The 247,747-nt window shown below is 33.8% G+C and overlaps 4 protein-coding genes, 1 long non-coding RNA gene and 2 pseudogenes across 14 annotated transcripts; 4 read left to right on the top strand and 3 right to left on the bottom strand.

Moving 5' to 3' along the window:
* Window positions 1-1,581: 1,581 nt before the first annotated feature.
* Window positions 1,582-6,747, bottom strand: LOC144549638 (putative receptor-like protein kinase At5g24010; annotated as a pseudogene). Its single transcript, XR_013509746.1, has 3 exons — window positions 4,290-6,747; window positions 3,355-3,558; window positions 1,582-3,160 (listed from the first exon to the last, which is right to left on the bottom strand). The product of XR_013509746.1 is annotated as a putative receptor-like protein kinase At5g24010 (transcript).
* A 10,310-nt stretch (window positions 6,748-17,057) lies between these two features.
* On the top strand, window positions 17,058-19,732 carry LOC144549261 (receptor-like protein kinase HERK 1 pseudogene; annotated as a pseudogene). Its single transcript, XR_013509641.1, has one exon. The product of XR_013509641.1 is annotated as a receptor-like protein kinase HERK 1 pseudogene (transcript).
* A 12,736-nt stretch (window positions 19,733-32,468) lies between these two features.
* Window positions 32,469-36,178, top strand: LOC144549611 (uncharacterized). Of its 2 annotated transcripts, XR_013509730.1 has the most exons (8): window positions 32,469-33,123; window positions 33,454-33,529; window positions 33,666-33,744; window positions 33,827-33,874; window positions 33,961-34,131; window positions 34,898-35,001; window positions 35,363-35,443; window positions 35,802-36,178. It is a non-coding gene; the product is annotated as an uncharacterized LOC144549611 (long non-coding RNA). The 2 variants fall into 2 exon arrangements; XR_013509731.1 differs by lacking the exon at window positions 33,454-33,529 and having other exon boundaries at window positions 32,470-33,123.
* Window positions 36,179-48,334: 12,156 nt separating this feature from the next.
* DDI1 (ubiquitin family protein) lies at window positions 48,335-151,876 on the bottom strand. 5 transcript variants are annotated; one of them, XM_078298156.1, is made up of 17 exons: window positions 81,560-81,664; window positions 52,899-52,998; window positions 52,769-52,801; window positions 52,562-52,686; window positions 52,121-52,229; window positions 51,516-51,632; window positions 50,931-50,996; window positions 50,775-50,837; window positions 50,638-50,682; window positions 50,485-50,546; window positions 49,897-49,990; window positions 49,405-49,497; window positions 49,232-49,301; window positions 49,062-49,129; window positions 48,853-48,910; window positions 48,672-48,697; window positions 48,335-48,576 (listed from the first exon to the last, which is right to left on the bottom strand). In XM_078298156.1, exons 2-17 carry the CDS (start codon window positions 52,962-52,964, stop codon window positions 48,451-48,453), a joined length of 1,221 nt encoding a protein of 406 aa, XP_078154282.1. In that variant the 5' UTR covers window positions 52,965-52,998; window positions 81,560-81,664; the 3' UTR covers window positions 48,335-48,450. The 5 variants fall into 5 exon arrangements, with proteins under 5 accessions (XP_078154282.1, XP_078154280.1, XP_078154281.1 ...); XM_078298154.1 differs by having other exon boundaries at window positions 52,899-52,968; window positions 81,517-81,620; XM_078298155.1 differs by having other exon boundaries at window positions 52,899-52,968; window positions 81,514-81,591.
* Window positions 127,759-131,034, bottom strand: LOC144549278 (coumaroyl-CoA:anthocyanidin 3-O-glucoside-6''-O-coumaroyltransferase 1-like). The gene is made up of 2 exons (XM_078297999.1): window positions 130,633-131,034; window positions 127,759-128,037 (listed from the first exon to the last, which is right to left on the bottom strand). The coding sequence occupies exons 1-2, from the start codon at window positions 131,026-131,028 to the stop codon at window positions 127,759-127,761; spliced, it is 675 nt and encodes a 224-aa protein (XP_078154125.1). The 5' UTR covers window positions 131,029-131,034.
* A 64,483-nt stretch (window positions 151,877-216,359) lies between the features above and the next one.
* LOC144549544 (uncharacterized) lies at window positions 216,360-218,161 on the top strand. Of its 3 annotated transcripts, none has more exons than XM_078298310.1 (2): window positions 216,360-216,877; window positions 217,186-218,161. In XM_078298310.1, the coding sequence occupies exon 2, from the start codon at window positions 217,191-217,193 to the stop codon at window positions 218,121-218,123; it is 933 nt and encodes a 310-aa protein (XP_078154436.1). In that variant the 5' UTR covers window positions 216,360-216,877; window positions 217,186-217,190; the 3' UTR covers window positions 218,124-218,161. The 3 variants fall into 3 exon arrangements, with proteins under 3 accessions (XP_078154436.1, XP_078154434.1, XP_078154435.1); XM_078298308.1 differs by having other exon boundaries at window positions 216,360-216,873; window positions 217,186-218,160; XM_078298309.1 differs by having other exon boundaries at window positions 216,832-216,881.
* Window positions 218,162-218,404: 243 nt separating this feature from the next.
* Window positions 218,405-219,003, top strand: LOC144549277 (uncharacterized). Its single transcript, XM_078297998.1, has 3 exons — window positions 218,405-218,479; window positions 218,560-218,692; window positions 218,777-219,003. The coding sequence occupies exons 2-3, from the start codon at window positions 218,578-218,580 to the stop codon at window positions 219,001-219,003; spliced, it is 342 nt and encodes a 113-aa protein (XP_078154124.1). The 5' UTR covers window positions 218,405-218,479; window positions 218,560-218,577.
* The last annotated feature ends 28,744 nt before the right edge of the window (window positions 219,004-247,747 follow it).

Genomic DNA, 247,747 nt, shown 5'->3' with positions numbered 1-247,747 from the left:
TATTTTCATATGCATATACTACACGCTATTGATTGTCGGAAACATGATTGATTGCTTTTTCTTAATAAAATATATGAAATATTGAAATCGTATCAATGATTCAGTTTTATTAATTCGGTCCCACTTATTTTCACAATTTATCGTACTATATAATTATATAATGTAAAAAATCAATAAGACTGAATCAAGAATCATTTATTCGGTTTCATTGGCATGTTAACAATGAGAGGCTTAGTGGAAGAGAAAATAAAATAGATGAGAGGCTTTGCGAACTTCACTGTCTATATTGGAATTGAATATATATATAGTTTGATCCTACTTATTTTTATATTTTCTATGATGAAGACACGTTGCAACTTACAAAAAATACTAGATCTGAACCATTGATTCGGTCCCATCAATGAAATTGAAAAAAAAAATTCCATCTTGTTTCTTATAAATTAATTTTTTTAATTTCTAAAAATAATAAAATTGTACTACATGGACACGAAAAAAACATAAACAAGATTAACATCATTTTTTTTTATCATGTCTTATAACAATGTATCTCTGTAAATCAAATCCTATTGTACCAAATTGTTTTTTGAAATATTTTCATAACCAATTAAATGAATAATTGTTTTACCTTTTCCCCTTATTTAACCAAATTGTTTATTTGAGTTTTAATTATGTCTATCGCAAACAAATTTGAGTCCGATAGACATTAGAGCTATCCGATGTGTTTTAAAATTTGTGCACACAAATATTAGTCTGATAGATAACTTTAAATTTCATACAAATTTAGTGCACACAAATCTTGATACAAATTAATAAAATGACTCCAACGGAGCATCTTAGACCGCCTTCCAGTAATTATATAATGTGAAAAATCAATGAGACTGAATCAAGAATCATTTATTCGGTTTCATTGGCATGTTAACAATGAGAGGCTTAGTGGAAGAGAAAATAAAAGAGATGAGAGGCTCTGCGAACTTCACTGTCTATATTGGAATTGAATATATATATAGTTTGATCCTACTTATTTTTATATTTTCTATGATGAAGACACGTTGCAACTTACAAAAAATACTAGATCTGAACCATTGATTCGGTCCCATCAATGAAATTGAAAAAAAAATTCCATCTTGTTTCTTATAAATTAATTTTTTTAATTTCTAAAAATAATAAAATTGTACTACATGGACACAAAAAAAACATAAACAAGATTAACATCATATTTTTTTTTTTATCATGTCTTATAACAATGTATCTCTGTAAATCAAATCCTATTGTACCAAATTGCTTTTTGAAATATTTTCATAAGCAATTAAATGAATAATTGTTTATTTGTATTAGTCTCATCTCTCTCTAGATCATAGGAATGGTAGTGAAGTTTGAGTTTTATGTCTATCGCAAACAAATTTGAGTCTGATAGACATTAGAGCTATCCGATGTGTTTTAAAATTTGTGCACACAAATATTAGTCTGATAGATAACTTTAAATTTCATACAAATTTAGTGCACACAAATCTTGATACAAATTAATAAAATGACTCCAACGGAGCATCTTAGACCGCCTTCCAGTAATTGCAACCTTCGTCTTAATTAAAAAATGTTGCGAATATATAACTATTCATCTTAAAAGATTAAAAAAAAGCACACACTAACACTCGCATACACACATATACACAGCGAAGCACACCATCTGATTTATGCATAAACCAATAAGCTCTTTCAAAAAAAAAAAAAAAAGAAAGAAAAATCAAATAAAGACCAATAGTTTCTTCAAAAGAATCTAAGCAATCCCGGGCAAAAAAGGAGAAAAACAAACAAACAAAATTATAGGAACTTTGCATCAACAAGAGTTTCACTATATATATATATATATATATATATATATATATATATATTTCCTTAGTACTTAATTTTGTATAACAAAAGAAGAAAATAAAATAGAAGCATATATGTAAATTAGTGGGAAAAAAAACTAGATTTTTTTGCTTTCCTCTCCAAACTCCAAAGCCCTTCTATAAGGGGGGGGGGGGGGGGGGGGGGTTCGATCAGCATCAAGATTCATGTGCCTTTAATCCGCACAAATCTTAATGTATATCAACGGCTCCTACTGGGCATCATTCCGAAATCCTTCTATAGTTAAGAAAGGTAAGTATTGCACACACCTGACCCATAAGCGCATGCACCACACTCGCAACCCTTTCCACCGACGAACACCGGCCCACTTCTTCCCTTTGACTGTTTCTTTGAGTTCAGGGGAACCCATGACTCCTCGCTTGACCTGAAAATCGTCATCGACACGAAGCAGAGCCACATCATCACTAGACAGAATATTACATCCCCACCATCATAAAACAAGAAATCCATACTCTCACTCTCTTACACACACACAAAGAACTTGTGGATTTTTTTTGTTCTTTATAGAGAGAGATAGAAAGAGAGAGGAACCTTGAAAGTGACATATTCTAAATGTCTCTACCGTTGCTAAGATAGAACATAAAAAAGATCTTTACAAGTTAACGGGTCAGACCCGCTGCCCTTGCTAATTAAGACACACATCAAATAATTAACAGACAACTAATGTAGTAATTCTTCACAAATAATGTCTGTAAAGGCAAAAGGTTGCAATAAAATTCAACGATTACATAATAAAATCCAAACTTACAAAAATATCCATGCTATTAATTCTCGTTCTTGATAAACTAACATTTTAGTCCCTATAAGTCGTAAAATAACAATCCAGTCCATTGGAAACTATAAAACCAACTTAAATTCGTAAAGATGTAATATTTTGTAAAATATTTCTGAAGGGCTAGTCTTGACAAAAAATAATTATAACAAATTTCTCCATCCTAAGTTTTTTCAACTATCATACACGCTCGTTTCTGACCTCACCGTATTTCATGAGGCTTTATGAGGCCCTGTATGACTAATTCGGATAAATGGATGATTAAGAGAAACTTATTTTACTAACCTGACCAAGTCTATCCCAAAATTCGCGCAATATTTCAATGAAGATAGCGCGTGGAAATACATCGTGAATATTCTGAATAGATTGGGAGACATGAAGAGAAAGAGTTCTCATTCTGTCTCCAATCTCAATCTCACTTTGAGACTCTGTTGTCTCCTCAAGAATCCTTCTAAGTTTTGTACTTCTGTTATTTTGGGTCTGACAAGAAAAAAAAGTCACAACATTTAGATATACAAGTAAAAATAAAAATTGATTTAGAATATATACAAGTAAAACGTTCCTTTGAGATGACTTCTTATTGTTAATTTTTTTGGGATCATTCAAAGGAATTGATTACTAAAATTTGAACATAGAAGTGATAACTTGAACCACTTGTAAAAATGATTACTTACATTGCTGAGCAGTTTCTTGACCACAGCCTGAAGATACTTCCTATACTTCTGCTTCAACACAACACTGATAGAGTTCATGTGCTCACCAAAAGGAGAGATTTCGTCAGAAACAGTCAGAAGTGGGACCCACGGTCGCATCATCTCTTCGACCCAACAGTGCAACACATCCATCATTCTCTTCAATGTGTTCATGAAAGTGCCCAGCTGGCAATAGATACATTACAAAATCAGACCAAATCTTACAAAAGGGAATTTAAGGGTTTTTTATGGCATTTTAGGTGTAACAAACCATTCAGTACATATTGAAATTTAATTGAATTTTCATTTTTATATAGTTCAGCTCCCCTCGTAAAACATCAACAGACGATATATTTATATGACATAAAAAACCATCAACATTGTACTAATATCAGTTAACTTCCAAAACACAACAAATGGTAACACACTTTTGCTGTCGGCTAATAACACCAAACAGACGATGGTATTTCTATATTAATGGCTTATTTTATGACTGAAAAACTATTATTTCCATGTGTCCCTAATTTCTAACTGATCGCGTTGGAGCTTAACGCCATCGGCTCAAACTAATGGCAACGGTTCGGAACCCGATGACGGATAGCGATTTCAACTGATGGTAATTTTGTAGTAGTGGTGGCTTTCTGTATTAACAGATCATCAATACAATTTTGGAGACATTTCAAGCGATATTTTCGAGTCATATAACAATTACATATATAATATAAACAATCACATTATGGAAACATTATCGTACATTAATTATACACTCAGTTGAATTAAAATCCAAACCAACAAAAAAGAAAATTTGAGAGCTACTTCGCCTCTTTAATCTTAAAAACTATTTAAGAAGATATTAAGAAGGAAAAAAATCATCATCCTGAGAGATTATCTGAGAGAAGACATGCATTACTACATACCTGAGTGGCTGACTACACTTGAGGGCATCCTTTTGACAGGTGGGACCGCTGAAAAGTGTGCCTCAGAAATCCTGCTATATATATCCTCAAACGTCTCGCGCCTCACCCCCATCTCTTGAAGATGTAAGCAATACTCTAAGTCCCATAAAACATCTCCAATTGCTGGTCGATCCATCCCGTTTTCTTCCAAACAATTTTCAGCTATCTCTGCAAACTTCCTAAGCGAATCCTCGTTTATCTCTCCAACAAGCCTTTGATCAATAATTTTTTCTAATTTGCCTCGCCTTATCCGTGTCAATGCCCATTCAGCCAAGTTTATTTCATCACCTGAGAGGGATTGATCTATTACAGGTCTTGCACACAGCACCTCCAAGAGCACCACACCAAAAGAATACACATCCGACTTGTTAGTTAACTGTTGGATCAGGAAGTATTCTGGATCAATGTATCCAACTGTACCTTTGACAGCAGTGCTGATGTGCGTTTCGCTTATAGAGGCACCTAGCTTTGATAGACCAAAATCTGACACCTTTGCTGAAAAACCCTCTCCTAAAAGGATGTTGGTCGATTTTACATCTCGATGTATGATGGTTTGGGAGTAGCCGGTATGGAGGTAGTGCAAGCCTTTGGCCGCTTTAATGCAAATATCTAATCTTTGCTTCCACGATAGAGATGGCAATTCATGATTACCATATAAATAGTTTCTCAATGGACCCTTCTCCATGTATTCATACACAAGAATCATCTCTGAGCGCTCATTGCAGTATCCTATAAACGATACAAGGTGACGATGATGAATTTGAGATAGAACTTCAATCTCGGTTTGGAATTCATGAAAACCTTGTTGGGATTGGGCCGAGGCCCGTTTCACCGCTACTTCAATTCCGTTGCTTAGTACACCCTTGTAGACCTTCCCAAACCCGCCTACTCCAATTAAGTTTTTTTTGTCAAAATTGTTAGTCGCCATTTTAATTTGAGCCAAGGATATGAGCAATCTCTCATAAACTCTAGGTGATGCACCAATGGTTGTTGCACCATCTGATTTGCTGGAAGTATCAATTGAATTGACAACTCCGGTCATAGGAGGCCACATTAGCTGTGTCTCCTTCACATCTTGTGTAGGCTTTTGGCGTCGTTTCTTAATTGAGGTTATAACAACACATGATAATATCAAGGTGATGATTACAATGACACCAGCAATAGAAGCTCCAAGAATAACAACTAAAGAAATATTTTTACCGGATGGATGATTGGTCGTGCCACCGAGATTTTTTACTTTTAAAATCTCCAATCCGTTAAGGAAAGCATTGGGTATAATATTACTAGCCTCCTCATCCAGGCCAATGCTCACAGTTATGTTTTGTGCAGTCATAACATGTGCAGTAAAATCAATATAGAATGGCTCCATTGCATAGGCTGGGTAATCAGTAGGTGTCAGGTTATTTGTAATTGCCAAATAATCCATGATATAGACCATGAAAGCTAGTCCTTGACCTAGTCTATTGATCTCTGATAGAATATCACAAAAATGTAATCGGATAAGATACTGATAACCTGAGTCGACACTAAAACTCCATGTCATGTTGATGTTGGTGTCTATTACCCGTGCTGTGTTATAAACTTTCTCTGGGGCTATCTCCTCTGAGCTTCCTTGTGGCGGATTAAAGTGTAGTCTCATTGACGTGTTACAATTCTGAGGGAATACAGCAGCATTAAAAAGGTAAGGGTCATCAGTAACCCAAGTTCGCCACAGAGAATCATTTTCCGGGGTGATCAAGGGGCCCGGCATGTTGACCCGGTACATGGTTTCAAGAGTTTGCTGGACTAAGTCCCCAATTATTGTGGCGTTATTGCCGATGGATATTGGAAATCGGCCATTAAGCATCTCTGGTGGGGCAGTGAAAGCTTCTATAGCACTAACAAAAGCAAGTGAATTACTCTGAGGAATGAAGCTCACTTCCAATTCCATGTTGGTAGAATCTGTCCAAAGAAAGAACTCCTTGATGGTCGGTGAAATTGTCGAGCAATATGGAGCGGTTCAAAATATGTACTCTGAACTTGGCAGTTGACAAGTCATATGATTGAGTTGAAAATGGAAAAAAATGGAGGCGGAGCACATTAGAGGTGTTTGTATCCATTTTGAATTTGTACGTGAAATAGGAGGAAGATACGCGAGCAGTGGAGTAGAGAGAGCCTGTGGCTATGGAGGAATTGTTTGGATTGGGAAGAGAGAAACTGTTGTTGCCATTGAGGAGGAGGTTTGAATCATCAGCTTTGAAAGTGCGAGGAGGGTTTTCATTGGAGAGAGTAATGGAGGTTTTGGCACCGCAGTCTATGTAGTAAGAGATGCTTGGTGTGAAAGAGGTAGCAAAAGAGAGCAAGGAAAGCACAAGAGAAAGAAGGAGAGGTGTTCTACAATATGACTTCATTGGAGATAGATTGTGAAGGAGATATGTGCGCGTGTAATACATATGCTCTGTTTTTTTCACACATATTGATTACCAAAAGCGACCTGTAATGGATATGCTCTGCGATTGTTCACACAATATTGATTGACACACAATATTGACTTGACTTCTGAAAAAGGCATTAGAGGTTTGAGTGAATTTGATTGGAATTTTTAAGTTTATCATTAAAAATAAAAATCAAATAACTAGGAATTCTGATAAATTTTATTTTTAACACAGCCGCTCATCTAAGACTGCGGATACTAATTATTGGATGTCTTCCTTCTTAGAGAGCAGATAGAAAAATGTGTCTGCTATCTAGGCTGTAAATGAGCGAGTCAATTCGAGTTGGGATGGTAATAACGAGCTGTAGAGCTAATTCGAATTCAGCTTGTTATCAACTCGAGTTGACTCGCAACTCGTTTAACCAGTCAAGTTCTTAGGTATTGTTATATACTAGTATGTGTTTATCTATACACAAACAATTGAAATGACTTAGTAATTAATAGTTTATCTAAATATAAACAATTTAACACAGAGATAATAGATCAACACAAAGCAAACAACAACTTAGAATCCAACAATTTTTTCATACAACTTAGTACATAAGTTGAGTTATAAATGAGCGAGTTGGGCTCAGCTCAAACTCAGCTTATTTATTAAACGAGTTAGCCAACTCGAGTTGAAACTGACTCGAGTTGTAAATGAGCGAACCATTAACGAACGAGTTGCGAGTTTGAGCAATTTTATAGAGCCCTATCTATGATTGTTCACGCATATTGATTACCAAAAGCGACCTGTTTTTATTGTATTGACTTGACTTGGGTATGGACTTCCTAAAATATTTCTAAAGGACTAGACTTCAGAAAATATACAAACATACTTAATTTGTAAAATAATTATAACAAATTTCTCCCTCCTAAGTTTTTTCAATTATTCTACGCGCGCGCTAGTTTCTGACCCACGTGCTGCCTCTGCCTCTTAAAACAAGTCCGAATCATCTGCGATACCTCACCGTTTGAATTTAAATCCAAACTGTTCGGTCGAGAGATTATAGACGCTTTGTAAGGAACGCAAACAGATCGGATAATGGTAAAATTATATTCGTATTTGTTTTTTTGTTTTTCAGATACAGATGCGAATTAAATATTAGACGAATACGGATATGAATACCCGTTTTTTATAATAGTGAATAACATAAATGTTTTCATAATATATATTAAATTATATGATATATATCTATTATTTGATTCGGATAATTAAAATTTAAAACCATATTCTTATCCGTATTTGCATAGATATTCGGACATCTAATTTTCAGATCAGACGGATAATATCCGACCCGTTTGCAACTCTATTTGTAATGCACGTACAAGGTCTCTTTAAGATTCGTGCTAGTATATTACGAATGGACTGAATTCAAACTCAAACGGTGAAGTACCTTGGGTGATATGGATTTTGAAATTAAAGAAGCAAGGACGATACTCAAAAGATATCCAAGTTTTGAAATTTGACAGAAATTCAACCACCAAGACTGCTAAGACCACAAGTCCACAACCACCTTCTCACATGGTATGTATCCATTTACATAATATATCAAATAAATTATCCACAATTACTAAAATGCATGCATTTATCCATTTACATAATATTTGAAGGGTATCGGACCAAATTCGGAATGATGCCCAGTAGGAGCCATTGATATGCATTAAGATTTGTGCGGATTAAAGGCGCACCAATTTTGATGCTAATTGAACCGCTCCCCACTTCCAATAGAAGAGCTTTGGAGCTTGGAGAGGAAAAAAAAAAAATAGTCTTTTTTTTTTTTACGTACTTTCTATTTACAATTTTTTTTAAACTTTCTGATGAGAGAAACCATGCACACCACCTCTTATATATGGATTGTTGGTTCCTTGTTACTGTGATAATGAGCTAAGTAAGATTATGAATTGTTTACAAAATTAAGAATTAAGGAAAATAATAAAATAGAATTACTGAAACTCTTGTTCATGCAAAGTTCCTATAATGTTGAATTTTTTTTTTTTTTGGTCTTTTTTTGCCCGGAATTGCTTAGATTCTTTTGAAGAAACTATTAGTCCTTATTTATTTATTTGGGGGAATTTCACATATACCCCTCAAAAACTTCAAAATTACGTATTTTTCCTCTAAATTTTAAAATTACGTATTCCCCCCTCTAAACTTCAAAAACTCACATATTTACCCATTTCATTGTCTTATATATTAAAACTCATTATAAATTTATAAAATACATATGTTACCCTTCATTAAAAATATAAAACGCCACATCGAACTCAAATTTGAATCTAAAGGTTCATCTACCGTCCGAATTGCTTTGAGATCCGTGTGCGCTAGATCAGCACGAATATTGAAGCAAACAAACACGGAAATTGAAGCAATGTGCACATATCTTACTGCGATGCACACGGATCAAAATTGGTTTGAGATTCGTGCGGATTAGAGTGGCACGAATCTTGAAGCGAACACGCATTAATCATTATTGCGATGCACGCGGATTGAACGGTAGAGAAACCCTTCAGATTCAAATTTGAGTTCGATGTGACGTGTTTTATACTTTTAATGAAAGGTAAAATAGGTATTTTATAAATGAGGAGGGTTCAAATGCCTCCATGTTTTTGTGCCTTCATCTCTCTCCATCATTTTCAAAGTTCAAACAGTCGATCCGAACCACTCAACCTAACATCCATACTAAAATATGTTTGGAGACCAAATTTTATATTTTTAGGAATTTTTTTACTATTTTCTTAGATAGGTACAAAATCAGTAAATCTGAACCATCTAAAAATAATATTTTGGTACCTATCTAAGAAAATAGTAAAAAATTTCCTAAAAATATAAAATTTGGTCTCCAAACATATTTTAGTATGGAGGTTAGGTTGAGCGGTTCGGATCGACTGTTTAAATTTTGAAAATGATGGAGAGAGATGGAGGCATGATGGAGGCACAAAAACATGGAGGCATTTGAACCCTCCTCTTTATAAATTTAGAATGAGTTTTAATATATAAGACAATGACATGGGTAAATATGTGTGTTTTTGAAGTTTAGAGGGGAAATATGTAATTTTCAAATTTAGAGGGGAAATATGTAATTTTGAAGTTTTTGAGGGGTATACGTGAAATTCCCCCTATTTATTTATTTTTTTGGAAGAGCTTATTGGTTTCTAACATAAATCTAATAGTGTGCTTTGTTGTGTGTATGTGTGTATTTGAGTGTTAGTGTTTTATTTTTATTTTTTATCTTTTAAGATGAATAATCAAATATTCATTTTTTTTAAAAATTAAGACAAAGGTTGCACTTGTGTAAGGAATGGAGGGCGATCTGATACTCTAGCGGAGCCGTTTGATTTGTATCAAGATTTGTGTGCACTTGATTTGTATCAATTCTAAATTTGTCCGCACAAATTTTGATTTGGATCGAACATCTTTGACTGGGTCATCAAACTGATCATGATTCCCTTTGTGTAACCAAATAAAAGGAAAGAAAGAAGATCATGTCCTGCGGTTTTTACTTTCATTCTAAAATCCCCACATAATTTAGCTGACAAATCTAAATCTAAATTCATGCAAAATGACTAAGTTAAAAATGAATTAAGGTAACTCACCGTTTGAATCAGATCCATTTGTTATGTATTGGCACGAATCTTAAAGAGTAATGTGTTTTACAGGTTTAGGTTGAATTGGTTCGAATTTTGATCAGACGGTCCGGATTCAAACTCAAATGGTGAGGTAATGCAGAGGATTTGGCACATGTAACGGATAATTATATTGCCTAATTGGCAGAAAGAAGAGTGAAAAAGTGAAAAATAAATAAATAGATAATTATTCAGTACTATTAATATAAATTTTAAATATGTTAACAACCTATTCAATAATTATTTTAATGTTTTTTTTTTATTATTTCAATGATATAGTTTCACCATTCCTATGGTCAAGAGAAATATGAGACTAAAACTTTAAAATAAAGTCTAAATCAGTCAAATCAGTTTCAAATGACAAATCCAAACTGTTGAAACCTGCCTGTCTTACGAGTGATGCGTCTACATGTGAAAATTTTAAAATTCGAATTAATTTAATATAAATTAAAACAGTCAAAATTAAAAGGTTAATAAATTAATTTTAATGCATTCATGATCTTTTGAATGTTTTTTGACCGATTGACTTTATACTAAATTAATTTAAATGTTTAAAATTTTCACATGTGGATGCATCACTCGTAAGTTAGGCAGGTTACAACGGTTCGAATTCGTCATTTGAAGCCAATTTGACGGGTTTTAGACTTGAGTTCACCAAGGAATTTGGTCAACTCAAGAACACCCTAGTTCTACTCATATATATGAATAGTAACTGACTCTGTATAAGATAGAATTGGCACTTATAACTATATACTTAATTTGTTAGATAAAGCTAAATATTAACTTGTTTTGTAACTGCTTTATGCAAACCCAGCTAGCCAAGTTAATTTGAAGATCATTAATTATCTAAGAAAATTCAATCAATTTAGCTGTCACATTTTAGAATAGGTCCCCTTAATTTGGTATGTTTGTTGGTTGCGTATTAATTAATTTAATCAATATGTTATGATATCTTTTCTTCCTTCCCTGCTCTAATTTCTTAGAGGGGGCTCCAGATGTTGACTTGTTAACTGCTCTAGACTTCAAAAATATATTGAAAATATCCATGCTATAGTTTTATAGCTTTTAATGTTTTCATATGCATACTGATGGATTGCCGACAACATATAATTGATTGTTTTTTTTTTATATAAATGGATGGAACTGTATTAATGATTGGTTTGGTCCTACTTATTTTTATAATTTACCACATTAATAGTTATACATAGTGAAAAATCAATGAGACTGAATCAATAATCATTTATTCGGTCTTATATTTCTAATGAAAGCCCGGGTGGAAGAGAGAAAAGAAAGGAGATGATCGGCTTTATGGATTTCACAGTTTTTATTGGAATTGAATCAATAGTTTGATCATACTTATTTTTAGACATTTTGTGATAAAGACATGCTGCAACTTATATAAAGTATTGAATCTAAACCATTGATTCAGTTCCATCTATGAAATTGAAAAAAAAAAAAACCACATTTTGTTTTCGATAATTTAATTTTTTAATTTCTAAAAATTTTAAATTACTACATGAGTCGGAGAGAAAACAATAAACCAAGATTAACATTATTTTTAATTTTATTTTTGAATAGTAAGGATATTATTACCTCTATTCTTTGTGTTAATTGCTTGTATTTATACACGATATCATGTCTTATAAATTACCCAAATTATAATCAGGAACTTTCAGAAAATCAAATAAGCAAAATTATATATATGTATTTAGACACATTAAGTATATATTTCCAATTTAATTTACTCTTTATTATATTAGTTTTGTTAATCATTCAATGATGCATGCTCATTATAATATATAGAAAAAAAAATCTAATTTATAATTTACAAGGTATATTCTGGAAATCATATTCTATTGTACCAAATTGGTTTTTAGATTTCATAAGCAATTAAATGAAAAATTGTTTTATTTTTCTCCTTCTTTAACCAAATTGTTTAAACGTATTAGTCTCATATTTCTCTTGACCAGGATCGAATGGTAAAACTATATCATTAAACATAATTGAAATAATAAAAAACTTTAAAATAATTATTGAATAGGTGGTTAACATATTTGAAATTTATATCAATATTACTGAATAATTATCTATTTATTTATTTTTCACTTTTTAATTCTTCCTTCTGCCAATTAGACAATATAATTACCCGCTACATGTGTGAGCCAAAATCCTCTGCATTACCTCACCATTTGAGTTTAAATCCAGACCGTCCGATCAAAATTCGGACCAATCTTGCCCAAACCAGTAAAATACATGACTCTTTAAGATTCGTGCCAATACATAACAAATGGATCTGATTCAAACGGTGAGTTACCTTATTTTAACCTAGTGATTTTGCATGCATGAATTTGGATTAGATTTCTCAGCTAAATTATGTGGGGATTTTAGAATGAAAGTAAAAAACGCAAGACATGATCTTCATTCTTTCCTTTATTTGGTTACACAAAGGGAATCAGGATCAGTTTGATGGTCCGGTCGGAGATGTTCGATCCACATCAAAATTTGTGCGGACAACTTTAGAATTGATGCAAATTAATCAAGTGCACACAAATCTTGATGCAAATCAAACGGCTCCACCGAAGTATCGGATCGCCCTCCATTCTTTACACAAGTGCAACCTTTGTCTTAATTTAAAAAAAAAATGAATATTTGATTATTCACCTTAAAAGATATATAAAAAAAATACACATTAACACTCGCATACACACAACAAAACACACTATCTAATTTATGTTAGAAACCAATAAGCTCTTAAAAACAAAAGAAAATTAAATAAGGACTAATAGTTTCTTCGAAAGAATCTAAGCAATTCCAGGCAAAACAAGACAAAAAAAAATTAACATTATAGAACTTTGCATGAACAAGAGTTTCATTAATTCTATTTTATTATTTTCCTTAATTCTTAATTTTGTACACAATTCATAATCTTACTTAGCTCATTATCACAGTAACTATAAACACAAAGAACCAACAATCCATATATAAGAGGTGGTGTGGTTTCTCTCATCAGAAAGTTAAAAAAAAAAAGAAAAAGAAAGAAGAACAAAAATGAAAATAGAAGTACGGAAATTAGTAAAAAAAAAAAAAAAAAAAAGAGCCTAACTTTTTTATTTTCCTCTCCAAGCTCCAAAGCCCTTCTATAGGGAGTGGGGGGCGGTTCGATCAGCATCAACATTCGTGTGCCTTTAATCCGCACAAATTTTAATGCATATCAATGACTTTTTTTGGGCATCATTCCGAATTTGGTCCAATGCCCTTCGGACGGCCCCCGGAATCTTTCTATAGTTAAGAAAGGTAAGTATTGCACACACCCGACCCGTAAGCGCATGCACCACACCCGCAACCCTTTCCGCCAACGAACACCGGCCCACTTCTTCCCTTTGACCGTTTCTTTGAGTTCAGGGGAGCCCATGACTCCTCGCTTGACCTGAAAATCATCCACGATACGAAGCAGAGCCACATCATCACTAGACAGAATATTACATCACCACCATCATAAAACAAGAAATCCATTCTCTCTCTCTCTCTCTTTCCCTCTAACACACACACAAAGAACTTGTGGATCTTTTTGTTCTTTATATAGCGAGCTAGAAAGAGATAGAGAGGAACCTTGAAAGTGACATATTCTAAATGTCCTACCGTTGCTAAGATGGAACATAAAAAAATCTTCGACAAGTTACCGGGTCAGACCCGCTAATCCACTAAGGAGTTTGTAAAGAATGCAATTAAGTAAATCACACTGAGAAAGCAGTTGAGTCATTTTGGAGCTGGTGTGCATGTAAGCATGCTTTACTTATGCCCAATAATTTATTTGATCAATATGTAAATGGACACCATGTGAGAATGATCCAACCCGTTAGCAGAAAAATCTTTGATAAGTTACCGGGTCTGACCCTCTAAACCCGTTAAGGATTCTCTAAAGAATGTATGCAGTTTGAGTAATTTTGGATAATTTATTTGATATATTATGTAAATGGATACATACCAATATAGTATGTGAGATGGAATGATCCGACCCGTTAGCAAAGATATTGTTGTGATGTCATACTCTTGAGAAAATACAAATACACCACCCACTTTCAAGGGCGATGAATGATCTAATGTGGCACTAATTGGGGGAGGTGGTTGTCAGCTAAGCCGCCTTAGTGGTTCAATTTCAATTCCTCTCCATTTGTCAAAACTAAAAACCTGGAAATCTTTTCAGTGATCACCTCAGGTACCTCACCGTTTGAGTTTGGATTCAATCCGGTGGTCATAAATTAGCACGAATTTTAAAGATGTCCATTGCATTACAGTTTTGGGCTGATTGGCTCCAATTCTAATCGAACAGTCTGGATTTAAATTCAAACGGTGAGGTAATGCAGAGAATCCGGACTCCTGTTTTCAGGGGCAGAGGCAGCGAGTGCGTGTCCTCTGAGATATCTCATATTTTGCGTGACCGGCGTGTCTGGTGCCTATTCGTGGGTGACGTAAGGGGCCAGTATTATTTGAGCTTTGGGATTCGCACAGAACGTATTGCAACGGTTGAGATTTTCCAGAAAGTTACACAAAATGTGAGATATCTCAGAGGATGCGAATTCAGAGGCAGCGTGGTGGAACAAAACTAGGGCGTAAGATAGGTTGAAATAAAACATAGGATAGAGAAATTTTTTATAATTATTTTATAAATTAAGTATCTATTTGTCTATTTTGTGAAAAGAAGGAGAGCAGTTCGGAAATATTTTAGGTTGAAACAAAACATAGGATAGAGAATTTTTTTATATTTATTTTATAATTTAAGTATATTTGTAGAGTGAGTCTATGGTACTATGCATATTACAATTTGGCACCGTGCTACGGCTCTATATTCGAGTTTTCAAATCCTAACGGTCGATCCGAACTGTTTATCTTGTTCTCCATATTAATATGTGTTTGGAGACCAAATTTTATATTTTTTGAAATTTTTTTACTATTTTTTTAGATATTTAGAAAATCACTTGATCTGAAAATTCTGGACCATCCAAAAACAGTGATTTTCAATAAATTTTCAAAAATAGTAAAAAATTTTCAAAAAAATGTAAAATTTGGTCTCCAAACACATATTAATATGGAGAACAAGATGAACGGTTCGGATCGACTGTTAGAATTTGAAAACTCGAATATAGAGCCGTAGCACGGTGCCAAATCGTAATATGCATAGTACCATAGACTCACTCGAAAAGAATTAACTATGAAGGTAATATATAATTGATTAAAACTATGATATTATGATTTATCAACTATTTTTATCATTTCCTTGCTAAAAGTTTCTAAATACTATTTTAATTTTTCAATTCATGTCTAAACAAAAAATATTTTCCAAAATATACTTCTGAAATTGTATTTCCACATATAAAAATTTGTAAAAAAGATACTTCATTTTTAAAAGTAATTACAAAATTATGCTTCATTGTACAAATTAAATATTGAGTAAAATATTTCTCAAAGAGTATACCTCTGAACTCTGAAGCCCCCTACGGGAAAAATATTTCCCAAATATACTTCTAATTATAATTGCACATATAAAAATTTGTAAAAAGATGCTTTACTTTAATAGTAATTACAAAATTATGCTTCATTGTACAAATATTTTGTAAAATATTTCTGAACTATTATACTTCGTTTCACAAAATATTTTTTTAAATTGATTGAAAATCACTGTTTTTGGATGGTCCAGAATGTTCAGACAAGTGATTTTCTAAATATCTAAAAAAATAGTAACAAAATTTCAAAAAAATGTAAAATTTGGTCTCCAAACACATTAATATGGAGAACAAGATGAACAGTTCGGATCGACCGTTAGAATTTGGAAACTCGAATATAGAGCCGTAGTACGGTGCCAAATCGTAATATGCATAGTACCATAGACTCACTCATTCTTTTCTCATAATCTTTATGAATTTGAATTGAATTATAGTTTCCAATGGGCTGGATTGTTATTCTACAACTTATCGTAGTTGAGGCTTTGAATTTGAAACTTGGGACCTAAATCATAGTTGAGGCTTTGAAACTGGGCTGCTTTTATTCCAAAAGGGCGTCGGAGTGTTCTTGTGTCCCCGTGTCCGTGTCGCTGTCAGTTTTGTTGACAGACTCTTTTCTTTTGAAAAAAAAAAATGTGAAATGAGTTCTTTTCTTTCAAAACTAATACTAATATAAAAAATTGAAACGACAAAAAAAGAACAAAATTTACTCGAAGTCAAAGAGATTTGGCACGAAAAGAAAATTGTGATTTCTCTCTGTATCCCTCCCGGTTTTTATAAGAACCGCGTCTGCCATTTTAGATTGCGGACATGATAAAAGCGTGTCCGCAGTTTTAAATAGCGGACACATTTTCTTGTCCGCCCTCTAGACGGCAGCACTCAATTAATTAGTGTCTGCAGTTTTAAATGACAACTGTGTTAAAAATAAAATTTATCAGAATTCATAGTTATTTGATTAATCTATTTTTTTATGATACAATTAAAAATTTCAATCAAATTCACTCAAACCTCTAATGCCTTTTTCAGAAGTCCATACCCAACAACAAGTCAATACAATAACAAAAATGTCGCTATTTGTGTATTAAACTGTCAATCAATATTCCCACTCAATTTGTGAGAACAAAAACAGAGCATATTACACTCGCACATACCTCCTTCACAATCTATCTCCAATGGAGTCATTTCGTCGAACACCTCTCCTTCTTTCTCTTGTTCTCTCCTTGCTCTCTTTTGCTACTTCTTTCACCCCAAGCATCTATTACTACATAGACTGCGGTGCCAAAACCTCCATTACTCCCTCCAATGAAAACCCTCCTCGCACTTTCAAAGCTGATGATTCAAACCTCCTCCTCAATGGCAAAAACAGTTTCTCTCTTTCCAATCCAAACATTTCCTCCATAACCACAGGCTCTCTCTATTCCACTGCTCGCGTATCTTCTTCCAATTTCACGTACAAATTCAAAATGGATACCAACACTTCTAATGTGCTCCGCCTCCATTTTTTTCCCTTTTCAACTCAATCATACGACTTGTCAACTGCCAAGTTCAGATTACATATTCTGAACCGCTACATATTGCTCGACAATTTCACCGTCTCTGATACTATTTCACCCACCATCAAGGAGTTCTTTCTTTGGACAGATTCTACCAACTTGGAATTGGAAGTGAGCTTCATTCCTCAGAGTAATTCACTTGCTTTTGTTAGTGCTATAGAAGCTTTCACTGCCCCACCAGAGATGCTTAATGGCCGATTTCCAATATCCATCGGCAATAACGCCACAATAATTGGGGACTTAGTCCAGCAAACTCTTGAAACCATGTACCGGGTCAACATGCCGGGCCCCTTGATCACCCCGGAAAATGATTCTCTGTGGCGAACTTGGGTTACTGATGACCCTTACCTTTTTAATGCTGCTGTATTCACTCAGAATTGTAGCACGTCATTGAGACTACACTTTAATCCGCCACAAGGAAGCTCAGAGGAGATAGCCCCAGAGAAGGTTTATAACACGGCACGGGTAATAGACACCAACATCAACATGACATGGAGTTTTAGTGTCGACTCAGGTTATCAGTATCTTATCCGATTACATTTTTGTGATATTCTATCAGAGATCAATAGACTAGGTCAAGGACTGGCTTTCATGGTCTATATCATGGATTATTTGGCAATTACAAATAACCTGAGACCTACTGATTACCCAGCCTACGCAATGGAGCCATTCTATATTGATTTTACTGCACATGTTATGACTGCACAAAACATAACTGTGAGCATTGGCCTGGATGAGGAGGCTAGTAATATTATACCCAATGCTTTCCTTAACGGATTGGAGATTTTAAAAGTAAAAAATCTCGGTGGCACAACCAATCATCCATCCGGTAAAAATATTTCTTTAGCTGTTATTCTTGGAGCTTCTATTGCTGGTGTCATTGTAATCATCACCTTGATATTATCATGTGTTGTTATAACCTCAATTAAGAAACGACGCCAAAAGCCTACACGAGATGTGAAGGAGACACAGGTAATGTGGCCTCCTATGACCAGAGTTGTCAATTCAATTGATACTTCCAGCAAATCAGATGGTGCAACAACCATTGGTGCATCACCTAGAGTTGATGAGAGATTGCTCATCTCCTTGGCTCAAATTAAAATGGCGACTAACAATTTTGACGAAAAAAACTTAATTGGAGTTGGCGGGTTTGGGAAGGTCTACAAGGGTGTACTTAGCAACGGAATTGAAGTAGCGGTGAAACGGGCCTCGGCCCAATCCCAACAAGGTTTTCATGAATTCCAAACCGAGATTGAACTTCTATCTCAAATTCATCATCGTCACCTTGTATTGTTTATAGGATACTGCAATGAGCGCTCAGAGATGATTCTTGTGTATGAATACATGGAGAAGGGTCCATTGAGAAACTATTTATATGGTAATCATGAATTGCCATCTCTATCGTGGAAGCAAAGATTAGATATTTGCATTAAAGCGGCCAAAGGCTTGCACTACCTCCATACCGGCTACTCCCAAACCATCATACATCGAGATGTAAAATCGACCAACATCCTTTTAGGAGAGGGTTTTTCAGCAAAGGTTTCAGATTTTGGTCTATCAAAGCTAGGTGCCTCTATAAGTGAAACGCACATCAGCACTGCTGTCAAAGGTACAGTTGGATACATTGATCCAGAATACTTCCTGATCCAACAGTTAACTGACAAGTCTGATGTGTATTCTTTTGGTGTGGTGCTCTTGGAGGTGCTGTGTGCAAGACCTGTAATAGATCAATCCCTCTCAAGTGAAGAAATAAACTTGGCTGAATGGGCGTTGACATGGCTAAGGCGAGGCCAATTAGAAAAAAATATTGATCAAAGGCTTGTTGGAGAGATAAATGAGGATTCACTTAGGAAGTTTGCGGAGATAGCTGAAAAATGTTTGGAAGAAAACGGGATGGATCGACCAGCAATAGGAGATGTTTTATGGAATTTGGAGTATTGCTTACAGCTTCAAGAGATGGAGGTGAGGCGCGAGCCATATGAGGATAGCGGGGATCTCTCAGGCACACATTTCAGCTGTCCCACCCGTCAGAAGGATGCCCTGAAGTGTAGTCAGCCACTCAGGTATAATAAATAGTAATACATGTCTTCTCTCAGATAATCTCTCATGAAGACAGATGATTTCTTTTCCTTCTTAATTTCTCCTAAAATAGTTTTTAAGGTTAAAGAGGCAAAGTAGCTCTCAAATTTTCTTTTTTGGTTGTTTGGATTTTAATTCAATTAAGTGTAAATTAATGTATGATAATGTTTCCATAATGTGGTTGTTTATGTTATATATGTGGTTGTTTCCACTTTCCATAATGGTTGAATTGCTATTCTACATTAGGATGTGTTTGGGTCAGCAAAAATAAACTATTCTTTGTTTGTCTTTTTTTTGAAAACACTGATAGTGGCTATCAGGAATTTACCACAAACAACATTACAACAAATTAAAAAAAAAAAAAAATCTACTGCTAGGTTTTAAAATATCCAAGCAGCATCTACTTCAATAAGATCAACAAAATTTTCTCCACAGCTTTGATTCTTTGATGGATTGATGAGCTATCCAGTAGGGGTCTGTCTCAATGCCATCAAAATTTTTCCTATTTCGACTGCGCCAAATGAACCATCAAACTGCAAAGAACAAAGTTCCCCATTGCGATCTAGGAATTCTTCTCTGACATGCCCTTCTCGAGTTAGATATAACCGCTTGAACTGTGTCTCCGGTTTGTAATAAATTGAAGTTTAGCATCGAACTCAATAACCTCCATACTTGCCGCACATGACCGCATTGAAAAAAGAGGTGCTTCGCAGTTTCAAGGGGACACTGATGGCATACCTCACACAGTGTATTACAACTCAACCCTCTGTTTATCATTACGTCATGGGTTAACAGCCTTCCATGCAAGAGTAGGTACCCAAAAGTTGTGTTAGCTCGCTATTTTACTAACCTAACCAAAAGTTGTGTTAGCCCGCTATCTCAAATTTGATTTAGTTCAGTATTCTCATTAGCTCAAACCTTCATCCAAACACACCCTAATTAGTCATTGTATTAGGCCAATTTTATGAAATTTGTAATAATTTACTGAGTTCCAATCTTTACTTGATTTCGCCAATTTACTGTATCAGTTACCAGAGATCAATGAAATTAGTTTGATTTTCTGAATCAATTCGTATCCTATCACTTATTTCCCCAAATTGTGATTGAGAACACGACAAATGGTATCAGAGCGGTAAGATCGCATCTGGAATCATCGATTCAAGCGAAGGACTGATCAAGAAGGGCAACCATGGCAAGAATGACACACAACAGTTCTTCTAATAACCTTTCCTTCCAAAATTCCAGCCCATTTGCTACCCAAGGACAATACGAACCACTCTCTCAAATGACCGAAATGCACCTTGCGGTGAAACCACAAGAAATCAACAAAATCAGCATTGCAAGTTCAATAGAGAATCGGGATCAAAGTCAAGAGGTCAGTACCGGTAAGAACATGAATTCTGGTACAATAAACCTCCCAGCACAGTAAATTAGTGGCATTTGTTATTACCATAGAATTTGTTTGTTGGAGTAAATTAGTTCTTGTCAAGTGTTTTTGTTTTAGTAAAGCGTTTCGGTCCATTCCAACATCTTTTAAATGGTATTTTCAAAAATTGAACATGCAACCTCTCAGTTAGAGGTTGAATAATACCCTTAACGGGTATACCCGCCCGTACCCGCCCATACCCGCCGCCTAGGGTACCCGTGCCCGAGCCCGGGTATGGGTCAGGTACTCGGGTACGCGGGTACGGGCAAAAATCGGACCGGACCCGTTATTTTAGACCAATACCCGAGTTTACCCTACCCAAGTTAACCCGTACCCGACTAAACCCGTACCCGACTACCCGAGTACCCATACCCGTATACCCGAGTACTGTTCATCACAGTTCAAAATTCAAAAAATTTGATTTTTCCCCCCCAAACCGGTGCCATCCCATCCGGACCCGACCGGCCGGACCCACCCGGACCGGACCGGACCGACCGGATGGGACGGTTTTTTTTTTTTTTTTTTTCTTTTCTGTTTCTGTTTCTGTTTACTGTTTTCTGTTACTGTTACTGTTACTGTTATTCTTTAAAAATTAAAAATTTAAATTTTATCCCTCCAACCAAAATTTCTATAAATACCCCTCTTCCTCCCTTCATTTTTACATCTCCATCTCAATTCTCATTCTCTCATTCTCTTATTCTCTTAATCTAAATTTCTATAATTCTCAAATTTTAAATTTATTGTTAAAAAAATATATAGTTGTACATTTAATTCCTTCTACAAATAAGCAAACGGAATTACGAAGGTATCGAAATTACGAAGTTCGGGACCTTCCGCAAGATTTTTCCGCGAGATTTAAAGGTTATATTTATTTCATGTTAGATTAATTTCTTTTTGTAGAGTAAATTAAGTTTATGTAGATTTATTGGATGTTAAGTAATTAGATATTTAGATTTGTTAGATTTATTTTATGTTAGATTTGTTAAGTAATTAGATTTATTAGATTTATTGAATATGTTAGATTTATTTAGTTTATGTTAGATTTGTTAGATATAAAGTAATTAAATTTGTTTCTGTTTTTTAATTTCTGTTTTTTTGTTTCTGTTTTTTAATTTCTGTTTTTTAGATTTATTTTTGTAAATGTTAGATTTATTTTTGAAAATGTTAGATTTATTTTGAATAGGTTAGATTTATTTTCTGTTTTTTAATTTCTGTTTTTTAATTTCTGTTTTTTTGTTTCTGTTTTTTAATTTCTGTTTTTTTGTTTCTGTTTTTTAATTTCTGTTTTTTTGTTTCTGTTTTTTAATTTCTGTTTTTTTTATTTCTGTTTTGTAGATTTATTTTTGTAAATGTTAGATTTATTTTGAATAGGTTAGATTTATTTTTGAAAATGTTAGATTTATTTTGAATAGGTTAGATTTATTTTTGTAAATGTTAGATTTATTTTGAATTGGTTAGATTTATTTTTGAAAATGTTAGATTTATTTTGAATATGTTAGATTTATTTTTGTAAATGTTAGATTTATTTTGAATAGGTTAGATTTATTTTTGAAAATGTTAGATTTATTTTGAATAGGTTAGATTTATTTTCTGTTTTTAAATTTCTGTTTTTTTGTTTCTGTTTTTTAATTTCTGTTTTTTTGTTTCTGTTTTTTAATTTCTGTTTTTTTGTTTTTGTTTTTTAATTTCTGTTTTTTAGTTCTGTTTTTTTATTTCTGTTTTTTTATTTCTGTTTTGTAGATTTATTTTTGTAAATGTTAGATTTATTTTGAATAGGTTAGATTTATTTTTGTAAATGTTAGATTTATTTTGAATTGGTTAGATTTATTTTTGAAAATGTTAGATTTATTTTGAATATGTTAGATTTATTTTTGTAAATGTTAGATTTATTTTGAATAGGTTAGATTTATTTTTGAAAATGTTAGATTTATTTTGAATAGGTTAGATTTATTTTCTGTTTTTAAATTTCTGTTTTTTTGTTTCTGTTTTTTAATTTCTGTTTTTTTGTTTCTGTTTTTTAATTTCTGTTTTTTTGTTTTTGTTTTTTAATTTCTGTTTTTTAGTTCTGTTTTTTTATTTCTGTTTTTTTATTTCTGTTTTGTAGATTTATTTTTGTAAATGTTAGATTTATTTTGAATAGGTTAGATTTATTTTTGAAAATGTTAGATTTATTTTGAATAGGTTAGATTTATTTTTGTAAATGTTAGATTTATTTTGGGGTAAATTTCGCTGGAGGTCACTAAACTTTGTTATTTGTCACGAATTGGTCACTCAATTTTGATTTGTCCCTTTTGAGTCACTCAACTTTGTTATTTGTCCCAATCAAGTCACTCAACGTTTTCCATCCAAATTTTTAACGGATATTCCTATTCCGTTCAAAAAATTAACGGAATATACCCATTCCTTCCAAAATTTTAACGGAATTAGCATATTCCATCCAAAAAACTAACGGAATTAGCATATTCCGTTAAAAATTTGGATGGAAAACGTTGAGTGACTTGATTGGAACAAATAACAAAGTTGAGTGACTCAAAAGGGACAAATCAAAGTTGAGTGACCAATTCGTGACAAATAACAAAGTTTAGTGACCTCCAGCGAAATTTACCCTTTATTTTGAATAGGTTAGATTTATTTTTGAAAATGTTAGATTTATTTTGAATAGGTTAGATCTATTTTTGAAAATGTTAGATTTATTTTGAATAGGTTAGATTTATTTTCTGTTTTTTAATTTCTGTTTTTTTAGTTTTGTTTTTTGTTTCTGTTTTTTAATTTCTGTTTTTTTGTTTCTGTTTTTTCATTTCTGTTTTTTTAGTTCTGTTTTTTAATTTCTGTTTTTTTATTTCTGTTTTTTAGATTTCTGTTTTTTAATTTCTGTTTTTTTAGTTCTGTTTTTTTAGTTCTGTTTTTTTATTTCTGTTTTTTTAGTTCTGTTTTTTTAGTTCTGTTTTTTTATTTCTGTTTTTTTAGTTCTGTTTTTTAATTTCTGTTTTTTTATTTCTGTTTTTTAGATTTCTGTTTTTTAGATTTCTGTTTTTTAATTTCTGTTTTTTTAGTTCTGTTTTTTTATTTCTGTTTTAGAATTTCTATTTTTTTATTTCTGTTTTTTAATTTCTGTTTTTTAATTTCTGTTTTTTAATTTCTGTTTTTTTGTTTCTATTTTTTGAATAGGTTTAAAATATGACAACTCCTCCTCGGGACGGGGAAGAAGATTTTGCCTCGAGATTGTCGGCCTCATTTTTTGGCCCCGATATGCCACGATCTCATTATCCACAAAATTATCCACCTAATTATCTTGATAGTTCTTCCTCCCAAATGCCACCACCTAATTATCCACAAAATTATCCACACAATTATCCACAAAATTATCAAAGAAAGGACCAAATGCTAGATTTAAATTATCAACAACCCCCACAAATGAGTACACCGCCACCGTATTATACTTCAAACGATCCAAACGTATTCATTCCACAAGAATCACTTCAACCGACACCATCGTATACATATGGAGGCATGAGCTCTTCTGTAGCATCGAGTCAATTCACTGACACTGCCCCTTCGACAGCTGAACCTGAAATTCAAGAAGAAGTTGTCGCTCCTTCGACAAGTAGACCCCCAGAAGCACCAACAGAAAAGAAGAGTAAAAGAGAAAGAGCTCCTCCCGAATACAATCAACCGTGGGCGAGATTTTATGAGATTACCAAAGATGAAAGAGGTATTATGAAATATCTAGATTGTCTGGTAAAAAATTGCAATAGACATTTTGAGTATAAAGGAGGTAGTGGTATGAGCAGCTTTAAAAGACATTCCGAAATGCATTAAAAAAAGCATGAGGAACCAAGTGCAGATGCTCAACCGAAAATAATCCAAACCCTTATTAACGCGGATGGTACCAGAACCAACCCAAAATTCGATGAATCAAAAATGCTTAGTGAATTGGCTCGGTACATTACCCACAAAGAACAACCAATAAGTATGGGTAGTTGCATGAGTTTTTCCCGGTTATGCATTCGGGGGTTAGGCCAACCAATGTACAAGAGGATGCATCATAAAAAGATGGTTGGTGAAATAAAAAAACAGTTTCTCTCTAAGAAAGATGACCTCAAAGCTCTATTTGCATACCAAAATAATAAGGTCTCGATTACATCCGATATATGGACTGCCGGTAAACATGGACTTGGGTACTCTTGTGTTACCGGGCATTGGATCGATGATCATTGGTTATTACAAAAAAAGATATTAAGTTTTGGAGTGCTAGATTCCCCGCACACTGCAAATGTAATTTTCAAATACATTATTTCCGTTTTAGAAGAATATAACCTTAAGAGGGATATGGCTAACAAGGTTTTTTCTATCTCATTCGATAATGCGAGCAACAACATAGCTTCCATTGAGATTTTTAAACGGTCACTAAACCCGATCATGAATGGTGAAATGTTTCACCAAAAGTGTGCGTGCCACATACTTAACCTCGTCGTGAAGGCGGGTCTTAAAACAGAAGCCGTAAAACTATTGATAATTAAATTTAAAAATGCTCTCAACCACATTGTTTCGAGCCAAGAAAGAAAACAAACGTTTGGGGCTCTGTGTGCCAAATATAGATTGGATAAGTTGAAAGTACCTTGGGATATAGATACCCGTTGGAACTCTACCTATAGGTTGTTTAACCGATGCATTCCTTACAAAGCTGTCATAGGGGAGTTTTTGAGAAGCTCCACCCCCGAGGCACTACAATTGGAACTCACCGATGGAGAATGGGAGCAACTACAAAGGCTATGCAATTTCCTTCAAACCTTTTTTACAGCAACCGTACAACTATCCTGCTCATACTCACCGACGTCATTTCAGTTGCTCAGACATCTCTATGACATCTCTAAGGTGTATTGTCATTTGGAACAAGCTGAAATCCACGATAAATCTCTCACACCAATCGTAGATGCCATGAAACAAAAGTTTCTCAAATATTGGGAAGATGTACCGCTCGTCGTGATTATCGCGAACTGCCTCAACCCGGCATACAAGAAGTTTTACACGATCAAAGTAGTTCAAAGGTACAAAGATAATCTACGTTTAGACAGTACCAGGGTGGAGGCATACGTGGATTCGAAATTCGAAGAGATGTTTAACATATACAACTCAAGAATGAGTGCCAACCAAAACCCGTCTTCGTCCCGTGCCACCCCTAGGTATGAATATAAATATACATGTATTTTTTAATCTTTATTATTTATAATATATACATTATTTGTCCACTAACTTTTTTAAATTTTTTAATAGTTTCACTTCCAGGAGCACTAGCAGTGGTGGTTTATTAGCAGATTTTCAGTCGGAGATCGAACCACAAACAACAAGCGAGCTAGTGACCTATGTATCGATGATGAACGAAAGTGAACATGGACTTGACGTCATGGCATGGTGGAGGAGGCATCAAAGGGCCTTTCCAACACTGGCGATGATGGCCCGCGATGTATTTGCCGTGCCCGTGTCAACCGTCCCTTCCGAAAGTTGTTTCAGTTCGGCGAACAGGATCCTCTCCGATAAACGTAGTAAGTTGGGTCCACATGTCTTTGAAAGACTTGTGTGCTTGAAAGATTGGATTCAAGCTGAAGAGCGCAGGCAACATGTGCCTGAAGCATCATCATCCGAAGTCGACACTGAAGAAAGCGGTACCGAGGCGCAGCACCAGGCTAATTCGGATTCAGACGGTGCGGAAGAGAGCGAAGAATGGTATAGGAATGAGAACTTCTAGATAGGTAGTGTCGGTATAAATTTCTAGCCTCTTTTAGTCTTTATTGTTATTTTTTAAATTATAAATTTCTAAATATTTCAATTAGTTTTTAAATTATTCATTTTAAAGAAGAATTACTAACAAAAAAAAAGTTAGAACTCCGCCTATGTTTTTTCACATAGCCGGTCCCAAGCCCGGAATAAAGGAGGAGGGTAACTTCTATTGTTTTAAAAATTTTGAGATATAAATAAATTATGAAACTATATAATTAGAACGATAATTTAAAAATAAAATAAAATGACTCGTGTAAAGAAATAAATAAATACATTTGTACTTAGGCGACTAAACAAACAAATTTTGGCAAGAATAATTTATATATATAAGTTACAAATTTTAATTATTTAGGAATTATAAAGATGTGACTTGATAATTTTATGTATATATACACACACTATTTGATATTGAATTATTCATATTTTAAAAGTCGAATTATAAACACGTAATAACATTTAAACGACATTGTTAAAAAAAAAAACAGCAAAAAATAAAAAATAAAAAAAACAAAAAAAAACCAGAAAAAAAAACAGCAAAAAAACATCAACAAAAAACCAACAAAAAAACCCAAAAAAAAACAGCAAAAAAAAAATAAACCATCAGAAAAACCAAAAAAAAAAAAAAAAAAAAAAAAAAACCCGTACCCGCCCTACCCGTACCCGTACCCGCCTTACCCGTCAAGGGTACACGGGTAAGGGTATAGGGCGGATAGGGTATGATTTTTGAAAACTATACCCGCCATACCTGTACCCGAATACCCTTATACCCGAGTATACCCGTACCCGAGTCGTACCCGTACCCGAGTCGGGTATACCCGGGGTACCCGTACCCGCCCGAGTATAAATACTCTACTCTCAGTAGAGAGATGGGTCTCTAGAAATTGTTCTCTGCTATTTTGTTTTTATTTGTGACACAATTTGGGTCCTTAAATATTTTTGTCATTACTTATTTCATAATGCTACGTCATGCAAGTTGATCACTTCTAGTCGTGTGACTTGTCTTCTTCTTTTTTTTAATTGAAAATGGTATGTTATAGTATGTTACACAAACTGACTTAATCACGTGACATCCCATGACACATTACGTGATCAATTTTTCCAATGTTGTTTCTTTATTTTAGTTTATTTAGAATATTTTATTTTTTTTAACATTTTTTTTGATATTTTTTTCATATGAACTAATATAAAATCTAAAAAAAATAATTAAACTTAACTAGTTATGTCACGTTTGATCACATCACGATCACATGAGATGTGGACATTTACAATATAAATATCCTCCATTATCTTGTCACATCACATCTTATACATAAAGCTTGTAGGCCGTGACTTAATGTGACGAAAAGACATGTTAATCATGTCACTTATTTTTCCACCAAGTTTGTGATGTGCATTACAAATAGAGTTGCAAACGGATCGGATATTATCCATCTATATCTGTAAATTACATATAAATATTCGATATTCGAATATTTGTGCGAATACAGATAAAGATATGATTTTAAATTTTATTTAAAAGCAAATACAAATATAAATTTACCACTACCCGATCAGTATCCGATCCGTTTGCATACCTTACAAAGCGGTCATAATCTTGATCGAACAGTTTGGATTTTAAATTCAAACGGTGAGGTAAAAAACTAGCGCGTAGGATAGTTGAAAAAACTAAGGATGGAGAAATTTGTTATAATTATTTTATAAATTAAGTATGTTTGTATTTTTTTTTCTAAAGACTAGTCCTTCAGAAATATTTTTCAAAATTTTTGTACATATTTATGAATTTGAATTGGTTTTATAGTTTCCAATGGACTGGATTGTTATTTGACTACTTATAGGGACTAAAATGTTAGTTTATCAAGAATGAGAATTAATAGCATGGATATTTTTGTAAGTTTGGATTTTATTATGTAATCGTTGAATCATATTGCAACCTTTTGCTTTTAAAAACCTTATTTGTGAAGGATTACTACATTAGTTGTCTGTTAATTACTTGATACGTGTCTTAGTTAGTTGTCTGTTAATTATGGAAAGACAATCTACAAGACGTTAACAAGCTAAATAGATAAGCATGGCCATAAATTAAAGTGGTTTGATAAATTATAATTAGGCCGAGTCTTAGGTTGAGGCTTTGAAACTGGGCTGCTTTGGGCTCGATTTATTCTAAAAGGGCGTCGGAGTGTTCTTGTGTCCCCGTGTCCGTGTCCGTGTCGCTGTCAATTTTGTTGACGGACTCTTTTCTTTATCAGAAAACACGGTTGAAATGAGTTCTGTAGTAGGGGTTAAAAAGGAACTTGCCGAAATTTTTATAAATACTCAAAAAAAAGAAAACAAATTATGGAATCTACCTATTTTTTGGTTGGATTTCGATTTATGCCCATTCTGCTTACTAAATAACCGGATTTAGAATTACTTTCCAGTGACCCAATATCCGAATTTTCAAAAAGTTTCCGGTTACCCAATAAGCAGAAAGATGCAAAATTTCCGGTTACCCAATAACAGATTTTGATCCGGTTACTGAGTAACCGAACAATGGTCAAAATAACTTTTCAATTCACAGATGAATGATCAAAATTTCATTTTGGAAGCCGTGTCAAGCAAAAAAAATTACAATAGATGGTGAGCATTGTAATTTGCTGCAGTATTACATATAAATGGTGAGCATTTTTAGATATGATATAGTTGGCATTTAATGCGCTTCCCCAACCCCCATATCTTATCCTTTTGTAATTATTTATTTTTTATAACAACTATTTGTGCACATAGGACACAGCTGTTCCTAAAAAGTCACTTAGAAGGCAATTTATACTATTTATTTTATTCTTAATAAAAGTTTCATTGTAATAAGTTAGCAATTAGTATTCAAGTTATATAGCTATTCATTTAGTTAGCAATATTCTTTTTACATGATATTTTTTTCTCGTTCATCAAATATGAATAAAGAAATATTATTCTCCTGGATAACTAAAAACCGTGGTGTATATTTTTTTCTTGGTCATCAAATCTTTGGCAATTGGATCCGGTCATTATAATTAAAAACCGTGGAGTATTATGTTCATCGGTTCAGTTCGGTTGAAACTAAACCGAACTTGGCAAACCAAAGTTATAATTCGGTTTTAAAAATAGAACCGAATCGAACCGAATTAGCATTGCAACCAAACTGAAGTTTTATTTCGGTTTGTTCGGTTCAAAATGAAATATATTAAATTTTTTATTTAAAACAATTGATTTATAATAAACCGAAGTATATTAAGAAATAAACTGGAGTATTAAGATATGAACTAAGATATTTAGAAATAACCAAGTATTTAAAGCAATTGATTAAGAAATAAATCAGAGTATTAAAAAATAAACCGGGGTGGTTCGGATCAAATTCATATTATATGAAAGTTTGGTAGGTTTGGTTATTTTAGTTTTGAAAATTTTCAAACCAAACCAAACCGAAGTTATAATTCGGTTTTGAAAAGCCAACCGAACCGATCCAATAAACCGAAATAACGAAACCGTTTAAACTGAACTAATTCGGTTTGGTCCAAAACCGATTAAACCGAACTGTTTGAACACCTCTAGGGGTATACTACAAGAATGAGACACTTTTCGCGAGGATAAAAAAATGACTTTTTGCAACGGAGTATCGTCATTGTTCAGCCTTTTCTTTTTGCGACGTTACTTTTTGTGAGGGAGTACCGTCATAAATGCATTTTTTTCCTCGCAAAAAGTGTCCACTCTGTTGTTGATATATATATATCCGGGTCCATAACTGAGAATAATTATGCCACGTCATATGACAGAGATTTTCATAATTTTATTTTATTCAATCTCGTTTTTCAAAGTTATTCTTTGATATTAAAATTAATTTACATATTTTATGTGTCAACATGGTCATCTTTTGTTTTTTGTTTTTTTTAATTATACATCCTTTCGACTAAATTAATTATACGCCATCTGTTGAAAAATTAGGGACCGATGGGAGTAATAGTTTCCCGGTCGTTAAATAAGTCGTTTAATGTAGACACCATCGGATCTACTTTGTAATGAACCGATGACGATTCTACATACGGCGTTTGATATTTGACGCCGATAAGGGTCTAATGCCATCTAGTGTGCGCGGTTGTTCGACCGATAGCAGAGTCACTTACGCCATCTGTTACTAACTAATTTTGAGTTGTTCGTAATTTATGAGAATATATATTTTTTTAATTGTGCTTTTATTAGGGTGAAGCCCCCGTACGTGTGTATATATATTCATCCATTTATATTAAAAACATGCAATAGTAGGTACCAATCAATAATCAACAAATAATATAAAACCATGCAAGCTAATATGAATAGAAAAATTAATATTAACAAAAACAACCAATTGTATCATATATATAATTAATACATGCAAGTTGTATTCAACTCATACAAGAGTAGTTACAAAATTAAGGACCCCCTATATAGATATCACTGATAACAAAATCCAAAACGGGTTGATGTTCCTAAACAGACACATATTAATTATCATCACTGATAACAAAATCCAAAACATGGTTGCTTTACCTAGCTAAACAGAGATTAATTAATCATCATCAGAAGGAGAATAATCCTTGCCCTCAGGTGTTGCAATGTTGGATTTTGTCAGTAGCATATATATATAAGTGAAAGAGATGTTACTATTTAATTTATGTATTGTTCATAAGGTCATACCATGCTAGTAATTAAGCTTGCTCCTCTTGTGCCTCTTGTGCCTTCTCTAGCTCTTGTGCTTGCTCCTCTTGCACTTCTTCCGCTTGATCATCTTGTGCTTTCTCCACCTTAATCTCCACCTCTTGTGGTTGCTCCTCTCATACCTCATCTGCCTCTTGTGGTTGCTCCTCTCGTGCTTCCTCCTCTACAGAATACAAATATACATCTAATTAACATACCATAAAACTATTCCTATCTAACACAATTTACTAAAATGAAACTTTACAAGTAATAACTAAAGTTGTGGCGAAGAAAAATGCACCTGTCGTCGGCTTGATTTTTTTATTGTGGTGTAGCTCAGTCTCTTCATCCTCCCCCCAACCTTCCTTTGTGCTTCTTGAAACCTATTTAGTACATGAGCCACTAATAGAGTCATCAAATAGGAAATAGATCGCTGAGCCTTCTCTTGTGATCCAGCAGGTGGTCTGTACTCAGAACAATCTCCTTCATTACTAGTACCAGGAGCTTCACCTGAAATTGGGATCTGATTATGCTACCCAAAAAAAAATGTACTTGGTTGATGATTAATACAAGCAGATTCATATATATATATATATATATAGAGAGAGAGAGAGAGATGGGCTATGGTGCATTGCAATGCATGAACCCTTTTGTGCATTGCACTATAAATTATGGATTTAAAGTCCAAACGACCAATCCGAACCGTTCATCTTGTTCTTCATATTAATATGTGCTTGAGGACCAAATTTTACATTTTTTGGAATTTTTTTACTATTTATTAAGCAATTTTTAAAGTCGCTGATCTGATGATCCAGAAAATTTTACTGTTTTTTACTGTTCACAGCAAAACAGCAATTTTCAAAAATGCTTAATAAATAGTAAAAAAATTCCAAAAAATATAAAATTTGGTCTCCAAGCACATTTCAATATGGATTAAACATCTAACGGTTCGGATCGGTCGTTTGGACTTTAAATCCGTGATTATAGTGCAATGCATAAGGGGGTTCATGCATTGCAATGCACCATAGCCCATCTCTCTCTATATATATATATATCTCTCCTCTACATTATGCATCTTAAATTGAAATGGATGACAGAAAGTCGTGTGGTTGAGATTTATTGATCTAAATTTGAATTGAATCTGAGCCATCTAAATAAATAATCTGCCTTCTTTTGATTAAATACACCATTTTTCTGTATAGAAGTCTAAATTTAGTTCAAATTGGACCCGTCACATGTATAGTCATACGTATTACCACACGCATTTTCGCTTTACACCATTGGATTTGAATAAAAAATCGTGCAGATTAAGTCTAAGATGCGTAATTTTTTTCGCTGGGAGCGCTGCGCCTCTCCCCAGCAAATTAATTTTTTGCCCCCATCCCTCTCCGATCCCTTCTTCCAAAGAAAAAAGAAAAAACCCTAATCACCTCAGACCCGCGTCACTCTGCCTTCCTTCACCGTCTCTCTCAAAGCACTGCGAATCTAGAGATAGAGAGAGATGGAGAGAGAAGGGGAAGAAGGATAGCGACTTCTACCCACTCCCTTCTCCCTACTCCCTGCCGATCTGATCGGAACGACGATTCTCTTCGTTGACCACGAAAATAGCGACACGGACGTTTGATCGGTAGTGATTTCGTTCAAATATAGAAGAAGGTGGTCGATTGGGCATTTTCATTTCTCCGTGAAATCTAAGGTCTGTTTTCCCTTAATCTTCTTAATTAAATTTTGGGGTATTTTTCGAAGTCAATTGTTTAGTACTTTCTCAAAATAAAGAAGTCAGTTGTGCATTTCTCAATTTGATTTGTTAATTGGCATTTTCACGTGAAATATGGAGGTATTTCCTTAATTACATATGCAAATTGTGCATTTCTCAAAATAAACAAGTCAATTGGTATTTTCTCATACAAAATACCTCCAGATTACATGTGAATTTTCAGATGCCCAAATTCCTCTTTGTTTTATTTTTTAATTATATTTTTGTCAAATCACATTTTACAATGCAAATTATTAATTGTAATTTCAGATGCCCAACAGATTCTCGGGTAAATATCACAGTTTTGATCCATTCTGTTCTCACCGGTGGTTGATTTCGTGTTTAGGTCAGCTTTTGTGACAAAGATCCAACACAAATTCAAGTGACCAAAATATATTCAGTTTTCTTAAAGTGTGGATATTGTACAATTCAACTTTGTAACTCTGAAGCATCTAATGTTTTTGTTTATGCATGTATTATAGCCTCCAAGAAAATTTAGCATTAATAGAAGCCAAATATCAAGTTATAAGAAAGCAGATCTCAGCATCTTCTCTCAAACAGGTAAATTAGATTTTATAATACCAGTATTTCCAAAATGGCATCTGGGTCACTTTTTATTAGTTCTTGCTGTAAAACTTTGCAGAATTCCAGTGGCAACAGTACCAGTCAGCTATCTGCACAGGATTATATGGTATTAAAAGTAGTTATCAGTATTTTTCTCAGCTTTTCATATGTTTTGTTTTATGACATATACTATAATATATTACATTCATGCAGGAGGGTATTGAAGCACTGATAGATTGTGTGGTGCATAGAGCTGGAATTGTACATAAAAAATAAGTGGTTGCTTTGACAATTTACAAGTACCTGCTTAATTGGAAGTGCATTGAACTAGAAAAGACATGCATCTTTGACCGATTATTGGAGATGTTTAATTCTGCATCTAAGGTACCTTTTGTTTTAGTCGAAAAAAATGAAATAAAGGGATCCATTGCAATTTATGTTTGCATATTCCTTCTTTAATGCAGAAAATTACTCTGAAATATTAATTGAAATATTAATTGAAATATTTACATCTAAGGTATCTATGTAAGTGTTCAACAAATATTTGATTATATCATTTATTTAATCCGGTCTAAGCATTTGTTATTTGTAGCTCGCTTTAGATCTTGAGAATCTTACTCTGTAGTTAACCACTAAATTTGATCTTTTCTATCCATTAGTTTACGTAATTCTTGAAATTCGATTCTTATTAAGGCTTATTTTAGAAAGAAAAGAAAACCATAGACAAATTACACATAGTCATTAAGTGATGTTGTCATAATTCCTTGTAATTGTATCATGATATGAATCCATTCTCTTTTTAGGTTTTGTGATAATGGGAATTAAAAACTGGAATACGAATCGGGATTATAAACGAAGTTCGAATTGGTATTGATCCGTTTAGTCAGTAAAACCGGAATAGATATATCATTCAAGTCACGTCATCTCTGATTGCTCTTGGAAGATATCGATTGGTCTAATTGTCCATATAAACAATCCACTTTTTCCTCTCTTTTTTAATTTGCATAAGTTGTTTTGAAGGCAGTTCTCATAGCACATGAAACAATTTGAAGAATTGGATGTAAAATTTTCATTGATCTCCAGTGAGATTGGTTTTATAGAAACTGAAATTTGAGAGAACTGAGATTTGCTTATTTCTTTGTTCATGTAGAATGGACTCTTTACGAACAAGTAGCTATTGCTGCTATGGATTGCCAAAATATAGGCGATGAGTTGCGGGTCTGAGGCGATTAGGTTTGTCTTCTTAGTGTTCAGGTAAAACCCAGATTTTTTATTCTTACATTCATTATTATTGTCAACCAAGCTTAAATATTTCCTAATTCGGCCAATAGCTATTAATTTGGTTATTTCATGCAGGCTACATGTCAAATGCCAAAAATAACACTTGAAACATTTGAAAATATGGAATAATTGATTTCTTTGTCATAATTTTTGTTATCTGCATATGAGTTCTTTCATTTTGTCTAGATGAGAGATTGCACGTACAGGATAATTGATTTCTTTACAAATTTATTGCAAAATAGCTTTCTTTGTTCTTATACCACATATATGCTGTGCTGTTATGCTTTGTAGAATGGGAACCTTACTAAGCTTCAATTAATTGTACTTCTTACAGACAGTATGAAACCTGATACAGAGAGCTATAATTGGGTAATAAAAGCATATACTAGAGCTGAGAGCCTGAGACCTATGACAGGTTCGCATCTAATCCATTCATTAGTCTTGGATTGCAGCAGCATGCTTTTAATTGGAGAAATGAATTACCGTGTTATCCATAAAATACAAAATCCGTACCTTTTCATAATTGCCAAGAAGACCCTACCTTCTTGGAAAATTTAAAATGTAGGCCCTGCCTTCCCATGAATTCATAAAGGAATGAAACTAATGCCGTGACAAAATAACCATAATTATATATCTCATTTACTTCCTGAAATAGAATCATATCTTTCCATAGAAGTTAGATTTAATTTATCATTTATTGGACAAAATCAATTTCATTAAACATAGTTATTTTTTTTTGTAGAATTTCATTACAATACCAGTGTTTTTAATAGGTTGCCAAGTACTATGATGAGTGATGCAATACTAAGGCGTCAACAACCTCAAATCAGAGTTGGGTACAGTCCACTGTCAAGATAAAGCTGGAAGACACAGCCGTTTGACAAAACTGCTTAAAATTTGTTCTAAGCAAGATTTGTGCCATCTATCCTTGAGGGATGTTAGAAAAACCTCTCTCTGTTGATTAGTGCCGGTTTTCCTTCATATTCCTTGTTTTATGTATGCTATTAGATTTTGTAATGTTTGCATCCCCTTTCTATCGTGTCAAATTCTATTTCAGACAATTATGTCATATCATTATTTTTTAACAAAATAATTACTATTTTCATTGAAATGTTTCTTTAATAAAAATATATATTTTTTTCTTATAATATATTCCGTTGCATCGCACGGGTACGATACTAGTATATATATATAGAGTTAGGCTGGGGTGCTATGGATAGCATAGTGGCCTATATGCTACGGCTCAATATTCGAGTTTTCAAAATCCAAACGGTCGATCCGAACCGTTCATCTTATTCTTCATATTAATATCTGCTTGGAGACCAAATTTTACATTTTTCTGAATTTTTTTACTATTTATTAAATATTTTACAAAATTGTTGATCCAACGGTGGTTGCACAAAACAGTAAAACCGTTGGATTAGCGATTTTCAAAGTGACTTAATAAATAGTAAAAAAATTCAGAAAATTATAAAATTTGGTCTCCAAGCAGATATTAATATGGAGAATAAGATGAACGGTTCGGATCGACCGTTTGGATTTTGAAAACTCGAATATTGAGCCGTAGCATAGAGGCCACTATGCTATCCATAGCACCCCAGCCTAACTCTATATATATATATCCTCCTTATTAAGGAGCTTAATGTCTTGATCCTGCAAGGGTCCTGATTTACTGTTTTTTTTTTCGGAATGATGCTCAGCTGTTGAATTTTCATATCGCACATAGATGAATTTTTCAAATTATGAGCTTCAACACTTAAGTATGCATTGGTCGCGCCACATATGATCCCAGTGCTGCGCTGCATATGATCCCAGTGCATGTAGACTGCGCGCTGCACCCGTGGACCGCGCCTCTGAACCATGCACGGCACTTGCGGACCGAGCTTGTGCACCGCGCACCCTTTTTCTTTTTTTCTGCTGAAGGCGGGATTCGAACCCAGTTGGGTTCTGTTGGTGCCAAAATTCTTACCACTACACTAGAGTTCACGTGTTATTTTGTAAATAAATATAGTATTTAAGTATTTTTCTCTACAAATTTGATTTAAATTATCTCTCCTCCTTATTAAGGAGCTTAATGTTTTCTACTACATAATTTGCTCCCGTTGCTGTGCACGGGCACGATTACTAGTATATATATATATAGGAAGCTGATATAAGTACCCGCGCTACAGTACCCGCACAGTACCCCCATCTAAACTGCCATAACTGTTTGTGGGGACCAAACTGCCATAACTGCACTTCAGATCTGTAACTTTTTTTAATATTAATAGTCAAATCTTGAAGTATGTAGTCCAAAGAAAACAAGTTTTATATCTATATAGTAAACAATGTAAATGATAAATTAATTATTTTTAAATAATCGTACCTACACTTTTTTTGGAAATTTCTGATGTCGTACCCGCACCTAAACTGCCATAATTGCTTGTGGGGACCGCAACTGTTCCAGATCTGTAACTTTATTTTAAAATATTAATAGTCAAATCTTAAAGTATATAGTTCAAAGAACACAAGTATTTATATCTATATAGTAAACAATGTAAATGATAAATTAATTATTTTTAAATAATCGTACTCGCACCTAAATTGCCATAATTGCTTGTGGGGACCGCAATCGTTCCAGATCTATAACTTTTTTCTTAATATTAATAATCAAATCTTGAAGTATATAGTTCAAAGAACAAAAATATTTATATCTATATAGTAAACAATGTTATAATTTTTACATAACTGCCTGTGGGGACCTAAACTGCTATAATGTTGTAATTGGATCCCTTCTCTTTTTACATATGACACTGAAAGTATTAATATCTAAGTATTGAAAGTATTTATATCCATGCACTGAAGTATTTATTTTTATGAGGTCAACTATTTTTGTTAGATAAATGTTGATGCAGAATTAGTGCCGAGGCTTTGAAAGAATGCTGCTGGAATTTTAGAATAATAATTAGTTGGGACTATATAATATCTTTTTAGAATAATAATTAGTAGACAACATAATTAGTGGGGACCATAATACATTATTCCTCTAAATGCAGTTACTGTAGCCCATGTACAGATGTACTGTGCGGGTACTGTAGCGCGGGTACAGAAATGATTATTCATATATATATATAGCAGCGATATTAAAAGGATGCATATCTAAATGATTTGAGCAAATAAAATTGTATGCTAAAAAGATTTTATTCTAAATCATTCGGTACAGGTCAAAAAGATTAGGGATACCAATTCAGAAAAAATAATCAATTCATAAGAGAATTGGAGCTAGCAGCTCTACTTTCCAAAATAGCCTGAGTAAACGGGGATGAGTGGGAGGGAGGGAAAAAGAGAAAAAAAGGTGTGGTTTACAGGGATATTTTGTTAATAATTTATGAAGAGGAGTATTTTATTTGTTGATTTGAAAAGGAAGGACATTTTATAAAATTTTCCTATTATATAAGCAAGAGAAACAGTAACAGTAATAGTGCTTGGACAGTTGGGCAACATAGATTAATTAAATTAATTAGAACAGAATTTAATTGGAAAACAGTTATGTCTGAATAAAGATCACGAACGTTATATTAACAAGTGGCCTCTAGCATTTATATTAATGGATACACATAATTATTTGTATTTGTATTTGTATTTGTATATGTATCCTCTTCTGAATAAAGATCATGCAAATTGTAAGTTTGAAATGGACAAATCTGAAAATTTGGAACATCTTTTAATATATATACTCCTCCAGGATCCTCTAGCCTACACCCCCACAAAATCAACAAACGCTGTGATAATTCCATCCTCACTAGTGTGCTCTAATCTTCATAGAAATGGTACGTGCTAACTTTTTTGTATACAATTAATGATCGAAATATTGGTTTTTTTTTATAGAAAATGAGTGTTCAAAAAACTAATTAGCGAGAAATACTTCTAATTTATTAATCATCTTCAAAAATAACTTTTCTGGATTGTGTTGATATATTGAAGACGATTAAGTCGGGCCTTGCGGCAAAGATGGTGGGGAACTGAAAATATGGAAAATACCAATAACATCACTAGCATTGTTAAGATCCGTGTTGCCTACAACACTTATACTCATGCTATTACTATAACATACAAACTTCACTACTCAAGGACTTCTCAAGGCCATCATCTTTGTATGTTATAGTAATAGCATGAATATAAGTGCTGTAGGCAACACGGATCTTAACAATGCTAGTGATGTTATTGGTATTTTCCATATTTTCAGTTCCCCACCATCTTTGCCGCAAGGCCCGACTTCACCGTCTTCAATATAGAAAAGTTATTTTTGAAGATGATTAATAAATTAGAAGTATTTCTCGCTAATTAGTTTTTTGAACACTCATTTTCTATAGAAAACCAATATTTTGACCATTGTATAAAAAAAAGGTAGCACGTACCATTTCTAGGAAGATTAGAGCACACTAGTGAGCATGGTTTGGAAACTCAGCCGAGTCCAAGTCAACTCAGCTAAGAAAACTCGGTATTTGGCGGGACTTGTTCGAGTTTCACCCGAGTTTCATGCCTATGTGAGTTTTTCAGCAAAACTCGGATGAACAGTGTTTGACTCGGCCGAATTATCCAATTTTCAGATCGAGTGAAGCCGAGTAAGGACGAGTCAGCTGAGTTTTACACCAAGTTGAACGAATTCAAAGCAAAAACACCCGATTCTCACCAACTTGGACCGAGTCTCAACCGCCTGAGCCATCGTAGAGTGATCTGGACTGCATGGAGGCTTGAGTTGTTACGCATCGTCAAGACTCAAGAGATGTTGAGGCGGGGCACCGTCAGAACTCATAAGCCTTTTAGATTTTTGAAACAAAATGTTGGTGGAGAAGACAATTTGAGGAAAAAAGAAGAGTTGAAAGAAAAATTTGGGAAAACAGCGATTTTTTTGGGAAGCAGCGTTTTAGCAAGTGGAGAAGATGTGAAGTACACGAATTGAAAATCGTGCTCCAGCAGTAATAAAAAAGAGCAGGAATCATTCTAGTGTGATATCACATTTATTTTTTTAGACTACATTTATGAAATTTTGAAAAATTTGACTAAAGTGAAGTTAAAAGACTGTGCATCCGTGATTCTCTTTTACCATGTGATTTACTAATTTTACCTTAGTTTTTTTTTTTTTTGTCTAAAAGTTGAAAGACTGTGCATACCATGTGATATAATTCAAGCTCATCTACACATGGAGTACAACTAGAGTATAATTCAAGTAGTAATTGAGAATTTTCTAGCACATACAATTTATATGTTGAATATGAGGATGTTAATTAATAATCTTTATTTGACGCTATATTAATGTCTTCATTTTTTGGCTTTGTACAATAATATCTCCATTCGTATTTTAATACAAAGAATAATGAAATGATTCAACCAGCTCGGCATAGCTTCTAGCAATAAAAAGTGTGTTCTATTTGTAATTCTTGTATTACATTATATAGGGTAAATTTTGCTGTAGGTTACTAAACTTTGTTATTTGTCACGAATTGGTCACTCAAGTTTGATTTGTCTCTTTTGAGTCACTCAACTTTGTTGTTTGTCTCAATCAAGTCCATATATACTTTTTCATCCAAAATTTTAACGGAATATTCTTATTCCGTCCAAAAAATTAACGGAATATACTCATTCCATCCAAAATATTAACGGAATTAGCATATTCCGTTAAAATTTTGGATGAAAAAATAGAGGGACTTGATTGGGACAAATAACAAAGTTGAGTGACTCAAAAGGGACAAATCAAATTTGAGTGACCAATTCGTGACAAATAACAAAGTTTAGTGACCTACAGCGAAATTTACCTCATTATATAATTAGTGAATTATTTAAGTGTAATATTTTGTCTTAATATAATTTTTTTACAAATTATTTTTACCAATTTTTTTCTACTTTTTGACTATAAACCAATTTTCTATTAAAAAAATCCGAGTTACCGATCGATTCTTCTGATTATGGCTGATTTATCCAATTTCGATTCTAATTCTGATTCTGATTCCGATTCTCCGATTCCAAGTTTCATAACCATGCTAGCTAGTGAGGATGGAATTATCACTGTGTTTATTGATTTTGTGGGTGTGTAGGCTAGACGATCATGGAGGAGTATATATATACCAAGAGATGTTCCAAATTTTCAGATTTGTCCATTCCAAACTTACAATTTGCATGATCTTTATTTAGAAGAGGATACATATACAAATACAAATAATTATGTGTATCCATTAATATAAATGTTGGAGGCCACTTGTTAATTTAACGTTCGTGATCTTAATTTATTCAGACGTAACCGTTTTCCAATTAAATACTGTTCTAATTAATTTAATCTCTGTTGCCCAATTGTCCAAGCACTGTCACTGTCACTGTTACTGTTACTGTTACTGTTATTGTTACTGTTTCGCTTGCTTATATAATACGTCACCATGAAATAATTGAAAAAAGAAACTTCAACCGTTACATTGAGGAATTAATAGCGCCACAATGCATGTATAAAAAGTCATTAAAATAATTTATATTTGAACATTAATTATAACCCTGGTCTTGTGCTGAAAAGCTTTCATGCATCTCTATGCTTTCTTAAATGTAAAATCCATCATTATATGATTCTGAGACTTCCCTGATATGAAATTAACGATATTTAAATGAATTATCAACTAATACATAATTGCGTGTGAGTTGATTGTGAGATTTTGTTTTTTTTTTTTTTTAATTTCCATCAACATACTACAAATTTTGTTTTTAATTTTTAACTTATTGAAATGAATTTAAAAAGGTGTTATTAAAATAATTAATATAAACATCGTCACAATGATCCATTCCCATAAATATAATGTATGTGACAAATTCCATGATCATAAAAGATTGAATTACATGAAAAAGCATCCCCAATCAAATGGTTGTATTTATATATAGGCATTGTCGAACAAAGGCTCGTCCAGTACAGGGGCATGCATGCATGGTCAGAATAATTAGTAGAGTGGGGACAAAAAAATTAAAATTATTCCAGACTGTCCAAGATAGATTTCTTCCTATGATTGGTGCCGACATCATCACCACATGTGCCTTAGCCCTTAGGCATGACAACAACATGTATAATCCAAATTAATGATGCACATGGGAGATAATTAAGGCCATCGACCATCGTTGCATGTTAAGTAAAGTACTTGGAACTGTTGTGGGACACATCCTGGCCACAAGCTTGATAATGAGATGTCTCCTGTTCTAGCGCTCTGGGACCCATCGTGCAGTCTCTGCGTGTTCCCCTTCCCGTTCTGCCTCGCGGGACCCTCATGCAGTGTTCTATTTGTTTTAATTATTCTGCCCGTTTCCCAGTCGGCGCTGCCCTCTTTGCCCGAGCCCGTCTCTTCTCTTAAGTGCGCATTGACTGAGTCAAAATTGAGCTGAATTCCCCAATTCTGCCTCAGGTCGTGACAGAGAATCGCGACGGATTGAGGGAGATATTTTTCATTTTCTTTGTTCGCGATGGGTTGAGGGAGAGGGTCCCTTCGTTTTTCGTTTCTTTTTAAATTATTTTCTTCTTGTTTTTTCCCTTCTCCATTTATATTTACACTGGACACCTCCATTTACTTAATTTCTGATTTGTTTGACTTAATTTTCTTCTTCTTTTTTCCTTTTTTTTTTTAAAGGGATGAATATTATACCCATTAATTTTTTTTTCCATAACCTCAATTTTTGACAAATTATTTTTTTATTAACTTTTTCTATTTTTTTTAGTACAAACTAAGATTTTGGCAAAAAAAAATAATCCGAGTTTCTGATCTGATTCCATCGATTATGACCGATTCATCCGATTCTAATTCCACAGTCAAGTGATCGATTCTGATTCTGATTCTGATTCCGATTTTTCCTTCTATGGTTCAGGGTGCATGCATACCAATTGGATTAGTGGTTGGGATTGGGATTAGTGGTTGCAAATTGAAAACTAATGACTTTTGGATAGTAAAAAAAATATACATGCATATGACTATTTGAAGATTAATTTTTTTTTTCATTTTTTCCTATATTTTATAGAAAAATAAGCTTTTGCCAAAAAAATCCGAGTTTCTAATCTGATTCTGCCGATTCCTACTGATTCATCCGATTCTGATTCTATGGTCAACTGACCGATTCTGATTCCGATTCCGATTCGGACTAATTGGACTATTAATTTCACATATATATATATAGATGCGAGCCGTTCATTTAACAGAAAAATCTGACCTAAAATTATTAAATTTGAGCAACTTGTGCAAATCCTAGATTTCTAGATATCTATCAGATTAGATGTTAATTAAATTGTTTGAAAGTAGTTGCACTTGCCTGTTCTTCTATCCTCTGGTGTAGTTGATAATAATCGAATTCGGCGATCATATCCTCAGCATCATAGGCAGCATGTCGATCGAAGCTGCTCCGAGAGGCGGGCAATATTCGGGTTGTTGAAGCGCCACCACTCGGCTTTCTCCAACAAATGATTCACAGGCAGCAGACTGTCACGCAGCTGATCGAAATCGCTCTTCAGTTCCCAGGTACCGGCGACACGGGACTCTAGCTTTGACAGCAAAAGCTCCATTGATTTAATTAGGCAGCAAAAGAAACAAAAATATATACGGCAACAGATCAGGTTAGTTTATGGATAATGAATTGATGATGAGTAAAAAGAAGGGACTGAATTTGTGGTTCAATTCATTGAAAGGAAAACCTTAATTGTGGTTTTGTGTAGTCTGTGCTGATAAGATATTGTAATTATGGTAGGGGAGGGGTAAGCATCAAGCTTACACATAAAGAAAAAAAGGAAAATTTTATTTTTCCATCTTGAAACGGTCAATTCAAAGTATATAGGATTCTTGTAGAATGCAAAATGTTACTATTTCAAATTTCTCACTTTTTTTGGAATTTTTTAAAATAATCATGTTTGAATGCAATTATTGATATATTTTATTACTTAAGGCTAAACATTTAATAAAAAAAAGTCACAAATAATAATGATATTAACGGAACATTTTAAAATATCTTTAAGGCTATACAAGAACAATTTTATTATTTAAGATAGAATGATTAAGAATGAAAACTTAATATGAGTAAAATATGTGTTGTAGTATGTAATGATCTAAATGCTCCTTATACTTTTTTTTTGTAATTTAATTATCCTCTCCAACAAAGCTATTACAAATAACTAATGGTTTAAATAGCGATTATAGTGGTATAGCGAGACAGTTAAAAAAAAAAAAGCAATTGCACCAAGTAGCAGGCTATAGCGCCGATAGCTAGCTATATATTGCCCATAGCGCCATAGCTTTTAGGGTCCAGAAAAGTTATAGCGTAGCTATTTAAAACACTGCAAATAACTATAAAAAAACTTACCTAAACTTATTGATTAACTAAATTAGGGAAAACAATTAGTATTTTGTTTTGAAGGTCAGAACTACAGTGGTCAACAAATGTATTTTATTAAAATTAAAATTCTGTGTTGTACAATTTCTAGTGAATTTTTTTGTAACTTATTTTTAACAAACTTAGCTCAGAGGATGGATTTAATTCTCTTTTTCATCTGGTCATGTCCATTCCTCTCTCCTATGTTCATGGCGGACATTCATTCCTATTCAAAGAAAAATTAAGAGAAAAGGAAAAACTTTTTTTTTTTTATGGTTGTAAAAAGGAAAAACAGTTGCAACAAGATGGGTATAACTTACTCGAAACTCTACAAAATAAACTTACGAAATCTGCTCCTTTAAATCAAATATCAAGTTTAAAAGATCAATTATATATTATATTTCTGTCAATAGCAAAAGTCAAATCTTTTCTATTGTGTCATTATTTTTTAGAAAAGAGGTACAAATTGAAAAAATAAAAAAAGGATTAAAAGATACTCTTTCATGAAGCTCTTTATAGTTAACAATGAAAAAAAAAACCATAAAAATGATTGGATTAAGATTGCAGTCTAATTAAGAGGTGTACTTAATCCACTGTAAGAGGCAATGTTCGGTCAATTTTAGACGGATTAAACCCTTAAGAATTGCTGTGTAGAGATCCGTGTAGCCTTAGCTTTAATCGATTCTGGTCAACTACATTTGTTGTATTGTAGTACACAGATCACGACACTACCTGAACTACTAATTTTAACAGCTATATAATATAACCTCAATCTGTATAAATAGAAGAGGAAATATATATTGTAATTCATGACAAATGATCAATAATAAAGCAATTATTAAATTAAATTTGATAATTTTATCATCATATCAGTTGAATCTTTGATATTAATCTGTGATGTTTGATTGCATGGGGACTAAATGATGGAATAAGGACTTTAAACAACATTTATTATGTAAAACATAATTTAATTGAGTCAGACTAAGGTAGAATAACTAAATTTTTAAGCTGACTTAAATTAGTCTAAAATAACTCACTTCAGATAATTTTATTTTATTTGGCATGTGAGATTTAATTTGAAGGTATCTTTTAATCTTTTTTTTTTCAATTTGTACCTCTTTTCTAAAAAATAATGTCACAATCAGAAAAGATTTGACTTTTGCTATTAACAGAAATATGTTATTCTTCTAAGTTACCTTTCCCTAGAAATATAATATATAATTGATCTTTTATACTTGATATTTGATTTAAAGGAGCAGATTTCGTAAGTTCATTTTGTAGAGTTTCGAGTAAGTTATTGTGCAATAATTTGATTCAATTTATTATTTGTTCACTATTTAAAAATCAGAATTTGTATAAATTAAATTCTAAAAAAAACAAATTTTACCACTAAACACACAACACATATCTTTATTTTTTGTCTTTCTATTGGGACCTTTCTTTGTATGGTTTGAATTATGGTTCATGTTATTTTATAGATTGTGGCCTTGAGAACAAGATAGTTTACATTTTATTTATATTTCTGAGGTTAAATGGATAATGGGTCTCTAGAAAGTGTTCTCTGCTATTTATTTATTTATTTGTGACACAATTTGAGTCCTTAAATGTGGAAATAAATCTGCTACCTGTTTTTTCAAATCCAACTACTTATTTGCTTAGAGATTCGTGCATAAAAATCAATTGTTTTTGGGATTCGCACATTCTAAAATATTGATGATTGGATTTGAAAAAGCAGGTTCCTACAATTCTTGTTGGAATCGAAGCAGATTTATTTCCCTTAAATGTTTGTTTCTTATGGTATCGATCTTTAGGTTTGGAGTTTTTTCTTTACCTTCTTGCCCTCTTTTGTTTCTTTTGTTAGTGAATAAAAATAATCACGTCATTACCGATTTCGTCATGGTACGTCACACAAGTTGGTCACGTGACGTGACTTGCATGTCACATCTATTCGTGTGACATGTCTTTTTTTTTTTTTATCAAACATGATAGTTACGGTACGTCATACATACTTAGTCACGTAACGTCACATAACACGTTACGTGGCCAAATTTTCCAACTTTTTTTTATTCTAATTTATTTTAAAATATTTTATTATTTTTTTAATATTTTATTTGATTTTTTTTATATAAAATAACATAAAACTAAAAAAATATAATTAAACATGACTAGTGATGTCACATTTGATCAAATCACAATCACAAATGACGTGAGCATTCACGCAATATAAAGTGTCTCCATTATTTTTATCGCATCATCTTGTAAAAACAGTTTATAGTCACAAACCGTGACAAGGCGAGTGATAAATTTTAAAGAACAGTTCACATTTTGGGAATTCTTTTTTTTTTTGTTGGTTTTCTTTGCAAACAACAATTATTGAATATTTCTTTGAGTTTTACAATTTCCAAAAATATATCTTATATATTATATCATTTATGAGTTAGCTGTTTGATTTTGTTATATTAAAATATTTTTTTAACAAACTTGAAATATCAATGCTTCATTTTTTTTTCATAACATAACAGAACAAATATAAAACTAAAGAACTACTGTCGTCAATTTAATAACAAACTCTACAAAATAGATAACAAAATTTGCCAATAAATGTTTTCTGAAATTTAAATTGGTAAATAAAAGTGAGCATTTTGGAAAGCAGTTAAGCGACTATTCCCATTACACACTAATTGTTATACTAGAACTTGCTTTCAAGTTCTATGTATGAATACTGTCACACCCCAGATTTTAACCATCCGGAGCATGATTATAACATTATCATTGCACTTTTTCTTGGCCCGTCAACCTACGTCGGCAACAGAAAAGAAAACAAAATAACAAAACGGAGTGAGCTACAAAGCTCAGTAACCAGTTATTTAACGACGCGCTTCTCTATAATTGGCTTAATTTAACAACCATTTAAATAGGCCGGATTAATCCACACAAATTCACATCAAATTATGCACGCATATTTAACCAGCAATAGCACGTCGGTCTAGATTATCCATAAAATAAGTCACATCATATTCACACACGTGTAATCCCTGTCACAGGCGATTCCCACATCCTCATAACACAATTCCTTTAATCCACCAATCCAATGAGAAATCCATCCAACATTGGAATGCCGTCAACCCATTGGAAAATCCATCAAACAATGAGATGCTACAATCACATATCAAATTTCAACCTCAGACCCGCTATCCCGTTAAATATGCCATCATAATTCAATATGCAATACCAATATTCAAATCAACCATACAAAACAAAAACACAGTTATAGAGAAGTCCTGTTACCTGAGAATGAGATATTCAAAATTTTAAATTGAATTGCAATGACGGTTCAGAATCAGTGCGACGTAGTCGGAATTGAAATCGGACATTGATAATTGATATCCAAAACTTTCACAAAATATTTCTTCTATTCTCTTTCTTTTTTTTCTTTTTTTCTAAATTTTCATTTCTGTTTGTACTCGGATATCAATCTAAGAACAAAGTGAATTGTGTCGGATATAAAACAGAGAGAAGGGAATCGAGTCTATCAATTTTGATATTTTATTATGTATATATAGTTAAAGTGTAAACCGAAACGGTGCATTAATAGAAGAGGTGCGTTTATCATGAGGAGTTTAAAATTTAAACAGCAATGCTCCGAAACTGTTTCTAAAATAGTTATTAAAATAAACATTATTATCAGGTTAATATTGCGAATGAAACGGGGGTTAATTTCTAGCGTCTCAATTTTACAGAGCAGTTATATGAAAGAAACTTATTTAAATAATTAAATTAGATATAGAATTTTCCTAAAACTTAACTTTATGGAATATTACAAACACAGACTTTAAACATGCTACTAAAAAAAAATGTCATCTTTATTATATTTTATTGTGATTTTTTTTTAAACATAAATAATGACTCAAATTTTCGGGACGTTACAAATACTGAGCACAACAAGAAATTGCAAAGAGATGCTTAATCCATTTGATTAATTTAACTATGTTCTGAAAGAATACAAAATTAAAACAAGCAAATTCAAATCAGATGCTGAATCCTAAATAAACAATCAGATCAAGATCAACCAAATAAGAAGGCAGCGGCTTGCTCTTCATTGCCTTTAAATAATTCTAGTGCATACTTCACCGATTCCCGATCAAACCCTAGTTCCATGAGCCTCTTTATCTTGGTTTCGAGATCTGAAGACTGTTTAAATAAAAGAAAATTTTGAAATATTAACAAGTGAAGTTTGATTTTATCTTTCTCGGCAAGAGATACAAATTTGAAAAGGTATTACTTACCGCAACTGGGGCTGCAGATGGGGCTCCTAAAAATACAAATTAACAGAAAAATAATAGATATATTAGTACACAGTGTTCATGGTTTAGAAGTGGCAATTAAAATTGAAAAAGAAGAAGAAACCAATTTTAAAAGAAATTCATTGGAGTAGCAGCAGTACCAAAACCCCAAGTAAACACAAACCTGATGTGCGGGCCGGGGAAGGTAAACTCGGGGTCTGGTTTCTTGCCCCTGAAGATTCCTATAGTATGAAGCAAAATGAATTAAAAAAATGTAGGTATAGATTTTGTTATTTTTATTTATTTATTTTTATGGGACAAAACAATTGGTTCATAAATCTTTTTATTAAAAATTAAAAAATAAAAAGAAATAGATATTAGGAAAGTTCTCACTGGAACTGATCCTGCTGCTTGTAAGTTGGCTAGTCTCTCTTCCCGTGCATGTGTCGGGATATCTTTTTCTATGAACATAAACAAATGTGTATATGTGTTTAATATACTAAACAAAAGCAACCATATGAAAGAAAATCAACTAAATTCGAATTCAGCAAACAAATAGTAACCTTGTAAAAAGGGAACCGCAACCTCTCCACCACCAACTCTCAGCACATTTTCCTTCAAATCAATTATACACTGCACCAAGTTCAAAATGAACAAATTATTTTTCCTAAAAGAGAGACTATATAAATCAAATTTAAAGCCAAACATATATAATAATAATAGAATACTAATTTACTTGATGCTTGCGCAACATATCCAGGCCAAAAAGAAACTCCATATTATCAGCATCCAATACAGTGAAAGAACACGGATAGAATTGTTGCCCAATCTAAAAAAAAAAATAACACTATTAGAAGAGTGAGGCTATGGTACTATGCATAGCGCAGATTGTTCCGTACTATGGATCAATATCTCCATTTTCAAAGTCCAAACAATCGCTCTGAACTGTTCAACATGAACTACATACGAAAATGTACATGTAGATCAAATATTACATTTTTTAGAATTTTTGAACTATTTTTTTTTTTAAAGGTAGAAAATCACTTGATCTGAATATTTTCATATGAAGATCATGTTGAACGGTTTAAGATCGACGGTTATAATTTTGGAAAAAAAAATATTGATCCATAGTACAGGCCAATATGCGCTATGCATAGTACCATAGCCTCACTCAATAAACTTAATTGGCATGGAACATCCTTAAAAATGAACAAGTTGAAACAGTTACCTTAAGTGGGGCCACATGTATACGGCCTAAGATCTCTGATTGGCCAACACCAACAGCAACACCTCTATAACGCTGATCTAAGAGTCTCAACAACCTAAATATGGGTAGTAAGAAAAATGAAAAAGAGAATTAACCAACTTAAGTGAGTATCCACTTTAAAAATATTAGCTTAAGAGTGAGGTTATGGTAATATGCATATCACGAATCAACCTGTGCTATGGATCCATATCTCTATTTTCAAAGTTTAAACAGTCGATCCGAACCATTAAACATGATCCCCATATGAAAATGTGTATGGAGACCAATTTTTATAATTTTTTATTATCTTTTTAGATAGGTAGAAAATCACTACTTTCAGATGGTTGAGAATTTTTAGATCAAGTGATTTTCTACCTATCTAAAAAAATAGTAAAAAAAATCGTAAAATCATAAAATTTGGTCTGCAAGTACATTTGCAAATGTATATTACCAGAGCCTCACTCTTAGCTTATTTTCTATTTTACATTATAAATTGCTGTTTTGTAAACTAAAATAGCATCAAACTTTTCAAAGTAAAGAAATCACAAAAAGTGTACTTAGATATCTTACCCACAACGCTCTGCACAACTTTTTGATATTATTGTAGACTGGGCCCCACTGTCAACAAAGGCCTATATATTTCAATGCAGAATATAAAGTCAACAAGTAATGTAAGAAATAAATTAATCTTAACAATTAGACAAAACATTATATGTTTCGTACCTTGAGAGGTACACCATTGACTTCCATATCCACATATAACATAACCTATACATTTAAAACATTATAAATATAATAAAAATATCACTGTACTTGTACAATATTAAAGTAATTCATTCAACTGTTTATGAATCACTCACCACTCGAGCAAATGCCTCAGGATTGTGCTCCAAAGCTGCCTCCCAATTTTCATCGATACCTTTCTGTGTTAGTCATTTAGACAAATTACTTTATATAAGCTAATTGAACATAAAGAATTAACCCAAAACAGTGAAGATATAAATTGATCATAAAACCTGACGAATAGCAGCTTCAATCTTCCTCTGAGCTTCAATATCAAAGGGATCCGCAGTCAACAAAGCCTAAAAAAATTTCACAGATGATGTATAAATTACATGTGCAAGAAGTAACAAATATTCATCTCATACAGGTAAATATATGACACTAAAGGACAATTTATGTATAAAATAGTACACAACAGACCCTGAGCTTGTTAAATAAAAAATTTAGTCCTTTAGTTTTGTTTAATCAGCCACTATGCTTTCAATTTTTGTTCAATTAAAACTCTTCCTCAGTTATCACAAAAAATCATGATAAATGTTTTAGGAAGCTAACCTGTAAAGTTGTACAATTACTATTTTTTCCAATATAAGAAATCAGCCAGACAATAATTTTCATGATTCATTTAGAAAGATATTAATGCCTGATTTAATCCAATATTGGATGCAGGCTCTTGGTACATGTAAATTGAAATGCCTGATTTCAAATGTGATGTTAATTTTGAAATTCTTCGATAGTTTTTGAGGCCGAAACTTAGTTACTATAAAAATAACTATAACTGCTTTACAAGCATGTGTGTTTGACTTTTATCTTTTTCTTACGAGTTCTTCATCCTGCTTGCGCTTCATTTCGAGTCTCTGCTTGTGGCGTAACCGTAGAATGTCCTGAAGGGCATTTATGTCATTTCCTAATATAGCCTGAGCTAGTTGCGGATCATTCTGCAAGTGTATCAAAGTTAGAAATTCATATTCAGCAGGGAAAACTTCATAAAAAATCATAGCAGGTAGCATGAATTCAGATTAGGTAAGGTACTTGACAGGATCAGGATAGATCCAGACCATTTAATTTAAGTTTGCACAAATCTTAAAGCATCTCCCCATATTCCAAATAGGCAAGAGGAACAATTATATAATAGCCCATGTATCCTCAAGTTTCCAAATCTGAAAGAACCCTTCTCTATTTTTTTTATATCTCTTATTTAATGCTCGAATTCATCAATTTCTAATTATATATTTGAATCGGGCATTAGCAGAAGTCTTTGGTACCGTTGATATTAAGGGCCATATTTTATGAATTATAATTCACTAAAGGTTCTTACATGTAAAATAATTTCTCACCACAACAGATGCATACAAATCTTATATGTAAAATAATTGTAAAACACAAAACAGAATATTTAAAACTATATAGAAAAAAAAATTCATGCCTGAAGAAGCTGAGCCATGATTTGGGAATCACGGCGGATGTGTTGTTGGAATGCTTGAGGGTTTACAGCTGACCCATCTGGCGCAATTCTTAACTGATCCTCAGATAACCTGAAGATTTCAAGTGACAAAGAAAATGCATTTAACTAAAGTTAAAAAACTTATTACTGATAAGATATATTCTATCACTGGAGAATACTAATCCATAGTTAGTATTGGTAATGCTATAATTTGTCTTTTTCTAATCCTTTATTTGATTCAAAATTCATTATTAATGCAACTACTTCTCTAGATATTGCTTTTTATGAATAGATTTGGCTTTAATCAATGGCCGAGTACAAATCTAGTTTCATACCAGTACAACTCTAGTTCTTAATTTCACTTAAATTGGTCTTATCAGAAAGGTTCATACCAGTATAAATGAACATCTAAAGATAGGTTACCTGTCAGAAGCAACCAGCATAGTAATTAAATCTCCATCTTTTACACCAACCGCGCTCAAGAGATCAGAGTTTCTGATCTCATTTCCATTAAATTGCAACTGTTGCTGTTGTATGGCTACTTTCGTCTGACAAAAACAGTAAAGATATGAAATGCAGAGCAGTTTTTACTTTTATGTAAAAAAAAAACGAGCAAAAATTTAATTGTACCTCTACTTCCAAGAGAGCTTTCACATTCTCTACCTACAGATCAAACATTAACACACAAAATTAGCAAAATTGACCCCAAAAAATTCGCAAAAAACAAAAATAGGGTTTTTAGGGAGAGGGAGATTGGTACGGATTCGTCGGAATCGACGTCGAGCGAGATGAATTGTTCGTCGGAGGTCATGACCGTGATCTTCATCTCTCCAATTGATGACTCGAGATCAAACGCAGAGAAGGAAGAATTTGTTGCGATTGAGTACAATTTGGAGCGGTCTAATAATATTTTTGCTTGTGAAGTGGGGTAAGGTAGAAGGAGAGCAATCGTCGTCTAAAAGCTGGTAATTTTTTTTTTACGGTGGGTTAATTTAAGTTCAACTGTTGTTTATTTATCAAAGCGACCAATTTGGGTAATTCATATCACCTAAGGTAACAGAATATTTATGTTTAGATCAAGACCGTCCAATCAGAAACTGCACGAATATTAAAGACGTCCTTGCATTTTACCTTGGTCCAGATTGATCCGAATCTGATCGAACGGCCCATATATAAGCATAAATATTCTGTTACCTCAGAGGATGTGGATTGGGATGCCTATTTTTACTTTCTTTTTTTCATTTGAATCCGTCTGATTTGGGAATTCAAATCACCTGAGTTAACTCAAATTTTGAGGTTAGATCTGGACCGTCTGATCTGTTTTAGCATGAATATTTAACGGGTCAGATTAGCTCGGTTGAGAATGTGCAAGGATCAGTTAGTTGGGCCTATAATTGGGCTTAACGAGTCAGGCCTTAGACTCATAACAAATTCAATCATATCCAGTCCATTGTCAAATCTTTGTAAAGCCGTTCTATTCATATCAATATTCGTACAGATTACTTTAAGATACATACATATCAAGTATGAACAAATCTTGATGCGGATCAACGGTTCTGATCGGAATTCTGATCTAGTACAATATCTAACCGAGTAGAATGAGATTTGAATCGTCAGTTTAAGTCTAAAACAGAAAAGAGTGCTTTATATGATTGTAATAGCATGGTTAGCCGTTATTCTGATTCTTGCGTCTGCTTTTGTTGAAATAAAAAGGAAAATATGCACAACACATATTGAAAATATACTTCCTGGAGACGCATAGCACAATCTATGAGAAATTTCCAGATTACACCAAATTGGCAAATTCTCATTTTTCTTTTTCTTCCTATTAGATCTTCCTTTTACAGCTGAAACTTAATTAATACATAATCTTCTGTAAATCTTTTATTTGTTTATTCCAACGGCTATATGACCTAAACTTGTTGTATAAATAGAGTAGAATGAGGAGGGTTCTAATACCTCATATTCGTCATACTTCATTATGCATCATGCTTTATATTTTTGTTTTCGAAATTCAAACTATATATTGATCCGAACCACTCAACATGATATTCAAATTCAACGATGGTGATTCGTCCATACACAATATGCGCTGAAATCTTTTGATTGACAATAAAATAGTTCACATCCTCTGCATTAATGTATCATTTGAATTAATTTTCGAATCGTACAATTAGAATTTGGTCCAATCCGGTCCACGCCTACAAGAATTCATATCACCTAAGAGCATCTACTTGGTCAAATTAAACTAAACTTTTTATTAAACTTCACTGCCTCTAAACTTTTGATTTCGAATTGTCCTCACTTGTGGATCTGGAAATCTAATTATTCATTAATTGTAATTTTAAAATGCCTAGCTAAACCACCTTGGTTTTCTTCCTACAAACATTTTCCCACGTTACCAAACGATATTTCTTTCTTACAGAGCTACCACCATACCAGAGAAAGCGTTTTGCTAAGCTGATCTATATTCTTTTGTTTAACCCTAGGTGACATTCTATAGATAACTAATTAAGCAGTAAAGAGCAACAACGACAGATATATATTAAGTCTGTTTTATAATTTCACCCGTCTTCCAATAGACAATAATTTTCTTTCCATCGATGTAATTTATTCCAAATTTTGTCGATTAGAACATTTCAATCCTCTACCCTAAATTTAAGTTTGTTTGTTAAATAAGTATTTCTGATATTGAAGGCGTGAGGAACGGAGAAATAACATTATTGATCAAACAAGCAAAAAAGTTCAACTTCATGAACAAACCAAACTGTACTTACACACAACACTCATAATTTATTTTATTGCGGACCTGCTTCATGGGCTAAGGATCAATATCATACATATATATAAAACAAAGACAAATAATGGAAATCATGATTAGGATTGATGAATTCCTAACATGGAATCCGCAGTAGAATTATAAGTAGTACAGAGATAACACCCATCTCTCTCTGGAAACGATCTTCTCAGGGAGTTTGGCTTATTTACACATATTTGTATTTATATATGGCCTAAAAACCCAGTGATCTCAGATGTTACCAGTACCAGTTGAACCACCAGTAGGACCAACCTACATAATTAAAAGAATCAACAAGATATAGAGGATCAGTTCCATTAATTATGATGAGGATTTACATCCAAAATAATTAAATTAATTAATAAAACACTTTGGGCCTTCCTTTTGAAGAAAAAAAAATCTTAATAGAGTATAAGCATGCAAAATGTACCCACTTGAAACTTATCGCAAGACCATTGATTTTGGGTACCTATCTAAACTATCAAAAGTGTGAACCAGATGATACTTTAATCATCAACCACAAAAAAGATGTCAGACCTACATATTGACCGGAATTATTATCTGCATTTTATAATCTAACAGTGATCTTATTTCCCATAACTTAATTACTAATTAAATTTCAGTTTAAGTTAAAAAAGAAAAAAATTAATGGTGATCGAGTTTTTGTTTTTTGTTTTTATCCACAATATATAATCACTTTACATACCTTTAAAGAACAAAACTACTGGTGTCAAACCTCCACATTTGTTTTAAAAAAAGAATAATTATAACTTTACATACCTTACATATGTTCAAAACTTTACATACGTAAACTCCAAGTGCATCAAGACGTGCTCCAGATGAGCGTCCATGGAAACCAATAATTTTACCGTAAGTCGCTGGAAGTTCAAATTGATATCCCATTTCACTACCATATGGTCCATAAGTAATCTTGCTGCTTGTCTCAAATATAAGTTGCCTCACACCACACCAACCATCAACAGAAAACCCACCGTAATAACCTTTTACAGAGGTAATGTACTCATCCGGTTGAAGAATGAACTACAAGACCAATAGCATACAATAAATATCATAAATTAACTATATATCCTTTTAGTGGCTACGTTATTCAGTTTTCCACTTCATTACCTTAGAAGTCGAATTGGTACAACTATCAATACCTGTTCAAAGGGTCCTGGTAAAATAGGATAACATGTGTTTTGTTTTTCACTTCATTCCTCTTCTGTTATTATCCCGTAATAGATCAATGTGGTTAATTTGCATTAGTATAGAAATGCAGAAAGGTGGTACCTCTGCCGAATTTCCTCCTGCTCCGCCCCACTTAATGGACTTCTCAACGCCATCAACTATGTATGTTATAGTAATAGCATGAATATAATTGCTGTAGGCAACACCGATCTTAACAATGCTAGTGATTTTATCCACACTGAAAGGTTCCCCACCTTCTCCGCCGCAAGGCCCAACCTTGAATATCGTCTTCAATATATCAACAAAAGTAATTTTAGAAGATGATTAATAAATTAGAAGTATTTCTCGCTAATTAGTTTTTGAACACCCATTTTCTATAGAAAACCAATATTTTGACCATTGTATACAAAAAAGTTAGCACGTACCATTTCTTGGAAGATTAGAGCACACTAGCTAGTAAGGATGGAATTATCACTGCGTTTGTTGATTTTGTGGGTGTGTAGGCTAGAGGATCATGGAGGAGTATATATATCAAGAGATTGATGTTCCAACTTTTCAGATTTGTCCATTTCAAACTTACAATTTGCATGATCTTTATTCAGAAGAGGATACATATACAAATACAAATAATTATATGTATCCATTAATATAAATGTTGGAGACCATTTGTTAATATAACGTTCGTGATCTTTATTCACCGTTTCCCAATTATATTATGTTCTAAATAATTTTAATATCTCTTGCCCAACTGTCCAAGCACTGTTACTGTTACTCTTACTCTTGCTTATATAATACGTAACCATGAGATAATTAAAAAAAGAAACTTCAACTGTTACTCTTGCCCCTGCCCCGGATGGTCAGCTCTGAGTATGGACCACCCTTCAGCTGGGTGGTTTGGGCATTTAAAAAAAAAATGAAATTGGGGATAGATTTGTAAAAATCTTTTTTTTTAGGGTATTAATAAAAATGGTAATTTGGTAAAGTCTTTTTTTTTTTTTGATTAAAAATAAGGATCAAAGTCCTTATTTGCTTTATTTATTTGAAAACTTTTATAGGTTTCAAGTTGAAACCTATTACAGTAGTAATACCTAATAGCTCAACCTATTGAGCTTACATGTTATATGTTTTAAAATAAAGAAAGTACAAAGTCTCAAGATTTAAAGTTTTAAGACAATGAAATAAAACTCTTCTCAAGCTTGCTGAATATACTTCCACTGCTCTTTCACTTCTTCTATTAGTTCATTTATTGGTTTTGTCTCCTCTCTAAAAATTCTAGAGCACCTTTCCCTCCAACAAATGAACATTGTAAACAGCAAGATCTCCCTTGTTCTTAAGTCCCCGTTTTTACTTACAACCCATAAAGGTGCTTCTGTTTCCTTCAATATTTCTTTTCATCTTCTTGTTGTAAGATGTATTACTCTTGAGAGTGATTCATATAGCTGTAGAGAGAATGTACACTCTGAAAATAAATGTGACGCGGTGCATGTTGAAGACATATCCGATTCAGATTCGGATGTAAACGATGGCCACAATAGATCCATACCGATCAAAGAGTTGTATGTGCAACTTGAAATCTGAACCAGATAAATGATGCATGGAACGGTCTTCTAAAACAATTAAACGACTTTAATATGATGGAAGATAACTAAGAGTTATGTGGCGGTCTTCTAAGAAATAAATGGCAGCTTAAATAATTTGACTACTTGGGGACTTGTAGAAGTTTTATTAAATGGTCAAAACAGATGTTGAAGTTTGGTACTTAGATTTAATATTATTTCTTGTCTTTCATTTCCGAGGATAGCATTCACCTCTCTTTTTATTTCCTATAAATATGTATGGAAAGCTCTCTGTTGAGCAGCGAATTTGAAATAGAAAGTTTATTTGGTTTGTTCTATTTGTGTCTCATTTTTCTTTTATCTTCTCTCTTTTACTACTAAACCGGTACGTGAGCTTAACGGGCAAGATCGTATCGGGACCGCTTTGCGTCAAGTGGTATCAGAGCGAGGTTCGACATCACGACTTCTCGCTTGCGCAATCTCCATCAACAAACTCATCATCCACAGCCCCTGCTCTTTCTACCTACTAAAAACATCACCATCCTCATGGCCGATCCCAACCTACTCGCTGTTCTTGACCGTATGCAACAAAACCATACCGAAACCATGCAACTCATCACTACTCTAATTGAACGCCTTGCTCCCACCAACCATCAAAATAATCACCAAAATCCACAAAATAATGATGATGGACCGCCTCACTATGAACGTCCACAAAATCGAGAACCAAAGTGGGATGGCGGCCTACGAGTTGAAATTCCAGATTATTCGGGAAGCTTAGATCCTGAAGAATATCTTGACTGGACAAATAAAGTTGAAGAAGTTTTCGAGCTCAAGGAAATCCCTCCCGACAAACAAGTGCCATTGGTGACAATACGGCTACGAGACAGGGCAGCAGCATGGTGGCAGTCATACAAGTATCGTCGCTACCTCGATGGCCTTCCCCCTCTTGACAGCTGGCTCGATTTGAAGCGTGAAATGAACCGTGAGTTTCTTCCTCTTAACTATCGACAAACACTTTTCCAACAGCTTCAATCTCTCTCACAAGGTGCGAAAAGTGTGGAGGAATATACTCTTGAGTTCTACAAACTTGAGGCTCGAAACCAACTCAATGAGACAGAAGATTTAAGGGTCGCGCGATATTTGCACGGCCTTCGGATGGCTATTCAAGATATGCTTGTGGCGCACACTTTCAACAATGTGGCTGAAGCTCAAGCCAAAGCAAAAGCTGTAGAAAAACAGCTTGCAAGAAACCGCAACCTCAACCGTGGTAATTCTTCTTCTATCAACTCTAACTCTTCTCATTTTCGCCCCACTCCAAATAACTCTACAAATTCCAACCGAAACCAACAACTCCCTCCTCCTAAACTGAACCAAAATACCCCAGGAAGCTCCAAGGCTAACATTCGTTGTCACAATTGCCGTGAAATGGGCCATTATGCAAGAGAATGCCCAAAGCCTCGACCTCATTTATATGCTAGCGACGGTGCTGAAGAAGAGGAAGGGTGGTATGAAAATGTTGAAGGAGATGAAGAAATACATGAAGTGAATCCCGAGGACCTTGAGGCAGAAAGCTTAGTCATGAGGAGACTTTGCTTAGGACCGAAAACAACGGAAGATTGGAAGCGGCATGCCATTTTCAAAACTATGTGCATTATTGAGAATAAGAAGTGTGTAGTAATAATCGATTCCGGAAGTTGGGAGAATGTGATTTCGGAAGAGGCGGTTCGAAAACTTCAGCTTAACACCACCAACCATACAAATCCATACAAACTTGGGTGGGTGAACAAAGGGGCTGAAATTCATGTCAACAAAAGGTGTCACTTTCAACTCACACTCGGGCCGCATTACACTGCCACTATTTATGCCGATGTGGTTCCAATGGATGCCTCACATTTGATTCTCGGTCGACCATGGCAATACGACAATCAAGCCGTCTATGATGGAAGAAAGCACACATATACCATTCAAGTTGGTGCGAAAAAGGTACGCATAAACCCAGTTCAAGAAGAAATAAAAGAAGCCAATATGGTGTTTTGCATACCACGAGAAGAATTTGAGAAGGAATTGGAAGGTGCTGAAATTTGTTTCGCACTTACCTCATGTGACTTCAGCAAAACAGAAATTGAGCAAAATATACCTAAAAAGGTGCAACCCTTATTGGCTGAATTCATGCATGTGCTTCCTGACGAACTTCCTGATGGGCTGCCCCCACTTCGCGACATTCAACACCAAATCGACTTGGTACCAGGGGCTAGTCTTCCCAACAAGGCTCATTACCGCATGACCCCGCAACAGCATGAGGAATTGAAGCGTCAGGTACAAGAGCTACTTGACAAAGGATTTGTGAGAGAAAGCATAAGTCCTTGTGCCGTGCTAGCTCTTTTGGTGCCGAAGAAGGACGGAAGTTTTCGCATGTGTGTGGATAGCCGTGCAATCAATCGCATCACTGTAAGGTACCGGTTTCCAATTCCACGACTTGAAGACATGCTTGATCAACTAAGTGGCGCCCAGGTTTTCTCTAAAATTGATCTTAAAAGTGGATATCACCAAATTCGTATCAAGCCAGGAGATGAATGGAAAACAGCTTTCAAAACAAAAGAAGGCCTTTTCGAGTGGGTTGTCATGCCTTTCGGCCTCTCTAATGCTCCTAGCACTTTCATGCGTGTGATGAACCAAATTTTGCGACCTTTCCTTAACAAGTTTATTGTTGTCTATTTTGACGACATTCTTATATATAGCCGAAACCAAGAAGAGCACATGCAACACTTGCGAGAAACTCTTGAAGCGCTCCACAACAATAGCCTTTTTGCAAACCCGAAGAAGTGCATCTGGATGACTCCAACACTAGTATTTTTGGGGTTTAAAATTTCTGCTAGTGGTATCCTACCCGAAGAAGACAAAATTCAAGCAATCCAAGAATGGCCAAAACCCTCTTCTTTCACTGAGGTTCGATCATTTCTTGGGTTAGCGGGGTTCTACCGGCGTTTCATCAAAGGTTTCAGCAGTGTCTCTGCGCCTATCACTGAGCTACTAAAGCTAAAGAATTTCGAATGGAGTGAAAATGCACAGCAAGCTTTCGAGAAGCTCAAGCATTGTTTAACACACGCACCCGTGTTAGCTTTGCTGGATTTTGATAAAAATTTTGAGGTGGAATGCGATGCTTCAAAGGTGGGTATTGGTGCCGTACTTTCTCAAGAGAAGAAACCTGTGGCATATTTTAGCGAGAAACTTGGCGGAGCTAAAACCAATTATCCAGTATATGACCTTGAGTTATACGCCATAGTAAAAGCTTTGCAACATTGGCGACATTACCTTTTGTCTCGCGAATTTGTGCTATACACAGACCACCAAGCGCTGAAATTTGTGCAAGATCAAAACAAATTAAGCTCCCGACATGCCAAGTGGGTCACTTCGCTCCAAGAGTACTCTTTCTCCATTGTGCATAAGGCGGGAACAAGCAACAAAGTCGCTGACGCTTTGAGCCGCCGTCATGGGTTACTTTCAGCCATGTCAACCTACACTCTTGGGTTTGAACACGTGCCAGAAATTCTTAAAGAGGATCCAGATTTTGGACAAATTTTGGAAGATGTGAAGAAAAATTTACGGAATGATTACTCGTTACATAACGGGTACTTGTTTCGAGGTCTTGCACTTTGCATTCCAGCAACATCTTTGCGCTATCTCATCATCAAGGAAATGCATAACCAAGGTCATTTCGGACTAGAAAAGACTTTACATCTTGTGCGGGAGAGATTCTTTTGGCCAAGTATGTGGCGGGATGTTAAACATTTTGTTCGAGCTTGCCATGTGTGTCAAACATCAAAAGGCACTAACACCAATCAAGGCCTCTACAATCCGTTGCCTATTCCATTTGAAATTTGGCGCGACATTTCAATGGACTTCGTTACAGGATTACCACAAACAAGAAGAAAGAATGATAGCATTATGGTGGTTGTTGACCGTTTTAGCAAAATGGCGATCTTCATTGCGTGCAAAACCACTGTGGATGCACCAAAGGTAGCTGAACTTTATTTCAATGAAGTTGTTCGGCATCATGGCTTGCCAAGTACCATTGTTTCTGACCGTGACACAAAATTTCTGAGCAAATTTTGGATGGAACTTTGGAAAAAGTTAAAGACTGACTTGAAGTTTAGCTCCACTTTCCATCCTCAAACAGATGGTCAAACCGAAGCCATAAACAGAAGCCTTGGAAACATGCTACGCTCACAAGTTACAACATTCGGCATGTGGGATACTTTGCTACCGAAAATTGAGTTTGAATACAATTGTTCGGTAAACCGCTCTACGGGTTTTGCGCCTTTCAAAATCGTGTACGGGTATATTCCCCGAGGCCCTCTTGATACTCTTTCTATTGAAGGACCAAAGTCTAAAGTTAAAAAGGTGGAAGAAAGGCTGGAAGATTTGAGGGAATTACATAAAATGGTGCATGAAAAATTAGAGCAATCTTACTCTAAATACAAGGCTAAAGCAGACGAAAAGCGTCGTGACGTACAATTTGAAGTGGGAGAATTGGTTTGGGTCTATTTGCCGAAGGAACGGTTTCCTCGTGGTGAATATCACAAACTTAAAAAAAGAAAGGTTGGGCCATGTGAGATTCTGGAGAAATTTGGAGCAAATGCTTACCGCGTGAAATTACCTGACGATTTGCATATCTCCAACACGTTCAATGTTAGTCATCTCCACAAGTACTATGAAGAAGATGCAAGCTTGAGGTCAAGCTTCAACCAACCCGGGGAGCCTGACGCGGTGCATGTTGAAGACATATCCGATTCAGATTCGGATGTAAACGATGGCCACAATAGATCCATACCGATCAAAGAGTTGTATGTGCAACTTGAAATCTGAACCAGATAAATGATGCATGGAACGGTCTTCTAAAACAATTAAACGACTTTAATATGATGGAAGATAACTAAGAGTTATGTGGCGGTCTTCTAAGAAATAAATGGCAGCTTAAATAATTTGACTACTTGGGGACTTGTAGAAGTTTTATTAAATGGTCAAAACAGATGTTGAAGTTTGGTACTTAGATTTAATATTATTTCTTGTCTTTCATTTCCGAGGATAGCATTCACCTCTCTTTTTATTTCCTATAAATATGTATGGAAAGCTCTCTGTTGAGCAGCGAATTTGAAATAGAAAGTTTATTTGGTTTGTTCTATTTGTGTCTCATTTTTCTTTTATCTTCTCTCTTTTACTACTAAACCGGTACGTGAGCTTAACGGGCAAGATCGTATCGGGACCGCTTTGCGTCAAAATGCTTGATGGATTATTCCTTCTCCCTGCATAAGACACACATACTTGGCATGTTCCATCCTCTTTTCCTGAGATTTTCAGCTGTGAGTATTTTCCTGTAATACACCAACCATCCAAATACCTTCATTCTTGGTGGTATCTTCATTTTCCAAACTCTATGTATAAACACTGTGAATGTTGGTTGATTTTTCAATCCTACATATGGTGATTTAACCGTGAATCCTGATTTTGTCAAGTTCCAAGATACATCATCTGTATCTGTAGTCAGGTGTTGTTGGCTTATGATCAGAAGTAGACGTCTCAACTACCTGTCTCCAATTAGAATTTGACGAATTATTGGATAAGTTATTTTTAATAGAAATGATGGACTGTAAGTGCGAATTAGAATTTCTTCATGTTACATACCTATTAAAAACTGTTAATTAATAATTTATTAAAAATATGTATTGATTAGTTTCTCACTGAAACAATATACAATACAATATCTCTCTTTTTATATATATATATGTTGGTTACAAAGCTTAAAGGGCCATTAGAGGTACCGTTTCTCCTTTGCCATTTATGGTAATCATAATATATAGAGAGATGGTTGAATTCGCAAAAGTGCAACTCGATTTAGGGCTGGGCAAAAAAGTTCGAACTCGTAACTCGCTCATTTACAGCTCGTTTAACTCGGCTCATTTACAACTCGAGTTGGCCAACTCATTTAATAAATGAGCTAAGTTCGAGTTGGTTCCAACTCGCTCATTTATAACTCGAGTTACATAAAGTTACATAGTATTGGTCACAATAAATCCCAAAATAATCAAAACCCGAATCTCTAGACTGTTATTTGCGCTTTGAACTTGTGTTGTAATACTATCACTGGTTAAACGAGTTACAAACGAGTTGTGAGCCAACTCAAGTTGATAACAAGCTGAGTTTGAGTTGGCTCTACAACTCGTTATTATCATCTCAACTCGAGTTGGCTCATTCGTTTATTAAACGAGCCGAGTTCGAGTTGGAGGTAACTCGCTCAAACTTGGCTCATTTACAGGCGCCCTAACTCGATTATACTAAGTATATGCAGTATTGTCGTCAACACTCAGGATCATACATATAGATTGATCGATCAAGTCCAATAATTTATATACAATTTCTTGGAAATTTCATGTGTTCAATACTTTGAATATGTCAATCAATTATTTTTTTGCTGCATATGCATGTAAGGAGTTTCAAATTTTTTTTTTTTTATTGTACTTGTTTTTCTTATAATGTAAGACCCCACTTCTATGTTACCGGGTCTCTTTATGAATTTAATACACCTACGAATTCTTTCAAACATGAATAAATAAATTAATATCACAATTACAAATAGAATTCAAATAATTAAATACACATAAATCAAAGGGTATTATACTAGATGTCTACATCCATAATTCCTAAATAAATGTCTAATCTTTCATGCAACAAGTGCAACTCATATTTCTTAATATATTCAAACAAACATGAAGAAATAACGAAATAGAAGAAACAATTTTTCTCATAATCTCTTGTAGATTCGTGCACTAGAAAGTCATCTTTATCCATGTCTTGCATCTAGTCTTCTTTATTATCCTTTCGGCGTTCATATTGTGACCCCTAGAAGTCAATCATTACTTAGATGTATTTTAAGAACTTGAACTGTGAATCTCCATAATTTTGTATAATGATAAAATCTAAATTATCTGTAACTTTGATAATTAGCATGAAACACTAGTTTACTATTTTAAGGATATTATGAGGCTTTAATGTTGGTTATGTTTTAAAAACAAAATGGTAAGAATATCAGTTTAATCTCATGGATGCGCATGGATCTCACGAGGTCACACCAAAAAGATTATGAAAAAAAAAAATATTATTTTAGTTTCAAGAAATAATTCTATAATAAAATTTCATAAAAATTTATTTGTGACCGTCCAAAATAGCAGGATAAAAATTGTTGCAAAGTACTATAATGTCTTCCGTGCCGACATCCCTACATGCATGTTAAATATCTTGGCACTGTTGTGGGACATCCCACAAGCTTGATAATGAGAATTTTTTATCTATATGAATTTAAAAAAAAAGAGAAATAGAAACAGTATAAGTAGATTTCCATCAACCCGTGATTTTTTTTTTACCCAAAAAAAATATTATTTTATTATAAATAACCACAGTTTAGCAAAATTTTTCAAAATACCCAAACTGCACATAATATTTGCGGTCCGGATTAAAAATTCTGGACCATATAGAATATTTGCGGCCCGAATTTTTTTTTTTTTGGATTTAAAATTCCGGACTGCATATATTATATACGTTCCGGATTTTTTTTTTTTTTTTTGAGCCCAACGTCTTGACTTCATAGAACAAGACTGTGAAGCTTCATACAAAATCTCAAAACAAATCATGAGATATCGGCTCTCAAAAATTTCCTGAACTGCTGAAGGAGTTCTTCTGAGTCCAACGTCGCACCTCTGGTTAACATATCAAAACACCTTCAAAAATCATGAAAATTTACCGACATGCAGTGTTGAAAAATTAGGGACCAATGGGAGTAATAGTTTTCTGGTTGTTAAATAAGTTGTTTAATGTAGAACACCATCGGATCTACTTTGTAATGAACCGATGGCGATCCCACATACGGCGTTTGATATTTGATGCCGTTAAGGGTCTAATGCCATCTAGTGTGCGCGGTTGTTCAACCGATGGCAGATGTCACTTACACCATTTGTTACTAACTAATTTTGAGCCGTTGGTAATTTATGATAATATATATTTTTTTTTAATTGTGCTTTTATTAGGGTGAAGCCCCCGTACGTGTGTGTGTGTATATCCATCCATTTATATTAAAAACACACAATAGTAGGTACCAATCAACAAATAATATAAAACCATGCAAGCTAATATGAATAGAAAATTAATATAAACAGAAACAACCAATTGTATCATATATGAATTAATACATGCAAGTTGTATTCAACTCATAAATCCTTAGCAATTTGTTTCCTTATTTCTCCTTACAACTATCTTCTATTCTTGCAATTAAATTATTTCTCTATTTCTCCATTTCCTCCGTTTCATTTCCCTACCATCTATGAAAATTATTAATCTGCGCATGCCACGTTTTGTTAACTCTCAATCAAGGTTTTGACAATAATCAATTGTCATTAATATGTGTCGACTAACTTCTATAGAAAGTTTTTTAAATACCGAAAATTAACTCACATAATGAACAAAGACAGAAAAATACAATACATTGTATTTTATGAAGTAATTAATAATACCACAAGTTATCTAGAGAATAATCATTATAATGAATATTAATAAATATAAAAAGAATTAATAATAAGAATATCACAAGGTATTCTTTATACGAAGTTATCCAGAGGAGAGTTTCAATATAACAAATTTAAAATGTGTAATTTGGGTTATAAATATTCAATTATAAACAAAAAATAAATTTTGCTACAAAATGTCGTAGCATTATAGAGAATTTTTATTTTTAGAAAGTATTATTAAATAATATAAGAATATAGATTCAGTATGTGAATTTTTTTATGGCTTAGAAGGCGCTGAGTGGGTATTTCAGATTTAAATTTTGGAATTGAGTTAGTAGTCTGGGTCCAAAGTTTAAATTCGAACCTGTTCACACAAAAGTATGCACAAAGTTTCAGTACAGCAAGCTGTACCTTTTAACCTTGATTACACTTTCGACTCAGATTGCAAGTGTACAATCCTAATCGCGTAGTATTATCAGGTATCGATCCACAGGGACGGTTGAAACTTAACTGGACTTTACTTAAATTAAATAAACTCTAGAAGTTGCAAATGTGATTTTGGTGTTTTAAAAAGATAAATAATGTTATTCAAAACAATAAATATTTTTGGGGTTTTGTTTAATAAGAACAAAAAGGCGTTTCCAGGGTTCATATTTCATTTCTGTTTCATCCCGAGGCATACGGCCCGTACGGATTCCCGTACGGCTCGTAGGGGACCCCGAGTTAATGCTGCAGCTACTGTTTTCTGCGTTGGTGCTAATGATTAGGGTTTCTATTGACCAGATCTAGATACCTAACCTCAACTTTCGTATTTTGGCCTAGTACCCGATTACCGGACTCAAATACTTTCCTCTTAGATGCGTTAAACCTCAACTTTCGCATTTTGGCCTAATTTATCTAAGTCACTTGTCGGTTTACTAAAAGTATCCAAGGACTTTCGCCTCAAGGAAAGTTTCACCTTTCGGGTACTCCTTGGTTTCACCCTACTTCATATACTTTATTCGGTTGGATTAAATGTCATAGACTTGGCTCCTAACACTTAGATGTGCGCATTCATCTAACGGGATGACTATTCGATTCAAGCAAGCACAAATAAAGCAATCAAAATACTACACAACAAGGTAAAAACAAAGCATTCAACACAAAATCCAAGTAGCATACAAACAAAACCAAACTAGAAACTACATCTTAGCCCTAGAAACTAAAAGAAAAGAAAACAAATTAAACAAGTAAAGATAATGATAAGGGAGCTCATGGCAAAACTCGAAGAAGGAAGAAGATCCGTCGCAAAACTCTCGTTTTCCTCCTCTCTACTTGCTCTCCAAGCCAAGCCCTCGCTCCCAAACCCTAGGTTGATCCCCCCATGATGAGGAATGATCTCTCCCCCCCATTTCCTGCTGTGGAATATCTCCTTTTAATGCCCAAATCACCTCCCAAGAGGCTTCCTTTTCGGCCTTCTTAAATTATGCTCATTTCAGATTCCAGCTGGATTTTCCGAATTAGCGTCCTACGGGCCGTATGCCTGTGCTTTGTCTTGGAGACTTTGTGCCTCTGTTGTGGAACCTTCTGTGTGGTTGGGCAGATCTTGTACGGGCCGTACAAAATGTCATACGGGCCGTATGAAAGTAGTCAGATCCAGTTTTTCGCCATTTTTCCTGCAAAATACCAAACAAAGCATAGCAGTACCATATTTCATCGAAATATAAGTAAAAAATCCACATTTATAGGCTTTAAAGCACAGGTTTCAGTGTAAATCAGGGCCGTAATTTAGATATAATATGGAGATATCAAATTCCCCCAAGCTTGAACTTTGCTTGTCCTCAAGCAAAAATCCCAACTTAGGTATCGGGTTGGACTGTGGACTACCTAAATGTAGATAAATTCCTAAATGTGAAAAATTTACATGAGCTTGCTATTGTTAAGAACCTAGAGAATCATTTTGGATACAATTTGGACTTTCCTTGATCAATTTGATTCACCCCACAAATTGACTAATGAAATTTCATATTCTGAGATGCTTTAATATTTGCAAAAACTAATTACTTGAATTGATCAATCTTTCATTCTTAAATTGAAATTATGCCCTCGTTTGTGGTGATTTTTCCTTTTTCGCCCCCCCAAGCTTGAAACAAGCTTAGGTTAGAAAGTCGCGGATTTCATGTGTTGATAACTGCAAATATTTTTGAAACTTTTCGAGCTCAAAGGCATCCCGTCGGATTGTGCCAGTACTCTTTTTTTCTTTGGGAGACAAGCTCAAAGGCGCCCAGTAGGACTTATTGCCAGTACTCTTATTTTCTCCATCTTTTCATTTATTTCATTTGCATATATCATGAATACACACATCCAAGGTATTATTTCATACCCATGGATATCCCAATCTTTCTATTATTTAAAATCCCCAATTCCCTATTTTATAAGGCACGGTTCAGTTTCAAAATGCTTTTTCAATACAATTCAAGTTTTCATTTTTTTTCTCAAAGTCTCAAAACATCCCATCCTATGCAATTCTTTGATCAAACATGGAGTTATTTCTAATCTTTCAAAGTCATCCAAATCACTACCAAAATTTTTCAAACAAGTACTTAATTCTAACAATCACACAAATTTTTGAAAAATAAACATGAGTTTTATACTTTATGCATTTTCAGACAATGAAGTCCAATTATGCAAGACTCTATTTTTCATAACTTCGTAAAACATCTTGACAAATTTGCAATCTCAAGCAATTAAGTTCAAAATCACAAATTCTATTCAAGGTCAAGTAAAAATCAAGGTTATAAATCCTAAAAAGTTTGAAAAATAAATATGACCTAAATGCAGATACAATTTTCTTCTATTTCACCCCCAAGTTTGAATGAAGCATTGTCCTCAATGCTTAAATTCACACAAGAAAGAGTAAATAAAAGAAAACATGGAAACTAACCAGATATGGAGTGTACGGACCGTGTGTAGGGTGCACGGACTGTGTGAAGAGGCGGTTGAGCAGGAATAGCTGGTTCTGGAGAATGGAGGAGCTGTACGGTCCGCGTGAAGATTTGTACGGGCCGTATCGGACGATGGTCCTCTGCTCCTCAGATGGTAATCGCCCGTGGGAGGAGGAGCGAATTCCAGCTTGTTCCTGTGGTGAGAGAAAAAGAAAAGAAAAGAAAATTGTAACAGTTACTAATATATAATTTTGTGAATAGATGAATAGCCGATCTTGTGTTGACAAAAGCAATAAATTTTTATAATCTGAAGAGTAAATGAAGAGAAAATGAAGAATATCTAGAACTTTCGTGTAGATAAATGATATGTAGAGAAATTTTTATTGTTAAAATAATTTTCATCAAGAATATATATGTAGAGAAAATCCTTATTTCAATCATTTAATTATATATTTTTTAAATTTGTTTCTTTACATATCATCTCCTTTAAATCATTTAATGATCTGTCTCGCTTGTAGAGAAAATTAGAGCACTGATATTTAAAAAAAATCATATTATATTCGATCCTTTCTTTTTCATTTTTGTTGTGACTTTTATTGTTATTTATTATTTGGATTTCCGTTTTTTTCAATTTGTCTTTTATTTTTATTTAATTTTTTAAAATTTTGTGTGAATTTCAAATAAAAAAGTCTCTCCATATTCTATTTAATCTTATAATATGTCTCTATTGCAATGCACGGACACGATACTAGTATATATATAAGAGAACGAATAAGTGGTTATATATGTAACTTAAAACTATTCGGTGCATATGCATTACTTGTGAAATTGAATAAATTAATAATCAGATATCAATTATTACGGAAAAATCAATCGAGGGTACGAACATCTATGAACTTGAGTTCATAATTATATAGCAAAATCATGCTCGTTTAATTCTCCTCAACTTGATTTGAAAGCGAGAAAGCATTTTACAGAAACAAAACCTAGACCCTAGCTAGCTAATGCAGTACTGGGCTTGAATAGAATTCCAGCTGGCTATCTAAATTATATTTTAGCAAGGAACAAATTTATCCCCTTCACTGAAAAGACAGGTGTGTACGGTACTAAAAGTGATGTTACAACGAATGAGTGGTTATATAGATTTTGGAAACGAGAAACATGCATATATACTAGCTAATTGTTAGAAGATAAGAACGATATGTCACACAAGATCAAAGAAGCGTGCATATTGTTTGAATACGTGGCATTATTGACTCCTACAATCACGTGGTTTATGTGTATATAGAAACTACCATTGCATTATTTCTAGCTAGCTTCCTTCCAAGAATAGATCATTCATTAATTAAGTATCTGCTGAGAAAGCATTAGGGATATTGTACGAGTTATTTCTAACTTATTTAAATTAATTTTAAAAAAGATGTTATTAAAATAATTAATACAACCATCATCACAATGATCCATTTTCATAAATATAATGTATGTGACAAATTCCATGATCATAAAAGATTGAATTACATGAAAAAAAAAATCCCCAAATTCGACAGGTGGAGATCGCAAAATGCCCAGTTTACCCCCTGTCAGTTCTAGATAAATAATAATTGTCAAATGGTTCAAGGACTGTATTTATATTCCAAACCGTCAAAAATAGCAGCATAAAAATTGTTGATAGGGCCATGTCTTTCGTATATGTATATGTATATGTATGTTGAATATTGAATTGTGGATGTGCGGCCATTTTTATTAATATCCCTAAAAAAATTCAAAATTTTACAAATGCCCTGTCCTCAATTTTTTTTTAAATATGCCCTGACCGCCTGGGCTTCGGGCGGCCCAAATATCATGTGAGGCGCCACAGGGCCGGGCGGCCCATACCACAAGTGAGGCGCCACCCCCTGGGGCGCCCCATGGTATTTTTTTTTTTTTTTTTTGAGATGTTAGTATTTTGATTTGAATAATTTTGTAAAAAAAAAAGTTTTCTTATTTAGAGTGTGGCAAAAAATAAAATATTTGATATTTTTACGAAGTGATGTCGTAAATTTTTATAACTTTAATTTTTTTATTTTTATTTTTTTGGTGAACTTTGATTTTATTTGTCAGTTGGATATCACAAGTCTAAATATAACACTAATAAGGACTTGGCCTTTATTATGGTTTTTATAATATATGTATAATATACACATATACACATATACATATACATAACATGCGTATGCCAAAAAAAAAAATTTGATATATTTACAGAGTGATGTCGTAAATTTTTATAACTTTGATTTTTTATATTTTTATTTTTTTGGTGAACTATATGTATAATATACACACATACACACATGCACATACACATACACATACACACATGCACATACATATATACACATACACATACAAAAAAACTCACATACACATATACACATACACATACATATACATATACATATACATATACATATACATATACATATACATATACATATACATATACATATACATATACATATACATATACATATACATATACACACACACACACACACACACACACACACACACACACATACACATATACCAAATAAATCAATTCGCATAAGCAAAATAGCAAGTTTATCTGCCACCACGTCTGAATAAACCTAACAAACGACTAGTTCTTCTGGTACCAGTGGCAGGTGCGGCATTACTTGTAGAGGCTTCGCTACTAGATGATTGGCTTACAGGAGGAGGGGGTTGTGTTCTACCGGTTGCTTCAGCAACAACTCTGGCATTTTCTCTTTCGTTGTGTTCGTTTATTGCATCTAAATGTAACAATGCAATTCAGTTAGTAATATTATAATTAAAGCATAAATAAATTTTGTACAATTCTACGTACCTGCCCTGCGCCTTTCAGAAACAGAACGACGAGCCCGATTTCCCGACGGTCGCCTACCACCCATCTCGTCCATGGTCATTACAATACGCTTGTGTCTCCTCCTTCCCTTTTTTATCCATCCTTTTGAAGGTAATATTCTATCTCCGACATTTGCAGGCCACTCATGCTGATCAGGATAAGAATGAAAAGATCCACCCCAAGTGGAAGCAAGGTAATCGGTACGGTACATGTCAGCAACATAGTGATCCTTACAGTAGTTCCTCACTCGGCATACCACCATCACGTGACTGCAGGGTATGTGACTTAGCTGGGGTCCTTGGCATGTACAGGTTACCGCCCTGGCATCTCCGAATTTAACCACGAACTTGCAAGCCCTCTTGACAAACGCCATAGTGCCGTCTGGTTTATGGCTGGTAGGAACGTACTCATTTGGATTTTGCACTTCGAATTCTATTCCATCATTACCCATCGGGATCACGATCATAGTTGCACCTTTGTCTCTGTGTCGTCTTAGTTTCTCCTCCACCCTTGTTGAAAATGACTGGTTCATCCTTATTAATTCTGCGACCTTACCACGCCGTTCCTGAAACCAGGCATTTAACTTGTAGAATGTGTCCTCTACAACTGCAGCCACAGGCAACATCCGGCTCTGCTTGAATACTGCATTCAGTGACTCGGATCCATTGGTGGTCATAATTCTCCAACGCCAACCTCCATCCCGGGATTGATATATTTTCTCGTATGCTGGTCTTCGTTGACATCTCGGGGATTATTTTTGCCCACCTTCATTAAGTAGAGATTTGTCTTTGGCATGTACTACATAGAAAATAAGGAAATATAATAATGTAAGTAAACAATTGTAGTAAAAAAAATTTGTTTTCTTAAAGTACAATAATATATGTAAACAATTGAAATACATGTACCTTTGCAAAACTGCTAGTCATCTCTACCACCCTTCTCGGCTTTTTCTTTCTGCAATTCCATCTAAATGTATCGGTAACCCACGTGTCGCCCCCGGTTGCTTTGGAAAGGTTCTCCGCAACGTGTTGCATACACAACCTGTGCACACACTGGCCAATACGTGTTGACCAACCGTAATCTTCACGATCAAAAACATATTTTATTCCTTTGTGCTGGTCTGATATCACACAGAAAAACTTTTCTTCCCCAATCACCCGTCTTCTTAAAAACTGCATAAAGAATCCTCAGTTCTCGCCGTCCTCTTTATGAACAATTGCAAAGGCCAAAGGCAACAGCTGGTTCTCAGCATCATATGCGTATGCTATGAGTAGCCTCCCCTCGTAACGGCCAGACATGAAGCATGCATCAATGCTGATAACAGGTCTGATGTATGGCACAGCTTGGATACAAGCACCAAAAGCCCATGCTATGCCCTTGAATTGTTTAGCTCCCTCTATTAGTACACCGTCTTTATCAAAAAAAAGGTCATGCCATCGCTCATATACGGTGCCGACATTTGTACTTGCCATGGCCTGGAGCAATGGTGCCAGATAGCCATATGAGTCCTTCCAACTACCGAATATCCTGCAAACTGCAAGTTCACGACCTCTCCACAGCCTGTTGTATTTTGGGATTACATATTTGTATTTGTGTCTGACGGTCATAGCCACCGCCTTGATGCTCATCGATGGATCCAACTTAATGTCCTCCTCAATTGCATCGGCAATTAATGATGCCGTCAGCTGCGCATGGTCTGTCCTTGTGGACGCAGACTTGCATGTATGAGGTGGTTCACACTTCTTAATCATCCATGCTTCCCCTGAACCCGCAGGGGTTGCAAAAAGGCGGAACTCGCAGCGCGGGTGAGTTGTACAAAGCACAACTAACCTTGTTCGGTCCCTTTTGTATATTATACATTCCCAGTTGCCGTGAACATGAGTCTCATTTATTTTCTTTACAAGTTCGTCTATGTTGGTATAAACTTGCCCTGCGGCAAGTTCTTTGTTGTATTCAACACGAGGACCAAAGAAACTAATGTCTGCCTCTTCGAAAGCTATGGTGTCGTTGAATGTGGCAACCGGATGCTTATTCCCCCGACCTCTAATCGGGAATTTTTCTGCCCTGGACAACCCTGGTACATTTGCATCACCATCTGATAAGTCATCAGCTTCCCAAACCCCTTGGTATTCATCCCTCGTTTCCATTTCCCTTTCTGGTACGGCCTCAATAGCATCAACATCAATATCAATATCATTTCGATTAACGGGTACCGGTCCTGACTCTGGCATAGTTGGAAATCTAGGGATTATGGGTGTCTGTCTGGGTGGTAGTGGTAACTCTTCAGTATTTTATGGGGAGTTGTGGTACCCCTGGTTGTCATAACCGGGGCTGTGATACCTCTGGCTGTCATAAGGGGATTGCTGGTGGTACTCTTGGTTGTCATAAGGGGATTGCTGGTGGTACTCCTGGTGGTCATAAGGGGAGTGCTGATGGTACCCCTGGTTATCATAACCCGAATTGTCATAACCTGAAGGTCCAACCCCAGCCGAACTTGAAGGTCTAGCCCCAGCCGAACTTGAAGGTCCAGCCCTTGTTCGGGGAACCCTCTTCGAATATATGTCCATTACTGGGACCCCACAAGCTACAAATTGAGTATACACAACTCTCCACAAATTGGCATCTGTTATTGGAAATTTAACAAAGTAAGGTCTACCCCCCCCCCCACGTGAGTTGTCAATCCGTGTAGCCAATTCTATTTCATACCTGTTGGGGTTTATAGATGTCTTTTCGTATATTAGCTGCTTCAGTTCCTCAAATGTGGTATTTTCATTAATCTCGAAGCCAAATGCGACTTCTTTCGTGTAATGCACGCCATCTTCATCCCTTTCTAACTTGCCGCCGACATACAGTGCAACTAACATCTCTTCTTTAACAAACTACATTTTTAAAAAAAAAATTACGGTACGCTACAGTGAATGTACAGTAAATTTCTACAGTAAATGTACAGTACGCTACAGTGCGTGCAACAGTAAATTTCTACAGTGAATGTACGGTACGCTACAGTGCGTGCAACAGTAAATATACGGTACGCTACAGTGCGTGAAACAGTAAAATGTACAGTACGCTACAGTACTTGCAACAGTAATGACTAATTATTATAATTAAAAAGTAATGACTAATTATTATAATTAAAAAAATACCTATTCATTCAGCTTCTCGCCTCGAGGGAAGTTCTCAAATCGGGAAGTGACAGAGGCAGAAAACGAATGGGTTTAAATCATACTACATATGGGGCGCCTGGGGGGGTGGTGCCTCACTTGTGGTATGGGCCGCCCGGCCCTGTGGCGCCTCACATGATATTTGGGCCCCCCGAAGCCCAGGCGGTCAGGGCATATTTAAAAAAAAATTGGGGACAGGGGCATTTGTAAAATTTTGAATTTTTTTAGGGATATTAATAAAAATGGCCGGTGGATGTGTATATGCATGTTGAATATTTATTGAATTATGGATGTATATAAAAGTGTAGTGTTGAATATTGAATATTGTTTTCGGTATGTTGTAATTGTTGAATGCATGTTGAATATTTCTTTGGATGATAGATGTATATGAAGGTGTAATATTGTATGTTTAATGGATAGTAAATATGGATCAAACAATACATAGTCATACACAGTTCTACCAAAATCAACCGTGTACAAAGGGTAACATACATTGTTGTTATAAAGCAACCGTATATGATTCCGTTGAATTATATATACACAGTTCCTATCGAGGAACCATGTATATAACCCTTGCTATCATAAACACTTACCCTTCCAATGTAAGAAAGGTAATGGGTCAGCGTTTCTTTTTTTATTTCTGACACGATTTTGTTTGTTTAACCATGTATATAAAGGATATACAGACACAACTTTCATACATGACCACTAGTGGAAAAACTGAAATCAGGATCGGCCTATTTGGATCGGTTGTATGAACCAACCGATACTAATACCTATCTGGATCGGTTTTATCAATAAAACCGATACTAAAAACTAATGAAAGCATAGCACATGAACTAATTGGATCGGTTCCTAGCTAAGAACCGATCCAGATAGTATCTGGATCGGTTCTAAGCTAAGAACCGATCCTAATACTTGATAATTAGGATCGGTGCCTAGCTAAGAACCGATCCTGATACTATTTTTTTTTCAAAGATGGTAAAAAAAAAAAAAAAAGTATCAGGATCGGTTGTTTATAAACAACCGATCCTGATACTATTTTTTTTTTTTTTTTTTCAAATTTGGTTCTGCAACAAAAAAAAAAATAGTATCAGGAACGGTTGTTTATAAACAACCGATCCTGATACTATTTTTTTTTTTTCAAATTTGGTTCTGCACAAAAAAAAAAAAAAAAAAAAAATGTATCAGGAACGGTTGTTTATAAACAACCGTTCCTGATACATTTTTTATTTTTTATTTTTTTTTTGGCAGAACCAAATTTGAAAAAAAAAAAAAATAGTATCAGGATCGGTTGTTTATAAACAACCGATCCTGATGATAACTCCCTATATAACCTGCTTAGGGTTCTTCTTATTTTCATTTCGCGCCTCTCATTTTCAACTTAGCGTCTCTCTCGGTCTCCGTATCTCCCTCTCAAATCCTCTCATTTTCAACCTATGTTGGGGAGTTGTTTGTTTTTCAACTTAGCGTCTCTCTCGGTCTCCGTATCTCCCTCTCAAATCCTCTCAAATCCCTCTCATATCTCCCTAGAAAAAAGGTTAGTTGTTTGTTTTTCTTTACTGTTTTGCATTGCCTTTATTGTGAATTAATGTATCATCAATGTTCTTAGATTGTTTAATTGACAAAACACAAATACAAGATAGATCTGGTCCAATCTAATTTTTCGAGGTAATTATTTGGAGTTTTTGGAGGGAGGAAAGGGTGTTTTCTGGTTTGTTTTTTTTTGGTTTTGCATAGCAATGTGTTTTCTGGTAAGTGGTAACAGTATTTTAATTTATATACGTGACAGCGGGAATTCACGCAATAATTGAGTTGTACTGCTGGTTTTATGAAATATAATTATTATCAGGAGTCTTAATTCTCTGTTATCTAATTTGTGAAAAAAAAAAATAGTATCAGGAACGGTTGTTTATCCGTTCCTGATAGTTATTATCAGAATCGGTTGTTTATAAACAACCGTTCCTGATAGTTTTTATCAGAATCGGTTGTTTCAACAACCGATCCTGATAGTATCAGTATCGCCTTCATCAGGATCGGTTGTATTCCGATACTGATATGCGTATATAACCGATCCTGATTCCATATTTTCCACTAGTGGACGTGCACATACACGGTTGCGGAACTGTCACTGTCAGCATTTCTAACCGTGTATAGTCATCTTTTGTAGTAGTGTTAGTAGACGAGAATAGTCTGAAAATAAGTATAACACTTTTCAAACTCTATTGTATTATAATTTGTTGTTATTACGTACTAAGTTATATGTCAACAATTTTGGTACACGTGTATATTGTTCTTACTTTCAAATTTACCAAACAAATGGGGATGCTTTCTTAATAAATAAGTCTGATTCTAGCTACATCAATTACTTCAGCTTTAGTGAGAAATTGATAAAGACGTACTTAATGACATATCAAAAATACAAAATTATGGCAATGCTCCCATATACTGATTAATAAAAAAGAAACGCATCTGAATATTGAGATAGCAGCCTCACACACAAGAGTATAGAACCTGCATGATGGATAATTAATGATAACCAATAATAAATAATAAATAATAATAGAGGAGGGTTCAAATGCCTCCATTTTTGTGTCTGAATTATGCCTCCATTTTTAAAAACTACAATAACTTAAAATTCAAAACAAAACCGTTGGATGTGATCTATATCATTTTATCTATGCACATGTAAAAAATTATAACATTACAACTTTGTTTTGATTGTCATCAAGAACTTATAAAAAAAATGTACTATTGCGGATAATTTTTGGACATTAATTTTTCAACTTATTTATTCACATAAAAACAAAATTAAAATATGATAATTCTTTATGAGCACATAAAGAAAATAACATAGATCACATCTAACGGTTTTATTTTGACGTTTATGATTTAAATTTTGAGTAATTGTAGTTTTTAAAAATAGAGACATGATGGAGGCACAAAAAATGAAGGCATTTGAACCCTCATAATAATATTGTTGATTGACTTCACATACGTAAAATCATTATTGCAAACGCGGTTACTTGACAAATTAGCGCTCCCAATTATCTTGTTGTCTAATGAATAAAGCAGGAGTGTTTGCAAAGAAGTTCATACTTCTAAACGTTATGATGATGGTTAATTACGTGTGAAGGAAATATGACAGAAATAATATTCTAAACATATGTTTCTAAGGTAAGCTTACGTGAGATAAAGTTTGGCATGTATATGTCATTGGTTCTATCAAGCAATATTTATCATGATGAATAAAACACACATCTTATCAACATATTTTTTTGAACCAATCAATAAAACCCGGTTCAGAGTTCTAAACATTTCATGGGAAGAGTTCCTAATAAACACAAGTGGATAGAAAAATATGAGATCATCAAATTATAGATATAAAGGTTTTGTGTCTTCGCATTAAAATGAAAAGCAATTGCTCATACAGTTTAATCCAAAAAATGAAAAGAAATATATGTATGTAGGTTGGTTGGTTGTAACTTGTAAATTATAAGTAGAAGAAATAAGTAATCGTCCCAGCACATTAATTATGAGCCTAAATTATATAATTTTCTGAATCTCAATTAATTAGGAAACTTTTACAACAAAACAAAAATAGGAGACAAATGGTGTTCTGTTATTAGATAAAAAGTTAATTATAGAGGCTTGCTGATAAATTTTAGCACCGGGCATGTCTAACATCCAATTTCCAATCAAAATTAAAGGGAAGATAGCGATTGCGTACAATTATAATGCCAAAATAAGAGAGTAATCAGTACTGTTGTAGGTCAAAATTAATAAAGCACATAAATAAGCATTTAACATATTTGTCGGCAAAAGCATTTTCCTGTCACTTTGTTTTATGTGCGTCATGGTTTAATCAGTCACTATGCTTTCAATTTTTGTTGAATTAAAACTCATGATTCTCAGTTATCACGAAAAATCATGATAAATGTTTTAGGAAGCTAACCTGTAAAGTTGTACAATTACTATTTTTTCCAAAATAAGAAATCACCCAGACGATAATTTAATTTCATGATTCATTTTGAAATATATTAATGCCCGAGTTAATTAATCCAATGTTGGATGCAGGCTCTTGGTACATGTAATTTTGAAATGCCTGATTTCAAATGAGGCTGAAATTTAGTTACTATAAACATGACTATAAGCATGTATTTTTGAATTTTATCTTGTTTCTTACGAGTTCTTCATCCTGCTTGCGCTTCATTTCGAGTCTCTGCTTGCAGCGTAACCGTAGAATGTCCTGAAGGGCATTTATGTCATTTCCTAATATAGCCTGAGCAAGTTGCGGATCAAAGTTAGAAATTCATATTCAGCAGGGAAAACTTCATAAAAAATTATAGCAGGTAGTATGAATTCAGAATAGGTAAGGTACCTGACAGGATCAAGATAGATCCAGACCATTTAATTTAAGTTTGCACAAATCTTAAAGCGTCTCCCCATATTCCAAATAGGCAAGAGGAACAAATATATAATAGCCCATGTATTCTCAAGTTACCAAATCTGAAAGAACCCTCTTCTAGTTTTTTTATATCTCTTATTTAATGCTCAAATTTATTAATTTCTAATTATATATTTGAATCGGGCATTAGCAGAAGTCTCTGGTACATTTGATATTAGGGGCCATATTTTATAAATTATAATTCACTGAAGGTTCTTACATGTAAAATAAGTTCTCACCACAACAGATGCGTACAAATAATATATGTAAAATAATTGTAAAACACAAAACAGAATATTTAAAACTATATATATAACAAAAACATTCGTGCTAGGGGTGTCAATGGTACCTTTTTAGCTGTTTACCCGACCCGTATCGTATTCGATAAGGCGGGTATGGGTAAAATTTTTTTTTCGTTAGCTTATTGGGTATGAGCATGGGTAAGAATTTTTTTCCGTTAAATAAATGGGTAAGGTATGGGTAATGACTATTTCGTACCTGTTACCCTATAAGGTAATTATAAAATCCAAATATATATTCAATTCAATTTCCAACCTACTTAAATGTATATTCAATTCAATTTCCAACCCACTTAAATGTATATTCGTATTTTTTAATTTTTATTCTTTATAAAAATTAATTTAGTTGTTAAAATGAATGAGTTTTTGATGTTTAATTTGTAAAATATAATAAAACTAATTATTATACTAGTATTGTCCGTTATTCACCCGCTACTGTTTCGTTACCCGATAATATTAACGGGTAAGGGTAGGGTAGGATAAGATCAATTTTTAATGGGTATGGGTAGGGTATGGATAAGGTCAATTTTAATGGGTATGGGTATGAAAATGTCTCCACCCCATCCGTACCGTACCCATTGATACCCCTAATTCGTGCCTGAAGAAGCTGAGCCATGATTTGGGAAGCACGGCGGATGTGTTGTTGGAATGCTTGAGGGTTTACAATTACAGCTGACCCATCTGATGCAATTCGGTAACCATATGAAGCTTAAATTTTAAGCTGCACTAAGGAGCACTCGTTCGGTAATAAAGTTAAAAAGTAACTTTCATAAGAAAGCTTTAAGCTTGGTAAATGCTTAAGGCATGTGAAACTATGGCTTAAAAACTTGGACAAACTTAAAAAAGGTGGGCAAAAAAAGCACTAAAGAGGTGGCAGTAAGCTTGATAAAGGAGCACCCGTTCGGTGAGCTTAAGACTCCTTAGAGTACTAAAGAGCTATAAACCATGGTTGCAGAACACTACTCTGAAGATTTCAAGTGACAAAGGAAATGCATTTCACTAAAGTTAAATAACTTATTACTGATAAGATATATTCTATCACTGGAGAATACTAATCCATAGTTAGTATTAGTAATGCTATAATTTGTCTTTTCTAATCCTTTCTTTGATTCAAAATTCATTATTAATGCAACTACTTCTCTAGATATTGCTTTTTATGAATAGGTTTGGCTTTAATCAATGACCGAGTACAAATCTAGTTCTTAATTTCACTTAAATTGGTTTTATCAGAATGTTTTATAACAGTATAAATGAACATCTAAAGATAGTTTACCTGTCAGAAGCAACCAGCATAGTAATTAAATCTCCGTCTCTTACAACAACCGCGCTCAAGAGATCAAAGTTTCAGATCTCATTTCCATTAAATTGCAACTGTTGCTGTTGTATGGCTACTTTCGTCTGACAAAAATAGTACAGATATGAAATGCAGAGCAGTTTTTACTTCTCCTATTCGGACTGCATGCTTAACATTCATGCATTCCCAAGGTAACAGTTCCTATCTCACACTCATCTGAAACCTAACTTATCAGAATATGAGATTATCCAGGGGCCAGTGATCTTCATCTCTTCTTCTTCTCTCCAATTGATGACTCAAATCAAACGCAGAGAAGGAAGAAATTGTTGGGATTGGGTACAATTTGGAGCGGTGGAATAATATTTTTGCTTGTGAAGTGGGGTAACGTAAAGAAGGAGAGCAATCGTCGTCTAAAAGCTGGTAACTTTCTTTTACGGTGGGTTAATTTAAGTTCAAGTGTTGATTATTTATCAAAGCAACCAATTTGGGTAATTCAAATTACCCAAGGTAACAGAATATTTATGTTTAGATTAAGACCGTCTAATCAGAACCTGCACGAATATTAAAGAATCTCTTGCAATTCTACCTTTGTCCGGATTGATCCCAATTCTGATCGGACGGTCCAGATCAAAAGAGAAATATTCCGTTACCTCAGAGAGTTTGGATTCCCAATTTGGGATGCCTATTTTTACTTTATTTTTTTCATTTGGATCCGTCTGATTTGGGAATTCATATCACCCGAGTTAACTCAAAATTTGAGGTTAGATCCGGACCGTCCGATCTGTTTTAGCATGAATATTAAACGGGTCGGATTAGCCCGTTGAGAATGTGCAAGGATCAGTTGGTTGGGCCTATAATTGGGCTTGACGAGTAAGGCCTTAGACTCGTAACAAATTCTCATATCCAGTCCATTGTCAAATCTTTGTAAAGAAGTTCTATTCATATCAATATTTGTACAGATTACTTTAAGATACATACATATAAAGTATGAACAAATCTTGATGCGGATCAACGGTTCTGCTTGGAATTCTGATCATCTAAAACAGAAAAGAGTGCTTTGTATGGTTGTAATAGCATGGTTAGCCGTTATTCTGATTCTTGCGTCTGCCTTTGTTATAATAAAAAAGGAAAATATGCACAACACATATTGAAAATATACCTCCTGGAGACGCATAGCACAATCTATGAGAAATTTCCAGATTACACCAAATTCTCATTTTTCTTTTTCTTCCTATTAGATCTTCCTTTTACAGCTGAAACTTAATTAATACATAATCTTCTGTAAATGTTTTATTTATTTATTCCAACGGCTATATGATCTAAACTTGTACAAATATAGTAGAATGAGGAGGGTTTCCAATGCCTCATATTTGTCATACTTTATTATGTCTTATGGTTTATATTTTTGTTTTTGAAGTGCAAAATATCTATCCGAACCACTCAACATGATATCCAAATTCAACGATGGCGATTTGTCCAGACACAATATATGCGCTGAAATCTTTTGATCGACAGTAAAATAATTCACATCCTGCATTAATGTATCATTTGAATTAATTTCCGAATCGTACAATTAGAATTTCGTCCAATCCGGTCCACGCCTACATAAGAATTCGTATCACCTAAGAGCATCTACTTAGTCAAATTAAACTAAACTTTTGATTAAACTTCACTGCCTCCAAAGAGGTTACATCATACATATTTATAGTAAAAGAAATAAATAACTAGTGGAAAATATAGAATCAGGATCGGTTATATAAGCATATTAGTATCGGAATACAACTGATTTTGATGAAGGCGATACTGATACTATACTAATCTGGATCGGTTATTTAACCGATCAAGATAGTAACTATTAGGATCAGTTGTTTCAAATTTCCGATCCTGATAGTAACTATTATGATCGGTTTTTTGGTTAAACAACTAATCCTGATAGTTATACTATTAGGATCGGTTATTTGAAACAACTGATCCTGATAGTAACTATCAGGATCTGTAGTTTAACAAAAAAACCCAAAATTAATTCTCTCCTAATAAAAACCCACTTAGTCAAATTTGTAACTATAATGTTTAATTGCTTACAAGACTCCTAGAAGAGCACCCAAAAGTAATCACTATAATATTTAATTGCTTAGAAGACTCTTAGAAGACCACCCATGCATGCATTTGCTAAATCAAATTATTCTTTAATAAAAGCCCATGCCATTAAATATGGAACTAAATTTCATAGAAGGAAGTATCGGCCGATACCGATCCGTATCGGCTGATACTTATCGGTATCAACCGTGACCGATCCGATACTGCAGATTCTGCATTTTTTGTCTAATTTCTACTATCTTGGTCTGATACTGGTCATTGTTCTACTGAAACAGAATGAATTATGCACATCGATCCATTAATTGTGTGCCCGTGATTAATCAGCATAGAGAACAACCACGGGGCCCTACCTCAGGAATTGAACTAAGGGAAACACGATATAAAAATATTAATGAACTAACAAGACGTCCAAGTGTTAGTTCTTATGATGAGATGTTGAGTACATCAGAGTTTAGTGGGGGATATGAAGATATTAACAATTCTTTATTTGAGTCTACAATGTCTTTTTTTTTTTTTGGTTCTGGACAACAATATTCTCATTTTTATCATAATAGTTAATACATATGACAATGAAGTGATTTACCCAGCACAACATAGTTTCTGACAGTGAAAGAGTGTGTTTTTTTTTTTCTAAATATAGTTAGTGTAAAACAAGCACCTAGCCAAAAAGTCAGATTTTCGGAGCATAATCAGCCGGCACGTACCGATCCCGATACCGATACCGATACCGATTTTTCCTTCTATGCTAAATTTCAAGTTGAATATATAAAGCTTTGACCGGTATGGATCTGATGTGGCTATCATTCATGTCCAAATTTAAATCGGATGTATCTTCAATACACATCGCGTCACAGAATATGTCAAGATAGATTTCCAGGAAAAAAAAAAAGAGAAAGAAGAAAAACAAAGAACATTCTCGTCACAGATCTGATGTTGACTTACTTATATTAATTTCGAATTGCCGTCACTTGTGGATCTGGAAATCTAATTAATTATTCATTAATTCTACGTCTAATATGTCTAAACCACCTTGGTTTTCTTCGTACAAACATATTCCCACGCTATACCAAACAATATTTCTTTCTTACAGAGCTAGTACCATACCAGAGAAAGCGTTTTGCTAAGCTGATCTATATTCTTTTGTTTAACCTTAGGTTACATTCTATAGAAAACTAAGCAGTAAAGAGGAACAACAGATATTAAGTCTGTTTTATAATTTCACCCGTCTTCCAATAGACAATAATTTTCTTTCCATCGCTGTAATTTATTCCAAATTTTGATATTGAAGGCGTGAGGAACGGACAAATAGCATTATTGATCAAACAAGCAAAAAATTTGAACAAACCAAACTGTACTTACACACAACACTCATAATTTATTTTATTGCGGACCTGCTTCATGGGCTAAGGATCCATATCATACATCGATATAAAACAAATATAAACAATGGAAATCATGATTAGGATTGATGAATTCCTAACATGGAATCCGCAGTAGAATTATAAGTAGTACAAACATAACACCCATCTCTCTCTGGAAACGATCTTCTCAGGGAGTATGGCTTATTTTCACATAGTCATATTTATATATGGCCTTCAAACCCAGCGATCTCAGATGTTACCAGTACCAGTTGAACCACCAATGTGATCAACCTACGTAATCAAAAGAATCAACAAGATATAGAGGATCAGTTACATTATGATGAGGATTTGCATCCAAAATGTTTGATTATATTATATAAAGTAAAATTTTAATAAAAAAGTTTCTCAAAAATAACTAAATTAATAGATTAATAAAACACTTTGGGCCTTCCTTTTCAATAAAAAAGAATCTTAATAAAAAAGAATCTTAATAAAGCATTAGCATGCAATTAAAATGTTCCCACTTGAAACATATCGCAAGACCATTGATTTTGGGTATCTATCTAAACTATCAAAAGTGTGAACCAGATGAGACTTTAATCATCAACCACAAAAAAGATGTCAGACCTACATATAATAGAACATATCGCAAGACCGGAATTATAAATACGAGTGCAAATGTAAAACCAAGAAAAACAAAACAACATAACGTTATCTGCATTTTATAATCTAACGGTGATCTTATTTCCTATAACTTAATTACTGATTATTTCAGTTTAAGTCAAAAAAGAAAAAAATAAATGGTGATCGAGTTTTGTTTTTTTTGTTTTATCCACAATAATCATTTTACATACCTTGAAAGAACAACACTACTGGTGTCAAACCTCCACATTTGTTTTAAAAAAAAAGGAATAATTATAACTTTTCATACCTTAACGTAAACTCCAAGTGCATCAAGACGGTTTTCAGAGCGTCCATGGAAACCAATAATTTTACCATTAATCGCTGGAAGTGAAAATTCTTTTCCCACTTTAGTACCATATGCATATGGTTCATTAGTCTCGCTTGTCTCAAATGTAAGTGCCTTCAGACCATTCCATTCATCATCAATAGTACTACCGTAGTAACCTTTTACAGAGGTAATGTACTCATCAGGTTGAAGAACGAACTACAAGACGAATAGCATATAATAAATATCATAAATTAACTATACTTTTAGTGGCTACGTTATTCAGTTTTCGTTACCTTAGAAGTCGAATTGGTTTGTTTTCCACTTCATTCTTCTTCTGTTATTATCCCGTAATAGATCAATATGGTTAATTTGCATTACCAAGACGCAAGAGTTCACATTTTTCACCCAAAGAGTTGAAATCTATTAGTATAGAAATGCAAAAAGGTGGTACCTCTCCCAGTTCTCCTCCTGGTATACCCCAAGTAACGGCCTCTGCATGGCCATCAACTATGTATGTTATAGTAATAGCATTAATATAAGGGATGTGGTAAACACGGATCGCAACAATGCGAGTGCTCTTATTAATAGTTCTCGGTTCCCCACCATCTCCGCCGCAAGGCCCGGCCTTGATTATCGTCTTCAATATATCAACACAATCCACAAAAAATAATTTTAGAAGATGATTAATAAATTAGAAGTATTTCTCGCTAATTAGTTTTTGAACACTCATTTTTATAGAAAACCAATATTTTGACCATTGTATAAAAAAAGTTAGGACGTACCATTTCTAGGAAGATTAGAGCACACTAGTGAGGATGGAATTATCACCGCGTTTGTTGATTTTGTGGGTGTGTAGGCTAGAGGATCATGGAGGAGTATATATACCACGAGATGTTCCAACTTTTCAGATTTGTCCATTTCGAACTTACAATTTTTATGATCTTTATTCAGAAGAGGATACATGTACAAATACAAATAATTATATGTATCCATTAATATAAATGGTGGAGGCCACTTGTTAATATATTATGTTCTAATTAAATTAATCTCTCATGCCCAAGTGTCCAAGCACTGTTACTGTTACTGTTACTGTTACTATTACTCTTGCTTACATAATACGTAACAATTAGATAATTGAAAAAGGAAACTTCAACCATTACATTGAGGAATAGCCAAAATTCATGTATAAAAAGCCATTAAAGTAATTTATATTTTAACATTAATTATAAGCCTCGTCTATTCTTTCTTAAATGTAAAATCCATCATTATATATACGATTCTGAGACTTCCCCAATATATGAAATCAATGATATTTAAAGGAATTATCAACTAATACTTAATTGCGTGTGATTTGATTGTGAGATTTTTTAAATTTCCAACAACATACTTCAAATTTTGTTTTTAATTTTTAACCTATTTAAATTAATTTAAAAAGGTGTAATTTAAATAATTAATAGAGTGGGCAAAAAAATTATTCCAGACCGTCCAAAATAGCAGGATAAAAATCGTAGCAAAGTACTATAATTTCTTCCTATGGTTCGTGCTGGCATCACCACATGCGCCTTAGGCATGACAACAGCATGTATAATCCAAATGACATCACCACATGCACCTTAGACATGACAACAGCATGTATAATCCAAATGGCACACATGCGAAGGGATAAGGCCATCGACCATCGTTGCATGTTAAATATCTTGGCACTCTTGTGGGAGACATCCTACAAACTTGATAATGAGAATTTTTTATCGAGTAGAACTAGGGTGTTCTTAAGTTCACCAAATCTCTTGGTGAGCTCAAGTCTAAAATCCGTTTAATTAGTTTCAAAGAACGAATCCGAACAATTGAGATCCGCCTACTTTACGAGTGATGTGTCTACATGTGAAAATTTTAAACATTGGAATTAATTTAGTTTAAAGTCAAGCGGACAAAATTAGAAGTTTATTAAATTAATTTTATTGCATTTATTTTTTGAATATTTGTTGAATTATGGATGTATATACAAGTGTAATGTTGAATATTGAATATTGTTTTCGGTATGTTGTAATTGTTGAATGCGTATTGAACATTTCTTGAATAATGAATGTATATGTCACACCCCGAGACAACCCGCCACGTATTAACACGTAAGGCGTATGCACATCACATACATTATCAATAATAAATACTCATGCAACATTTAAAAATTAAACAAGTCTGATAACACCATGTACATAACACACATCAACATGAGATCAAGACAAACCGATAATTGCCAAACATGGCAAACAAACCGATAATTGCCAAACATGGTGTTAAATTATAGATCTCATTATTTAATTAATATAGAAATAGAAATTTACTTATTTACAAATATAGATAGATAACGGTAACGTGTACCTTCATTACTAAAATAGGAAATAGTACCAACGGCTAGTTTTGGAGCTTTGTAATTATAAATAGGAAATCTTGTAATAAGAAGAATACCTTTTTTTCTCAATATAATTTTCTCTCTTCATTTTATACTATCTATCTCTAAAATTCAACATGGTATCAGAGCAACAGATCTGAAATATACCGCCCAAGTACCACATAAACTAGCAAAACTAGTCGGTACCAAAAAATAGCAAAAATCTGCAAAAATCAAAATGACTCAAGAAGGGGAAGGGCAACAAAAGCTAACACATATTTTGCTCAATGGCCAAAACTATTTATCATGGGCAAAGGCTGCATATAGAGCTCTAAGTGGTCGGGAGGTGTTAGAATATATCACCGGCGAGATGAAAGAGCCAACGGTAGTAAATCCAGAAAATAAGACCGAAATTGAAAAAAAGGCAGCAAAAAATTGGAGAACAAAAAATGATAGAATCATAACCTTGCTCATGTTGTCAATGGAACCAACCGTAGCCGACCTCTTCGAGATGGCCGACACGGCGTATGAGTTGTGGGAAGCCGTAAAAACCATGTACGGGCAACAAAATAATTTTTCCCATATCTATCAACTTATGCAAGAAATCCAACAAGAAAAGCAAGGAACAAGAAGTAATACCGAGTACCTCGGTACTCTTAAGAAGAAAAAGGCCGAACTTCGGACTTACCGGCCTCTAACCACAGATCTGACCACACTTCAGAAACGAGATGAAGAAGATGACATCTTTCAATACCTCGCCGGGTTAAATCCGAGCTATGAAGCGGTAAGGTCTCAAATCATGACTACGGTACCTCTTCCCTCTTATTCTCAAATTCAAAACTTAATTCAACAAGAGGAAAGTAGGAGGTCAGTCATGGGTGGTCTACAGATCACAAAATCTGAGGAACACGAGATTCGTGGTTTAGCCGTAAAAAACCCCAATTTCAATCAAAATCGACCAAATCAAAACAAAAATGGAAAATGCAATCACTGTAAAAGAGAGGGTCACACTCAAGATCGGTGTTGGTTTCTCTATCCGCATCTCAAACCTAAAAAAATTAGAGGAGAGAAAGGAGGAGATGGGCAAAATTGGGGAAGAAACGGTGGAAAAAATAAAACATACGCGGTTCCAAACGAAGAAGAAGGGGTCAATAGACTAACGGGTCCGAATCAAGTCGGATTGGGAACCCACATGTATCCAGGCGGACCCATTAGCCACTCTGGAGGATTCAGCGACCCAATGTTCAGACCCATTACAAATAGCGGACCCGTTACTGGTTATTTCGGACCCATTAGCCACTCTGGCGGATATGTTGATCATCTAGGCGGACCCAATAAACCAGGCGGACCCGTTAACTCAGTTTTTTACGGAAACGAGTCAGGTCTAGCGGGTCAGTTCCCATATGGCGCTGGCGGGTCAGTTCAACCGGGTCAGGGGCAGAATTGCGCTGGCGGGTCAAGTTCAACCGGGTCAGGAGCTTATTATAGCACTGGCGGGTCAATAAACGGGTCAGGAGGTGGATATGGCGCCGGGGATCAAGTGCATCAAGCTCTGGAGCATCTTTCTGCGCTGCTTGGGAGCCAAAACACCCCTAGTGCATGTGGTATTGCCTCTAACTCAAAAGAATTATTTTTTAACCAAATTATTATAGATAGTGGAGCAACCGACCATATGTTTGGTAACAAACAATTGTTATCAAATATAAACCCGACCAAGAATGATAAATTTGTCTTAGTTGTAAATGGCATGAAGGCACCAATAAATGGCATAGGGGAAATTAATTTATGTAACAAGTTAATTAAAAATGTTTTATACTTAGAAACATTTCCCATAAACTTACTTTCTATAAATAAATTAACACAAGAATTAAATTGTAATGCAATTTTCTCTTGTAAAAACGTCGTATTTCAGGACCGGGAAACCGGAGTCAAGATTGGTGAGGGATTTTTACAAAACGGACATTATTTATTGAACTCCAAGCAATTTAATTTGTGTGCTTCCGCAAAGACCGTTAATTTTGATCTATGGCACAAGAGACTTGGGCATCCATCCGACAAGACTTTAAGTAGTATTTTAGATTTTAAAAATTCAAATTATATGAATTGTGAAACATGTAAGTTAGCTAAGCAAACAAAGCTTCCTTTTGTACCTTCCTTTAGCAAAACTAAGGCTTTATTTGATTTAGTTCACTCCGATGTATGGGGACCGGCCCCAATTGATTCATATAATGGATTTAAGTATTTTGTTATTTTTATTGATGATTTCTCAAAAACTACTTGGTTGTATTTATTAAAATCTAAAGATGAAGTGTTTGGGTGTTTTTTTGAATTCTTATGTCTTATAGAAACTCAATTTAATGCCAAACTCAAAATTTTTAGATCGGATAATGGAACCGAATTTATAAACAACAAATTTTCAAACCTTTGTAGAGAAAAATGAATCATACATCAAACAACTTGCATAAATACTCTGGAACAAAATGGAGTATCGGAAAGAAAAAATAGACATTTATTAGAAATGACACGAACTTTACTATTTCAAAATAATGTTCCTAAAATTTATTGGTCGGATGCCCTACTATGTGCCACACATTTAATTAATAGACTACCAAGTGTGGGTTTATGTAATAAAAGTCCGTTAGAAATCATCTACCAACAAAAAATTACATATGACCATTTAAGAATATTTGGTTGCACAAGTTTTGTGCATATCAAAAGAAAAGATAAACTTGATTTTGTGTCACAAAAAACTATATTTTTAGGATACTCATATTACAAAAAGGGTTATAAATGTTATGATCCAATTAACAAAAAATTATATCTTTCTAGAAATGTTACATTTTTTGAAAATGAGCCATACTTCAAAGAAAAAGTATTTGACCAAACAAATATAAACAACCACATTGTGATGCCTTACATGGATGACTTAAATTGTGAACCAACCAATATTTGTGAAAATGAAGTTAGTGAAATTAATAATAACACAAGTGAAGGTTTAGTACAAAATAATTTAGAAATTAGAAGGTCACCTAGGATACCAATACCATCAACTAGACTTAGAGATTATGAAACCTACACGGTTCAATACCCCATAGAAAATTTTGTTTCTTATAACAAAATTTCATCCGAATACCATACATTTCTCACTTGTGTTGAAAATAAATTAGAACCAAACAATTATCAAGACGCCATTGAAAATCCAATTTGGTGCAAAGCCATGAAAGAAGAACTTAATGCCTTAGAACAAAATGAAACTTGGAAAATAGTCCTCTTACCAAAAAATAAGAAACCGGTTGGATGTAAATGGGTATATAAAATCAAATATAATAGTGATGGTACCATAGAACGGTATAAGGCAAGATTAGTTGCCAAAGGGTTTACACAAACCTATGGAATAGATTATAATGAAACCTTTGCACCGGTGGCAAAAATGAATACCGTTAGAATTTTATTCTCTATTGCCGTAAATAATGGTTGGGACCTTTACCAAATGGATGTTAAAAATGCTTTCCTTCAAGGAACACTTGAAGAGGAGGTGTATATGACATTACCACCCGGTCATAAATTGGAAAACAATTCTAACTTGGTATGTAGGCTAAATAAATCAATCTACGGATTGAAGCAATCTCCAAGGGCATGGTATGACAAACTTAGCTCTTATTTAATTTCTTGTAATTTTAAGGTTAGTAATGCCGACCATTCTCTATTTACCAATTGTGATGGAACCAACACAACTCTAATTCTAGTATACGTAGATGACATTATAGTTACCGGAAATAATTTTGAACATATCCAAACAATCAAAAAACAATTAAAAGAAAATTTTGATATAAAAGATTTAGGATACCTCAAGTATTTTTTAGGAATAGAAGTGGCATTCTCAAATAAATGACTTTTTATCTCACAAAGGAAATATACACTTGATTTATTAAAAGAAACCGGCAAACTAGGATGCAAACCGGTCTCTACCCCATTTGATTACAAACATAAATTGAATAGTGAAGATGGTGAACCAATAAAAGATATGAACCAATTTCAAAGACTTGTAGGAAAATTAATCTACCTAACGGTTACTCGTCCGGATATATCTTTTTTCATAAGCCAAATTAGTAAGTTCATGCACTCACCTAGAACACCACATTTAGAAGCTATAAATAGAATTTTGAGATATTTAAAAGGGAATCCCGGAAGGGGCATTTTGATGAAAAACAATAACTCTAACAACATATGTGGCTATTCCGATGCAGATTGGGCCGGAAGCTTCGATAGAAAATCGACAACCGGTTTTTGCACATTTGTAGGCGGAAATTTAGTCACATGGAAAAGCAAGAAACAAAATGTTGTGGCACGTTCAAGTGCCGAAGCGGAGTATCGTGCCATGGCATCAACCGCAAGCGAATTAACTTGGATTAAGCAACTTTTGTCAGACATGGGGTTTAAAACTCAAGAACCTATGAAAATGTTTTGTGATAACAACTCGGCACGACACATAGCATCAAATCCCGTGTTTCATGAGCGAACGAAACATATAGAAGTAGATTGCCACTTCATTAGAGAGAAAGTTCAAGCAAAAGAAATAGAAACACCGTATGTTAAAAGTGAAGATCAACTTGCGGATATTTTCACCAAAGGCTTGGACCCGAATCCATTTGAAAGGATTACTAGCAATCTAGGATTATATGATATATACATTCCTAGCTTGAGGGGGAGTGTTAAATTATAGATCTCATTATTTAATTAATATAGAAATAGAAATTTACTTATTTACAAATATAGATAGATAACGGTAACGTGTACCTTCATTACTAAAATAGGAAATAGTACCAACGGCTAGTTTTGGAGCTTTGTAATTATAAATAGGAAATCTTGTAATAAGAAGAATACCTTTTTTTCTCAATATAATTTTCTCTCTTCATTTTATACTATCTATCTCTAAAATTCAACACATGGCAAACAAACCGATAATTGCCAAACATGGCAAACAAACCGATAATTGCCATGTCAGTCAATATATCCACTTTCAAAGAGAGCATTAAAGTTCAACTAAAAAGAAATTAAAAAGATAATTCAGCCCTCCGCTCGTTGACCTCCTAATCCGCATCCCTCCTATTCACGCTCCATGTCGGCCTCATCATTTCCTGGAGCCCACATGAAAGTGGAACAGGTGAGAGATCGAACAGTCTCTCAGTACAGGATTTAGTTCCAGTCCCAGAATTTGTCAAATTCACTTATTAACACAAACAGGATATTAAAATTATATCCTCACATGCTATCTTACTAAGGCATATTTAAAACACACACACACACACACACACACACACATACACTTCTTTAGTTATCTTTCATGTTTTTAATTGCCTCACCAGGGGGACTCAAACCCCACTAGATCTTGGCTGTGCTACTAGACGGGGACTCGAACCACCGCTAGATCTTCTTTGCCTCACCAAGGGGACTCGAACCACCCCAGATATTGGCGTCTCACTAGGGGGACTCAAACCACCACTAGTTCATCTGTCTCACTTAACGGGGACTCGAACCACCGCAAGATATTGACCCGTGATGGAAAGTCCAGCTAACGCCACGTTAACGAGGGGTCCAGTCGGACACTAGACCCAATATATACATTCCAACATGCGTTCAACGCATATTGGCCCCTTTCCTTTAACTTATTCGTTACTTTCCACGTTTGTTTCGTTTAATCACACAAATATCATACTCTACACTACACATCTTAAAAATCCGTTGATCAATCGAATAATCTTATCCTAGTATTATAAACAAAACAAAAAGGATCGTTCGATTCAACATGCATAATTCCATAAATAAATAAATCCAAACAAAACGATAAGTAACAATTTGACAATGTCCAGGAAACCCGTACCTGATGTCGAAGTGAATTCTTGATCGTCTCTTAAGTTGTTTAAATCTTTAAACCTCGAATCTAAAACATAGACATATATTTTAATTAACGCTGTTTAATTAAATTTTCATTTCTAAAAACCTTAATGTTATATGTCATTCACCTTACTTTACTATCTAGGCCAACTGTCAATGTTTTAGATTTGACTATTTCGATAAAATCCCATATATTAGATGTTATATATTATTTTTTTATTAAAAACTCTGACAATTTTAAATTCGGTTAAAATAATTTGAAATCTAACCTCTGGTTTAGTATAACGAGAATGAAAGGATTAAAATAAAATAAGATCAAAATAAGATCAATGGTTTTGCTTCTGCCACTTTGATCGTTTTTATAAATCCAATTAAATATATAGGAAGTTTGAAATTCTAATATCATAATATAATTTAACATATCAACTCTATAAGAACAGGGGGTACTATTTTTAAGAAGATATATACCTGTACATACATAGATCAAAGTGATTTATTTATATCATTCCAATAAAGAAAGCGGATTCGAAATAATTAAAATACTAATAAGAACTATTAATTAATTTAGACAATAACTATTTAGAGTTGTCAAACCCAACAAAATATACATCCTGTTCTAAGGTATAACAAACTATATGACGATCTGTATATCATCAATTGAATAAAACATCAAGAGAACAGTTTTAGAATAACTGAAGAAATTATTGTAAACTAGAAAAGTTTCAGATTGTAATATCATAAAAGAGATAGATTTTCATATTATAATTTAAATGAATACAATCATAAATCTCTACAATTTATGGACAATACTTGATTCGAATCGACATCTCTATTATCATATCCTAATCGATGAAATGCATGCATCAACTTAATAAGAAAATATCATAATTTAGGGTACCTTAATTTAGATAGTGCGGCAGCGGGCAGAGAATTGAAAAGGGTATTCCTCTTTGATTTTTTAGCAAGGTTTCATTACTTTTCAATTAAAATATTGAGAGATGGGAGTAGTTTTTGAGACAAAATAGGAACGACAGAATTTAAAAGGAAGGTTTATGGTTTTAATTAAAAGGGATGCATCGGGATAATATTTATAAGGAACAGGGATTTGAAAGGGTGCTTAAAAAAATATAGGGGAACGGTTATATCTGAAAGGGTGGCTGATCAAGGGTGTGAGTTATTGGTAGTTATTTAAAAGAAACATGTTATATTATTATCATTATTAATTTTTATTTACTTGTGTCTTGATCGCATAGAAGAAGAGATGATATTTTTTTTTATAATAAGACAGTTATATATATAGTATTTTGATTTAACGTGGTGTTACAGTATATGAATGTGTAATATTGTATATTTAATGGCAAGTAAATATGAAACATGCAGTACATAGTCATACATAACCTTTTATGACCTAAAATTTATTTATGTCTTCAATTTATTTGGGGACATGTATGGGTTACAACACATCACATAACCTTTCATGCACTGCCACATGACCATTTTTACACTACTGAGTGTTGTAATTTGCTAATAAACAAATTTCTTGTTGAATTATTTGTAATAATAGTATTTCGTATGTAAATGTATATGTATTTTGAATAATGAATTGTGGACGTGTATATGCATGTTGAATATTTGTTGAATTACGGATGTATATATAAGTGTAATATTGAATATTGAATATTGTTTTCGGTATGTTGTAATTGTTGAATGCATATTGAATATTCCTTGAATGATGGATGTATATGAATGTGTAATATTGTATGGTTAATGGAAAGTAAATATGGATCAAGCAGTACACATGCATTCATGCACGCGCGGTTCTACCAAAATCAACTTTGTACAAAGAGTAACATACATTGTTGTTATAAAGCAACAGTATATTATCCCGTTGAATTATACACTATTCCTATCGAGGAACTGTGTATATAATGTTAGAAATGTACTAATAGACCAGAATATTTTAAGTCATATTAATAGTTAAAATTGAATTAGGTCTTATTGGGCTGGGCCAGAATTATTGTTCTCATCTGATCTAGTTTGATATAATCAGATCATATAATGTTTTCTGAATAGGTGCAATGAGATGGTGCGATTGAACAGATGCATAGTATTATAAATATACATGTAGAGTTTGGATTTTGGGGTTGTTCTAGAAATTATGTTCATTATTCTTAAAGAAAATGTAAGAGAAAAGGAAGAGCAAAAGACAGGACTTTCAGATCGGTACCGATTGATTGTTGATTTTTGACTTGTTCGAGTAGGAACTGATAGAGACGTGACTGCTATGCTGTTGTGTGGATCTGACACGAGAAGGAAAGGAAAAGAAGGTTGCTGCTAGGACTCAAATTCTCTGCGAATTCTTGGTTGCGCGTCTAGTGGTAAACTCTATATTAATCTTGGAATTAATTTTATAAATGTATTCTGGTTTTCGGATATTGAACAAATCTTAAACCGATTCGAATTGTTACACTATAACCTATCTGAAATTCCTTTATATAACCCTTGCTATCACACACACTTACCCTTACTGTGTAAGAAAGGTTATGTTTTAGCGTTTTGTCTGGAGATCTGACACTGTCTTCTTTGATTAACTATGTATATAAAGGATATAGACAAACAGTTTTGAACTATGTACAATTTAACAACACTTTCATACATGTTGCGCACGTACACTGTTGTGGAACTGTCACTGTCAGCATTTTTAACAATGTATAGTTGTCTTTTTGTAGTAGTATTGGTAGACGAGAACGGTCTGAAAAGAAGTATAACACTTTTCGAACTCTATTATATATATATTTTTTTGTTATTACTAAGTTATATGTCAACAATTTTAATACATATGTATATTGTTCTTACTTCGAAATTTACCAAACAAATGGGGATGCTTGCTCAATAAAGAAGTCTGATTCTAGCTACATCAATTACTTCAGCTTTAGTGAGAAATTGATAAAGACTTAATGACATATTAGAAATATAAAATTATGGCCATGCTCCCATATTCTAATCAATAAAAGGAAACACATTCGAATATATTGAGATCGCAGCCTCACACACAAGAGTATAGAACCTGCATGATAAATAATGATAACCAATAATAAATAATATAGTTGACTGACTTCACATACCTAAAATCATTATTGCAAACGCAGTCTTTTTTTTAATGAAATTGCAAACGCGGTTACTTACAAATTAGCACTCCCAACTACCTTGTTGTGTAATGAATAAATAATAATTATTTAAACTTGATTTGACTTGACTTGCTTATATCATGATTTAGACCTAGATGCCGACTACTTGACAAAATAAGCATTGGAAGTTCATCCAAATTTTTGGTATACATAGGGTTTTCTTTGTTTTCAGTAAAATATGGAATATTTAAATTAGTTTCAGTGTTTTGTTTCGTTGAGTAATCTGCATGTATAGTACGTAATTGGATTATTGCTATTTAGTTCCCATATTTAATTGAGAAGAACCAATAGTCAAAGTCATTAATTAATATTGTTTTATATAAAAACACATGAAAGATCAACCAACAAATTAAATTATACGGAGAACATGTTAAGCATTTGATCAGATCGACTATTTGAATTTCAAAATTACGAAAACCTACTTGGTATAACGAAGCGCTCTATGCCAACGTTGGCATATTAGCCTGACTATATATAAATCTACTAGTATCATGCCCGTGCGTTGCGATAGGATATATTTTAAGATATCAAAAATAAATTCTCATACAAATGACAAATTTTTATTAAAAAGATAAATCAATGAAAAAAATATTTATTTAACAATATTCATAGATATTAATATAAAATTGGATCTAAATATTATATGGAATGAATCTCTGTAGTGCCTGTGTGGGATCCAAAATCGGAGAGAAGAAAGAGGTGCCTTGTAATACCACGTATTTTAAATACTAAACTAAAATAATGATATATTTAATTTACTTATCAAAATACAAGATCCATATAATTATAATAATTACTGAAATTAAAACAATAACTTACAAAATATGTCTACCATTTTACTTGGGTCTCTTTTTTTTACACTACATGGTATATTTTAAATATAGCTTCATGCTTTGTAACTTTATATAACAAGGTTATGTTAACTGACTTTTATATTGTATTTCTGAAATTTTGAATTCTATATATCTTGTCTCATATAAATAACTGTAGCCCCTGTACGCACCCCTTGAATATTTATTCCCCCTGTCATCTTGAATAAAATTACTAAGTTCCAATTTAACATATTGTATTAAGCAGATTACAATCCATATAATTAAAACAAAAACTTTCGAATAACCACTTTGAGAAGGCGTCTTCTCGTTACAGAAAGCAACTCAACTGCTGCTATATTTAATTTACCCAATCTGTTTACTCTCTCTTTCTCTCTCCGCTTCTTCAGAACAATTCACAACGATTAGAATGGAGACCCTATTTAATTGCTCTTTCCTTCGTAGCACCCATAGGAGACCCAAGCCGCATCTCTTTCTTACAAAATAAAATTCTGAAATTAAGGTATTCCAATTTTATATTAATATTATATTAAATTACTTATTGTTTATATTGACTTATGATCCGATTTCTGAAATTATATGCTTATCCAATTAGTTAAACTATTTCTTGAATAAAAAGATTATTTGATTATCAAATAGTTATTTGGTACTATTATATTTGTTCTATTTTTTTATTGTAAGAGATTATGTTTATTCATTATATAATTTCTGCATTATATTTGTATTATATTTATAGCATTTTCATTAACATGTCTTACACGTATTTGTATATACTTTTAGCACCTGTTCTGAAGATAATTATGAATTAAACAAATTATTTTCAAAATAATTTATCTAGTGTCGTAATATACATGGATTATACAATTTTATGAACACTGTGAGGTTTATACATGTATCATTTGCAAAATTAGTAGAAATTTATATGTTCGGCAAGAATAATTATTTCAAATGTCAGACTTTATTTGAATAATATATATTATATTATTTTATTAAAAGGATAATTTTCACCGAAAAACATTGAAAATTTATTCACCGATAACCTTAGGGATTAATTCATTAATAACCTTAGAACTATTTTTATTACAAAGAAGTATATTCTAGTTTAAACCCATTCTTCATGAAAAACAAAATTTATTATAATTGACGGACCATACAGTAGTTGTCACACCCCGCGGTCACGGGTTGCAACAGTCGCCCGCCGTAAGCATACAACGTCGTGTATGCTTACAAGGCAATTCACAATTCAAACAAATCAACAAGTAATACAAAGCAGGTTTCTAAATATATATAATCAGAGTACACAGTCTGGTCAGAATATAATACAACAAAAGTATCTCATCTGGATACCAACCATGAGGCCTACCCTAAATCTATACAACAAAACAAATCTAGGGTCATGTAATGGTAAGCTACTAAGGCCTACTACTCGCGTGCCTCTCCAGAATCAGTCGCACCAGTACCTGTAAAATAACCCGAGGGGTGGGGGTGAGAATAAATTCTCAGTGCAAAATTTGCCACAGTTTAGATTATTGGACTTGCAATCAGACTCCATATTCAATAATGAAACCCAAACCAAAACAATTCAAACAGATATAATCTCATAAATAACAGAATGCCAATGCTAGACAACAATTAATCAAACTTGAATCACAGAATTTCCAAGATGAATTCCAAACACCACATATTTTGGCTTAACTCGATTCATTAGGGCTTGTAGCAACTACAGATGTTCTTTCGAGCTGGACCCTTTATCTGACACCCATCTGTAATCGCTTGGCTTAACAGTTATTAAGGTCTGGTTCAAGTCACATAAAGAAAATTCTCTTTAGAATCATTTCCAATATTCGCAATATTCAATTGACCGTCCAAATGCATTAACACGTAGGAGAATGCCACCGAGCCATAGACGTTACACATGTCACCCATGATTCCAATTCACACCACATAACATAATCACCCTCCCTCGTCCCAACCGGTACTGGGAAAAATTGAGGGCCGTTCACCTAAGGCCATTAGGATCCTGGGAATCAAAGCCAGCATACAGTCCAACTTTGCAAATTCATTGGATCCAAGTGCTTAACTTCATAAATCCATTCACATACATATCAAATCAAATCGTGGTGACTTTCAATCAAATCAGATTATAATAGATCGACACAACCTACAACCATACCAGCATGCAAATCACTCAAGTCACATCAATTCGAGTTTAATTTGATTGGGCTATGCAAATGCTTTACACAATTCAATGATGCAATCAATGATATTCAACATGACAAACGAATACACAGTTTAATTCCTAAAAATAAAGTATCAAACAAGTCCAAGAATCCCGCACCTGGTTACGACGAGCGTACCGCTTAGTTAAGGATTGGGCGTCTCGAACTGTCCCACGAAGTCTTGCTCAACCGAGCCTACACCTATATTGCACGCATACTAGGTTAATAGGAAAATTATCCTATTAGAATGGGTGTAATCGTATAGGGTTGTTTCATAAGAAGCAACCGTGTATAAATGTTGGGACCAGACTTTCCTTTTTACTTGCAAATGATTGTATGTTTTTGAATATTTGTATTTTGCATATTATTCTAATGGAAGGGCTTATGCCTATTTTTTCAAAAAATAAATATTGGGACCTTTTGTACACGTCTTCTATTATTATTTACCGTGTGTGTATGGCTGAGCTCATTTTCATGTGCGCGCCTGCATCCAATACCATGTTACATATATAATGAGCGTTTTGTAAATTATGTTGGGACCGGAGCCATGTACCATGTCACACAAACTAAACTTTTGATTAAACTTCACTGCCTCTAAAAAGGTTACATCATACATATCTATAGTAAAAGAAATAAATGCTCTCCTCATAAAAACCCACTTAGTCAAATTTATAACTATAATGTTTAATTGCTTACAAGACTCCTCGAAGAGCACCCAAAAGTAATCACTATAATATTTAATTGCTTAGAAGGCTCTTAGAAGACCACCCATGCATGCATTTACTAAATCAAATTATTCTTTAATAAAGGCCCATGCCATTGAATATGGAACTACATTTGATAGAAGGAAGTATCGGCCAATACCGATCCGTATCAGCTAATATGTATCGGTATCGGCCGTGACCGATCTGATACTGCGGATTCTGCATTTTTTGTCCGATTTCTACCATTCTGGTCCGGTACTGGTCATTACTCGGCTGAAACAAAATGAACTATGCACATCCATTGTGTACCCATGATTAAATAGAGGAGAACCTGTGATTAAGCAGCAAAGAGGACAATCACGGGGTCCTACCTAAGGAATTGAACTAAGGGAAATGCGATTTAAAAATATTAATTAACAAACAAGACATCAAAATGTTAGTTCTTATAATGATGAGATGTCGAGTACATCAGGGTATATTGGGGGATATTAACAATCCTTCATTTAAGTCTACAATGTCATCGTTTTTTTTTGTTCCAGACAACAATATTCCTATTTTTATCATAAAAAGAGACGACAATGAAGTGATCTAGCGATCACGAGATAATTTCTAGCAGTGCAAGAGTGTGTTTTTTCCTAAACATACTTCGTGTTAAACAAAAATAACATTCTTGTACGATGTCCAGGAAGCCCATCTTGATTTACTAATATTGATTTCGAATTGCCTTCACTTCTGGATCTGGAAATCTAATTATTCATTAATTCTACGTCTAATATGCCTAAACCACCTTGGTTTTCTTCCTACAAACATTTTTCCCACGCTACCAAACAATATTTCTTTATTCTTTCTTACAGAGCTACCACCATACCGAAGAAAGCGTTTTGCTAGGCGGATCTATATTCTTTTGTTTAACCCTAATATGCCTAAACGACAGATATATATTAAGTCTGTTTTATAATTTGACCCGTCTTCCAATAGACAATAATTTCCTGTCCATCGCTGTAATTTATTCCAAATTTTGTCAATTAGAACATTTCAATCCTCTACCCTAAAGTTAAGTTTGTTTGTTAAATAAGTATTTCTGATATTGAAGGCGTGAGGAACGGAGAAATAACATTATTGATCAAACAAGCAAAAAAGTTCAACTTCATGAACAAACCAAACTGTACTTACACACAACACTCATAATTTATTTTATTGAGGACCAGCTTCATGGGCTAAGGATCCATATCATACATAGATATAAAACAAAGATAAACAATGGAAATCATGATTACGATTGATGAATTCCTAACATGGAATCCGCAGTAGAATTATAAGTAGTACAGAGATAACACCCATCTCTCTCTGGAAACGATCTTCTCAGGGAGTTTGGCTTATTTTCACATATCTTTATTTATATATGGCCTAAAACAGTCATGGCCTAAAAACCCAGCGATCTCAGAAGCCAGCACTAGTTGCACCACCATTGCGACCAACCTACGTAATTAAAAGAATCAACAAGATATAGAGGATCAGTTCCATTAATTATGATGAGGATTTATATCCATTAATTATGAAGTCCAGATAAATACGAGTAGAAATGTAAAACCAAGAAAAACAAAGCAACATAATTATAACTTTACATACCTCAATGTAAGCTCCAAGTGCATCAAGACTTGTGTCAGAGCGTCCAAAGAAACCAACAATTGTACCATTATCCGCTGGAAGTTTAAAATCATTTCCCACTGTATTACCATATGGTCCATGAGTAATCTTGTTGCTTGTCTCAAATGTAAGTTGCCTCACACCAGACCACTTATCTTCAGAAGACCCACCGTAATAACCTTTTACAGAGGTAATGTACTCACCAGTCTCAAGAGTGAACTACAAGACCAATAGCATATAATAAATATCATAAATTAACTATACTTTTAGTGGCTACGTTGTTCAGTTTTTCATTACCTTACAAGTCGAATTGGTACAACTATCAATACCTGTTCAAATGGTCCTGGTAAATATATAGGATAACATGTTTTGTTTTCCACTTCATTCTTCTTCTGTTATTATCCCGTAATAGATCAATGTGGTTAATTTGCATTACCAAGACGCAAGACTTCACATTTTTCACTCAAAAAGTTGAATTCTATTAGTATAGGAATGCAAAATGGTGGTACCTCTCCCAAATCTTTTCCTGGTCCGCCAAACGTAACGGGCGGCTTCGGAACACCATCAACTGTGTAGACTATAGTAATACCATTAATAGTACTATTAGTACCATTAACTGTGTAGGCAACACCGATCATAAGAATGCGAGTGAAATGATCCAGACTGAAAGGTTCCCCACCATCTCCGCCGTAAGGCCCTTCCTTGATTATCGTCTTCCATATATCAACACAGTCCACAAAAGTAATTTTAGAAGATGATTAATAAATTGGAACTATGTCTCGCTAATTAGTTTTTGAACACTCATTTTCTAGAAAACCAATATTTTGACCATTGTATACAAAAAAGTTAGCACGTACCATTTCTGGGAAGATTAGAGCACACTAGTGAGGATAGAATTATCACTGAATTTGTTGATTTTGTGGGTGTGTGGGTTAGAGGATCATGGAGGAGTATATATATATATATACCAAGAGATCGGTGTTCCAACTTTTCAGATTTGTCCATTTCAAACTTACAATTTTTATGATCTTTATTCAGAAGAGGATACATATACAAATACAAATAATTATATGTATCTATTAACATAAATGTTGGAGGCCACTTGTTAATATAACGTTCGTGATATTTATTCAGACGTAACCGTTTCCCAATTATATTATGTTCTACTTAATTTAATCACTCTTGCCCAACTGTCCAAGCACTGTTACTGTTCCAATTATATAATACGTAACCATTATGTAATTGAAAAAAGAAACTTCAACCGTTACATTGAGGAATAGCCAAAATCCATCATTAAAATAATTTATAATTTAACATTAATTATAAGCCTCGTCTTGTGCCCAACGGCTTTCATCTCTATGCTTTCTTAAATGTAAAATCCATCATTATATGATTCTGAGACTTCCCCGATTTATGAAATCAATGATATTTAAATGAATGATCAACTAATACTTAATTCCGTGTTATTTGATTCTGAGATTTTTGAAATTGCCAACAACATACTTCAAATTTTGTTTTCAATTTTAAACCTATTTAAATTAATTTAAAAAGGTGTAATTTAAATAATTAGTAGAGTGGGCAAAAAAATTATTCCAGACCGTCCAAAATAGCAGGATAAAAATCGTAGCAAAGTACTATAATTTCTTCCTATGGTTCGTGCTGGCATCACCACATGCGCCTTGGGAATGACAATAGCATGTATAATCCAAATGACATCACCACTTGCACCTTAGGCATGACAACAGCATGTATAATCCAAATGGCACACATGCGAAGGGATAAGGCCATCGACCATCGTTGCATGTTAAATATCTTGGTAATGATAGCGTTTATCGCGTTATAGCGGGAAGCCGGAAAAAATAGCTATAGCGAATGCTATGCCAAATAGCATTTTTTTATTTTTATAAAAATTATATCATATATTTGTACTAAATATCAGTATTATCTAAGTCTCATATAACAATAAATAACATCAAATTGATTAAAAAATTATAATATTTTCATATTGAACCAATACAAAGTCCAAATTGCGACTCAAAATATCCATATTAATACTAATATCATAAACTATCAATCTTTTTCTATTCAAAATATATTCAGTATTATGACATAATCTATCTTTTTTCTATTTAAATTTCAAAATAACCTAGACATCATGGCATAATTAATTATCTTAATCTATTCAAAATATTCAAACTACCATATATTAAGTATCATTTTGTTACTTCAAGAAATATCTTAATATATTCAATCTGAGCCTTCATTTAAAACTCATATAAATTGAAAAGAAAAAAAAAAAACTCATGTTGCATAGCGCGCTGTTGCTTCCTTATTTGATTTCGTTTGATGGATCTCTCATTTAATAATTAATAGTTTACTATAAAACTTTGTACGTCAATTGCAACAAAAAAAAAATCACGGTTAAAATTCAATCTAAGCCTTTATTTAAAACCCATATAAATTGAAAAGAAAAAAAAATAGCTCATGTCGCATAGCATGCGCTATTTGCGCTACACGCCATGCGCTATAGCAGATCGCTATTACTGCTATAGCGCCCGTAGCTCAAATAGCGCATTTTCATACCATAGCGTAGCCTTTAGGGTCCAAAAACACTATAGTGCCGCTATAGCACGCTATTTAGAACACTAATAATGATAACTTTTTATGAAGTAGAATTATTGTGTTCTTAAGTTCATCAAACTTCATGTTGAACTCAAGTCTAAAATCTGTCTAATCGGTTTCAAATAACGAATGCAAACCATTAAAAATTTTAAACATTCGTATTAATTTAATTTAAAGTCAAGCGGTCAAAATTAGAAGGTTAATAAATTAATTTTATTGCATTTATTTTTTTAATGTATTTTGACTACTTGACTCTATGCAAAATTAATTTCAAAATTAAATGTTTTTCCATATAGACACATCACTCGTAAAGTAGACGAATTTCAACGGTTCAAAATTCAAATTTGTTTGTTGGAATAAGCTTTAATTTTATAGGAGAAGTCTGTAGAGCATCAGATCTACTTTTTCGGCCAAGGTACTTAATCAGAAGTTAACTTCAGAATTAATTTATATTGTAGATTTTGTAGGGAACTATACCTTTCCGGTATGTTTATAAGGTTTGTTTTAGGTATTGTATTTTTAGTGTAATATAGTTAATTAATTCATAATTAGTGTAATATCAGTGTTATTTAATTATAATGTAGTGATAATTAGTGTAATGTTGAGTTATTTTTGTTAAATTTAGATTAATTTATTTGTAGTTAGTTTAGCTAAAATGATGCTATAAGAGACCAATATTAGTTATATTTATAGGCTATTTAATTATTAATAGCCTATTTTGAATTATTGCATGTATGTTGAATATGGATTGACTTAATTTAGATTTGATTATTAAAGCCTATGTTGTAATTGAATTTATATATTTTTATTAGCTCATGACTAAATTATTAGTTTATGTTGTACGGAAATTTAAGTAAGATTAAATTAATTTAGTTGCATGCAATTTATATGTCAATGGAGATTAATTTATTCATGTGTTCAATTATGTTTTATAAAAACACTACTACAGAAAATGCGACATGAACCTAAAATTTATTTATGTCTTCAATATATTTGGGGACAAGTATGGGTAACAACACATCACATAACCTTTCATGCACTGCCACATGACCATTTTTACACTGCCGAGTGTTGTAATTTGCTAAGAAACAAATTTCTTGTGGAATTATTTGTAATAATAGTCTTTCATATGTGTATGTGTATATGTATATGTATGTTGAATAATGAATTGTGGATGTGTATATGCATGTTGAATATTTGTTGAATTATGGATGTATATATAAGTGTAATGTTGAATATTCAATATTGTTTTCGGTATGTTGTAATTGTTGAATGCATATTGATTATTTCTTGAAGATGGATGTATGTGAATGTGTAATATTGTATGTTTAACGGCAAGTAAATATGGATCAAGCAGTGCACAGTCATACAAGGTTCTACCAAAATCAACTGTGTACAAAGGGTAACATACATTGTTGTTATAAAGCAGCCGTATATGATTCCGTTGAATTATACATTGTTCCTATCGATGAACCGTGTACATAACCCTTGCTATCACACACACTTACCCTTCTTGTGTAAGAAAGGTTATGTTTGAGCGTTTTGTTTGGAGATCTGACACGGTCTTCTTTGTTTAACTATGTATATAAAGGATATAGACTCGCAGTTTTGAACTGTGTACAATTTAACAATAGTTTCATACATGGTGCGCGCGTACACGGTTGCGGAACTGTCACTGTCAGCTTTTTTAATAGTGTATAGTTGTTTTTTTGTAGTAGTGTTGGTAGAGGAGAACAGACTGAAAATAAGTATAACACTTTTTGAACTCTATTATATTATAATTTGTTGTTATTACTATGTTATATGTCAATAATTTTAGTACTTATGTATATTGTTCTTAGTTACTTCCAAATTTACCAAACAAATGGGAATTCTTACTTGATAAATAAATCTGATTCTAGCTACATTAGTTACTTCAGCTTTAGTGAGAAATCGATAAAGACTTAATGAAATATCAGAAATATAAAATTATGGCAATGCTCCCATATTGTAATTAATGAAAAGAAACACATTTGAATATTGAGATCGCAGCCTCACACACGAGTGTAGATCATGCATGATAATTAATGATAACCAATAATAAATAATAATATTGTTGACTGACTTCACATACGTAAAATTATTATTGCAAACACGGTTACTTGACAAATTAGCGCTGCCAACTACCTTGTTGTCTAATGAATAAATAATAATTATTTAAATTTGATTTCACTTGACTTGCTAATATCATCATTCAGATCTAGATGCCGACTACTTGACAAAACAAGCATTGGAAGTTAATCCAAATTTTTGGTATAACTTTGCAAAGCAGAAGGTTTTCTTCCACGTACTTTTAATCCAATTAATGGTTATTAGACAATAAATGTGTTGTATTTCATTATAATTTTAAAATATTATTCAGTAAAATATGAAATATTTAAATTAGTTTCAGTGTTTTGTTTCTTTGAGTAATCTGCATGTATAGTACATAATTGGATTATTGTTATTTAGTTCCCATATTTAATTGAGAAGAACCAATAGTCAAAAGTCATTAATTAATATTGTTCTATAGAAAAAGACGTGAAAGATCAATTCGTTGCGTGTTAATATTGTCTTATCCAAGAAGGGATAACGCAATCGACCATCGTTGCATGTTAAATATATGTTGGCACTCTAGTGGGAGACATCCCACAAGCTTGATAATGAGAATTTTTTATCGAGTAGAACTAGGGTGTTCTTAAGTTCACTAAGCCTCATGGTGAACTCAAGTCTAAAATCTGTCTAATTGACTTCAAATGACAAATCGGAACCATTGAATTCTACCTACTTTATGAGTGATGTGTCTACATGTGAAAATTTTAAACATTCGAATTAATTTAGTTTAAAGTCAAGCTGTCAAAATTAGAAGGTTAATAAATTAATTTTATTTCATTCATTTTATGAATGTCTTTTGACCACTTGACTCTATGCAAAATTAATTTCAAAATTAAATTTTTTTACATGTAGATACAAAATTTGTAAAGTAGACATATTTCAACATTCGGAATCGTCTTTAAAGCCGATTCAATAAGTTTTAGACTTGAATTCAACAAAAGACTTGGTGAACTTCAGAACACCCTAGTTCTACTCTTTTTTATCTGTAAAAAATATTAAAAAAAAAACAGAGAGAGAAATAGTAACAGTATATGTAGATTTCCATCAACTACAAGAATTTGGTCTAAAGGCGTGGTTAAAAAAATGATTATTCCCATCGGTAAGTGCCGATGGTAATAATCCATTATATCTACGTTTTCAATACAATTTTCTTGTAGTGACCGGTAGAACGATTAGTATAATTCCTACCGATTCAAACTAATTTTTTTTCCTTGGGTTATAAAGATGAAGCCACAGTGGATCCCAAATTGGGTGGGTTGAGTTTGTATAGTTGTATCTCATACCGATTCAAACCGAAACCCAATTTGACACTTGACATCTGATATGGTCCGTAATAGCACCCCTAGGTCTTTGGTGCAAAAACATTGCAAATCATGTTTTCTCCAATAAATCACAAAGAGCGCAGCTGTAAACAGATTTTTCATAGAAAATAAACATAAAAGTGATATATTAAAGTAAAACTTTAGCCAAAATCCTTTGAAAATATCGATACGATTGAGGTTTATCAGCAATACAATTTTATTGTGGTGTTGTGGCCTATCAGCCTATCTCTTTTCTCTCCTATCCGATCCCTCTTCTTCTTCCACCAAAACCGAGAATTTCAAAATCCCATGGCAGTACAACCCTAAAAAGAAACTTGCTAATTTGTTGAATAAATTCAAATCTGTTTGTTGGAATAAGCTTTAATTTTATAGGAGAAGTTTGTAGAGCATCAGGTCTATTTTTTCGGCCAAGGTACTTAATCAGAAGTTAACTTTGGAATTAATTTATATGGTAGATTTTGTAGGAAACTATATCTTTCTATTATGTTTATAAGGTTTGTGTTTTAGGTATTGTATTTTTAGTGTAATATAGTTAATTAGTTCATAATTAGTGTAATTTTAGTATTATTCAATTATAATGTAGTGATAATTAGTGTAATGTTGAGTTATTTTGTTAAATTTAGATTAATTTATTTGTAGTTAGTTTAGCTAAAATGATGCTATAAGAGAACAATATTAGTTATATTTATAGGCTATTTAATTATAAATAGCATATTTTGAATTATTGCATCCATGTTGAATATAGATTGACTTAATTTAGATTTGATTATTAAAGCCTATGTTGTAATTGAATTTATATATTTTTATTAGCTCATGACTAAATTATTAGTTTATCTTGCATGGAAATTTAAGTACGATTAAATTAATTTAGTTGCATGCAATTTATATGTCAATGGAGATTAATTTATTCATGTGTTCAATTATGTTTTATAAAAACACTACTACAGAAAATGCGACATGAACCTAAAATTTATTTATGTCTTCAATATATTTGGGGACAAGTATGGGTTACAACACATCCCATAACCTTTCATGCACTGCCACATGACCATTTTTACACTGCTGAGTGTTGTAATTTGCTAAGAAACAAATTTCTTGTTGAATTATTTGTAATAATAGTCTTTCATATGTGTATGTGTATATGTATATGTATGTTGAATAATGAATTGTGGATGTGTATATGCCTGTTGAATATTTGTTGAATTATGGATGTATATATAATTGTAATGTTGAATATTCAATATTGTTTTTGGTATGTTGTAATTGTTGAATGCATATTGATTATTTCTTGAAGATGGATGTATCTGAATGTGTAATATTGTTTGTTTAACGGCAAGTAAATATGGATCAAGCAGTGCACAATCATACAAGGTTCTACCAAAATCAACTGTGTACAAAGGGTAACATACATTGTTGTTATAAAGCAGCCGTATATGATTCCGTTGAATTATACATTGTTCCTATCGATGAACCGTGTACATAACCCTTGCTATCACACACACTTACCCTTCTTGTGTAAGAAAGGTTATGTTTTAGCGTTTTGTTTGGTGATCTGACACAGTCTTCTTTGTTTAACTATGTATATAAAGGATATAGACTCGCAATTTTGAACTGTGTACAATTTAACAACAGTTTCATACATGGTGCGCACGTACACGGTTGCGGAACTGTCACTGTCAGCATTTTTAATAGTGTATAGTTGTCTTTTTGTAGTAGTGTTGGTAGACGAGAACAGACTGAAAATAAGTATAACACTTTTCGAACTCTATTATATTATAATTTGTTGTTATTACTATGTTATATGTCAACAATTTTAGTACATATGTATATTGTTCTTAGTTACTTCCAAATTTACCAAACAAATGGGAATGCTTACTTAATAAATAAATCTGATTCTAGCTACATTATTTACTTCAGCTTTAGTGAGAAATCGATAAAGACTTAATAAAATATCAGAAATATAAAATTATGGCAATGCTCCCATATTGTAATTAATAAAAAGAAACACATTCGAATATTGAGATCGCAGCCTCACACACGAGTGTAGATCATGCATGATAATTAATGAGAACCAATAATAAATAATAATATTGTTGACTGACTTCACATACCTAAAATTATTAGTGCAAACGCGGTTACTTGACAAATTAGCGCTCCCGACTACCTTGTTGTCTAATGAATAAATAATAATTATTTAAATTTGATTTCACTTGACATGCTAATATCATCAATCAGACCTAGATGCCGACTACTTGACAAAACAAGCATTGGAAGTTAATCCAAATTTTTGGTATAACTTTGCAAAGCAGAAGGTTTTCTTCCACGTACTTTTAATCCAATTAATGGTTATTAGACAATAAATGTGTTGTATTTCATTATAATTTTAAAATATTATTCAGTAAAATATGAAATATTTAAATTAGTTTCAGTGTTTTGTTTCTTTGAGTAATCTGCATGTATAGTACATAATTGGATTATTGTTATTTAGTTCCCATATTTAATTGAGAAGAACCAATAGTCAAAAGTCATTAATTAATATTGTTCTATAGAAAAAGACGTGAATGATCATTCTTCGTTGCGTGTTAATATTGTCTTATCCAAGAAGGGATAAGGCCATGGACCATCGTTGCATGTTAAATATATCGAGTAGAACTACGGTGTTCTTAAGTTCATCATGTTTCTTGGTGAACTCAAGTCTAAAATCCGTTTAATCGGTTTCAAATGACGAATCCTAATCGTTGAAATCCACCCACTTTACGAGTGATGTGTCTATTTGTTAAAATGTTAAATATACGAATTAATTTAATTTAAAGTCAAGCGGTTGGTGGGGCAATTATTTTATAGGAATTTGGTAGGACCCACGTTTACTTTTAAATTATTGTAAATTTTTCATGCACAGGATTAGGGTGGAAAAAATGTGCCATGTTGATCTGTGACTAGCATGTTGTGAATTTGATCTTATACCGTACTGTATTATGATCAAGTTCATTTTTATGTGTTGTGTCATGATCAAAATGTTAAGGGGTAGTCACGGCACGCAAATGGTCACGCCATGTCAGTCACCCTGTGCCCAAACGTACCGTGATCAAATGTGACTCGCGTGACCATTATTTAATCATAATTTAAGTTAGTTTATTCAACATTTACCATTTGATCAATATCTAATGGTTCTAATTAAATGTGACTCACGCATCTATATGCCATGCTATGACTAGATCTTTCATGTGATGTGCCGTACCATGTCAAAGTTTCAAAAGACATGACACGGAACACACGAATCACATACATAAGTAACAAGTGTGATGCGCTGTTTCGTACCGTTCCAAACTGTTTCATATTGTTCTGTGCTCTAATCATACCATTTCATAATAAAACGGACTCTCCCGTATGACTTTTTTTTCTCACTATACGCATAAATACATAAAGTCAAAGTTTGATTGGTGGGATCCACGTTTATTCTTAAATTATTCTAAAGTTTAACAGATGTTCGAATGTTGAGTGGTTCCCAAAATCAACTTTTCGGAATAGTTTTAAATAATGAATAAAATCATCAAAATTTATCATTTATATATATTAATTTAATATAAAATCAAACAGTCAAATTTAAATAATTTATAAATTAATTTTAATACATTTATTTTTTAAATATTTTGTAACCATTTGACTCTATATAAAATTAATTCGAAAATTTAAAATTTTCACATGCAAACGCATCATCATAAAGTAGGATTTCTACAGTTCAAATTCATCCTTTAAAACAAATCTAATATATTTTAAAGTCGTATTCACAAATAAGCTTAATAAACTTAAAAACACTCTAGTTTTACTTGGTTCCCAAAATTAACGGTAACAACCAACGGGAAACCATTTGTCAAACTAACAATTGGGTCCCAGTTGGGAGAAGCTGCTAATTAGTATAAAAGGAAACATAAATTTCAATGCATAGTTTGTAGCAGTACAAGAGTGAGACCCATGGACCGGAAAAGTGAGGCATGTACCGGAAATTAAGAGAGAAAGAAAAAGAGAAAAGCCAAAGAATGAACAATTATTTTGAATAAAAAGGAGAATTCACTAGTGGAAAAACTGAAATCAGAATCGGCATATTTGGATCGGCTGTATGAACCAACCGATACTAATACCTATTTGGATCTGTTTTATCAATAAAACCGATACTAAAAGCTAATGAAAGCACAGCACATGAACTAATTGGATCGGTTCCTAGCTAAGAACCGATCCAGATAGTATCTGGATCGGTTCTAAGCTAAGAACCGATCCTAATACTTGCAAAAAAAAAAAAACAAAGTATCAGGATCGGTTGTTTATAAACAACCGATGCTGATACTTTTTTTTTTTCAAAATTGGTTTTGCAAAAAAAAAAAAAAAATATCAGCATCGGTTGTTTATAAACATCCGATGCTGATACTTTGTTTTTTTTTTTCAAAGTTAGTTCTGCAAAAAAAAAAAAAAAAAAAAAGTTTCAGCATCGGTTGTTTATAAACAACTGATGCTGATACTTTTTTTTTTCAAAGTTAGTTCTGCAAAAAAAAAAAAAAAAATATCAGCATCGGTTGTTTATAAACAACCGATGCTGATACTTTTTTTTTTTTTTTTTTTGCAAAACCAAATTTGAAAAAAAAAAAAAGTATCAGCATCAGCATCAGTTGTTTATAAACAACCGATGCTGATACTTTTTTTTTTTTTTTTTTTTTGCAGAACTAACTTTGAAAAAAAAAATAGTATCAGGATCGGTTGTTTATAAACAACCTATCCTAATGATAACTCCCTATAAAACCTGCTTAGGGTTCTTCTTATTTTCACTTCGCGCCTCTCATTTTCAACTTAGCGTCTCTCTCTGTCTCCGTATCTGCCTCTCAAAATCCTCAGTACTCTTTGTCAGCGAGAAGGCAGGGAGAAGACGTCGCAGAGTCGCCGTTTATGGCGCCTGACGGCGGTGGTCGGTGCAGTGTCAGCGATTCTCTTGGCGACAGCTATCAGTTCTAGAAGCTTCCCGATGCTTTGGATATCGAGCAACAGCTGTAAATGCCCCGTGGGTGAAAGTGTGAAACCTTCTTTTCCAGATTAAGTACGAATTTTGTGAAGTAATGCACGAATTAACAACAATTCATCTAAATTTTTCATGCTTATTTTCTGAAATAGGATGCAAGGAATTATTCTGGTATGGTGGAGGATTGCTGTTGCGATTATGAGACCGTCAATCATATAAATAAGGAAGTCTTGGATGGAGTTCTTCAAGAACTTGTTAAATCTCCATTTTTCAGATATTTCAAGGTGATATACCATACCACTTACATTTGGTAACTTATCAGTTTAGATGTACTGGTACAAATTGGTTTCAGCTTTACTCTCCATTTATAAAGAAAATTGGAGGTTCTGCAAAAAAAAAAAAAAAAAAAAAATAGTATCAGCATCGGTTGTTTATAAACAACGGATGCTGATACTTTTTTTTTTTCAAAATTGGTTGTGCAAAAAAAAAAAAAAAAAAAAGTATCAGCATCGGTTGTTTATAAACAACCGATGCTGATACTATTTTTTTTTTTTTTTTTTTTTTTTTGCAGAACCATCTTTGAAAAAATATAGTATCAGGATCGGTTGTTTAAACAACCGATGCAGATTATTGTATTATCAGTATCGCCTTCATCAGGATCGGTTGTATTCCGATACTAATATGCGTATATAACCGATCCTGATTCCATATTTTCCACTGGTGATTAGTCTTGAATATTCAACCAGTCAAATTTGCATAATTTATAAATTAAATTTAATACATTTATTTTTTGAATATTTTTTAACCATTTGACACTATATAAAATTAATTCGAAATTTTAAAATTTTCACATGCATATGCATCATTGTAAAGTTGGATTTCAACAGTTCAAATTGATCATTTAAAACAAATCTAATATATTTTAAAGTCGTATTCACAAATAAGCTTAATAAACTTAAAAACACTCTAGTTTTACTCGGTTCCCAAAATTAATGGTAACAACCAATGAGAAACCATTTGTCAAACTAACAATTGGGTCCCAGTTGGGAGAAGTTGCAAATAAGTATAAAAGGAAACATAAATTTCAATGCAAAGTTTCTAGCAGTAGAAGAGTGGGACCCATGGACTGAAAAACCGAGGCATGTACCGGAAATTAAGAGAGAAAGAAAAAGAGAAAAGCCAAAAAATGGACAATTATTTTGAATAAAAAGGACAATCAGGCTTGAAAATTCAACCCCTTCCTACTTTAAAACCCATACAGAGTATAGAACAACACAAATTGAAAAATAAACTGCATTAATTATTGAACTTATATATACAATGTCTCATTTATTTAAATTTTGTTTATCAAATGTTCTCCATAACCTAAATCTAAAGTAAAACACACTTTGAATTTGTATCCCACCGTCAGATTTGAGCGATCAAAAATATCATACCACACAATTGAAGATCGAACCGTTCAATCAGCGACTCAAAATTTGCAAGACTTTGGGGACCAAGTTTGGAGAATGTGTTCAACTTTAATACCGTTGGTTCAACCGATGGCGTTTAGAAAATTGAATTAATTCTTGACCTGTTCGTCTTCCACCTGGAGCCTGCACAATACTCTCTCGACTATTTGGGGTTTATCCGATCATCTCACTTCTTCCACTATAGGAACAATGAGCGACTACATTAGTAATTTGCCCAACCAAATACTTGTCATAATCTTAGGGTTGCTGGTCACCCAAGAGGCAGCGCGTACATACGTACTGTCTAAGAGGTGGAACAACATATGGACCTCTTTACCCGTCCTCAACATCAATGCGTGGGAATCTCAAGCCCAATATTCCATGGAGGGGATCATTGCTAATTTACTCGAGAAGATTATTGCAGATGTTCGTCTTCTGGAGTTACATCTCAAGTGCGCTCTCCTAGTATAATTAATTAATCTCTCTAATTGACGCGCACGGGTGTCTAATTAAGTGTTTACAATAAAATGTTGGGTACTGTGATTAAATAAATTGACCCCCAATCACATTATCAGATTCAATTTTATGTGATTGACCCACATTTATAGTTTTAAGGTCACAAATTAATTGCAATGCTAATTTTACATGATTAATTGACCGACATAGCTAGATAATTTCATGGTCCTGAATTAATTGACCCACATATATAGCTAATGAATTTATATATAGTTCAATTAATTCTTCTGAGTTGTGTTTGTATATTATTATCCTAATTACATGTGTATATATATAGGAATTGCCACTTTCACCGGCAAGACTCTCAAAATTTGATAACTTGAAGGTTTTAACTGTTTCCATTTGTACATTTACTTTTTTACAAATGAAAAGTTGGATCATAAAGAGCTGCTCCAACCTGACAGGACTCACAATAGTACAACATGACAATTGTGTAAGTATATATATAGTTTTCCAACTTAATTAAGCTATATATAGCTTCCATGTATCATTTAATTAATTGTTGTAAGTTAAATCATGGATCTACTTATCAATTGATAATTGTTAATTAAATTTATTGCAGCACTATTATTCTCTGCCATGGCCAGTTGAGGATAGAGTGTCATCAAGTCCACGAGTCCCACCGAGGCCTCAACCATCTCCAAGAAGATATCTCGAGATAGTTGAGGTCAAATACAAGAGGTTTGAATTAATGGTTTGGCGAGTGATTAAATATCAAATGCTTGGTACATGAGAATTGAAAAATTTTAGGAACTATCGTATAAGCAGTGGTTATCGCAATCTTTTTTTTTTCAACGGATAACGATGGAACAGATAATTATAGTGGTTGGGATTTGAGAGTTGTAGAATTACAAGCTGTGGGACCCGAGGAGATTATGCATGCCGAGAAGACTTTGCTATTATACTAACTAGCTAGATATTTCAGGAATATATTTTGTATGGATATACACATGTTGTGTATTTTTGTGCATGCATGAATATTACTTCTTAAAAAAATATTAATTACCCTTTTGAACATCCCCATCAATTCAAAGAAAGAACATAATTGGTATTGATCAAACTAATGCTAATGGCTCATCTACATCACGGATGGTAAAGATCACCACATCTACACCATCGGTTTAATAGCCTAATCAATGTTAAAGACTCAATCAAAACCAACGGTTGGTTAAAAACTAACCGATGGAAACCAACTGATGGCAAAAAGTTCAACGTAATTGCAGTGCTACCACTCATGACGAACGCCATCTATGCGGAAGCACATCCGATGGTAAAGGGGTGATGGCAAAAAATTTTTTTGTATTGGTGTACCGTCCGGTTAATTGAAAACTCTAATATTTGCAGTACTAATTAACTACAGAAAAAAAAGCAGGACAGTGTAAAAAATCCTGTCCGGACGCCAGCAAAAATATATATATATATATATTCGGGACGAGACCATTCATCCGGCCGTCCATGTCCAGGTCCAGCACTAATTTAGAATTTCTTGTTTAAGTAATTTCAGAAGCATCAGAAGATGATGATCCCTCTAATGAATCAAAAGGGAATCTCAGCCGACCGGTATCCATCTCGGTTAGAGATTTCTGAAGGCCAAAACAGATCTTCTTTGGCTTAAATAAATTAAAAAAATCATAGAAAAGCCACAACACAGAATGAAAAAGGAAATAAAGGAAGTTACCTATCCTACTAATAAGGACCAGAGTGATCAAGAAAATAAGTTGGGATGCCTATTAATTAGCCGTTATTCTGATTCTTACGTCTGCCTTTGTTGAAATAAAAAGGAAAATATCCACAACACATATTGAAAATATACTTCCTGGAGACGCATAGCACAATCTATGAGAAATTTCCAGATAACACCAAATTCTCATTTCTCTTTTTCTTCCGATTAGCTCTTCCTTTTACAGCTGAAATTTAATTAATACATAATCTTCTGTAAATCTTTTCTTTATTTATTCCTACGGCTATATGACCTAATCTTTTTCATCCGATTAGCTCTTAGTCAAATTTATAACTATAATGTTTAATTGCTTAAAAAGGGGAGGTAGCACAGTTGGCTAGGAGAGAAGTCCTAGGATTAATTGTTGTTTATCCGAAGGTCGAGAGTTCGATTCTCTTTACGACTTTGCAGTTTCTGCAAAGATTTTCACAAAAAAAAATATTTAATTGCTTACAAGACTCCAAGAAGAGCACCCAAAAGTAATCACTATATAATATATAATTGCTTAGAAGAGACTCTTAGAAGACCACCCATGCATGTATTTACTAACATTTTCCCACGCTACCAAATAATATTTCTTTCTTACAGAGCTAGAACCATAACAGTGAAAGCGTTTTGCTAAGATGATCTATATTCTTTTCATTAACCCTAGGTGACATTCTATAAATAGCTAAGCAGTAAAGAAAAACGAGAGATATTAAGTCTGTTTAATTTATAATTTCACCCGTCTTCCAATAGACAATAATTTTCTTTCCATCTCTGTAATTCATTCCAAATTTTGTCAATTAGAATATTTCAATCCTCTACCCTAAAGTTAAGTTTGTTTGTTAAATAAGTATTTATGATATTGAAGGCGTGAGGAACGGACAAATAACATTATTGATCAAACAAGCAAAAAAGTTCAACTTCATGAACAAACCAAACTGTACTTACACACAACACTCATAATTTATTTTATTGAGGACCAGCTTCATGGGCTAAGGATCCATATCATACATAGATATAAAACAAAGATAAACAATGGAAATCATGATTAGGATTGATGAATTCCTAACATGGAATCCGCAGTAGAATTATAAGTAGTACAGAGATAACACCCATCTCTCTCTGGAAACGATCTTCTCAGGGAGTTTGGCTTATTTTCACATATCTTTATTTATATATGGCCTAAAACAGTCATGGCCTAAAAACCCAGCGATCTCAGAAGCCAGTACCAGTTGAACCACCAGTGGGACCAACCTACGTAATTAAAAGAATCAACAAGATATAGAGGATCAGTTCCATTAATTATGATGAGGATTTACATCCATTAATTATGAAGTCCAGATAAATAGGAGTAGAAATGTAAAACCAAGAAAAACAAAGCAACATAACGTTATCTGCATTTTATAATCTAACGGTGATCTTATTTCCCACAACTTAATTACTTATTATATTTCGAGTTTTTTTTTTATTATCCACAATAATCATTTTACGTGCATGGAAAGAACAACACTACTGGTGTCAAACCTCCACATTTGTTTTATAAAAAAAAGAATAATTATAACTTTACATACCTCAATGTAAGCTCCAAGTGCATCAAGACTTGTGTCAGAGCGTCCAAATAAACCAACAATTGTACCATTATTCGCTGGAAGTTTAAAATCAGTTCCCACTCTATTACCATATGGTCCATGAGTAATCTTGTTGCTTGTCTCAAATGTAAGTTGCCTCACACCACGCCACTTATCTTCAGAAGACCCACCGTAATAACCTTTTATAGAGGTAATGTACTCACCAGTCTCAAGAGTGAACTACAAGACCAATAGCATATAATAAATATCATAAATTAACTATACTTTTAGTGGCTACGCTATTCAGTTTTTCATTACCTTACAAGTCGAATTGGTACAACTATCAATACCTGTTCAAATGGTCCTGGTAAATATATAGGATAACATGTTTTTTTTTCCACTTCATTCTTCTTCTGTTATTATCCCGTAATAGATCAATGTGGTTAATTTGCATTACCAAGACCCAAGACTTCACATTTTTCACTCAAAAAGTTGAATTCTATTAGTATAGGAATGCAAAATGGTGGTACCTCTCGCGAATCTTTTCCTGGTCCGCCAAACGTAACGGGCAGCTTCAGAACACCATGAACTGTGTAGTATATAGTAATACTATTAATAATACTATTAGTACCATTAACTGTGTAGGCAACACCAATCTTAACAATGCTAGTGAAATAATCCAGACTGAAAGGTTTCCCACCATCTCCGCCATAAGGCCCTTCCTTGATTGTCGTCTTCAATATATCAACACAATCGTAGTTTTAGAAGATGATTAATAAATTAGAACTATTTCTCGCTAATTAATTTTTGAACACTCATTTTCTAGAAAATAAATATTTTGACCATTCTATACAAAAAATTTAGCACGTACCATTATGTTCTAATTAATTTAATCACTCTTGCCCAACTGTCCAAGCACTGTTACTGTTACTCTTACTCTTGCTTATATAATACGTAACCATTAGATAATTGAAAAAAGAAACTTCAACCGTTACATTGAGGAATAACCAAAATACATGTATAAAAAGTCATTAAAATAATTTATAATTTAACATTAATTATAAGCCTCGTCTTGTGCTGAACGGCTTTCATCTCTATGCTTTCTTAAATGTAAAATCCATCATTATATGGTTCTGAGACTTCCCCGATATATGAAATCAATGATATTTAAATGAATGATCAACTAATACTTAATTCCGTGTGATTTGATTGTGATATTTTTTCAATTTCCAACAACATACTTCAAATTTTGTTTTTAATTTTTAACCTATTTAAATTAATTTAAAAAGGTGTAATTTAAATAATTAGTAGAGTGGGCAAAAAAATTATTCCAGACCGTCCAAAATAGCAGGATAAAAATCGTAGCAAAGTACTATAATTTCTTCCTATGGTTCGTGCTGGCATCACCACATGCACCTTAGGCATGACAACAGCATGTATAATCCAAATGGAGCACATGCGAAGGGATAAGGCCATCGACCATCGTTGCATGTTAAATATCTTGGCACTCTTGTGGGAGATCCGACAAGCTTCATAATGAGAATTTTTTATCGAGTAGAACTAGGGTGTTCTTATGTTCACCAAACTTCATGGTGAACTCAAGTCTAAAACCCGTCTAATCGGTTTCAAATAACGAATGCAAACCATTAAAATCCACCTACTTTACGAGTGATGTGTCAACATGTGAAAATTTTCAACATTCGTATTAATTGAATTTAAAGTCAAGCGGTCAAAATTAGAAGGTTAATAAATTAATTTTATTGCATTTATTTTTTTAACGTATTTTGACTACTTTACTATATGCAAAATTAATTTCAAAATTAAATTTTTTTCCATGTAGATACATCACTTGTAAATTAGACGTTTTTCAACGGTTCAAAATTCAAATCTGTTTGTTGGAACAAGCTTTAATTTAATAGGAGAAATCTGTAGAGCATCAGGTCTACTTTTTCGGCCAAGGTACTTAATCAGAAGTTAACTTTAGAATTAATTTATATTGTAGATTTTGTAGGGAACTATACCTTTCTAGTATGTTTATAAGGTTTCTTTTGGGTATTGTATTTTAAGTGTAATATAGTTAATTAGTTCATAATTAGTGTAATACAGTGTTATTCAATTATAATGTAGTGATAATTAGTGTAATGTTGAGTTATTTAGTTAAATTTAGATTAATTTATTTGTAGTTAGTTTAGCTAAAATGATGCTATAAGAGACCAATATTAGTTATATTTATAGGCTATTTAATTATTAATAGCCTATTTTGAATTATTGCATGCATGTTGAATACAGATTGACTTAATTTAGATTTGATTATTAGTTTATTAGTTAATTGAATTTATATATTTTTATTAGCTCATGACTAAATTATTATTTTATGTTGCATGGAAATTTAAGTTAGATTAAATTACTTTAGTTGCATGCAATTTATATGTCAATGGAGATTAGTTTATTCATGTGTTCAATTATGTTTTATAAATACACTACTACAGAAAACGCGACATGACCTAAAATTTATTTTTGTCTTCAATTTATTTGGGGACATGTATGGGTTACAACACATCACAAAACCTTTCATGCACTGCCGCAAGATCATTTTTACACTGCCGAGTATTGTAATTTGCTAATAAACAAAGTTCTTGTTGAATTATTTGTAATAATAGTATTTCGTACGTAAATATGCATATGTATGTTGAATAATGAATTGTGGACGTGTATATGTATGTTGAATATTTGTTGAATTATGGATGTATATATAAGTGTAATGTTGAATATTGAATATTGTTTTCGGTATGTTGTAATTGTTGAATGCATATTGAATATTTCTAGAATGATGGACGTACATGAATGGAGTAGAACTAGGGTGTTCTTAAGCTCACAGTTTTGAACTGTGTACAATTTAACAACATTTTTATACATGTTGCGTACGTACACTGTTGCGGAACTGTCATTCTCAGCATTTTTAACAATGTATTGTTGTCTTTTTGTAGTAGTGTTGGTAGACGAGAACAGTCTGAAAATAAGTAGTATAACACTTTTCGAACTCTGTTATATTTTAATTTGTTGTTATTACTAAGTTATATGTCAATAATTTTAATACATATGTATATTGTTCTTACTTCGAAATTTACCAAACAAATGGGGATGCTTGCTCAATAAAGAAGTCTGATTCTAGCTACATCAATTACTTCAGCTTAATTTAGTGAGAAATTGATAAAGACTTAATGACATATTAGAAATATAAAATTATGGCCATGCTCCCATATTCTAATTAATGACAAGAGTATAGAACCTGCAAGATAATTAATGATAACCAATAATAAATAATATTGTTGACTGACTTCACATACCTAAAATCATTATTGCAAACGCAGTCTTTTTTTTTAATGAAATTGCAAAGGCGGTTACTTACAAATTAGCAATCCCAACTACCTTGTTGTCTAATGAATAAATAATAATTATTTAAACTTGATTTGACTTGACTTGCTTACATCATGATTCAGACCTAGATGCCGACTACTTGACAGAATAAGCATTGAAAGTTCATCCAAATTTTTGGTATACATAGGGTTTTCTTTGTTTTCAGTAAAATATGGAATATTTAAATTAGTTTCAGTGTTTTGTTTCGTTGAGTAATCTGCATGTATGGTACGTAATTGGATTATTGCTATTTAGTTCCCATATTTAATTGAGAAGAACCAATAGTCAAAAGTCATTAATTAATATTGTTTTATATAAAAACACGTGAAAGATCAACCAACAAATTAAATTATATGGAGAACATGTTAAGCATTTGATCAAATCAACTATTTGAATTTCAAAATCACGAAAACCTACTTGGTATAACAAAGTGCTCTATGCCAACGTAGACATATTAGCCTGACTATATATAAATCTACTAGTATTATGCCGGTGCGTTGCGAAGGGATATATTTTAAGATAAAAAAAATAAATTCTCATACAAATGACAAATTTTTATTAAAAAGATAAATCCATGAAAAAAATATTTATTTAACAATATTCATAGATATTAATATAAAATTGGATCTAAATATAATATGGAATGAATCTCTCATCTCTCAAAGTGGTTGCCTATAGTGCCTGTGTGGGATCCAAAATCGGAGAGAAGAAAGAGGTGCCTTGTGCGTTAGCATGGATTAGGTCATAGAATGGAGATTTTCTTCTTTTATAACTCGTGTGTGCATATATCTAAAAGTAATTTATTTTGAAGCAGGAGTGTTTGCAAACAAGTTCATACTTCTAAATGTTATGATGATGGTTAATTATTTGTGAAGGAAATATGACATAAATAATATTTTAAACATTTGTTTCTAAGGTAAGCTTACCTGAGATAAAGTTTGGCATGTATATGTCATTGGTTCTATCAAGCAATATTTATCACTAGTCAAGTGCCCGTGCTTTGCAACGGAGAATGAAATAATTTTTGAGCAGTGACATATAATGAATAACATGAATGTTTAAGAACTAAGAATGAATAAAATATTTTTGGGAGAATGAAATAGAATGATTTTTTAGGAGGTACTTTGAAATCAAAATACGAACACAAAACTAACATCGGAACAAAAAAATATAAAATCACCTCTCATTCCTTCGTACCAGTGCCAGTACGAATATGGCGTGTATTTCCTAGTCTTAATGTGCAGTATGTATATCTGTGAAACTTGAGTATTTGTTTGAGTAGAATACATTTATGTATGGAATTTACTACCCACAAGCACCATGTGAAAGTGTTGATTTGTTTGTCAAAATTCATCTGCTAAAATCAAAGAAAATAATTAATTATGAACGTTGAGATAGGAAGTTTGTTTTGATAGAAAGCCTTTTTTTAAATTGTGATCGATGACGAGAGGATATGACAAACAGAACCTTCTAAATACTTATTTTCAAACTAATATACTATTACAAAAGAGTGGAAAAGCGCGTCGTTCTGCGGGACTATAATGGGAACGCGCAGAAACAGAGAAAGAAAAGAAAAGATGTTTTGTCTAGGATGATATAATTTTCATGTGGCGGGTACGTATATAATTAAATTTGGACTTCTACATGACAACATGAAATAAATGCATAAAATCAAAATTATTTATTAAAGGCTGAGATTGAAATGTGTTTTGATGAGTGGCTGACATCTATCAAATCAACGGCTGAGATATTGTCTGAACAAATAGATGCTTGGAACCCAATTTTTTTTGCATGATATTAGTAGTCCTGATGATGAATAAAACACACATCTTATCAACGTATTTGTGTGAACCAATCAATAACCAGGTTTAGAGTTCTAAACATTTCATAGATAGTGTTCCTAATAAACACAAGTGGATAGAAAAATATGAGATCATCAAATTATTGATATAAAGGTTTTGGGTCTTCTCATTAAAATGAAAAGCAATTGCTCATACAGTTTAATCCAAAAAATGAAAAGAAATATGTATGTAGGTTGGTTGGTTGTAACTTGTAAATTATAAGTAGAAGAAATAAGTAATTGTCCCAGCACATTATGTGCCTAAATTATGTAATTTTCTGAAGCTCAATTAATTAGGAAACTTTTGCAACAAAACAAAAAAAGGAGACAAATGGTGTTCTGCTATTAGATAAAAAGTTAATTATAGAGGCTTGCTGATAAATTTTAGCACCGGGCATGTCTAACATCCAAATTCCAATCAAAATTAAAGGGAAGATAGCGATTCCGTACAATTATAATGCCAAAATAAGAGAGTAATCAATACTGTTGTCAAAATTAATTTTGAGTTTAATATAACACATAAATAAGCATTTAACATATTTGTCGGCAGGAGCATTTTCCTGTCACTTTGTTTTATGTGCGTCATGGTTTAATCAGCCACTATGCTTTCAATTTTTGTTGAATTAAAACTCATTCTCAGTTATCACGAAAAATAATGATAAATGCTTTAGGAAGCTAACCTGTAAAGTTGTACAATTACTATTTTTTCCAAAATAAGAAATCACCCAGACAATAATTTTCATGATTCATTTTGAAATATATTAATGCCTGAGTTAATCCAATGTTGGATGCAGGCTGGTACATGTAATTTTGAAATGCCTGATTTCAAATGTGTCGTTAATTCTTTGATAGTTTTTGAGGCCGAAATTTAGTTACTATAAAAATAACTATAACTGCTTTACAATTAAGCATGTGTTTTTGAATTTTATATTTTTTCTTACGAGTTCTTCGTCCTGCTTGCGCTTCATTTCGAGTCTCTGCTTGCGGCGTAACCGTAGAATGTCCTCAAGGGCATTTATGTCATTTCCTAATATAGCCTGAGCAAGTTGCGGATCATTCTGCAAGTGTATCAAAGTTAGAAATTCATATTCAGCAGGGAAAACTTCATAAAAAATCATAGCAGGTAGCATGAATTCAGAATAGGTAAGGTACCTGACAGGATAAAGATAGATCCAGACCATTTAATTTAAGTTTGCCCAAATCTTAAAGCATCTCCCCATATTCCAAATAGGCCCGAGGAACAAATATCTAATAGCCCATTTATTCTCAAGTTTCCAAATCAGAAAGAACCCTGTTCTATTTTTTTTATATCTCTTATTTAATGCTCAAATTTATTAATTTCTAATTATATATTTGCACAACAAGAATGAGACACTTTTCGCGAGGATAAAAAAGTTACTTTTTGCGACGGACTACTCTCATTCTTCAGCTTTTTCTTTTTGCGACAGACGACCGTCGTAAAAGCGTTTTTTCTCTCGCAAAAAGTGTCTACTTTGTTGTAGTGTTGAATCGGGCATTAGCGGAAGTCTTTGGTACCGTTGATATTAGGGGCCATATTTTATAAATTCACTAAAGGTTCTTATATGTAAAATAAGTTCGCACCACAAGAGATGCATACAAATCTTATATGTAAAATAATTGTAAAACACAAAACAGAATATTTAATACTAAATATATAAAAAAAAATTCATGCCTGAAGAAGGTGAGCCATGATTTGGGAATCACGGCGGATGTGTTGTTGGAATGCTTGAGGGTTTACGGCTGACCCATCTGGCGCAAATCTTAACTGATCCTCACATAACCTGAAGATTTCAAGTGACAAAGGAAATGCATTTCACTAAAGTTAAAAAACTTATTACTCATAAGATATATTCTATCACTGGAGAATACTAATCAATAGTTAGTATTGGTAATGCTATATATAATTTGTCTTTTCTAATCCTTTCATTGATTCAAAATTCATTATTACTGCAACGACGTCTCAGAAAGTTTCATACCAGTATAAATGAACATCTAAATGTTTGATTATATCCATGTACATATATAAAGTAAAATTTTAATAAAAAAGTTTCTCCAAAATAATTAAATTAATAAAACACTTTGGGCCTTCCTTTTTAAGATAAAGAATCTTAATAGAGCATGAGCATGCAAAATGTTCCCACTTGAAACATATCGCAAGACCATTGAATTTAGGTATCAAATATGTTTACCAGATGACACTTTAATCATCCACCACAAAAAAGATGTGAAACCTGCATATTGACCGGAATTATTATGAAGTCCAGATAAATACGAGTAGAAATGTAAAACCAAGAAAAACAAAACAACATAACGTTATTTGCATTTTATAATCTAACAGTGATCTTATTTCCCATAACTTAATTAATGATTAAATTTCAGTTTAAGTTAAAAAGGAAAAAAATAAACGGTGATCGATTCTTTTTTTTTTTTAATCCACAATAATCATTTTATGTACCTTGAAAGAACAACACTACTCGTGGTGTCAAACCTCCACATTTGTTTTAAAAAAAGAATAATTATAACTTTACCAGGAAGTTAAAATTCAGTTCCCACATCATTACCATAATTATAACTTTGACCATTTGACTCTACATAAAATTAATTCGAAAATTTAAAATTTTCACATGCAGACGCATTATCGTAAAGTAGGATTTCAACAGTTCAGATTCATCATTTAAAACTAATCTAATATATTTTAAAGTCATATTCAGAAATAAGCTTAATAAACTTAAAACCCCTCTAGTTATACTCAGTTCCCAAAATTAATGGTAACAACGAACGGGAAACATAAATTTGTCAAACTAACAATTGGGTCCCAGTTGAGAGAAGCTGCAAATAAGTATAAAATGAAACATAAATTTCAATGCATAGTTTCTAACAGTACAAGAGTGGGACCCATGGACTGAAAAATTGAGGCATGGACCAGAAATTAAGAGAGAAAGAAAAATAGAAAAGCCAAAAAATGGACAATTATTTTGAATAAAAAGGATAATTAGGCTTGAAAATTCAATTGGTAAAATTTAGATAATTTATAAATTAATTTTAATACATTTATTTTTTGAATATTTTTTAACCATTTAACTCTATATAAAATTAGTTCGAAAATTAAAATTTTTCAAATGGAGATGCATCATCATAAAGTAGGATTCCAACAGTTCAAATTCATCATTTAAAACTAATCTAATATATTTTAAAGTTGTATTCACAAATAAGCTTAATAAACTTAAAAACACTCTAGTTTTACTCGGTTCCCAAAATTAATGGCAACCCATGGGAAAGGATTTGTCAAACTAACAATTGGGTCCCAGTTGGTGGAAGTTGCAAATAAGTATAAAAGGAAACATAAATTTCAATGCATAGTTTCTAGTAGTACAAGAGTGGGACCCATGGACTGGAAAACTGAGGCATGTACCGGAAATTAAAAGAGAAAGAAAAGGAGAAAAATCCAAAAATCCAAAAAATGGACAATTATTTTGAATAAAAAGGACAATTAGGCTTGATAATTCGACCTCTTCCTACTTTAAAACCCATACAAAGTATAGAACAATACAAATTGAAAAATAAACTGCATTAATTATTGAACTTAAAGAAATTAGATCTCAAGTTAGCTACACATTTATTCTGAAAGAAGCTTCAAGCCATCTGAGAAACACTTCTTGAAGCAATCCATCTCGTCCTTTGGAAATCCAACACTGATCTCGATGCCACCTTGTTCGCCGATATGACTTCCACCTTTGTCGACCTCCCCAATCCGAAGTCGATGTCATATGCTCTAAACTTTCGTGACCTGGCTAAGTCGAGAACTGGCATATCCGCAATGGGCTTCCAATTAAGTGGCGATTTCAACAATATCTCACTTATTTGTTCAATTGATTTTCCAATGGCCTCAGCTGCCACTACGATTCCGTCATACTAAAATTAAGTCAGCGACATTGGCTGATGCGTAGCAAGGAGCGACACAATTACCGAAGTACTCTGCTGGTTGTTATGTATTTTAGGTATTGGATAATTGGGTCAATTGAATACAATTTTCACTTTTAAATTTATAAACCTTTGTACACAATAATAGGTTTGTTGCAAGCATACAACATATCCTTGTAGTAATAAAAGGTACCGATCCAAAGACAACGGGAAATATTACTTTTTACTACATTAATTAATCCTAAAATAGTGCAATAAAAGTAAATGGGGGGTTTGTTTGCAAATTTTTTTTATGGGTTCAATACCCGGAGTGGGAGTTGAATTAAAATAAAACAATTTAAAATAAACAAATAAAAGGAGTTTTGTGATTTAACGAGATAGAAGTCTAGTGGCTTTTGGCATACAATCACTTAGTAAAATCAACACTTAATTGGTTTCTAAATTCATATTTACAATTATGAGGTTTCTAAGCCTTAAATATCAAAATGTGTCACTTTCGTGAATTAATGACGTGCCTAGATAATTCGAATTTCACGATTAAGTCATTCATCCTAGCTATCTAGACCATAAGCACATATTAGCCTAGTTTATCTCTATATATCAATACTTCACGATTAAGTTCTTCATACCAATATTTGGTTCAATTCTAGAAGTCCCAATCAAATATGAGGCTTTACAATTAAGTTCTTCACCTCAATTCAACATTTGATTCTTGTGGTTCCAGACTAAGAAATAGATTTGGTCATTTCTAAACTTAATCAAAAAGTTATTCATGTATAAAATTTGGTACTATCAATTATTTGATCCTAGCACTTTAAGTTTGTTAAATCTAAGCGGGACACTAATTAACAAGCACACAAAATCTGAATTATAAAATCAACAAGAACAAAAATGCAAGCAAACAATCATCATAAAGAAAAATATTCAAGTAAGGTAGATTTCACCACAAGTTCATGTTACCATAAATTCATGTTTAAAGGTTAAGCCCCTACAGAGGAAATCTAACATCTCATGGGTGCACTAACATCCAAATGAAATACAAGAGTAAACATGATAAAAACTGAGAAAAACAAGAAAGAGAATAGAGTACACCCTTCAGCTCGCTAGCTGCCCCTTGTATTCACCTTTGCTCGCTTGAGAAAGCCTTCAATCCTTCACTACAATTGCCTTCAATGACGCGGAGAAGAAAGAAAAATATAAAAAGATGTGAATAAAAGCTAGGTTGAAATATGTCTTCATCTGCTGTCTCCTTGTCAATATATAACTATTTTTGTGCCTTAGGACACAATCCCCCAAAATCTAGAAACAAATCTGAGGAGATATGGTGAAATCAGGCCAGACTGGCATTCGTGCAGCCTTCGCAAATTCTCTGCGGCCAGTGCAAATTTCCTGCGGCCTGCACAGAATAGAGAATCGGCTGGGGATCATGAAAGATTTTGTGCGGCCCACACAAAATTCCTTATGGCCGTACAAAGACCTGCACAACTCTCTGTCATGAAAGGAGAAAACTTGATAAATTCTGAATTTTATTTCCAGCTTGAATTTATTTTGTGTGGCCCGCACAGAATTCCTACAGGCCACACAAACAACCACATAATTGCTCCTTTTGCTCAATTTCTGCAATTTAAATAGGGCAAAGGCAGTAACTTGGTTCGTTGATATATTCTATATTAACCTAAGCTAAAATACAAGGGATTTGGTGCAGTTTTAGAGGTAAAACTATAACCGAAAGTATATATAATTGAGGCTTAACAAATTCCAAGTATATCCTTAAGTGCAAAAAATTCTCATGATCTTGTGAGATTGATATAGATCTGTTTGATCTAGATCTTGATCTCTCCTTACCTCCTCAATTCGAGTTGAGATTTGGATTGTCGAGAAGCATGCAAGATTATGTTGATGTGCTACACAAGATCTATTCAAAGTGCTTTGAAGTAGTGAGCTAGCTTTCAAATTTGCAACGACACGGCAATCTGATCGATTAACATTGATCTCCTTTTGTTCTCAACAACACCTTGGTGTGCGAAGCTTGAGGTTTCCTTTTTTGGAAACTTCTTCAAGGGAGACTAAGGCGCAGGTAGCCGTTTCACACTCCACTTAATTGGAGAGGTATGATACATAACACTTTGCTAGATCATGTGTGTCGCATGATCCATAAACTGCGTGTGACTGATTGCTTGTTTATGGTAAGATATGGTCTAGATCGCTAGATGAATTTTTGAAATATACCTGCTAGCCTTAACCGTTACCCAACATATCCTTGCTCTGACATTGGCTAGTACCATGATACAAGCTCTCTTGCTGCTATCGATGCCTTTTGCTCGAAGAAAATACGTCCAGACATAAGCGAATGCCATGACTATTGTCGAGCAATGGAAAGAGCTCATCTTTCTTTGCTCAGCCTTGATCGAAACTAGTTTCTTCAGCCTTTGGATATGTCATTGCCCAAATGTGAATGTGGCGACAACAAGGTCGGAAGAAGGCTTAGAATGGCATGAAGGATGATCCATAACACACCGTGTGATGCATCGATGTCCCAATAACTATACCCTGCTCGGGAAAGACCATCACCTAAATGGCTAAAACTGGTTTTGATTCCTCGTCATCCCTCGATTTAAGTAATAGCGGGGCTACGTAATCTAGCTGTGATACCTCACGTTCATGGTAGTTGGCAAGATCTTCGAACTGGCCATCAACACACTCTTCCACGGTAAACGACAGGCCATTACCTTCTTTATAGTAATGCTCAAACACGTTGTCAGTGTCGGGCTTTTTACGGTAACCACCCACCAGAGGGTAGTATGTTACGAGTGTGACCGACAGAGAACACTTGAGGGAGGGGAGATGAGAGTATAGGAAATGCATGGTGGGGTGTTGGTATGAATAGAATAAAAGCCGATAAACAGGGGTAAAATTTAGCATGATGAGATCAAAGAAGGTGAACCGGAGAGATGCGTAGTTAGGTGTGATGCCCGGTGACATAGCCACCCGGGACACCCGTTTACCCTACCCGTATCGTATTCAATAAGACGGGTATGGGTAAGATTTTTTTTTTGTTAACTTATTGGGTATGGATATGGGTAAGGATAGTTTTCTTCATTAGATAAACAGGTATGGGTACGAATAAAGGTTATTTCGTACATGTTGGGTAATTATGTAAAATAAATTATATCTTAAGAAGAATTTTATGCTAAACATTTTACATTTTTATTTGAATGTTAATTTATTATTTAATTAAGAAATTGAATTTGTTAGAATAGATATTTTTGATTTTATTTTTTTTGCTTAATAGAAAATTATTAGTTAGAATTAATTGCATATTTATATTTTAATTTTATATTAGTAATTGTGATTGTATATGTATGACATGATAAGTTTTGATTGTAAATTTGTAAAAATAATAAAACTATTATATTTGTATTATTCATTATTCGCCCACTACCGTTTCGTTATCTGCTAATCTTAATGGGTTTGGATAGGGTAGGAAAAGGAAAATTCTTAATGGGTATGGGTAGAGTACGGATAAGGGCAATTCTTTGTGGGTATGGGTATGAAAATGGTTCTACCCTACCCGTATCGTACCCATTGAGACCCCTAAAACAAGGACGTAACAGTTTGATTACTAATGGAGATATTGTGCTTGGAACATTGGATCTAAGTGATGAATTTGAGAATAGATCAATTGCAAACTGTCATTGTGCTGATGACACGATTTTGTTTTTACAAGCTAATCATCAAAATATGGTATCAAATAGTCGATATGAAATGCTTAACATGTTCTCTCCATATAATTTAACTTAATTTGTTGGTTGATCTATCACTTCGTTATATAATGTGTAGATCTGAATCAGGATATTGGCACATTTGTTAACGTGTTCAAACCACCACATTTGTTTTAAAAAAAGAATATGAAATGCTTAACATGTTCAAACCACCACATTTGTTTTAAAAAAAGAATAATTAGAACTTTACATTAGTTAACGTAAACTCCAAGTGCATCCAGACCTGTTTCAGAATAGCGTCCATGGAAACCAATAATTTTACCAGTAATCGCTGGAAGTTCAAATTCAGTTCCCACTTCACTACCATATGGTCCAAAAGTATTCTTGCTGCTTGTCTCCAATATAAGTTGCCTCCCACCACACCAACCATCAACAGAAGACCCACCGTAATAACCTTTTACAGAGGTAATGTACATGGTTCTGAAACTCGGAATCGGAATCGGAATCGGATATTTGACTGTGAAATTGGAATCGGATGAATCGGTCGGAATCGGAAGAATCGGATCGGAAACTCGGATTTTTTTGGCAGAAGCTTGTTTTGTAGCTAAAATATAGGAAAAATTGATAAAAAAATAATTTATAAGAAAACTAAATAAAAGGTGAACCTCAATACAAAATAATATGGATAGAATTTATTAAATGATTAAATTAAATACAAAATAATATGGATAGTAATTATTAAATGATTAAATTAATTAGCAATTATTAAATGATTAAATTAATTATTGTAATTCCATAATTAATTTTGACAAGGATATTATTACATTCATACAACTTAAAGATATCTAGCTAGAATCAAGTATGAATAAACATGAAAATTATTGTTTAATATTAATAATTATATTTAAGTAAATAAATATTATAATAATTTCTCACTTGTTCATATTTTACAATTCGAATGAATTTTATCCGATAGTTTCTCAATTCATATTATAATAATTTCTCAATTTATATGATAGTTCAAATTAATTTTATAATTGAGTTTCTAAAGTATAGTATGCTGAGGAGCAAATCCCGTGTGCCAATTGATCTTTGAGATTCTACTTTAATGAATATATGTTTGACTAAATGTATCTTCAACTCATTCTTTTTTGTTGTCACTGGTCCACTGTGGACCAAACCCTTTTCCACGTCTAAACCAAGTGGTCTATTAAACCAAGTCCAATAAAAATGTATACATTTCTCTTTCTTCCTCACAGAGTTCTTCATTTCTTTTGTCCCAAATCGAACAGATTTTCTCAAATCGACAATGATGAACCCAGATTGACGTGTAAAAGATGCGGAATTGGCCTCAAATAGAAGAGAATCGCCTCAAACTCCTTGTTCAGCCTTTCTTCAAGCCTCTTGTGGTCCAAGTCACCCTACGACATCAAAGCCAGCTGAGACTCGGTTGAAATTGTTGAGGATCCGCCATTTTTTCTTTGAATCGGATCAACTCAGAGTAAAACTCGGTTGAATCGGCTTGGCTCGGCCGGAAAATCGGATAACTCGGCCGAGTCAAGCACTGTTCATCCGAGTTTTGCCGAAAAACTCGCACAAACGTGAGACTCGGGTGAAACTCGGCCCGGTCCCGCCCGATTCCGAGTTGACTCGGCCGAGTTGAATCGGAATCGGCCGATTTCTGGAACCATGGTAATGTACTCACCAGCCCGAAGAGTGAAATACAAGACCAATAGCATATAACAAATATCATAAATTAACTATACTTTTACTGGCTACGTTATTCAGTTTTTCATTACCTTAGAAGTCGAATTGGAACAACTATCAATGCCTGTTCAAGTGGTCCTGGTAAATAGGATAACATGTTTTGTTTTCCACTTCATTCTTCTTCTTTTATCATCCCGTAATAGATCAATGTGGTTGATTTGCATTAGCAAGACACAAGACTTCACATTTTTCACTCAAAGAGTTTAAATCTATTAGCATAGAAATGCAAAAAGGTGGTACCTCTTTTGAATCTCCTCCTGGTCTGCCAACCGTAACAGACTTCTGAACGCCATCAACTAAGTATGTTATAGTAATAGCATGAATATAACTGCTGTAGGAAACACGGATCTGAACAATGCGAGTGATTCTATCGGTATTATCCATACTGAAAGGTTGCCCACCATCTCCGCTGCAAGGCCAGACCTTGATTATCATCTTCAACATATCGACATATCAACACAATCCACAAAAATTATAAATTAGACAGAAGGATGAGAAAATTAAACACAGGGTAGTGAAGAGGCCTGCAAAACTCAAAACCCTATGGAACATTCCGACATGGTTCTTCAAAAAAAACCATGTCTGATAAATATTTACACACGGTTCTTCGTGAACAACCATGTATGATACTCTTTGTTCCCGGTTTTGATAGAACTGTGTATGATTTGTATATTTTTTTTATAAATTGTTTATAATGTGCTAGTATTAATGTTTGCTAGCCATTAAACATTCATAAATTAATTCTGATAACATTTATAAATTAAGGATGCAAATGAACTCAAACATACAGATTTAATCAATAAAGGGGTTTTACGGCCTAAAAGGCCAAATTTGAAGAAGGGCAGAGCTCAACACTTAATTTCTCTTGCCTAATTACATGGCATCCCTTTCCTCCATGCCAATCAATTCATGATATGATGGGATTACATGTCATCCTTCTCATTCCGAGTGTGAAACAATCAAGAGGAGTGAAGACGAGGGAAGGCATTGGAGGTAGAAGATAGAATCCTAGACAAGAATTGGGTCAGGGAAGGTACGTGAAAAGACATGAAGAGGGGGCAGTACTTAAATAACTTAATTTCAAACAGGCCGGCTAGTTGAGAGAGCGCGATTGAATTGTACACGGTTTCTAAAATAAAAATCATGTATGTATTTTTGAACAATCATACACGGTTAATAGGAAAATTACCCTATTAGAATGGGTGTAATCGTATAGGGTTGTTTCATAAGAAGCAACCGTGTATAAATGTTGGGACCAGACTTTCCTTTTTACTTGCAAATGGTTGTATGTTTTTGAATATTTGTATTTTGCATATTATTATAATGGAAGGGCTTATGCCTATTTTTCTAAAAAATAAATATTGGGACCTTTTGTACACGTCTTCTATTATTATTTACCGTGTGTGTATGGCTGAGCTCATTTTCATGTGCGCGCCTGCATCCAATACCATGTTACATATATAATGAGCGTTTTGTAAATGTTGGGACCGGAGCCATGTACCATGTCACACAAACTAAAGTTTTGATTAAACTTCACTGCCTCTAAAGAGGTTACATCATACATATCTATAGTAAAAGAAATAAATGCTCTCCTCATAAAAACCCACTTAGTCAAATTTATAACTATAATGTTTAATTGCTTACAAGACTCCTAGAAGAGCACCCAAAAGTAATCACTATAATATTTAATTGCTTAGAAGGCTCTTAGAAGACCCCACCCATGCATGCATTTACTAAATCAAATTATTCTTTAATAAAGGCCCATGCCATTGAATATGGAACTAAATTTGATAGAAGGAAGTATCAGCCAATACCGATCCGTATCAGCTAATATGTATCGGTGTCGGCCGTGACCGATCTGATACTGCAGATTCTGCATTTTTTGTCCGATTTCTACCATTCTGGTCCGGTAGTGGTTATTATTCAGCTGAAACAGAATGAACTATGCACATCTATTATGTACCCATGATTAAATAGAGGAGAACCTCTGATTAAGCAGCAAAGAGGACAACCACGGGGTTCTACCTAAGGAATTGAACTAAGGGAAATGCGATTTAAAAATATTAATTAACAAACAAGACATCAAAATGTTAGTTCTTATGATGAGATGTCGAGTACATCAAGGTTTATTGGGGGATATTAACAATCATTCATTTAAGTCTACAATGTCATCGTTTTTTTTTTGTTCCAGACAACAATATTCTTATTTTTATCATAAAATAGACGACAATGAAATGATCTAGCGACCACGACATAATTTCTAGCAGTGAAAGAGTGTTTTTTTTCCTAAACATACTTCGTGTAAAACAAAAATAACATTCTCGTACGATGTCCAGGAAGCCCATCTTGACTTACTAATATTGATTTCGAATTGCCTTCACTTCTGGATCTGGAAATCTAATTATTCATTAATTCTACGTCTAGTCTAATATGCCTAAACCACCTTGATTTTCTTCCTACAAACATTTTTCCCACGCTACCAAACAATATTTCTTTATTCTTTCTTACAGAGCTACCACCATACCGAAGAAAGCTTTTTGCTAAGCTGATCTATATGTTGGATTTAGAGACGTCTAATTACAATAATTAAGTTGGACATACGTGCATTATGATTATGATATCAAATACTGTCGCAAGTTTACATTTATGTAATGATTAAAATATGCCAAAACAATGTGATTAATTAAGTCATGGCATTATACGTATTTCACTAAGGTTTTGGATACGAATACATATAGAATAATGTTAATCAATTATAATTGTTAATGGACCGATTATAGTTGATTAAAATAATAGCAGTGATAAATTCAGGCTAAATAAGGAAATTAGAATTTTTCCTGATTTATTTTGACAAACTTGCCTCACAAGTTTTGACAAACTTGCCTAACAAGTTTTCACAAACTTGCCTAACAAGTTTTCACAAACTTGCCTCACAAGTTTTAGCTGCTATAAAAGGGCTGGGTCTCCACAACCTTGAACTCATCATGATCATTCTCCACTGTCTTGCTCCATAAAAGACCAGATATTCTGCCTTCAATTCGTGAGACAGAAACAAGTAAGAGAGAGTTCAAGAGTTGTGGAAGGACTCGCTAGCCAAGTAATTTTGTAGGTTGAGCGTGCGAGCAAGTCAATCAAGCCATCTACATCGATTCCTTCGATATTGCTTGAGAGGCAATAAACGGAAGGCCATAAAGATGGAAAGTAAGTAGTTTCCGCTGTGCTTATTTAATTCTTACATAGATCTAGGTTAAGGTTTTAAGTAAATTAGAAAAACCTGACCAAAAGGGCCAACAAGTGGTATCAGAGCCACTTATGTAAGAATTGCAGTTTTTATTAATTGATCTAGAGAAAGCTTTGTCTTCTTTTAATTTCATTTTTTAATTGCTTTCTATTTTTCATATCGAATTTAATTGTTGCAAAAGGAATTGTTAAAATTTTGCTTTAATCGATTTTTCATGCGGTTTTGAATTAAAATCTTGAATTTGAATCCATTCTTGCGCTTCGTGCGATCTTGGAGAAGTTTTTTTTTTATTTGAGATTTTAATTTTTAATTTGCATAATTTATTGATTTGAGTGAATAAATACGAAAGTGCCCTGATCTGCTTTCAAAAGGATTAATTATGCAACAATTTAAGGTTTTAAATTCGAATTAGAGAAAGTAATTTAGGTTTGAATTTTCGGATCTGGTTATAAAGAATTAATTTGAGGAAGTTATCTTGAAACGGACAGAACCAATAAAAAAAAAAAAGGTTGTTTTTTGTTAACTCTCAAATTTTGTTTTCTCTCGATTCCAGATCTGAAAAATCTGTTAACTCTAGATTATTTTTTCCGGTTACCAGACCTTAGGAGTAGTTGTAAGTAATTGTAATTTAGGTTGTAATAATTATAATTACTATAATTACTATGTATTATGCTACAATTAGCTTAATTATTAGGATTTAGATATTATTTAAAATTGGTATTAACGCTAATTAAGGGTATAATACTAAATTCTGAATTTGATCACAATTAATGCTAATTATGGCATAAAATTATTTAGTATTTTCTAAATAAATTATTGAAGCATTTCTAAAAGGTAATCATTGTAGAAATTGCTAAAGTTCTACTAAAACCTAATAATTATTTTGATGAATATAGTTGACATATAAAATTAGTATATTCTAATTTAAAAGTGCTATAAGATGCTGTATTCTATTTAGGACGAGTAGATTCTATAGGTACGTCCTAGATTAGGATTTAGACATAATTTTGGAACCTAACTAAAGGCGTTTAGGTATACATGTGTTGTTTTCGCATGAGTCAAGCATTGATGTTCGCAAACGAACCATTCTGTGTAAGACAATTGCAAGGATGACTCATGACAAGTTGAAATGACGTGCTGACAATGGACGTGGGTGTTAGCTTTCCCAAAGGAGGGTTGGCGCCTGCTAAGTTGTTTGGTGCATAAGGGTAGTGTATAAAAATAAGTTGCAACACACATGGACTAGCGATGTCTAGAAAAGCATTGGGGGCTTGGAACATAAGCGATCCGTCTGTGATCCTCCTCCCCCCGTTGACTGGCCTGGTCGTTAGTTCATGGATATGTTAATTTGACCCAAAGGTTGATTGACAAAAAGGTTATATGTTTTTACTTTATTCACTATGCCAGAGTGCCTGAAGGTAATGATTGCACCCAAAGGTGTTTCATTACTGAATGGTGTTTTGGCTAAAGATTTAATGAAGAAAATAGTTTTACATAGGCCTTTAGATAGATTTTAGAATTATGATTAAGGATCAAATCGTGACGATTTGTTTCTTTGTTCTTGAATTTTCAGATTTAAACATACTGTCAAATCTAAGTCAGATTAAGCCCCTCATGGGTATGTCTCTTGCTTTAGTTTGTTCTGAAGTTAATTTAAGTTATGTATCAAGATATACTTGGTGGATAGATTCAGGTGCAACGTCCAACATCAGTATATCGATGCAGGGTTGCCTAAGCCATCGCAAGCCAAGTGAGGCGGAGCGCTACGTTTACGTAGGAAATGGCAATAAAGTAGAAGTGAAAAGCATTGGAAAATTTAGATTATTATGTAGGACAGGATTTTATTTAAGTTTTGATGCTTTAGTGGTTCCATCCTTCAGAAGGAACCTAATTTCTATATCTTATTTGGACAAAAATGGTTATGTATGTTCATTTAGTAATGAAAATTTCAGTTTGTGTCAAAATTCTAAGCTTCTTGCTTCTGGTATCCTGTCTTCTTATGATAATCTTTATTTTCTAGATATAGACACTTCACATTCAGAGGCACTGCATATAGATAATAGAAAACGTAAATTAACCTGCGAGAAATCTGCAACATTATGGCACAAACGATTAGGACATATCTCTATAAAAAGGATAGAACGTCTTGTGTCTAATGATATTCTCCAACCTTTAGATTTTACAAACTTAAGTGATTGTGTAAATTGTATAAAGGGAAAACAAACTAATAAACGTAAATATAATGCCAAAAGGTGTAATGACGTTTTAGAATTGATTCATACCGATATATGTGGTCCTTTTCTAAAGGCTACAAGAAATGGTCATCGGTATTTTATCACATTCATAGACGATTATTCAAGATATGGTTATATTTACTTAATAAAAGAAAAGGCGGAAGCATTAGACGTGTTCAAAAAGTTCAAAACGGAAGTTGAGTTACAACTTAACAAACGTATAAAGTCCATTCGTTCTGATTGTGGTGGTGAATACTACGGTCGTTATGATGGATCAGGAGAACAGCGTCAAGGTCCCTTTGCAAAATACTTAGAGGAATGCGGAATTGTGCCTCAGTATACGTTGCCAGGTTCGCCTGCAATGAATGGTGTTGCTGAGCGACGAAATCGCACCCTTAAAGACATAGTGAGAAGTATGATTGCTCGTACAACTCTACCTGAGAATTTGTGGGGAGAAGCCTTAAAGACTGCAGCATACATACTTAATAGAGTGCCTACTAAAGCAGCTAACAAGACCCCTTACGAGTTATGGGTTGGGCGCAAGCCTAGCTTGAATCATTTGAGAGTTTGGGGATGTCCATGTGAAGCTAGGCCTTATAAGCCAAGTGAAAAGAAACTGGACGAAAGGACAGTTAGTTGTTATTTTATAGGCTATTCTGAAAGATCTAGGGGGTATAAATTCTATAATCCAACAGAACATATAGTTTTCGAGTCAGGAAGTGCGAAATTTTTTTGAGGATAATGAGTTTGTGGGGGGAGATATGACAAAAGATAGTATTTTTGAAGAAGAAGAGACGAATGAGAATGAGACTATGGACCAAAGTCCTGGTTTTGTTCAAATTTCGATTACGTTTAGAAATACATCTTTTGATAATGTGCAAACTTCATCATCCCAAATAACTCAATTAGAAACTCAACATGGAATAGAGAACACAAATGGACCTGAATCCAACCCAAACTCTGACATTGCCATGACCAATGTTGATGGCCTAGGGCCTGTGGGAGATTCAGAAGTTGGTAATGATGTTCTTCCCCCTGTTGAAGATCAAGTTGTAAATGAACCTCAAGAAAATCTAGAGCCTGTGCCAATTAGGAGATCTACTAGAGAGAAAAGATCTACACAATCGAAGGATTATGCATATCTTCAAGAACATGAGTTTGACATTGGCATATTTGAAAATGATCCTGTTAATATCAAACAAGCTGTGGAAAGCTCTAACTCTCAAATGTGGATTAATGCCATGAATGAAGAGAAGAAATCTATTATGACAATGACGTTTGGGATATCGTTCCATTACCTAAAGGCAAGAAACCCGTTGGTTGCAAATGGATATTTAAAACTAAACGGCATTCTCCTACTACGTGTTAATGCATTTGGAAGGTCAATTGAATATTACGAATATTGGAAACGATTCTAAAAAGGATTTTCTTTATGTGACTTGAACCAGACCTTAATAATTGTTAAGCCAAGCAATTGCAGATGGGTGTCAGATAAAGGGTCCAGCTCGGTGGGCCATCTGTAGGTGTCAGTAACCCTACAGATGTGGGTTTGATAAAGGGTCCAGCTCGAAAGAACATCTGTAATTGCTACAAGCCCTAATGAGTCGAGTTAAGCCAAAATATGTGTTGTGTTTGAAATTCATCTTGGAAATTCCGTAAACTGTGATTCAAATTGGATTAATTGTTGTCTAGCATTGGCATTCTGTTAATTATGATTATATATATGTTTGAACTGTTATGGTTTGAGTTTTATTGTTGAATATAGAGTTTGATTGCAAGTCCAATAATCTAAACTATGGCAAATTTCGCACTGAGAATTTATTCTCACCCCCACCCTTTGGGTTACTTTACAGGTACTGGTGCGACTGATTCCAGAGAGGCACGAGAGTAGTAGGCCTTAGTAGCTTACCACTTGATAACCCTAGATATATTTTGTTTTATAGATTTAGGGTAGGCCTCATGGTTGGTATCCGGATGTGATACTTTTGTTGTATTATTTACTGTCCAGACTGTGTACTCTGATTTTATATTAGAAACTTGTTTCTATTGCTTGTTGCTGTGTTTGAACTGTGTAATTGCCTTGTAAGCATACACGGCGTTGTATGCTTACGGCGGGGGACTGTTACGACCGTTGCCGCGGGGTGTGATAGTGACTACGTGCCGTGCTGTGACTAGATCTTTCAGATCTTTCTTGTGATGTGCCATATAATGTCAAAGTTTCAAAAGACACGCCACGGAACACATGAATCACACACATAACTAACAAGTGTCCCATACTGTTTCGTACCGTTCCGTACTGTTTCATATTGTTCTGTGCCGTAATCATACCATTTCGTAATAAAACGGACTCCCCCATGTCTTTTTTTCTCACTCTACGCATAACACATAATGTGAAAGTTTGATTGGTGGGATCCAGGTTTATTCTTAAATTATTCTAAAGTTTAACGCATGTTGGAATTGAGTGGTTCCCAAAAGTAGAACTAGTATATTTTTGAGTTCACTAAATTTTATGTGAATTCAACTATTCGGAATAGTTTTGAATGATGTCATCATCAAAATTCATCACTTGTATATATTAATTTAATATAAAATCAAACGGTCAAATTTAAATAATTTATAAATTAATTTTAATATATTTATTTTTTGAATATTTTTTAACCATTTAACTCTATATAAAATTAATTAAAAAATTTTAAATTTTCACTTGCAGACACATCATCATAAAGTAGGATTTCAACAGTTCAAATTCATCATTTAAAACAAATCTAATATATTTTAAAGTCGTATTCACAAATAAGCTTAATAAACTTAAAAACACTCTAGTTTTACTCGGTTCCAAAAATTAATGGTAACAATCAACGGGAAACCATTTGTCAAACTAACAATTGGGTCCCAGTTGGGAGAAGCTACTAATAAGAATAAAAGGAAACATAAATTTCAATGCATAGTTTCTAGCAGTACAAGAGTGGGACTCATGGACTGAAAAACTGAGGCATGTACCGAAAATTAAGAGAGAAAGAAAAAGAGAAAAGCCAAAAAATGGACAATTATTTTGAATAAAAAGGACAATTAGACTTGAAAATTCAACTAGTCAAATTTAAATAATTTATAAAATAAATTTAATACATTTATTTTTTGAATATTTTTTAACCATTTGACTCCATATAAAATTAATTTGAAATTTTAAAATTTTCACATGCAGACGCATCATCGTAAAGTAGGATTTCAACAGTTTAAATTTATTATTTAAAACTAATCTAATATACTTTAAAGTCGTATTCACAAATAAGCTTAATAAACTTAAAGACACTCTAGTTTTACTTGGTTCCCAAAATTAATGGTAACAACCAACGGAAAAGAAACACATTTGAATATTGAGATCTCAGCTTCACTCACGAGTGTAGAACCCGCATGATAATTAATGATAACCAATAATAAATAATAAATAATAATATTGTTGACTGACTTTACATACCTAAAATTATTATTGCAAATGTGGTTACTTGACAAATTAGAGCTCCCAACTACCTTGTTGTCTAATGTCTAATGAATAAATAATAATTATTTAAACTTGATTTGACTTGACTTGCTAATATCATGATTTAGACCTAGATGCCGACTACTTGACAAAACAAGCATTGGAAGTTGATCCACCTAAACCCTAAACCCTGAATTAAATAGGTGTCAAAAATTCGTGATTCAGGAATATTTCGTTGAGTAATCTTCATGTATAGTGTTAATCATATATAGTACCTAATTGGATTATTACTAATTAGTTTCCCTATTTAATTCAGAAGAACCAATAGTCAAAATTCATTAATTAATATTGTTTCAGATAAAAACACGGGAAAGATCAACCAACAAATTAAATTATATGGAAAACATGTTAAGCATTTGATCTGATCGACGATTTGAATTTCGAAATCACAAAAACTTGCTATAATGAAGTGCTCTATGCCAACGTTCACGCTCATATTTTGCCACTTTAAAGTTCAAACAGTTGATCCGAACCGTTCAACTTGATTGCAATATTATATTGTGCTGGAAGACCAAATCTTACATTTTTTAATTTTTTTTTACTATTCTTTTGGAATTTTTTCAAATGTCTGCATTTTTTGTCTAATTTCTACCATCCTGGTCCGATACTGGTCATTATTCGACTGAAACAGAATGAACTATGCACATCCATTAATTGTGTACCCGTGATTAATCAGCACAAAGAACAACCACGGAGCCCTACCTCAGGAATTGAACTAAGGGAAACACAATTTAAAAATATTAATGAACTAACAAGACGTCCAAATGTTATTTCTTATGATGAGATGTCGAGTACATCAGAGTTTAGTGGGGCATATGAAGATATTAACAATCATTCATTTGAGTCTACAATGTCTTCTTTTTTTTATTCCGGACAACAATATTCTCATTTTTATCATAATAGTTAACACATAAGACAATGAAGTGATCTAGCCAGCACAACATAGTTTATAACAGTGAAAGAGTGTGTTTTTTTTCTAAACATACTTAGTGTAAAACAAACTTCTAGCCAAAAAGTCAGATTTTCGGAGTAGAATCGGCCGGGACGTACGTACCGATTCCGATACCGATACAGATTTTTCCTTCTATGCTAAATTTCAAGTTGAATATATAAAGCTTTGACCGGTTTGGATCTGATGTGGCTATCATTCATGTCCAAATTTAAATCGGATGTATCTTCAATACACATCGCGTCACAGAATATGTCAAGATAGATTTCCAGGAAAAAAAAAGAAAAAGAAGAAAAAAAAAGAACATTCTCGTACTATGTCCAGGAAGTCCATGTTGACTTATATTGATTTCGAATTGCCGTCACTTGTGGATCTAGAAATCTAATTATTCATTAATTCTACGTCTAATATGCCTAAACCACCTTGGTTTTCTTCCTACAAACATTTTCCCACGCTATACCAAACAATATTTCTTTCTTACAGAGCTAGTACCATACCAGATCAGAAAGCGTTTTGCTAAGCTGATCTATATTTTTTTTTTAACCCTAGGTGACATTCTATAGAAAACTAACCAGTAAAGAGGAACGACAGATATTAAGTCTGTTTTATAATTTCACCCGTCTTCCAATAGACAATAATTTTCTTTCCATCGCTGTAATTTATTCCAAATTTTGTCAATTAGAAACATTTCAATCCTCTACCCCAAAGTTAAGTTTGTTTGTTAAATAAGTATTTCTGATATTGAAGGCGTGAGGAACGGACAAATAAGATTATTGATCAAACAAGCAAAAAAATTTGAACAAACCAAACTGTACTTACACACAACACTCATAATTTATTTTATTGCGGACCTGCTTCATGGACTAAGGATCCATATGATACATATATATAAAACAAAGACAAACAATGGAAATCATGATTAGGATTGATGAATTCCTAACATGGAATCCGCACTAGAATTATAAGTAGTACAGACATAACACCCATCTCTCTCTGGAAACGATCTTCTCAGGGAGTATGGCTTATTTTCACATAGTTATATTTATATATGGCCTTCAAACCCAGCGATCTCAGATGTTACCAGTACCAGTTGAACCATCAGTGTCACCAGCCTACGTAATGAAAAGAATCAACAAGATATAGAGGATCAGTTACATTATCATGAGGATTTACATCCAAAATGTTTGATTATATCCATGTACATATATAAAGTAAAATTAAAAAAAAAAGGTTTCTCAAAAATAACTAAATTAATCGATTAATAAAACACTTTGGGCCTTCCTTTCAAGAAAAAAGAATCTTAATAAAGCATTAGCATGCAATTAAAATGTTCCCACTTGAAACATATCGCAAGACCATTGATTTTGGGTATCTATCATGGTTCCGAAAATCGGAATCGGAATTGGACTCGGTCACTTGACCATGAAATCAGAATCGGATGAATCGGTCAGAATCGGGTGAATCGGATCAGTAACTCGGATTTTTTTGGCAGAAGCATGTTTTGCACTAAAATAATAGAAAAAAATTAGTAAATACAATATTTTCTATAAGAAAAAAGGACTAAATATATACAAGAAAAATAAAGGACGAAAAGGAAACATAAAAATATAGAAAGCATGAAAAATTAATTCAAAAGCATATGCACAAATTGCTAAAAACTATTGAAATGGACGGGTCCAGTGCTAACTGAAATGGAGAGTAACAGGAAACAGTGGAGGCAGTTCTAAGTTAATCATTAAATGTTACAAGTGGCCCCCATCTCTCCAAATAGCTTTTTGTAGCTCCGGGTGCACAATGGACCATATTTTTATTCAATATCTGTACATAACAAACTAGTAGACCAAGTCTATTTAAGGGAATCTATTTTCTTTTCTCCTCCAGAGCTCTTTCTTCCCAAATTGAACTTTCTTTCCAACAAACTAAATTTGACGCAAAGGAAACAGGCAAAATTGGCTCTTCAGGGAGAGAATCGACTTGAAATCGGACCAAAAATCGGATAACTCGGCCGAGTCAACCCCTATTCAACCGAGTTTCGATGAAAAAATCGCATGAGCATGAAACTCGGATAAAACTCGGCCCGGTCCCGTCCGATTCCGAGTTGACTCGGCCGAGTTCACTCGGAATCGGCCGATTTTCGGAACCATGTACTATCTATCTAAACTATCAAAAGTGTGAACCAGATGAGACTTTAATCATCAACCACAAAAAAGATGTCAGACCTACATATAATAGAACATATCGCAAGACCGGAATTATAAATACGAGTGCAAATGTAAAACCAAGAAAAACAAAACAACATAACGTTATCTGCATTTTATAATCTAACGGTGATCTTATTTCCTATAACTTAATTACTGATTATTTCAGTTTAAGTCAAAAAAGAAAAATTCATACCTTAACGTAAACTCCAAGTGCATCAATACGGTTTTCAGAGCGTCCATGGAAACCAATAATTTTACCATTAATCGCTGGAAGTGAAAATTCTTTTCCCACTTTAGTACCATATGCATATGGTTCAATAGTCTCGCTTGTCTCAAATGAAAGTGCCTTCAGACCATTCCATCCATCATCAATAGTACTACCGTAGTAACCTTTTACAGAGGTAATGTACTCATCAGGTTGAAGAGTGAACTACAAGACCAATAGCATATAATAAATATCATAAATTAACTATACTTTTAGTGGCTACGTTATTCAGTTTTCGTTACCTTAGAAGTCGAATTGGTACAACTATCAATACCTGTTCAAATGGTCCTGGTAAAATAGGATAACATGTTTTGTTTTCCACTTCATTCTTCTTCTGTTATTATCCCGTAATAGATCAATATGGTTAATTTGCATTACCAAGACGCAAGAGTTCACATTTTTCACTCAAAAAGTTCAAATCTATTAGTATAGAAATGCAAACAGGTGGTACCTCTCCCAGTTCTCCAAGTGGTATGCCCCAAGTAACGGTCTCCGCATGGTCATCAACTATGTATGTTATAGTAATAGCATTAATATAAGGGCTATGGTAAACACGGATCGCAACAATGTGAGTGCTCTTATTAGTAGCTCTCGGTTGCCCACCATCTCCGCCGCAAGGCCCGGCCTTGAATATCGTCTTCAATATATCAACAAAATCCGCAAAAAATAATTTTAGAAGATGATTAATAAATTAGAAGTATTTCTCGCTAATTAGTTTTTGAACACTCATTTTCTATAGAAAACCAATATTTTGACCATTGTATACAAAAAAGTTAGGACGTACCATTTCTAGGAAGATTAGAGCACACTAGTGAAGATGGAATTATCACCGCGTTTGTTGATTTTGTGGGTGTGTAGGCTAGAGGATCATGGAGGAGTATATATATATACCACGAGATGTTCCAACTTTTCAGATTTGTCCATTTCAAACTTATAATTTGCATGATCTTTATTCAGAAGAGGATACATGTACAAATACAAATAATTATATGTATCCATTAATATAAATGTTGGAGGCCACTTGTTAATATATTATGTTCTAATTAAATTAATCTCTCTTGCCCAAGTGTCCAAGCACTGTAACTGTTACTGTTACTCTTGCTTACATAATACGTAACAATTAGATAATTGAAAAAAAAAACTTCAACCATTACATTGAGGAATAGCCAGAATGCATGTATAAAAAGCCATTAAAATAATTTATATTTTAACATTAATTATAAGCCTCGTCTATTCTTTCTTAAATGTAAAATCCATCATTATATATACGATTCTGAGACTTCCCCAATATATGAAATCAATGATATTTAAAGGAATTATCAACTAATACTTAATTGCGTGTGATTTGATTGTGAGATTTTTTAAATTTCCAACAACATACTTCAAATTTTGTTTTTAATTTTTAACCTATTTAAATTAATTTAAAAAGGTGTAATTTAAATAATTAGTAGAGTGGGCAAAAAAATTATTCCAGACCGTCCAAAATAGCAGGATAAAAATCGTAGCAAAGTACTATAATTTCTTCCTATGGTTCGTGCTGGCATCACCACATGCGCCTAAGGCATGACAACAGCATGTATAATCCAAATGACATCACCACATGCACCTTAGGCATGACAACAGCATGTATAATCCAAATGGCGCATGCGAAGGGATAAGGCCATCGACCATTGTTGCATGTTAAATATCTTGGCACTCTTGTGGGAGACATCCTACAAGCTTGATAATGAGAATTTTTTATCGAGTAGAACTAGGGTGTTCTTAAGTTCACCAAATCTCTTGGTGAGCTCAAGTCTAAAACCCGTTTAATTGGTTTCAAAGAACGAATCCGAACAATTGAGATCCGCCTACTTTACGAGTGATGTGTCTACATGTGAAAATTTTAAACATTTGAATTAATTTAGTTTAAAGTCAAGCGGACAAAATTAGAAGTTTATTAAATTAATTTTATTGCATTTATTTTTTGAATATTTGTTGAATTATGGATGTATATACAAGTGTAATGTTGAATATTGAATACTGTTTTCGGTATGTTGTAATTGTTGAATGCGTATTGAACATTTCTTGAATAATGAATGTATATGAATGTGTAATATTGTATATTTAATGGCAAGTAAATATGAATCAAGCAGTACATAGTCATACATAACCTTTTATGACCTAAAATTTATTTATGTCTTCAATTTATTTGGGGACATGTATGGGTTACAACACATCACATAACCTTTCATGCACTGCCACATGACCATTTTTACACTGCTGAGTGTTGTAATTTGCTAATAAACAAATTTCTTGTTGAATTATTTGTAATAATAGTATTTCGTATGTAAATGTATATGTATTTTGAATAATGAATTGTGGACGTGTATATGCATGTTGAATATTTGTTGAATTACGGATGTATATATAAGTGTAATATTGAATATTGAATATTGTTTTCGGTATGTTGTAATTGTTGAATGCATATTGAATATTCCTTGAATGATGGATGTATATGAATGTGTAATATTGTATGGTTAATGGCAAGTAAATATGGATCAAGCAGTACACATTCATGCACGGTTCTACCAAAATCAACTGTGTACAAAGAGTAACATACATTGTTGTTATAAAGCAACAGTATATTATCCCGTTGAATTATACACTATTCCTATCGAGGAACTGTGTATATAATGTTAGAAATGTACTAATAGACCAGAATATTTTAAGCCATATTAATAGTTAAAATTGAATTAGGTCTTATTGGGCTGGGCCAGGATTATTGTTCTCATCTGATCTAGTCTGATATAATCAGATCATATAATGTTTTCTGAATAGGTGCAATGAGATGGTGCGATTGAACAGATGCATACTATTATAAATATACATGTAGAGTTTGGATTTTGGGGTTGTTCCAGAAATTATGTTCATTATTCTTAAAGAAAATGTAAGAGAAAAGGAAGAGCAAAAGACAGGACTTTCAGATCGGTACCGATTGATTGTTGATTTTTGACTTGTTCGAGTAGGAACTGATAGAGACGTGACTGCTATGCTGTTGTGTGGATCTGACACGTGAAGGAAAGGAAAAGAAGGTTGCTGCTAGGACTCAAATTCTCTGCGAATTCTCGGTTGCGCGTCTAGTGGTAAACTCTATATTAATCTTGGAATTAATTTTATAAATGGATTCTGGTTTTCGGATATTGAACAAATCTTGAACCGATTCGAATTGTTACACTATAACCTATCCGAAATTCCTTTATATAACCCTTGCTATCACACACACTTACCCTTCCTGTGTAAGAAAGGTTATGTTTTAGCGTTTTGTCTGGAGATCTGACACTGTCTTCTTTGATTAACTATGTATATAAAGGATATAGACAAACAGTTTTGAACTGTGTACAATTTAACAACATTTTCATACATGTTGCGTACGTACACTGTTGCGGAACTGTCATTGTCAGCATTTTTAACAATGTATTGTTGTCTTTTTGTAGTAGTGTTGATCGACGAGAACAGTATGAAAATAAGTAGTATAATACTTTTCGAACTCTATTATATTTTAATTTGTTGTTTTTACTAAGTTATATGTCAATAATTTTAATACATATGTATATTGTTCTTACTTCGAAATTTACCAAACAAATGGGGATGCTTGCTCAATAAAGAAGTCTGATTCTAGCTACATCAATTACTTCAGCTTAATTTAGTGAGAAATTGATAAAGACTTAATGACATATTAGAAATATAAAATTATGGCCATGCTCCCATATTCTAATTAATAAAAGGAAACACATTCGAATATATTGAGATCGCAGCCTCACACACAAGAGTATAGAACCTGCATGATAATTAATGATAACCAATAATAAAATCATTATTGTTGACTGACTTCACATACATAAAATCATTATTGCAAACGCGGTCTTTTTTTTCTAATGAAATTGCAAACGCGGTTACTTGACAAATTAGCGCTCCCAACTACCTTGTTGTCTAATGAATAAATAATAATTATTTAAACTTGATTTGACTTGACTTGCTTATATCATGATTCAGACCTAGATGCCGACTACTTGACAAAAACAAGCATTGGAAGTTCATCCAAATTTTTGGTATACATAGGGTTTTCTTTGTTTTCAGTAAAATATGACTTTCTTTGTTCAACACATTTTTTTGAACCAATCAATATAACCAGATTCAGAGTTCTAAACATTTCGTAGTAAGAGTTCCTAATAAACACAAGTGGATAGAAAGATATGAGATCATGAAATTATTGATATAAAGGTTTTGGGTCTTCTCAATAAAATGAAAAGCAATTGCTCATACAGTTCAATCCAAAAAATGCCTGATTTCAAATGTGCTGTTAATTTTGAAATTCTTCGATAGTTTTGAGGCTGATACTTAATTACTATAAAAATAACTATAACTGCTTTACAAGCATGTGACTTTTATCTTTTTCTTACGAGTTCTTCATCCTTCTTGCACTTCATTTCGAGTCTCTGCTTGTGGCGTAACCGTAGAATGTCCTGAAGGGCATTTATGTCATTTCCTAAGATAGCCTGAGCTAGTTGCGGATCATTCTGCAAGTGTATCAAAGTTAGAAATTCATATTCAGCTGGGAAAACTTCATAAAAAGTCATGGCAGGTAGCATGAATTAAGATTAGGTAAGGTACCGTAAAAAATATCTGCTTGAGGGTTTACAGCCAGGGGCGGATCCATAAAGGCTCTGAACAACTAATCTGAATTCCAATTTCAGATTAGTTTTTACACTTGCCTACCTCTGAAATTGGAATTTTTTTTAGGCCCAGTATATATTTGCTTCAGTGCCTACCCCTGATTCAACACTGTGCCTAACCCTGGCCCAAAGAAAAATAAATTGCAAGGCCCATTCTACTGCGCTGGAGAGAAATTTGATCTGCTACTTTTTGTTTTCGCTGCTTGATTAAAAAAAGATAACTTTGCATCTTCTGATACGCTTAACAGAGCAAAATAAAAGAAATTACTTCATTTGCTACTTTTTGCTGCTGGGACGAGAGAGTAAAAATAAAAAAAGACTTAATTTCCTAATTCTTGTTTGCTGCTGAGAGTGAGAGAGCAAAACAAAAAAAGAAGACCTCGCTTGTTCACTGGAGAAAGAAAAAGACCTCCGTTTGGTGGAGAAAGAAAGGAGTCAAAGGACCTCCGCCCTTCGCCTCAACATGCGAACATGCTAGAGAGAAAGGTAAATGCTTGGTAAATGCTTAAGGCGAACACGCGAACACGCCCTTCGCCCTTCGCCCTTCGCCTCCGCCTCGGCCCTTAAGCTTGATAAATGCTTAAGGCATGTGAAACGATGGCTTAAAAACTTAGGTAAGCTTAAAAAAGGCAGACAAAAGAAGCACTAAGGAGGTGGCAATAAGCTTGATAAAGGAGTACCTGTTCGGTAAGCTTAAGACTCCTTAGAGTACTAAGGAGCTCTAAGTCATGGTTGCCGAACACTACCCTCGAGATTTCAATTGACAAAGGAAATGCATTTCACTAAAATTAAAAAACTTATAAGATATATTCTATCACTGGAGAATACTAATCCATAGTTAGTATTGGTAATGCTATAATTTGTCTTTTCTAATCCTTTGTTTGATTCAAAATTCATTATTAATGCAATTACTTCTCTAGATATTGCTTTTTATGAATAGGTTTTGCTTTAATCAATGGCCAAAATCTAGTTTCATACCAGTACAAATCTAGTTCTTAATATCACTTAAATTGGTCTTATCAGAAAGTTTCATACCAGTATAAATAGGGTTTATAGAGAGAGGGAGATTGGTACGGATTCATCGGAATCGACGTCGAGCGAGATGAATTGTTCGTCGGTGGTCATGACCGTGATCTTCATCTCTTCTTCTTCTCTCCAATTGATGACTCAAATCAAACGCAGAGAAGGGAGAAATTGTTGGATTGGGTACAATTTGGAGCGGTCAACTAATATTTTTGCTTGTGAAGTGGGGTAACGTAAAGAAGGAGAGCAATCGTCGTCTAAAAAGCTGGTATCTTTTTTTTGAATAATTATTTATGTACCCGCGCTACAGTACCCGCACAGTACCCATGCTACAATAACTGCATTTAGAGGAATAATGTATTATGGTCCCAACTAATTATATTGTGTCCACTAATTATTATTCTAAAAAGATATTATATAGTCTCAACTAATTATTATTCTAAAATTCCAGCAGCACCATTTCAAAGCCTCGGCACTAATTCCGCGTCAACATTTATCTAACAAAAATAGTTGACCTCATAAAAATAAATACTTCAGTGCATAGATATAAATACTTTCAATACTTAGATATTAATATTTTCAGTGTCATATGTAAAAAGAGAAAGGATCCAATTACAACATTATGGCAGTTTAGGTCTCCACAAGCAGTTATGTAAAAATTACAACATTGTTTACTATATAGATATAAATATTTGTGTTCTTTGAACTATATACTTCAAGATTTGACTATTAATATTAAAAAAAAGTTACAGATCTGGAACAGTTGCGTTTCTCACAAGCAATTATGGCAGTTTAGGTGCGAGTACGACATTAGAAATTTCAAAAAAAAGTGCGGGTACGATTATTTAAAAATAATTAATTTATCATTTACATTGTTTACTATATAGATATAAATATTTTTGTTCTTTGGACTACATACTTCAAGATTTGACTATTAATATTAAAAAAAAAGTTACCGATCTTAAGTGCAGTTAAAGCAGTTTGGTCCCCACAAACAGTTATGGCAGTTTAGGTGCGGGTACTGTGCGGGTATTGTAGCGCGGGTACTCATATCAGCTTCCCTTTTTTTTTACGGTGGGTTAATTTAAGTTCAAGTGTAGTTTATTTATCAAAGCGACCAAAGTGGGTAATTCATATTACATAAGGTAACAGAATATTTATGTTTAGATCAAGATCGTCCAATCATTCTACCTCGATGCTGATTGATCCGAATCTGATCGAACGGTCCGGATCTAAACATAAATATTCTGATACCTCGGAGGATATGGACTCCCAATTTGGGATGCCTATTTTTACTTTCTTTTTTTCATTTGAATCCGTCTGATTTGGGAATTCATATCACCTGTGTTAACTCAAATTTTGAGGTTAGATCCGGACCATGATCTGTTTTAGCATGAATATTAAACGGGTCGGATTAGCCTGGTTGACAATGTTCAAGGATCAGTTAGTTAGTCAGGCCTTAGACTCGTACCAAATTCAATCATATCCAGTCCATTGTCAAATCTTTGTAAAGCCGTTCTATTCATATCAATATTCGTACAGATTACTTTAAGATACATACATATCAAGTATTAGCAAATCTTGATGCGGATCAACAGTTCTGATTGGAATTTGGATCTGGTACAATATCCAATTGAGTAGAAATAGTAAAAAAAAATAGTAAAAATTATAAATTTTATCCCCATACATATTTTAGTAAAAATATCATGTTGATCGCTCGGATCAACAATTTGGACATTGAAAACGAAGATATAAAATATGAAGTATGATGAGTTATGAAAAATATGAGGTATTGGAATTCTACAAATTGAAGATATACTTCCTGGAGACGCATAGCACAATCTATGAGAAATTTCCAGATTACACCCAATTCTCATTTTTCTTTTTCTTCCGATTAGCTCTTCTTCATAAATAATCTTCTGTAAATCTTTTCTTTGTTTATTCCAACGGTTATATGACCTAAAGTTGTATAAATAGAATAGAATAGAATAGAATGAGGAGGGTTCCAATATCTCATATTTGCCATACTTCATTATGTCTCATGTTTTATATATATTTTTTCGAAGCCCAACTATCGATCCAAACCGCTCAACATGATATTCAAATTCAACGACTGTGATTCATCCATACACAATATGCGCTGCAATCTTTTGATTGACAATAAAATAATTCACATCCTCTGCATTAATGTATCATTTGAATTAATTTCGATATCGTACTATTAGAATTTGGTCCAATCCGATCCACGCCTACAAGAATTCGTATCACCTAAGAGCATCTACTTAGTCAAATTAAACTAAACTTTTGATTAAACTTCACTGCCTCTAAAGAGGTGACATCATACATATTTATAGTAAAAGAAATAAATGTTCTCCTAATAAAAACTCACTCAGTCAAATTTATAACTATAATGTTTAATTGCTTACAAGACTCCTAGAAGAGCACCCAAAATTAATCACTATAATATTTAATTGCTTCGAAGACCACCCACCCATGCATGCATCTACTAAGTCAAAGTATTATTTAATAAAGACCTATGCCATTGAATATGGAACTAAATTTCAAGTTGAATATATAAATCTTTGACCGGTTTGTATCTGATGTGGCTATCGTTCATGTCCGATTTAAATCAGATGTGTCGTCATAGAATATCTCAAGATAGATTTCCAGAAAAAAGAAAAGAAAAAAAACATTCTCCGTCACTTGTGGATCTGGAAATCTAATTAATTATTCATTAATTCTACGTCTAATATGTCTAAACCACCTTGGTTTTCTTCGTACAAACATATTCCCACGCTATACCAAACAATATTTCTTTCTTACAGAGCTACCACCATACCGAAGAAAGCGTTTTGCTAAGCTGATCTATATTCTTTTGTTTAACCCTAGGTGACATTCTATAGATAGCTCTCAGCAGTAAAGAGAAACAACGACAGATATATATTAAGACTGTTTTATAATTTCACCCGTCTTCCAATAGACAATAATTTTCTTTCCATCTCTGTAATTCATTCCAAATTTTGTCAATTAGAACATTTCAATCCTCTACCCTAAAGTTAAGTTTGTTTGTTAAATAAGTATTTCTGATATCGAAGGCGTGAGGAACGGAGAAATAACATTATTGATCAAACAAGCAAAAAAGTTCAACTTCATGAACAAACCAAACTGTACTTACACACAACACTCATAATTTATTTTATTGAGGACCAGCTTCATGGGCTAAGGATCCATATCATACATAGATATAAAACAAAGATAAACAATGGAAATCATGATTAGGATTGATGAATTCCTAACATGGAATCCGCAGTAGAATTATAAGTAGTACAGAGATAACACCCATCTCTCTCTGGAAACGATCTTCTCAGGGAGTTTGTCTTATTTTCACATATCTTTATTTATATATGGCCTAAAACAGTCATGGCCTAAAAACCCAGCGATCTCAGAAGCCAGTACTAGTTGCACCACCAGTGCGACCATCCTACGTAATCAAAAGAATCAACAAGATATAGAGGATCAGTTGCATTTTGATGACGATTTACATCCAAAATGTTTGATTATATCCATGTACATATATAAAGTAACATTTTAATAAAAAGGTTTCTCCAAAATAATTAAATTAATCAATTAATAAAACACTTTGGGCCTTCCTTTTCAAGAAAAAAGAATCTTAATAGACCATTAGCATGCAATTAAAATGTTCCCACTTGAAACATATCGCAAGACCATTGATTTTGGTTACCTATCTAAACTATCAAAAGTGTGAACCAGATGATACTTTAATGATCAAGCACAATAAAGATGTCAGACCTACATATTGACCGGAATTATTACGAAGTCCAGATAAATACGAGTGGAAATGTAAAACCAAGAAAAACAAAGCAACATAACGTTATCTGCATTTTATAATCTAACGGTGATCTTATTTCCCACAACTTAATTACTTATTATATTTCGGTTAAGTAATTAAAAAAAGAAAAAAATAATTATAACTTTACATACCTCAATGTAAGCTCCAAGTGCATCAATAAGTGTTTCAGCGCGTCCATGGAAACCAACAATTGTACCCTTATTCTTTGGAAGTTTAAAATCTTTACATGCCGAGTCATGAATACCAATTTTATGGCTAGTCTTGCTTGTCACAAATGTAAGTTCCCTCACAAGATTTGCACCACCAACTTCAGAAGGCCCACCGTAATAACCATTTACAGATTTAATGTACTCACCATCGTCAAGTTTAAACTACAAGACCAATAGCATATAATAAATATCATAAATTAACTATACTTTTAGTGGCTACGTTATTCAGTTTTTCATTACCTTAGAAGTCGAATTGGTACAACTATCAATACCTGTTCAAAGGGTCCTGGTAAAATAGGATAACATGTGTTTTGTTTTTCACTTCATTCTTCTTCTGTTATTATCCCGTAATAGATCAATGTGGTTAATTTGCATTACCAAGACTCAAGACTTCACATTTTTCACTCAAAAAGTTGAAATCTATTAGTATAGAAATGCAAAAAGGTGGTACCTCTTCCGGAGTTCCTCCTCCTCCGCCCCACTTAACGTGATTCGGAACGCCATGAACTTCGTAGTATATAGTAATAGAATTAAAATAACCACTAGTACCCTGAGTTGTGTAGGCAACACAGATCCTACTAATGCTACTGAAATAATCCAGACTGACAGGTTCCCCACCATCTCCGCCGTAAGGCCCTTCCTTAGTTCTCGCCTTCAATATATCAACACAATCCACAAATGTAATTTTAGAAGATGATTAATAAATTAGAAGTATTTCTTGCTAATTAGTTTTTCAACACTCATTTTCTATAGAAAACAAATATTTTGCCCATTGTATACAAAAAAGTTAGCACGTACCATTTCTGGGATGATTAGAGCACACTAGTGAGGATGGAATTATCACTGCGTCTGTTGATTTTGTGGGTGTGTAGGCTAGAGGATCACAGAGGAGTATATATACCAAGAGATGTTCCAACTTTTCAGATTTGTCCATTTCAAACTTACAATTTGCATGATCTTTATTCAGAAGAGGATACATATACAAATACAAATAATTATATGTATCAATTAATATAAATGTTGGAGGCCACTTGTTAATATATTTAACGTTCGTGATCTTTATTCAGACGTAACCGTTTCCCAATTATATTCTGTTCTAATTAATTTAATCTCTCTTGCTCAACTGTCCAAGCACTGTTACTGTTACTGTTACTCATTCTCTTACTTATATAATACGTACCATGTGATAATTGAAAAAAGAAACTTCAACCGTAACATTGAGGAATAGCCAAATTGCATATATAAAAAGTCATTAAAATAATTTATATTTTAACATTAATTATAAGCCTCGTCTTGTGCTGAACGGCTTTCATCTCTATGCTTTCTTAAATGTAAAATCCATCATTATATGATTCTGAGACTTCCCCGATTTATGAAATCAATGATATTTAAATGAATGATCAACTAATACTTAATTCCGTGTTATTTGGTTGTGAGATTTTTTAAATTGCCAACAACATACTTCAAATTTTGTTTTTAATTTTTAACCTATTTAAATTAATTTAAAAAGGTGTAATTTAAATAATTAGTAGAGTGGGCAAAAAAATTATTCCAGACCGTCCAAAATAGCAGGATAAAAATCGTAGCAAAGTACTATAATTTCTTCCTATGGTTCGTGCTGGCATCACCACATGCGCCTTGGGAATGACAATAGCATGTATAATCCAAATGACATCACCACATGCACCTTAGGCATGACAACAGCATGTCTAATCCAAATGGCACACATGCGAAGGGATAAGGCCATCGACCATCGTTGCATGTTAAATATCTTGATAATGAGCAAGATTTTAAATAGCGTTTATCGCGTTATAGCGGGAAGCCGGAAAAAATAACCATAGCGAATAGCGTCGCTATAGTAAATGCTATGCCACATAGCGTTTTTTTATTTTTATAAAAATTATATCATATATTTGTACTAAATATATTTTTATAATGTAATTGGATTAGAATATTAAACAATTAGTTGATGGAAAACGGAGCTATGGGAGCATAGGCGATTTTTTAGGTGATTTTAGTTTTTAGACATAAAAAAAAAAAAAAAACAGGGATGACAATCTCTCTCTCTAGATTACGACAATTACAATTAGTTGCTAATCGTTTCTCTACTAATCCATGGTTTTTCGCTAATGTGCAGCACTGTGCGCCCGTGAAGGACCCTAATGGAGGCGCGATACAAGCAGAGATCCCCTACAACTCCAATGGACGAGATGCAACTCAGAAGCGATCGGTACCTCACGCACAGATCGTCAAGAGGAAGTTAGAAGATCTCAGATCGAAATCGACGTTCAACAAACCATGGTGCCTTAGATGTGGATGCCCGGGCCATATCAGTAAAACTGTAGGAATGCGCAGCTTTGTTTTTTGTGCAATGGATTCGGTCACAAAGCAACTCAGTGCAAAGAGACTTTAATTCCTCCGCCTAGACATAACAACTCAACGCGTAAGATTCCAAACCCTAGATCTAAACCTCACCTCCGCTCTGGGCAAACCTCGCGGCCACTCCAGCAATCTCCGATGGCGTATCGTCCTCCGATCGTGGAATTTGAAGCTTCTCCGCGATCGATCGCGGTTGAGGCTAGACTGCTCCAAAGCTTCGTGCTAGACGACATTGCGGCTTGGGGACCTGGACAGGTTGAGCGACGTTTGCAAGCTGTTTTCCCGCATGACAACTACCGCTGGATCGCAGCGGTTTTTGACAATTTCAAGTATCTCCTTCAAGCGCCTAATGCCGCTTGGCTTGAATCCATGGCTTCCATCGGCTTTATCCGGTTAGACAAGGTTAGATTTCCTATTGTTGCTTGGGAAAACGAATTTCATGAAGGTGTTGCTCTTGAACAAATCTGGGTGAGGATTTATGGATATCCCCTTTTCCTCAATGAACAACTGGAATATGACAAACTTTTTAAACCGTGGGGGGCCTATGTTCTGGATGTAGATGTGGCTACTCATGGGGGGTATGATGTCAGATTTGTTCGAGTGAAACTGGAAATCTGTGACAGAAACCTCATACCTACCAAACACATGATACCATTCAAGAACTCAGCGGGCAAACGGCGTCTGCATGAGATTGAGATAGAAATCGAATCTGAGAAAACTGAGGGAGTGAATGCTTGGGTTGGGCGTAAAGAAGGTAGACCATACCCGAATGGGACAGAATTCGGGCAAACCTCAGCTCCTCTAGAGTTACAGCCCACAACTGGCCAAGCTAATGCTGGTGAAGGAGGTTTTGAGATGAATGGATCTAGCCTGGTTCTTAGGAGGAACAATCGTGTTCTTGCTGACGAAACGGTGGATCTTACTGCAGCGGAAGAGAGGGATATACCGTTGGGACCTGACCCTGAAACGGATTCTAGTTCAACACCCGTAGGGGATACTGATCACCCAGTCCGAAACATTGCAGATCTGTTGGTAGCTTTGGAGAACTATATGTCCAACAATACCCCTGAAAACCCCATTCTGGAACAAACAGTCCCGCCGGCTGCTGTCAGTACCAACTCCTTATCATTCCCAGCCGTAGAAGGTTTCCCTGAAATACCCTTCCCTCTGATTATTACCCTTCCTCCATGTGGTTCATGTGGAGGTGACTGCAAAGAAGATTTCCTTATCCCAACTGCAGAGGGTGAGACTTTTTCTCCTAATCCACACCTTGAGTTTGACAGTGAGGAGGACATCTCGATCCAGGAGTTAGTCAACAAGTCTGTTGTCAAGCAATCAGACAAATCCTCTGTCAAAGTTCCTCAACCCAGGAAGTCTCTCTCCACAAAACCCAAATCTATGAAGAAGAAAGGTAGTGTCTCTGGTAAAACCCCAAGGAAACAATCTAGACCCCTTCCCAGTTCGAGCAAGCAGGTGGGAATACGGGCCCGACTGAGGAGTGCAGCTAAGGCGCCAGTTTCTTCCTCTCATCCAGTTATTCTTGTTTCTGACCCTGAAGGACCCACTATCCAGACCCCAGAAGTGACAGACATCAATGTTGGCTCACAGAAGGATTTGAGGAGGAGTCTCAGAATGCAGGCACAAGTAGAACAGGGGACAGTGCTCTAGAAAGCTCAGAAACGGAAGCAAGGAGCAAGTAGCAACTCTTCCTCAGGTTTGCCTATTATCTCTAGATTTCCATATACTAGATTAACAGTAGATCAGATAATTAGTCTATTCCAAGTTTATCAGATTAAACTAGGCAATTGCATAGAAGATAGTCAGCTTATTATTCATAGTATTAGAAATATGGATAGAAACAATTTTCAAAGTACGATGACACAATTACTTTGTTCTGTTAGAGATTCCCAACAGGTAGCTACACTTAGTTTAGATCATCTCGGTCTAGGGGAAAACCCTCCATAGCACAATAGCTCATGGAGGGATGGGTCACCGGTTGTTTCCCTATGAACATACTTAACTGGAATGTTAGGGGTCTTAATTCTAATAGATCTAGACAATTACTTAGAGATTTATTGATAGATAATAAAATTGATGTAGTGGCAGTACAAGAGACTAAAAAAGAATCTTTTACTAATAGATGTCTTAAAAGTACATCTACTAGATTCGATAATTGGGTATGGCTACCCTCGGTAGGAAGATCAGGAGGAATATTAGTAGGTTGGGATAGTAATAAACTTCGAGTTATCTCTCATTCCTTACATAGATTTTGTGTAGATCTTCTAGTAGAGAATAAATTAGATAATGTTCAATGGCAATTAACTGTAGTATATGGTCCAGTACTTAGACAATATAAACAAGAGTTTTGGGATGAATTGAATTCTATTAGAAACGTTCAATTAGATGTCTGGTTTTTCTGCGGAGATTTTAATGCCATTAGGAAAAAAGAGGAAAGATCTGGTCCAAATTTTGACATGAATCTTAGTAGGCAATTTAATAATTTCATAAATGATAATCATTTGCTAGAGATTAAACTTAAAACTAGGAAATATACATGGTCAAATGGTACTCAGTTTGCATTGTTAGATAGGATTTTAGTTTCAATTACTTGGGACCAATTATACCCCTCTAGCCATTTGTCTGATCTAAGTAGCACTGGCTCTGATCACTGTCCACTTATGGTGCAGACTAACACCTCAATCCCCTCCCCTCCACCCATATTTAGATTTGATCCTTTATGGACAGAACAGGAAGAATTTTGCACTTTAGTTAATAAATGGTGGAATGAAACTCCTCTCCACCTTCCTGATATTGGTAAAATCTGGTCCCAAAAATTGAAAAACATGAGAAGAAAAATAAAGGGTTGGGCTAAAAATTTTTATGGCCAACGAAAACGAGAAAAAACCCAAATACAAAAACACTTACATGAGTTACAGAAAATTAAGGAGGAGAGGGAGTTTACACCTTTAGAAGCAGATTCCTGGATCCATAATACAAATAGGTTAGAAGAACTTTTGAGAGAGGAAGAAACTCAGTGGCAACTTAAATCTAGACAATTATGGCTGAAAAATGGGGATTCTAATACTAAATATTTCCATACAGTAGCAACTCATAGATCCAAAAAAAACCACATTAGTAGTTTAGAAATAGATGGTTCCCCTACAAATAATATTGTAGATATTAAGAAACATATAGTAACATATTATAAAGAATTGCTAGGAACTTCTGGTCTTAAATATGGGTCTTTAGAACCCAACTTCTGGGATACACATGATAAACTTACTCATTTAGAACAATGGGAATTAGAGCAGCCTTTTACAGAAACAGAACTTAAAGTAGCAGTTTTCGCTTCCGAGCCAAATGGGGCCCCTGGCCCTGATGGTTTCACCTTTAAGTTCTATCAGTTCTTTTGGGGTTTAGTTAAATCTGATTTGATGCTATTGACTCATTTCTTTTATGAAAACACACTAAACTTGCATTGTATCAATAAATCATGCATCTGTCTTATTCCCAAAGAGAAAGATGCTAAACTAATTAAGAATTTTAGACCAATTAGTTTAGTTAATTGTAGTTTTAAAATACTATCTAAATTACTTACTATTAGATTAGAACTAGTGATGGATAGAATAATAGATACTAGTCAAGCTGCTTTTATTAAAAATAGATACATCTTAGATAATATGATACTTAGTCAAGAGACAATACACTCATGTTATCATTCTAAGCAACCAGGGGTAGTTATTAAGATAGATTTTGAAAAAGCATACGATAAGATCCATTGGGATTACTTGTTAGAAATTCTCCATAGTAGAAATTTTGGACCTAAGTGGATCCAATGGATTACCCATTGGCTCCAGAGTTCCCAACCTTGCCTTAATATTAATGGGGAACTGACAGAATATTTTTACTGTAAACGGGGGGTTAGACAGGGGGATCCCCTCTCCCCTTTCCTTTATATTCTGGCTGCTGACACACTTAGTAAAATATTTTCAAAAGGGCGTATAGCTAATGTTATTACAGGATTAGGACCCCCATGTATTGATAGTCGGGCCATCACTAATTGCCACTATGCAGATGACACAATTTTGTTCCTGGCAGCTCATGAACATAATGTTGAAGCTGCATGGTGGGCCATGATGGCCTTTGAATCATTGTCTGGCATTAAAGTTAATTATCATAAAACTGAAATGTATGATCTTCATGTAGATAGAACATTAGCTCTTGATCAAATCTTTAGATGCTCCTAGGGAACTTTCCTAATTAAGTACTTAGGGTTACCTTTACATTATAAAAAACTACTTATCTCTGATTGGGCCTTTTTAGTTGATAAACTAGAGAGTAAACTACAAATGTGGAAAAGCAATATGTTATCTATAGGAGGTAAATTAACTCTAGTTAACTCAGTCCTTTCTGCAGTGCCTTTGTATGCATTATCTGTTTATAAAATCCCCTTAACAATCATCAAGTTGATTGACAAACTTAGAAGAAGGTTCCTATGGCAAGGCAACTTAAAAAAGAAAAAATACATTCTAATAGACTGGTATACATCTAGGTTAGCAAAAGCCTTTGGAGGGTTAGGAATTCTAGATCTTAGACAAATGAATATCTCTCTATTGCTCAAATGGTGGTGGAAACTTAAAAATAATGAGTATATTAGCCCTTGGATATCTTCACTCATAAGTACATTTTAAATCATTCTCCTCACATATCTTCTTTCTGGTCTACTTTGCTCAAATTTAGTTATATAGGAGATTTTAGCACCTCATATACTCCAGGTGTCCAAACCCAACTTAGATTCTGGTTAGATCAGTGGTTCCAAAACTGTACTCTTGCTGTTCAATATTACTCCCTATACTCTAAATGTACCACTAAGGATATTCTCTTAGCTGATGTCATAAATTCTCAAGGCCAATGTGTTAAATTCCACATAGATTTAGTAGGGGTAGATTTTCAGGATTGGATGGATGTTCTGTGCCTCATCAGCTCAACCACTTTCACTTTGGAATATGATAAGATAGAATGGAAATGGGAAAATTCAGGGAAGTTTTCAACTCACTCTATGTATTCCATTCTTAACTTTGGTGGAGTTCAACCTATAAATTCCATGCTATGGTGGAAATTACCAATTCCTCCTAAAATTAGGATCTTTATGTGGCTGGTTTCTCATAATACTATACTGACCAAAGACAACTTGACCAAGAAAGGATGGAATGGAGACACACAATGCCATTTTTGCTGCCACCAAGAATCAGTAGACCATTTATTTTTACTCTGTCCTTTAGCTCAACAAGTTTGGTTCTGGTTAGGGCAAAGCCAAGAGGTTATGCATCAGTGGCATACTTGGGAGGATATTCTAATTTTTTCTAAGACACTTGACCATACTGATGAGGTTGGTTTCCTAATAGTTCTTAGTGCAGTCAGCTGGTCCCTGTGGAAACATAGAAATGCTCTCTGTTTTACTAATTACTTCATGATTAGTGTAATTTTAGTGTTATTTAATTACAATGTAGTGATAATTAGTGTAATGTTGAGTTATTTTGTTAAATTTAGATTAATTTATTTGTAATTAGTTTACCTAAAATGATGCTATAAGAGACCAATATTAGTTGTATTTATAGGCTATTTAATTATTAATAGCCTATTTTGAATTATTGCATGCATGTTGAATATAGATTGCCTTAATTTAGATTTGATTATTAGTTTATTAGCCTATGTTGTAATTGAATTGATATATTTTTATTAGCTCATGACTAAATTATTTGTTTATGTTGCATAGAAATTTAAGTAAGATTAAATTAATTTAGTTGCATCCAATTTATATGTCAATGGAGATTAATTTATTCATGTGTTTAATTATGTTTTATAAATACACTACTACAGAAAACGCGACATGACCTAAAATTTATTTATGTTTTCAATATATTTGGGGACATGTATGGGTTACAACACATCACATAACCTTTCATGCGCTGCCACATGACCATTTTTACACTGCCGAGTGTTGTAATTTGCTAATAAACAAATTTCTTGTTGAATTATTTGTAATAATAGTCCTTCATATGTGTATATGTATATGTATATGTATATGTATGTTGAATAATGAATTGTGGATGTGTAGATGCATGTTGAATATTTGTTGAATTATGGATGTATATATAAGTGTAATGTTGAATATTGAATATTGAATATTGTTTTCGGTATGTTGTAATTGTTGAATGAATATTTAATATTTGTTGAATGATGGATGTATATGAATGTGTAATATTGTATGTTTAATGGCAAGTAAATATGGATTAAGCAGTACACAGTCATACATGGTTCTACCAAAATCAATTGTGTACAAAGGGTAACATACATTGTTGTTTTAAAGCAACCGTATATGATTCCGTTGAATTATACACCGTTCCTATTGAGGAACCGTGTATATAACCCTTGGTATCACACACACTTACCCTTCCAGTGTAAGAAAGGTTATGTTTTAGCGTTTTGTTTGGAGATCTGACACGGTCTTCTTTGTTTAACTATGTATATAAAGGATATAGTCTCACAGTTTTGAACTGTGTACAATTTGTTTATTAGCAAATAATTATTGTATAAAAGAAACACATTCAAATATTGAGATCGCAGCCCACACACGAGTGTAGATCCTGCATGATAATTAATGATAACCAATAATAAATAATAAATAATAAATAATATTATTATTGACTGACTTCACATAACTAAAATAATTATTGCAAACGCGGTTACTTGAAAAATTAGCGATCCCAACTACTTTGTTGTCTAATGAATGAATAATAATTATTTAAACTTGATTTGACTTGACTTGCTAATATCATGATTCAGACCTAGATGCCGACTACTTGACAAAACAAGCATTGGAAGTTAATCAAAATTTTTGGTATAACAGTGCAAAGCAGAGGGTTTTCTTCCACGTACTTTTAATACAATTAAATGGTTATTAGACAATAAATGTATTGTATTTCATTATTATTTAAAAAAAATATTCAGTAAAATATGAAATATTTAAATTAGTTTCAGTGTTTTGTTTCGTTGAGTAATCCGCTTAATCATATAGAGTACGTAATTGGATTATTGCTATTTAGTTCCCATATATATTTAATTGAGAAGAACCAATAGTCAAAAGTCATTAATTAATATTGTTCTATATAAAAACACGTGAAAGATCAACCATCGTTGCGTGTTAATATTGTCTTATCCAAGAAGGGATAACGCCATCGACTATCGTTGCATGTTAAATATCTTGGCACTCTTGTGAGAGACATCCCACAAGCTTGATAATGAGAAATTTTTATCGAGTAGAACTAGGGTGTTCTTAAGTTTATCAAGCTTCTTGGTGAACTCAAGTCTAAAATCCGTTTAATCGATTTCAAATAACGAATCTGAACTGTTGAAATCTACCTACTTTACGAGTGATGTGTCTACATATATGTGAAAATTTTAAACATTCGAAATAATTTAATTTAAAGTCAAGCGGTTGCTGGGGCAATAATTTTATAGCAATTTGGTATACCCATGTTTACTTTTAAATTATTGTAAAGTTTTCATGCACATAATTATGGTGGAAAAAATGCGCCATGCTGTTCTGTGACTAGTATGTTGTGAATTTGATTTTATACCTTACTTTATTCTGATCAAGTTAATTTTTTACATGTCATGCCGCGATCCAAATGTTAAGGGGTAGTCACAGCACGCAAATGGTCACGCCATGTGAGTCACACTGTGCTCAAACGTACCATGATCAAACGTAACTCACGTGACCATTATTTAATCATAATTTAAGTTAGTTTATTCAAGATTCACCATTTGTTCAATATCTAATGGTTCTAATTAAATGTGACTCACGTGACTGTTACGTTATGAAATTTTTACAATTATTTTCAAATGAATTAAAAGCAAGAATCGAAAATCGTGCTAACAAAATAGGAGTTTAAAACCTTAATTAAGGTTCATCTAAGTAAGTAAGTCAAGTGTGAATTGTAACCGCGTCGAAATTTCGAGATTTTGAAACTTTATAGGCTGAGTGCGGATGGGTTGACCCGCACTGCGGGTGGGTGCGTCCGCACTCATGCAATTCTGTGTTGGTCTGGATTTTCCTAAGTGCTGAGTGCGGATGGGTTGACCCGCACTGCGGGTGGGTGCGTCCGCACTCATGAAATTCTGTGTTATTCTGAAATTCTTCCAAGTACTGAATGCGGATGGATGGACCCGCACTGCGGGTGGAATGCATCCGCATTAGGCTCGGACTTTTTCCTGAACTCTTGCCTAAGTCCCGAGTGCGGGTGAGTGACCCGCACTGCGGATGAGTGCGTCCGCACTCAGGAATTTTCTGTGTTAATTTCATGTTCCGAAATTTGTCAAGTCCCGAGTGCGGATGGGTTGACCCGCACTGCGGATGAAGCGATCCTCACCAAGATGTTTTTCTTTGTTTTTGAGCCGTCTAAATTATGCTGAGTGCGGGTGAAGCCACCCGCACTGCGGATGAGTGCGTCCGCACTCAGAAATTTTTGTGTTAAATTTTCTGTTCTGAAAACAGACTAAGTGCTGAGTGCGGGTGAAGCCACCCGCACTGCGGATGGCTGCGTCCGCACTCAGGGTGATTTAACCCTAAAACTCAAATCCAATCTTCTCTCTCTCTCCCACTTCATTTCTTTCCCCATTTTTAAGTGAAATCTAACCCGAGAGAGTTTCCCGTCCCTCTCAAACCCCCGATTGTTGCGAGAAATCGAAACTGGAACCGAGTAAGCGTCCGTAGATCTCTCCGAACTCTCCTATTTGGTATTTCTTTATCTCTTTCTTTCTTTCAAAACCTCAAATTTTCTCGATTTCTCAAATTCTCGTTTTAAACTCGAGATTTGTGTTCGAATTGCTCGAGGATTAGTTCCTCTACACTCCTTGCTTGTTTATTTGTCAATCTTTTTCCCGATTTCTTCCGATTTGTGGATTTTGATTTCTAGGGTTTCGTGCCAAAACTAAAATTGGGCATAATCGTGAATTAATTTGCTTAACCCAACCAATTAGACTTGTAATCGGTAGGGTTGCCTCCTGATCTTGAATTTCTAGAAGGTTTAATGATTAAATTGAGGTTTTGACCAAATTAGGGTTTAACCAATCGGTAAATCGAATTGTTACGAGAACCAAATTGGTGAACTAGTAAGTGAATTGTACCCAAATGAGAGTTTGTATGGTCCAGAGGACCTATATGAGATTGTGTGAGGTTTTAGAGGATTTTGGTAAGAAATAATGAACCGAACGAATTGTTACCAAAAGCATAAGAATTGATTAAAGAAGGTATAAGCCCTAGAAGTAACTCGAGTAAACCTCTCGATCGTGAACCAATGTTAAACCTAGTATACATGTAATATAGGTGTAGGCTCGGTCGAGCAAGACGTTGCGAGGCAGTTTGAGACGTCCGATCCTTAATTAAGCGGTACGCTTGTCGTATTCAGGTGCGGGATTCTTGGACTTGTTTGATACTTTATTTTCAGGAATTAAACTGTGTATTCATTTGTCATGTTGAATATCATTGATTGCATCATTCAATTGTGTAAAGCATTTGCATAGCCCAATCAAATTAAACTCGAATTGGTGTGACTTGAGTGATTTGCATGCTGGTATGGTTGTAGGTTGTGTCGATCTGATTCGATGGAAAGTCACCACGATTTGATATGTATGTGAATGGATTTACGAAGTTAAGCTCTTGGATCTAATGAATTTGCAAAGTCGGGCTGTATGCTGACTTTGATTCCCAGGATCCTAATGGCCTTAAGTGAACGACCCTCGATGTTTCCCAGTACTGGTTGGGACGAGGGAGGGTGATTATGTATGATGTGTGGATTGGAATCGTGGGTGACTAGTGTGTAACGTCTGTGGCTCGGTGGCATTCTCCTACTACGTGTTAATGCATTTGGAAGGTCAATTGAATATTACGAATATTGGAAACGATTCTAAAAAGGATTTTCTTTATGTGACTTGAACCAGACCTTAATAACTGTTAAGCCAAGCAATTGCAGATGGGTGTCAGATAAAGGGTCCAGCTCGGTGGGCCATCTGTAGGTGTCAGTAACCCTACAGATGTGGGTTTGATAAAGGGTCCAGCTCGAAAGAACATCTGTAATTGCTACAAGCCCTAATGAGTCGAGTTAAGCCAAAATATGTGTTGTGTTTGAAATTCATCTTGGAAATTCCGTAAACTGTGATTCAAATTGGATTAATTGTTGTCTAGCATTGGCATTCTGTTAATTATGAATATATATCTGTTTGAACTGTTATGGTTTGAGTTTTATTGTTGAATATAGAGTTTGATTGCAAGTCCAATAATCTAAACTATGGCAAATTTCGCACTGGGAATTTATTCTCACCCCCACCCTTTGGGTTACTTTACAGGTACTGGTGCGACTGATTCCGGAGAGGCACGAGAGTAGTAGGCCTTAGTAGCTTACCACTTGATAACCCTAGATATATTTTGTTGTATAGATTTAGGGTAGGCCTCATGGTTGGTATCCGGATGTGATACTTTTGTTGTATTATTTACTGTCCAGACTGTGTACTCTGATTTTATATTAGAAACTTGTTTCTATTGCTTGTTGCTGTGTTTGAACTGTGTAATTGCCTTGTAAGCATACACGGCGTTGTATGCTTACGGCGGGGGACTGTTACGACCGTTGCCGCGGGGTGTGATAGTGACTACGTGCCGTGCTGTGACTAGATCTTTCAGATCTTTCTTGTGATGTGCCATATAATGTCAAAGTTTCAAAAGACACGCCACGGAACACATGAATCACACACATAACTAACAAGTGTCCCATACTGTTTCGTACCGTTCCGTACTGTTTCATATTGTTCTGTGCCGTAATCATTCCATTTCGTAATAAAACGGACTCCCCCATGTCTTTTTTTCTCACTCTACGCATAACACATAATGTCAAAGTTTGATTGGTAGGATCCTGGTTTATTCTTAAATTATTCTAAAGTTTAACGCATGTTGGAATTGAGTGGTTCCCAAAAGTAGAACTAGTATATTTTTGAGTTCACTAAATTTTATGTGAATTCAACTATTCGGAATAGTTTTGAATGATGTCATCATCAAAATTCATCACTTGTATATATTAATTTAATATAAAATCAAACGGTCAAATTTAAATAATTTATAAATTAATTTTAATATATTTATTTTTTGAATATTTTTTAACCATTTAACTCTATATAAAATTAATTAAAAAATTTAAAATTTTCACTTGCAGACACATCATCATAAAGTAGGATTTCAACAGTTCAAATTCATCATTTAAAACAAATATAATATATTTTAAAGTCGTATTCACAAATAAGCTTAATAAACTTAAAAACACTCTAGTTTTACTCGGTTCCAAAAATTAATGGTAACAATCAACGGGAAACCATTTGTCAAACTAACAATTGGGTCCCAGTTGGGAGAAGCTACTAATAAGAATAAAAGGAAACATAAATTTCAATGCATAGTTTCTAGCAGTACAAGAGTGGGACTCATGGACTGAAAAACTGAGGCATGTACCGAAAATTAAGAGAGAAAGAAAAAGAGAAAAGCCAAAAAATGGACAATTATTTTGAATAAAAAGGACAATTAGACTTGAAAATTCAACTAGTCAAATTTAAATAATTTATAAAATAAATTTAATACATTTATTTTTTGAATATTTTTTAACCATTTGACTCCATATAAAATTAATTTGAAATTTTAAAATTTTCACATGCAGACGCATCATCGTAAAGTAGGATTTCAACAGTTTAAATTTATTATTTAAAACTAATCTAATATACTTTAAAGTCGTATTCACAAATAAGCTTAATAAACTTAAAGACACTCTAGTTTTACTTGGTTCCCAAAATTAATGGTAACAACCAACGGAAAAGAAACACATTTGAATATTGAGATCTCAGCTTCACTCACGAGTGTAGAACCCGCATGATAATTAATGATAACCAATAATAAATAATAAATAATAATATTGTTGACTGACTTTACATACCTAAAATTATTATTGCAAATGTGGTTACTTGACAAATTAGAGCTCCCAACTACCTTGTTGTCTAATGTCTAATGAATAAATAATAATTATTTAAACTTGATTTGACTTGACTTGCTAATATCATGATTTAGACCTAGATGCCGACTACTTGACAAAACAAGCATTGGAAGTTGATCCACCTAAACCCTAAACCCTGAATTAAATAGGTGTCAAAAATTCGTGATTCAGGAATATTTCGTTGAGTAATCTTCATGTATAGTGTTAATCATATATAGTACCTAATTGGATTATTACTAATTAGTTTCCCTATTTAATTCAGAAGAACCAATAGTCAAAATTCATTAATTAATATTGTTTCAGATAAAAACACGGGAAAGATCAACCAACAAATTAAATTATATGGAAAACATGTTAAGCATTTGATCTGATCGACGATTTGAATTTCGAAATCACAAAAACTTGCTATAATGAAGTGCTCTATGCCAACGTTCACGCTCATATTTTGCCACTTTAAAGTTCAAACAGTTGATCCGAACCGTTCAACTTGATTGCAATATTATATTGTGCTGGAAGACCAAATCTTACATTTTTTAATTTTTTTTTACTATTCTTTTGGAATTTTTTCAAATGTCTGCATTTTTTGTCTAATTTCTACCATCCTGGTCCGATACTGGTCATTATTCGACTGAAACAGAATGAACTATGCACATCCATTAATTGTGTACCCGTGATTAATCAGCACAAAGAACAACCACGGAGCCCTACCTCAGGAATTGAACTAAGGGAAACACAATTTAAAAATATTAATGAACTAACAAGACGTCCAAATGTTATTTCTTATGATGAGATGTCGAGTACATCAGAGTTTAGTGGGGCATATGAAGATATTAACAATCATTCATTTGAGTCTACAATGTCTTCTTTTTTTTATTCCGGACAACAATATTCTCATTTTTATCATAATAGTTAACACATAAGACAATGAAGTGATCTAGCCAGCACAACATAGTTTATAACAGTGAAAGAGTGTGTTTTTTTTCTAAACATACTTAGTGTAAAACAAACTTCTAGCCAAAAAGTCAGATTTTCGGAGTAGAATCGGCCGGGACGTACGTACCGATTCCGATACCGATACAGATTTTTCCTTCTATGCTAAATTTCAAGTTGAATATATAAAGCTTTGACCGGTTTGGATCTGATGTGGCTATCATTCATGTCCAAATTTAAATCGGATGTATCTTCAATACACATCGCGTCACAGAATATGTCAAGATAGATTTCCAGGAAAAAAAAGAAAAAAGAAGAAAAAAAAAGAACATTCTCGTACTATGTCCAGGAAGTCCATGTTGACTTATATTGATTTCGAATTGCCGTCACTTGTGGATCTGGAAATCTAATTATTCATTAATTCTACGTCTAATATGCCTAAACCACCTTGGTTTTCTTCCTACAAACATTTTCCCACGCTATACCAAACAATATTTCTTTCTTACAGAGCTAGTACCATACCAGATCAGAAAGCGTTTTGCTAAGCTGATCTATATTTTTTTTTTAACCCTAGGTGACATTCTATAGAAAACTAACCAGTAAAGAGGAACGACAGATATTAAGTCTGTTTTATAATTTCACCCGTCTTCCAATAGACAATAATTTTCTTTCCATCGCTGTAATTTATTCCAAATTTTGTCAATTAGAAACATTTCAATCCTCTACCCCAAAGTTAAGTTTGTTTGTTAAATAAGTATTTCTGATATTGAAGGCGTGAGGAACGGACAAATAAGATTATTGATCAAACAAGCAAAAAAATTTGAACAAATTAACCAAACTGTACTTACACACAACACTCATAATTTATTTTATTGCGGACCTGCTTCATGGACTAAGGATCCATATGATACATATATATAAAACAAAGACAAACAATGGAAATCATGATTAGGATTGATGAATTCCTAACATGGAATCCGCACTAGAATTATAAGTAGTACAGACATAACACCCATCTCTCTCTGGAAACGATCTTCTCAGGGAGTATGGCTTATTTTCACATAGTTATATTTATATATGGCCTTCAAACCCAGCGATCTCAGATGTTACCAGTACCAGTTGAACCATCAGTGTCACCAGCCTACGTAATGAAAAGAATCAACAAGATATAGAGGATCAGTTACATTATCATGAGGATTTACATCCAAAATGTTTGATTATATCCATGTACATATATAAAGTAAAATTAAAAAAAAAAGGTTTCTCAAAAATAACTAAATTAATCGATTAATAAAACACTTTGGGCCTTCCTTTCAAGAAAAAAGAATCTTAATAAAGCATTAGCATGCAATTAAAATGTTCCCACTTGAAACATATCGCAAGACCATTGATTTTGGGTATCTATCATGGTTCCGAAAATCGGAATCGGAATTGGACTCGGTCACTTGACCGTGAAATCAGAATCGGATGAATCGGTCAGAATCGGGTGAATCGGATCAGTAATTCGGATTTTTTTGGCAGAAGCATGTTTTGCACTAAAATAATAGAAAAAATTAGTAAATACAATATTTTCTATAAGAAAAAAGGACTAAATATATACAAGAAAAATAAAGGACGAAAAGGAAACATAAAAATATAGAAAGCATGAAAAATTAATTCAAAAGCATATGCACAAATTGCTAAAAACTATTGAAATGGACGGGTCCAGTGCTAACTGAAATGGAGAGTAACAGGAAACAGTGGAGGCAGTTCTAAGTTAATCATTAAATGTTACAAGTGGCCCCCATCTCTCCAAATAGCTTTTTGTAGCTCCGGGTGCACAATGGACCATATTTTTATTCAATATCTGTACATAACAAACTAGTAGACCAAGTCTATTTAAGGGAATCTATTTTCTTTTCTCCTCCAGAGCTCTTTCTTCCCAAATTGAACTTTCTTTCCAACAAACTAAATTTGACGCAAAGGAAACAGGCAAAATTGGCTCTTCAGGGAGAGAATCGACTTGAAATCGGACCAAAAATCGGATAACTCGGCCGAGTCAACCCCGATTCAACCGAGTTTCGATGAAAAAATCGCATGAGCATGAAACTCGGATAAAACTCGGCCCGGTCCCGTCCGATTCCGAGTTGACTCGGCCGAGTTCACTCGGAATCGGCCGATTTTCGGAACCATGTACTATCTATCTAAACTATCAAAAGTGTGAACCAGATGAGACTTTAATCATCAACCACAAAAAAGATGTCAGACCTACATATAATAGAACATATCGCAAGACCGGAATTATAAATACGAGTGCAAATGTAAAACCAAGAAAAACAAAACAACATAACGTTATCTGCATTTTATAATCTAACGGTGATCTTATTTCCTATAACTTAATTACTGATTATTTCAGTTTAAGTCAAAAAAGAAAAATTCATACCTTAACGTAAACTCCAAGTGCATCAATACGGTTTTCAGAGCGTCCATGGAAACCAATAATTTTACCATTAATCGCTGGAAGTGAAAATTCTTTTCCCACTTTAGTACCATATGCATATGGTTCAATAGTCTCGCTTGTCTCAAATGAAAGTGCCTTCAGACCATTCCATCCATCATCAATAGTACTACCGTAGTAACCTTTTACAGAGGTAATGTACTCATCAGGTTGAAGAGTGAACTACAAGACCAATAGCATATAATAAATATCATAAATTAACTATACTTTTAGTGGCTACGTTATTCAGTTTTCGTTACCTTAGAAGTCGAATTGGTACAACTATCAATACCTGTTCAAATGGTCCTGGTAAAATAGGATAACATGTTTTGTTTTCCACTTCATTCTTCTTCTGTTATTATCCCGTAATAGATCAATATGGTTAATTTGCATTACCAAGACGCAAGAGTTCACATTTTTCACTCAAAAAGTTCAAATCTATTAGTATAGAAATGCAAACAGGTGGTACCTCTCCCAGTTCTCCAAGTGGTATGCCCCAAGTAACGGTCTCCGCATGGTCATCAACTATGTATGTTATAGTAATAGCATTAATATAAGGGCTATGGTAAACACGGATCGCAACAATGTGAGTGCTCTTATTAGTAGCTCTCGGTTGCCCACCATCTCCGCCGCAAGGCCCGGCCTTGAATATCGTCTTCAATATATCAACAAAATCCGCAAAAAATAATTTTAGAAGATGATTAATAAATTAGAAGTATTTCTCGCTAATTAGTTTTTGAACACTCATTTTCTATAGAAAACCAATATTTTGACCATTGTATACAAAAAAGTTAGGACGTACCATTTCTAGGAAGATTAGAGCACACTAGTGAAGATGGAATTATCACCGCGTTTGTTGATTTTGTGGGTGTGTAGGCTAGAGGATCATGGAGGAGTATATATATATACCACGAGATGTTCCAACTTTTCAGATTTGTCCATTTCAAACTTATAATTTGCATGATCTTTATTCAGAAGAGGATACATGTACAAATACAAATAATTATATGTATCCATTAATATAAATGTTGGAGGCCACTTGTTAATATATTATGTTCTAATTAAATTAATCTCTCTTGCCCAAGTGTCCAAGCACTGTAACTGTTACTGTTACTCTTGCTTACATAATACGTAACAATTAGATAATTGAAAAAAAAAACTTCAACCATTACATTGAGGAATAGCCAGAATGCATGTATAAAAAGCCATTAAAATAATTTATATTTTAACATTAATTATAAGCCTCGTCTATTCTTTCTTAAATGTAAAATCCATCATTATATATACGATTCTGAGACTTCCCCAATATATGAAATCAATGATATTTAAAGGAATTATCAACTAATACTTAATTGCGTGTGATTTGATTGTGAGATTTTTTAAATTTCCAACAACATACTTCAAATTTTGTTTTTAATTTTTAACCTATTTAAATTAATTTAAAAAGGTGTAATTTAAATAATTAGTAGAGTGGGCAAATAAATTATTCCAGACCGTCCAAAATAGCAGGATAAAAATCGTAGCAAAGTACTATAATTTCTTCCTATGGTTCGTGCTGGCATCACCACATGCGCCTAAGGCATGACAACAGCATGTATAATCCAAATGACATCACCACATGCACCTTAGGCATGACAACAGCATGTATAATCCAAATGGCGCATGCGAAGGGATAAGGCCATCGACCATTGTTGCATGTTAAATATCTTGGCACTCTTGTGGGAGACATCCTACAAGCTTGATAATGAGAATTTTTTATCGAGTAGAACTAGGGTGTTCTTAAGTTCACCAAATCTCTTGGTGAGCTCAAGTCTAAAACCCGTTTAATTGGTTTCAAAGAACGAATCCGAACAATTGAGATCCGCCTACTTTACGAGTGATGTGTCTACATGTGAAAATTTTAAACATTTGAATTAATTTAGTTTAAAGTCAAGCGGACAAAATTAGAAGTTTATTAAATTAATTTTATTGCATTTATTTTTTGAATATTTGTTGAATTATGGATGTATATACAAGTGTAATGTTGAATATTGAATACTGTTTTCGGTATGTTGTAATTGTTGAATGCGTATTGAACATTTCTTGAATAATGAATGTATATGAATGTGTAATATTGTATATTTAATGGCAAGTAAATATGTATCAAGCAGTACATAGTCATACATAACCTTTTATGACCTAAAATTTATTTATGTCTTCAATTTATTTGGGGACATGTATGGGTTACAACACATCACATAACCTTTCATGCACTGCCACATGACCATTTTTACACTGCTGAGTGTTGTAATTTGCTAATAAACAAATTTCTTGTTGAATTATTTGTAATAATAGTATTTCGTATGTAAATGTATATGTATTTTGAATAATGAATTGTGGACGTGTATATGCATGTTGAATATTTGTTGAATTATGAATGTATATATAAGTGTAATATTGAATATTGAATATTGTTTTCGGTATGTTGTAATTGTTGAATGCATATTGAATATTCCTTGAATGATGGATATATATGAATGTGTAATATTGTATGGTTAATGGCAAGTAAATATGGATCAAGCAGTACACATTCATGCACGGTTCTACCAAAATCAACTGTGGACAAAGAGTAACATACATTGTTGTTATAAAGCAACAGTATATTATCCCGTTGAATTATACACTATTCCTATCGAGGAACTGTGTATATAATGTTAGAAATGTACTAATAGACCAGAATATTTTAAGCCATATTAATAGTTAAAATTGAATTAGGTCTTATTGGGCTGGGCCAGGATTATTGTTCTCATCTGATCTAGTCTGATATAATCAGATCATATAATGTTTTCTGAATAGGTGCAATGAGATGGTGCGATTGAACAGATGCATAGTATTATAAATATACATGTAGAGTTTGGATTTTGGGGTTGTTCCAGAAATTATGTTCATTATTCTTAAAGAAAATGTAAGAGAAAAGGAAGAGCAAAAGACAGGACTTTCAGATCGGTACCGATTGATTGTTGATTTTTGACTTGTTCGAGTAGGAACTGATAGAGACGTGACTGCTATGCTGTTGTGTGGATCTGACACAAGAAGGAAAGGAAAAGAAGGTTGCTGCTAGGACTCAAATTCTCTGCGAATTCTCGGTTGCGCGTCTAGTGGTAAACTCTATATTAATCTTGGAATTAATTTTATAAATGGATTCTGGTTTTCGGATATTGAACAAATCTTGAACCGATTCGAATTGTTACACTATAACCTATCCGAAATTCCTTTATATAACCCTTGCTATCACACACACTTACCCTTCCTGTGTAAGAAAGGTTATGTTTTAGCGTTTTGTCTAGAGATCTGACACTGTCTTCTTTGATTAACTATGTATATAAAGGATATAGACAAACAGTTTTGAACTGTGTACAATTTAACAACATTTTCATACATGTTGCGTACGTACACTGTTGCGGAACTGTCATTGTCAGCATTTTTAACAATGTATTGTTGTCTTTTTGTAGTAGTGTTGATCGACGAGAACAGTATGAAAATAAGTAGTATAATACTTTTCGAACTCTATTATATTTTAATTTGTTGTTTTTACTAAGTTATATGTCAATAATTTTAATACATATGTATATTGTTCTTACTTCGAAATTTACCAAACAAATGGGGATGCTTGCTCAATAAAGAAGTCTGATTCTAGCTACATCAATTACTTCAGCTTAATTTAGTGAGAAATTGATAAAGACTTAATGACATATTAGAAATATAAAATTATGGCCATGCTCCCATATTCTAATTAATAAAAGGAAACACATTCGAATATATTGAGATCGCAGCCTCACACACAAGAGTATAGAACCTGCATGATAATTAATGATAACCAATAATAAAATCATTATTGTTGACTGACTTCACATACATAAAATCATTATTGCAAACGCAGTCTTTTTTTTCTAATGAAATTGCAAACGCGGTTACTTGACAAATTAGCGCTCCCAACTACCTTGTTGTCTAATGAATAAATAATAATTATTTAAACTTGATTTGACTTGACTTGCTTATATCATGATTCAGACCTAGATGCCGACTACTTGACAAAAACAAGCATTGGAAGTTCATCCAAATTTTTGGTATACATAGGGTTTTCTTTGTTTTCAGTAAAATATGACTTTCTTTGTTCAACACATTTTTTTGAACCAATCAATATAACCAGATTCAGAGTTCTAAACATTTCGTAGTAAGAGTTCCTAATAAACACAAGTGGATAGAAAGATATGAGATCATGAAATTATTGATATAAAGGTTTTGGGTCTTCTCAATAAAATGAAAAGCAATTGCTCATACAGTTCAATCCAAAAAATGCCTGATTTCAAATGTGCTGTTAATTTTGAAATTCTTCGATAGTTTTGAGGCTGATACTTAATTACTATAAAAATAACTATAACTGCTTTACAAGCATGTGACTTTTATCTTTTTCTTACGAGTTCTTCATCCTTCTTGCACTTCATTTCGAGTCTCTGCTTGTGGCGTAACCGTAGAATGTCCTGAAGGGCATTTATGTCATTTCCTAAGATAGCCTGAGCTAGTTGCGGATCATTCTGCAAGTGTATCAAAGTTAGAAATTCATATTCAGCTGGGAAAACTTCATAAAAAGTCATGGCAGGTAGCATGAATTAAGATTAGGTAAGGTACCGTAAAAAATATCTGCTTGAGGGTTTACAGCCAGGGGCGGATCCATAAAGGCTCTGAACAACTAATCTGAATTCCAATTTCAGATTAGTTTTTACACTTGCCTACCTCTGAAATTGGAATTTTTTTTAGGCCCAGTATATATTTGCTTCAGTGCCTACCCCTGATTCAACACTGTGCCTAACCCTGGCCCAAAGAAAAATAAATTGCAAGGCCCATTCTACTGCGCTGGAGAGAAATTTGATCTGCTACTTTTTGTTTTCGCTGCTTGATTAAAAAAAGATAACTTTGCATCTTCTGATACGCTTAACAGAGCAAAATAAAAGAAATTACTTCATTTGCTACTTTTTGCTGCTGGGACGAGAGAGTAAAAATAAAAAAAGACTTAATTTCCTAATTCTTGTTTGCTGCTGAGAGTGAGAGAGCAAAACAAAAAAAGAAGACCTCGCTTGTTCACTGGAGAAAGAAAAAGACCTCCGTTTGGTGGAGAAAGAAAGGAGTCAAAGGACCTCCGCCCTTCGCCTCAACATGCGAACATGCTAGAGAGAAAGGTAAATGCTTGGTAAATGCTTAAGGCGAACACGCGAACACGCCCTTCGCCCTTCGCCCTTCGCCTCCGCCTCGGCCCTTAAGCTTGATAAATGCTTAAGGCATGTGAAACGATGGCTTAAAAACTTAGGTAAGCTTAAAAAAGGCAGACAAAAGAAGCACTAAGGAGGTGGCAATAAGCTTGATAAAGGAGTACCTGTTCGGTAAGCTTAAGACTCCTTAGAGTACTAAGGAGCTCTAAGTCATGGTTGCCGAACACTACCCTCGAGATTTCAACTGACAAAGGAAATGCATTTCACTAAAATTAAAAAACTTATAAGATATATTCTATCACTGGAGAATACTAATCCATAGTTAGTATTGGTAATGCTATAATTTGTCTTTTCTAATCCTTTGTTTGATTCAAAATTCATTATTAATGCAATTACTTCTCTAGATATTGCTTTTTATGAATAGGTTTTGCTTTAATCAATGGCCAAAATCTAGTTTCATACCAGTACAAATCTAGTTCTTAATATCACTTAAATTGGTCTTATCAGAAAGTTTCATACCAGTATAAATAGGGTTTATAGAGAGAGGGAGATTGGTACGGATTCATCGGAATCGACGTCGAGCGAGATGAATTGTTCGTCGGTGGTCATGACCGTGATCTTCATCTCTTCTTCTTCTCTCCAATTGATGACTCAAATCAAACGCAGAGAAGGGAGAAATTGTTGGGATTGGGTACAATTTGGAGCGGTCAACTAATATTTTTGCTTGTGAAGTGGGGTAACGTAAAGAAGGAGAGCAATCGTCGTCTAAAAAGCTGGTATCTTTTTTTTGAATAATTATTTATGTACCCGCGCTACAGTACCCGCACAGTACCCATGCTACAATAACTGCATTTAGAGGAATAATGTATTATGGTCCCAACTAATTATATTGTGTCCACTAATTATTATTCTAAAAAGATATTATATAGTCTCAACTAATTATTATTCTAAAATTCCAGCAGCACCATTTCAAAGCCTCGACACTAATTCCGCGTCAACATTTCTCTAACAAAAATAGTTGACCTCATAAAAATAAATACTTCAGTGCATAGATATAAATACTTTCAATACTTAGATATTAATATTTTCAGTGTCATATGTAAAAAGAGAAAGGATCCAATTACAACATTATGGCAGTTTAGGTCTCCACAAGCAGTTATGTAAAAATTACAACATTGTTTACTATATAGATATAAATATTTGTGTTCTTTGAACTATATACTTCAAGATTTGACTATTAATATTAAAAAAAAGTTACAGATCTGGAACAGTTGCGTTTCTCACAAGCAATTATGGCAGTTTAGGTGCGAGTACGACATTAGAAATTTCAAAAAAAAGTGCGGGTACGATTATTTAAAAATAATTAATTTATCATTTACATTGTTTACTATATAGATATAAATATTTTTGTTCTTTGGACTACATACTTCAAGATTTGACTATTAATATTAAAAAAAAAGTTACCGATCTTAAGTGCAGTTAAAGCAGTTTGGTCCCCACAAACAGTTATGGCAGTTTAGGTGCGGGTACTGTGCGGGTATTGTAGCGCGGGTACTCATATCAGCTTCCCTTTTTTTTTACGGTGGGTTAATTTAAGTTCAAGTGTAGTTTATTTATCAAAGCGACCAAAGTGGATAATTCATATTACATAAGGTAACAGAATATTTATGTTTAGATCAAGATCGTCCAATCATTCTACCTCGATGCTGATTGATCCGAATCTGATCGAACGGTCCGGATCTAAACATAAATATTCTGATACCTCGGAGGATATGGACTCCCAATTTGGGATGCCTATTTTTACTTTCTTTTTTTCATTTGAATCCGTCTGATTTGGGAATTCATATCACCTGTGTTAACTCAAATTTTGAGGTTAGATCCGGACCATGATCTGTTTTAGCATGAATATTAAACGGGTCGGATTAGCCTGGTTGACAATGTTCAAGGATCAGTTAGTTAGTCAGGCCTTAGACTCGTACCAAATTCAATCATATCCAGTCCATTGTCAAATCTTTGTAAAGCCGTTCTATTCATATCAATATTCGTACAGATTACTTTAAGATACATACATATCAAGTATTAGCAAATCTTGATGCGGATCAACAGTTCTGATTGGAATTTGGATCTGGTACAATATCCAATTGAGTAGAAATAGTAAAAAAAAATAGTAAAAATTATAAATTTTATCCCCATACATATTTTAGTAAAAATATCATGTTGATCGCTCGGATCAACAATTTGGACATTGAAAACGAAGATATAAAATATGAAGTATGATGAGTTATGAAAAATATGAGGTATTGGAATTCTACAAATTGAAGATATACTTCCTGGAGACGCATAGCACAATCTATGAGAAATTTCCAGATTACACCCAATTCTCATTTTTCTTTTTCTTCCGATTAGCTCTTCTTCATAAATAATCTTCTGTAAATCTTTTCTTTGTTTATTCCAACGGTTATATGACCTAAAGTTGTATAAATAGAATAGAATAGAATAGAATGAGGAGGGTTCCAATATCTCATATTTGCCATACTTCATTATGCCTCATGTTTTATATATATTTTTTCGAAGCCCAACTATCGATCCAAACCGCTCAACATGATATTCAAATTCAACGACTGTGATTCATCCATACACAATATGCGCTGCAATCTTTTGATTGACAATAAAATAATTCACATCCTCTGCATTAATGTATCATTTGAATTAATTTCGATATCGTACTATTAGAATTTGGTCCAATCCGGTCCACGCCTACAAGAATTCGTATCACCTAAGAGCATCTACTTAGTCAAATTAAACTAAACTTTTGATTAAACTTCACTGCCTCTAAAGAGGTGACATCATACATATTTATAGTAAAAGAAATAAATGTTCTCCTAATAAAAACTCACTCAGTCAAATTTATAACTATAATGTTTAATTGCTTACAAGACTCCTAGAAGAGCACCCAAAATTAATCACTATAATATTTAATTGCTTCGAAGACCACCCACCCATGCATGCATCTACTAAGTCAAAGTATTATTTAATAAAGACCTATGCCATTGAATATGGAACTAAATTTCAAGTTGAATATATAAATCTTTGACCGGTTTGTATCTGATGTGGCTATCGTTCATGTCCGATTTAAATCAGATGTGTCGTCATAGAATATCTCAAGATAGATTTCCAGAAAAAAGAAAAGAAAAAAAACATTCTCCGTCACTTGTGGATCTGGAAATCTAATTAATTATTCATTAATTCTACGTCTAATATGTCTAAACCACCTTGGTTTTCTTCGTACAAACATATTCCCACGCTATACCAAACAATATTTCTTTCTTACAGAGCTACCACCATACCGAAGAAAGCGTTTTGCTAAGCTGATCTATATTCTTTTGTTTAACCCTAGGTGACATTCTATAGATAGCTCTCAGCAGTAAAGAGAAACAACGACAGATATATATTAAGACTGTTTTATAATTTCACCCGTCTTCCAATAGACAATAATTTTCTTTCCATCTCTGTAATTCATTCCAAATTTTGTCAATTAGAACATTTCAATCCTCTACCCTAAAGTTAAGTTTGTTTGTTAAATAAGTATTTCTGATATCGAAGGCGTGAGGAACGGAGAAATAACATTATTGATCAAACAAGCAAAAAAGTTCAACTTCATGAACAAACCAAACTGTACTTACACACAACACTCATAATTTATTTTATTGAGGACCAGCTTCATGGGCTAAGGATCCATATCATACATAGATATAAAACAAAGATAAACAATGGAAATCATGATTAGGATTGATGAATTCCTAACATGGAATCCGCAGTAGAATTATAAGTAGTACAGAGATAACACCCATCTCTCTCTGGAAACGATCTTCTCAGGGAGTTTGTCTTATTTTCACATATCTTTATTTATATATGGCCTAAAACAGTCATGGCCTAAAAACCCAGCGATCTCAGAAGCCAGTACTAGTTGCACCACCAGTGCGACCATCCTACGTAATCAAAAGAATCAACAAGATATAGAGGATCAGTTGCATTTTGATGACGATTTACATCCAAAATGTTTGATTATATCCATGTACATATATAAAGTAACATTTTAATAAAAAGGTTTCTCCAAAATAATTAAATTAATCAATTAATAAAACACTTTGGGCCTTCCTTTTCAAGAAAAAAGAATCTTAATAGACCATTAGCATGCAATTAAAATGTTCCCACTTGAAACATATCGCAAGACCATTGATTTTGGTTACCTATCTAAACTATCAAAAGTGTGAACCAGATGATACTTTAATGATCAAGCACAATAAAGATGTCAGACCTACATATTGACCGGAATTATTACGAAGTCCAGATAAATACGAGTGGAAATGTAAAACCAAGAAAAACAAAGCAACATAACGTTATCTGCATTTTATAATCTAACGGTGATCTTATTTCCCACAACTTAATTACTTATTATATTTCGGTTAAGTAATTAAAAAAAGAAAAAAATAATTATAACTTTACATACCTCAATGTAAGCTCCAAGTGCATCAATAAGTGTTTCAGCGCGTCCATGGAAACCAACAATTGTACCCTTATTCTTTGGAAGTTTAAAATCTTTACATGCCGAGTCATGAATACCAATTTTATGGCTAGTCTTGCTTGTCACAAATGTAAGTTCCCTCACAAGATTTGCACCACCAACTTCAGAAGGCCCACCGTAATAACCATTTACAGATTTAATGTACTCACCATCGTCAAGTTTAAACTACAAGACCAATAGCATATAATAAATATCATAAATTAACTATACTTTTAGTGGCTACGTTATTCAGTTTTTCATTACCTTAGAAGTCGAATTGGTACAACTATCAATACCTGTTCAAAGGGTCCTGGTAAAATAGGATAACATGTGTTTTGTTTTTCACTTCATTCTTCTTCTGTTATTATCCCGTAATAGATCAATGTGGTTAATTTGCATTACCAAGACTCAAGACTTCACATTTTTCACTCAAAAAGTTGAAATCTATTAGTATAGAAATGCAAAAAGGTGGTACCTCTTCCGGAGTTCCTCCTCCTCCGCCCCACTTAACGTGATTCGGAACGCCATGAACTTCGTAGTATATAGTAATAGAATTAAAATAACCACTAGTACCCTGAGTTGTGTAGGCAACACAGATCCTACTAATGCTACTGAAATAATCCAGACTGACAGGTTCCCCACCATCTCCGCCGTAAGGCCCTTCCTTAGTTCTCGCCTTCAATATATCAACACAATCCACAAATGTAATTTTAGAAGATGATTAATAAATTAGAAGTATTTCTTGCTAATTAGTTTTTCAACACTCATTTTCTATAGAAAACAAATATTTTGCCCATTGTATACAAAAAAGTTAGCACGTACCATTTCTGGGATGATTAGAGCACACTAGTGAGGATGGAATTATCACTGCGTCTGTTGATTTTGTGGGTGTGTAGGCTAGAGGATCACAGAGGAGTATATATACCAAGAGATGTTCCAACTTTTCAGATTTGTCCATTTCAAACTTACAATTTGCATGATCTTTATTCAGAAGAGGATACATATACAAATACAAATAATTATATGTATCCATTAATATAAATGTTGGAGGCCACTTGTTAATATATTTAACGTTCGTGATCTTTATTCAGACGTAACCGTTTCCCAATTATATTCTGTTCTAATTAATTTAATCTCTCTTGCTCAACTGTCCAAGCACTGTTACTGTTACTGTTACTCATTCTCTTACTTATATAATACGTACCATGTGATAATTGAAAAAAGAAACTTCAACCGTAACATTGAGGAATAGCCAAATTGCATATATAAAAAGTCATTAAAATAATTTATATTTTAACATTAAATATAAGCCTCGTCTTGTGCTGAACGGCTTTCATCTCTATGCTTTCTTAAATGTAAAATCCATCATTATATGATTCTGAGACTTCCCCGATTTATGAAATCAATGATATTTAAATGAATGATCAACTAATACTTAATTCCGTGTTATTTGGTTGTGAGATTTTTTAAATTGCCAACAACATACTTCAAATTTTGTTTTTAATTTTTAACCTATTTAAATTAATTTAAAAAGGTGTAATTTAAATAATTAGTAGAGTGGGCAAAAAAATTATTCCAGACCGTCCAAAATAGCAGGATAAAAATCGTAGCAAAGTACTATAATTTCTTCCTATGGTTCGTGCTGGCATCACCACATGCGCCTTGGGAATGACAATAGCATGTATAATCCAAATGACATCACCACATGCACCTTAGGCATGACAACAGCATGTCTAATCCAAATGGCACACATGCGAGGGATAAGGCCATCGACCATCGTTGCATGTTAAATATCTTGATAATGAGCAAGATTTTAAATAGCGTTTATCGCGTTATAGCGGGAAGCCGGAAAAAATAACCATAGCGAATAGCGTCGCTATAGTAAATGCTATGCCACATAGCGTTTTTTTATTTTTATAAAAATTATATCATATATTTGTACTAAATATATTTTTATAATGTAATTGGATTGGAATATTAAACAATTAGTTGATGGAAAACGGAGCTATGGGAGCATAGGCGATTTTTTAGGCGATTTTAGTTTTTAGACATAAAAAAAAAAAAAAAAAAACAGGGATGACAATCTCTCTCTCTAGATTACGACAATTACAATTAGTTGCTAATCGTTTCTCTACTAATCCATGGTTTTTCGCTAATGTGCAGCACTGTGCGCCCGTGAAGGACCCTAATGGAGGCGCGATACGAGCAGAGATCCCCTACAACTCCAATGGACGAGATGCAACTCAGAAGCGATCGGTACCTCACGCACAGATCGTCAAGAGGAAGTTAGAAGATCTCAGATCGAAATTGACGTTCAACAAACCATGGTGCCTTAGATGTGGATGCCCGGGCCATATCAGTAAAAACTGTAGGAATGCGCAGCTTTGTTTTTTGTGCAATGGATTCGGTCACAAAGCAACTCAGTGCAAAGAGACTTTAATTCCTCCGCCTAGACATAACAACTCAACGCGTAAGATTCCAAACCCTAGATCTAAACCTCACCTCCGCTCTGGGCAAACCTCGCGGCCACTCCAGCAATCTCCGATGGCGTATCGTCCTCCGATCGTGGAATTTGAAGCTTCTCCGCGATCGATCGCGGTTGAGGCTAGACTACTCCAAAGCTTCGTGCTAGACGACATTGCGGCTTGGGGACCTGGACAGGTTGAGCGACGTTTGCAAGCTGTTTTCCCGCATGACAACTACCGCTGGATCGCAGCGGTTTTTGACAATTTCAAGTATCTCCTTCAAGCGCCTAATGCCGCTTGGCTTGAATCCATGGCTTCCATCGGCTTTATCCGGTTAGACAAGGTTAGATTTCCTATTGTTGCTTGGGAAAAGGAATTTCATGAAGGTGTTGCTCTTGAACAAATCTGGGTGAGGATTTATGGATATCCCCTTTTCCTCAATGAACAACTGGAATATGACAAACTTTTTAAACCGTGGGGGGCCTATGTTCTGGATGTAGATGTGGCTACTCATGGGGGGTATGATGTCAGATTTGTTCGAGTGAAACTGGAAATCTGTGACAGAAGCCTCATACCTACCAAACACATGATACCATTCAAGAACTCAGCGGGCAAACAGCGTCTGCATGAGATTGAGATAGAAATCGAATCTGAGAAAACTGAGGGAGTGAATGCTTGGGTTGGGCGTAAAGAAGGTAGACCATACCCGAATGGGACAGAATTCGGGCAAACCTCAGCTCCTCTAGAGTTACAGCCCACAACTGGCCAAGCTAATGCTGGTGAAGGAGGTTTTGAGATGAATGGATCTAGCCTGGTTCTTAGGAGTAACAATCGTGTTCTTGCTGACGAAACGGTGGATCTTACTGCAGCGGAAGAGAGGGATATACCGTTGGGACCTGACCCTGAAACGGATTCTGGTTCAACACCCGTAGGGGATACTGATCACCCAGTCCGAAACATTGCAGATCTGTTGGTAGCTTTGGAGAACTATATGTCCAACAATACCCCTGAAAACCCCGTTCTGGAAGAAACAGTCCCGCCGGCTGCTGTCAGTACCAACTCCTTATCATTCCCAGCCGTAGAAGGTTTCCCTGAAATACCCTTCCCTTTGATTATTACCCTTCCTCCATGTGGTTCATGTGGAGGTGACTGCAAAGAAGATTTCCTTATCCCAACTGCAGAGGGTGAGACTTTTTCTCCTAATCCACACCTTGAGTTTGACAGTGAGGAGGACATCTCCATCCAGGAGTTAGTCAACAAGTCTGTTGTCAAGCAATCAGACAAATCCTCTGTCAAAGTTCCTCAACCCAGGAAGTCTCTCTCCACAAAACCCAAATCTATGAAGAAGAAAGGTAGTGTCTCTGGTAAAACCCCAAGGAAACAATCTAGACCCCTTCCCAGTTCGAGCAAGCAGGGGGGAATACGGGCCCGACTGAGGAGTGCAACTAAGGCGCTAGTTTCTTCCTCTCATCCAGTTATTCTAGTTTCTGACCCTGAAGGACCCACTATCCAGACCCCAGAAGTGACAGACATCAATGTTGGCTCACAGAAGGATTTGAGGAGGAGTCTCAAAATGCAGGCACAAGTAGAACAGGGGACAGTGCTTCAGAAAGCTCAGAAACGGAAGCAAGGAGCAAGTAGCAACTCTTCCTCAGGTTTGCCTATTATCTCTAGATTTCCGTATACTAGATTAACAGTAGATCAGATAATTAGTCTATTCCAAGTTTATCAGATTAAACTAGGCAATTGCATAGAAGATAGTCAGCTTATTATTCATAGTATTAGAAATATGGATAGAAACAATTTTCAAAGTACGATTACACAATTACTTTGTTCTGTTAGAGATTCCCAACAGGTAGCTACACTTAGTTTAGATCATCTCGGTCTAGGGGAAAACCCTCCAGAGCACAATAGCTCATCGAGGGATGGGTCACCGGTTGTTTCCCTATGAACATACTTAACTGGAATGTTAGGGGTCTTAATTCTAATAGATCTAGACAATTACTTAGAGATTTATTGATAGATAATAAAATTGATGTAGTGGCAGTACAAGAGACTAAAAAAGAATCTTTTACTAATAGATGTCTTAAAACACTAGTACAAAAAGTACATTCACTGACTGCTGAAATACCCCTATACCGACTGTTATAGCGGCGTCAGTAAAACCGGCGCCAGTGAAAGTTTCTTTTACTGACTCTTTAAAAACAGTCAGTACTGCTGGTCAACACTGACTCTTTGGCAAAGCGTCAGTGTTGAGCACCAACACTGACTCTTTACCAAAGCGTCAGTGTTGAGCACCAACACTGACGCTTTGGCCAAAGAGTGAGTGTTGAGCACAAACACTGACGCTTTGCTAAAGAGTCAGTGTTGGTGCTCAACACTGACGCTTTGCCAAAGAGTCAGTGTTGAGCACAAACACTGACGCTTTGCCAAAGAGTCAGTGTTGAGCACAAACACTGACGCTTTTCCAAAGAGTCAGTGTTTGTGCTCAACACTGACGCTTTGGTAAAGAGTCAGTGTTGACCAGCAGTACTGACTGTTTGGCAAAGAGTCAGTGTTGATATAAAATTTTTGGCATGGTTCTGTTTATATTTGGACTAGCCTCCATATTTTTGCTAGCCATATATTGATGTTAAACAAGGTATCATACAAATAATTTAGACAAAATAATATATTCATTCACCAAAATAACACAAGATAATAGATTCATTCACCAAAAAACACATTATAAAAAAAATTACATGGCAAATATGAACAAAATATGCAACTAAAATATGAACAAAATATGCAAATTTAACAAAATTTACAAAGCATTGCATGTCTTGTGATTAGTAGTTGTCCAAGAAAAATCTACACCATTGTCTTGTTATTGCATGAAGTTGCGTCGATGTATACTTTTTTATCGGTAAATCACACTGCATGAGGACATATTAAGTTATTTTCATCAAAGTTATATGAAAAGTAAAATCAAGTTCAATTGGAAAATACATACCTCAGGAAAAACATCAAATTGCGTAGTGACTAGGTCTTGCATGTGTTTCATGACGTAAAATCCACACACTTTATCACCTTCTTGCTTAGGGCTCTGAAATAGTCAATGTAAGTAAAAGCAAGCACATAAAAGTATGGTATTGAATGGTTTTCGTATTAATTTCTAAGATTAGACCATGGTAAGATTTGCATCAATTGGTTTCATATTAATTAAATCATTGTCGGTTTGCTTGATTTCTAATTTCTTGTTTGATGCTCTCTTGTTGGTTAGTCGAACTGCATTTATTTGTTTTTATTTGGAATATTTTTATATGAACAAATGACTATGTTTTATCAAATAAAAAATCAAATTAAACAGAATTTGGTACCACAATGATTTCGAGGGCTGCTGCCTTCTCCAACCTCACCTTGCTCTTCACTCGACATTTCAACCCTTCTCTTCCTCGTTGGATCAATCTTCTTCAAAACAGAGGCTTATAGCATGCATCTCAAAAGACTACTTGCATCTCAAAAGACAAAGCTTGCTGCTATGTTCTTGCGCTACATAAAAGTTACCTTATAGCTGTCTCATTTTCGTATTAATTAATACCTCATCATAGGGCAGAAGAAAATAAAGCAAGAGAAGGAGAAGATTGAAATAAAAGGAACAACAAATAGATCTCGCATTAAAGTAAAAAAGATATTCAAATGCTTGGATGCAACTTGAGATAAGTGCAATCAACCATGTAAATTGTATTTAGTTAAAAAAAAATAACAATATGGATTTTTCCAGTTTCTTCAAATATTCTTGACAATGTTAAAATCCGATTAGTAGACATATATACACATTAGGTAAGAATTGCCCAGAAGGTGCGATTAGATTTGATTTTAAGGACTTAGGTGTCTGGGGCGGATTAGGTTATTATGCTTTGGTTTCATTATAGAAGACTAAGTAAATAACCAACAATCCAAGGGATAATAATGTCCATAAGAATACTTTCTTAATCAAGTGTTATGACCCGAGGACAAATTAGGCAAGGAAAATGTACAACTAGGAACAAAAGACAAATTGCAAATCAAAGAGGTCAAAAAAGAGCCAGTACCAGTATAAAGTGCAGTCCAGTTCAGGTGTTGGAAGTCCAGTCCAGTACCCAATGAAACCAGTACCAGTTCAGGTGTCGGAGGCTGACGCGGGGTACCAGTCCAGTACCCAATGAATATCAGTATCCAAACCGTTGCATATTCACCTGAAGCAAAATGAAACCAAATCAGTTAAGATTTTATAAAAAATCGTATTTTTGGATCAAAGTAATTACAGTTTTCACAATGCAATTCTGAATGCTTTTTGGACCAAATTAAAACTTTTTAAATGAAGTTAATTAAATATAAGAGATAATAACTGACCTAAGCCCCAACCGTCAATGGACCATGGAGGTGATTTTGTTGTTGTAGCCATAGTAGGAAATATCGGTATCGGGATCGGGATCGGCGTATCGGCCGGTATCGGCCGATTCGGATCGGAAAATCGGACGTTTTTGCCAGAAGCTTGTTTTACACTAAAAAAATAGGAAAAAAATGATAAAAATTAATTTTTCAATAATTTATGTTTAGATAAATGATTACAATCAAATAATCCACTAATACAATATAATACAAGCATTAAAACTATAAACATATTCTTTTACTGCCAGAAACTATGTCGTGCTGGCTGGATCACTTCATCGCCGTCTGTATTATAATAAAAATGGAGATATTGTTGTCCGGAACTAAAAAAAGAAGACATTGTAGATTCAAATGAAGGATTGTTAACATCTTCATATCTATATGCATATGGTGGCTGATTATACCCCCCACTAAACCCTGATGTACTCGACATCTCATCATAAGAACTAACATTTTGACGTCTTGTTAGTTCATTAATATTTTTAAAAGATTGACCTTTGCTTGATATTGTTAGTTCATTAACATTAGATGTCGTGACTTATAGCACTCTTATAGATGGTTTGTGCAAAAAAGGTGAAATTATTAAGGCAAATGAGTTGCTGCATGAAATGATTTCTAAAGGGTACAAACCCGATATTGTGACTCATACCATGCTTATAGAAGATCTGTATCCTCCCGAGTACCCTGACTTGTACAATGGGCAGAAATCTGAACCGTCATTTTAATCCCGCAGCTTTGATCTTCTAATCTATATAAAAAACAGTGCCCGCCATGTGACTGCTGACCAGCTCTCTCTATCTCTCTGTTGGGTATTGGACCAAAACAGCATAAATCGGACCAAAACAGCATAAATCGGACCAAAAACAGAAAATCCATCAGTATCGGCTCGGTATCGGATCGGACTCGGCCGATACCGATACGTATCGGCCGATCCGGATCGGTATCGGCCGATATTGCCTACTATGGTTGTAGCCCACTCTGACTTTGACAGTTCCAATAGCTATTTGCTTATAGTAAAGAGTGTCAAATATCTACTGTCAAAAATGGAGTGACTTTTAAGGTTGATTTACCAGAATCAAGCCTAATAGAATCAAGCCTATTAAGGTCGGTAAACCATAGTGAATAATTTACCAGAATCAAGCCTATTAAGGTTGATTTCAGCCTAGGTAGATGGATTGACTTTTTAGGTTATGATTTAAAAAATGCTTTAGAAGTGGAAAAAGAAAGAAAACACACTCACGTTTGGCTTCGTGGCACTATTGATCAGAACTCAGAAGCATCAAGCTAGCAGCGTCGATGGGTGAAGAGGCGTCAATGGGTGAAGAGGCGGGGGAGAGAATCGGTGGAGAGTGGAGGACGCGCTAGGATGGGAGGAGAGGCGCCGATGGGTGAAGAGGCAGAGGAGAGAGGCGATCTGATGGCGGCGGTGGCAACAAAGAGAGTAGCCTAAGAGGAGGAGGAGAATGGTCGGTGGAGAGGAGGAGGAGGAGAATGGGAGCGCGTCTATGCTGTGCTGGTGCCGATCTGATGCGTCTGTGTTGGTGAGAGATCGAGAGAGAGATGGTGCGTCAGGGATGGTGCCGATCTGATGCGAGAGAGTGAGAGAGAGATGGGTAGGGATGGTGCGGTCTGGCGGCCACTGAAGAGAGCGAGAGAGAGAGAGCAAGAGAGAGTTTTCACAAAAGAGAGATAGAGGAGGGAAACGAAAATTTTTGGACATAAAGGAAGAGAAATGGCGCAAATTGACGGGGAAATGAAATTTTCAGAGCGGATATAAATCACCGACGGCTGTACAAAACAGTCAGTGTTGGATGTAAATTACCGACGGCTATACAAAACAGTCAGTGTTGAGATATAACACTGACTGTTTTTCTTTAAACAGTCAGTGTTGGCTGCTAATACTGATTGTTTTAAAAAAAAGTCAGTGTTGGATTTCAATACTGACTGTTTTTTATAGCCGTCGGTGATTTTGACAAAAAATTAATTTAGACAAAAAATTTAAGTAATTAATAAACTAATCCAACCTTATTATTTTTTTAAAATGACAATAATTTAAAATGATATTGATAAATTTTATACCAAAAGATAATGTTAGAACATTTTTTTTGCATTATTAAATAATTTTGACAAATTAAATTATATAGTTGTGCATGCATGTTGTATCAAGGACTTATATCAAACATCAAAGACAATAGAACATCAACTCTTGTTGGATGGGATAATGAAGGAAGAAAGACAAACGTCGTCCGTTGGTTGATCGGAACCGTTCAGATCAAAGAGTGTTCCATTAAATTCATTGTCGGTGAGTTTGATTTAATTTGATGTTCATTTACACATCCATCCAAGCGACGGAATATAACGAGATCGTAAGGCTATAAACATTACACATTGGATCGAAGCTTACAATTGTTGGAACTCCAATTATTTTTTGTTTTTAAGGTTCCTGGTACTAACATGATCATTTTAAAATAAATTAGGAATTATTTGATTGCAGATCACCCGTTGATTATTCATAAGAAAATGAACGGTCCACAGTTATTAGCTCAATTTGTTTGAACAAATATTGATGAAATTATATGAAATTGATAATTACAAACATTATTTGGTCACAAGTTATGTATAAAAGTAGGAAATATTTTTTTTGGAATTTATTCATATTATTTGCTGTACAAAAATCATAAATTTCATCATGTGCTGATATGAATCGTTTGATGGGTGATGAAGGGTCATAATTACCAATAGGTGTCTCCATTAATTTTGATCATACAACCCCGATCTCCATTGGTGCAATTGATTTGTAATTGCAAATACATTTTTTGAAATTAGATCACTTTTAATTAATTTCACGTGTGCTGCATCCCTGAAAGTAATTCTAATTTCATTCTCCACAAACATTTTTTTATTGACTCACCAAAATTATCACAAGCTAAAGAATGGTTATTTGTACTAGTGACTGTAGGTACCCTACACTGATGGTTAAAAAACAGTCAGTGTACGTCCTAAAAATAGTCGACGTTGGCGTAAAAATTTTGGCATGGTTCTGCTTGTATCGAGGCTAGCCTCCATATTTTTGCTAGCCATATATATTAATATACGACATTCATTGACATTAAATAAAATATCATGCAAATAACGTAGACAACATAAACAAAAGACAATGCAATTTAATAACATAACAGATTCATTTACAAAAAACCACACCATATTCATTTACAATGGAAGGTGTACAAAAAATCTCCTCTGGTGCTAGATATAGGATCTGTAGCATGCATAGCTGTTTGTGCATATTCTTCCTGAAAATACAGAGAAACCAAATAAATGAAATGTGAACCCTTTTTTCTTTAGATGAAAGCTAATATATATCGTAAGATGTTGTCAAAAAAACAAAAACAAAGTTATAGATTTGGTACCAGTACACAGTTATAGATTGCCAAATCAGAGAAAAAGAGATATATGTAAAATGATTGCAATCTTAGACCTCGGTATTTTTATGTGTTAGGACTATTCACAAAGAGATTTGGTACCAGTACACTGGTACCAAAGCACACTGGTACCGATTTGGTACCAGTACCAGATTCGAAATCAACCCAGAGACTTAACAAAGCAGTAGCCGTACCAGAGACTTAACAAAAATAGTACCAGTGGCTAGAAGAAAACAGTACCAATGACCCAATGAAACCAGTACCAATATCCAAAGGGCAAAATGGGAAATCGGACCAAATTAGTGTTTGTAATTACTTTCTTCTCCCCATGCCCTGTCAATTAATGAAATTAATTACCTTGAGAAGCTCAGAGTTGACGTGAAGCTGAATATCGGTTGAAGAGCACAACTGCATGCTTAGTACTCATGTGCTCGGGGTAGGCTGAGGCGGGGTAGGTGAGGCGGGGTAGGCTGAGGCGGGATAGGGGTAGGGTATGTGCTCGGGGCGAGGGAGGCTGAGGCAAGGTAGGGTTTGTGCTCGGGGCAGAGAGCTGAGGTGAAGCTGAGGCTAAACGATGGGGCGCGCTGGTGCCGACCTGTGCTAAACGACGGGGCGCGTCTGTGCAGGGGTGAAGCTGAGGCTGACGGGAATGCGTCTGTGCTGTGCTGGTGCCGATCTGATGCGTTGCTGGTGAGAGATCGAGAGAGAGATGGTGCGTTTGTCCTGGTGCCGATCTGATACGAGAGAGCGAGAGAGAGATGGGTAGGGATGGTGCAGCGAGTGTTTAGGGCTGGGCGAGAGAAGGTCTGAAGAGAGCGAGAGATTTGGAGCGTGATTTGGAGTGATCGAGATTTTTGTTTGGCGCTGAGGGAAAATTTTGAGTTACGAACCCGGCAAATGAAATTCACGAAAATCACTGACGGTTTCAACATAAAACAGTCAGTGTTGCAAAAATCACCGACGGTTTTAGGAAACCGTCAGTGTTGGCTGCAATACTGACTGTTTTTTGAAAAACAGTCAGTGTTGGCTGTCAACACTGACTATTTTCTTAAAAACAGTCAGTGTTAATAACAAATTTTTTTATAAAAATTTACTTGAAACAGGCACGTACGTGACAGTGTAATAACATGTTTTTGCAACATCTTTTCTATATGAATTTTATAATTTAAATAGTCAATCTTTATTTTCTATGCAAGAAATTTTTGATCTTATTTTGCATTATTTTTTATGCATGAATATTTGTTGTTGGGTATTAAGCCCTTAATTAACGGATCCAAGTTTTCAAGTTCTGCAATAAATATATGTACAACATTAGAATAATTTTATGCAAAATTTGAAGTTAGAATTAAATTGAATTTAGAATAATAACATTGACGACCTTTCACACAAAAAAATGGAAAACAAAAGAAGAAATTCTTGATCTTATTTTGCATTAAATTGAATTTAGAATAATTATAAAATGAAAATAAAATTTCATTTCATTGCAAATCGACCGTTGATTGATTACGTAAAAATGAACGGTATGAAATTATTGGCTCAATTTCAAGAGACAAATAATGATAAAATTATATAAAATTGACATTTATAAGTATTATTTGACATATAAGATGTACAAAGAGTAGAAAATATTTATTATACATTAACATATAATTTTCTTAGATACAATTAAATTTAAATAAATCAATTTTGAATGTCTAAATGAATTCTATATAAAGGAAAAAAAATTAAAATAAAAAAAGATAAGAAAAAAAAACCAATTTTTAGTTTTTGAGATTTTTTTATACATCTTATCTGATTAGAATTTTGTTCATTCTAAAATATAAAACAATTTTTGAATATAATTTCAATAGAAAAATTCTATTTTATTTTTAAAAATATCATGATTCGTAAATATATCATAACTTGCAAACATCCCTCTAAATTTTTGATGAGTTCATTCCAAATATCATATCTATGTGTGAATTTATTAGATTCCCTCCAAATTTTGACTACTCCCTCCACAATTATTCAGTTGGCGCCAAATTTTAACTATTCCCTCCAAATTTTAGTATGTTATACGAAAGATCATACTACTTAATCAATTTAAACAATTAAACAATTGTACTACTAATTTAAAAGGTTCCAATCGACCCACGGACGACATTTGGAGTGAATCCAATTTGAATGGTAATTCTTTTAGCATGCTCTCTGTCTTCTTGTATTATCTTGTGATTATTAAATTCGTATTTATAAAACTTGAAAGATTTTAAGTTTTAACTTGATATTATTAAATAAATTCATGTATTACATGTGTTCAATGAAATGTTCAAAACAAAATAATATATTTTTAATTATGATATTTGAAAAAAAAAAACAGTCAGTCTTCAACACCAACACTGACTGTTTTTCAAGCGTCAGTGTTGATTATCAACTCTGACACTTTAAAAAGAGTCAGTGTTGATACTCAACACTGACTCTTTTGGAAAACAGTCAGTGTTGAGTACCAGCACTGACTATTTTTCAAAAGAGTCAGTGTTGAGTACCAACACTGACTCTTTTGAAAGCGTCAGAGTTGCTAATCAACACTGACGCTTGAAAAACAGTCAGTGTTGAGTACCAACACTGACTCTTTTAAAAAAGAGTCAGCGTTGGTACTCAACACTGACTCTTTTGAAAAATAGTCAGTGTTGGTACTCAACACTGACTGTTTTCCAAAAGAGTCAGTATTGAATATCAACACTGACTCTTTTTAAAGCGTCAGAGTTGATAATCAACACTGACGCTTGAAAAATAGTCAGTATTGGTGTTCAACACTGACTCTTTTTGGAAAAACAGTCAGTGTTGATAACCAACACTGACTGTTTATAAAGCGTCAGTGTTGAACAACAACGCTGACTGTTATTTAATAAAAGAGTCAGTGTAGTGTGAGCAACACTGATGCTTTGCTTAAAATAGTCGGTGATTAAGGGTCGGTGAAGGGGTTTTTTGTACTAGTGAAAGTATATCTACTAGATTCGATAATTGGGTATGGCTACCCTCGGTAGGAAGATCAGGAGGAATATTAGTAGGTTGGGATAGTAATAAACTTCGAGTTATCTCTCATTCCTTACATAGATTTTGTGTAGATCTTCTAGTAGAGAATAAATTAGATAATGTTCAATGGCAATTAACTGTAGTATATGGTCCAGTACTTAGACAATATAAACAAGAGTTTTGGGATGAATTGAATTCTATTAGAAACGTTCAATTAGATGTCTGGTTTTTGTGTGGAGATTTTAATGCCATTAGGAAAAAAGAGGAAAAATCTGGTCCAAATTTTGACATGAATCTTAGTAGGCAATTTAATAATTTCATAAATGATAATCATTTGCTAGAGATTAAACTTAAAACTAGGAAATATACATGGTCAAATGGTACTCAGTTTGCATTGTTAGATAGGATTTTAGTTTCAATTACTTGGGACCAATTATACCCCTCTAGCCATTTGTCTGATCTAAGTAGCACTGGCTCTGATCACTGTCCACTTATGGTGCAGACTAACACCTCAATCCCCTCCCCTCCACCCATATTTAGATTTGATCCTTTATGGACAGAACAGGAAGAATTTTGCACTTTAGTTAATAAATGGTGGAATGAAACTCCTCTCCACCTTCCTGATATTGGTAAAAGCTGGTCCCAAAAATTGAAAAACATGAGAAGAAAAATAAAGGGTTGGGCTAAAAATTTTTATGGCCAACGAAAACGAGAAAAAACCCAAATACAAAAACACTTACATGAGTTACAGAAAATTAAGGAGGAGAGGGAGTTTACACCTTTAGAAGCAGATTCCTGGATCCATAATACAAATAGGTTAGAAGAACTTTTGAGAGAGGAAGAAACTCAGTGGCAACTTAAATCTAGACAATTATGGCTGAAAAATGGGGATTCTAATACTAAATATTTCCATACAGTAGCAACTCATAGATCCAAAAAAAACCACATTAGTAGTTTAGAAATAGATGGTTCCCCTACGAATAATATTGTAGATATTAAGAAACATATAGTAACATATTATAAAGAATTGCTAGGAACTTCTGGTCTTAAATATGGGTCTTTAGAACCCAACTTCTGGGATACACATGATAAACTTACTCATTTAGAACAATGGGAATTAGAGCAGCCTTTTACAGAAACAGAACTTAAAGTAGCAGTTTTCGCTTCCGAGCCAAATGGGGCCCCTGGCCCTGATGGTTTCACCTTTAAGTTCTATCAGTTCTTTTGGGGTTTAGTTAAATCTGATTTGATGCTATTGACTCATTTCTTTTATGAAAACACACTAAACTTGCATTGTATCAATAAATCATGCATCTGTCTTATTCCCAAAGAGAAAGATGCTAAACTAATTAAGAATTTTAGACCAATTAGTTTAGTTAATTGTAGTTTTAAAATACTATCTAAATTACTTACTATTAGATTAGAACTAGTGATGGATAGAATAATAGATACTAGTCAAGCTGCTTTTATTAAAAATAGATACATCTTAGATAATATGATACTTAGTCAAGAGACAATACACTCATGTTATCATTCTAAGCAACCAGGGGTAGTTATTAAGATAGATTTTGAAAAAGCATACGATAAGATCCATTGGGATTACTTGTTAGAAATTCTCCATAGTAGAAATTTTGGACCTAAGTGGATCCAATGGATTACCCATTGGCTCCAGAGTTCCCAACCTTGCCTTAATATTAATGGGGAACTGACAGAATATTTTTACTGTAAACGGGGGGTTAGACAGGGGGATCCCCTCTCCCCTTTCCTTTATATTCTGGCTGCTGACACACTTAGTAAAATATTTTCAAAAGGGCGTATAGCTAATGTTATTACAGGATTAGGACCCCCATGTATTGATAGTCGGGCCATCACTAATTGCCACTATGCAGATGACACAATTTTGTTCCTGGCAGCTCATGAACATAATGTTGAAGCTGCATGGTGGGCCATGATGGCCATTGAATCATTGTCTGGCATTAAAGTTAATTATCATAAAACTGAAATGTATGATCTTCATGTAGATAGAACATTAGCTCTTGATCAAATCTTTAGATGCTCCTAGGGAACTTTCCTAATTAAGTACTTAGGGTTACCTTTACATTATAAAAAACTACTTATCTCTGATTGGGCCTTTTTAGTTGATAAACTAGAGAGTAAACTACAAATGTGGAAAAGCAATATGTTATCTATAGGAGGTAAATTAACTCTAGTTAACTCAGTCCTTTCTGCAGTGCCTTTGTATGCATTATCTGTTTATAAAATCCCCTTAACAATCATCAAGTTGATTGACAAACTTAGAAGAAGGTTCCTATGGCAAGGCAACTTAAAAAAGAAAAAATACATTCTAATAGACTGGTATACATCTAGGTTAGCAAAAGCCTTTGGAGGGTTAGGAATTCTAGATCTTAGACAAATGAATATCTCTCTATTGCTCAAATGGTGGTGAAAACTTAAAAATAATGAGTATATTAGCCCTTGGATATCTTCACTCATAAGTACATTTTAAATCATTCTCCTCACATATCTTCTTTCTGGTCTACTTTGCTCAAATTTAGTTATATAGGATATTTTAGCACCTCATATACTCCAGGTGTCCAAACCCAACTTAGATTCTGGTTAGATCAGTGGTTCCAAAACTGTACTCTTGCTGTTCAATATTACTCCCTATACTCTAAATGTACCACTAAGGATATTCTCTTAGCTGATGTCATAAATTCTCAAGGCCAATATGTTAAATTCCACATAGATTTAGTAGGGGTAGATTTTCAGGATTGGATGGATGTTCTGTGCCTCATCAGCTCAACCTCTTTCACTTTGGAATATGATAAGATAGAATGGAAATGGGAAAATTCAGGGAAGTTTTCAACTCACTCTATGTATTCCATTCTTAACTTTGGTGGAGTTCAACCTATAAATTCCATGCTATGGTGGAAATTACCAATTCCTCCTAAAATTAGGATCTTTATGTGGCTGGTTTCTCATAATACTATACTGACCAAAGACAACTTGACCAAGAAAGGATGGAATGGAGACACACAATGCCATTTTTGCTGCCACCAAGAATCAGTAGACCATTTATTTTTACTCTGTCCTTTAGCTCAACAAGTTTGGTTCTGGTTAGGGCAAAGCCAAGAGGTTATGCATCAGTGGCATACTTGGGAGGATATTCTAATTTTTTCTAAGACACTTGACCATACTGATGAGGTTGGTTTCCTAATAGTTCTTAGTGCAGTCAGCTGGTCCCTGTGGAAACATAGAAATGCTCTCTGTTTTACTAATTACTTCATGATTAGTGTAATTTTAGTGTTATTTAATTACAATGTAGTGATAATTAGTGTAATGTTGAGTTATTTTGTTAAATTTAGATTAATTTATTTGTAATTAGTTTACCTAAAATGATGCTATAAGAGACCAATATTAGTTGTATTTATAGGCTATTTAATTATTAATAGCCTATTTTGAATTATTGCATGCATGTTGAATATAGATTGCCTTAATTTAGATTTGATTATTAGTTTATTAGCCTATGTTGTAATTGAATTGATATATTTTTATTAGCTCATGACTAAATTATTTGTTTATGTTGCATAGAAATTTAAGTAAGATTAAATTAATTTAGTTGCATCCAATTTATATGTCAATGGAGATTAATTTATTCATGTGTTTAATTATGTTTTATAAATACACTACTACAGAAAACGCGACATGACCTAAAATTTATTTATGTTTTCAATATATTTGGGGACATGTATGGGTTACAACACATCACATAACCTTTCATGCGCTGCCACATGACCATTTTTACACTGCCGAGTGTTGTAATTTGCTAATAAACAAATTTCTTGTTGAATTATTTGTAATAATAGTCCTTCATATGTGTATATGTATATGTATATGTATATGTATGTTGAATAATGAATTGTGGATGTGTAGATGCATGTTGAATATTTGTTGAATTATGGATGTATATATAAGTGTAATGTTGAATATTGAATATTGAATATTGTTTTCGGTATGTTGTAATTGTTGAATGAATATTTAATATTTGTTGAATGATGGATGTATATGAATGTGTAATATTGTATGTTTAATGGCAAGTAAATATGGATTAAGCAGTACACAGTCATACATGGTTCTACCAAAATCAATTGTGTACAAAGGGTAACATACATTGTTGTTTTAAAGCAACCGTATATGATTCCGTTGAATTATACACCGTTCCTATTGAGGAACCGTGTATATAACCCTTGGTATCACACACACTTACCCTTCCAGTGTAAGAAAGGTTATGTTTTAGCGTTTTGTTTGGAGATCTGACACGGTCTTCTTTGTTTAACTATGTATATAAAGGATATAGTCTCACAGTTTTGAACTGTGTACAATTTGTTTATTAGCAAATAATTATTGTATAAAAGAAACACATTCAAATATTGAGATCGCAGCCCACACACGAGTGTAGATCCTGCATGATAATTAATGATAACCAATAATAAATAATAAATAATAAATAATATTATTATTGACTGACTTCACATAACTAAAATAATTATTGCAAACGCGGTTACTTGAAAAATTAGCGATCCCAACTACTTTGTTGTCTAATGAATGAATAATAATTATTTAAACTTGATTTGACTTGACTTGCTAATATCATGATTCAGACCTAGATGCCGACTACTTGACAAAACAAGCATTGGAAGTTAATCAAAATTTTTGGTATAACAGTGCAAAGCAGAGGGTTCTCTTCCACGTACTTTTAATACAATTAAATGGTTATTAGACAATAAATGTATTGTATTTCATTATTATTTAAAAAAAATATTCAGTAAAATATGAAATATTTAAATTAGTTTCAGTGTTTTGTTTCGTTGAGTAATCCGCTTAATCATATAGAGTACGTAATTGGATTATTGCTATTTAGTTCCCATATATATTTAATTGAGAAGAACCAATAGTCAAAAGTCATTAATTAATATTGTTCTATATAAAAACACGTGAAAGATCAACCATCGTTGCGTGTTAATATTGTCTTATCCAAGAAGGGATAACGCCATCGACTATCGTTGCATGTTAAATATCTTGGCACTCTTGTGAGAGACATCCCACAAGCTTGATAATGAGAATTTTTTATCGAGTAGAACTAGGGTGTTCTTAAGTTTATCAAGCTTCTTGGTGAACTCAAGTCTAAAATCCGTTTAATCGATTTCAAATAACGAATCTGAACTGTTGAAATCCACCTACTTTACGAGTGATGTGTCTACATATATGTGAAAATTTTAAACATTCGAAATAATTTAATTTAAAGTCAAGCGGTTGCTGGGGCAATAATTTTATAGCAATTTGGTATACCCATGTTTACTTTTAAATTATTGTAAAGTTTTCATGCACATAATTATGGTGGAAAAAATGCGCCATGCTGTTCTGTGACTAGTATGTTGTGAATTTGATTTTATACCTTACTTTATTCTGATCAAGTTAATTTTTTACATGTCATGCCGCGATCCAAATGTTAAGGGGTAGTCACAGCACGCAAATGGTCACGCCATGTGAGTCACACTGTGCTCAAACGTACCATGATCAAACGTAACTCACGTGACCATTATTTAATCATAATTTAAGTTAGTTTATTCAAGATTCACCATTTGTTCAATATCTAATGGTTCTAATTAAATGTGACTCACGTGACTGTTACGTTATGAAATTTTTACAATTAATTTCAAATGAATTAAAAGCAAGAATCGAAAATCGTGCTAACAAAATAGGAGTTTAAAACCTTAATTAAGGTTCATCTAAGTAAGTAAGTCAAGTGTGAATTGTAACCGCGTCGAAATTTCGAGATTTTGAAACTTTATAGGCTGAGTGCGGATGGGTTGACCCGCACTGCGGGTGGGTGCGTCCGCACTCATGAAATTCTGTGTTATTCTGAAATTCTTCCAAGTACTGAATGCGGATGGATGGACCCGCACTGCGGGTGGAATGCATCCGCATTAGGCTCGGACTTTTTCCTGAACTCTTGCCTAAGTCCCGAGTGCGGGTGAGTGACCCGCACTGCGGATGAGTGCGTCCGCACTCAGGAATTTTCTGTGTTAATTTCATGTTCCGAAATTTGTCAAGTCCCGAGTGCGGATGGGTTGACCCGCACTGCGGATGAAGCGATCCTCACCAAGATGTTTTTCTTTGTTTTTGAGCCGTCTAAATTATGCTGAGTGCGGGTGAAGCCACCCGCTCTGCGGATGAGTGCGTCCGCACTCAGAAATTTTTGTGTTAAATTTTCTGTTCTGAAAACAGACTAAATGCTGAGTGCGGGTGAAGCCACCCGCACTGCGGATGGCTGCGTCCGCACTCAGGGTGATTTAACCCTAAAACTCAAATCCAATCTTCTCTCTCTCTCCCACTTCATTTCTTTCCCCATTTTTAAGTGAAATCTAACCCGAGAGAGAGAAAAAGAGCGAGAGAGTTTCTCGTCCCTCTCAAACCCCCGATTGTTGTGAGAAATCGAAACTGGAACCGAGTAAGCGTCCGTAGATCTCTCCGAACTCTCCTATTTGGTATTTCTTTATCTCTTTCTTTCTTTCGAAACCTCAAATTTTCTCGATTTCTCAAATTCTCGTTTTAAACTCGAGATTTGTGTTCGAATTGCTCGAGGATTAGTTCCTCTACACTCCTTGCTTGTTTATTTGTCAATCTTTTTCCCGATTTCTTCCGATTTGTGGATTTTGATTTCTAGGGTTTCGTGCCAAAACTAAAATTGGGCATAATCGTGAATTAATTTGCTTAACCCAACCAATTAGACTTGTAATCGATAGGGTTGCCTCCTGATCTTGAATTTCTAGAAGGTTTAATGATTAAATTGAGGTTTTGACCAAATTAGGGTTTAACCAATCGGTAAATCGAATTGTTACGAGAACCAAATTGGTGAACTAGTAAGTGAATTGTACCCAAATGAGAGTTTGTATGGTCCAGAGGACCTATATGAGATTGTGTGAGGTTTTAGAGGATTTTGGTAAGAAATAATGAACCGAACGAATTGTTACCAAAAGCATAAGAATTGATTAAAGAAGGTATAAGCCCTAGAAGTAACTCGAGTAAACCTCTCGATCGTGAACCAATGTTAAACCTAGTATACGTGTAATATAGGTGTAGGCTCGGTCGAGCAAGACGTTGCGAGGCAGTTTGAGACGTCCGATCCTTAATTAAGCGGTACGCTTGTCGTATTCAGGTGCGGGATTCTTGGACTTGTTTGATACTTTATTTTCAGGAATTAAACTGTGTATTCATTTGTCATGTTGAATATCATTGATTGCATCATTCAATTGTGTAAAGCATTTGCATAGCCCAATCAAATTAAACTCGAATTGGTGTGACTTGAGTGATTTGCATGCTGGTATGGTTGTAGGTTGTGTCGATCTGATTCGATGGAAAGTCACCACGATTTGATATGTATGTGAATGGATTTACGAAGTTAAGCTCTTGGATCTAATGAATTTGCAAAGTCGGGCTGTATGCTGACTTTGATTCCCAGGATCCTAATGGCCTTAAGTGAACGACCCTCGATGTTTCCCAGTACTGGTTGGGACGAGGGAGGGTGATTATGTATGATGTGTGGATTGGAATCGTGGGTGACTAGTGTGTAACGTCTGTGGCTCGGTGGCATTCTCCTACTACGTGTTAATGCATTTGGAAGGTCAATTGAATATTACGAATATTGGAAACGATTCTAAAAAGGATTTTCTTTATGTGACTTGAACCAGACCTTAATAACTGTTAAGCCAAGCAATTGCAGATGGGTGTCAGATAAAGGGTCCAGCTCGGTGGGCCATCTGTAGGTGTCAGTAACCCTACAGATGTGGGTTTGATAAAGGGTCCAGCTCGAAAGAACATCTGTAATTGCTACAAGCCCTAATGAGTCGAGTTAAGCCAAAATATGTGTTGTGTTTGAAATTCATCTTGGAAATTCCGTAAACTGTGATTCAAATTGGATTAATTGTTGTCTAGCATTGGCATTCTGTTAATTATGAATATATATCTGTTTGAACTGTTATGGTTTGAGTTTTATTGTTGAATATAGAGTTTGATTGCAAGTCCAATAATCTAAACTATGGCAAATTTCGCACTGGGAATTTATTCTCACCCCCACCCTTTGGGTTACTTTACAGGTACTGGTGCGACTGATTCCGGAGAGGCACGAGAGTAGTAGGCCTTAGTAGCTTACCACTTGATAACCCTAGATATATTTTGTTGTATAGATTTAGGGTAGGCCTCATGGTTGGTATCCGGATGTGATACTTTTGTTGTATTATTTACTGTCCAGACTGTGTACTCTGATTTTATATTAGAAACTTGTTTCTATTGCTTGTTGCTGTGTTTGAACTGTGTAATTGCCTTGTAAGCATACACGGCGTTGTATGCTTACGGCGGGGGACTGTTACGACCGTTGCCGCGGGGTGTGATAGTGACTACGTGCCGTGCTGTGACTAGATCTTTCAGATCTTTCTTGTGATGTGCCATATAATGTCAAAGTTTCAAAAGACACGCCACGGAACACATGAATCACACACATAACTAACAAGTGTCCCATACTGTTTCGTACCGTTCCGTACTGTTTCATATTGTTCTGTGCCGTAATCATTCCATTTCGTAATAAAACGGACTCCCCCATGTCTTTTTTTCTCACTCTACGCATAACACATAATGTCAAAGTTTGATTGGTAGGATCCTGGTTTATTCTTAAATTATTCTAAAGTTTAACGCATGTTGGAATTGAGTGGTTCCCAAAAGTAGAACTAGTATATTTTTGAGTTCACTAAATTTTATGTGAATTCAACTATTCGGAATAGTTTTGAATGATGTCATCATCAAAATTCATCACTTGTATATATTAATTTAATATAAAATCAAACGGTCAAATTTAAATAATTTATAAATTAATTTTAATATATTTATTTTTTGAATATTTTTTAACCATTTAACTCTATATAAAATTAATTAAAAAATTTAAAATTTTCACTTGCAGACACATCATCATAAAGTAGGATTTCAACAGTTCAAATTCATCATTTAAAACAAATATAATATATTTTAAAGTCGTATTCACAAATAAGCTTAATAAACTTAAAAACACTCTAGTTTTACTCGGTTCCAAAAATTAATGGTAACAATCAACGGGAAACCATTTGTCAAACTAACAATTGGGTCCCAGTTGGGAGAAGCTACTAATAAGAATAAAAGGAAACATAAATTTCAATGCATAGTTTCTAGCAGTACAAGAGTGGGACTCATGGACTGAAAAACTGAGGCATGTACCGAAAATTAAGAGAGAAAGAAAAAGAGAAAAGCCAAAAAATGGACAATTATTTTGAATAAAAAGGACAATTAGACTTGAAAATTCAACTAGTCAAATTTAAATAATTTATAAAATAAATTTAATACATTTATTTTTTGAATATTTTTTAACCATTTGACTCCATATAAAATTAATTTGAAATTTTAAAATTTTCACATGCAGACGCATCATCGTAAAGTAGGATTTCAACAGTTTAAATTTATTATTTAAAACTAATCTAATATACTTTAAAGTCGTATTCACAAATAAGCTTAATAAACTTAAAGACACTCTAGTTTTACTTGGTTCCCAAAATTAATGGTAACAACCAACGGAAAAGAAACACATTTGAATATTGAGATCTCAGCTTCACTCACGAGTGTAGAACCCGCATGATAATTAATGATAACCAATAATAAATAATAAATAATAATATTGTTGACTGACTTTACATACCTAAAATTATTATTGCAAATGTGGTTACTTGACAAATTAGAGCTCCCAACTACCTTGTTGTCTAATGTCTAATGAATAAATAATAATTATTTAAACTTGATTTGACTTGACTTGCTAATATCATGATTTAGACCTAGATGCCGACTACTTGACAAAACAAGCATTGGAAGTTGATCCACCTAAACCCTAAACCCTGAATTAAATAGGTGTCAAAAATTCGTGATTCAGGAATATTTCGTTGAGTAATCTTCATGTATAGTGTTAATCATATATAGTACCTAATTGGATTATTACTAATTAGTTTCCCTATTTAATTCAGAAGAACCAATAGTCAAAATTCATTAATTAATATTGTTTCAGATAAAAACACGGGAAAGATCAACCAACAAATTAAATTATATGGAAAACATGTTAAGCATTTGATCTGATCGACGATTTGAATTTCGAAATCACAAAAACTTGCTATAATGAAGTGCTCTATGCCAACGTTCACGCTCATATTTTGCCACTTTAAAGTTCAAACAGTTGATCCGAACCGTTCAACTTGATTGCAATATTATATTGTGCTGGAAGACCAAATCTTACATTTTTTAATTTTTTTTTACTATTCTTTTGGAATTTTTTCAAATGTCTGCATTTTTTGTCTAATTTCTACCATCCTGGTCCGATACTGGTCATTATTCGACTGAAACAGAATGAACTATGCACATCCATTAATTGTGTACCCGTGATTAATCAGCACAAAGAACAACCACGGAGCCCTACCTCAGGAATTGAACTAAGGGAAACACAATTTAAAAATATTAATGAACTAACAAGACGTCCAAATGTTATTTCTTATGATGAGATGTCGAGTACATCAGAGTTTAGTGGGGCATATGAAGATATTAACAATCATTCATTTGAGTCTACAATGTCTTCTTTTTTTTATTCCGGACAACAATATTCTCATTTTTATCATAATAGTTAACACATAAGACAATGAAGTGATCTAGCCAGCACAACATAGTTTATAACAGTGAAAGAGTGTGTTTTTTTTCTAAACATACTTAGTGTAAAACAAACTTCTAGCCAAAAAGTCAGATTTTCGGAGTAGAATCGGCCGGGACGTACGTACCGATTCCGATACCGATACAGATTTTTCCTTCTATGCTAAATTTCAAGTTGAATATATAAAGCTTTGACCGGTTTGGATCTGATGTGGCTATCATTCATGTCCAAATTTAAATCGGATGTATCTTCAATACACATCGCGTCACAGAATATGTCAAGATAGATTTCCAGGAAAAAAAAGAAAAAAGAAGAAAAAAAAAGAACATTCTCGTACTATGTCCAGGAAGTCCATGTTGACTTATATTGATTTCGAATTGCCGTCACTTGTGGATCTGGAAATCTAATTATTCATTAATTCTACGTCTAATATGCCTAAACCACCTTGGTTTTCTTCCTACAAACATTTTCCCACGCTATACCAAACAATATTTCTTTCTTACAGAGCTAGTACCATACCAGATCAGAAAGCGTTTTGCTAAGCTGATCTATATTTTTTTTTTAACCCTAGGTGACATTCTATAGAAAACTAACCAGTAAAGAGGAACGACAGATATTAAGTCTGTTTTATAATTTCACCCGTCTTCCAATAGACAATAATTTTCTTTCCATCGCTGTAATTTATTCCAAATTTTGTCAATTAGAAACATTTCAATCCTCTACCCCAAAGTTAAGTTTGTTTGTTAAATAAGTATTTCTGATATTGAAGGCGTGAGGAACGGACAAATAAGATTATTGATCAAACAAGCAAAAAAATTTGAACAAATTAACCAAACTGTACTTACACACAACACTCATAATTTATTTTATTGCGGACCTGCTTCATGGACTAAGGATCCATATGATACATATATATAAAACAAAGACAAACAATGGAAATCATGATTAGGATTGATGAATTCCTAACATGGAATCCGCACTAGAATTATAAGTAGTACAGACATAACACCCATCTCTCTCTGGAAACGATCTTCTCAGGGAGTATGGCTTATTTTCACATAGTTATATTTATATATGGCCTTCAAACCCAGCGATCTCAGATGTTACCAGTACCAGTTGAACCATCAGTGTCACCAGCCTACGTAATGAAAAGAATCAACAAGATATAGAGGATCAGTTACATTATCATGAGGATTTACATCCAAAATGTTTGATTATATCCATGTACATATATAAAGTAAAATTAAAAAAAAAAGGTTTCTCAAAAATAACTAAATTAATCGATTAATAAAACACTTTGGGCCTTCCTTTCAAGAAAAAAGAATCTTAATAAAGCATTAGCATGCAATTAAAATGTTCCCACTTGAAACATATCGCAAGACCATTGATTTTGGGTATCTATCATGGTTCCGAAAATCGGAATCGGAATTGGACTCGGTCACTTGACCGTGAAATCAGAATCGGATGAATCGGTCAGAATCGGGTGAATTGGATCAGTAATTCGGATTTTTTTGGCAGAAGCATGTTTTGCACTAAAATAATAGAAAAAATTAGTAAATACAATATTTTCTATAAGAAAAAAGGACTAAATATATACAAGAAAAATAAAGGACGAAAAGGAAACATAAAAATATAGAAAGCATGAAAAATTAATTCAAAAGCATATGCACAAATTGCTAAAAACTATTGAAATGGACGGGTCCAGTGCTAACTGAAATGGAGAGTAACAGGAAACAGTGGAGGCAGTTCTAAGTTAATCATTAAATGTTACAAGTGGCCCCCATCTCTCCAAATAGCTTTTTGTAGCTCCGGGTGCACAATGGACCATATTTTTATTCAATATCTGTACATAACAAACTAGTAGACCAAGTCTATTTAAGGGAATCTATTTTCTTTTCTCCTCCAGAGCTCTTTCTTCCCAAATTGAACTTTCTTTCCGACAAACTAAATTTGACGCAAAGGAAACAGGCAAAATTGGCTCTTCAGGGAGAGAATCGACTTGAAATCGGACCAAAAATCGGATAACTCGGCCGAGTCAACCCCGATTCAACCGAGTTCACTCGGAATCGGCCGATTTTCGGAACCATGTACTATCTATCTAAACTATCAAAAGTGTGAACCAGATGAGACTTTAATCATCAACCACAAAAAAGATGTCAGACCTACATATAATAGAACATATCGCAAGACCGGAATTATAAATACGAGTGCAAATGTAAAACCAAGAAAAACAAAACAACATAACGTTATCTGCATTTTATAATCTAACGGTGATCTTATTTCCTATAACTTAATTACTGATTATTTCAGTTTAAGTCAAAAAAGAAAAATTCATACCTTAACGTAAACTCCAAGTGCATCAATACGGTTTTCAGAGCGTCCATGGAAACCAATAATTTTACCATTAATCGCTGGAAGTGAAAATTCTTTTCCCACTTTAGTACCATATGCATATGGTTCAATAGTCTCGCTTGTCTCAAATGAAAGTGCCTTCAGACCATTCCATCCATCATCAATAGTACTACCGTAGTAACCTTTTACAGAGGTAATGTACTCATCAGGTTGAAGAGTGAACTACAAGACCAATAGCATATAATAAATATCATAAATTAACTATACTTTTAGTGGCTACGTTATTCAGTTTTCGTTACCTTAGAAGTCGAATTGGTACAACTATCAATACCTGTTCAAATGGTCCTGGTAAAATAGGATAACATGTTTTGTTTTCCACTTCATTCTTCTTCTGTTATTATCCCGTAATAGATCAATATGGTTAATTTGCATTACCAAGACGCAAGAGTTCACATTTTTCACTCAAAAAGTTCAAATCTATTAGTATAGAAATGCAAACAGGTGGTACCTCTCCCAGTTCTCCAAGTGGTATGCCCCAAGTAACGGTCTCCGCATGGTCATCAACTATGTATGTTATAGTAATAGCATTAATATAAGGGCTATGGTAAACACGGATCGCAACAATGTGAGTGCTCTTATTAGTAGCTCTCGGTTGCCCACCATCTCCGCCGCAAGGCCCGGCCTTGAATATCGTCTTCAATATATCAACAAAATCCGCAAAAAATAATTTTAGAAGATGATTAATAAATTAGAAGTATTTCTCGCTAATTAGTTTTTGAACACTCATTTTCTATAGAAAACCAATATTTTGACCATTGTATACAAAAAAGTTAGGACGTACCATTTCTAGGAAGATTAGAGCACACTAGTGAAGATGGAATTATCACCGCGTTTGTTGATTTTGTGGGTGTGTAGGCTAGAGGATCATGGAGGAGTATATATATATACCACGAGATGTTCCAACTTTTCAGATTTGTCCATTTCAAACTTATAATTTGCATGATCTTTATTCAGAAGAGGATACATGTACAAATACAAATAATTATATGTATCCATTAATATAAATGTTGGAGGCCACTTGTTAATATATTATGTTCTAATTAAATTAATCTCTCTTGCCCAAGTGTCCAAGCACTGTAACTGTTACTGTTACTCTTGCTTACATAATACGTAACAATTAGATAATTGAAAAAAAAAACTTCAACCATTACATTGAGGAATAGCCAGAATGCATGTATAAAAAGCCATTAAAATAATTTATATTTTAACATTAATTATAAGCCTCGTCTATTCTTTCTTAAATGTAAAATCCATCATTATATATACGATTCTGAGACTTCCCCAATATATGAAATCAATGATATTTAAAGGAATTATCAACTAATACTTAATTGCGTGTGATTTGATTGTGAGATTTTTTAAATTTCCAACAACATACTGCAAATTTTGTTTTTAATTTTTAACCTATTTAAATTAATTTAATAAGGTGTAATTTAAATAATTAGTAGAGTGGGCAAAAAAATTATTCCAGACCGTCCAAAATAGCAGGATAAAAATCGTAGCAAAGTACTATAATTTCTTCCTATGGTTCGTGCTGGCATCACCACATGCGCCTAAGGCATGACAACAGCATGTATAATCCAAATGACATCACCACATGCACCTTAGGCATGACAACAGCATGTATAATCCAAATGGCGCATGCGAAGGGATAAGGCCATCGACCATCGTTGCATGTTAAATATCTTGGCACTCTTGTGGGAGACATCCTACAAGCTTGATAATGAGAATTTTTTATCGAGTAGAACTAGGGTGTTCTTAAGTTCACCAAATCTCTTGGTGAGCTCAAGTCTAAAACCCGTTTAATTGGTTTCAAAGAACGAATCCGAACAATTGAGATCCGCCTACTTTACGAGTGATGTGTCTACATGTGAAAATTTTAAACATTTGAATTAATTTAGTTTAAAGTCAAGCGGACAAAATTAGAAGTTTATTAAATTAATTTTATTGCATTTATTTTTTGAATATTTGTTGAATTATGGATGTATATACAAGTGTAATGTTGAATATTGAATATTGTTTTCGGTATGTTGTAATTGTTGAATGCGTATTGAACATTTCTTGAATAATGAATGTATATGAATGTGTAATATTGTATATTTAATGGCAAGTAAATATGAATCAAGCAGTACATAGTCATACATAACCTTTTATGACCTAAAATTTATTTATGTCTTCAATTTATTTGGGGACATGTATGGGTTACAACACATCACATAACCTTTCATGCACTGCCACATGACCATTTTTACACTGCTGAGTGTTGTAATTTGCTAATAAACAAATTTCTTGTTGAATTATTTGTAATAATAGTATTTCGTATGTAAATGTATATGTATTTTGAATAATGAATTGTGGACGTGTATATGCATGTTGAATATTTGTTGAATTATGAATGTATATATAAGTGTAATATTGAATATTGAATATTGTTTTCGGTATGTTGTAATTGTTGAATGCATATTGAATATTCCTTGAATGATGGATATATATGAATGTGTAATATTGTATGGTTAATGGCAAGTAAATATGGATCAAGCAGTACACATTCATGCACGGTTCTACCAAAATCAACTGTGTACAAAGAGTAACATACATTGTTGTTATAAAGCAACAGTATATTATCCCGTTGAATTATACATTATTCCTATCGAGGAACTGTGTATATAATGTTAGAAATGTACTAATAGACCAGAATATTTTAAGCCATATTAATAGTTAAAATTGAATTAGGTCTTATTGGGCTGGGCCAGAATTATTGTTCTCATCTGATCTAGTCTGATATAATCAGATCATATAATGTTTTCTGAATAGGTGCAATGAGATGGTGCGATTGAACAGATGCATAGTATTATAAATATACATGTAGAGTTTGGATTTTGGGGTTGTTCCAGAAATTATGTTCATTATTCTTAAAGAAAATGTAAGAGAAAAGGAAGAGCAAAAGACAGGACTTTCAGATCGGTACCGATTGATTGTTGATTTTTGACTTGTTCGAGTAGGAACTGATAGAGACGTGACTGCTATGCTGTTGTGTGGATCTGACACGTGAAGGAAAGGAAAAGAAGGTTGCTGCTAGGACTCAAATTCTCTGCGAATTCTCGGTTGCGCGTCTAGTGGTAAACTCTATATTAATCTTGGAATTAATTTTATAAATGGATTCTGGTTTTCAGATATTGAACAAATCTTGAACCGATTCGAATTGTTACACTATAACCTATTCGAAATTCCTTTATATAACCCTTGCTATCACACACACTTACCCTTCCTGTGTAAGAAAGGTTATGTTTTAGCATTTTGTCTGGAGATCTGACACTGTCTTCTTTGATTAACTATGTATATAAAGGATATAGACAAACAGTTTTGAACTATGTACAATTTAACAACACTCTCATACATGTTGCGCACGTACACTGTTGTGGAACTGTCACTGTCAGCATTTTTAACAATGTATAGTTGTCTTTTTGTAGTAGTATTGGTAGACGAGAACAGTCTGAAAAGAAGTATAACACTTTTCGAACTATATTATATTTTAATTTGTTGTTATTACTAAGTTATATGTCAACAATTTTAATACATATGCATATTGTTCTTACTTCGAAATTTACCAAACAAATGGGGATGCTTGCTCAATAAAGAAGTCCGATTCTAGCAACATCAATTACTTCAGCTTTAGTGAGAAATTGATAAAGACTTAATGACATATTAGAAATATAAAATTATGGCCATGCTCCCATATTCTAATCAAGAAAAGGAAACACATTCGAATATATTGTGATCGTAGCCTCACACACAAGAGTATAGAACCTGCATGATAAATAATGATAACCAATAATAAATAATATAGTTGACTGACTTCACATACCTAAAATCATTATTGCTGTTGGAATGACAAGTTGACACGTGTAGTTGGTGCCACATTTAATCTAGAGGACAAAATCAAGAAGGTGGATCCAGCCAAGGATTTCTTGAGGATAATTCAAGATATTATGCTGCCTTACAAGGATTTACCAAATATAGCTAGCTGAAGATTTATTTCCTAATTATATGCATATGATTTCTTTCCTGTATGCATGTGATCTCTTTCCTGATTATATGCGTGTGTGAGTGTATATAGGTTCAGCTATCTAATCTGAAATTATTCATTCAATTGTGTGAGTTGTAATAAGAAATTATGAAATAAAAAAAGTGTGTGTGTGTCTTGATCCGTGGAGTGCGCTATAGGCGATACCACGTTAAAATCTCTGTGTTCGCTTGAATCAATTGTCTGTGATGTTATAATTTTGTCAATTGCAAACGCAGTCTTTTTTTTAATGAAATTGCAAACGCGGTTACTTACAAATTAGCACTCCCAACTACCTTGTTGTGTAATGAATAAATAATAATTATTGAAACTTGATTTGACTTGACTTGCTTATATCATGATTCAGACCTAGATGCCGACTACTTGACAAAATAAGCATTGGAAGTTCATCCAAAGTTTTGGTATACATAGTGTTTTCTTTGTTTTCAGTAAAATATGGAATATTTAAATTAGTTTCAGTGTTTTGTTTCGTTGAGTAATCTGCATGTATAGTACGTAATTGGATTATTGCTATTTAGTTCCCATATTTAATTGAGAAGAACCAATAGTCAAAGTCATTAATTAATATTGTTTTATATAAAAACACATGAAAGATCAACCAACAAATTAAATTATACAGAGAACATGTTAAGCATTTGATCAGATCGACTATTTAAATTTCAAAATTACGAAAACCTACTTGCAACTACAGCAAAATGACTCATCTGTGACCGACTTTTGGGACCAGACAGATTGTTGGTCACAGAAGATCCCAAAAAAAACAAAAAAAAAATAAAAAAAAAAGCATCAGGGACGGACTTGGCCCAAAGCTTTCTGGGACCGGCGCCCACACCTTTCTGGGACCGATTTGGCCCGGTCCCAGAAGGTCAACAGTGAAATACGCCCAGCTTCTCTCCCGTGGAGACTCTTCTTCTTCGTTAGGTTAGCAAAAAAAAACAAGGAGAAAAAAAAAAAATCGGCGCTGCGAAATCGGAAGAACGCCTCCGCTGAAAAATCGGAAGATCGGAAGAACGCCGCGTTTTCTCTTCTCCTTCGGTAGCCGTCGCTCTCCTCTCCTCCTCTTTGCCTCTACTACTGGGACCTCGCAGTGGTACACCAGTTCTGATTTTTTTATGCATTTGATGATTTAGGGGTACTGATTCTGTGATTGGTTTTGGAACTGGCATCTGATCCAAAGTCACATATACCAATACCGAGTTGCTCGTACCAGTACCTGTCCGGTACCGAGATGCTTGTACCAGTACCAGTCTTTGTTCGCACTTTTATTTTTTTTATCTAAATAGGTCCAATCAGAAGTGTGGAGAATGTTTTGTTGAAGGCCTTTTATTATTGAATCAGATTTCAGTTTTCTTTTGTCGGAGTCCATGAGAAAAAAGTTTTCGTCTCTAGCTAGCAATTGTCAATTGGGCCCTGAATAAAGGAGCTGCTGTTTTCCATTTATTTGCTAGTCAGATAGGTGAATCAATTGGTCGAATTGTTAGTGTCTTGTTTATAATATATTTATCAAATATGTATGTTCGAAAGTAGATATTTACCAAAAGTTTTTCTTAGAATGTCTGTTTCTCTTTAATTTATGTAAGGTTAGTTTTATCAACTCAGAAGAGTTGTTGTTTAAGTTAGTCCTTTAATTTACCATGTTTTAATGTAATCCTATGTTGAATCTGTTATTTCTCAAGTAAGGGATAAGTAAATCAAGCAATCAAGTTAGTATTTATAATTTCTGAAGGGTCAAGTAAAAATGTATACTATGATATGCTGTTTTTTTTTAAATGCTGCTTACTGTTTAAAAAATAGGAAGCCCTTAGGCAACTATTTTAAAAATAACTGTGTTTCCAAAACTGTCTTTTCCTGAAAATTTTGTCCTACTATATTTCAATTTATGGATCCTTCATGTATAGAAGTTTTTGGTTGAATGGTAATTAAATTTTAGTTAGTAGGTACTTTTTTCTTTCGATGACATTGTTATTCGTTGTTGCAGCACTGCCTCGTCAAGACCACTGCTGCACTTCCACTACCTCCACATTCTCTCTCAGCAAGGATGGGGAGAATTTATTTTTATCAATATTTATTAAAATTACGAACAACTTTTTTAGGGTTTAGGGGGTTTACCTTTGCTCTTGTTCTGAATTTCAATTTGCTTGGGAAGTTGTAAAAGTTAGGTTAATCTTGGGAAGAAAGAAGAAGAGTAGAAGGCTCGATCTTCAAGGGAGTAACTCAAGAGAGTAACTGCTTGTAATCAGGCAAGTTTTCTATCTTTTTTAATTATATTATATTAATATAGTATTATGTTATAATCCAACTAAACCGGAACTTATAGCTAGTGTGCCTTTTAGGTTTATACCCGTTCAAAATTAATTCAATAGGGATTAATTTTGAATAGTCCCCGTTTTGGGACTGCTCTTTGAATGCTTTGTCTCATCTAGGAGGTGAAGAAATGTATGTGGATCTAGTGTTTAAGAAAAATTTGGTATCATTTTCCCTTGTTGTTCCTACGAGTACGTATTGAATTACATGTCCGAAAGGATGTGTTTCTAACGCGTACTCGGGGAACTAAGGGGAAATGCTGCCGAATTTTTCTTAAATACTAGATCCACATACATTTCTTCACTACTGAGACAGCATTCAAAGAGTGGGATAGGATTGTACACCGACCCTATGTAAGCCCCAAAAGACTAATGAGTTTGAATTTATTAATATTTAATGTCATTATTTCATTGAAGTGTCAAATAAGTAAACATGGCATAACTTTAAGCTTAGTTTTGACCTTGTGTGCATTTTATTTTATTTAGAACTAATCAAGGCAAGGCAAGGGAAGCGTCATCTCTCTCTCTCTCTCTGGTACGTATGTTTAAATTCATAACTTATGTAGATGCCGCTTGTATGGCTGTATACAAGTCCTGTTGCATGGATGATGCAACACTTAATTTGATTTTGTGTTTCTTCCATGACTTGCTTTAGAGGGTCCGTTATCAATTAATGATATCTGGAGGGTCTAAAGTATAGATCTGGATTTTTATTTCCTTTAAATTGAATGAACTAAGGTGTAGTTAGGATTTGAGATTTGTCAATCTAAATTAAAATGGCATGCATTAATTATTGCATTTATGTCATGTGTATACAATATCTTATAGATGTATATGTCATAATTAGGAGGAATGGAGGGTGATCGTAGTTGGATGTACGGTCCTCGTTACGTGGAAAAGAAGGTCAATCCAGTATTTGTGAATGGTGTGGAGGAATTTTTTAATTATGCGTTTTCCATTCCAAATAATGTTGATAAGAAAAATCGCATCAAGTGTCATTGTGCCAATTGTGGGTGTACTAGATGGTGGGATAGGTATACAATCGGAAAACATTTGCTGAAATCGGGTTTTAGACTTTATTATGAGACTTGGACCATGCATGGTGAGTGTGTGAACGTTGGATTAGGAGAACATAGCCAAACTGTCGTTGAAGAGACGGTCATTGAAGAGAGTGTTGAGGTGGAGTGTCAAAATGATATGATTGAAATAGTTGTTGATGCTGCTGGTCCTTCTTTTGATTGGGAACAACCGAATTCGAAAGCTCAGGAGTTCTATAACATGATGAACGCTGCCGAGGAGCCGCTATGGGATGGTTGTGACAAGGAACATACGGTACTTGCTTGTGTTACCGAACTCCTTAGCATTAAATCTGACTGCGGCATAACTAAGGAGGGATTCAATCGCATCCTATCAGCCGTGAAGAAATGGCTTCTGAAAGAGAATAGGTTGCCTCCAAATCAATATCAATGCAAGAAATTGGTGAAAGGGTTGGGATTAAGTCATGTGAAGATCCATGCTTGTCCGAATGATTGCATGTTGTACTACGGTGATAATAATATTTCTAAAGAGAAGTGTGATGTCTGTGGACATGATCGTTTCAAACCAGACAACCATTTAAAGCCCACGAAGCGTATACCGTATAAAATTTTGCGGTATCTTCCAATCACTCCAAGGTTGCTAAGGCTGTTTTTGTCTTCGACAACCGCAGAACAAATGCGTTGGCATAAAGAAGGAAAGCGGGAAAAAGAAGGGGTCATGGTTCATCCTGCCGATGGTGAAGCCTAGAAAGAATTTAATCATTTGAACCCAGATTTTGCAGCAGACCCTAGAAATGTGTATATTGGGTTTTCTTCAGATGGTTTCTCTCCTTTCAATATAGGGGGTCGATCTTACACCAATTGGCCGGTATTTCTAGTTGTTTATAACCTTCCTCCAGCTCTGGTGATGCGCGACAATAACATATTTCTATCCTTGTTGATACCAGGGCCCAATAGTCCCACTAGAAGCATTGACATCTACCTGCAGCCTCTTGTGGATGAGCTGAATAATTTGTGGAAGGATGGTCTGACGAGCTGTTCACGCCGACACATACCAACAAGAAGACGGGGCAACTTTGTTCCGAGAGGGCGAAAAGGGCACGGGTAATATAACATAACAATTTTTTAATAATATTCATTCTTTTTGTACGTTTTTTATTTGTTTTATTTTATAAATTTTGCAGGACAAATACAATCAGGATATGAGCGCAAAGTATGGGCCTGATGAAGCTCTTTGGCCCTCTTTTGACGAAGACATTTGGTATGCCAACACAGACAATAATGCTCACGGCGACAACTACGGTCTCGGTGCTCTAGGTAAAATACACATACTTAAATTTTATAAATTTGTATTTAAAATTGTAATGTAACACTAATTATTATTTTTTTGTAATGTTTCAGGCAAGACGAGATCGATGTATCGTTCAGGGGGGTCTCGGGCGTCTTCTTCACAATCGCGAGCTGAATCGCAATCGCACTCGTATACTTCGGGGCCGCCTCCTCTCAGGCAAGAAGACATAAATGCGATTTCAGGTCAGGTGTTAGGCATTATTCAACCACAGCTCAACCAATTCATGGAATTCATGGAAGAGATGAGGCGTACCATGGCGGGTTCTTCATCTCATTAGGTACGGAATCCAATTTTTGGGTATGTTTGAATTTAATAAGGTCATCCATAAAAATTTTAGTTATATTCTCACAGGGAGGTTCTACCTTGCACCCCGATACTCATGATGACAGCAGGGATGATCTCGGAGATGACTAGTAGATATGATGTTTTAGGATATTATGTCGTACTTTAGATATTTTGTTTTTATGTCGTACTTGAGATATTTCATATTTGATGTTTATGTAGTACTTTAGATGTTTTATGTCGTACTTGAGATGTTACATATTTGATGTTTATGTAGTATTTTAGATGTTTTATGTCATACTTGAGATATTTCATATTTGATGTTATGTAGTGCTTTAGATATTTCATGTTTTTGTTGTTTTGTGAATTAGTTGATATTTGATGTTAAATTCTTGGTACGTACCAATTAAAACAAAAAAATATGAGTTTTCGTCACTAGGTCACGTTTCATACCAATTAAGGTGAGAGAAAAATATATGAATAAAATGAGTTTAATATTATATTTGTTTGTTACAGTTCTTACCAATTGGAAATAAAAAAAAACAAAAAATAACAAAAAAAAAAATAATACGCTTCTGCGACCCATATGGGAACCTTCTGTGACCGCTCAGTCGGTCTCTGATAAGTTCTTAGCCACGTCAGCATGTCACAACAGGGACGGATTTAGTTGGTTGCTGAAGGGGTCATCTGCGACCGGCGCCATACCCTTCTGGGACCGATGACGTCAGCAGGGGAGTCATCAGTGACGGAGCAACTGCGACCGGATCATCTGCGACCCATTTCAGCCATCTGGGAACGATTCAGGTCTTCTGCGACCGGCGCTTCACCCATCTGCGACCCATTTGGCCGGTCGCAGAAGGGTATTTTCTGCTGTAGTGTTGGTATAACGAAGCGCTCTATGCCTCTATGCCAACGTTGGCATAGTAGCCTGACAATATATAAATCTACTAGTATCATGCCCGTGCGTTGCGATGGGATATATTTTAAGATATCAAAAATAAATTCTCATACAAATGACAAATTTTTATTAAAAAGATAAATCAATGAAAAAAATATTTATTTAACAATTTTCATACATATTAATATAAAATTGGATCTAATTAAATATTATATGGAATGAATCTCTGACTTCACATATCTAAAATCATTATTGCAAACGCAGTCTTTTTTTTCAATGAAATTGCAAACGCGGTTACTTACAAATGAGCACTCCCAACTACCTTGTTGTCTTATGAATAAATAATAATTATTTAAACATGATTTGACTTGACTTGCTTATATCATGATTCAGACCTAGATGCCGACTACTTGACAAAACAAGCATTGGAAGTTCATCCAAATTTTTGGTATACATAGGGTTTTCTTTGTTTTCAGTAAAATATGGAATATTTAAATTAGTTTCAGTGTTTTGTTTCGTTGATTAATCTGCATGTATAGTACGTAATTGGATTATTGCTATTTAGTTCCCATATTTAATTGAGAAGAACCAATAGTCAAAGTCATTAATTAATATTGTTTTATATAAAAACACATGAAAGATCAACCAACAAATTAAATTATACGGAGAACATGTTAAGCATTTGATCAGATCGACTATTTGAATTTCAAAATTACGAAAACCTACTTGGTATAACGAAGCACTCTATGCCAACATTGGCATATTAGCCTGACTATATATAAATCTACTAGTATCATGCCCGTGCGGTGCGATGGGATATATTTTAAGATATCAAAAATAAATTCTCATACAAATGACAAATTTTTATTAAAAAGATAAATCAATGAAAAAAATATTTATTTAACAATATTCATAGATATTAATATAAAATTGGATCTAAATATTATATGGAATGAATCTCTCATCTCTCAAAGTGGTTGCCTGTAGTCCTTGTGTGGGATCCAAAATTGGAGAGAAGAAAGAGGTGCCTTGTGCGTTAGCATGGATTAGGTCATAGAATGGAAATTTTCTTCTTTTATAACTCACGTGTGCATATATCTAAAAGTAATTTATTTTAAAGCAGGAGTAGTGTTTGCAAAGAAGTTCATACTTCTAAATGTTATGATGATGGTTAATTATTTGTGAAGGAAATAGGACATAAATAATATTCTAAACATTTGTTTCTAAGGTAAGCTTACATGGGATAAAGTTTGGCATGTATATGTCATTGGTTCTATCAAGCAATATTTATCATGATGAATAAAACACACATCTTATCAACGTATTTTTGTGAACCAATCAATATAACCAGGTTCAGAGTTCTAAACATTTCATAGGAAGTGTTCCTAATAAACACAAGTGGATAGAAAAATATGAGATCATCAAATTATTGATATAAAGGTTTTGGGTCTTCTCATTAAAATGAAAAGAAATATGTATGTAGGTTGGTTGGTTGTAACTTGTAAATTATAAGTAGAAGAAATAATTAATTGTCCCAGCACATTATGTGCCTAAATTATATAATTTTCTGAAGCTCAATTAATTAGTAAACTTTTGCAACAAAACAAAAAAAGGAGACAAATGGTGTTCTGCTATTAGATAAAAAGTTAATTATAGAGGCTTGCTGATAAATTTTAGCACCGGGCATGTCTAACATCCAAATTCCAATCAAAATTAAAGGGAAGATATTAGGGGCAATATTTTATAAATTCACTAAAGGTTCTTACATGTAAAATAAGTTCTCACCCCAACAGATGCATACAAATCTTATATGTAAAATAATTGTAAAACACAAAACAGAATATTTAAAACTAAATATATAAAAAAAAATTCATGCCTGAAGAAGGTGAGCCATGATTTGGGAATCACGGCGGATGTGTTGTCAGAATGCCTGAGGGTTTACAGCTGACCAATCTGGCGGAATTCTTAACTGATCCTCACATAACCTGAAGATTTCAAGTGACAAAGGAAATGCATTTCACTAAAGTTAAAAAACTTATTACTGATAAACGGTGATCGAGTATTATGAAGTCCAGATAAATACGAGTAGAAATGTAAAACCAAGAAAAACAAAACAACATAACGTTATTTGCATTTTATAATCTAACAGTGATCTTATTTCCCATAACTTAATTAATGATTAAATTTCAGTTTAAGTTAAAAAGGAAAAAAATAAACGGTGATCGAGTATTTTTTTTTTTAATCCACAATAATCATTTTATGTACCTTGAAAGAACAACACTACTCGTGGTGTCAAACCTCCACATTTGTTTTAAAAAAAGAATAATTATAACTAGAGCGTCCATGGAAACCAATAATTTTACCAGGAAGTTAAAATTCAGTTTCCACATCATTACCATAATTGTAACTTTGACCATTTGACTCTATATAAAATTAATTCGAAAATTTAAAATTTTCACATGCAGACGCATCATCGTAAAGTAGGATTTCAACAGTTCAGATTCATCATTTAAAACTAATCTAATATATTTTAAAGCCATATTCAAAAATAAGCTTAATGGTCATGTTCGGCAACGAAGATTAGAGTGTTGCAGCTTAAGAGTTTAAGCTGTGCTAAGGAGGAGATGTTCGGCTAACAAAAGCTTAGAGTAATGAAGCTTAAGTGTATAAAGATGCTAAAGAAAGGCTCTAAGGAGGCACTTTTTCCTAAGCCTATGTTTTTTTTGGCTTAAGAATTTGTTCTAAGGAAGCTTAAGAAAGGTGCTCTAAGCTTGTCTAAGAAATTGTTGTTCGGCTAGCTTAAGCAACTAAGAAAGCTAAAGCCACTCTAAGGAGGCCAAAGCCTTGTTGCCGAACATGACCAATAAACTTAAAAACCCTCTAGTTATACTCAGTTCCCAAAATTAATGGTAACAACCAACGGGAAACCATTTGTCAAACTAACAATTGGGTCCCAGTTGAGAGAAGTTGCAAATAAGTATAAAAGGAAACATAAATTTCAATGCATAGTTTCTAGCAGTACAAGAATGGGACCCATGGACTGGAAAATTGAGGCATGTACCAGAAATTAAGAGAGAGAAAAATAGAAAAGCCAAAAAATGGACAATTATTTTGCATAAAAAGGACAATTAGGCTTGAAAATTCAATTGGTAAAATTTAAATAATTTATAAATTAATTTTAATACATTTATTTTTGGAATATTTTTTAACCATTTAACTCTATATAAAATTAGTTCGAAAATTAAAATTTTTCACATGGAGATGCATCATCATAAAGTAGGATTCCAACAGTTCAAATTCATCATTTAAAACTAATCTAATATATTTTAAAGTCGTATTCACAAATAAGCTTAATAAACTTAAAAACACTCTAGTTTTACTCGGTTCCCAAAATTAATGGCAACCCATGGGAAAGGATTTGTCAAACTAACAATTGGGTCCCAGTTGGTGGAAGTTGCAAATAAGTATAAAAGGAAACATAAATTTCAATGCATAGTTTCTAGTAGTACAAGAGTGGGACCCATGGACTAGAAAATTGAGGCATGTACCGGAAATTAAAAGAGAAAGAAAAGGAGAAAAATCCAAAAATCCAAAAAATGGACAATTATTTTGAATAAAAAGGACAATTAGGCTTGATAATTCAGCCTCTTCCTACTTTAAAACCCATACAAAGTATAGAACAATACAAATTGAAAAATAAACTGCATTAATTATTGAACTTAAAGAAATTAGATCTCAAGTTAGCTACACATTTATTCTGAAAGAAGCTTCAAGCAATCTGAGAAACACTTCTTGAAGCAATCCATCTCATCCTTTGGAAATCCAACACTGATCTCGATGCCACCTTGTTCGCCGATATGACTTCCACCTTTGTCGACCTCCCCAATCCGAAGTCGATGTCATATGCTCTAAACTTTGGTGACCTGGCTAAGTCGAGAACTGGCATATCCGCAATGGGCTTCCAATTAAGTGGCGATTTCAACAATATCTCACTTATTTGTTCAATTGATTTTCCAATGGCCTCAGCTGCAACTACGATTCCGTCATCCTAAATTAAGTCAGCGACATTGGCTGATGCGTGCGTAGCAAGGAGCGACACAATTACCGAAGTACTCCGCTGGTTGTTATGTATTTTAGGTATTGGATAATTGGGTCAATTGAATACAATTTTCACTTTTAAATTTATAAACCTTTGTACACAATAATAGGTTTGTTGCAAGCATACAACATATCCTTGTAGAAATAAAAGGTACCGATCCAAAGACAACGGGAAATATTACTTTTTACTACATTAATTAATCCTAAAATAGTGCAATAAAAGTAAATGGGGGATTTGTTTGCAAATTTTTTTTATGGGTTCAATACCCGGAGTGGGAGTTGAATTAAAATAAAACAATTTAAAATAAACAAATAAAAGGAGTTTTGTGATTTAACGAGATAGAAGTCTAGTGGCTTTTGGCATACAATCACTTGGTAAAATCAACACTTAATTGGTTTCTAAATTCATATTTACAATTATGAGGTTTCTAAGCCTTAAATATCAAAAAGGGTCACTTTTGTGAATTAATGACGTGCCTAGATAATTCGAATTTCACGATTAAGTCCTTCACCCTAGCTATCTAGACCATAAGCACATATTAGCCTAGTTTATCTCTATATATCAATACTTCACGATTAAGTTCTTCATACCAATATTTGGTTCAATTCTAGAGGTCCCAATCAAATATGAGGCTTTACGATTAAGTTCTTCACCTCAATTCAACATTTGATTCTTGTGGTTCCAGACTAAGAAATAGATTTGGTCATTTCTAAACTTAATCAAAAAGTTATTCATGTATATAATTTGGTACTATCAATTCTTTGATCCTAGCACTTTAAGTTTGTTAAATCTAAGCGGGACACTAATTAACAAGCACACAAAATCTGAATTATAAAATCAACAAGAACAAAAATACAAGCAAACAATCATCATTAAGAAAAATATTCAAGTAAGGTAGATTTCACCACAAGTTCATGTTACCATAAATTCATGTTTAAAGCTTAAGCCCCTACAGAGGAAATCTAAAATCTCATGGGTGCGCTAACATCCAAATGAAATACAAGAGTAAACATGATAAAAACTGAGAAAAACAAGAAAGAGAATAGAGTACACCCTTCAGCTCGCTAGTTGCCCCTTGTATTCACCTTTGCTCGCTTGAGAAAGCCTTCAATCCTTCACTACAATTGCCTCCAATGACGCGGAGAAGAAAGACAAATATAAAAAGATGTGAATAAAAGCTAGGTTGAAATATCTCTTCATCTGCTGTCTCCTTGCCAATATATAACTATTTTTGTGCCTTATGACACAATCCCCCAAAATCTAGAAACAAATCTAAGGAGATATGGTGAAATCAGGCCAGACTGGCATTCGTGCAGCCTTCGCAAATTCTCTGCGGCCAGTGCAAATTTCCTGCGGCCTGCACAGAATAGAGAATCGGCTGGGGATCATGAAAGATTTTGTGCGGCCCACACAAAATTCCTTATGGTCGTACAAAGACCTGCACAACTCTCTGTCATGAAAGGAGAAAACTTGATAAATTCTGAATTTTATTTTCGGCTTGAATTTATTTTGTGTGGCCCGCACAGAATTCCTACAGGCCACACAAACAACCACAGAATTGCTCCTTTTGCTCAATTTCTGCAATTTAAATAGGGCAAAGGTAGTAACTTGGTTCGTTGATATATTCTATATTAACCTAAGCTAAAATACAAGGGATTTGGTGCAGTTTTAGAGGTAAAACCCTAACTGAAAGTATATATAATTGAGGCTTAACAAATTCCAAGTATATCCTTAAGTGCAAAAAATTCTCATGATCTTGTGAGATTGATATAGATCTGTTTGATCTAGATCTTGATCTCTCCTTACCTCCTCAATTCGAGTTGAGATTTGGATTGTCGAGAAGCATGCAAGATTGTGTTGATGTGCTACACAAGATCTATTCAAAGTGCTTTGAAGTAGTGAGCTAGCTTTCAAATTTGCAACGACACGGCAATCTGATCGATTAGCATTGATCTCCTTTTGTTCTCGACAACACCTTGGTGTGCGAAGCTTGAGGTTTCCTTTTCTGGAAACTTCTTCAAGGGAGACTAAGGCGCAGGCAGCCGTTTCACACTCCACTTAATTGGAGAGGTATGATACATAACACTTTGCTAGATCATGTGTGTCGCATGATCCATAAAGTGCGTGTGACTGATTGCTTGTTTATGGTAAGATATGGTCTAGATCGCTAGATGAATTTTTGAAATATACCTGCTAGCCTTGACCGTTACCCAACATATCCTTGCTCTGACATTGGCTAGTACCATGATACAAGCTCTCTTGCTGCTATCGATGCCTTTTGCTCGAAGAAAATACGTCCAGACATAAGCGAACGCCATGACTATTGTCGAGCAATGGAAAGAGCTCATCTTTCTTTGCTCAGCCTTGATCGAAACTAGTTTCTTCAGCCTTTGGATATGTCATTGCCCAAATGTGAATGTGGCGACAACAAGGTCGGAAGAAGGCTTAGAATGCTTGAAGATCCTTTCTTGACCATAAATAAGGGCATTTTGAATTTGTTTATAGTAAAAGGGGTATAGGTTAGAAGGATTGGAAAATAATGATCGATCGAAAACTGGCACTTGAGAAGATGACAAGACTCCTGACAAACACGTTTCAGACCAGGTGTGCATGAATGGCATGAAGGATGATCCATAACACACCGTGTGATGCATCGATGTCCCAATAACTATACCCTGCTCGGGAAAGACCATCACCTAAACGGCTAAAACTGGTTTTGATTCCTCGTCATCCCCCGATTTAAGTAATAGCGGGGCTAAGTAATCTAGCTGTGATACCTCATGTTCATGGTAGTTGGCAAGATCTTCGAACTGGCCATCAACACACTCTTCCACGGTAAACGACATGCCATTACCTTCTTTATAGTAATGCTCAAACACGTTGTCAATGCCGGGCTTTTTACGGTAACCACCCACCAGAGGGTAGTATGTTACGAGTGTGACCGACAGAGAACGCTTGAGGGAGGTGAGATGAGAGTATAGGAAATGCATGGTGGGGTGTTGGTATGAATAGAATAAAAGCCGATAAACAGGGGTAAAATTTAGCATGACGAGATCAAAGAAGGTGAACCGGAGAGATGCGTAGTTAGGTGTGATGCCCGGTGACATAGCCACCCGGGACACCCGTTTACCCGTTTACCCTACCCGTATCGTATTCAATAAGACGGGTATGGTTAAGATTTTTTTTTTGTTAACTTATTGGGTATGGATATGGGTAAGGATTGTTTTCTTCGTTAGATAAACAGGTATGGGTACGAATAAAGGTTATTTCTTACATGTTGGGTCACGGGTAATTATGTAAAATAAATTATATCATAAGAAGAATTTTATGCTAAACATTTTACATTTTTATTTGAATGTTAATTTATTATTTAGTTAAGAAATTGAATTTGTTAGAATAGATATTTTTGATTTTATTTTTTTTGCTTAATAGAAAATTATTAGTTAGAATTAATTGCATATTTATATTTTAATTTTATATTAGTAATTGTGATTGTATATGTATGACATGATAAGTTTTGATTGTAAATTTGTAAAAATAATAAAACTATTATATTTGTATTATTCATTATTCGCCCACTACCGTTTCATTATCTGCTAATCTTAATGGGTTTGGATAGGGTAGGAAAAGGAAAATTCTTAACGGGTATGGGTAGAGTACAGATAAGGTCAATTCTTTGTAGGTATGGGTATGAAAATGGTTCTACCCTACCCGTATCGTACCCATTGTGACCCCTAAAACAAGGACGTAACAGTTTGATTACTAATGGAGATATTGTGCTTGGAACATTGGATCTAAGTGATGAATTTGAGAATAGATCAATTGCAAACTGTCATTGTGCTGATGACACGATTTTGTTTTTACAAGCTAATCATCAAAATATGGTATCAAATAGTCGATCTGAAATGCTTAACATGTTCTCTCCATATAATTTAACTTAATTTGTTGGTTGATCTATCACTTCGTTATATAATGTGTAGATCTGAATCAGGATATTGGCAAGTCAAGTAAAGTCAAGTTTAATTAATTATTATTTATTCATTAGACAACCAGGTAGCTGGAGTGTTAATTTGTCAAGTGACCACGTTTGCAATAATGATTTGACATGTTGTTATTTATTAGAATAAATTACACAATTCTTTGATAAACAGCTATGTGCAGTCAGTCAACAATATTATTATTTATTTATTATTGGTTATCATTAATTTGTCCATCATACAGATTCTATATACTCTTGTGTGAGAGGCTGCGATCTCAATATTCGGATGTGTTTCTTTTTATTAGAATATGGGAGCATTGCCATAATTTTATATTTCTGATATATCATTAAGAAAGCATCTCCATTTGTTTGGTAAATTTGAAAGTAAGAACAATGTACACATGCACCAAAATTGTTTATTACATTAATCAATATTACATATATATAACTTAGTAGGAACAACAAATTATAATATAATAGAGTTCTAAAAGTGTTATACTTATTTTCAGATTGTTCTCGTCTACCAACACTACTACAAAAAGACGACTATACATAGTTGTACTAGCTATGGATGTTTTTAGCACAAGTGATACTATACCAGCATCCGTAAGAACAGAAGAAGAATGATGTTTTTTTTGTTATTAGTGATATATATACACATGCACACAACTCAGCTCCCAGTGTGTGTGGTTTATGAACATTTGTATAGGTTTAATTAATCTCTTTTGGTACTAATTGCATGTTCAGCTGATATGCTGATTAATTAGTGTGCTGTGATTTGTTGTTTTGCTAAAGCTAAATGAACAACATATGTTGGGTATGGATGTCTTGTAATATATATATATATATATATTTTGCTAAAGTGGTGATACTGATTCTATTTTTTCCAATAGTGGTGTGCTGTGATTTGTTGTTTTGCTAAAGCTAAATGAACAACATATGTTGGGTATGGATGTCTTGTAATATATATATATATATATATATATATGAACAATATTATTTCTCTACCTTTAGTTAGATCAACAGAATATGTGGCAGATATTTTAATCAACGCGGTGACAACTAAACCATTTGATAAAATGCTAGAGAAGAGTGGAATGACATATATTTACTTGCCTTCTTGAGGGGGAGTGTTAAGATTACACTTGGATTCAAGTAAGATTTGAATCTACTCGAGAAAGGAAAGAAGAATTTTAAGGAAGAAATCTTATGAACATCTGGTGAAATCGGTCAAAGATAGTTGAAGATTTTTTTCATTTATTGGTTTTCATGTTTTGTATGATTTGATTGATATGAAAAAAAAAAAAACATTTCTAGCTGTATAAATAAAAGAGAGCCGTGTAAAAGATTATAAAAAAAAAAATAGGGTGGGGAGAGTTTTCTTCAGAGTTTTGTGTTCTGAGTTATTCGTATTATTTGTGACAGGATATTTTATACTGATTTTGCCTTTTAAAAAACGGCTGTATATCCAATAAAAATCTGCACTAAAAACTATTGATGGACAGCATAATCTTCTATAAATTATTAAAATATTTTCGAAAGAGTTGTAAATAAAAAGAATAATTATTTCAATCCCCACACTCTTGTACTCGCATTATACCCCCATCTCTTAAACAGATTTTAACTTCCCATAAACTAACTTAACTAACTAATTTAATTAAATTGATTCAAAACACTAGTATAAATACTTGGAAGATAATAAATTAATGCTTGCAAATTAAGATATTAATACTTGCATGTATAACTATATGGAGAGACCACTCAAACTACATGGGGAGAAGAATCATATACGTTTTTAGAGGTGGGTTTTTTTTTTATTTTTTTCAATATCTTCCACATTTCTCACGTTCTATGAGGAATTTTGCGAATCTAAAACCACGAATGTATTCTACGCAATTTTATCTTTCAAATGAGATCCATGATGATGTACTTTCGGATTCATCGTCACACAAGTATTTATACCTCATTGTGCAAGTATTTATACCGCATCGTACAAGTATTTATACCTATACTTGTAAGTATTTATCCCCAATCGTGGACGCCGCATCTCCGCATCACATTTCCCTAATCGTCCCTGCGTAAACCTTTCTCTAACTAAAATAGTTGACCACATAGGTATAAATACTTCAGTGCATAGATATAAATACTTGTAATACTTGATATTAATACTTTTAAATGTCAGCAGTGTCATATGTAAAAAATATTATGTATAAATACTTAAATGACGAGGTATAAATACTTGTGTGATGACGAGCTCGAAAGTATGTCATTATGGATCTCATTTGAAAGATAAAACTGTGTAGAAGACGTTCGTGATTTTAGATTCGCAAAATTTCTTATAGATCATAAGAAATGTGGACGAGATTGAACAAATAAAATTGGGGGGATAATGGGGGGATGAGAGTGCGGGTACTCATATCATCTCCCAAATAAAAATTAAGAATTATTTTTTGTGTTTAATTCATTATTTGTTTACTAAATCTTTCTATTATCAACCAGACCAAATTAAATTATTAATTGTAAATAGTAGTATTAGAAGGCCGATACGCGAACATTTTGTTTAACCCTAGGTGACATTCTATAGATATATATAAGCAGTAAAGAGAAGATATTAAGTCTGTTTCATAATTTCACCCGTCTTCCAATAGACAATATTTTCATTTCCATCGCTATAATTTATTACCAATTTTGTCAATTAGAACATTTCAATCCTCTACCCTAAAGTTAAGTTTGTTTATTAAATAAGTATTTCTGATATTGAAGGCGTGAGGAACGGACAAATAACATTATTGATCAAACAAGCAAAAAAGTTCAACTTCATGAACAAACCAAACTGTACTTGCACCCAAAACTCATAATTTATTTTATTGCGGACCTGCTTCATGGGCTAAGGATCCATATCATACATATATATAAAACAAAGACAAACAATGAAAAGCATGATTAGGATTGATGAATTCCTAACATGGAATCCGCACTAGAATTACTAGTACAAACATAACACCCATCACTCCCTGGAAACGATCTTCTCAGGGAGTTTGGCTTATTTTCACATAGATATATATGGCCTAAGACAGTCATGGCCTAAAACAACAGCAATCTCAGACGTTACGGTATTGACCAGTACCAGTTACTCTGCCTGTGTATTCAAAAGAGTCAACAAGATATAGGATTAGTTACATTATGATGAGGATTTACATCCAAAATGTTTGATTTTATCTATGAGCATATTTAAAGTAAAATTTAATAAAAAAAGTGTCTCAAAAATAAATTAATAAAACACTTTGGGCCTTCCTTTTCAAGAAAAATAGTCTTAGTAAAGCATTAGCATGCAATTAAAATGTTCCTACTTGAAACATATCACAAGACCATTGATTTTGGGTATCTATCTAAACTATCAAAAGTGTGAACCAGATGATACTTTAATGATCAACCACAAAAAAATGTCAGACCTACATATTGACTGGAATTATTATCAAGTCTAGATAAATACCAGTGCAAATGTAAAACCAAGAAAAACAAAACAACATAACGTTATCTGCATTTTATAATCTAACGGTGATGTTATTTCCCATAACTTAATTACTGATTAAATTTCAGTTTAAGTTAAAAAAGAAAAAAATTATCTGCATTTTTCTTTTGTTTTTTATCCACAATAATCATTTTACGTGCCTTGAAAGAACAACACTACTGGTGTCAAACCTCCACATTTGTTTTAAAAAAAGAATAATTATAACTTTACATACCTCAATGTAAGCTCCAAGTGCATCAATAAGTGTTTCAGCGCGTCCAAGGAAACCAACAATTGTACCCTTATTCTTTGGAATATTAAAATCTTTACATGCCGAGTCATGAATACCAATTTTATGGCTAGTCTTGCTTGTCACAAATGTAAGTTCCCTCACAAGATTTGCACCACCAACTTCAGAAGACCCACCGTAATAACCATTTACAGATTTAATGTACTCACCATCGTCAAGTTTAAACTACAAGACCAATAGCATATAATAAATATCATAAATTAACTATACTTTTAGTGGCTACGTTATTCAGTTTTTCATTACCTTAGAAGTCAAATTGGTACAACTATCAATGCCTGTTCAAGTGGTCCTGGTAAATAGGATAACATGTGTTTTGTTTTTCACTTGATTCTTCTTCTGTTATTATCCCGTAATAGATCAATGTGGTTAATTTGCATTACCAAGACTCAAGACTTCACATTTTTCACTCAAAAAGTTGAAATCTATTAGTATAGAAATGCAAAAAGGTGGTACCTCTTCCGGAGTTCCTCCTTCTCCGCCCCACTTAACGTGCTTCTTAACGCCATGAACTTCGTAGTATATAGTAATAGAATTAAAATAACCACTAGTACCCTGAGTTGTGTAGGTAACACAGATCCTAGTAATGCTAGTGAAATAATCCAGACTGACAGGTTCCCCACCATCTCCGCCGTAAGGCCCTTCCTGATTTCTCGCCTTCAATATATCAATACAATCCACAAATGTAATTTTAGAAGATGATTAATAAATTAGAAGTATTTCTTGCTAATTAGTTTTTCAACACTCATTTTCTATAGAAAACAAATATTTTGCCCATTGTATACAAAAAAGTTAGCACGTACCATTTCTGGGATGATTAGAGCACACTAGTGAGGATGGAATTATCACCGCGTTTGTTGATTTTGTGGGTGTGTAGGCTAGAGGATCATGGGGGAGTATATATACCACGAGATGTTCCAACTTTTCAGATTTGTCCATTTCGAACTTACAATTTTTATGATCTTTATTCAGAAGAGGATACATGTACAAATACAAATAATTATATGTATCCATTAATATAAATGGTGGAGGCCACTTGTTAATATATTATGTTCTAATTAAATTAATCTCTCATGCCCAAGTGTCCAAGCACTGTTACTGTTACTGTTACTGTTACTATTACTCTTGCTTACATAATACGTAACAATTAGATAATTGAAAAAGGAAACTTCAACCATTACATTGAGGAATAGCCAAAATGCATGTATAAAAAGCCATTAAAGTAATTTATATTTTAACATTAATTATAAGCCTCGTCTATTCTTTCTTAAATGTAAAATCCATCATTATATATACGATTCTGAGACTTCCCCAATATATGAAATCAATGATATTTAAAGGAATTATCAACTAATACTTAATTGCGTGTGATTTGATTGTGAGATTTTTTAAATTTCCAACAACATACTTCAAATTTTGTTTTTAATTTTTAACCTATTTAAATTAATTTAAAAAGGTGTAATTTAAATAATTAATAGAGTGGGCAAAAAAATTATTCCAGACCGTCCAAAATAGCAGGATAAAAATCGTAGCAAAGTACTATAATTTCTTCCTATGGTTCGTGCTGGCATCACCACATGCGCCTTAGGCATGACAACATCATGTATAATCCAAATGACATCACCACATGCACCTTAGACATGACAACAGCATGTATAATCCAAATGGCACACATGCGAAGGGATAAGGCCATCGACCATCGTTGCATGTTAAATATCTTGGCACTCTTGTGGGAGACATCCTACAAACTTGATAATGAGAATTTTTTATCGAGTAGAACTAGGGTGTTCTTAAGTTCACCAAATCTCTTGGTGAGCTCAAGTCTAAAATCCGTTTAATTAGTTTCAAAGAACAAATCCGAACAATTGAGATCCGCCTACTTTACGAGTGATGTGTCTACATGTGAAAATTTTAAACATTGGAATTAATTTAGTTTAAAGTCAAGCGGACAAAATTAGAAGTTTATTAAATTAATTTTATTGCATTTATTTTTTGAATATTTGTTGAATTATGGATGTATATACAAGTGTAATGTTGAATATTGAATATTGTTTTCGGTATGTTGTAATTGTTGAATGCGTATTGAACATTTCTTGAATAATGAATGTATATGTCACACCCCGAGACAACCCGCCACGTATTAACACGTAAGGCGTATGCACATCACATACATTATCAATAATAAATACTCATGCAACATTTAAAAATTAAACAAGTCTGATAACACCATGTACATAACACACATCAACATGAGATCAAGACAAACCGATAATTACCAAACATGGCAAACAAACCGATAATTGCCAAACATGGCAAACAAACCGATAATTGCCAAACATGGCAAACAAACCGATAATTGCCATGTCAGTCAATATATCCACTTTCAAAGAGAGCATTAAAGTTCAACTAAAAAGAAATTAAAAAGATAATTCAGCCCTCCGCTCGTTGACCTCCTAATCCGCATCCCTCCTATTCACGCTCCATGTCGGCCTCATCATTTCCTGGAACCCACATGAAACTGGAACAGGTGAGAGATCGAACAGTCTCTCAGTACAGGATTTAGTTCCAGTCCCAGAATTTGTCAAATTCACTTATTAACACAAACAGGATATTAAAATTATATCCTCACATGCTATCTTACTAAGGCATATTTAAAACACACACACACACACACACATACACTTCTTTAGTTATCTTTCATGTTTTTAATTGCCTCACCAGGGGGACTCAAACCCCACTAGATCTTGGCTGTGCTACTAGACGGGGACTCGAACCACCGTTAGATCTTCTTTGCCTCACCAAGGGGACTCGAACCACCCCAGATATTGGCGTCTCACTAGGGGGACTCGAACCACCACTAGTTCAACTGTCTCACTTAACGGGGACTCGAACCACCGCAAGATATTGACCCGTGATGGAAAGTCCAGCTAACGCCACGTTAACGAGGGGTCCAGTCGGACACTAGACCCAATGTATACATTCCAACATGCGTTCAACGCATATTGGCCCCTTTCCTTTAACTTATTCGTTACTTTCCACGTTTGTTTCGTTTAATCACACAAATATCATACTCTACACTACACATCTTAAAAATCCGTTGATCAATCGAATAATCTTATCCTAGTATTCTAAACAAAACAAAAAGGATCGTTCGATTCAACATGCATAATTTCATAAATAAATAAATCCAAACAAAACGGTAAGTAACAATTTGACAATGTCCAGGAAACCCGTACCTGATGTCGAAGTGAATTCTTGATCGTCTCTTAAGTTGTTTAAATCTTTAAACCTCGAATCTAAAACATAGACATATATTTTAATTAACGTTGTTTGAATTAAATTTTCATTTCTAGAAACCTTAATGTTATATGTCATTCACCTTACTTTACTATCTAGGCCAACTGTCAATGTTTTAGATTTGACTATTTCGATAAAATCCCATATATTAGATGTTATATATTATTTTTTTATTAAAAACTCTGACAATTTTAAATTCGGTTAAAATAATTTGAAATCTAACCTCTGGTTTAGTATAACGAGAATGAAAGGATTAAAATAAAATAAGATCAAAATAAGATCAATGGTTTTGCTTCTGCCACTTTGATCGTTTTTATAAATCCAATTAAATATATAGGAAGTTTGAAATTCTAATATCATAATATAATTTAACATATCAACTCTATAAGAACAGGGGGTACTATTTTTAAGAAGATATATACCTGTACATACATAGATCAAAGTGATTTATTTATATCATTCCAATAAAGAAAGCGGATTCGAAATAATTAAAATACTAATAAGAACTATTAATTAATTTAGACAATAACTATTTAGAGTTGTCAAACCCAACAAAATATACATCCTGTTCTAAGGTATAACAAACTATATGACGATCTGTATATCATCAATTGAATAAAACATCAAGAGAACAGTTTTAGAATAACTGAAGAAATTATTGTAAACTAGAAAAGTTTCAGATTGTAATATCATAAAAGAGATAGATTTTCATATTATAATTTAAATGAATACAATCATAAATCTCTACAATTTATGGACAATACTTGATTCGAATCGACATCTCTATTATCATATCCTAATCGATGAAATGCATGCATCAACTTAATAAGAAAATATCATAATTTAGGGTACCTTAATTTAGATAGTGCGGCAGCGGGCAGAGAATTGAAAAGGGTATTCCTCTTTGATTTTTTAGCAAGGTTTCATTACTTTTCAATTAAAATATTGAGAGATGGGAGTAGTTTTTGAGACAAAATAGGAACGACAGAATTTAAAAGGAAGGTTTATGGTTTTAATTAAAAGGGATGCATCGGGATAATATTTATAAGGAACAGGGATTTGAAAGGGTGCTTAAAAAAATATAGGGGAACGGTTATATCTGAAAGGGTGGCTGATCAAGGGTGTGAGTTATTGGTAGTTATTTAAAAGAAACATGTTATATTATTATCATTATTAATTTTTATTTACTTATGTCTTGATCGCATAGAAGAAGAGATGATATTTTTTTTTATAATAAGACAGTTATATATATAGTATTTTGATTTAACGTGGTGTTACAGTATATGAATGTGTAATATTGTATATTTAATGGCAAGTAAATATGAAACATGCAGTACATAGTCATACATAACCTTTTATGACCTAAAATTTATTTATGTCTTCAATTTATTTGGGGACATGTATGGGTTACAACACATCACATAACCTTTCATGCACTGCCACATGACCATTTTTACACTACTGAGTGTTGTAATTTGCTAATAAACAAATTTCTTGTTGAATTATTTGTAATAATTGTATTTCGTATGTAAATGTATATGTATTTTGAATAATGAATTGTGGACGTGTATATGCATGTTGAATATTTGTTGAATTACGGATGTATATATAAGTGTAATATTGAATATTGAATATTGTTTTCGGTATGTTGTAATTGTTGAATGCATATTGAATATTCCTTGAATGATGGATGTATATGAATGTGTAATATTGTATGGTTAATGGAAAGTAAATATGGATCAAGCAGTACACATGCATTCATGCACGCGCGGTTCTACCAAAATCAACTTTGTACAAAGAGTAACATACATTGTTGTTATAAAGCAACAGTATATTATCCCGTTGAATTATACACTATTCCTATCGAGGAACTGTGTATATAATGTTAGAAATGTACTAATAGACCAGAATATTTTAAGCCATATTAATAGTTAAAATTGAATTAGGTCTTATTGGGCTGGGCCAGAATTATTGTTCTCATCTGATCTAGTTTGATATAATCAGATCATATAATGTTTTCTGAATAGGTGCAATGAGATGGTGCGATTGAACAGAAGCATAGTATTATAAATATACATGTAGAGTTTGGATTTTGGGGTTGTTCTAGAAATTATGTTCATTATTCTTAAAGAAAATGTAAGAGAAAAGGAAGAGCAAAAGACAGGACTTTCAAATCGGTACCGATTGATTGTTGATTTTTGACTTGTTCGAGTAGGAACTGATAGAGACGTGACTGCTATGCTGTTGTGTGGATCTGACACGAGAAGGAAAGGAAAAGAAGGTTGCTGCTAGGACTCAAATTCTCTGCGAATTCTTGGTTGCGCGTCTAGTGGTAAACTCTATATTAATCTTGGAATTAATTTTATAAATGTATTCTGGTTTTCGGATATTGAACAAATCTTGAACCGATTCGAATTGTTACACTATAACCTATCTGAAATTCCTTTATATAACCCTTGCTATCACACACACTTACCCTTACTGTGTAAGAAAGGTTATGTTTTAGCGTTTTGTCTGGAGATCTGACACTGTCTTCTTTGATTAACTATGTATATAAAGGATATAGACAAACAGTTTTGAACTATGTACAATTTAACAACACTTTCATACATGTTGCGCACGTACACTGTTGTGGAACTGTCACTGTCAGCATTTTTAACAATGTATAGTTGTCTTTTTGTAGTAGTATTGGTAGACGAGAACAGTCTGAAAAGAAGTATAACACTTTTCGAACTCTATTATATATATATTTTTTTGTTATTACTAAGTTATATGTCAACAATTTTAATACATATGTATATTGTTCTTACTTCGAAATTTACCAAACAAATGGGGATGCTTGCTCAATAAAGAAGTCTGATTCTAGCTACATCAATTACTTCAGCTTTAGTGAGAAATTGATAAAGACTTAATGACATATTAGAAATATAAAATTATGGCCATGCTCCCATATTCTAATCAATAAAAGGAAACACATTCGAATATATTGAGATCGCAGCCTCACACACAAGAGTATAGAACCTGCATGATAAATAATGATAACCAATAATAAATAATATAGTTGACTGACTTCACATACCTAACATCATTATTGCAAACGCAGTCTTTTTTTTAATGAAATTGCAAACGCGGTTACTTACAAATTAGCACTCCCAACTACCTTGTTGTGTAATGAATAAATAATAATTATTTAAACTTGATTTGACTTGACTTGCTTATATCATGATTTAGACCTAGATGCCGACTACTTGACAAAATAAGCATTGGAAGTTCATCCAAATTTTTGGTATACATAGGGTTTTCTTTGTTTTCAGTAAAATATGGAATATTTAAATTAGTTTCAGTGTTTTGTTTCGTTGAGTAATCTGCATGTATAGTACGTAATTGGATTATTGCTATTTAGTTCCCATATTTAATTGAGAAGAACCAATAGTCAAAGTCATTAATTAATATTGTTTTATATAAAAACACATGAAAGATCAACCAACAAATTAAATTATACGGAGAACATGTTAAGCATTTGATCAGATCGACTATTTGAATTTCAAAATTACGAAAACCTACTTGGTATAACGAAGCGCTCTATGCCAACGTTGGCATATTAGCCTAACTATATATAAATCTACTAGTATCATGCCCGTGCGTTGCGATGGGATATATTTTAAGATATCAAAAATAAATTCTCATACAAATGACAAATTTTTATTAAAAAGATAAATCAATGAAAAAAATATTTATTTAACAATATTCATAGATATTAATATAAAATTGGATCTAAATATTATATGGAATGAATCTCTGTAGTGCCTGTGTGGGATCCAAAATCGGAGAGAAGAAAGAGGTGCCTTGTAATACCACGTATTTTAAATACTAAACTAAAATAATGATATATTTAATTTACTTATCAAAATACAAGATCCATATAATTATAATAATTACTGAAATTAAAACAATAACTTACAAAATATGTCTACCATTTTACTTGGGTCTCTTTTTTTTACACTACATGGTATATTTTAAATATAGCTTCATGCTTTGTAACTTTATATAACAAGGTTATGTTAACTGACTTTTATATTGTATTTCTGAAATTTTGAATTCTATATATCTTGTCTCATATAAATAACTGTAGCCCCTGTACGCACCCCTTGAATATTTATTCCCCCTGTCATCTTGAATAAAATTACTAAGTTCCAATTTAACATATTGTATTAAGCAGATTACAATCCATATAATTAAAACAAAAACTTTCGAATAACCACTTTGAGAAGGCGTCTTCTCATTACAGAAAGCAACTCAACTGCTGCTATATTTAATTTACCCAATCTGTTTACTCTGTCTTTCTCTCTCCGCTTCTTCAGAACAATTCACAACAATTAGAATGGAGACCCTATTTAATTGCTCTTTCCTTCGTAGCACCCATAGGAGACCCAAGCCGCATCTCTTTCTTACAAAATCAAATTCTGAAATTAAGGTATTCCAATTTTATATTAATATTATATTAAATTACTTATTGTTTATATTGACTTATGATCCGATTTCTGAAATTATATGCTTATCCAATTAGTTAAACTATTTCTTGAATAAAAAGATTATTTGATTATCAAATAGTTATTTGGTACTATTATATTTGTTCTATTTTTTATTGTAAGAGATTATGTTTATTCATTATATAATTTCTGCATTATATTTGTATTATATTTATAGCATTTTCATTAACATGTCTTACACGTATTTGTATATACTTTTAGCACCTGTTCTGAAGATAATTATGAATTAAACAAATTATTTTCAAAATAATTTATCTAGTGTCGTAATATACATGGATTATACAATTTTATGAACACTGTGAGGTTTATACATGTATCATTTGCAAAATTAGTAGAAATTTATATGTTCGGCAAGAATAATTATTTCAAATGTCAGACTTTATTTGAATAATATATATTATATTATTTTATTAAAAGGATAATTTTCACCGAAAAATATTGAAAATTTATTCACCGATAACCTTAGGGATTAATTCATTAATAACCTTAGAACTATTTTTATTACAAAGAAGTATATTCTAGTTTAAACCCATTCTTCATGAAAAACAAAATTTATTATAATTGACGGACCATACAGTAGTTGTCACACCCCGCGGTCACGGGTTGCAACAGTCCCCCGCCGTAAGCATACAACGCCGTGTATGCTTACAAGGCAATTCACAATTCAAACAAATCAACAAGTAATACAAAGCAGGTTTCTAAATATATATAATCAGAGTACACAGTCTGGTCAGAATATAATACAACAAAAGTATCTCATCTGGATACCAACCATGAGGCCTACCCTAAATCTATACAAAACAAATCTAGGGTCATGTAATGGTAAGCTACTAAGGCCTACTACTCGCGTGCCTCTCCAGAATCAGTCGCACCAGTACCTGTAAAATAACCCGAGGGGTGGGGGTGAGAATAAATTCTCAGTGCAAAATTTGCCACAGTTTAGATTATTGGACTTGCAATCAGACTCCATATTCAACAATGAAACCCAAACCAAAACAATTCAAACAGATATAATCTCATAAATAACAGAATGCCAATGCTAGACAACAATTAATCAAACTTGAATCATAGAATTTCCAAGATGAATTCCAAACACCACATATTTTGGCTTCACTCGATTCATTAGGGCTTGTAGCAACTACAGATGTTCTTTCGAGCTGGACCCTTTATCTGACACTCATCTGTAATCGCTTGGCTTAACAGTTATTAAGGTCTGGTTCAAGTCACATAAAGAAAATTCTCTTTAGAATCATTTCCAATATTCGCAATATTCAATTGACCGTCCAAATGCATTAACACGTAGGAGAATGCCACCGAGCCATAGACGTTACACATGTCACCCATGATTCCAATTCACACCACATAACATAATCACCCTCCCTCGTCCCAACTGGTACTGGGAAAAATTGAGGGCCGTTCACCTAAGGCCATTAGGATCCTGGGAATCAAAGCCAGCATACAGCCCAACTTTGCAAATTCATTGGATCCAAGTGCTTAACTTCGTAAATCCATTCACATACATATCAAATCAAATCGTGGTGACTTTCAATCAAATCAGATTATAATAGATCGACACAACCTACAACCATACCAGCATACAAATCACTCAAGTCACATCAATTCGAGTTTAATTTGATTGGGCTATGCAAATGCTTTACACAATTCAATGATGCAATCAATGATATTCAACATGACAAACAAATACACAGTTTAATTCCTAAAAATAAAGTATCAAACAAGTCCAAGAATCCCGCACCTGGTTACGACGAGCGTACCGCTTAGTTAAGGATTGGGCGTCTCGAACTGCCCCACGAAGTCTTGCTCAACCGAGCCTACACCTATATTGCACGCATACTAGGTTAATAGGAAAATTATCCTATTAGAATGGGTGTAATCGTATAGGGTTGTTTCATAAGAAGCAACCGTGTATAAATGTTGGGACCAGACTTTCCTTTTTACTTGCAAATGGTTGTATGTTTTTGAATATTTGTATTTTGGATATTATTCTAATGGAAGGGCTTATGCCTATTTTTCCAAAAAATAAATATTGGGACCTTTTGTACACGTCTTCTATTATTATTTACCGTGTGTGTATGGCTGAGCTCATTTTCATGTGCGCGCCTGCATCCAATACCATGTTACATATATAATGAGCGTTTTGTAAATTATGTTGGGACCGGAGCCATGTACCATGTCACACAAACTAAACTTTTGATTAAACTTCACTGCCTCTAAAGAGGTTACATCATACATATCTATAGTAAAAGAAATAAATGCTCTCCTCATAAAAACCCACTTAGTCAAATTTATAACTATAATGTTTAATTGCTTACAAGACTCCTAGAAGAGCACCCAAAAGTAATCACTATAATATTTAATTGCTTAGAAGGCTCTTAGAAGACCACCCATGCATGCATTTACTAAATCAAATTATTCTTTAATAAAGGCCCATGCCATTGAATATGGAACTACATTTGATAGAAGGAAGTATCGGCCAATACCGATCCGTATCAGCTAATATGTATCGGTATCGGCCGTGACCGATCTGATACTGTGGATTCTGCATTTTTTGTCCGATTTCTACCATTCTGGTCCGGTACTGGTCATTACTCGGCTGAAACAGAATGAACTATGCACATCCATTGTGTACCCATGATTAAATAGAGGAGAACCTGTGATTAAGCAGCAAAGAGGACAACCACGGGGTCCTACCTAAGGAATTGAACTAAGGGAAATGCGATTTAAAAATATTAATTAACAAACAAGACATCAAAATGTTAGTTCTTATAATGATGAGATGTCGAGTACATCAGGGTTTATTGGGGGATATTAACAATCCTTCATTTAAGTCTACAATGTCATCGTTTTTTTTTGTTCCAGACAACAATATTCCTATTTTTATCATAAAAAGAGACGACAATGAAGTGATCTAGCGACCACGACATAATTTCTAGCAGTGAAAGAGTGTGTTTTTTCCTAAACATACTTCGTGTAAAACAAAAATAACATTCTTGTACGATGTCCAGGAAGCCCATCTTGATTTACTAATATTGATTTCGAATTGCCTTCACTTCTGGATCTGGAAATCTAATTATTCATTAATTCTACGTCTAATATGCCTAAACCACCTTGGTTTTCTTCCTACAAACATTTTTCCCACGCTACCAAACAATATTTCTTTATTCTTTCTTACAGAGCTACCACCATACCAAAGAAAGCGTTTTGCTAGGCGGATCTATATTCTTTTGTTTAACCCTAATATGCCTAAACGACAGATATATATTAAGTCTGTTTTATAATTTGACCCGTCTTCCAATAGACAATAATTTCCTGTCCATCGCTGTAATTTATTCCAAATTTTGTCAATTAGAACATTTCAATCCTCTACCCTAAAGTTAAGTTTGTTTGTTAAATAAGTATTTCTGATATTGAAGGCGTCAGGAACGGAGAAATAACATTATTGATCAAACAAGCAAAAAAGTTCAACTTCATGAACAAACCAAACTGTACTTGCACACAACACTCATAATTTATTTTATTGAGGACCAGCTTCATGGGCTAAGGATCCATATCATACATAGATATAAAACAAAGATAAACAATGGAAATCATGATTAGGATTGATGAATTCCTAACATGGAATCCGCAGTAGAATTATAAGTAGTACAGAGATAACACCCATCTCTCTCTGGAAACGATCTTCTCAGGGAGTTTGGCTTATTTTCACATATCTTTATTTATATATGGCCTAAAACAGTCATGGCCTAAAAACCCAGCGATCTCAGAAGCCAGTACTAGTTGCACCACCATTGCGACCAACCTACGTAATTAAAAGAATCAACAAGATATAGAGGATCAGTTCCATTAATTATGATGAGGATTTACATCCATTAATTATGAAGTCCAGATAAATACGAGTAGAAATGTAAAACCAAGAAAAACAAAGCAACATAATTATAACTTTACATACCTCAATGTAAGCTCCAAGTGCATCAAGACTTGTGTCAGAGCGTCCAAAGAAACCATCAATTGTACCATTATCCGCTGGAAGTTTAAAATCATTTCCCACTGTATTACCATATGGTCCATGAGTAATCTTGTTGCTTGTCTCAAATGTAAGTTGCCTCACACCATACCACTTATCTTCAGAAGACCCACCGTAATAACCTTTTACAGAGGTAATGTACTCATCAGTCTCAAGAGTGAACTACAAGACCAATAGCATATAATAAATATCATAAATTAACTATACTTTTAGTGGCTACGTTGTTCAGTTTTTCATTACCTTACAAGTCGAATTGGTACAACTATCAATACCCGTTCAAATGGTCCTGGTAAATATATAGGATAACATGTTTTGTTTTCCACTTCATTCTTCTTCTGTTATTATCCCGTAATAGATCAATGTGGTTAATTTGCATTACCAAGATGCAAGACTTCACATTTTTCACTCAAAAAGTTGAATTCTATTAGTATAGGAATGCAAAATGGTGGTACCTCTACCAAATCTTTTCCTGGTCCGCCAAACGTAACGGGCGGCTTCGGAACACCATCAACTGTGTAGACTATAGTAATACCATTAATAGTACTATTAGTACCACTAACTGTGTAGGCAACACCGATCATAAGAATGCTAGTGAAATGATCCAGACTAAAAGGTTCCCCACCATCTCCGCCGTAAGGCCCTTCCTTGATTATCGTCTTCCATATATCAACACAGTCCACAAAAGTAATTTTAGAAGATGATTAATAAATTGGAACTATTTCTCGCTAATTAGTTTTTGAACACTCATTTTCTAGAAAACCAATATTTTGACCATTGTATACAAAAAAGTTAGCACGTACCATTTCTGGGAAGATTAGAGCACACTAGTGAGGATGGAATTATCAATGCGTTTGTTGATTTTGTGCGTGTGTAGGCTAGAGGATCATGGAGGAGTATATATATATACCAAGAGATCGGTGTTCCAACTTTTCAGATTTGTCCATTTCAAACTTACAATTTTTATGATCTTTATTCAGAAGAGGATACATATACAAATACAAATAATTATATGTATCCATTAACATAAATGTTGGAGGCCACTTGTTAATATAACGTTCGTGATATTTATTCAGACGTAACCGTTTCCCAATTATATTATGTTCTAATTAATTTAATCTCTCTTGCCCAACTGTTCAAGCACTGTTACTGGTACTCTTACTCTTGCTTATATAATACGTAACCATTAGATAATTGAAAAAAGAAACTTCAACCGTTACATTGAGGAATGGAAGCGTCTAATTGTCCACAGCTTTTGTCCACCATTTGTCCACAGCTTTGACTTGCGCGAATACTGTAAAATTACTTCTACATGTTGTATAATTATACAATATATCACATAAAATATATCAGTTAACTACAAAACATCCAACAACTATTTAAAGTGGTCACATGATAGTTAGAAAAAGATTGCAACTTGCACAACATGACAAAATAAATGTACTTTCAAACTGTACTTTCGGAAATTGCAGTTATAGGAAGTTATTGGCAATTAGAGTTAGTTATTAGTGGTTATTAGCGGTTATTGACACTGGGTTGAATCTTGTATACTGTAAAATTGAATCTTGTATACTGTAAAATTGACTCTTGTATACTGTAAAATTGAATCTTGTATATTGTAAATTGAATCTTGTATATTGTAAAATTGAATATTGTATACAGTAAAATTTTCAATTGAATCCTGTATACTGTAAAATTGAATCTTCTACATAGTAAAATTGAATCTTGTATATTGTAAATGTACAATTGAATCGTCTATATTGTAAAATTTTCACATAATACTGTAAATTTTCAATTGAATGTATATTGTAAAATTTCTAAAACTAAACCATAAAATATTATAAAATGTAACAAATGCTACATTTCAGTTTAAACTACAACCTACAAAGAATCATGTATACTGTAAAATTGCAAAATATAAACCATAAAATAATACCATGTATACTCTAAAATTGCTAAATCTATACATACATCCATCATCACACAAAAAATCTGTTCACCACAAAACAACATATGTTCACCACAAACAACATCTGTTCAACAAAAGATAAACATATTCACCGCAACATTCAGAATAGCATAATAGCAACAAAAAAATTATAGACAAATAACTTTTACATTAGAAACCTCTTGTGTTCATTGTTCGGATGAGTAAGAAGCCTCTCTATCATCTCTTTCCTCCAGATTTTCACAAGATGAATACTGTAAAATTACAAGATGAATATTGTAAAATTACAAGATAAATACTGTAAAATTAATAAATCATCTATTTCTTTCAGATTTCCACAAGATGAATACTGTAAAATGACAAGATGAATACTGTAAAATTAACAAGGCAATACTATAAAATTAATAGATTAATACTCCATATCACCTCTCTATCATATATTTCCTCCAGATTTCCACAAGATGAATACTGTAAAATTAACGAGGCAATACAGTAAAATTAACAGATCAATACTCCATATCGCCTCTCTATCATCTCTTTCCTCCATATTTCATTTGAAATGCTAGATTTGTTACTGCATACAACGAAAACAACAAATTCAACAGAAATAACTTACTAGATTTGAATTTTGATGTGCTCTTCAACAAAAACAACTTCTATTCGACCGGGCTCCACGATTGAAGATTTCATTGTGATCATGTATAAAAAACGAGATCGAGTCAGTAATCTCAATTAAAATCGACATTGCAAAGGAAAAATGAATCAGAAATGTACAATATTTCTTACCAAAGCTTGAAACAATGCATTCACTGTTCGGAGTAGCGAGCCGAAATCGAACCAGTACCAAGACCAAGACCATTTCTCTCCTCTCCAGATTACAGATCTAACGAGTCTCTTTTTTTTCCTCGAGGCGATAAATTTATTTTTTAAATAATCCGATCAGGTAAAATCTCTTCTGATACCCCTAGAATGTTCTGCTTGCTCCATTAATTGCTCTTGGATCACACGAAATTCTATCTGCCAATCTCAATCTCATCTCTTTCTCGGTTACAGGTAACAGGTAACAGATGGGTTGTACAGGATCCAAACAAGCTCGAAAGAGCGTCCATGGCGTCAGCCCCTACATCCGGACCCAATCGCTCCCCATAACTTTTGTCAATTACGAACAATCTGTTACGCTTAAATCAACAACCCTTGGATCGCTGGATCTCGACCCGATTCGCTAGTCCGGCATAGACCAATCAATATTGTCCTTGGATGCTTCTAGGGATGCAAATGAAAAATCTAAATCGGCAATTAGAGAGTTAGACCCGGAAATTATATATGCTTACCTGAGCAAAAGAAAAATACCGAAGTTCACGGGTCTTGTTCACGAAAGAATCGACGCATTTCAAGAGAGGATCAATGCGAAAAGGGCCAAGAGAGGTTTCAATAGGCATGAGAGCCGTGGTTTAACGGTAGGGAACAAATTTAGTTAAATTGGGAGTGGATAATGCTTGTGGACAAATGGTGGACAAAACATGATGGACAATAACCTTTTCTCTTGAGGAATAGCCAAAATGCATGTATAAAAAGTCATTAAAATAATTTATAATTTAACATTAATTATAAGCCTCGTCATGTGCTGAACGGCTTTCATCTCTATGATTTCTTAAATGTAAAATCCATCATTATATATACGATTCTGAGACTTCCCCAATATATGAAATCAATGATATTTAAAGGAATTATCAACTAATACTTAATTGCGTGTGATTTGATTGTGAGATTTTTTAAATTTCCAACAACATACTTCAAATTTTGTTTTTAATTTTTAACCTATTTAAATTAATTTAAAAAGGTGTAATTCAAATAATTAGTAGAGTGGGCAAAAAAATTATTCCAGACCGTCCAAAATAGCAGGATAAAAATCGTAGCAAAGTACTATAATTTCTTCCTATGGTACTTCGTGCTGGCATCACCACATGCGCCTTGGGAATGACAACAGCATGTATAATCCAAATGACATCACCACATGCACCTTAGGCATGACAACAGCATGTATAATCCAAATGGCACACATGCGAAGGGATAAGTCCATCGACCATCGTTGCATGTTAAATATCTTG

The sequence above is a fragment of the Carex rostrata genome, chromosome 35 (assembly GCF_964058835.1).
Source record: "Carex rostrata chromosome 35, lpCarRost1.2, whole genome shotgun sequence".
NCBI lineage: Eukaryota > Viridiplantae > Streptophyta > Magnoliopsida > Poales > Cyperaceae > Carex > Carex rostrata.
Note: the sequence above shows the minus strand (reverse complement) of the source record. Positions and strands in the feature narration are given on the sequence as shown.

Bases quoted from the DNA above. Each gene is read 5' to 3' on its own strand.
- LOC144549278 (XM_078297999.1), bottom strand. From the start codon at position 131,028: ATGTCACCGGGCATCACACCTAACTACGCATCTCTCCGGTTCACCTTC. The intron at 128,038-130,632 runs GTTTTAGCCATT...ACTTAATTTTAG, and splicing joins ATGACGAGGAATCAAAACCA to TATGACGGAATCGTAGTGGC.
- DDI1 (XM_078298157.1), bottom strand. From the start codon at position 151,815: ATGAAGATCACGGTCATGACCACCGACGAACAATTCATCTCGCTCGAC. The intron at 49,302-49,404 runs GTAAATTAGTAT...AACTTGGTGCAG, and splicing joins ATATGTTGCGCAAGCATCAA to TGTATAATTGATTTGAAGGA. The intron at 48,698-48,852 runs GTTTGTGTTTAC...TTGTATTTTTAG, and splicing joins TTCCCCGGCCCGCACATCAG to GAGCCCCATCTGCAGCCCCA.
- LOC144549544 (XM_078298310.1), top strand. From the start codon at position 217,191: ATGGAGGGTGATCGTAGTTGGATGTACGGTCCTCGTTACGTGGAAAAG.
- LOC144549277 (XM_078297998.1), top strand. From the start codon at position 218,578: ATGAGCGCAAAGTATGGGCCTGATGAAGCTCTTTGGCCCTCTTTTGAC. The intron at 218,693-218,776 runs GTAAAATACACA...GTAATGTTTCAG, and splicing joins CTACGGTCTCGGTGCTCTAG to GCAAGACGAGATCGATGTAT.